Source organism: Nelumbo lutea, chromosome 5 (genome assembly GCF_056320005.1).
Source record: "Nelumbo lutea isolate HS-2025 chromosome 5, American lotus-T2T, whole genome shotgun sequence".
NCBI lineage: Eukaryota > Viridiplantae > Streptophyta > Magnoliopsida > Proteales > Nelumbonaceae > Nelumbo > Nelumbo lutea.
Window position 1 is genome coordinate 73,044,449 of NC_142688.1, and position 214,236 is coordinate 73,258,684.

General features: G+C 39.0%; 3 protein-coding genes, 4 long non-coding RNA genes and 1 pseudogene across 12 annotated transcripts; 5 read left to right on the forward strand and 3 right to left on the reverse strand.

The window, feature by feature from the left end:
* Nucleotides 1–17,040: 17,040 nt before the first annotated feature.
* LOC148852895 (uncharacterized) lies at nt 17,041–17,856 on the reverse strand. The gene is made up of 3 exons (XR_016098814.1): nt 17,750–17,856; nt 17,526–17,590; nt 17,041–17,435 (listed from the first exon to the last, which is right to left on the reverse strand). It is a non-coding gene; the product is annotated as an uncharacterized LOC148852895 (long non-coding RNA).
* Nucleotides 17,857–28,752: 10,896 nt separating this feature from the next.
* On the forward strand, nt 28,753–30,409 carry LOC148852896 (mitogen-activated protein kinase kinase kinase 17 pseudogene; annotated as a pseudogene). Its single transcript, XR_016099325.1, has one exon. The product of XR_016099325.1 is annotated as a mitogen-activated protein kinase kinase kinase 17 pseudogene (transcript).
* A 10,119-nt stretch (nt 30,410–40,528) lies between these two features.
* LOC148852897 (SNARE associated Golgi protein family) lies at nt 40,529–101,938 on the reverse strand. 3 transcript variants are annotated; one of them, XM_088944629.1, is made up of 7 exons: nt 101,403–101,938; nt 82,034–82,086; nt 66,569–66,661; nt 66,268–66,491; nt 65,780–65,846; nt 62,451–62,561; nt 40,529–40,914 (listed from the first exon to the last, which is right to left on the reverse strand). In XM_088944629.1, exons 1-7 carry the CDS (start codon nt 101,827–101,829, stop codon nt 40,891–40,893), a joined length of 999 nt encoding a protein of 332 aa, XP_088800755.1. In that variant the 5' UTR covers nt 101,830–101,938; the 3' UTR covers nt 40,529–40,890. The 3 variants fall into 3 exon arrangements, with proteins under 3 accessions (XP_088800755.1, XP_088800756.1, XP_088800757.1); XM_088944630.1 differs by lacking the exons at nt 40,529–40,914; nt 62,451–62,561 and adding an exon at nt 62,600–62,671 and having other exon boundaries at nt 101,403–101,927; XM_088944631.1 differs by lacking the exons at nt 40,529–40,914; nt 62,451–62,561 and adding an exon at nt 65,187–65,456 and having other exon boundaries at nt 101,403–101,927.
* Nucleotides 101,939–128,457: 26,519 nt separating this feature from the next.
* LOC148852898 (uncharacterized) lies at nt 128,458–147,267 on the reverse strand. Of its 3 annotated transcripts, none has more exons than XM_088944980.1 (5): nt 147,149–147,267; nt 146,201–146,465; nt 146,047–146,125; nt 145,867–145,918; nt 128,458–129,041 (listed from the first exon to the last, which is right to left on the reverse strand). In XM_088944980.1, the coding sequence occupies exons 2-5, from the start codon at nt 146,274–146,276 to the stop codon at nt 128,820–128,822; spliced, it is 429 nt and encodes a 142-aa protein (XP_088801106.1). In that variant the 5' UTR covers nt 146,277–146,465; nt 147,149–147,267; the 3' UTR covers nt 128,458–128,819. The 3 variants fall into 3 exon arrangements, with proteins under 3 accessions (XP_088801106.1, XP_088801108.1, XP_088801107.1); XM_088944982.1 differs by having other exon boundaries at nt 146,047–146,100; nt 146,194–146,465; XM_088944981.1 differs by having other exon boundaries at nt 146,047–146,100; nt 146,194–147,239.
* On the forward strand, nt 146,704–149,196 carry LOC148852899 (uncharacterized). The gene is made up of 5 exons (XR_016099306.1): nt 146,704–146,826; nt 146,957–147,135; nt 147,416–147,920; nt 148,050–148,129; nt 149,015–149,196. It is a non-coding gene; the product is annotated as an uncharacterized LOC148852899 (long non-coding RNA).
* A 22,221-nt stretch (nt 149,197–171,417) lies between these two features.
* On the forward strand, nt 171,418–171,966 carry LOC148852900 (LYR family of Fe/S cluster biogenesis protein). The gene has a single exon (XM_088943070.1). The coding sequence runs from the start codon at nt 171,487–171,489 to the stop codon at nt 171,778–171,780; it is 294 nt and encodes a 97-aa protein (XP_088799196.1). The 5' UTR covers nt 171,418–171,486; the 3' UTR covers nt 171,781–171,966.
* A 2,956-nt stretch (nt 171,967–174,922) lies between these two features.
* On the forward strand, nt 174,923–176,008 carry LOC148852901 (uncharacterized). The gene is made up of 2 exons (XR_016098816.1): nt 174,923–175,331; nt 175,407–176,008. It is a non-coding gene; the product is annotated as an uncharacterized LOC148852901 (long non-coding RNA).
* Nucleotides 176,009–185,165: 9,157 nt separating this feature from the next.
* Nucleotides 185,166–194,369, forward strand: LOC148852902 (uncharacterized). Its single transcript, XR_016098614.1, has 3 exons — nt 185,166–185,863; nt 185,956–186,060; nt 193,456–194,369. It is a non-coding gene; the product is annotated as an uncharacterized LOC148852902 (long non-coding RNA).
* The last annotated feature ends 19,867 nt before the right edge of the window (nt 194,370–214,236 follow it).

The following is a 214,236-nucleotide window of genomic DNA, read 5'->3' on the forward strand; positions in this document are numbered from 1 at the left end:
GGGACTTTGATGCCATGAAGGACTTTGATGCCACAAGGGACTTTAATGCCACGAGGAACTTTGATGCAATGAGGAAGTTTGATGTCGCGAGGGACTTTAATGCCACAAAGGACTTTGATGCCATGAGGAAATTTAATGCCACGAGGGACTTTAATGCCACGAGCAAGGGACTTTAGTGCCACGAGGGACTTTAAAATAGACTTGATGATCAAACATTGATTTATGTGCCAAAGTTTAGGAAATGATACGATTTTCTGGAAGATGGATGATTTTAAAAAGTATGGTAAATGGGTGATGATCCTTTTCTACTTTTCTTGTGCAGGTTGGTCACTTTAAAACATTTGGGCTAAAGAAGAGGATAATGCATATGATGTCTAATAGGAAGATGATGACAAGAGGTTGTGAAAGGTAATAGCTTACTTCTGACAAAACAATGACACTCAAATGAGCCTGCTTACCCTGAATGTGGTGTGAGACTTGATGATAGTAACACTATTAGTTTCAAAGATATGCGTCTTAGAAATATTAGATGCCAATTGGAAATTCACTTTAGGAAAATGTTCAAGCAAAAGGTAGTTGCCCCTTCTCCTTTTTTTTTCCATTTGGGGGCTTGCACTTGATTTCATCATTGTTAGAGAAAAAATGTCTGCCCAAGGTCATCTTGCTAATCTCTCAAAGATCGATAAGGACTTATTAGATGGGATGAAACGTGGTTTAGGACATGATTCAGAATCAAAATATAGGAGGCTCAAATATTCTTTTAACATAGGTTTCATATGCTTAAATTGACAAATAAGGCTTTTAGCACTTTTTTTTTCTGCTTTTCTTCTTTTCCTTTTTCTTTTTCTCTCTTTTTTTTATTCCTTCGGGATGAGAAATGATTTTTATGTCTTTCAATGCTATGAGCCATACATCTTTCTTGATATAGAGGACTTTTCGTTGGGGTGAAGAATGAGGTGGAGTTAGGATGAAGTTGGAAACAAATGTTTAACTTAAATGCCCCAGTTTTTTTTCTCCTTTTTTTCTTTTTAATTTGCACTTTTCTGACTTAGTTTTTCCTTTTGACTTTATTCTCTTTTTTTAAGTTGTTGTAAGGGCATTCGAGCTTTTGACATCTCTCTTGAAACATGGGGTTTAGTCAAAGAAGAGATTCAGAGAATTGGTTAGTGGATCAAAGTCATGATGAAATGATTGATAGATGGCCTCCCTTCATCTCTTGATTGATGTATGACTTATGAAATGAAATACATATTAAACTTATCCCCAATTGATCATTCAATGGAGAAATATTACTATTTGACAATGTTGGGGCCCTTTAGTGAATTTTCCCCTAATTCTTTTTGCCTTTCGTTTCTCATGCACAATTCATGGTTTTTCTTTCCTTTTTTTTTTTTTTTTTGCCTTTCGATTTTCTCTTTTGATTCAAGCATCTTTGGAAATTTGTGGGATTTATCAAAAAAGTTTTAGATGAAAGGCTCAAATGGGTTGACTATCGTTTTAATGAATGATGAGGGACCGAGGGAAATGATCGACCGAAAATGGCCTCTATTCCTTTCTTTGATCAATGAGCAATTGATATTGGTTTTGATGCCTTTATGCTGACTTAGGAGTAACTAATGCGAAGATGATTAAATGTCCTATTTCCTTCAGTGCCCGTACTACCCAGGGTTGTCCCATTCTCTGAAAATTTCCTTTTTTGAATTTTCATTCAACAACCAACTTTTCCCAATAACATAGCAATGAGATTTGTTGCAAGTTTTCAATTATCATGGTAGGTGAGGTCATTTTTCCTACTAAGAGCATTAAACTTTAGATAGAATGAAAACTTGCATGGAATGAATGCAAAGATGATGCAAACAATGCCTAGACTATTTGGGTTGGTACCTAAAGGGTGTCTGGGTGGATAACCTAGGATTTTAGGTGTATTTGAGAGTCCTAGAGTTTTATTATTTTTATTTGGTTGTCTGAGTCGCACCAAGGTGCCAGTGCCCAGGTTGCCTACATACCCTTGGGAGGGATCAGACCAATCGAAGTTCTTGAAAAGGTTACAAATTTGATTACATATTTTAGTTATGTTTTAAGGGATATTGTTCGAGAGCAATTATTTGCCGAGTGCCCCAATCCTTGGTGATAAGTGCAATATTCACCCAACTTGAAGCTTTTTAGTAGGGGATTTAGGAATTGATTTAAGTGATAAAGGTGTTAGACATCCGCTCTTAATTGGCTGAGGAAGCAATTGAAACTGCGGAGGGAGGGGAGCAAAGCATCTCTTGACTCTTCTTTTGAAATGATTAGTTAAAGTTTGATGTTTTTGTGTTGAAGATGAGGGTTGATGTATAGTGTCAACTACAACATGTTATTTGATCTCAACTAGTGGAAACTCCCTATTCGATGCGCACACTAGCCTTTTGAAAGTCTTGGAAAGCTTGTCCTATGTCTTCCTAAGGTGTTCTATATTGTCAAAACTCTTGATAAAATGTTTACCAATTTGCTTCATGTCCTCCAAGTGTCTAGGTTGAGCTCGGTATACCAATCTAAAGTGGCTCCTTTTAGACTCTTAGATCCAATCTAAAACATATTCATACAATAAAGGAGGATGTGAGATTTGGGACAACTAGATCCATCAAAGGGATTTGAACTTTTGTTTGATTTGTGTTGTGTATTTTTGTTTTATATGGAGCTATGCTAGGTAGATGTTTTAAGGTTGGTTGTCTCAAGGGCCTATTTTGTTGGTTCTATAAATGTATCAATCTAGGGTGTAGGCTTCTAACAGGTGGGAATAGACTAATGTAGGCTAAGGACTAGTTCTAGTGATGCAACATGTGATGACATGCGATATGTTCATGCAAATGATGAAGTACAGGAATAAACAACAGAAAACCACGACAAAGCCGACCAACCCCTACTATGCACCTAGAGCTATTAAGGTTGCTATGATTTGGCTAACTAGATCTTGGATCCTAAGCAAGAATGGGTCGAGGTTGAACTTGACTTGCAAGGGTGTAGGGTTCTATAGATGAGGTTGAGGTAATAGCATTGGTGTGAAGTGCTAGGGTTGATATGAGTCCAAAGGTGTCGATTCTACGGTGGGTGCATCTATTGTTTGGAAGAATCCTAAGAAGGCTAAGTGTGTAGGTGATTAGATAGGATAATTTCCTTGGAGTGGGTCAAGGGAACCTAGCAATGATGCCCATGAATATATGGTCAATTAGGCTAGGTCATGCAAGAAGAATGTCTTAAATCAATGGACCTCTATCGAAAATTGGGCAAAATATTTAGAAGGTGAAAACCAAGGTCAAACTTGAAGTTATTCAGAGACTTTGATATTTTCTCAAGTTTATGGACTGTTGATTTTTGCAATTATGTGAGTTAGGATTTGATAAAGATACTTTATTTGACAATAATTGATGGTTTGATAGTTTTATTTCTTTTCATTTTATGAGTTGTTCCTTTATTGTGTTTTTGTTGACTTATTGGATTTTTATGTTAGATGATTCTGGAAATGTATTTTTATTATGAGTTAGGTATTGGAAGTTGATGCTATTTTGTACATTTATTCTTTGGGACTTGGGAAACTAATGTTGTAATTAGGATCAATACTCTTGGGTTTTGGAAAGGGTTAAGACTTGAAGGAAATGCCGAGAGTAATTAGTAATAACCTTTTTGATGTTGCTCCCCAAGAGCAACTCATTGGGTCAAACCTCTCTTCAATCTGGAGAAGAGCAAGAAAGATATTTAGATCCCTACACCAAATGTGTACCTACTAGACATCCTAGAGTTTTGAATGTATGATGGTCTAAGTGGCCTTTTGATGTTATTTCTCAATAGTAACTCATAGAGCTAAACATCTACTTGGCCTAAGTTCAGTTGAGGGAATGAAGCATCCTTTAATATTGATTGGTCAATGGAGGGTTAGACCCTTTACCATATATATCTACTAGATCCTCCCAAAGTTTGAATACTTAGAATGGGTCAATGTGGCGTTTTGATAGAGTTAGGTACCTTCTTAGCCAAGAGATGGCCATAGGATAGAAGAGGCCCCAAAAAAATTGGCCTTTTGATGCTACTTTTTTTCTTAATGGCTCGAAAGAGTTCAAGCTTCATTTTTTTATCATACTTCTAAAGATGGCAACCACATAGTGTAACACTCATAGTGTCCTAGTCCTAATTACACTATAGTTCATCTATCCTACTTTCATCTAAAACTTCTATGTGCAGATATTCTAGGTGCGATGCATGGTGTTGTTAGGTGGGTTCTAGACTCGAAAGTTCCAACAAAGTTGCTAGCATTCAAACCTCCACCCATGGACAAATGAGCTTCTCTGGTTGGTGGCTAGTTTGAAGGTTTTGGTGGAACCTTTGAGGACTAAAGTCCAGAGGCACACACCTATTATCCTTCCTCTAATATGTGAAATGAGATTCTAATTCTATTTACATAAGAGTGTGTGTGACTGTGAGTGTTCAAGCATGCAAGAAAATTGAATAGAAAAGCAATGTAAAAACAATGGGAGAATGCAACCACATGTTTAAGTTTACAAGCAATCCTATAAGTTTCCAAGTGGCCATACTTGGGGACTAACAGAAGCTAAGTTCTCTTGATGCATTTTTAACTAAAACAAAGAGAAGGAAAGAGTAGGACAAGGAACAAATGCAATTTACTATTACCCAAAACTAAGCGAATTGTATTCAATTACAAAGAAAGCAAAAACTACAAATTTTGAGAGAACGGGAACTATAATTATTTTCTGCTATACTGAAGGCTAGTAATGATAGACATTCATTGTGCTATGACAAGGGTTACGATGTGATAACAGGGTGGGGAAAGGGTAGATGGGTGCGATTTAGGTGCGATAAGGCTGAAATACGATGCGATGGGTAGGTTCCAAGGTGCGATGAGCTGGAAAGAGGTGCGACAAGCAAGTTCTATTTGTGATGAGATTAAGCTAAGTTGTGATCAGCTTTCGAGTTCTGATGAACCTCTGGGTTGCAATGGACTTCTGTGTTACGATGAGCTTCTGGGTTGCAATGAACTTTTGGGTTGCGATGAGCTTCTGGGATGCGATAAACTTCTGGGTTGCGATGGACTTTTGGGGATGCGATGAGCTTCTGTGTTGCGAAGAAGTGTTTTGGGTGAGACTCTAGTTGTGATTTCGATAAAGGTATGGTTCGGGGTGAAGTTTCAGGTGCGATTTGGCCCAATGATGGTTTTGGGTGTACAAGGAGGAGGTCATCCATACCAAAGAATGTTAAAACATGGTTTTAAATCGTGCTGGAAAGGTCTATCACCCCCAACCTTCTTGAGGTGCGGTTTTGAATCACAACCCAACAAGTCTTAAACTTACCAACGCAAAACAAAAGAATGAAATTGAGTCTGAACAACACCCAACAAAGGTTCTAGTTGTCCCTAATGGAGTTGCCAGTTTGGAGCTCCAGGAAGCTCATGGTTGGCTCAAAGAGATGGAGTCACCACCCATTTTTTAGAGGAAATGGGCCTCACTTTTCGATTTGAAAAACTCGATTTAAACCTTTAATAGTGACTCTGTCCTCCATGAAAAAGGCACATAACCGAGAGATTTCGGGTCCCAAGGATTGGGAAAGGGAAGGTATTAGGCACCCTTCTCTTTAAGCTGTTGTAGTAGCCTAATGCGGGAGTTGTTCATGCTCAATTTCTTTTGGGGAAAAATAAAAATGGTTGCAAGAATTTCTTAAATTCGGAGGAACATGCTTTCAACTTCTCCTAAGACCGACTTTGGGGCAATGTTATCAGGCCTTAGATACTAATTTCCTTAAGACCCTTGCCTCTTTGCCTCTATTCTCAGTCAAGAAGAAATTGCAAGTAATGGTTCTCCGATATTTCAGAACCTCAAGCAACCTAGAAAAACAAAAAAAAAGGCTTACCTTTTGTATGTACCTTGTCAAAAGATTTCCAACAGCTAAAAGGACTTCAAATAAAACTTGAGTAAGGTACAGAAATGTGTTGAGCTTTTTGGTGTTAAGTTTAAAAGATAGGAGATGAGGCTTCAACTTGGCTTTAGGGACTTCAGGATTTGAAGCAGATTGGGTGTATCACAGAAGTTAGGAAAACTCCCCTTCTCCCAAACTCGAGTTGGGTCTCTATTATAGAGAAAATGGAGGGAGATGAGTTCTGAAACTCATCCAGCTACAATGTCTGGGATTCAACAGAGGTTTCTCATAAAAAAGGTAAAGATTCTTCAAAAATATTAGATGCCTAGTCAAGCTTACCTATTTAGTGAAACATTTTCTTTTATTTGGGGGTGGCTTTCATGGATTTTATTCGTCCAATTGGAGTTTGAGGCATGTCAAACATTCCAGCCCCGTATTTGGGGCTTACAGTGGTAAAAAAACGTAAATTTGATGAACTTTTAAAAGTTATTTTGTTTTTTTCTTCGTCTTAAGTAGGGGTTTGTTTGGTATTATGAGCTTTTTGCACCTATTAGGCTTTGTTTCACTGGTCCAAGTGCTCTAATGGGTCTGACATTAGCCATCACCTTTTTGACTTTCCTAGTTGGGACAGATGTCATGGCAATTTAATCTGGTGCATCGAAATGGTATCTTTCAAATTTAACGATCAAATGGGTGAATTAGGATATAAAATTTGGTGTGCAGGGGTTTATTGGGTATCTGGACATAGTGGTGACAAGTTCAAGTCTACAAGATTTGCTAAAATATAATCTTTATTTAATGAATGGTCAAACGTGGGAATTTTGGAATGAAATTTGGTGGGTTTGCACTTTTGAACGTCCTGAATCTAATGGAAGTGATGGATCTTTGATCATAGGTGTAGATTGGGTGTTTTAGTTCAGATCATGGTCTTAGCTTATGATTTTTTAATCAATGAGAGGGCCTAAAACGGAATCTTACTTTTTGAATGGTAAAATGGAGGGGTTTGGTCATAAAATTTGACTTTGTGGGGTTTTCTGAATAGTGGTGAGGTCTAATTGGTCATATGAAGTTGGGATAATAGGTGATAAGCTCTATTTTCATGAGATTTGTTGAAATATGATCTTGGCTTTATTGTGGGTCAAACAGGGGAATTTTGAGCTACAATTTAGTGGATGAGCATGGATTAAGGGGAGTCAAGTGGATGGTTCTGATCTGAGAAAGATATAGTCGATCTTGGTAATCATTCAGGGCCATCAGAATTGAATCTTGATTTTTTTGTAGTTGATCACTTATAGATTTGTGGTGGGATTCGCTAGTTGATTACTTCCTAGTAATCTTGAGGCGATGGGTATGTTAGATTTGATTCTGGGGAGTTGGAGTTTGAATATTGCATGGATCGGGGCCGTCAGAAAGGAAGTTAGCGTGATGAACGATGGATTTTTGCAGTTTTGTCATAAAAAGTGATGTGTAACTAAATTGTAGTTTTCAAAGTCTGGGGATGATGTCTAATCAAGGTACTCATCTAAGTTTTTGGGGTCTAAGAGGGGGTACAAAGATGTAGGGTGAAGGGACCGAGTAAAAATTGGGTGCTAACAATGAGGCCCAAGGGGACCTACTCTGGACGTCAATTGTGTCAATCCGCTATAGTTAGCCGACCTAGGTTTAGGTCTTTGGGTAGTTTTCCATCCAAGATTGTGAACTAGAAGACAAAGTTCTTCTTTCTGAGCTGCGAGGAAGACCGGCCTATGCCGATGGCCTGGAGGGCCGGAGAAAAAAGTTATGAAGTCAAGTTTGATGAGGAGTTGCTAAACGACCTTAGAATACTTGTTGAATGATGCTCCTTTGTCAACGAGTTCTTGGCCAAACCGATGCTCATCGAGGCTGGCCTTAGCCCCATAGGTAGGTCACACTATATTCATTACCTTCAAATTTTATTTCTTGTGCTTTGTATCTCAATTGATTTTCTTTTCCATTTGATTGTAGGGAGCAATAGCTTTTCTTTGATCGTAAATGCAACATGAAAGTTGTCTAAGAAGAAAAGGAGAGTAGTTGGTGAGTGTAGCTGTGAGGTCAAAGAGAGGTCAATGAAAGGTTGTCATGTTGCAGTTGACCTAAAGGAGGGAAACGGCCCAATTTAGGCTGAACCTGCTCACATCACTCTAGTACTATCGGTGAGCGCATCCCACTTTGATGAGGCGACAACTCTTTATGGCCTAGAGATCCCTCCATATGTACCCCGAGTCAATTGCTTGATCATTAGTTGGAGTCATGACCTATATGTGGTATTTCATCTAGGAAGGGGTATTCTCCTTCTTGAAGATGTCCGCGTTTATCATGAGTTGAATCCCTTTGAACTCGACGCTTGAATAATTCAAAATGCCATGCAGGTAGGCATCTTCACGACACTTGCTCCACTACTTTTTTTTATCCCTTACCGAGTTGTTTTTGTGTCCATAAATAAACTCGCTAGGTTAAGTCATGTTGAATTAGGTCATTACTTCAAAGTGTGAGTCCCGCGGGATGAGGTCCAACATAGAAACCCTCAAATCTCAACTAGAGGCAACCCTTCTCAACATCGAGGACAGCCAGCGGTTCTGTACCCTTAACACGAGTTTGAACTACGAGCTAGAGGAAGCTAGGGGACAATTGATAGTCTGAGCAGCAAGCTTCCGGAACAACAAGCCATGCACTCTTATGATATTCATTGAGCCAAAGTTGTTGTTGTTGAGCGCTTTCGCCGATCTTTGACTTGAGCTCCATCTCACTTAGGTCGGTCCCAAACGATCCAACCCGAGAGGTCAAGGAAGAGGCAACTACTCCATAAGTGGTAGACCGTGATGAGGATGATAGTGAGGGTGGTGGCGAGAATGATGACTAGTGGTGTACTCCTTTTTTTAAGACTAATGTACACCAAGCCTACAAGCTCAGTAAAACTTGAATTTGTTGTGACATGTTCTCTATTTCACTAGTTGTATGAAATCCTCTCTTGAATGGAACTTCTGAAGTCTTCCCTTCCTCTTCGTTTCTTTTTTTTTATTAGGTCGGCGTTGAGATACTGACGTCCTTTGAGATTGATTCAAGTGTTGTAGCAACAAAGTTAAAATGCCGCTAAGCTAGATATATAGATGGGGGTCGGCCTGCATATATCAGTCTATCTGTTGCCAATGCATTTTGAGGTTGGTTTGAGGGGTCTTGAAGATAAAAGCGATTTAGTTTCCCCTTAGAATTTGGTTTGACCAGATCACCAAAGTGGATGGCCATTCTATAGTAGCTTTTCTACCCAACTTCAATTGGACATATGTAGGAATTATACTCACCCAGCGAGCTAAATAGTAGTCCTATGGTTGCAGGTGCACCTGAAGCATCTGGGATCTGAGCACGAAATGTAGTTGCATCTATGTCATCATGAGGGAGTGACTCTCTTGGGTCTGTGTTTGCGGCTCAATGTCGCACATGCACTACACCTGCTCTTGAAATTGTTGGTCATCCACTACTACTAGATCCATGGGGGACTCACCTTTAGGAGGTGGCTCTACTGTCTGTGGGTTGCCTACTCTCACAGGAACCATGAAATGTTCAACCTGTGAGGCCGGCTGCATGGTTAGCTAGTTGCTAACCCTCACCAGAGCCATGGAGGGCTCGATCAATAGTGACACTTTACAGTTAGGGTGGGAGACTATTTGGGCCAGATCGCAGAAGCTTGCCCGGGCTGATCATTCAGATTCTGCCCCCCTTGTGATAGCATCGTCAATATGTACGTTGTTGTTGGCATTGGATAGCTGGTCGGTGCCACAGCTACACTGCATCAGTCGTCGGAGACGCTGGCCATCTACTCCTATGATAGCCATAGGGAGCTCAACCTGTGGGACTGGCCCTACTATCTATATGTCAGCAACTTGCATGGGAGCCTTGAAAGGCTCAACCCGCAAGGGCGACTACACAATCTGTTGGCCACCAATTCCCACAAAAGAAGTCAGTGAGCATGTCTTGTTGGTCGCCATCTGGGCCTCAATCAAGTTGGCAAGTCCTCGAGGGAGATCACTCCTCACATCGAGGTCCCTTGGACCGGTACTGATGAGGTACCAAAGGTCAGCAAGTCCTCGAGGGAGGTCACTCCTCACGCCGAGGTCCCTTGGATTGGTAACAACAAGGTACCACAGGTTTGCCCTGGACGAGGTGCTGCTAGCCGCCCTCCCAAGGTGCTCGAGCTGTGTATGAGGTGCCCTAGATTGATTCCGAGATGCATCTCCTTGACTTGGCGAGATACGCATCACTCAACGTGGCATTGAGGTGTCAAGCGACAAAGACCGATGCCACGTGTTGCTAGGTTAGCAGAGGGCCAAATCGCCCCTCATCAATTGCCCCCACACTCAAACCGAGGCCAGTTCAGCGAAGGGTGTGGCTTGTTTGAAAATGAGGCCCGAGGTGACCTACTCTAGATGTTGGTCAAGTCAATCCGCTCTTGTTGGCCAACCTAAGTTTAGGCTTCTAGGCAGTTTTTCATCCAAGATTGTGAACTGGAAGACAGTTCTTCTTTTTGAGTTGCGAGGAAGGTTGGCCTATGTCAATGACTTGGAGGGCCAATGCGAAATGGTATGAAGTCAAGTTTGACGAGGAGTTGCTGAACAACCTTATGTAGCAACTAACCACTCAAGTAATAGAGTAGTGAGTGGAGTATCATTCCCACGAGGACTTATGTAGCAACTACTAATAATAAATCAGTCTACTGTTATTTAATCAACCGAAATGTAAAACTAATGAAAATCTAAAATTCTAACTACAAAGCTATACATTGGGCTGCTCTTGAGCCTTTTAGAAGTTGCCACCCCTAGCTTCTCTTGGACTGCAATTTGGGATGCTTAGGAGCTGCAAATGGGTTGCACATGGGCCTCCTCCTTGCTGGGCCGAATAGGCTCCTTGGAAGGCTACAGCTAGGCTCTCTCCTTGGGATCTCCCCAAGAGTGCAGCATGAATTTCATGGGCCGAATGGCCCTCTCTTGACTTCTCAGCTGGGTTCTTGTTCTAGTTGGGCTGAATTTCCTTCAAATCAATTCCTTTTTCCTTTGTTTTATGCTCTTTTTCTCCTAAGATAGTTTCCCTTGAAGATTTCCTGAAACTAGGCTGATTTGGGGAAAACTTGACACAAATCAGTACAAAAACTAAGCATAAACATCAGAATTTATATGTAAATTATGCACACATCACTGAACAACCTTAGACTCCTCATTGAACGACGCTCCTTAGTCGACGATTTCCTGGCCGAACTGATGCTCATCAAGGCCGACCTTAGCCCCACAGGTAGGTCGCATTATATTCATTACCTTCAAATTTTATTTCTTTCCATTCATATCTCGATTGATTGATTTTCCATTTGATCATAAATGCAACACGAAAGCCATCTAAGAAGAAAAGGATGGTGGTTGGTGAGTCTAGCTGCGAGGTCGAAGAGAGGTCGGTAGAAGGTTGCCATGCTGCAGTTGACCTGGAGGATGGTGGAAACCTGATTCAAGCCAACCCTGCTCACATCGCTCTAGTATAACTGGCAAGCATGTCTCACTTCGATGAGGCGATGACTCCTTATGGCCCAGAGATCCCTCCATTCATACCTCGAGTCAATTGCTTGATCAATGATTGGATTCATGACCCATATGTGATGCTTCATATGGAAAGGAGTATTCTCCTTCCTGAAGATGTCCATGTTTATCATGAGCTAGATCCCTCTGAACTTGATGCTTGGATTATTCAAAATGCCATGTAGGTAGGCATCTTCAAGACACTTGCTCCACTGCTTTATTTGTCCCTTATTGAGTTGTTTTTTTGTCCACAAATCAACTCACTAGGTTAAGTCATGCTAGATCAGGTCACTGCTTCGAAGCGTGAGTCCCACGAGATGAGTGCCAACATAGAAACGTCCAATCTCAGCTAGAGGAAGTTGGGCAGAAGATTTCTAGTCTAAGCGGTGAGCTTCAAGAACAGCGGCCTAGGAACTCTGACGATATTCACTGAGTCAAAGTTGTTGTTTAGCGCTTTTGCCGATCTTCAAAATTTGAACAGAGAGAATTGATGCGATGGTACCTTCTCTAAAGAGGGGCTTCAAACTGTGCCACCACTTTCTTCAGCGCTAGTACTCAAACCTTGACTTGAGCTCTATCTTGCTTAGGTCGGTCCTAGAGGATCTGACCTGAGAGGTTGAGAAAGAGGAAACTACTCCGAAAATGGTAGATAGTGATGAGAAGGATGATGAGGACAGCGACGAGAATGATGACTAGTGGCAAACTCCTTTTTTTTAGACTTTTGTACATCAGGCCTACGAGCTCAGTAAAACTTGAATTCATTGCAACATGTTCTCTATTTCCCTGGTTGTATGAAATCCTCTCTTGAATGGAACTTTTGAAGTCTTCCCTTCCTCTCCATTTCTTTTTCTTATCAGGTTGGTGGTGAGATACCTACGTCCTTTGAGATCGATTCAAGTGTGGTAGCAGCAAAGTCAAAATGCTGTTGAGCTAGATAAATGGGGGCCGACCTGCATATATCAATCTACCTATTGCTAATGCATTTCGAGGTTGGCTTGAGGGGGCCTTGAATCTAAAAGTGGTTTAGTTTCCTCTTAGATTTTGGTTTAATTAGGTCACCAAAGAGGATGGTCCTTCTGTACTAGCTTTTCTACACAACTTCAATTGGACATATGTAGGAATTCTACTCACCCCACAAGCTAATCAATAGTCGTGTGGCTGCAAGTGCACCTGAAGCATCTGGGATGTAGACACAAAACATGATTACATCTATGCCATCATGAGGGAGTGGCTCTCTCAGGTCTATGCTTACGGCTCAATGTCAAACATGTACTACACCTGCTCCTGGAACTACTGGTCTCCACTTCTACTGGAGCCCAGGGGGTTCACCTTAAGGGGGTGGCTCTATTGTCTGCGGGAGCCATGGAGGGTTTGATCAACAATTAGGGATGGGAGACTATCTAGGCCAAATTGTAGAAGCTTGCCCAGGCTGGTCATTCAGATCCTACCCCCTTGTGATAGCATCGTCAATATGTATGTTCCTGTTGGCGTTGGATAGTAGGTTAGTGCCACAGCTACACTACGTCAGCCCTCGGAGACGCTGGCCATCTAATCCTATGATAGCCATAGAGAGCTCAAACTGAGGGGGTAGCCCTACCATCTGTAGGTTGCCAACTCGCACGGGAGCCTTGAAAGACTCGATCTGCAAAGGCAACTACACAATTTGTTGGCTGTCGACTCCCACGAAAGCCGCAAAGGGTTCGACCTGTAGAGACGACCTTGTGAATAAAGCTGACGAGGCTCGTCCAGGCTAATTACCTTTGAGTGCAAATTTAAAATGAGAGTTAAGAACCTGGCTTTTAAGTAGCGGTTCCCACAGACGGCGCCAATTGATGATGCACGACCTAGTAGCTCCCTACTAGAGGGTAGCTTGGATGCCAAGTTGCAAAGTTCGCCAGGTTAAGCTACAAAAAGACAGTATCAGAGTGCCTGGGTTGCTTTACCCGGGATGGGCACTCCGATGCTTAAGTCAGCGAACTTGAGATTTGGGAGAGAGCTAAAGAGTAAAAGAGCGCGAGAGTTGCGATAGCGAAATTGTGCATACCTCTTTAAGTTAGAAATGAGACCTTTATATAGGTATTATTTGGTGTGAGTTCCATGCACTGCATCCGAGATCTCTAAGAAGATGTGGTTGACTAGTCTAAAGTCCTCAATGGTAGTTTTGCATGCATACTAGGCTTTTATGCCTTCCCCCGAAGCATTTAGTATGGGAACTAACTTTCAATGGACCTGGGAATGGTGGGATGCCCATGGAGGAAGTCAGCAAGCACGTCTCTCAAGCCACCACCTGAACCTTAATCAGGTCAGCAAGTCCTCGAAAGAGGTCACTCCTCACACCAAGGTCCCTTGGACCGGTACTAAGGAGGTACCATAGGTTGGCAAGTCCTCGAGGGAGGTCACTCCTCACACCGAGGCCCCTTGAACCAGTAACAACAAGGTACCACAAGTCGGCCCTGGACGAGGTGCTACTAGTTGCCCTACCGAGGTGCTCGAGTTGTGTATGAGGTGCCATGGACTAATATACTCACTCGTTCCAAACCTAGTAGAATAACAAACTTTTCTGCTTAGAGAAAGTTTCCTTTATCTTTACATGAACTATTTCTATAAATAGAGGAGGCTTGAACCCTTCCTCATGACAGTTCACTACAAGAAAAATGGTCAAAGCCAACGGCCATAGGACCACCAGCTTAGACCAAAGGCGACAGTCAAGTGTCCACCCCCTTATCAGCTGCTGCCCTAGATTAGGACCGCCGTCTTAGATGGCCAGCCGAAATTGCTTTGAAGCGGCAATCATAATGAGCCACTGGCTTAGCAATAATCAGGCGGAGGTTTTGACCGCCAGCTAGAAACCAAAAGACCGCCGCCTTAGATTTTTGCCAAATTCCCTTATATTCTTAGGTGACGGTCCGAACCGCCGGCTTAGGTGTTAAATGACTGCCACCTTAAGTGTTGTTTGTGGCTAAACCGGCGGTTCCATGACCACCGGCTTAGATTTCTTTTTTTGTCATTTTTATTTATACAATTATACCATGCTAATTATAACATTTTGTGATATCTGAATTGTTTATTGATTTAGCATTTTCATACCTATTTAATACAAAAAAACCATTTGATAAAAATCAATTTAAAATAAAATCTATTATTTTATCTATAAGCAGCTAGTTTAGAAGGTTCAAAAGTAAAAGAAAGAAAAACAAAGGGATTTTTGTCATAGCCTGCAGCTGAAAACATCCTTGTTCAGAACTAGGTATAAACCTCCTTTTTTTTCTTAAGCATCTTGTATTGCTTCAGAACTTCAATGTCAAAGACAGATCTAAGTAAATACAGATGCTAAACACATGTCCACAGCCACATTATTTGTTTCAAAGCACAAGGATTTAAAGGCATGATCAATGCAATAACAGATGAATGAAAACTGATCAAAGGTGGGAGCAAGAAGTTGCTCCAAATACCAATATAAAAATAATGAAAGTCTTGAAGTCTGCAGCTTCTAGATTTATGAATTCCAGAATAAGATTGGTCAGCCACCATAACTAACCAAAACATAAAAAACTAATGGCCACCATAAGAAACTATTTGGGATTAGCTACATAGTCGCCTGAGATCCTCTCAATGCAAGAGACATCTTCAATCTGAGATAGATTGAGCTCCATCTCAAGATCTCCTAACATGGTCTAAAAATTGCTCCCAATTGTTAAAAGTTTTGATCTAATTTAGGTGGGTCCTACAATTTCTCATAAATTCAATACTAATGGAATATTTGACAAAAGAATGCTGATCAAAAAAAAAATTTGAAAAATGATTAACATTCACTAGAATCAAAAATACTGCTATTAGCACTAGAATTATAAGATCAATGTTTAAATAACTCATTAGATCAAGATCAAATAAGAGTTAGATTAACTATAATACTATTTTTATCATACAGGGGCAGACATACTACCAGGAGACCACACAGATAATCGAATGTGAATCTTGCTTCCCCATTACAGCTTTTAGGAACCTCCAAAGTTCTGATTTAAAACATAATGCAAGCATTGATCAATTGGAATCAGGAACCTCCAAAGTTCTGATTCCAGGACCACAAATCCCATGGTCTTGCAATTATCTCCCCTACTTTATGGTATTAACAAGCCTTTTTCATGTATTATATAATAATACCCAGGTGGCAAGTTGCTTGGCCCACACCCAAACTCATGCAAGCATGATACTCTCTTTTGGGTTTGCATGATTCAAAAAACTAAAAGCAATAGGCTATAGAATACCACCAAATGGGTTGCATGGTTACAAAAAGTCACTTTTTTTCAACTTTGACAAAAGTGGGGCCCAGTTTTTTCAACCATACCGCAAGTTTTCTTATGGACCAACCAAATGGTTCATAACCAAATGATAGAAAGTACTATGAGCAATAATAGAAAGAGCAAATTTTTCATCTCCTCTCTCCTATTGGATCCAATATGACCAAACTGAATGTGATCTGACCTATTGCTACCTCCCCTAGCTAGTCCTATATGACCCAAGCACTTAATTCGTTTTTGAGTAAATGCAACCCAACTAGAGTTTAATGTAATCTACACTCCTAAGTCAACTCAAGAGTGAACAAATGAGCCAATAATTCTAATAAGGAAGATGGGACAAAAACTAGGGTAAATGGATATATTATATATCATATATGAGCTACAGGAAAATGTCAAAAAAGAAACCTAAACCGGTTCCCAACCCTAATAAAAGAACAAATCCTAAACCCCAAACACCAATCACAAGCACTCTATATCAAACATGATCCCTAAAAGTTGGTTTCGAATTGTAGATTAAGACATGCCAACAAACAAAGTAGTAGGCCACATCTAGGCTGTTCATAGTCAAGAAAGAAATACTCTATGACCAATAATATCATTTGTTTTCTTCCTATTAAATCTGAAAATAAATCAAACTATTAAGGTGCAATTTTGTTTCTTACTTCTGGTTCAAAGCGTTTCATTGACCACCATTTCTTATTATAATCCAGTAATTAGTCATCAATAGAAGGCCAAAACTGTAAATTATGTCTTAATCCTGCTTGATTATGTATAGAACAGGATAAAAATATCTCTATCCATCTATAGTATAGAATGGTCAGACCCAAAATTCTAATATATCTTTGAAACATGAACACATATAAAAGTTCAACAATTAAACTAAACCACCTGAATGAGAAGAAAAAAGAACAATTCTCATATGAACAAATTTTAGAATGGTAGGATTCTCAAATATCTTTAGGATGAAATAAGTTAAATAAGCATGTGAATACATAGAACTAGAAAGAAATACAGAAAAAATGTATCTTGAGATGTTGTAATTAAGAACTCAAGAACAAGAAAGAAGCTCAAGGGAAAGGCCTCGATTACATCCTCAAAGACTCAAAATTAGAAGATTACCTAAAGAAACCTCTTAATACCATCTCATTTGAATTAGGACAAATTGAAATGTAAATTATCCTCATATAAATTCAAAAAAAGAAGAAAAAATCTCAGATGAACCAGGATTACTTAAAAAAGTAAGCTATCCTCTTACAGTAATAGATTAAAAAACAAGTCAACCAAAACTTATCTAGAAAAGCAGAGAATTACAATCATATCTTAAGAAAGGATTTGAGTTGGAAAATCTTTTCTTCCCACTTAATTTTCTCCTAATTCTATAAAGTAGAAGAATTTACAACTCTTTCCCTTTACAGGAAGGGTTTAACATAACTGCAGAGTTTCTTCCAAACAAGTCAGGTCTATGACACTACTAAAGAAAAAGCTTAAGAGGAAACAATAACAACATATCGCTTACATCTTGATATTGTTGTTGATGATTTCACAAGGGTAAACATGGGAACGAAGATCCCACCATCACCAACACCCCCACACTCCCAAAAGCTACTCCAAAGAAGTCAATAATCGTATCCAAGACACTCTGCTAGCCAAATTTCATGTCCTGTAAATACATATCAAAATCAGATCGTTAATATGCAGTTGGAGCAAAATGAAAAAAAAAAAATGTTTACATACGTCTTGGTAAACATACCTCTTGTGCTTGCTCTTAAGAATCGTTGACGATGACGGCAAAAAACCCTCAAATGGCAGAAATCCCTAAAGACAATACATGTGAGCGAGGTCGAAGCACAAATGAATCAACCACAAAGAAGAATGCAGTGATGATATTTTGAGAGAGAGAGAGAGAGAATGAGAGTGAGTGAAAGAGAGAGAGAGAATGAGAGTGAGTGAAAGAGAGAGAGAGAGAGATCTTACTTTCACCACTGCAACTGGTTTTCTGCTATGGAGAGAACCTTTTTTCGTTAGAATTATGTCGAAAGTGGAATTAGCAGAACGCGGGAGTTTTGGCTTTTGGATCTCTCAGCGTTAAGTTATTGAGACGGTTCAATTTAAAAAGCGTTGTTTCAGTTCTAAAGACCGCGTGGGAATTATCAGAACGTGGGAGTTTTGGCTTTTGGATCTCTCAGCGTCGGGTTATTTAGACCGGTTCAGTTTAAAAAGTGTCATTCAGTTCTAAAGACCTTCACCCAATTTTTATTCTTCTGTATTTTAATTTCCTAGGCGGCGGTCGTTGAAAGAACGCCACCTCAGATCTTTCTATAGCAGCGGCCTTGAAGACCGCCAGCTTGAAACCGCCGGCTCAGGTCGTTTTTCTTATAGTGGTCTTACATATATCTTGTGTAAACTCTGCCGCATTGAGACCACAAATTCCCTGATCGGTCTCCCTTTACAACCTACTCTCTCTCTTCTCATCCCACTAGTAGTTTGTGTTCTTTGGTGGTTCTCTCATCTCCTAAAAATATAAGAAACAACAAAAAATGTCTTAAGTTTTCTATAGAAAATGAATATTGAGCCATATTATCAGTTTATAATGAAATTGTATGACTTGAGCAAGGATCATTCCTCTCCAATTCCTTTATTTGGTGACAACACGAATGCAATAAAAAATGATAAAAATTATCTTCCATGAGCATACTTAATACATTTAGGCCAATTAACACTTTATTAGAGATCAATTCTTTTCAGCTCATAGCACTCTTCTTAGCCTATAAGGGGCCCTTCCCACTTGCTCTGAATTAGCCAAGAGATCAATTCACATTGATCATACTTTCCAGTTATGTTTGGAGGGTTGTGAGACTATGGACCACCTAATTTTTCAATGCCCCCAAATTATCCCAATTTGGCTTATAACTTTAGGTGTCCACATTAACTATAATGATCATAAAGGTTTGTGCTATTGGTTGGAGGAATGGATCAAAACAGATAAACAAGGGAAGTATAGCATATTTGAAGTTAATGTTTCACCAAAGGAATTCTAATGATGTGGTATATATGGAAATACAGATGCAAATCCTATTTGGAAAATAAGCCCTTCAACCCTAGGTCTATGGTTTCAAGCTTTAGGTTGTGTTTGGATTGAAGGAAAACGTAGGGAAAGGAAGAGAAAGGTAGGGAAACCTTTACAAAAACTTGTATTGGTTTCCCTACTTTTCTCTACCTGTTCCTTCAAACTAAACATAGCCTTATAGCTCATGTAAAGAATTCCCCAATGTAAAAATGGTCCAAGCTTCCACCCCCCCTCCTAAAACTCTATCATTGAAATGGTTTCTTGTAGAGAGTGATTTAGTGCTGGCTATCCAAACCATTAATTCAGATTTGGCTCCTCAATGGAAGTGGCATTCTTTTGTGCTAAAGTGTAGAGACTATTAGACACTGTATGCCCTTAGCTCCAATAAGCATAATGTACATTATGAAATTTATTGTAAATAAATAAAGTACATATTTGATTCATGTTATTATGGTGTGTTTCTGTATAATACCCTTAAACTTGACACATATGAGACTTGTGTTAGTTTAGAATCTTCACAATTGTTGGATAGATCTGGGGAGATTTATCCTGATAAGGCTGACACTGATGTACCACCAAGTTGGTTGGGGTGGCTTGTCTCAGCTGCCAGGGTGAGACCTGAAGTACATGTAGTGTGGTTTTTCTTGAAACCTTCAACCGGACCAAAAATTCGATATTGCTTGGACCTTAAATATAGATGGGCAAAATTGGAATATTACACCTGACCCCTAGACTCGATTATAATACTACACTAGGTATCAGATTGGACTATCTTTGATGTGCCAATCGGTGAGATGCTTAGAGGGGGTCAAAACTTGGATATGTTGGGACAGTTCGAGAATTCATCTTACTGAGTGATCATAGTGATAGGATCAGCCCCTTTGTCGAATAAAGTAATTGATCGGGAAATGCACTCTCTCTTACAGAAATTTGGTTTTGCAAAATATATTTGTATAGAGATATATTTATATATATTATGGTTTCAAAATATTTGCAAAAGGCTTTAATTCACGGGATCCATGTGAGTAGAGAGTGCAGCATTGCATCTTGCAGCCGAGGGAGAGGTCATTTCTTGTCGGGCAGTGTTTTATCATTATGCACTGAGAGGTTAAGTGTAAGACCATTGAGGATTATACCTAATGGGCTAATCTTATATCTACCCATAGTCCTTGGGCCTTCATAAGATGGTTAGACCTAGAGACAATTTAGTGTAAATGTTGGACCCATTAAGAGCCCATAGTGATGGATTCAGGGGTTCACTGTATTCAGCAGTGAATTCGGCCGGGCCTTGTAACAGAGGCTAGGCTGAATCCATGTGGTTGATGTGTAGATCAATGATAGGGTCCCACGCCATACAAAGAGAGCCAAGCTAGCCAGCATTAGATAAGAAGTGAGCATGAAAGCTTAATGGGCCTAAAAAGCCCATTTCGAACTATGTTAATTAGATTAATTAAATAGGGGTGAATCTGGGATTTGGATCAATAGATAAGATAAGGGATTATCCTTATCCACTTAAAGAGTCTAGATCCAAATAAAGATTTGAATCAAAGAACTCCTAATTTGATTAAGAAGATTGATCTTTATCTGCAGATAAGATAAGGGATTATCCTTATCACTTAAAGAGTCCAGATCCAAATAAAGATTTGGATCAGGAAACTCCTAATGATATTAGGAAGTTGTCTCTTTAAGATATTGTTTCTTGCCAGAAGAAATAATTTAGAAGTTGTTCTCACTATCCCATTTGATTCTTGTTGAAGAATCACTAGTTCTTGGTGAAGAACTACCTGTTGATCCTAACTCATCCCAAGCTGTGTCATCTTCAGTAGAGAGAGGATTTGGTAAACTCTTTGGGCATGAACACCTACGTTGGGAGGAGCATTCTTGCGTGGATTCCGTATCAGGTATATCCCTCCCTAATTTTGGTTTCATATTTAGTCCAGTTTGGTTACAAGAACGAACCTTGAAAATATAGTTTTCTAAATTAGGAATAGGATTATTGGATGGGAGTAAAGAAATTTTTGAAATTTCACCCAACCTTCTTGCAGGGTTCGGCCATCCATGTGATGGATCTCCCATCCCTTGAGAGACCTCTTGTAGCCTGATGATGAGCTCATTTATACATCTCGATTCTGCAATAGGGTGGCCCATGGACTTACTCATAATTCCATCCAACATCCTCACCCAAATCACTTGGCCAATCATACCTGAATTTATTAAATCTCTTATTTTAGAAGGGACAGTCATTGCTGAAATGAAAGTGTGTGATGGCTTAAAAAAAAAAAAAGAGAAATCTATCATGTGAATTAAAGTTGACTGAACTTTTCATTAAAACTATAATAAGATATAGACTTGCTTTTCTAAGGCCCCGTTTGGTATGTCTTTTCATGCGGGTTGTCGGCTTTTTAGAAGCCTAGCAGCCTAGATTTTGGTCTTTTCTCGTTTGATTGGGAAAAGATCTAGCCACTGAAATCCGCAGCCCTGAAAAGACACGAGAAGCCCATTTCGGGCTATTTTTAGGAAGCTCCAAATGGAGCTTTTCGCCCCTTTTTCAATTCATCTTCGCATGGAAAGATGCACAAACAGACGTGCCTTAACCAAATGGTCTTCAAGCTATTAAGATCTTGATGCAAAAGCTCACGTCGTCTTTTGAATGTTAGAGCTTCTAAAAAATCTTTAAAAAAAGACTTGTCAAACGACCCCTAAGTTATGAGCGTTAATATTTTGGGGAAGATAGATAGAATAAGGGTCATAAGGGTTAATCCTATATTTTACTTGGGGAGTATTGTTGTACCATACTTCAAATTGTACCGCACATATTTTTGTTACACTCTTCTTCCGTAAGCCACCCGATCTACTACCCATGAGCTGTTCTCACATCTATACCTAGAGAGCACCATCACCGTGTGTATTGAAAACATCTCCCCATGATGCTTCCAATGCAAAGTTGTAATATCCCGTGGGTATAGATGTGGAAACAACTTATTAGCAACAAATCCAAACCCAATTCAAGTTCACATCTGTGCCCCACCAAGAGCCGCCCCACAATGCCCCATAGCACATCCATTGTGAACATCTCCCAATGATAGTACCAGTCCTGATGATATCATTACCGGGAGATGTTTCCAATACACGGCGGAGATATGTTGTGAGGCGTTGTGGGGTGGCTCCTTGTGGGGCGAAGATGTGATCTCGTTAAATTCACAGGCTGGATATGGTTTATAGGGGAGCACTACAATGTTCTTCTTCAAAAAAAGAACCTTATAATATATTAATAATTTTGAATGAACAATTATATAGTTACAAAAGGGGTTTGGACCCTATAAACCGTATCCAACCCATGAATTTAACAAGATCACATCTTTGCCCCACAAGGAACTGATGAGGAGTGATTTGGTCCAACCTAGTAAGTGAAGGACACACAGACACAACCTGCCAACAAGACAAGAACTCAGCAAGGAGAGCCTTATCAATAGTTCGGGAGCTCAGGAACCTCGGTACTAAAGCCACTTCGGCACCCCAATACCGAAGTGACATGTAATTGACTCTATAAGCTTCTCAACAGACTCCGAGCCTCCTGGGATCACACCGAGTAATGGCAGGCCTTATCCTCTCTCCGCCTGGATCGGAAGGTAATGATAAACTTCATTGATTAATATGTTACTCTCCTTCTAAAGCAGAACGGATCCCAACTACGCAGGTCGAAGATCCCGGAGCCATTTCATGAGACCCATGGCAGCTCAACTACATAAGGGCATTGACCCCCAAGGCCCAAGTATGTACGATTAAGTGCATTCTAGCTCTCTCATCTCTTAAGCTCTCAGCTCACATATTATAGTAACTGACTTAAGCATCGAAGCGACCTCACCGAGTTAGCCACCCCGGGTTCTCTGATCCCCCTTTTCTTTGCACTTCGAGCGAGCTATTTGACAACAGATGTCCGAGCTGCCTTACAGCTAGGAGCATCCAGATCATGCACCATCAATTGGTGTCGTCTATGGGAACTGCTACAAAAAACTAAGTTCTCACCTTCTAATTTTCGTTTTTATTAACTCAATGACATTTTCAAGAAGCACCAACATCAAGAACGAAGAATCAACTACTGGGGGGCAAGAACATCTGTGATGAACCTTAAGAACCCCCCCTTGTGACAATCAGACAAGTTCAATGCCCATAGCATTTCCTGGAGTAGAAACTATGTCGAACCCAGCACTCCCATTACCCCAAACAAACACATTGCTACCTCATGTGAATGCCCCTCAACCCGAGGTATAACCATCAGCAGTTCCCGCTGGGATTGAAGTGTGATAGTACTATGAGCTAAAGCATGAATATCCAGATGTAGGCATGAGAAAAGTACGGTGCACTCATGCCGCCGTAGAACAATCAGTAGCAAAACGATCTCAATAACTAGCAGTCCGACGATAGGCATCTCGGAGTTAGGCTGCCCTCGTAGGTCGAGCCATTCATGGTTCCCACGGGAGTTGATGGCCAACAGACTAAGCAGCTCTGTTGACCTCATTTCAGCCCGGATGAGCCTTGTCAGCCTTCTTTGCGACGTCTCCCCTACAGGTTGAACCCTTCACAATTCCCGTGGGAGATAACGGCCTACAGACTATGCGAACACCCTTACAGGTCAATCCTTTCAAGGCTCCCGTGCGAGTTGGTGACTTACAGTTAGTAGAGATGCCCTCGCAGGTCAAGCTCCCTGTGGCTTCTCGTAGGAGTAGACGACCAGCGTCTCCAAGGGTTGATACAGTGCATTTGTGACAACACCCTATCATCCGATGTCAAGAGTAATGTACGTATCAACGAAGCTCACAAGTAGAACAGAAATGAACAACCAGCCCAAGCAAGCCTCAGCGATCTGGCCCAAACTGCCTCCAACCCGAACTGTGAAGCGTCACTACATATCAAGCTCTTCATAGCTCCCATGAGAGTTGGAAGCGAACTGAATGTGGAACTGGCCTCATAGGTCGAGCCCTTCATGGTTCCCATTAGAGTAGGCGACCCACTGACAATAGACCCAACCCCTCAAGGTGAGCCTCCCATGATTCCAGTAGGAATGGGTAGCTAGCGATTCCAAGATTAGGTGGTACATGTATGCCATGATCTCACAAGCACCTACCTAGGGAAGCCAATCTCAAGTGACGACCTAGAAGCAACCACATTTAAAGCTACTACAGAATGACTATCCACTCTGGTGACCTAATCAAATCAAGTTTTAAGGGAAAGCTATACCACTTTTTAGCGAAGGCCCCCTCAAGCCGACCTCGAAGCACATTGGCAACTTGAAGACCGACCTCAATAGGTTGGCCCCCTACATATCTAGCTCGATAGTGTCATGGTTGCAGTTGCCACACTTAATTGACCTCAAAGGACGTAGACATCTCACCACCGACCTAAAAAAAAAAGGAGAAGAAAATAAAAAGGGAGAAAAAGAATTGAAGGAATGACTAGTTCACTTTCAGCACTGTGGCAGATACAAACTTGGCCAATCTCTTCACAGCCGACCTCCACCTCAGTTTCAAGCTCCACATAGACCTTGTTAGCTACTCTTTCGAGAACCAGCTCGACAGACATTGTGTTGTAGCCTACCCAGGTGGAGCGACCAGACGAGGCAATCATGCAGTTAGAACCCCCTCTTGAGGGCAGCATGATGAGCTTCGCTCTTGAAGTACTTGGCCAGATTGCATAACTCCTTGACGGTTGCATCCAAATAAGGTAGATGTCCTCGAGGTACTTGCTCCACCTCTCCTCAAATGGATGAATTCGCTCTTGTGTTTCGATGATCAAGATGGAAAGGTCCTACGTAAGGCTGCATTCAACACTTCAACTCTTCCAACCAAGGGAGCAAACTGGACCAATGGCTATGAGCTCATCAAATTAATCACTCTAGACCAAAGAAACAAACTTCTCCCTTCGCCAAGCTAATCTCGGCTTGAGTGTGGGGAGCAATTGATGAGGGGTAATTTGGCCCGACCTAGTAAGTGAAGGAAATGTGGACACGACCTGCCAATAGGATGACGACTTAGCAAGGAGAGCCTTGTCAACAATTCGGGAGCTCGAGTGCTCAGGCAACTCGGTACCAAAGCCACTTCGGCACCCGAATACCGGAGTGACACATAATTGACTCTAGAAGCTTCTCAGCGAACTTCGAACCACCCGAGATCACGCCACGTAATGGCATGCCTTATCCTCTCCCCGCCCAGATCAAAAAGTAATGATAAACTTCATTGACTGATGCATTACTCTCCTTCTAAAGTGGAACGGATCCCAACTGCACGGGCCAAGGATCCCGAAGCCATTTCGTAAGACCCACGCCAGCTCAACTATATAAGGGCATCAACCCCAAGACCCAGGTATGCACGATTAAGTGCATTCTAGCTTTCTCATCTCTTAAGCTATTAACTCACGTATTACAATAATTGACTTAAACATCAGAACGACCTCGCCGAATTAACCACCCCGAATTCTCTGATCCCCTTTTCTTTACAATTCGAACAAGCTACTTGACAACAAATGTCCCAATTGCATTAGAGGTAGGAGCATCTAAATCGCACACCATCAACCACTCCACAGCACATCCCCTCCGTATATTAATAACATCTCGTGATAATGACATCATTTTACACATATAGGGCGGAGATGTGAAGGCGAATTTAACATCAATCCACGGGTGATGTCATCATTTTGCACATATATGCCTAATATGCACATCATCACATGCTAGTGTTTATTGTCACATCAATCATAAATTCAACATGATTTGTATTTTTTAAATTAAATAAAAAATCTAAGGGATAAGTGGCTAAATTAAATTCACCATATGCATGAATGTAAGACAAATTAAATAATAGGCATAATTTTAATTGTCCAGCAGTCCACGATGAGTTTTAACTGTATGTAAAATATAACGGTCCACCACCTAATTATATTGATTCCACTCCAATATTCATTTTATATTATTATATTTATCCTTTTAAGGTAATGAGATAAAAAATAATAATAATCATTGATCTATCACCTAGCTCAATACAGTCAGTCCAAATGCTAGAGGGAAGTAATCAGCGGGAGGAACAGTCCAGGAGTTGGATTGGTCCAAAATCCAAATAAAACATGCTTCTTTGCTTGTTTTTAGGCTGAAACATTTCCTGATGACCTATGAACAAGCTTAATAGCGATTTTCTGTGACTGAGGCAAAATCCATTGTGGTCCCGAAGGACCATTACATTGTTTACCTTAATAAATGTTTTTAACGCATAAATTGTTAGCAACAGCAAGCATTATAAAGACCATGTGAATCATTAGCTAATCTTGTTTTGTTCAAAACGTCCAAAGTATCCAACTGATGACGTAGGTGTGACCCATTCAATATTCATTTTATATATGATATAAATACATAAAAATTGCAATTAATAAATTTAATATTTCATCATATGTATATATCAATTTACCTTTCTTAATTTATTCCATCTTTGAACTAGATTTAGATTAAATACAAATCTACTCCACAAACCCAAGAAAATTTGACCAATAAAATTCAAATCTGATCATAAGAATTGATTTTTTTTTTTTTTTTTTTTGGAAATGGCCCATAGGCCTTATTGATTCATCAACTCTATCGAGATTGCAATTTCTATTTGAGGATGACCTCCCTTAATACATGGGGAATAATATTCCTCTTCCTATAACCTTATTGCAAACTTTGCGAGTTTATGTGAAGAACGGTTATCGGATTTAGGGACGAAAGAGATGGTTAGATGAAAGAAGTTTTAAAGCAAGAATTTACAATTAGAATTTAGAAAGAATTGAGGTTGCTTTGCAAGAACAGGCTGAAGAGGGATTTTGGAGCGGAAGATTACAATAAGCTGAGAATTTGATTCAATCAAGAGTCATGACCTGTTGTGTATTTAGGGGTCTTTTGATAAGTCTTTTTTAAAAGATCTTCGCTCCGGCAGTTAAAATGCATATTGAGCTTTTTAATTAAAATCTTGACAGTTTGAAGACAATTTGGTTAAGACATGTTTTTTTCGAACGTCTTTCTCGAAAATCACCCAAAACGAGTTTTATGCATCTTTTTGGCATGACATCTTTTGATGGTTAGATCTTTTCCCAACCAAACAGAAAAAGACGAAAACACCGGCTGCCGGGCTTCTAAAAGCCTGACAATCCATGCAAAAAAAAACGCACCAAACAAGGCTAAGCTTCTAACAATCAACAAGGCTTCCTTCAAAGCAAGTGCTTCCACCTCCACTGTCAAACAATGAGCAACAGAGGTCACCTTGCTGAGAATAGGATTGCCATCCAAGTTTCTAACAGTGACTCCACAGCCCCATGAGTGTCCCATCCAAGTCTGCATCTTTAACAATCAAAGCTTTGATATCTCCCATATGTGTCTGAGCTCGTAGGATAGTCAAAGTTCGACTGTGAACTCTTTTCGAAAACAATTTTGTTCCTCTGGCTCAGTTTGGAAGGAGTACAAATGCAAATATGTAGAGTACAAAACTTTATATTTTGTATATATTTGCACTGTTCATATTTGCATTTGTATTCCTTCCAAACTGAGCCTCTGTTTCTCTATGTTCCAAGCCAACAGCATGCCATCCAGGATCCAGAATGATTCAATAGGCAAATCTTTATTAGGAAGATCTTTTCATCTCTAGAGACAATCTTTGAGGGAGGAGAGATTCTCCAACTCCGGCCTGAGGCCAAGGTGTGATTTGTAAGGGATGGTAAAATTGATTGTCCCAAGTATCACTTATTCGAGTAAGTGATTTCCTTCTCGAACTTGGATAAGTTGAGTTTCTCAAGTAGAGAGTAAATGAAAAAAAAAACAATAAAATGATTAAAAATGCCCCCACAAGATACATTTATATGAATAAATTAAACAGAAAAAAAAAAAACATTGATAAATACACTTACTAACACAGGAAACACTTACCCAAGAAAGTAGGTTCTTGAAAAATGATGAGAGCCTAAAAGTGTTTGCACTTTCTTTCTTTCGAGCTAGGCATAACATTGTAATAATCTAGCTCATGTGTTATGCACTATTACCTTATCTTTGTCAACCCTCCAACTATGAATTGGGTCCACTCGTGATGTTATTTTTTTTATTGAATAAATAAGCTTTATTCCTTCATAGCCAAAAATTGAAAGAATGAGACCTACAAAAAGTTGACCCAACCTGCCAATCCAACCCAACCCAAGCCAAAAAGAAAACTAGGGTTAGGGTCACATACTTGGCTATCTGAATTTGAGAATGACCCAATCTGACCCAACCTAGGAGAAGTTTCCACTCTTTAATCTTTACTATTTATTCTCAACTCTTTTTTGTCTACTCTTTTAATTGTTAAATGTTTAAATTTTTTATTTTATATTTGAAATTTTAAAATTAATTTCTTTAATTTTGACATTTTCATCTATTTATTCTTTATTATTTTAAATTTCAGTTATTTTTTGAAATGACCCAAATTGACCAATGGGTCAACATTTAGGATTAAAATCTAACATTTAACAAGCCAACCCGAAATCAATCCAAAATGTCTTCACCCGACCCACCTGACCCACCCAACCCAATTGCCATGTCTACAAAGAACACCACCCTCTCCTAAACTTTTGGACTCAAGTTGAGTCACTCAACCATACAAATATAACCGTTTAAAGAAAATGCAACCGATAAAACTACTTATGGTCCCTTCTCATTCTAAGCTGGGATGAAACAAATTGTAAAAGTCAAAAACACCCTCAGAAACTAATAAAACCACAGAATGAACACCGTGTTCTTCTCAAAACCACAAACACAAAGGAACAAAAGCACCGCGTGGCAATTTCCCATGCACCCTCCGAAATCCAGGGATCGATCCCCAATGGTCTGTCTCTTCACCACCCGTTTCGTCTATTTAAATGAATCCAATTTTGCCTGTTATTCATTCTGATTCCACAATAATTAACAGAGGAACATCAAACTGACAACCGGAGGCGGTTCTCGCCATCCTCCAGGGCGGTTTTCCGGCCAAGGAAAACCGCTCTTGCCAGAATTCATACTTGACTCAGGGTACATTGGTTCCGGCAAATTTGGCTGTGGCGACGGACCTCACCTTCTAGGTAAAGAAAGAAAAACAAGCGAAGATACTTTGAATCCCCAGTTCTTTCTGTATTGTGTTTGTTGTGAGTCCTCTGTTAGACCCCTTTCTCGAAGATTTCGTTTTTGGGTATCGTGGAAAAGGCGAATTAAACCATTTTTCTCGTTATCAGCAGTTAGCGGATTACGTGTTCTACAAATTCTCTAGTCTCTTCCTCCTTTCTGTTCATATTCAAACAAAATGGCAGGAAAATGTTCGCAACCAAGGGAATGGATTAAGGGAAATGTAATTGGTTCTGGCTCTTTTGGAGTTGTCAACTTGGCCATAAACAAAGCCACCGGGGGGATCTTTGTTGTGAAGTCTGCTTCATCAGGAGCAGGAGTTCAGTCTTTGGAGAATGAGGCAAACATCCTTGAACTCCTCGACTCCCCATACATTGTCCGATGCTTGGGGCGGGATTTCTCAACTGGAGCAAATGGTGAGAGGAAGCTAAACCTCTTCCTGGAATACATGGCTGGGGGAAGTTTGGCAGATTTGGCCCAAAAGTTTGGTGGTGCTCTGGATGAAACAGTAATCCAAGTATACACCAGAGAGATCCTTCAAGGTCTTAGCTATCTGCACAGGAGAGGGATTGTGCACAATGATCTCAAGTGCAAGAATGTGCTCTTGGGCCCAACTGGTAACATTAAGCTGGCAGATTTTGGATGTGCCAAGAGGCTAAACTCTTCTCAGGCTGGTTCAAAGGTTTCCCAGCAATCTATATGTGGGACACCATTGTGGATGGCACCAGAAGTTCTCAGAAATGAAGGGTTGGACACTGCTTCAGACATTTGGTCCTTGGGATGTTCCATCATTGAAATGGCCACTGGGAGGCCTCCATGGGCGGATGAGGTCTCAAATCCAATGGCCTTACTTCTCAAGATTGCTTGCAGCAGTGGCGTTCCTCAATTCCCAACCAACTTTTCCAAGGAAGGTTTAGATTTCTTGGCCAAATGCTTACAGAGGGATCCCAAGTTGAGGTGGACAAGCGAAGAGCTACTGAACCATCCATTCATTACTAGGAAGAACGTGATGGCTCCATACGAGGAGGATGCTTGTTCTCCGACAAGTATTTTGGATGTTCAGCTTAATGAAGAGGATAGCGATTCAGACTGTGATTCGGAGCCTCTACACAATGAAGAGCTTTCGAGCAAGGTTCCATTCTCAACTAGGTATAATAGATTTAGGGGCAGGTTGACAAGAAAACAACAAAGAGAATACGACTTGCATTCTAATGAAAAATGGATTACAGTGAGATGAGGAGGAATACTTACAACTGCATAAAAGGTTTTAGCCTTTTAGGAGAATGTAAATTCACTGGAGAGGATTTGTATGTACACAGTAGGGTTAAATTAGAGAAGTAGATTAATTTATTCTCGCTGGTTGTCCTGTAGTTATCAGACCCAGAGTGCAGAATATGCTAATAAATAGCCAAAGGTTCTTTCATTCTCTTCTATTTTTTTAGTCTTTCTTTTTCCTGTTTTGGTGCTTCAAATGAAGTTATAAAAGAATAAACAATGTTCAAAATATCAATAACGCAAAGCCAATTAGTAATTAAGCTTGTAGATATGCATTGATATGCATAAAGATTTAGATATACCTTGATACATTAAGAAAAACTCTTAACAAATCCTACGAATACATTAATAACAGTGAATCTGAAGAAGAGGCTTACTGGCACATTCGATGTAGATGTGATTGGCTCTTTGCTGGGGATAAGAATAAAAGGTTTCTTCACCTGAAAGCCTTCACAGGCAGATGTAAAACCATATCTATCGACTGAAACCCCCATCGGGTACGTGGGTGGGTTGAAGATCATGATGTCATGTCTACAATGCTTTGATCTCACTTTGAAGCCATCTTCACATCCTCACAGCCATCTCTCTCTTCTGTAGTTTGGAGTTTGATTTCACCCTTATCACTAAACTTGATAATGACTCCCTTCTCTATTTGTCTCAGACGGCCTACATGCTATATTTTATCAACAAAGTAGGATGTCAGTGGCCATGAACTTGGTTGACTTCATTCAATAGTTATTTTTGGATCCTCCTCGGATTCAAGATCTTACAGTACTCATTTGGTTTTGATCCCCAAAAAAGACAACGTTGAGACAATGGTTGATATTCTCCGTCCAATTAATATCCGACTAAGCAATATTAGACATAAGGACCATTTATACAAAGATAACAAGGTTGAATGGGCCTATAACAAGGTTGAATGGGTCTTCTTACATGATGGTTTATCTCACCTTGGATTCTCAACTCAGTTTTGTGATTTAATCAAACATTGTGTTGCTTTTGCCTCTTCCATATCATTTTCAATGGCAATGATGTGGCTTCATGTTTGCTAATGATTTGCTTCTCTCTAGAGGAGAAGACTTTCATGGAGGAGAAGACTTTCAATGGCAATGATTTGCTTTGTATTGTGCTTGGGCTATTTTTTAAAAATATATTATTAAGGAAAAGATGAAGTAACATTAATTCAGCAAGGTTTTTATATATTTCTAGTTCTTTTTCTTTTTAGTTATTGAGCTTCAAATTTATTCCCTTTTAGTTAAAAAAATGTGTTTAACATGAGATCGATAACCAATTTAAAAACAATTTCAAAATAACCAAAGTCTCATATTAAATGATTTTTATTGTTGAACTAGAAGAATCCATGAAACAAATATATATTAAATTAATAAAATAATAGAGAAAAACCTAAGAAACCATGGAAAGGAGAAATTGTTTCCTTAGACTTTTATATAGGAAGAAAATTGGTTCACCCCATGTATTAGTGGCCAAATTTGGGTTTTGAAATTAATATGGATCAAAGCTAGGGTTCATTTTTAGGTGGCCTTTAACCTCAATCCATCTAATTGACATCCCTACTTTTTTAGAGATTTAAGAGGAAAATATGGATTTAATGGAACAGGAGATGTTAAAAACATTGACTATTAAGGTGAGAGAGAGAATAGTGGTGTTATTAGAGACTAAATACGGAATTTATGAGAGACAATGAAGACCCATTAGGGTTTTAATTTTGCCTTGATATATTTTTAATGATTTCATTTAAAAATAAATATACACATATATGAAGAAGGAGAATATGATGAGGCACATGTGAGCTCTATGGTGAGAGGACTCCTCATATATATATATATATATATATATATATATATATATATATATATATATATATATGTAGAGAGAGAGAGACATCAACCAAGACCCCAAACACCTACTAAATGTTTTTTTGAAAAATTACATGTATGAAGTCATGAATATGTTTGGTTATCCACTTTCCCTCATGCTTAGGCATTGCAAAATCAATCACTGATCTCTTGTTGAGGCTGAACCTATCCCTCCTTGGAGCATTTATACCCTCTTTATGGATTGCAAGAATTTATTAGCTCACTTTCCTTCCTTCTCATTTACTTTCTCTCCAAGATCAATGAAGTCATGAATATGTTTGGTTATCCACTTTCCCTCATGCTTAGGCATTGCAAAATCAATCATTGATCTCTTGTTGAGGCTGAACCTATCCCTCCTTGGAGCATTTATACCCTGGATTGCAAGAATTTATTAGCTCACTTTCCTTCCTTCTCATTTACTTTCTCTCCAAGATCATTGAATCATTGCTGCACATTGAGTAGAAAAATATTCTCTATCATGTAGTTCAGTTTCCACCAGGTCCTCAGTTCCTAACTTTCTTGGTCCATGCTGATGTAACTGAGGTTTTATGGTGAATGGATTATTCTTTGGATGCTTTTCAAAAAAAAAAGACATGACACCAAAATATTTATAACCAACCAGTTGGTTTCATAAAAGTATTAATTCTAAACGATGGGGGTAGAAGTGACCTCCAATAGAATTTCGACACGTGACAACTCTGAGAGCCTCTGTGCCTCTTTCTATGAGTTCCCACCTCAGTCAAGTGAGTCAACTGATGCCACCTCAGACCCACAGAACTTACCTCAAACGCCCATTGTCCACCTCGCTCTAACATAGCTCTTCGATAGCGAGTTGGGCTCATCACAGGGGACCTAATTACTGTTCTGACCAAATCGTTGACCTGCCAAGTGGTAGCTCGGTGTATGACCCAAACTGAATCCATGATAAAGCACATTTTACCAAGGCGAGTTGTCCTAGAAGAAGCACACCCGAGCTCCACCACGTGTATATGGAGTGGCCATCTAGCAGCCTTGCATGACAACATCATCATTAGCGCATGAGTCACCTGCACGTGTTCCACTTCAGTTCCAAGTGTCCTGCCCGAGCTCCAGGTGTCTCCCCAAGCCTCCAAGTGTCCAACACCTCTCCGACATACACCCTTTTGGTATGAGCACTAAGAGCCTCTTTAAAGGATAATTCTGCATTCATTGTATACTTTTGGCCTCATTAATTACTAGCATTGCCACCTTCAATAGCTCGGTCCTTACCGACTTGCTTATGGAAGTCTAAAGCTCAGGATTTCACCCCAGGCCCCCTAACCTCGTCTTCTCTTGTAGGAACCCCCAACCTCCGAGCTAATCCAGAGACCATTATCGACTTTTGATTTTCATCACTAATCAAGTGGTTTTGTCAAATTTTAGGGGAGAGGAGGTGTAAGTGGGTTTGATTGATCAATGCTCATCTAGTATCATACCTTTTGTAGCATCAAAGGTTTCCCCTTAAAAGTTATATAATTAATCTAAAGTATACATTAGATTCATGAGAATGTAGAAGATCAATAAATCAAAGAGTCCAAGGCACAAATAAAACACAACTACTATATTTTAAATAATGGATCAATTGTTCTATACTTTAATATTTTTATATTATCAAAAAGGGAAAATCTATATTGCCAAAAGACAATAATGGGAGAACTTTGACCAGTCAACCCCCTTCCCGTGAACTTTGATAAACACCACCTGATTGGTTATTACTTGATACTAATTGATTGGTTACAAGCTTTTTCTAGTATCATATTCTAACCCTGCCAAAACACTAACTCAACTTAACTGTAAGTTTAATTTTGTTAATAAAATTTTAATTTCTTTAAATAAAAAATATGTTGTTATTTACAAAAAATTAAACATTAGTCAATAATTTATAGAAATGTATGCAGTTTCTAAGATACACATCACATGCAATTTATAAATTTTAATTATTATAACAATTATTCTAGTTATAGTAATTTTGTTTTTGTAAATGGATTTGATGTATCATTAATTTCATTAATAGTGCAAAATACTTATTGTTGAGGTTTTTGGGCAGATTTAGTAGTTGCTTTTCTTTATTATTTGTTTAGATAGAAAGTGGGGACCACAACACTCTTGTTGGGTCCCTTTCCAGTGGTTCTTCTAAGTCATTTATGCAATTTTATGTGTTAGCAGCCCTATAAGGGCATATTAGTCATTGTACCCTTTTTATTTAAAAGTATAAATACTAGTGAGGAGGGCAGCTAGAACTGATTGCTCTCTTTTTCTTTCTCAATCTCTTCTCTTCTCTTTCTCCTCTTCTTCAAGAAATATCTCTTTTCTTTGCATATTCTTTGGTTCAACAGTTTTCTACTTGGTATCAAAGCATGACTAGGGTTTCTTGGAGTTCTTCCATGTAGTCATAGATCAATTGATTACATGAGGAGATAAAGGGTTGGTTGATCTACTTCAAACTACCCAGTTCTTGGATGTTTTGGTGGGTTTCAGTCATCAAGAGGGTGATTTGTGTTTTGGAATCAAAGTCAAGAAGAACTGGAGTGTGGGGAAGAGTCATAGTCAAGTTGGACTCTTCATTTTTTATTTGATATAGGGCATTTGGACCTTGTTGAACTTCTCTAGGTTTTATATAGGGGTGGTTTGGTTTCTAGGAGTTTTTTAGCCTTCTAGAGTGATCAATTCACTTTTCTCTCTAGTGGGAGACAATGGGAGAAGAAGGATTTCTCTCTTAATAGGTTTTTCTTCTTCCGGAAAGGTTTGTTACCCTTGTGTGTGAGATCGGTTTGATCTCGAAGGCTTTCTACCTAGTTATTTCTTGTTTTTCAATTGTTTGAAGTTGAAATGGAGAGTTGGAGTACTGAGCAAAAGTCCACCGATAACATGGGTCTAGGTATAGGAGGTACTAGTGATATTTTTTGGCATGGAATTATTACCACAATGAAATTGGATGGAACAAATTATTTAGAATTGGCACAATCAGACAAGATGGTCATTGGTGCTCATGGGAAGCTAGGGTACATCACTACGGAAGAGAAGAAACTTGATATAGTTTCCTCTTAGTGGATACAGAAAAATTACATGGCGATGTCCTAGCTGTGTAATTCTATGTTACCACACATTGGTAAATTTTTTTTGTGGGCTAATACTACAAAGTATATTTGGGATAGAGTAGCTGAAACCTATTCCCATAAACAAAATGTAACTAGAGCCTATTAGTTAAGGAATTAGGTGACTAATACAAAATAGGGAGATGAATCAGTTATGTACTTTTGTTATACCTAGAACTATGTCTCATAAGTGTCTAGTTTAAGGGTAATTACACAGAAACATACCATATATAACATGAATCAGTTATGTACTTTTATTCATTTATAATAAATGTCAAATGTACATCAATCTGATTGGAGGTAAGAGCATACACTGTCTAACAAAACAATGTTAAGGAATGCTTTGAGAAGGATTTGTCCACATATTTTTCGAAGCATGGGGTGATTCATTAAAGTAGTTGTGCATATACACCGTAGCAAAATGGAGCAGTAGAGGAAAAATAGACACATTGTGGAGGTGACAAGAAGTCTTATGGTGTGTGCTTCAATTCCTATATGTTTTTGGGGGGATGTAGTTATCATGGTTGTATATCTGATTAATCATGTACCTTCATGGATTTTTGGGTTTAAAATGCCATTCAGTCTTCATTTTCTAGATGGGGAGATATTTCATATACCTTTGAGAGTTTTTTGGTGTGTTTGATTTATTCACATTTTTCGTCATCATCACAGGAAGTTGGATCTTAAGGTCAAGAAATGTTTTTTCCTTGGGTATGCTCAAAACCAAAAGGAGTATAGTTGTTATGATCCAATGTCGGGGAACAGGTTTGTCACTATGGATGTTACTTTCTTTGAGTCTACATTCTTTTTCTCTGGTGGTTCTCCTAAGGGATAATGTTTTGGGGAGAACTTACAATCTGATCCTCTTCCTTCATCTGACCGATCAGTTCCACCTGTTGTTCCACCATCGACAACCCTAGTCCCTCTACCTTATCCAATACGGCCAACCTCATAATATTTTTAGTGCCAATGCATGAAGAGGGTTGACTCCACACATGCTCCAATAGAAGAACATGTACCACTCTTCGTTAGTCTATCTAAGATTCTAGGTTCGACTAATATAGTTCTAGGTATTTCCCTTGAGCCTGAGCCTATTATTTCCCCTAATGATGATGTTTCTATACCTAACATTGATATTGTAACATATCCCATTGATTTTAGTTTTCCCATTACACTCCACAAGAGAAAGAAAAAGTATACAACCCATTGCATTTTATGTCATCTTTCCTACAATGCACTATCACCTTCCAACCGTGCATTCCTTTCTTTCCTAGATTGTTTCTATACCTAGGGAAGTTAGTGAAATTGTCTTCAAACCTAAGTGGAGAATAGTTATGCAAGAAGAAATAGAGGCTTTGGTTAAGAACCAGACATGGGAGGTAGTTGATCTTCTTACAAACAAAGAGATAGTCGGATATAGATGGGTGTTTACTGTGAAGTACAAGGATGATGGTAGTATAGAGTGGTATAAGGCAAGGTTGGTTGCAAAAGGGTATACACAGACCTATGGTATTGATTACCTAGAGACCTTTGCACCATTAGCTAAGATGAGTTCAGTTCAAATTCTCTTCTCTAGCAACTATCTATTCATGACCCATTTTCCAATTTAATGTTAAAAAATGCATTCCTTAATAGTCATCTGCAAGATGAGGTATATATGGACATTCTAGTTGATTTTTATGAAAATGTTGGTGAGGGAAAAGTTTGTAGGCTAAATGAAATCATTATATGGTTTGAAACAATCACCTATGACATGGTTTGATAGGTTCGAAAGGGTACTTGTCTTGTTTGAATACACACAGACTCGATCTGATCATACTCTCTTTGTGAAAAGGAGAGAAGCACTTGTGTCAATATTGATTGTGTATGTGGATGATATAGTTGTTACAGAGAATGATCTGAGGGAAATTGATACACTCAAGAAGTAACTAAAAAAGAATTTGAGATCAATGGTTTAAGTGAACTAAAATATTTTCTAGGGATTGAGGTCACAAGATCCAAGCATGGGATATTCATCTCTTAGAGAAAGTATGTGTTAAACTTATTGTACTTACTATAGGAAACTAGGAAGCTAGGAACTAAACCAGATGATACTCCTATTTACCCAAACTATAGAATTGATGCTTTGGATGGTGAGTTGGTTAAGGATGTGAGGAGATATCAGAGGATGGTAGGTTGGCTATTAAATTTATGTATGACACATCCAAACATTTCCTATATTGGTAGTGTTGTGTCGGTATATGCATGCTCCTCAAGTTCAGCACTGGGAAACCATTGAGAGGATATTGCATACCTAAAAAAAGCATCATAGCAAAGGGATTTTATTCTCAAACCATGGGAACTTAAAACTGGAGTCCTATATAGATGCAGGTTGTTTAAATGGCAGGAGATCCACATCAAGGGTATGCACATTTTTGGGAGGAAATTTGGTTTCATGGAAGAGAAAAACAATCAATTGTGACTAGGTCAAGTGCAAAGGCCTAATTTAAATCTATGGCCCATGGTGTTTCAGAAGTACTTTGGGTTAGATACTTGTTGAATGAGATTGGGATAAGAGCTGAGAAGCCCATGATGTTATATTATGACAATCAAACTACAATAAATATTGCCCACAATCTAGTTTAGTATGACAAGACAAAACACATTGAGGTTGATAGACACTTTATAAGAGAGAGGGTGACAATTGAAAAAGTTTGTCTGCCTTATGTCACCTTTGAATTACAGTTAGTTAATGTCCTCACCAAAGGGATTGCAAAGAACAAACTTGAACATGACCTACACAAGTTGGGAATGTTTGACATTTACTCCCAACTTGAGGAGTTTTGAGATTTTTGGGCAAATTTGTGCAGATTTAGTAATTGTTTTTATTTATTATTTGTTTAGACAAGAAGTGAGGACCACAACACTCTTGTTGGGTCCCTTTTCAGTGATTCTTTAAAGTTATTTATACAGTTTTATGTGGAAGTCACCCTATAAAGGCATATTAGTCATTGTACCCTTTTTATTTAAAAGTAAAAATACTAGTGTGGAGGGTGGCTAGAACTGTTTGCTCTCTTTTCCTTTCTCAATCTCTTTTGTTCTCTTCTCTTTCTCTTCTTCTTGTTCAAGAAATATCTCTTTTCTCTACAGATTCTTTGATTGAACAGTTTTCTACTCTTATTTTAATCATCAACTTTTATTTTTAATTTTCTTGTTAAACATTTATTCATATCGTTATTTATTTGGATTAGCACATTCCCACAAGCCACTAGAACAAATGAAAGCTAAAGGCCATGGAAACTTAAAAAGATTAAGATAAACAAAACCATCCACAGTCATCTACACTTCATGAGCTATCCAGTCATAGATTGATTTGCCTCATTGAAAACATGTTGCACACCAATCCATTCTCGAATAGCTCCTTCATCTATAGGCAGTCTTGAATGATGTTTTTAAGGTTTTAAGGGGAGAGGGGGAGGGGGCTATCACTTGCTGCAGGCAGGAAATCACAAGCTTTGACTCTTCCTCTACAATAATAAGATTACCTTTGAAATTTAACACCAGGTTGTGGGCTTCCCAGGCAGCCCGAGCTTCAACTATGTTAATGGTTGCCACACCAAGATTATATGCTACGGCATCAACTTCACCTAGGTGGTTTCTTGTAGTATTAGCAATCGAACACATGCCACCATCGATACAGGAAGCATTAAAATTGATTTTAATCATGTCAATCTTAGGTGATTGCAACTTCATGTGTTTCCATGTCTTAGGGGTCTTGTTCATGTTGGGATTTTTTATAGAGTCATGGTATTCCACTAAGGAGTTTAGGGCTCTTTCTAAAACCATATGATGGGGGATGATGAGTTTTTGAAAGATCTTTGTTTCTATTTTTCCAAAGATGCCATAGAATGAAAACACATTTCTCCATTATCCTATCTCCATCCTCCATAAAACATTTACTAACGTTGGGCTACCAATCTCTCAATGAAGAGTCTTGGACATTTGGTCCCATTATATTTGTATTAATAGGCATCCAAGTTTGCTTTGCAAATATACAATTCTTAAATATATAGTTTAAGTCCTCTTCCCCCGGCAGAGAATGCAGCTACCATCAATATTAACTCCTTTCCTCCTTAGAAGATTCTTCCATAGAAGTTTTTTATTAAGGAGAAGGAAAAGGAAAACTTTCTTATTAGGGGGGCATTTCAATTTCCACACTTTGGGAATCCAATTAAAATCATCCCCACATTCCAACAGAATTTTACTTTTAATATTAACTTAGTAGTGAATATACCATTAGAGTTTAATCTTCAAATCATTCTATCATTCATTGGGCCCGGGGGAATGAATATCAATTTGATCCTATCCAGATGTGACTTGGCACTAGATTACACACTATATCTTCACTCCAGACCTTTTCTCTCATGATCCAAAACCTCACTAGCTAGGAGATCGTTATTTTCAATTGAATCATGGGTAACATAATCAGCAATCGGTGTATCTCTAGCCCATCTATCATTCCAAACGTTAATTGCTTTACCATTCCCCATCTCCCATCCACTACCCTTGCTAAGGTCTCTTGCCGTTAAGATCCCTCTCCAAGCCCAGTATATTAGACATTTAGAATATCATTGGATGATGGCTTTATGGTGAGTAATCATATACTACTGTGGAAGACTCGTTTTCAAATCTGACTAATAAAGTGAGCTGAATATTTTTAATTAATTAATTAAATCTTTATTTAACAAAAAGAGATTAAATGATAGGATTTGGATTAATTATGGCATTTAATATTTGAAATTTTGAAAAAAAAAATACCCCAATTAATGGAGTACAAAAAGTGTGGAATAAAGGCACAGTATATGAGTGAGATTTACTAGGTCATGGACCATCAACCCAGAAACTGGTGGCAAGAACAGTTCCGTTTCCGCGTAGATTTTTAAAACCATGGTACCAGGCCATTACACCTGCGTGTGTGTCAACCCCTTTGGAAACCAATGCATGCCTATATTTCATTTTAGTATATCAAAATTTGGACAATAACTAAGATGGAAAATTTGTACTGTGAATACAAAAATGAACCAATAAAAATGTTAGACATCACTGTGAGATCTTTAATGTTTTCTATACCTGGTCATACTTTAAAACCTGAGAACAACCGTGAAAATTTGAATGCCTTTACCCATAACTCTTGGGAATAAGGCATTCAGCATCAAATCAAACCCACTACACAGCTAGATTTCGACTAAAAATTCCACAACATTTTCAGATCCAGTCGGTTCAAAGGAGCAAAGGCAATGCCAAATCAGAAGTAAACTTTTTTCATTGTCATTATTAGCAGAGGATAATGGTACAGATGGTATCGTGTTATTCTTTTCTTTCTTGACCTCCAAATGTTGTTACAAGCTTTTGCAGCAGCCTCTTCTTTAATGTACATCTGTAAATGCCGAGGCCCGATGAACGGCGAGAAAATTCATGATTTATTTCATGAGTTCTGTGCGCAAATTCATGACACTGAAAGCACACTTCAAAAATTGAGTCCGTTCTATTAGACAAATAATTACATCACTGTGATTTGCCAGTCTAATTTACATTTTCTTATAACCATTTAAACATCCTCATAATCAGACTTTCAGGTAAAATTTCTCATGGAGGCATATCTACTCGATATCTTTTACAGCATCCTGCACCATAAACAACAATAAAATAAGAATCGTCAATTTAATGCCACCTCTGCTGGGGAATAACACTGAAAGAAAAGAAAATTGTAACAAAGTTTGATGCCAATATTGTTGAAATCAAATGGTACGTTGGGAATTTGACCGTCCAGATACATGAGTTCCAAGGTAGGAAAATAGGTTTATAAACAAATATAATATATATAGTTTTCAAGGTGGCAAGGCGAGACTAGGGGACAGGGGGTGCCTTGTCACCTAGTTGCCTAGGCAATGGATTTTTTTGAAGTAAAAACATGTATCCTAGAGTAGTTCCCTAGGTTCCATAATCATATTTCCTTATAAATATCAATAATTTTCATAAGAAAAGTATAAACTTCATGTTAAAGATCAAGATACTCCAATATATTCATGAGAAGAAAAAGAAGAAATAAAAGAAAATTAAAAAAATATAGGGGCTGAATCCCTATTTCTGTTATAGGAAAAGAAGAAAAGAAAAGGTGGAAGAAGAAGAAGAAATCAGAATATATACACAAAATTAGAAAAGAAAAAGAAGAAAATGTGTTGATTGGACGACATTTTATGCTCTTCCTTACTTATTGATTCAGGTTTTGAAGTCTTTAAGGGTTCAATACAGCATTTAGCAATGTTTGTGTTGATTAAACCCTAACAAATAAGAAAATAATAAAAAGAAATTAGTATATAAACACACAAAATGAATATTTTAGTTTAAAAATGTCTATTTTATAATTATAACCTCAAAAAAATAAGAATATAAAGGTTTTTATAACACACTATAAAAAACTTCTTGGCGATTCGGCGATGCAAGCCTCCAAGGTCGCCTTGCCGCCTAGGCATCGCCTTGACAACTATACATATACTAGTAATTAAGCACATGCGTTGCACGTGAGAAATGTTTCTTCATATTAATTACTTGAGTTTTAGATATATTATAGTTAAGATAGAAATTGAAAATTAACAAAGGTAACAATATGAATAAAAATAAACTTAAATATTTATTATTCAATTATGACATTATGACATCATGGGTTTCTTTGAAAAGTTGGATCATTGACCCACCATCTAGATAAGAAAATAGCATTACTTTTGGATAAGTTTTAAATTAGGGAAATTACAGTCGGAGCCGGTTGTACATTTAAAATTAGGCTACAAGTTGGCGAAAAACCAACAAAACTCTTAACAACCGGCTCTACATTTCAAATTATAAAAACTCTCACCATGTCATCGAAGGGTTATGTAAATATTGCCAACATGGGACTTTTAATCCATATTGGACACAACGAAAAGCTTATATTGAAATTGCCCTTTAATGTTGGTGACTGGAAAAAAAAAAAAAAGGTTTTTAGTTTCTGTATTTACGTTCTCTATATCAATTTCTCTCATTCTCTCTCTCTACCTATCTTTCTCCCTCAATCTCTCTCATTCTCTTTCTCGGTCGATTTCTCATTCTCCCTTAATTTCTATTGTTCTCCCTCAGTTTCTCTCCCGCTTCCTCTTTTTTTTTTTAATTTTCTTACACACATATGGTATTAATCAGCTCGTATAAAAGAACATGAGACCAACTTGGTATAGTTCAAAAATTATTACACCAATTTGATAAAAATTCACAAGAAACGCTTGGCTATGAAATTTACACCAACTGGAGAACGATATAGATTGAAGGAGAAGTAAATATTGATTGAGAGGAAGAGTGTGGGAGAAGAATGAGAAAGATTAAGGGAGAACAATAGAGAGAGAGGGGTTTTGATTTGGCAATAGACCGAAGCTGAGAGAGTGGGAGAGACAGAGGGAGCGGGAGATCGAGAGACAGAGAAAGTGGGAGAGAAACTAAAAACCTATTTTCGGTATAGGTTTTTTGTTGTGTTCAACATGGAATATGAGTTCCATGTTAGCAACAACCACATAAGCCTCCGATGACATGGTGTGGGTTTTTATAATTTGAAATGTAGAGACGGTTGTCAGAGTTTTGTTGGTTTCTAGACCAACCTGCAACCTACTTTTAAATGTATAACCGACTTTGACTATAATTTTCCCTTTAAATTATATATTTCATTTAAATTATATATAAATTGTTTGATTTCTAGGTTGACATTAATTTTTGTATTACATTTCCATCATTGATAAAATTATTTCTTATGTACAAATTTTTTGTTCAATATAATGAATGTACAATATTAGAGATGTACCCAATATTTTATTTTTTATAAGTATATAACATTAAATATGTCCCCAAAATTTTCTCTATTTTTTTTTTATTTTTGTAATTCTTTGTATTTTCTATTATTAAAAATTTTATTATTTGACTATGACATCATTTAATTTCTAGGTAGATTTTGAATTTGGCATTACATTTTCATCATTAATAAAAATACTTCTTACATTTCATAGTTATTTATTTTAATTTTTTATTATTTAATTATGGCATTATTTATTAATCCATTTGACCCAAAATGGTCGAATTGTTTTCCCACCACCGAGAGGGAAGAAAATGGTCTTGTTTTCAAATTACTTTTCAAAACATTTATTTTTATACTATTAAAATTAATATTATGGATATATCTTAAACATAGGATTTAATGAGAGAGAATAGAAAAATATTTTTATTTCCAATCGATTTTAAATTTTACATTCCATTTTCATCATTAATAAAAACATATCTTATTTATCATACTCATTATTGTTTACTATGTATGTTAAAAATGTTTCCAATTTTTCTAATTTCTATTTTTTTCATTTTATCTATTATTATAATTTTATTATTTAATCATGGCAACATGGATTAACCCATTTGACCCAAAATGATTTAATTTCTTACCACTACTTAGATGAAAACACTATTTTTTCTAGGTAGATTTTAAAAGCAAAAGCTTTTATGGTATTAGAATTATTAATTTATTAAGTATGGATTTAATTAATAGAACTTAATGATGAGAAGAAATAAAAATGACTTAAATATATGATTCAATGAACATGAATGCAAGTTAATAACTCAAATATTGGATTTAAGGAGAGAGAATTGAATGCATTGAATATCTTTAAATTACCTCTTTTCAATTCATTTAATATCAAGAACCGATTACCCTATTTGCCCTTAGAAAATTCCAAAAATATTCTTGAGGCTATTCGTACTTTTTAAAGTAGTATATATACCCTCTAACCAATTAACATGACAAACTTTGAAGTCTTACTTAATTCCATTAGGCTCAGTTGCAGTGTGAATTTGTATAAATGCATGGGGGGCAAACAGGCTAAGTGTAATTTCTGGTTTACTTCTGCTTTAGATTTAACTGTCTTCTATTTGTTTGTGAGAACTAAAATGGTCTCCACTTTATATGAAAGAGAATTGAGGTAAGAAGGTTATTTATTTGGGAGGTAGCAAAATGATGTGGTCCCCATCTTGAGAGAGAGAGAGAGAGAGGAGATAGGAACTAAGAAGGTGGTGTAAATTTTGCATCAGCTTTTTGCAAAGCAAAATTTGCATTGCTAGTAAATGCAAATCGGACAGAAAATACATTTTTATTCAGATATGAGTGCAAATCATAATGACAAACAAACATGCAAAATTGAACCAAATACAAAACTTGTATCAGGTTCAGATGTGCACCGCTAACAGAGGGCTCTGTTTGTTTGCTATGCAAATTTCATTTGCACAGATGTAAATGAATGGAAGTGCAAATGGTTTAAAGTCTAAATTCTGGTTTACTCTTGTTTTGGATTTGAGGTTGTGTTGTTTTTGTTTGTAAGAAGTAAAATGATGTGATCCCACTTCATATGAAAAAAAGGTGGAGTATGACTAGGAAGCAAAATGTAGTCCCCATTTCATATGAGAAGATGGTGCAAAATTTGCATCAGCTTTATAGATGAAAACTCTGCACTGCAAATAAGTACCAATAAAACAAACAGTACAAATTTTGCATTAGTTAGACCTGCAAATCATAGTCACAACCAAATGGATGCAAAACTGAACTAGAAGCAAAATCTATATCTGGTTCAGATTTGCATTGCAAACAAACAAAGCCTAATGGATGATATGAAATGAACTGCAAAACAAAACTGAAACAGAACCACAGTTGAACTCCTCGTTCTACTAGCCAAAAATCACATGTTTTGTTTAAAGAATCTGAAATCATGACCATATTATACCGGAGAAAAAAAAGAGAGACAGAGAGAACAAAATCATAATAATATGGGATAATAGTTAGAATTGGCATGAAACCGGTTGAGGGAGATGGGGGACTGGGCAGAGCAAAGCTCATTAGAGAAGATTCCTGAAGGTCGAAGACAAACTGTTTATATTCAGTGCTAAGTTGAGGTACAGCATGAGGTACAGCCATAGAGAAAGGGAACGGTACAGCATGAAGTCATTAGAAGGAAGAGAGTTCAGTGCTAAGTTGAGGTGGAATACGAAGGGAGCTTTAATTACTCTGGTCGAGAACTTCAGCCATGGCAAGAAGCAGATGATCTTTTTTTCTTATAAAAAAAAACGAGAAGGTTCGAATGCAGTGCTGAAGGTGTTATAGGAGACCGGGGCCCTAGGTAAAGACAAAATGATGACAGTGGAAAGAACTGAAGAATCAGAGAAGAAGACCATTGAGGAGATAGAAAGTCAACAGGGATCGGAATGCATAGTAGGTAGAGGAAATATTGCCTTGACCCGGGACAAGAAGGAATGGGAGCAAAAATGGGTGATTCAAAATATGGATAAGATAGAAGATTGGAACAAGGTTGCACAAGTGATAATAAGAAACTTACACTTGAAAGGTACAGTAATAGTAACCCCTATCGAGAAGCACAAAGGCGCAAAGCCTTCCTTGAATTAGTGGAGGATATGTTGGATTTAAGAACTGTTTGCATTCCAATAGAGGCTGGCCAAGTTACAGTCGCAAAGTGGTTTCCAATAGCAAACTTGAAATCAGTGAACATGGAGAAAGGGACTACAGTTCATCTGCTGCTTAGGATTGCTGTTCCATCTGTGGAAGACTCAGATCTTTATGGCAATTGGCTGCTTTGTGTGGAGGTGTTTTAGAAGGAATCTTTACTAGAGACCTTTTCTCAGCTGCCATGTTGTTAGCGGATGCGAAGTTTGAAACAGAGTTTTACTCGGTGTAGCTCGTTACCTCCATTGAAGCAGAGCTTTGGAGGGAAGAACACAGAGAGGGAGATGAGAAGTTTGATGACTTACATGACACGAAAAGATTGGGACAATCAGATGCAGTTGGAAGTTAAAAAAAATGGCAACACAAATTTCTGGAAAACCAGTCTTACCATAAGAAAGCTACAAAGAGGGAAATGACAAAAGTTCTGGTCAGACGCATGGTTAGACCTTTGCACTGGTGGTGGCTAGGGATTTCAATGGTCAGCCAAGTATTTTAAAATATGGAGAGATGGACCAACAACTTGGGGCAGGTCTTCATTTGAACCAGCAGACTGGGCAGACCGCTGGTTCAGATGGAGGCCCGTGAGGTCTTATGTTGCAGAAGGTGGGCCTTTTTAATGAGTTAAGGGAGAAATGTTGATGGGCCATCGAACAGGCCCAACACGGGGGCGAAATCAGCAGGGGCCAATGTAAGTGGGTGGCATAGTACGGAAGAAAACCACGTTCAGAGAAGCTTCAAAGAAAAGAGCAAAATCCGAAATAAACAGGAAGAACAACTCTTCACTGAATACTACAGAGAAAATCGACATAAAACTCCCCTACAATTGCCCTAACTACTCTTTATATAGACTTACACACTTATGCCTCCTACAAAGAATTTTCCTAATCTAATAAAACACTCATTATAATCCTAAAAATCTCTTCAAAAAAGAAAGTCCTAATTGAATACAAATTCGGAAATCTTGTTAACACTAACTTGGTAAATGCGAATTAAGATGGATATCCTACGATGGCGCTAACTTGGTAAAAACAATCTAAAATAGAAATTCCGCAATGATGCTAGCTTGGTAATTATTTACTAAGTTAGGTCGGTGTCGTCATCTCTACTTATTACATGTCTTGTAGTGGTCCCAATTTGCAATAGAACTTACTAGCTTCCTACTGTACCGCATCATCCCCCCCCAATATGTACTAAGATGGGTCTTCAAAAACCAACTTTGTAAATGTTTACTCTGTTGGTAAGAATCCCGTACTGCATAAGGGTATAAAGGTGTAAGTCTATATAAAGAGTAGCTAGGGCAAAGCTAGGGGAGTTTTGGATTGATTTTCTATTTATTATTCAGTTAAGAATTCTTTTTCCCGTTTATTTCAACTTTTGCTCTTTTCTTTTGTAGAGGAGATGGGCCGAATGGCCCATAGACTGTCATTTCATGTTATGTTTATGTTTCCCTCTGTAATGGGCCTTATTCTGGGCCCATACTCTGTAGTGCGCTGTTTTTGTAATTTCTTGCCCACTCAAGGGCCTCTCTATAATATTTCAAAGATTAACTTAATAAAATGTTTAGAGTGTTAAAGGGAGGTTTAGTTCGAACTTCTCGCTCTCTAACTCTCATTGTCGCCAGCTCTCTCTCTCTCTCTCAACTTAATCTTCTCTTGTTCATTTTTCTGGTTTTGCATCTAATCTCAAGCAGTCCTATACTTCAAGATGACTGTTTTCAACTTGGTATCAGAGCGGGCCAGAACTTGGCATGACCCTCATGTGGTTCTAGTCCAGCCAACTGCATGAGGATGTTCTAGGGCTGGAAGTTTAAAGTCATTCAACTGGTTCTTGGAGGTCATTGGAGGGTGCCCAAGTCTCTACACACTTGGAGAATAGTTCGGTGACCAGGAAGAATCAAAGAGCAAGGTGTTCGGCTTGATTTGAAATCAGATAGAAAGGTGTTCGGCCTGGTTTGAAGTTCAAATCAGAGATTCACTTACTATACGTTATCTCAGTTATTGCTGGGTTATTTTCATTTCTTGGGAGGGCTGTTAAAGTATTCAAAACCCTCCTCCATTCTGCCCTATTGTTCGGCTGTTGCTGGACTGATTCAACTTAGAGATTTCTGGGTTGTTTTGGAGTGCAGTTCGGCTGTTGTTGGACTGTCAAGTTGCTGAAACTGATTTGGACTCGGTGGTACTAGTCCAAAAATTCTGTCCAGCCTTTGTTTTGGACCTATACAAAACATTATTGAAGTGGCTCCTACTAGTTAACAGTAGGGTGTTAACTACTGCACACAAAGTGTTTGTCGAAAGTCCTCTTAAGGACTGTGGACTGTTATTTCATCTCTTTGGGACAATGGTTGTTGGGGACCTAAAATACTTTGTGTTTGGAGGTCTGCTGGTTGTCCCTTGAAAGCTAAAATAGTATTTCTTAATCTAGAAAGTACTGCCACCGAGCTGGACTGTCACGGTTATCAAGACAATTGTTTTTTGTGAGCTGGTTGTTGCCGATTCAGCTCAAACTAAGTTCATCAAGATTCCCTGTACCTTGGAAAACTTATTAAAACCCTAATTGGAGCCTTTGCATGATGGATTCCTCGGACCTTGAAAGCAAGAGTGTTGCTGAATATGGACAGACTTTGGGAACCCCAACCGATTATATATTGGTTGTAACTACAGTTAAACTTGATGGGACCAACTACTTGGCATGGTCACAATTAGTGAAAATCCATATTTGTAGCAGAGGAAAATGGGGGTTTATTTCTGGGAGCAAGAAAGCTCCCCCAAAGTGATCCATTTTATGAGAGATGGATGCAAGAGAACTACACAGTGATTGGGTGGCTTGTGAATTCAATGCAGCCACAGATTAGTCAACACTATCTTTGGATGAACTCGACTAAGGAAATCTGGGATAGTGTTGTAGAAACCTACTCCCAAAAATTGAATGTTGCAAAAGCCTATAAACTGATGAGTGATGTGAAGAATCTAATGCAGGGGGAGAAATCACTTGCAGCATACTTCTCAACCCTGAAATCCCTATGGCAAGAGATTGATCTGATAGAGGTTGTGACATGGGATACTCCCAATGATGCTGAAACATACAGGAAATTAGTAGAAAAGGAACAGGGTCTTTGAGTTCCTAACAGGGCTGAATCCTGAATATGACATCACAAAGCAGAACATTTTGTCCAAGGAAAGTGTTTCATTGTCACAAGCATATGCTTTGGTCAGCAGTGAAGAGAGAAGAAGGCAAGTATAGGTTCAAGGAGTCAGCACCAATGATCATTTTGCAAATATGGGGGTTAAACCCAACGAGATTATAGGAGCTCCCAGTGGCACAAGAAAGAAGGAGGTGGTCTGTGAATATTGCAAGAAACCGAAATACACCAAGGAAAAGTGTTGGAAATTGCATCCCAGTCTTGTCCCTATCTGATTCCAGAAGAAAATTGATAGTACAAAGACAAAGTGCACATGCAGCCACAGGTACAGATACAGAGGTTGAATCTGTCTATGCACAGTTGACAGCCATGAAAGCTGAGTATGAGAAATTTGGAAAGATGATCAGCCAGCTTGAAGGTGTAACTTCATCATCCAACCCTTCTGGAAGTTCAGCCACCACCGCATTTGCTCACTCAGGTATAAGAGCTTCTGCTAACCATGCATCCACCTCAGGTAATCCCAAGACCGCTTGGATCATAGATTCAGGTGTTTCTGATCACATGACCAACATTTCCACTTTGTTTGTTTCGTATGATTTGCTTCCTAGTCATGACAAAATCACCTTAGCTGATGGTGCTAGCAAGGAAACTGTCAAGCCTACAGACTCCTTACTCTTATCTTCCACTCTTCATGTACCTAAATTGAATACCAATTTATTATCTGTTAGTAGCTTGACCAAGTCATTGAATTGTTGTGTAACCCTTTTTTCCTTCTCACTCTGTATTTCAAGATCTGGAATCTCAGAAGGTGATTGGGAGTGGCCATGAAGCGAATGGAATATAGTTGCTCGACACTCCTGGCCAATGCCTTGATCATCCCAAGAATACTGCCTTTGGTTCTACTTCTTCAGAGTTTGTCAGTCAAATTATGTTGAGTATTTGTCATTTTGGTCATTTACCTTTTTCTGCTTTGAGTCATTTACTTCCCGAACTGTTTAAGGGAGTCTGTGTGTCCAGTCTCAATTGTGAGTCATGTCAGTTGTCAAGTATTGTAGAAACAATTACCTTGTAAGAAATAAAAGATCTTCTTTTCCTTTTCATATTGTGCACTCTGATGTGTGGGGCCTTGCCACTTATCTTCTATGGGGGGCTACAGATATTTCATCCTATTTATTGATGACTTTTTTAGATTCACTTGGATATACCTAATGAAATCCCATGATGAAGTCCCAAGACTTGTGAGGCAATTTCATGAGCTTGTTTTAACCCAATTTGATACCAGAATTAAGGTTTTCAGATCTGACAATGCAAAAGAGTACTTTGAGAAGAGCTTATCCTTGTATCTCTCTGACATATGGGTTATTCATCAAAGCTCTTGTGTTAGAACCCCTGAACAAAATGGAGTTGCTGAAAGGAAAAATAGACATATTGTTGAAGTTGCAAGAAGCCTTTTGTTTGCCTCACAAGTTCCTACAAGATTTTGGGATGTGTTGTTCTTACTGCTACCTATCCTATAAACCGTATGTCATCCAAGGTTTTAGGGTTTAAATCCCTCTTCAGTCTTCTTCATCCAGACAGGGATCTTTTTCTTATTCCTCTTCGTGTGTTGGTTGTACTTGTTATGTTCACATTCCAAGTGCCCAGAGGCATAAGTTTGAACCAAAAGCCCACAAGTGCATCTTCCTTGGTTATTCCCCCACACAAAATGGTTATTGTTGTTTTGATCCAAAGACTGGCACTCGACATGTCTCTATGGATGTTACCTTTGATGAGATTTCTCCTTTTTATGGTTCCTCTCGGGAAGGATATTGCCAACAGGGGAGAGTGTCACAAGTATTTGCTCTTCCTCTTCCTGTCACAGTTGAGACACTTGACAAGCTTGTATCCTGACAAAATGAATCAAAGGAAGATCAGCCACTTCATTCATCTTACCCTAATGCTCCTATTTCTTTACCTCCTCGTCCTACCCATAATCCCAAGGTGTATCAAAGGAAAAGATCCAGGAATGAGCATGTTGTTTCCCTTATAACAGATGGGGCTCATACACTCCCAATCACATATGAGATAACAGGTACTGCTTCAGCCCCTTTGAAACCATCATTCCCAGATCTTGATCTCCCCATTGCGGTTAGGAAAGGAAAGCGGAATTGCACTGCACACTGCATTTCCAAACATCTTTCCTATGATCTACTTTCTCCTTCATACTTTGCTTACCTCTCTTTAGTTGCTTCTAACCCCATTCCTAGGTCTGTGTTAGAAGCTCTTGGGATTCCAGAATGGAGAGATGCCATGAAATCTGAAATGAATGCTCTACACAAGAATGATACTTGAGAGGTGATGGATTTGCCTGAAGGGAAGGATCCAATTGGGTGCAAGTGGGTCTTTACCATTAAATACAGGGCTGATGGGACTATTGAGAGGTACAAGGCCAGACTTGTTGAAAAAGGCTCACAGACATATGGGATTGACTACTTGGAGACCTTTGCCCATGTTGCCAAGATGACATCTGTGAGGGTTCTTTTATCTCTGGCAGCTCACTTTGATTGGCCTCTTTATCAGTTAGATGTAAAGAATGCATTTCTGAATGGTGACTTACATGAGGAGGTCTACATGTGTCTCCCTCTAGGAATGTATGGGAAAGGTATGCAAATTGAATAAATCACTTTATGGCCTCAAACAATCTCCTAGAGCCTGGTTTGAGAGATTTAGAGCTGCACTTGTTAAATTCGGCTATGTTCAGACACAGTCAGATAATACTCTCTTTGTGAAGAAAAGTGGATCTCTAGCAGTGTATCTCATTGTGTATGTTGATGACATTATAGTGACTGGTGATGATGCCTCAGGCATCCGGGCCCTTAAGTCTTTCCTTCGTACAGAATTTGAGATTAAGGATCTGGGGGAGTTGAGATACTTCATTGGCATAGAAGTTGCTAGATCCAAGGATGAGATTCTTATTTCCCATATGAAATATGTCCTTGATTTGTTGTTTGAAACTGGAAAAATGGGTGCTAGACCAGCTGCAACTCCCATTGATATGAATCACAAACTTTTAGCTTCGGATGGAACATTGTTGGAAGACAAAGGGGTCTTTCAGAAACTTCTTGGGAAGCTTCTGTACCTATGCATGACTAGGCCAGATATTGTGTATGTTGTCAGTTGTATTAGCCAGTTCATGCATGCTCCTAGAGATACTCATATGGCAGTAGCAGAACGGATTTTGTGTTATCTGAAAGGCTCTCCGGGAAAAGAAATTCTATTTACCAAGCATGGTCATCTGAAACTTGAAGCCTATACTGATGCTGATTGGGCTGGAAATATTGATGATAGAAGATCTACTTCAGGGTATTGCAGTCTGGTGGTTGGTAATGTTGTCTCTTGGAGGAGTAAGAAACAGTCAGTTGTGGCCTGATCCTCCGCAGAAGCAGAGTATAGAGCCATGGCACATGGAGTCTCGGAATTGTTGTGGCTAAGGTCCTTAATGGACGAACTTGGGATTGATCATGACAAACCCATGATGTTCTACTGTGATAATCAGGCTGCCATCAACATTGCTCACAACCCAGTACAACATGATAGAACCAAACATATTGAGGTTGATAGACACTTTATTCGAGAAAGAGTCTCTTCCGGTGAAGTGTCTTCCATTCATTACTTCGGAAGGACAATTGGCAGATTTCCTCACCAAGGGTATTTCCAAGGCAAGGCTTCAACGTGACACTGGCAAACTGGGCATGATTAACATCTATGCTCAGCTTGAGGGGGAGTGTAGAGGAGATGGGCCGAATGGCCCATAGACTGTCATTTCATGTTATGTTTATGCTTCCCTCTATAATGGGCCTTATTCTAGGTCCATACTCTGTAATGTTTTGTTTTTGTAATTTCTTGCCCACTCAAGGGCCTCTCTGTAATATTTCAAAGATTAACTTAATAAAATGTTTAGAGTGTTAGAGGGAGGTTTAGTTCGAACCTCTCACTCTCTAACTCTCATTGCCGCCAGCTCTCTCTCTCTCTCTCAACTTCTTAATCTTCTCTTGTTCATTTTTCTGGTTTTGCATCTAATCTCAAGCAGTCCTATACTTCAAGAGGACTGTTTTCAACTTCTTTGAAGCTTCTCTAAACGTGGTTTGTTTCCGTACTATGCCATTTGGTATCAGAGCTCATGTTTGATCCTTCTTTGGATTATGGATCCTAAAATGAAACAAGTGGCTCACATCATGGAGCAAGAACTCAACAACAAAACACAAGAAGTGTTAGAGTTGAGAAGACAAGTCGATGCACTCGCTCAAGAGTTGAAATTGCTATGAGGGGACGGAAACACCAATGCAAGTGTCTCTGCTTGTTACTTTTTCATCATCAAAGAAAGCATTCAAGTCGGCTGTAGTTGTGGATGGTGAACAGAAACAATGGGAAACGGGTTTCAATATTGAGATCCCAAAGTTTCATAGAGGTTTCTCTACTTAGCATGCAGCCAAACTGGCTATAATTGCAACTTTGCAAGTGGTGAACAGAAGCGATGGAAACAGATCTTAAGTTTGAATTCCCGAAGTTTAATGGAGGTATAACCTCAAATGAATTCAGGGACTGGAATTCCATGGAGGAGTTAGCAATTTCAAAGTTTGAAGGTAAAATCATATCTTATGACTTTGTTGAATGCATTAATATTGTTGAGGATTGTAACGAAAATCTTGTGTGGCCATTTTCGTCAACAACATATGTTGAAGAACAACATGTTGATTGGGCCAAACCTCCAATATAGGATGAAGAACCCATTGCTCAGGAGGAGTAAGTTATCCTTCATCATGATTTTCAAGATGATGGAGATAATACCACCATCATGGGGGTTATAATTACATAGTCTTCATACAAACAAACGAAGATCCTTATTGGCAAGCACTTTTGCAATATTCAAAACGATAATTAAAGGAAGAACCATCTTACATGAAGTGTAGGAGATTCAAAATATAAGATATAAGGTGAAGATATTCCAATTCGTATTGGAGGATTACACCACTAATATATATCAGAGGATCAGAAACAAAGAACCATGGTGAAAGTGCAACATGTTAGCGGCCTCTAAAATGGTAACCTGAATCCGAGGTCGAATTCTCTCCAACCCGGGGAGGATGATGCAGTAAGGGATTCAAACGAACTGAGTAAATCATTACTAAGTTGGCTTCAACAACCCATCTTAGTTCGTTTTTACCAAGGCACCATCGCAGAGTTTCAATCTTAGTTCGTATTTACCAAGTTAGCGTTACAGCATGATTTCCAAATCTGTGATCAATTAGGACTTTCTTTTTTAGGAGTTTTAGTAGGATTCTAAGAAGTGTTCAAGATAGATTAGGAAATTCCTTGTAAGAGGCATAAGGGTGTGAAGAAGTCTATATAAAGAGTATCTAGGACAATAGTAAGGGAATTCTATGTTGATTTTCTCTTAACTATTCAGTGAAGAATTCTTCTTCCTGTTTATTTCAGCTTTTGCTTTTATCCTTGAAGCTTCTCTGGACGTGGTTTGTTTCCGTACTGCAAACTTTTTCACACCCTTGTGCCTCCTACAAAGAAGTTTTTGAATCTAATAAAACACTTTTATTATAATCCTACTAAATCTCTTCAAAAGAGAAAGTCCTAATTGAATACAAATTTAGAAATCTCACTATAACACTTAACTTGGTAAATATGAACTAAGATAGAAATTCCGAATGATGCTAACAAGGTATATTTACTAAGTTAGACCGGTGCCATCATCTCTACTTCTTACATGTCTTGTAGTGGTCCTAACTTGCATAAAACTTATTAGCTTCCTTCTGTACTACATCATCCTCCCCCTATATGTACTAAGATGGGTCTTCGAAAACCAACTTTGTAAATGTTTACTCAGTTGGTGCGAATCCCGTACTACATCATCCTCTCCAGGTTGGAGAGAATACGTCATCAGATTCATACTATCATGTGAGTGTCCTCCAACATTTCGTATCGTGCTTCTGTTGTGCTTCCTTTTTTCCAACTTTCTGATAAATAGATGGTGGTGTAACCCTCCAATACGAATTGGAATGTCTTCATTACATCTCTTAACTTTTGAAACACATTTCCTTCAAATGATTTAGTTCTCCCCTCACTGACCATTCTGAATTTTGCAAAAATGTTGGCCAATATGGATCCTCGTAGACTTGTATGAAGACAATGCTATCAAAACCTCTAGTATGATAAATAGTCTCCATCCTCCTGAAAATCATGATGAAGGATAACATATTCTTCTTGAGCAATGGATTCTTCATCATAGATTGGAGATTTGTTCAAATTAAGGTTCAAAATATCGATACGCCTGAAAAGGCATAGTGGGCAGTATCGACAGTTTTTCTTTTAGTTTTTTTCACATCTGATTCAGAGGAGCCGGTTTAAGGTCTGTCCACCCCCTGAACCGGTCAAAACCCTGATACACCCTCTATAGGGGCTTATCAGGAAGCTCTTGATACGATACATATCGGCCGATACGGGCCGATACGTATCAATACTTTGAACCTTGGCTCCAATCAACAAGTTTCTCTTCAACAAATGTTGTTGAGGAGAATGGCCACACAAGATTTTCATTACAATCCTTAACAATATTAAGAGACTATTTGGTTCGTAGTTGGATTCGGAACCGGAATGGTCTATTCCCATAGTCTATTTGGTTCAGACAGGAAATTAGAAAGAGAATTAGAATCAGCAAGAATAAATTTCATTCCCAAGGGAAGGGTAGGGAATGGCTATTCCCTCAAATGGGGGAATGCCATTCCAGTAGGAATGGGAATGGGATTCCGATTCCTCCCAACCAAATAGTTGGAATCAGAATAGCCCATTCTGATTCTGATTCCAAACCCCTATTCCTACGAACCAAACGGGGCCTAAAGCAATCAACAAAGTCATAAGATTTGATTTTACCTTCAGATTTTGGAATTGTTAATTCCTCCATAGAACTCCAGTCCATCAATTTATTTGGAGCTATACCTCCATGAAATCCGAAAACTCAAACTTGAGATTTGTTCCCCATAGCTTTTGTTCACCACTTACTATAGCCAGTTTGGTTTCTTGCCAAGTAGAGAAACATCCCTGAAACTTTGGAAACTCAATACTGAAACTGTTTTCCACTGTTTCTAACCACCACTCACAACTACAGCCAACCTAGATGTTTGCCTTGAGGATGAAAAGAAACGAGTTGAGAAACTTGCATTAGAGCCACTATTCCATGTTTTGGAATGAGAACGTAGCGATCTCGAGCAAGTGCCTTGACTTGTCTTCTCAACTCTACCACCTCTTTTCATATTTTGTTGTTGAGTTTCTAATCTATTATGTGAGCCACTTATGTCTTCTTAGGAACCATAATTCAAAGAAGGATCAAACATGAGTTCTGAGACCAAATGACACAATACGGAAACAAACAACGTTTAAAGAAACTTCAAAGCAAAGAGCAAAAGCCGAAATAAACAGGAAGAACAACTCTTCACTGAATACTTAAGAGAAAATCAACATAAAACTCTCCTACAATTTCCCTAGCTATTCTTTATTTAGACTTACACCCTTATGCCTCCTACAAAGAAGTTTCCTAATCTAATAAAACACTCATTATAATCCTACATAATCTCTTCAAAAAAGAAAATTCTAATTGAATACAAATTTGGAAATCTCGTTGTCACGCTTAACTTGATAATTATGAACTAAAATAGAGATTTTGCGATGATGATAACTTGGTAAATATTTACTAAGTTGGGTTGATCTGTCATCTCTACTTCTTACATGTCTTGTAGTGGTTCCAACTTGCATAGAACTTATTAGCTTCCTTCTGTACTGCATCATCCTCCCCCTATATGTACTAAGATGGGTCTTCAAAAACCAACTTTGTAAATGCTTACTCTGTTGGTATGAATCCCATACTGCATCAGTGGGCCTCCTACTATTGAGAGGTCATGTGATTCTCTTAAGGAGCATGTGAGTGGGACAAAAAGATTGACAATGGACAAAGTACCATCCATCAAGTTCCTCTTCGACAAGTCCTAGCCAAGCTAAGGGCATTGCAATGCAAGGAGCCGGCCTCACCGGAAAAATGTAACCCAAGAAGCAAGAAAACTATGGTGAAAGAACTTTTTGAACTGAACGGTGGGTGATCTGGAAGCAAGAAGTGATTCGGTTTTCTCTGATTCTTCAAGTATGGGCAGCATAAACTTGAATTGGAAGCTAGACATAGGCATAGGAAAGCTTTCATACAGCAACTTTTCCTTGAAGAGGATGTAGAGTGTGCCAAACGTATCACTGTTGAAGAACATGAACAGTCAGAAATAGGGGTTATAGTGAGGTTAGATAAGGAAGTAGGAAACAAAGTAGATCCAAAAACTGAAGTTGACCAGATTGTACCCGCATTGAAGAGGAACAATTCCCAAATTCTAAATGTCCACAAGATGTACGGTCATTGTGTTCCAAAAACTCACCAACAGAAATGCATTGGCTCACCAAAAAGGGGTAAGCCAGGAATGAAAACAACAAATGTTGAAGATGTTACCACTCCTGTTAGTAGAAAGGTTTGGACAACCTGTTTTGATATAAAAACTATAAAAAAAAAAAAAAGAAAGAAGAAAAGAAAGAGGAGAAAAGGTTTCAGCTAAGAAAGAGAGATGAGTGATAGAAGAGAATGGGGAGAAGCTCAGAATTAGGTCTGGCTGCCCCTTTCATAAGATTATATACTCATAAATAAAAGAGAGTACAAAGACAAGTATGCCCTAAGTAAGTCGGCTACATGTGAGAACTTAAAAACACTCTTAACTTATGCAATGGAATAGGGAACACTTTGGAATATTAGAAGAGAGTAAACTAAATTTAATGAATAGAGTCGAGGAATTAGATGAGGAGACTCAGATGAATTTGAATGATGAGGAGAGAGGCCTATGTTGGAAGTTGAAGGAGTTGGAAGAAGTGGAGAAGAAATCAATTGCAGGCAGAAATCAAGACAAAAATGGATCAAGGAAGGGGATGGCAATATAAAGTTTTTCCACTATTTGGCCAATGAAAGAGAAGGTGCAAAAATTATGTTGACAAACCAAAGGCTAATGGGGGAGGCATTTTCTGACCAAGGGGATATAGCTAGAATCTTCGTGGAACATTTGAACTTGTGAAGGCCATTTTTAGAAGACACTTAAATGATAGGGAAAGTGTGGTCGGACTCGATTGGGTGGCCATTTTTAGAAGGCCCATATTGGATGCTGAAGCAGCTAGTTGTTTAGAAAGAAATTTTAAGAGGAAATAAAGAGAGTCATCTTCTCAATGGTAGAAACAAGGCTCCTAGACCAGATGGTTCTACCATGGCTTTCTATTAGGATTGTTGGGAAGTTGTAAAGGGTTTTGGAGAGAGATGGTACAATTGGATAAATGCTTGTTTACAATTTTGTCATTACTCTGATTTGGTAAAAGGGGTGCTTAAAGATTTTTCTCCCAGCTTCAAGAGGTCTAAGACAAGGTGACCCCCTATCCCCTTTTTATGCTTGTAGCAAATGTGCTTAGCAGATTAATTCTCAAAGCTGATTGGGATGAGGATTTTAGGTTTGGAGAGTAGGGAGGGAGAGTGTCACAGTGACCCACCTGCAATTTGCAGATGACATAATTTTCTTCTGTGAAGGAAACGACATAAGAAAGGTAACTAATCTGAAAGGTTTGACCAAGATGTTTGCACAGTTTTCAAATTTAAAAATCAATTTGGAGAAGTGTTGTAGGAATTAATTTGGAGGAAGTATACTTTTTTATTGATAGCAGCCTGTTTGGAGTGCTCTACCACTAATTTCCCTATGACTTAGGTTTTGGTGCCCAATTTTAGAGAAGTGTGCAAGAAGACTAGTGGGCTGGAAGAGAAACTGCATTTGGTTGATAATAGAAGGGGATTCTAAGGTGGCAAGGGTGGTTAAAGGAACCAGAAGCTGTAATTTGGGGTTACAAGAACGAGATGAAGAAATTTAAATGGCTGACAAGGAACAAGACCTTGAGAATCTAGTGGGTGAGGACAGTCGATGCTTTTGCTGAGGGGTTTCTAGGGCACAACTGTATTGGGTGTGGTTGTAATTGTTTTTTTTTTTTTTTTGCTGTTTAAGAGAGGACGCACCTCACATCTCTCTTTGGGAAGCATGTATTGACTATATCTATATTGTTATCATTGTATCTATTCTCATTAACAAAATACTAGTCATTTATCAAAAAAATTATAACATGGAATAATGTTACATGACCCATTTATAAATTATAAGGGATCTGGATTATTCAGTCAATGAGGTCCTTGTTGGACAATCCTATGCAATCAAACAAATGCATTACATGGGATGCAATGATAAATGATTCTCAAAGTTAAATAGTTTATAGAATGGGAAAATCATCTGACCTGCAAAAGTTTAGGTTGAGAAACTACACATGTACCTGAGATCTATAAATCAAATGGCCTCAACATATTGATGTGCTCCCAACAGTGTTGCATGGAGACCACATATTTGGTATGATTTGTGAGTAAACACATGTCCACAAGTCAACTCATTAAGGACTTCCCAGATCCTATGTCTGACTTGTTTTCAAATAAGTCAGGCAAATTTACATCTTTAATCGCAGAGTTGACTTATTCAAATGACAAATCCTATACTATCTATAAAAAAATGACATCATATATTGGTCGGATTGTTTACATGAGAGAGAGGAGTCAGACCTGTTTCTTCCCAAGTGTTGGCTATGTTTCTTCCCAGGTGGAGTGCTCTGTTGTTAATAATAGGACTTTTGAGGAAGTGGTGGTTGGAAAATTAGGTGTGGATTTAGGAAGGAGGACAGAAGAGGGTGATACAGATACTTCGTTTGAAGTGGCTCCCAAGAAGTCTCGTGGAACTAGGAATACGCACATTGTTCACATAACCAAGGTATTTTCTCAGATGAAATTTGGTTTGGCTAGGGCAAGACCTACAAAACAGTTTATAAAAGGAGCGGGGGGAACCAATAGTACCAACAATCGAAGAGGCTGGGGCGTGGACTCTCGGGCTCGTGACAATTCGGATTCACGGGTGGGGATTCATCAGCTTGAAAAAGACAATGGAACTGGCATCAACTCTGAAGTGAGAGCTCCATATAGATGTTATGGATATCAGGAGGAGAGGCCTGGAAGAGTAACTACTACAAAATTGATTGACAAAGAAGTCGAGATTGGTAAAAGTCTTGGCTTGTTTTGTTTGGGGAGACGAGGAGTTTGCTAAGAAAGCACTTGAAGAGTTTGAGAGGAAGAGGAAGGAAGAGAGGTTGAAGAGAGTGGCATCTGGGGAAGGACGAGAAAAGTGGGATAAAGATGATGATGGGCAAGAGGAAATGCTTGATGAGGATTAGGGAGTTTGATGTCTGGATTCTAAGTAGTGTCAGAGTTCGTGGAGATGGGTCAAGGTGGCCAGATATGGAGCTTTTGTCTCTTTGTTTTGAATGTTTTTGTATTCCAGTTTCTCTGGGTGTAAGTTGTTTGGTGTCTGTCTCTTCTCTCAGGTGATTTCTTGTCACCTTTCCTTATGTCTTCTCTTTTTCTTTTAATGAATTTTATCTTTACCTTTCAAAAAAATAAATAAATAAAGAGAGAGGAAAAAACATAGGAGAATTAGATACACTACTTTTTCACATTGAAATAGAAACATGTTTGCATATTCTCAACCATGAATCTTGAGAGAATGATCTGTTTTGGGAACATGTGTGGTTGGGTAATTCTCCATTGAAAGGAACAATTTCCATCTCTTTATAATTTGTCTAACTTTAAGGATGAGTGTGTTTTCCTTCTTTGCAGCCTTCTAGCTTGAGTCCAAGTTTCGCATGGAATCTGGGGTTTAGAAGGGGGCTCAGAGATGCTGAATGTAGCAATGTTTCTGTCTTATTAAAGTGCTTGGATAGGGTGTTCTTGAACCCTTCTGAGTTGGACAGTAGGTTTGGTGCCTAGCTTCTTCTGGTCTTTTTCTTGTGCTTCATTCTTTTCAGCCCTAATCCAAACCTCAGACAGTTCTTTAATGCCATTTCTGGTTAAGGAGGTTTGGGACATACCTATTGCCCCTAGGGTTAGTATTTTTGTTTTGAGGTTTTCTTGGAAAGAATCAACACTCCTTCAAAGAAAGAGACAAAATTGGTGCCTTTCCCCCCAACTGGTGTATCCTTTGTGAGGCAAATGGTGAAGCTTGTTCGAGTCTTCCTTTGTTAACAGGAGGAAGATAAGGGGGTGAATTCAATGGAGGTGTACAAGGGCGGCTGTGTGCTGGACGGTCTGGGAAGAAAGGAACCAAAGAGTCGTCCCAAATAAGGAAAGGAGTAGTGAAGCAATAATTGAGACCATTAGCATAAGAGTGATCCAATGGGTAAAGAATTTGAGCAGTTTTGGAGGTGTTTCTACTGATGACTTGCTTAGAAAGTGGAAAGAGGTAGCCGATTCCTCTCTTTCAAAAGTTTTCATCAGAATGACTTGGCTCCCACCTCTTTATGGGTTTCTCAAGTTGAACTTTGAGTGAGGGGAATCCGGGCCCTTTAGGCATTGGAGAGGTGTTCCGGAATGAGGAGGGAAGAATTATTGCTTTCTACTTGGGCCCAATAAGCATGGGTGATTCATTGAGGGATGAAATCATGGCAGTAGTGGGAGGAATTCAAAAGGCTAAGGAGTTGAACATCAGTAGGTTGATCATAGAAGGGGACTCAAAGTTAGTAGCAATCTGACTACAAAGAAAAGGAGATTGGTTGGTGGAATTTTTTTAATGATAAAAAAAAAAGTTTAAGCATATTACATAAAAAATGGAAGTTAAGCTGCAGTTGGTAAAAAGAAGTGCAAATGCTTTTGCTGATGCTTTTTTTTTTTTCATCAATAATGCTTTTTCTGATGTTTTGTCTGAGCAAGGGGTGGGAAGGGATCAACTTTTTAAGGTTGAGTTAATATGAAAGCTTATCTCTCTCCGTGGTGCATCTTTGTACTTGTTTCCATAATTAATGAAATTCTTCTGTTATTGATCAAAAAAGGGTAAAGTAAAATTGATCAAAAACAAAATTGACGTAAAGTAAAACCCCCACTAGTTCTTCCTTGGTTGCGTTTTCAAAAGTGGGTGGCTGGTGGACCCCATGTGATATTTACTAAGAACTGGTGATATTAAAAATTAAAAATAAGGTAGACCCAAGTGAGTTGTGGCACAAATTTACAAAAAAAAAAAAGGTATTCAAATCTTATCCAAAAAAGGCATTCAAAGGGTAAAGTTAGGATTATGTCTGGAACAATTGCACAGCCCATGAGCAGATTCTACTTGATAAGTTAGAAATTCCAGTCTGGGCTTTGGTAATATATACATTTCCACAAATCATATTGTTTGACTCACCAAGTAGGACTCTGGATACATATTTAGTTCAAAGAAATGATCTATGCCATGGTAGAGATCCATTTTGCTACCATATAAATAAGGGAAATAATGGTTATAAACAACCATGAAGAACATGCCCATAAAAATGAAGGTTACCTTCGCAAGCTGTGTCACATATGCTGCAGCCAGTGCTGTTGCCAAAAGTCCAAGACCAAGTGTCAGTAACTGACTGTTGCCTCCAAATAAATTGATGTCGGATTCATCTTGCTGAAAAATCAAGGAATTAAATCTCAGAGAAGGCACGAGGAAAACCAACTTACCTATATAAACTGGATGACCGTACTAAGGATAATGCCCAACAAATTACCAACCCTAAACTGCAGTTGGGAAAAGGTTGGTAAGATTACGCATGTTCAGAATTTTTTTTTTTTTATCAGTATTACGCATGTTCAGAATTTAAGAAGCTGAAAATTGGTCCTTGGAGAAAGTGAAAATAAAAGTTTAGTTTACTGAGTTCTGGTTGTATCCACGCTCCTTTTTTTTTTCTAATACTTGTTTCTTTTTCTAAGTGAAATCTAACAGCATGAGTCTTTTTCTTTCTAATCTCCTCATTCTTTGGAAGACAGCAATCAGTCTACTTGCTTCCATCTCTATTTTTCATCATCACCCAATTGTCTTCATTTCATGCTACAAACCTCTCTACCAAATCTGAAAGCTGCATGAACCCTACCTGTCCAACATCATTTCTTCATTGAACATTAAATATTAAATCATTCATCCAAAGCACAGACAAGTTAAGGCCAAATTAAAAATATGCTACCGATGCAAACATGGCAGCAAGGAAAGAAACTATAGAAAAAGAAAGGTTTTCCATACTTTAAGTCCTTAAACTAGCAGAAATTTTCTAATTTTTGGGTGATTTGCATTTTAATATTTCTTATTTCTTTAATTCATTTTCTAGTTTGTTAGATTTTTAGAAATAGAGTTGAATTACTATCTTCTCAAAGTGTGCTATTCTTATTAAAGAACGGAATTACCATTTATAATAACTTTTGGAATTAGTATTTATAGTAATTCCTATAATTACTATTTATAACAATTTTCATTAAATTACTATTTATGGTAAAATCAGAAATTACTACTTTTGCGGTTAGATTGTGAGTATACCTAGTAATATTAGTAGTAAGTTTCTATGTTATTGAAGTCAGAATAAGTAAGCCTCAGAATCTCAAGTAGGAATTAGCTGTTTTTTATTTCTTATTGATCTATAAAGATGTGTCAACATGGCCTTCTTTATCAGTAACTATTAATAACTTTAATGTTTTCTCTCTTTTCTTTTATAAACAACCAAAAGGTCATTAATTCATTAATTATAAACAGAATGTACAATGAATTATACAAACAGTGGAGAGCACAGAAATATCTCTCCCCCTTTTGTTCAAATTAGAAAACAGCCCAGAAAAACTGATTCCCAAGTTCCTTTTGGTTTGCTAAAGCATCAGCAATATTATTGGTTGATCTCTGCACCCATTGAACCTGCACTTTCATATCCCCGGTTCACCACTTGAACCTTTCTTTTTTTTTTAAGTAAAAATTTTGAAGCAATTCACGCACTAATATAACAGGGCCCGTGAAAAAAAGGCCAACACCCCAACAGGGCCCCCACCCCAACTACAAACAGCAAAATACAACTACCAAAGACTCTTGGAGTTCAGCAAGACAGCCAGTGTGTTACCCTAACTGAACACACTCAAATATTTCCCCATTGTTCTGTAACCATCTTACCATCCAACCATCACTTTTGAACTGCCCTCTATGATCATCTTGTTGATGTTTAACTCTCTTGCCTTCTGTATTTCATACAATGCAGCCATGGTTTCTGCTCTTAGAGAATCCCCTTCTCCAACTGGTCCAGAATACAATGTTATCACAAGTTCACAACACCTTCATCCCTAAATACTCCCCCAACACCTGAAAGGCTTGCATTTCCCTGATACTCCCATCAAAATTTAATTTCATATAACCTTCTCCAGGTGGTGACCAATATTTTGGAGTTGCTTCTTTCTCACCTTTAGATTCTGCCACTTCTTTCCATTTCCTAAAAATGCAATCAAAGGAAAATGATGAAAAGTGGTCCATCGCTTTGATCCAATGTGCTAACCTAACTGTAATACACTCAAATATCGCTTCTCTTTCCTAAAAATTCTTGCATTTCTTTCTTCCCAAGTTGTCCAAACTATTGCTGCCCTTGTCATTCTCTACATCACCTTTCCTCTTTTATTCCGCCATCTAAAAGTTGAAAAAGCAAAAAGTCCAACCGTGGTGCTTGAAAAATCCCACCTACACCCAAACAAAGAAAAGAACCACTCCCAAACAGCAAAAATAAATGAACCGGAGATTAGAAAATCGGAAGGAGTAGGTACAAGCCTTGCAAAGAACACACCAGTTCAAAGGAAAACAGCAAAAAGGCCTTCTTTTTTGGAGAGTATCAAAGGTATTAATCTTTCCATAGAATACCTCCCAACAAAAAGCTCTAATCTTGGGAGGAATTGGATGACACCAAATTTCTCTAATAGGAATGGGTGCAAGGAAGACGAAGGAAAGTACAACACTCTAAAGAAGGAAGCACAAGAGAAAGACCCCAAAGGGATGAAAGACCTAAATCCTACAATCCGGTCTGGAAGGGCCCAAAAACATAATGCCCAACAAATGCAACAAATTAGTGACAGTTTGAAGTTCTGAGTCACAAATACCCCCACCTGAAACACAAGTCCCAACTAAACCCATTCCAAACTGGAAAGGAACTACAAATTTAGAGATTACCTCACACAGTTACCAGGATAAACATCATAACTTATATCATTAAGGAGTTGCAAGGATTTTAGAAATTACCTTCAAAGGAGAGGCCCTCGTGACCCTAGAGAATAACCCAGCATCCCAATAGTTTCCCATGAGTCAATGAATGCTAGTCACCACTTTATGCCATAAATTTTCTTTCTCAATTAGAAACCCCAGCAGCCATTTCCCCAATAAAGCTACATTCTTCTCATCTATCTTCTCAATTCATGCTCCACTATATGGTCATTGTTTTCCTCTCCCCCAGCTCCCACAGAAAATCCCCACATAAATTTCTCCAACTTATTTGTCATTGCTGACAGAATTCTGAAAACCAAGAGAAAACAAATGAGAAGATTGGGCAAAGTCAAGTTTATGAGATTAAGTCTACCCCCTAGAAATAGGTAGTTTTTTTTCCACACAGACAACTTTTTTAAATATCTCCCTAAGATTGGACTCCAAAAAGTATGTTCCCTTGGGTTTCCACCTATTAATAACTTTATTGATAAGTTAAAAGAATGCCGACAGGTCTTGTAAGCAGCCATTGATGTTATTATTGTCAATCAAATGTCAAGGTACATTACTAATAGGATTAAAAAAACAGGGTCATTTCATTATCAGAAATTATGAGAAATTTGTAACTGACTTACAATGATTGCACGTCCAAATGCACCAGCACAAACATAAGCCCAAGTCCCTGGAAGCATCCCTAGCCAACTGCACCAATAAATGTAGGTGTATGTATTAGAATACTTGCAATGTCATTTCCTTTACCACTAGATGTTAACATTTTGATTAAGTATGTGTAGGGTCAACATTGACAAACTGTCCTAACTTAGATGTGGCCTGTGGACTACAATTTGTCAGATCACTACATGGGTTATAAAAAAGCAATAAAGTGGAAGAGTATACAACATGAACTACTTTGCTCTCACCCTCATTCAATTTAAGAGGATACCAAAAGATGTAGGTATCATCTATTCTATGTATTTAAATATAATTTTTCATCTTTTAACTAGGAATGTTTAGCTTTTGCCTAACCCATCTTGCCTACCAAACAGAATAAAGCATAAAAATCATGAACATCCAACTAACAGAGATTATAGGAAAGAAACAAATAGCAATAAAATAAACAGACCTTCCTAACACATATGGGATGAACTTCACTGAAGTCAGCCCATACAAATAGTTTCCAAGAGAAAATGGAAGCAAAGGGCTCAGACGAAGAAGTGTGACAACTCTGAAACCATTCTCCCCAATAGCTTTGTCAATGGCTAGAAATTTCTTATTTCCCTTGACCATTTTAAGAATACGCTCACGAGCAAAATATCTGGCAATAAGAAATGCAACAGTTGCTGCTACCTGATATGGTGAAAACACAAATATGAGCACCTCTTGTTCAATTTGCTATATTAAGTTTGAAAGAAAAACCATCTTACCGTTCCACTGATGGAGACAATGATAGTTCCAATAACAGTGCCGAAAAGAAGACCAGCAGACATAGTTAATGGGATGGCTGGAATCGCAAGGATCTAGGACAACAAGAAGTCAAGAAATATTCTGGGTTAAGATAGGCAAAGCATGAAGAACAATACTGATTTACAGCATCTGAAGTCAAATTATTGGAGATATTATGGCAAAACCTAGATTAGTTGTTGGGTTTGTGTCAGGGTAATCATGTAATTGCACCATCTATTATAAATACTAATGAGAAGGGCTAGTAGACCATATTTTATGCTCTCTCTAAGACTCTTTTCTTTGTTCCTCTTTATTCTTCATCTTCTTTAATCAAGCTTTTTAATTAATACAACCCTCAAACTGGTAATTAGAGCGGAGATCCAAGTCTTCATAGACAACTACACACTCAACAATGTGCTGATGTTATCATTGCCATCAGATGACATCAGTAGACCATATAGATGGCTGATACCCCCAACAGGAAAAACCCCCAGGCCCAGGTTTGATCAAGGATGATTTCAAAAGAACCTTGATGCAGATAGCATGGCTGTTTGCTGCTGCTTCAGTATCTTTTTAAGATTCCTTCTGAAAAATCAAGAAAGATAGAGTTTGGACTCAAGGAGACACAACAATTCATATAAGGCAATTTGGTGAGTTCTGTTGCATTGATACAAATCATGGCTGTTTGCTGCTGCTTCAGTATTTCTATAAGATTTCTTCTGAAAAATCAAGAAAGATAGAGTTTGTATAGGGCTTTTTGTTGAGGTCTGTTGCATTGATTTTTTTTCAAGAATAAAGAGAAAATTCATTAAAGAAAAGGAAATACAATAGAAAGATGATAAGGAATCACCCAAAAGAGACTCGCAGCACCCAAAATTACACAGATGAAAGGCCTAAAGACTCAACAAACCTAACTCAGCCGGAGAAATCCCTTGAAACTGAGGTAGCCACCAGATAAACACCTAATCCAAAATCCTCAGCTCATGAAACAGACAAAGTCTCAATCTTCATCCATGATTGCATCTTCCTGCCCTGAATCATCCTCATCCCAATCTCTGCCTCCTTCCAACCAAACTTTTCTATTCAACTTCTCATCCCTTTTCCTCCTCTCAAACTCCTCAAAGGCCCTTCTAGCAAACTCCACACCACCCCAAAAAAATAAACCCAAACTCTTACCAATTGTGACCTCTCTTTCCACTAATTTCCGGAGAGGCACGCAGCCGGAATCATCATCATTATCGTTGCCGATTTGTGACAACAAATTCTCTTCAATATCAGGACTGAACACTCACCTTGTCTTCTTGTTGTTCCTTTCCCAATTGGGAATCCAAAAATTGACCCTGCATCATTGACCCTTATGATCAATTCCAATTGACACAATACCTTACGCACCTTTTCTCCTATAGACCCATTTATAATTCTTTGTAGGGCCTGTTCCTACCAGACCAAGCTTCAACCTGGAAAAGATTTTCGTCACATGCGCGAAATTATGATTTCTTGAACTACCTAATTTTTGACAGTCGCCTCTAAAGGTGTCTCCTTCTCCTTCTCCTCTGTGTTGCTTCTTCGACCCAAGTCTACACCCAGCCCCCCTGACCATCACCTCCTTAAAGCAAAAATTGTCATCAATACGACTCTCTTCCTTACCGCCAACATTCCCGCCACCATCTGTAGTCTCCTCTTCTCAGGTCACATTTTCAGCTTCATATTCAACAATGGAAATGGTATGTCCTTTCCCATATTCTTTCAAATACTCCTCCAACCTCCTAGACCCCTTTGGGATAAACTCCTCAGTACCCAAAGAAGTTGGGATTCCAATTTCATAACCAGATTCTTGAGAAACTGCATCCACAATCCTAGACTTACAAGGGAAGAAAATCACTGTAGGCTCACTATTGGCATGTGAGCAATAGCTATCGCCACTCTCCACGAAAGTAGACTGATCATCAAAGATACTATCCCCCGCTCCCCCAACAAAACTCTTCTTGCCACATTTATCATACCTGGTGATCTCCCAAACACATCTCTCCTCCCTTCTCTTTCCAGCCTCTAACGATATATACCTTCCAAACATCCTGCACTTTCTAAAATTTGATCTACTAGGCCCTAAGATCAACCTCTTGTCCACTTTACCTCTCCTATACCGACTATTTCTTGCTATCAAAGAAGCCAGTATTCAAAATCTTAGCTTCACTCAAGTCTCCTTCTGGGCACAACAATTTCAGACGAATTGACTAGATGAGACAGGATGACGATAGACATGGGTTAGAGTCCATAAAAAGATCTTCATGCCCAAATGTTGAGTCATGTTAACCTAATTTCTCAAAACCACCATCCTTCCTACCTGGACCCACATCTTGGAGTGGTGCAGCATCCACTGAGATCAAAATAATTGGGCCCCCCTCTCTTCCAAGCCTCGGCTTACAACGAGTTGGACCCCCTACAAGGTCAGCACTAGGTATTCGGACCCCACCTATAGTTGCTTCGGCATTGTACTTGCCACTTCAACATTCTCAAGACCCACCTCGGGGTGGGCACCCAACTCTCCCAGTCCTTTAATTGCAACCGACTTGAATTCCTTCCCCAGCTCCACACAATTAAACTTCTGTCTCTCCACGTGTCTCACCCTTCCATCTTCCAAACCGACCACAAAAAGATCTAAGGGTTGAGGACCTATCTTGGGGTCGGCCCTCGTATTAATCCCCTCTTAATTCTTCGAATTCCAACTGCCACCGCAAGGGTTGAGGCCACCTTACCACTAGACCCGTTCATGGGTCGGGCCGGGCTTTTACTCATCATTAATGGAAATACGCTAGGCCCGGGCCCGAGCCCGAGCCCGAGCCCGGCCCGACCAACGGGCCTATAATTTGGGCCCGGGCCCGAGCCCGAGCCCGGCCTTGATAAAAAGCCCGAAGCCCGACCAAATAAAAAAATTACAATTTTCCCTATTCAAATTAGAATTAAAAATTCATATGGTTTTTTTTCCTATTTAAATGAATAATGGGCCTACAAGATGGTTTTTTCCCTTTCTTTTACATTTTAAAACACTGTTTTACATTCTTAAATCAAAAAATTTATTCAAATGGACATAATCACATAACCCTTTTTAAGTCTAATTTTAGGTCAGGCTGGGCTATTTTGACAAAACCCGAGCCCGGTTTGAATTTATTGCGGGCCGGGCTTTTTGGCTCAAGTTTAAGCCCGCGGGCCTATAAACATGTTCAAGCCCGTCCGAGGGCCGGGTCGGCCCATCGGGCCACCCGGCCCATGAACAAGTCTACTTACCACTCCCATTAGTGAAGAATTCTTCCAAAAATCCCAACGTACCCTCATCTTCAACCTCTAGGCTGACCCAATTAAGCTAACCATTCGACTATTGCTTCTTTTCTGCCAAAACCAAATAAATTTTCTCTCTCGACTTTCTCCAAACTCCCATATTCTCCACCTACCTTAACGGATATGATCCCTCAACAATGAGTCTCATATCGAAAAGTTCTCTAGCGAACCAAACAAACAAAGATCAAGGTACAAGATTCACTTCTTCCACTTCTACCAAAATATGTGTGCTAACCAGATTCTTCCAAGAGCTCATTCTAGGATCGACAACCCTAAATCTCCCACAAGTTTCTCCCAATGCTTCAAACGTCTGGAAACACCACGCGTGTAGAGGAATGCAGTAAATGTTTATCCACACCTGACTCGTCAGTCCCAATCCTCAGTTCAGGGGAACGGACCTAAGATTCTTCACGAGTCATGGTTTTGTACACCTCCTCGTTATAGAAAATGAACAGGAGAAAACCAATATCCATTTTCCTTACTTAAAAGGAGTTAGATGGTCTCCATACTACGATCACCCACTCCTTCACAACAACTTCTTCGTCTAGGTTCGAATTAACAAATCGGCCCACTAAACTCCTTTTCAACAAACTTAGCCGTCCAAAAACACTCTCGTTCAAAGTAACACTAGCCTCCATCCTCTTTCATTGGTGATTTGATTCTATCAATTCAATCAAGGAAGTACCAGTTGGAAAAGCTAGAAACTTGATTTAATGTGGCCAAACTTGTTATAGTTGCTGGCCAAATTAAAAAATAAAATAAAATAATCTAACCCAACCCATTAACCGGTTTCTCAGTATTTTGAAATCTAAATTTCTAGATCGATATTGCATTGAACAGGACCAGATTTGGAACCCATATTTAGAACTAAACATTACCTGATACGGCGTCCAAAGAATGCAGCTCCTAGAGTGGTAGTTCAAGCCCAATATTAGACCCAAATCGGCATCCAACTGAAGATGGTGAAGTTGTGTGTGTGAAGCCGATTCAGCAACACCATTTCAGCAAAACCGAATCCCAACTTACTTGGACCAGTGCCACTATGTGAAACTGGTATCCTCCAATGTTTTTCTTCCAAAAACACAGCAGAGAACTGATGAAAATCAGCCCCTACCAAAGCCAGTTCAAACTAGGGTTTTTGGGTGCATAGGGAGAAGAAAAAGAGAGCAAGAGAGTGGACGGATGGTTCACTCTCTCCCTCTTACCCCCTTATATAGATCACTCTCATAATCCTATTAGAAGCTAATTCAAATCAGATTTGGAACAGGATTTAATCCATACTGGATAAGCACATCATCTTCTTAAGAGAATGGGTGCTCCATACCCATATTCGATCCATGTCACATGACAACTTAAGTTTTTCATTCATTCATCCTATTTGCTAATGATTTCCATTAGCTAATGAATGAACAACATCCTTCATTCATCCTAAAAAAAAAATATCTTCTTAAATGGCAATTCAAATTATAAAATCATCACTTTTTGTGTGAGAATTAAGAATTTAAGACCCTAATATGAATTTGTTTGGGCTTGCCTCGACGGGTGTGGCCGGAGGTCCGGGGGAAGAGCCTCCGGCCCAACCACTAGGTTCAAAGAAAGCAAAAAAGCATAAAAATTTCAAAAGGTGCACGCCTGGTCTGAGGTGCAAGGCACATCAGGTGCAGCCTAGTGCACCTATTAAAAGTGTTACGCCAAGGTGTACACCTAAAATGCGCCTAGGCACACACCTTTTAAATCACTAACCCTAAGTGTTTTATTGTAAGATTGTCACCATTGTCAGGGAAAACACAAAAACTGGAAAGTCCATATGGAGATGGATCATCATCATCATCTAAGCCTTATCCCAACTATATAGACACCATTGTCAGGCAACATGAATCCTGTTTCACCATTCCATTCTGTTTGGTGGCATATGGGGATAGGGAATAAAAATTCCAGCAGGTATACTGCTATAGAAAGGCCAAGAAAAGCTTTTACAAAATTCCAAGGTCTGCATATAGACATCAGCTTTTATAAACATGAGTGACTGCTTGCAAAAACTAAGGAAGATCAGCAACCATGTGTATGGGGACTATTTAGAAACAATCCAAAGAATTGTACAAGAAAGGAAAAAACACAGAAAAATAGATATGGCAGATTGTCAAAAAATACTTGAAAATAATATTTATGAAACTCTAACAACTCTTTAGTAAAAATAGGACATTATAAACCAATTTATGGAGCAGGAGGAACTATATTTAATGGAGCTGAGTGCTGGGAAGTTAAGAAATAGCATGTCCAAAAAATGTGGGGCAGAAATGTGTATGCTTAGATCGATGAGTGGTAAAACTGCAAAGGATAGGGTCAGAAATGAAGTCATACGAAGAAACCTAGGAGTAGCTCCAATAAATGATAAATGAGAGAAAGTAGACTGAAGTGTTTTAGACACATGCATGGAAGATCATCTACAGCACCTGTTAAATGAAGTTATCTATTACAAATTGAAGGGACTACAAGAGGTAGGGGTAGACTGAAAATGACATGGGTAGAAGTAGTAAGAAATGGTTTAAGCGCACATAATTTGACAATGAATATGGTACTGAATAGAATGGAATAGTGAAACACGATTCATGTAGGACATTAATACTTGAAAATAACTTTTCTAAAACTCTAACCTACAACTCTTTAGTAAAAATAGGACATTATAAACCAATTTTACTAACAAATTATATTAAACTTTAAGTAAATGGAAACATAAACAGTCAAATTAAACCAATTATGTTTTTTTATCAGCCAAATCAAACCAATTATTAACAAATTGAATTCAAATCACCCTTATCCAGCTCGAATTCAAATTCAAATTTGGACAACGAGCATCATTTTCTGCTGATCAAAAAAAATGAGTTTTTTTACTTTTTTGGTGAATAGAAGAAACTTTTTTTATTATAAACAAGATGTACAAATTTTACATGCAACTTGAAGAGAGCATAGAACATACTCTCTCTCCACATGAATCTCCTTTCACAACTGAGCCCAAAAAACCTATTCCCTATATACCCCATTTCTGGCTAGTGAATGAGCCATGCTATTAGCTGACCTTGGTACCAATTGAATTTTCACTTGTATGCTTCTAATCAGCCACCTGAACTTCTTAAATTTGTTCCAATAGCAATGGAACCCCAATCACCACCTTGGAATCACCTTCTATGATTAATTTTCTCAAGTTCCACTCACTTGCCCTCTGCACTCCCTGAATGATCTCCATAAACTCTGCCCTTAGAGAGTTCACATCTCCAATTGGGCCTGTGAACAAGCTATTCCATGACCCTCTTCATCTCTAAAGGCTCTTCATCATCACATAAGCCTTGTCCCAACTATATGGGGTTGGCTACATGAATCGTGTTTCATCATTCCGTTCTATTCAGTACCATATCCATTGTCAAATTATGGGCTTTTAAACCATTTCTTACTACTTCCACCAATGTCATTTTCAGTCTACCCCTACCTCTTGTAGTCCCTTCAATTTGTAATAGATAACTTCTTTTAACAGGTGTGCTAGATGATCTTCCATGCATGTGCCTAAAACACTTCAGTCTACTTTCTCTCATTTACCACCTATTGGAACTACTCCTAGGTTCCTTCATATGTCTTCATTTCTGACCCTATCCTTTGCAGTTTTACCACTCATCATCCTAAGCATACACATTTCTACCACTCATTTTTTGGACATGCAATTTCTTAACTGCCCAACACTCTGCTCCATAAAATATGGTTGGCCACACAACTATTTTATAGAATGTTCCTTTTAGCTGAAGTGGTAGTCACCTATCACATAAGACTCTGGATGCACCCCTATTGAGAAAGGTTTTAAAAAATCATGCATTGATTCAACCCAATGTGCCACCCTAATTATACATTTTTTACCAATAACACCAAAATTTTATTAAATAAACATAAGATGATTGTACAGAGCATACAAGTAAAAAGTGTAAATGGTAAAAAGACAGTGAGAGACAAAATTCTCCTGTCAACCACCTCAATTTCTTCTTTTAATTGCTATAATTTCACATCTTCGTCTCTTCACTTTGTATCCAACTCATTACCAATTTTGAATCTCCCTCAATAATCAACTTTCTAATGTTTAGTTCTTTCACCCTTTGTACACCCTCCATCAAGACTAAAGCTTCTGCTCTTAGGGAGTCTCCTTCCCCAGCTGGACCAGAATAAAGAGCAATTATCTTGCCTTCCCCATCTCTGAATACTCCACCTATACTTGATCTTCCAAGGTATCCCATACTGCTACCATCAAAGGTAAGTTTGATACAGCCTCTTTCTGGTGGATACCACTGGTAACTAGAAGCAGTCTTAGGAAATGAAGATTCAGCCACTTCCTTCCATTTCCTAAGCAAATCGTCCGTTGATACATTTGAAAAGGTATCTATGGACTTCAGCCAACGTATTGCTCTAATCAATATTGTGTCCCTTACATCTTCTTTCCTTCTCTCTTTTTCTAGAAAAATTCTAGAATTTCGTTCTTCCCAAACTGTCCATACTGTTACAGCCCTCAAGCTTCTCCATATAGATCGTTCCCTTTTATTTGGTCATGCAAGGGAAGATGGTGCATATAGGCTTTGAACATCCAATGGAGGATTCCACCTACATCCAAACAAGGAAAAAGACCCTTCCCATATAGAAGTAGTAAAGGAGCAAGACACAAGTGATAGCAACTCTCACCATTAGACTTACATAGAGTACACAAATGAGGAGATAAGCACTACTTTGGTCATTTTCTTTGAATCAAGTAACAAGTATTAATCTTTCCATAAACAGCTTCCCAACAAAAGGCTCCAACTCTAGGTGGGATAGGCTTGCACCATATCTCCTTAGTAGGAAAGGGAGGCAAAGAGCTATAAAAAGGTTGAGACAGCGCTTGGAGAAAGGAAGCACAAGAAAAGGAACCAAAAGGAGTACAAGTCCAAATCCAGTTATCATTCTTGGAAGGGTCAAGGAAAACTTCTTAGAACAATTCAAGTAGGGTTACCACATTCTAAAGTTTAGTGTCTCTTATGCCCCTTCAAAATCCCAAGTCCCAACCCAATTAAAGCCATTACTCGAAGTTAAAGGAACCAAGAATTTGGAAATAGGTTCATTTTTAAAGCAAGTGAGTGCAAAAAGTGAGGGGAACTGTTCATTCAAAGGGGAAGACCACAACCACAGATGTTCCCAAAATTTGGAACGATTACCACTACAAGGATTGTATTTGATAAAAGGCAAGAACAAAGGTAATACCTCTGTTAGAGTCAGTTAGAGAAGGGTATTTTAGTCTTTCCCCTTTATGTATTATGTTGGCTGTATGTCTCCTCACATGCAGGGGCATTTCAGTCTTTTGTATCTTATGTTTTCAAATGCAAAGTATATAGTCAACTGGGTTAGACGAATAGACTACCCAGTTTGACACTTTCTCCCCTTCTTCTTCTTCTTCTTCTTCTTCTTCTTCTTCTTCTCTTCTCTGTTCGGCTGAACACTTTCATGGTATCAGAGCGCCAGTATTAGAAGCCGGCTGCAACCTTCTATCTTCTCTTTCTTTATTTTCTTGTTTTTTTTCTGGGCATAAGAAATCTGGGTTAGAGAAGAAGAAACCCAGATCTCTACGGCAACATCTAGAGGTTCATGACAGTAGGGTTTCTATTTCTGCGGCAATACCTAAGGTTTCACAACAGTAAGGGTTCTGCAGCAACTCTTTTTTATGGTGTGAGAAATCTGGGTTAGAGGACTGTGAAGAAACCCAGAGTTCTTGGTGACAGTAGACAACTACAGCAGTTCGAGTGAACAAGAAATCCAAGGTTTTGTCTGTGTGGACTGCTGCCACTATATGTGACAGCTGTGGTGGTCGAGTGGGTGTAGTGGTTGTGGTCTGACCCTCTAATGAGCAGTTTCAAGGGGGATTCTGGGTGTTTTTAAATCTGCCAGTGTGCAGATCAATGGTGTTCGAAGTGGCCAAATGCATCCTAGGGCAAGCTAGTGGTGACTTTAAGTGTGTTGGTGTGGAAGTAGAAGGATAGTAGTGAAGTAGCTGAAATCTTTTTTTTGTGACCAGCTTCATAGAGTGATGGCGTCGGTGGGTGATTCAAGTGGTGACCAGAAATCGAGTGTGATGATATCCCCTGATTTTTTAAGTGTACAAATGACATCCATCAAACTCAACGGTGAAAATTATGTTCCGTGGGCCAAGTCGGTGGAAGTGTTTCTAAAGGCCAAGAAGAAAGTGAAACATGTACGGGAGGAGAAACCGAGTGCTGAATCCCCAGGTCGTGGGTTACTGTATAAGCCAAGGGGTAATCTTGAAATAGTTGGATACACTGACGTAGAATAGGCTGGATCTGTATCAGACAGAAGATCCACCGCAGGTTATTGCACCTTTCTTGGAGGAAATCTTGTGACTTGGAAGAGCAAGAAGCAGTGCAGAAGCAGAATACAAGGCCATGGCACACACTGCATGTAAACTAGCGTGGTTGAAGAATCTATTGCAGGAAAACGGGTTCTCAGTAAGCAAACCCATTAAGCTATATTGTGACAATCAGGCTGCTATTCACATCCAACCTAGTTTTCCATGAGAGAACTAAACACATAGAGGTAGATTGTTACTATGTAAGGGAAAAGATCATCAATGGTGTGATAAAGACAAAGCATGTGAGAACAGGTGATCAATGGGTAGATCTATTCACAAAAGGGTTGAGTTCAAGGAGAGTGAGCTAGATATGTAACAAGTTGGGATTGTATGATGTATATTCTCCAGCTTGAGGGGGAGTTTTAGAGTCGATTCTCTCTTCTCTTCTCTTTTCTTCTTCTTCTTTCTTCTCTCTCTTCTCTTCTCTATTCGATTGAACACTTTCACCGCATTGATGGCCTTCCAAGGAGAAGTTCAAGTTGCCCTTGCCAATGCTCTAGCATCCCAGTCATTACCCAAGAGCCCATGAATCCTTACTACCACCTTTGCCCATAACTTGTCCTAGTCTTGTGACATTCTCCATGGCCATTTCCCCATGAGAGCCAAGTTTTTTCTCCGTATATTACCTAAACCCAACCCCCCTACATTCTTACCTCTACTAACCACTTCCCGACTGATCCTAGATCCCTCTATCTTCTTTGCTCACTGATAACCCTGCATTTTGATGCCTTAAGGGCATCAATTCAGGGGTATTTTCGACCTTAGAGTAGTCAAAGTGTACCATTTTCCCAGTTAAAATAAATTATGTGACCTCTGAGGGTCTCTATGCAAATCATGTAGAAAACTGAGAAGTTTTCTACGCCGAAGTGCAGTTTTTGGGAAGCTAGTGTGAAGACCAACTGAGAGAGGGGGTGTTTTTGTAAAGAAATGAAAACGGGAGGGCGCCTCCTATCTACTAAACCCAGTTGGTGCCCCATCCTACTGTATTACCATGCTCTCCTCTCCTTAGCAAACCCTAGGGAGCCTTTTTAACCTAATCTTTTCACTCTTAGCAAACCCTAGCTGCCCCTAGGTATTTAATCTCCACCCTCCACCTCTTTTAATCTCAACCACTCATTATAGGGCTCTCCTTTATAACTTTTAAACCCTAGGGCGCCACCTAATCCTCACCATTCAGCCCCTCACCTTCAAATCTTAGCCACTCCCTCCATCTTATATCCCAACCATTCAATCTAGGGCACCACCTATTCTTTTAATCTTAACCCTTCAACCCTAGATGTTCTAATCTACACCCTCCATTTCTGGGAGCTCAAATCTCAGCCATACATAATATTGGGTGCCATCTCCTTCCATTTTCAGCCATAGAGTCACTCCAAAGCCATCTTAGCCATCCATTAGAAACCCTAGGGCATCCCTAACTTCGCTAAATTCTAGTTGTCACCCCCCATCTTTCTCCCTATTTGCAGTTGTTTCCACCATTCTCTATAAAAAGGGCCCCAGGGGCCCTATAGAAGGGGTTGCCCAATTCACCCAGTTAACAAGGCTAAGGTTTCTTGAGGAGTTCAAGGGTTGTAGAAGGGGAGGATGCCCAGATCTTGTTAGGAGGGGTTCCTGCAAGCTGTTCAACCATTCTAAAACTACCGCCACTGGATCGGATCAACCATTCTTTTCTTTTCTTTATTTTCTTTTTTCTTATTTTTATTTATGCAATCTTTTAGATTTAATTCTTGTTCGTTTCTCTATTTTGCAGATCTGAATTCGTTCGGTTAAAGGCTAAGGTGTCTCGAGGGGTTCGAGGGTTGTAGAAAGAGCAGATGCTCGGTTCTTGTCAGGAGGGGTTTCTGCAAGCTATCTGGCCGATCTACAGCTACCGCCACCGGATCCGGATTCTGGATCATTTTTTTTATTTATTTTTTTTCTTTCCTTTGATGATTCCCATACTTTATTAAATTCTAATTTTTATTTATCGGCATGTTTAAATTCGAAACATTTAATTTCAGTAATAATAGATTTTATTTTCGTACTTTCTACCATTCCCGATTGCATTCTCTTGTCCGGATCTAAGTGTATATTAATTTTTCACTTGCTTCCCTGTGGATACGACCCGTTCTCACCCATTTACTACGTTATTAGTTGTTTGAGAAACGGTAAAAATTATAAATGTTTAAACTGGCATTCCGGAGTGTTTAATGACACGCTTCCAGACACACCACTCACACCCACCGGAACATTAAAAACTGACATATAATAGACAGGTAGGTTGGAGAGGGTCGATCTAATCAAGGTAATTCTGCCCCCAGGATAAATACCCCTTTTTCCAAAAGAAGCAAGGTTCTGGGATCCGGTGGTTAGAGGTTTTGTAAGAGGCTTTCTAATTGGAAAAAAGGGTATTTATCCTAGGGGGCAGAATTACCTTGATTAGATCGACCCTCTCCAACCTACCTGTCTATTATATGTCAGTTTTTAAGGTTCCGGTGGGTGTGAGCAAAGAAGATAGCGGGATCATAGGATTAGTCGGGAAGTGGTTAATAGAGGTAAGAATGTAGGGAGGTTGGGTTTAGGTAATATACAGAGAAGAAGCTTAGCTCTCATGGGGAAATGGCCATGGAAAATGTCACAAGACTAGGACAAGTTATGGGCAAAGGTGGTAGTAAGCATTCATGGGCTCTTCGATAACGACCGGGATGTTAGAGCATTGGCAAGGGCAACTCGAGCTTCTCGTTGGAAGGCCATCAATGAGGTTGAAAGTGTTCAGCCAAACAGAGAAGAGAAGAGAGAGAAGGAAGAAAGAAGAAGAAGAAGTGAAAAGAAGAGAAGAGAGAAGAAGAAGAAGAAGAAGAAGAAGAAGAAGACTAAAATACCCTTCTCTAACACTCCCCCTCAAGCTGGAGGGTATATTTGGATTGGCACCAAGAGGCAGCCCTAAATAACTGAGAGGCCACTGAGCAACATTACACCCAAATATATTTGCATACTCTTTAACTCCCCCTTCTTCCATATTCACCCTAACTATGCTACTCTTTTTGAAACAACCTAATTATACATTTAATTAGTGTCTCCTTACCACTCTCATGTCCCTTGAATATCCTTGCATCTCTCTTTCAAAACCATCCAAAGAAGTGTTGCTCTAGTATATCTCAACATGATTCTTCCCCTTCGAGAATAAGCTAGCCATGCAAAACGAGGAATTCCGCCTACACCCAAATAAAGTGAGAACCCATTATTCCCAAATGCAATTAACAAATGGACAGAAGAATAGAAAATGATAGAAAGCCTCACTAGAAGATTTACAAAGACTGCACCATTGAGGAGATAAACACCAATTAGGCCATTTTTAGAGAACATCAAAAGTATGAATTTTCTTTTTTTTTTTTTTTGATAATTGATCAAAAGTATGAATTTTCTCATAAAAGACCTCCAACAAAAAGCCCTAATTTTAGGAGGAATGGGTTCGTCGCAAATCCATTAATTTGTGTAATGGTAAAATCTCAGGTTGACAGTTGTGACAATGGATTTGAGTTTGACAGTAGCTACTTTATTCAAAAAAATAAATAAATAAGCCGAAGGTTAGGACCATATCCGGTCTACCCCTCCCAAGACACTAGATAGCAGGGACGAACATTGAGTAATGACCTTTTTTAGGTTTGTTGCATATCTCTTTCACAAGAAAAAGCCACAAAGGTAGAAAAGAAGGGGGGAAATCTGGTAAAACAATATGGGAGGGTTTCAAAGAGGCTGAAAAGGGGAGAAATCTGCTATCAAGGGTTTACAGGCAGAAACAAAAATATAGAACTAAACCATAGAAAAAAGTTGAGGAATTTGGAGTTGTTGTTGATGCAGCTTTAGATTCAGAAAAGGGAGATGTAATTATTGATGAGACATGAAATTGAGAGTTCAATTGATTTAGAGACAGTAGTGAGTAAAGAAGTAGAGGTAAGTAAAACTTCGGATTTATTTTTAAGGTTACTCTGCCCCCTAAAGAAATGTAGTTCCTCCTCCAAGCCGCCAATCCTTTTTCAAATTTTTCCACCACAAGGTTCCAAAACCGACTTTCCTTTGGGTTGGCACCTAGGGGAAGTTCTAAATAGGTCAAAGGCCACTTGGAATAGGTGCAATCTAAGCAGGGCAGTGATAGTCTCCACTACCCCTTCATCCAACTTTAGTCCAACCACACAACTCTTTTCAAAATTGATTTTCAAATTAGAGGCATTCTCAAAGAGGATAATCAGATTCTTCAAGTTTCTCACTTCCACCAAATCACAACCCTCACAAAAGATGATAATGTCATCTGCAAACTGAAAGTGGTTTACCAGAATTCTAGAGATGTAATTATTCCTTTTGTGAAGTTAGAAAATTAATTTTTTCATTGATAATTAAAAAATTAATGTTTACGCAAAGTGTCTAAATCTAGATTATATGATTTAATTGTCAATCCAACTATGCATAACATTAGTCTGGACATGGGGGTTATTTTTTACTTTCTGTAAGAGCAATCCTGTAACATTAGTTTGGACATGGTATCTTTTTTATGTTTAATAAAATTTTTTCTTTATCTTCAAAAAACATTGTACCATTTTTTTTTATGAATGAAAGTACTTTATTAATCCAGAAATTAAGGCAATACAGGAAACCCATGAAGAGGCACGAGCTGTTGCCTCTTCTAACAAAGTATTACATCAAATTAAAACAGGAAAAAACAGAAATAAAATTACAAATAGCAGCCCAAAATAAATGATCCCTTGAAGCCCCTTGCTTAGCTAGCCCATCTGCTAAAGAATTTGCTGATCTTCCCACCCAAAGAGAGGTGACTGTCATCTTCCCACCCATTTGGTAGTTCAAGGAGACTCCAAAATTGTTGTGGGATGGCTGAAAGAGCCAGCTTCAGCTATGTGGCGATACAGAGACTAATTGAGGAAAGTCCTAATTGTTCTGCAATCTAAATACCTTGTACAGCTGCTAAGATCTCAGCTCTATTAGAGTCTCCTATTCCCACAGGGCCTGAAAACAATGCTAAAATTGTACCATTTATTATAAATAATCATAATAAGATGCACTAGCAACCTACATTTTTGGCTCTCAAACTCTTTTCACTCTTTTTCTCCTCTCTTCCCTCTTTTCTTATTTTCTTCTTTTCTTCTTTTCTTCTTTTCTTCTTCATTCTTCTTCTCTAACCAAGCTTTTTCATCAATAAAACCTTCAAATCTAGTGAAACTATTTCTATAACCAAGCACTTGGCTTCACAAATAGGTGAACATGAAAGTAGATGTTCATAATCAGAAGTACCCTCAAAGAATTGGACCAAGTCAAATTTGAGCCATTTCTCAGTCCAACATGACCTCAGTAAATTTAACAATAAAGTTATTTTCCAACTTCTCCTAGTCTGTTAAGTAAATAATATTGCAGAATTTTTTTATCAGCAACACAGAAATGATTCATTAAATTAAAAAATCATGTAGAACAAGAAGTTGTAAGCAGAAAAGAAGTCAAAGAAAATCCCACTAATTACAACACAGCCCCAAGCATAGCCCAAAGGAAAATTCCACTAATTACAACATAGCCCCAAATGCAATATTAAACATCTTAAATGCAAAGAAACCCTACAAAATTTCCACATCTAGATGCTGGAAAGATAGTAAGAGGATAAGAAAATAGAAAATAGAAAAAAAGATAGAAACACAAGTACCTCCAACCCAGCATAGACAGCTACAAATAAAGCATACCCAGCTGGACCATAGCCTGTTTATGGAAAGCATTATATGAGCACATAAAGCAACCAGTTTATCATTTTTTTCTTTTTGGTTTGATCAGTAACACAAAATGATTTCATTGATGATAGGAAGCCTTCCTACTCTAAAACAGCAAAAAGGAAGAAAATAAGGCAAGCCTTGACAATTACAACCAGTGTATCATAATAAATGATTACAAAACAACAGGCCATGTGAAATTTGATATTCATTTTCCATCAAAAGATGATAGCATTATACTCACATTAAGGAAAGCCCTATTAAAAGTGCTAAGATTAATATTAGTAATAGGCAGCAGGACAGTTTCGCTAATTTTACCAATGTTTTATTTAAGGTGGATCAGATTGGCCATATATACATACATATATATATATATATATATATATATATATATATATATAACCAATGTTTTATTTAAGGTGGATCAGATTGGCCATATATACATACATATATATATATATAACCAATGTTTTATTTAAGGTGGATCAGATTGGCCATATATACATACATACATACATATATATATATATATGTATGTATGTATGTATGTATGTATGTATATTCTCTTTCTCTCTTTTCCTCTGCTTTCTCTTTCACTTTATTGGTATCAGGTTATATTACAATGATGCTATTATCAGAACATAATCAGTAATGGTTTAGTTGTTCTACCTATCAAAAAACGATAAGTAATTCCTGGAAAAGAGATCATATGTGGCGCCAAAGCCTAAGAAGTGGCAAGAAAAACCATATTTTTCTCCAAAGTCTGTATGGGCCTTTGAGTGGCTCTCATAGTAAGCCAGCAATTGGACTTTTCACAAATCCATATAAATATGGCCCCTAGGGCTAACCGATTTGCATGCAAGCCTAAACACAACAAATTTTCAAGTTGAAACTCAAGGACCACAATATTGGGTCCATTCCAGCAAACCCAATAACTTAGCTACCAACTTAAGTAGACCTCATTTAACATAGTTGTCAAGGCATACACCTAGGTGACAAGGTGCCCATGGAGGGTAACCTTTAGACTTGGCAAAAGTCAACCCAACCTGAAAAACATGGGTTAGGGTCCCCTAATGTAGTGACCCAAAGTAGAAGGAGACTTGACCCAACCCAAATCAACCTGTTGAGCTGTAAAGTGGGTTGTGCCGCTGGGCCACGATGCTGTCTGGCCCATACCCCCAGGCCATGCCAGGCTTGGGCTTTAAGGCTTGCAGGCCGAAATAGCACAGCACAACAAAGTGGTCCATGCTAGCACGACCCGTGGTCCAACACGGCACGACCCGTTTTTATGAACATCTCATTTGGGGGGAGGGTATTTATGTATTTTGGCTTTGGGGGAGTTAAAATGACAATGTTGCCTTTAACAGCTATATAACAACTAGTTTGGGGGGCATTTTGGCAAAGTGATAATTAACCTTATGAAAGACTAAAATACCCCTCTAAACAACTATAAAAGAGCTAGTTTTTAAGGGTATTTTGGTTAATTGAATTAATTCCAAAACCTATAAATATCCTTACCCTCCCTCATTCTCATCACACCAATTCCCATACTCTCTCATATACTCTCATACTCTCTTAATCTCTTGCTCCCTAGTCCCTAATTACAACTTCATTTAAGTTTCAACAAGAAGAAGGTTCAAGTATCTCAAGTTAGCAATTTGGGAGGCTTAGAAGCTTCATCAGTTGAAATCAAGTTAGGATTCTGGACTGGCGGACCAGGTAAATTGTAATTAATTTTCATTTTTTTTGGGTTTTAATACTATATATTTTTAAAAATGTTCAACTCCTCTCAAAATCCCTTTCCCATGTTCAGCGTTGAGGATGTACAATCACAGTACAACAACATTCTAAGTGGATAAAGATAATGGAGTTCAAACAGCAATCCACATGGAGAAGATTCTTGAAGGCTGAAGCAAAAAATATGATCTTCGAGAAAACCAGAATGCAAGGTAAAATATCATTGAAGATGAGGGAGATGAAGAAAGCCATGGTAATACTAGTAGGGGCTGGTGTAGTTGAATGGTTTCGAGGTTGTTTGGATGGTGCACTTACTGCCAACAGAAATACAGAGTGGAGAAGCTCAAAGGAAGGGGATAAGAGGAGGTACACAGCAGAGAGAAGAAGTAATACTAAAGGCCTACGTATCGTGTGAGTTAGAAGCGTTCGGCGAAAGCAAGAAACAGTTAGTTTGCTTGCCTAAAGGAAAAAAAAAAAAAGGTGTAATATGGAGGGAGGTTAGAAGCATCTTGCAGGATTTTCTGAAAGTGCAGAAGGAAGAGAAGTCTCCAGAGACTTCTACAGAAGAAGTAGAAAGCTTTACTTCTGAGAAAGAAATGGGGGTCAACTTGGTAGTGAAAGGCCTACGTATCGAGAAGCTAACCTGTGGAATAGTGAAAGATGAATGGGAAAAGAAATTAATGGTTGTGAAGAAGAAAGCAGAGGATTGGAGGAGAATAGCAGAAGACCTAATCAAAGTATTGAGACTGAAGGGTCCTGTCTTAATTACTCCTTTTGAAGATTGCAAAGCATTGATAAACTTGCTGGATGATGAAGTGGAAGTAAGTGCATTGAACTTCCAGTTAGCAGAGGAAACAGTCACAGTTATGAAATGGTCCCCTAGCTCAAACTCAAAGGCTTAGAGTTAATGGATGGAATTACGGTCAGAATCGTTGGACTGCCTTTCCACCTATGGAAGAAAGAGGTGTGAGTCCATTGCTTCATTATGTAAGGCCCAACTTGATGGTGTTTTCATCCTAGATCTTTGATCAGCAGCCATTAGATTGAGTGGAGTTAAACCTCATGAAATCCCAAGGAGAATCGAAGTCTTTGCCAACAACTGCTACTACTCAGCTTGGCTTCTATCCTCCATTGAAGCTAGCTTGTGGAGAGAGTCCAGAAGGGAGGAGGTGGAGAAGGTAGAGGAAGATTATCTAGGTAGCGATCATCGACTGGCCAATTTCAAATTGGCAGAGACTTACTCGTTTTTGGAAGGTCTGAAAAAAAATAATATAAAAGGTTTGTTAACAGGGGAAAATGTTGAACGTGCAAGTCAAGAAAAAGGAGGGAACAGGACCTATGCCCAAGCCCTGACAGATGGAGTAAATGCACAGCTAGCTATTCAAACTTATTCGACTAACGATGGGCCATCGGTTGAAACTTCCAAGCTTTTGAGGTTTGACTTGGGATCAACACATGGAAAGGCCCCTGTTAACCAGCATTTAGATGGGCCCACTTTAGAAAATGAGCCTAAGAGGGGGTATGTTTTAAACCAACTTGGGGAGGACTCTAATGAATCAAATAACTTAAAGGGCCCTGCGAGTGGGCCTAAATCTAAGAAAAATTCAAAAGTGGGGAGATCAGGTTTACAAGATGGGCTGTTTATAAAAGAGGGGTCATGTGCGCTTTTAAATGGTCATGTGACAGGGGCAGGGGTTAAGATGACAGACCACAATCTAGGTCTTTTTTTTTTTTTTTGATCAATAACACTTTCATTAAATCATCAGTAAATCATCAATAAAGAATTTACAAGAGGAAGACAAACACACTTATCTTCCAAGAGCCACAAAGAGCCTCATGGAAGGAAAAAAGAAAAGAGGACACTAAAGTTACAGCTTAGCCCAAAACAGTGAATCCCTTTCTGCCCCTTGTTTAGTTAAACCGTCAGCTAGGGAATTAGCCGATCTTTTAACCCAACATGTCTTAACTTCCATCTCCCGCACCAGCCACTTGAATTTCCTCCTCTCATTATTGTACTTCCATAAACCATTCTGATCTTTAGTCAGCCACCCTATCACCACCACTGAATCCCCTTCAATTATGAGTTTTTTGATGTTCAACTCCTTAGCTTTCCGGACTCCTTCCATAACGGCAAAGATCTCAGCTCTAAGGGAGTCACCCACTCCAATTGGGCCTGAGAACATGGCAGAGATGACCCCATTTTCGTCCCTAAAAACACCCCAAATCCCCGGTTGTCCCGGATTTCCCCTACTACACCCATCAAAGTTTAATTTCAAGAATCCACCAGGTGGGGGAGTCCAAACCACATTCATTTCTGACTTGGTCTATGTGCAATTTGCAATTTCACCCCACTTCCTCAACATGTCATCCACAGTGTAATCTGTGAATAGTTCCAAAGATTTCAGCCACTGTACCGCCCTAATATGTATGATAGCCCTCAGATCTGCTGCTCCTCTCTGGGTTTCTGAGAATATCCTGGAATTTCTTTCTTCCCACAGTGTCCAACATACTGCAGCCCTTAGTCCTCTCCACATTATCCTTCCCCTTTTTATCTGCCACCTGAAGAAGGAAGGGGAGAAAAGGCACTGTAAATCTGATGGGGGATTCTAGCTACATCCAAATAAGAAGTAAGCCCAATCCCAAATTGACCTCGCAAAGTGGCAAGACACCAGTAGGTGAAAACCAGTCTCCCCATCCGCTTTGCACAGAACACACCATTGAGGTGACAAGCAAGTATTGGGTCTTTTCTTTTGGAGTAGATCACCAGTGTTGATTCTTTCCAAATAGGCTTCCCAACAAAAACTACCAACCCTAGGAGGTATTGCTCTGCACCAAACCTCACCAACAGAGAAAGGGGGGAAGGTAAGACTGGTGGACTGACTTAAGACTTTGAAGAACAAAGCACAAGAGAAGATGCCACTGGGGGTAGGTGTCCAAATTCTAGAATCCGCCCTAGTGGGGTCTAAGACAATGTTATAAAGAAGAGCAATAAGGCTCGAAATACTGTCAATGTCTAAGTCCCTCAAATCCCTTCTTAGACCCAAGTTCCACCCAATCCCAGAAGTGGAAGAGGACAGGGTGGTGAAAGACGAGATCGACTCATTTTTCAAATCAGAAAGAGCAAACAAAGAAGGAAACTGATCCTTTAAAGGGGCACTCCCCACCCAGGTTTGTTCCCAAAATTTTATGGAGTTACCGGAATTCAAGTCATACCTGATATTAGGGGAGAAAAGTGGTAGCAGGTCATGAATGGCTTTTCAAGGAAAATTGCTTGTGGTCCTAGCTCTGATTCCAACGTCCCATCCATTGTGCTCCAGCCCATGTATACTTGCCACTATTCTAGCCCATAGCTTCTCTTTCTCCATAGGGAACCTCCACAACCACTTCCCCAACAGAGTCATATTCCTTCTCCTAATACTCCCAAGCCCCAAGCCACCACAAGACTTACTCCTACTGTTATGGATGCATTCCTCGGGAAGACGTACCGTCGCCACTGGCAGCAACAGGCACCTGACCCACCGCCAACAGCAGTAGTGATTCAACGATTCTCATCCTACCCAGTTCGGCAACAGCAGCCTTATCTAGATTAGATTAGATCATCTTGCTTGTTCTTATCTTATTATTCTTATCTTATTCTATTGCTCTTATCTTATCTTGTTAGTAGCTTATTAGATTAAGATTAGCTTATCTTATCCTTAGCAAGATAGAACTGGAAGTCTCCCTATTCAGCAAGAAGACTCCCTTTGATTAGGACTCTTGTAATCTCCTATTTAAGGAGACCCCATTATTGAATGAGGATATCAAAATTCCAGTCAAGAAAGAGAGTAAAAGGAGAGTTCGGTGATCTCTTGGACAAACCACCCTCTAGGACGCCAAGATAGGTTCAGCTAGGAAGGGGAGGAACAAGGGAAAACAGGAGCTTTTCCCCGTGGACCGACCCATGACGCGATCCTATTCCCGGGCCCATAACAACTTGGTATCAGAGCCAACCGTCATGGGAGATCTGGAGCAACTATCATCCAGGGTCCACGAACTGGAGCATAGGCTCGTGGCAACCAACGTGGAGGTTCGTGAGGTCAAAGACGATGTCCGGGAGCTGGGACGCTTGCTGGAATCGTATTTCTCTAACAAGGAGAGGAATCCAGAAGGGGTTGTAACCACAAACAGCCACCGACCAGACTTGACGGAATCGTCCGGCGAACAGCAGGTCGTCGCCCCGGTAGCCATAGTCATCCCCAAGTACAGCAAGATGGAATCCCCGTCGTACAACGGCAACGGAGACCCCTTAGGCTGGCTGTATCGCTACGAGCAATTTTTTCAGAATCAACGGACAGATGACCGGGATAAGGTAAATCGTTCTATATTGCTAGAAGAGGATCGTGTTAAAGCAGAAACAGAACGTGCTAAGGCACCAGTAGATTTCACTACATTGCAACTCCACAATTTGATGTATGAGAAAATTCATTTTGTGAAAGCCATAAAGGTGCGCAAAGATTTCAAGTCAAAGTATCTGGATATTGAACTTGTGCCTGAGGAAGAGTTTTTCAGTTCAGCCCCTCAAGATATTAAAGGATCTATACTATCAAAAGACAGTGCACATGACCTGATGCTAAAGCGGCTTAATTTTGAGCTTTTCCGGTGAAAAGAACTCTACAAACTTCATGAGAAACTGGAGCAACACAAGAAAAGCCTTATGGAGACCATTGCACACCGAAAGAAGTTCCTTTCAAGTCTCCCGAAATCTCTGAAGAAAGCATCCTTTCCTGTCCAACACCAACTAGGGGTTCTGCATAAAAAGAAATTAAAGCAGCATAATTTAGTAGAATTACTGCCACCTCCACTCTATGTGATTTACTCACAATTGTTGGCTCAAAAGGAGGCATTTGGGGAGAGTATTGAATTGGAAATTATAGGAAGCATGAAGGATGCTCAAGCCTTTGCCCACCAACAAGCAATTAAGGACAATGGTGTTTCTACAAATACAGTAATGAATAAGTTGGAGGATGATATGCCTGATGAGGAAGAGGAGGGCCAAAGAAGGAGAAAGCGGCCAAAAAAGGTTACTGGAAAAGAGAACCTTGACCAATCAGGAATCTATCGATCTCATCCTCTTAAAATCATCCTTCATATACATGATGATGAGGTTTCAAATCCCAAGCCTACAAAACTGGTTACTCTAAGGTTTGAATACTTGTTGAAGTTGAATGTTGTATGTGCTGGGATTGATGCCTCTCAAGAAGGACCTCAAAACAACATCTTATGCAACTTGTTTCCGGATGATACTGGTACTGAGCTTCCCCATCAGTCAGCTAAGCTCTTTGTTCGTGTTGCTGTTGAAGTCTTGGTAAAATGGTGTAATTTACCATCGGCCGAAGCCACATGGCTCCCATTGGCAGAGTTCCACGCCACATATCCAGAGTTCAAGCTTGAGAACAAGCTCGTAGTCCAGGAGGGGAGTAATGTTATGGACGCATTCCTTGGGAAGGCGTACCGTCGCCACCAGCAGCAACAGGCACCTGACCCACCGCCAGCAGCAACAGTGATTCAACGATTCTCATCCTACCCAGTTCGGCAACAGCAGCCTTATCTAGATTAGATTAGATCATCTTGCTTGTTCTTATCTTAATATTCTTATCTTATTCTATTGCTCTTATCTTATCTTGTTAGTAGCTTATCAGATTAGGATTAGCTTATCTTATCCTTAGCAAGATAGAACTGGAAGTCTCCCTATTCAGCAAGAAGACTCCCTTTGATTAGGACTCTTGTAATCTCCTATTTAAGGAGACCCCATTATTGAATGAGGATATCAAATTTCCAGTCAAGAAAGAGAGTAAAAGGAGAGTTCGGTGATCTCTTGGACAAATCACCCTCTAGGACGCCAAGATAGGTTCAGCTAGGAAGGGGAGGAACAAGGGAAAACAGGAGCTTTTCCCCGTGGACCAACCCATGACGCGATCCTATTCCCAGGCCCATAACACCTACATACTATCTCCCAGCTAACTCTATGATCCCTCTTCTCCTCTCCCGGCTCCCACAAGAAATCTCTCATTAGTTTCTCTAATCTATTAGTAACCTTCACTGGGATTTTAAACACTGATAGGAAAAAGATGGGTAGGTTAGCAATAATTAGTGTAATTCTCCCACTAAGAGAGAGGTAGTTCTTTTTCCAGGATACCAGTCTTTTTTCAAACCTTTCCACCACCGGGTTCCAAAAGCTCTCTCTCATGGGATTATCACCTAATGGCAACCCTAACTAATTCAAAGGCCACCCCGAAACTTCACACCCCAGCACTTCAGCACTCTCCCTAATCTCTCCCTCCTCCAAATTCACCCCCACTACACAGCTTTTCCCAAGGTTAATCTTCAAGTTAGACATTTGCTCAAACAATTGTATCACCAACTTCAAGTTTCTGATAAAGCTCACATTACCGCGTTCACAAAACAGATTTGTGTCATCAGCAAACTGTAGGTGAGTGAGGGGGGTTTCCACCCTCCCAACTCTCCAGCCTCTAATGAGCCCCCTAGAATCTGCTCTGTGAATCAGTTTCCCCAAAACCTCCGCAATTAGAATGAACAAGAAAGGAGACAGGGGGTCTCCTTGTCTTATACCCCTACTGGCTGGAAAAAAGTCTACCACTGTCCCATTCACTAGCACTGAATAATGACAACTCCGGACACAGCCCATGATCCACTTACACCATCTAACCCCAAACCCAAATTTAGTCAAAACTTTCCTCAAGAAGCCTTTTCCAAGTCCAAGTTACAAACCACTCCCTTCTTCTTATCCCTCTTAAGGTTCTCCACACTCTCATTAGCAATTAAGATCTGATCAGTAATTTGTCTTCCACTCACAAAGGCTCCTTGGTAGTGTGCAATGATATCTGGCAATACCTTCTTCAGCCTCAAAGACAACACTTTTGCAATGATCTTGTACAAGCTATTAACCAAGTTAATTGGCCTAAAATCCTTCGGGTAGGATGCATCTTTCTTTTTTGGAATTAAGGCTATAAATGTAGAGTTCACACCCGGATTGACAATTCCTCTCCTGAAAAACTCCTCAAACACCCGCAAGAGATCATCTTTCAAGATATCCCAACAGTCCTGATAAAAAGCCATTGTGAACCCGTCCGGCCCTGGAGCTTGTGTTCTATCCATAGAAAACACAGCCTCCTTGATCTCTTCTAGATTAAAGCTTCTTTCCAACCTTCTCCTATTCTCCACCCCAACATCTAGCTAATCCAAACCTTCTACCCACACTCTTCTACTCACAGGCCTTCTTAGAATAGATTTGAAGTGCTCCACATAGGCCCTGGCAATCTCCTCTTGTTGTACTAACGCAACTCCATCTACTACCAATTTGGAGATAAAGTTCTTCCTTCTCCTGCCATCTGCTAGAGAATGGAAATACCTAGTGTTCCTGTCTCCCTCTTGCAACCACTTACACCGAGATTTTTGCCTCCAACTAGTTTCCTCCTTGTGTAGGCATTCCTCTAGTTGTCTTCTCAAATCTCTTCTAAGATCATTGTCTTCCTCTCCAAATTCTCCCCTTTCTTCTTTATAGTCAAGGCTTTCAATCTTATCCATCAAATTTCCCTTTCTTTCTTCTATCCTCCCAAACTCTATCAAATTCCACTCCTCGATTCTTGCTTTCAAGAATAGTAGTTTCTTATGGAATCTCATCCCCTCCCATTCCACCAGTGGGTTACAGTCATGCCACCACTCCCTCACTTTGTTAGTAAACCCTGGGTGAAGTAACCACATATTTTCAAATCTAATGAGGGTAGGACCTCCACACCTTCTTTTCTCCTTACATAACACTATGGGCCAGTGATTTGAGGTCACCCTTGGGAAAGCTCTAGAAGCCAAGGTTCCCCAATGTTCTTCCCAATCCAAAGAGAACAGGAATCTATCCAGCTTAGAGCAAATGGGTCTAGATTGGAGATTTGACCACGTAAATGTCTTATGGGCTAGGAAAATCTCTTTAAGCTCGAAGGAATCCACAAAACTGTTAAACTTCCTCGTGCTTTTGGTCACCCTCTGATTAACCTTATTGGACTCCTCCAAGAATCTAATCACATTGAAATCCCCACCCATGCACCAAGGCCCGTCCCACAACCCTCTAACATCAGCCAATTCCTCCCACAACTCCTCTCTCTCTCTGTAGTCATTCGGTCCGTAAACATTTGTGAGCACCCACAAATAGTCATCCTCTTGCTGCTTAAACTTCATAGACACCGAGTACTTTCCGATCAGCTCCTCCAAACCTTCCACCACGTCCCTCTTCCACATTGTTACAATCCCCCCGGAAGCACCCCACGAGGGAGCAGCCACCTAGCTAATTCCCCTAGCTTTCCATACACTCCTTGCCCATTTATCATTAAACTCCATTCTCTTGGATTCTTGCAGCAGCACAATGTCTGGGTCACACCGTCTTATTACCTCTTTTATTGTTGCTCTCTTCCTTGCACTCCCAATTCCCCTCACATTACAACTAAGAATCTTCATTCCGCTTCTTTTTACACCCCTTGCCACCTACCACTACTATCCCCTTTCCTTCTATCTCCTGTTACCTCGAGCCTCTTGTCTCCTTCTACATCTCTCTTCAATCTCTCTACTTCACTCAATCTCCTCTTCTTTATTCTAATCTTCTCCTTCCTCTTCTGTAAGTTTTCTTTCAACACATTCAAATCTTCCAACCTGCAGCCCAACTTCCCTACAAATTCTGCTATCATGTCTTCTCTCACTGAGTCCATCAATCCTACCCTTCCTACAGAATCTCCTCCAACTCTGTCCACCTGCCCTTTCTTCCTCTCCTCTGGTCCCACCTCTACTCTTTCCTCTCCATCCTCCCTCCCTTTCCTATTACCTCCCTTCTTCCTTGCTCTCCCCCCGTAGTCCTCTCCATCTTTACCCTCATTCCTTTCCCTCCTCTCCACTATCCCCTCCCCTCTTCCTTCCTCCCCTTCCCTCCTCCAAATCAGCTTTCCTTCCACTTCCTTAAACACTCTTTCAATGATTTCCCCCACTTTTTCACTCCTATACCTTCCGTCCAGCACCTTCCCACAATCCTTCCTTCCCCTCTCCCCCTCCTCGGAGAGCCCGTTTGCTGGCTCGGCTACATATTCATGGGCTACAGAACATGGAACAGGAACGGAATCTGGAACCAAAGACACAGGAGACACATTAGTAGCACAAACCGAAATCACTTGGTTACCTGGGACTGATGGACAAGCTAGAAGAGGATTGCTCCCTACCTCCCTCTCTTGTTCCAGAGGTTGGTAAACGTCTATCTCCTTGAGTTGGTTGGGAGGTACTTCCGTCCTTTGGTCACCCTGGTGATCTTTCCATTCTACCCCTGGTTCACCCCTAGATGGTGTGTTCCTGCTCTGCTTCCGGTTCTCCCGGTCTGCCCCTTCTGATAATCCTTGCACACTCTGTGGTCTTGGGACTGAGTTGAGCCGCTTACAATCTTCACCCTGGAATAAACTTGCAATATTCCACCCATCCATGTCACCTCCAGCACAACTGCCTTCGTCATTTACACTGGCCACGCTAGTACCATCAACAGAAAAGTCCTCCGATTCTTCATCATCTTCATTGCACCGCACCCAGCCTTCATTCTTCTCTTCGTTCTCTTCAGTTCTTCCCCTAGCGTATCTTGGCTTCAGCCTCTCTAAGGGGCGTCGCAGGGGGCTAAGCTCCTTCAGCCTTCGTCACGAAACCCACTGCAGATCGGGCTTCTTCTCCACTTTCTGGCACTGCACGCATTCCCACCCCTGTCTCACGACTGGGGACGATGATAGACTGTTAACCTCGCCTATCAAAGTCGTGTCCCCAATCACGTGGTTCACTAAAGGCTCACGCGCCTTTTTAAAAAATTGGGTCGGGCCTGTTGACCCATTTGGGCCTGTTACAAAACAGTCAATGGTGGAAAACTTTGATTGGAGACCGAGATTGGTCTCATACTCCACAACTCCTAAGTACATCAACCCAAAGTTTGACCACCAAAGGGAAGATGAAGAACTTTTCAATTCGGATTGGGTACACTGCGAAGAAGGAAAGACTGAAGATGAGGTTTCGACTAAAGAATCCAGCCTAGGCAATGTAAAGAGCATTTCGAAGTTATCGTTGGCAGAGGCAGATTTTGGTACATAGCTTCTCTTTGGAGATGTATCACCGACAAAAGCAAGACTTTCTTTGGAACATGGTAGGAACAAGTTGTCAGAGGATCGCCCTATGGGTGAGATAAATCCTTCGATTCAAGGTGAAGGAGAACATGTTCTGGGTCCAGAGCTAGGCAGGGAATTTGTAGTCCAAGCTTATTTTCTCCCAACTTGAAAGGCAAAGAAATAGTCTCTCCCTGTCCCCCTTTAGGTGCGTCACAAGACAACCTGGAGGAGAGCACCCCTAGTGAAAGCCCTTTCCTTCACAAGTTCATTGGGTCTGGAAAGATCTCAGGTGTTGGAACCTATGGTATGTTGAGTCAACCCCCCATTTTTCATAAAGTTCATTGTAATAATCCCTCCCCTTCCCTTGTTGTAGATTTTGTCCAACGTACAGGTGATGCCTTGTCCATTCCAGATGTTGCCTGCCCCAATGAGGTGGAAATAGCAGAGGTTTTAGGGGAGGTGGGAGGTGTAGAACTTTCAAAGGAGGAAGGATAAAGGATTTGGGCCTTAGTAATGCATACGTTTCACATTCTGATAGAGGAGGAATTAGGCAAAGACCTAGAAAAGGAATAGGAGGTTACACTCCAAATCCTACAGCTAGAGGAAAAGGCAAGGAATGCTCTGAGATACCAAAGAGGAGAAAGAAGCTGAGTGAGGTGGAGAAGCTGAGGTGTGGAGTGGACTATGATAAAGGTTGCACTGGAAGGAAGGGAAGGAAGTTGGATTAGTTGGGAATTCTAGGTAAGGGGTGTTTGAAGCTTTGATTTCATGATAAAGATAATTAGTTGGAATGTAAGAGTTTGGGGAGTTCATGGAAAAGAAGAGTGATCGGGGAAGTACTTAGAAAAGAGAGACCAGATATTGTGCTAACCCAAGAATCAAAGTTGTCTGAAGTAGATAGGAGATGGGTGAGGAGTGTCTGGGCTTCTAGAGGACTAAGATAGGCCTTTGCACAATCTTGGGGGGCTTCGGGGGGAATTCTGACAATCTGGAAAAATGAAGAGATGGACTGCTCCGAAGAATTAATTGGTAGATTCAAGGTTACAACAAAATTTAGGAGGATAGAGGATGGGATGGAATGGGCATTAACAAATGTTTATGGTCCAAATTCGTATAAGGAAAGGGAGGAGCTTTGGCAGTCCCCCTTAGGGTTTTTCTAGATATTAGAATTTGGTCAATGTCCCCCTTAGGGTTTTTCTCTTGCTCTTCTTTTTTCAATGCCTTAGTTATGTTGTTGTGTCTACCCCTTTCCCTGCAAAACAAGTGTGGGGTACTCCTATTCCACCAAAGGTTAGGGCTTTCTGCTGGGAAGTGGTTCTCCAGAAGGTCAATACTTTGGATGCACTTCAAAGTACATCTATTTATCTCATGTCCATTGCCTTTGCCTACAGAATGGAGAGATAGTGGCTCATCTATTTATTTCCTGTCCTTTTACTTCTTGTATTTGGGATTTGGTTCTCCTCTCTCTTTGGTTGCAGGTGGACTCCTCCATCTGTGTGGAGCCTCTTCGACTCTAGGTTCTTCCAAGTGCCAAAGAAGAGAGGCAGGGTGATGTGAAAAACAACAAGAGCAGTTATATTATGGTCAATGTGGGAGGAGAGAAATAATAGGATTTTCCAAGGACAGGAAAGAACCAAGGAAACACTTATAGAGGGCATCACTACCAGGATCATACATTGGCCGATAGCTTTAGAGCTATTTAAAGACTTTTCTTTTACTAACTTCACTAGAGGATGGAGTGTCATAGCTGGTTCCTCATCTTTCTCCCCATTAGTTCAGGAAAGTTGGACCCTGCCACCTTGTTCTAGAGTGAAACTAAATTTTGACAGAAGCCCTATAGGCAACCCAGGCCCCTTGGGAATAGGGGTGTTTTCATAGATGAGGGGGGTAGAGTGTTGGCCCTATAGGGTTGGGAGACTCCCTAGGAGTAGAAGTTTTTGCTTTACTCAAAGGTCTCAGATTGGCAAAGCATTGCAGATTGCAATAGTTAGAAGTAGAGAGATATTCCAAACTGGTAATAGTCTGGCTGCAATCTAAAAGCTTGGGCACGTGGCTTTTCAAACATCAGCTAAGGGAAATATCAAGCTTAGCAAGGGAGATTGGGGTGAGGTTTATTTGGGCAAGAAAATCAGCAAATGGCATGGTTGATGCTTTAGCAAAGCAAGGAGTCAATAGGCAAGAGTTGTTTTGGGCTTGTTTATGAGACAATTTGTATCAAAGGGTTCTCCATCCAACCCTTGGATGGTGGCAGCTGTAATTTTTATCCATTACCATTAGAGAAAGTCACTGTTTCCCATCAAAAAAATAGTACGACAACACCGATATGGGTCCTAGTGGTTCTATGGTTGATGCTGTCGGAGCCACCCCTATTACTACTACTAGGGGAAAGAAAAAGTCTAGCCCAGTCTAGAAAATGTTTACTGTAAAAACTCTTGAGGGGAAGAGAAAACGAGTTGTTTGCATGATATGTAAGAGTGATTTTAGTTATAACAGCAAGGTTGGGACTGCCATTTGGCTAAACATATAGCCACTTATTTAAAAAATAGTGATAGTCAAAACCAATCACAAATTTAGTGTTTTTTCGATAATTTTCAATATTCCCAAGAAAAAATGAGGCAAGAATTAACTAAATATATTGTACATGCTGAACAACCGTTTTTATTAGTTGAAGACCCTAGGCCAGAAAGATTTTGACAACAATTAGTAAATCCAGATGCTTTAAAAAATTCTTATTCATATAAACAAAATTTAATTTCTACTATGTCAACTCTTAATTTTAAAATTGCACTTACATCTAATATTTGGACTTCCAAATATAATATAAGTTATATTTATGTTATGGGGCATTTTACTGATGAACATTGGCTTTTACAAAATAAAATTTTAAGTTTTACAAAACTTGAATGGCCAAATACTGGCCTAGCAATTACTACAAGTATATTAAACACTTTACATGCTTATGGAATTGAAAACAAAGTTTTTTCTATTAGTTTTGATAATGTCAGTAATAACTAATAATGATTCAGCAATAAATATTTTAAAATATCAATTAAAACCATGTTTAAATTGTAAGTTATTTCATATTAGATGTGCATACCACATCTTAAACATGTGTCCAACATGCTTTAGATATTATTTCTCATCATATTTCTAAAATTAGAAATTGTATTATGTATATTAGAAATTAGAAGTTCTGGTACACAAAAACAAGAATTTAAATATTTATGTCAAAAATATGGTCTAAAATATAGAAATTTTGTATTAGATATTCATCATAGGTGGAATTCCACCTATTCTATGTTAGAGGGTTGTATTTCATACAAAGATATTCTCACTAATTTTCATAATGAGAAAATACCCCATGATTTTATAATCAATAATGATTGGGAAATTGTAGTTTGTATAAAAGATTTTTTTTACTAATTTTTTATGATACAACTAAAACATTTTTTAGTGTGTATTACCCAACTTCTTGTATTTTAATTAATCAATTATTTATAATTAGTGAATGCTTTTCAAAATATACAGATAATTTAAAATTTCAAAATATTATGATGTAATGAAACTTAAATTTAAAATATAATGGGAATACATTTCTCCTCTATATTGCTTAGCTACAATATTAGATCCTAGGATTAGAAAAGATGGTTTAGATGTCGTACTTGAATCTTATTACAAAATTATGAAAACTGGAATTTGAACAAAAAAGATGAAATTAATAATTTATTATTGATATGTACAATCCATATGAATCTCAATTATTAGGATATAGGAGAACTTGTACAACCTCCACTACTAAAACATCTAGTTCTAGTAGTGGAAAAAGTTGGGTCTTTGATAAATAAAAGGTAAAAATCAGTTACCACTTCATCATCAAGGTCATTTGCTGAACTTAATTTTTATTTACAAGCTAATTTTACTAATTTAATAGATTCCCTCAACTCAGAGGAATTAAATTATTTTGATATTTTAGCCTGATAGACTGAACATGGAAAAAAACTATCCAGCTCTTGCCACTATGGCAAGTGATCTACTAACCCATCCAAGGTCTACAATTCCATTAGTCTTGTTTTAGTGTAGGGACTAGGATACTGGGCAACAAAAGAAGCTACATGAACGACAAAATCCTGGAGATGTGTATATGCTTAAAGGGTTGGTTGGATTTTGAGGATAGACTATAAGATCAAGGAGGGAATGACACTTCACCCAATGTTTCACTAGAAGCATATAATGTAAATCAAAATCCAAGGTCAAGGAGATGGAGGTGGAACTTGAAGAAAATAATGAAGTCAATATTTTTTTGTATACTCAATAATTTTACAGCATTTTAAAAATTATTGTAAATGTGTTTCAATTTTATTTAAAAGTTATTACTTATTTGTGATTTTTTCAATACCATTGTAATTTTTTATTTTCAATTTTATTACATTATTTTTATATTTTATGACAATTTCACTGTATTTTTTCAATTTTTTTACTTTGTATTTATTAATAAAATTTATGAAATTCTTTTCAGTTTGTTGTTTACTTTGTATTTTGTTAAGTATTTTTTGTAAAACTTTTATTTTTTCCCAAAATGTGTATCATCTTTACTTAGCAAAAAATGAAAAAGAAATAGCAAAAAAAATAAGACTTGGCCCAACACAACCTAGGCCCACGGATTGGCCCAACCCATGCCCGCAGCATAGCCTAGCCCAGCCCAACACGAGCCTACCTGGACTCGTGTCATTGGTTCTGCCTCTTCTAGGGTTCTAGGCCAGGCAGGTATTGCCCACTTTACACCTCTATCAACCTGAAGAGATTTCAGGTTGGTTATGTCAGGTCACAACTCACAAGTCACTACCAAGTCACCTATTTTCAAATCGATGTTGGTTGTGACGATTGAGCAATTTGAACTAGATGGTTAAACCCATATTTTTGGTAAAAAAGTCATTGGCTTGGTCAAAGACCAACTGACCTATACGATTAAACCATTGACCCACCTGACCCGTAGGTCACTCCTAACTTTGAATATTTAGGGTTAGGATCTAGCCTTTGTCGACCCCAACCTAACAGCTGACCTAACCCGAAATGACCCAAAAAAATGCCTTGACCCAACTCAACCCCAACCTGATTGCTTGGTCTAGTCCCCTTGCTTAAATGCCAAGCCATTTCATACATGGCATTGTGAAATGTTTTGTATACTCTATCTTTTTGAGCTTATAATAAAAGAGACATTATTAAACTAAATTATTCATTTTGTGGGTTTATTACTAGTTTCTTTTATTATTTTATAACAAAAAGACATTATTGATTTTATGTCTTAATATAAAGTTTATACTTTTTATGTGAAGATTATAGATTATTACAAGTGAAGGATGGTGCTGGTTAGCATGGAATTGGAACCTAGGAAATTACCCTAGGATTTGTGATTTTTATTTAAAAAAAAAAATCATCACCTAGGCGATGCCTAAGCACCCGCCCAGGCAACTAGGCAACAAAGCCCCCCCTATCACCTATCCTTGCCTTGGCTCCTTGAAAACATTGTCATGTAATATGGAGAAGATTCTGTTAATATCAAATCTTCACAAGATTCTCCTAAAAATCTTCAAGCTTTATTGGATCCTCAACATATGCTAGATATGTGGAAATCTTCAAGAGATACAGGATTTGTTTGCAAGAAAGTATTTTTTTCCTTTGAGTTTTACTCTTTAGGAAAACCATATTCCATGAGGATATTAGATAAAAAAATGAAGAAATTTCATTATTTATTGTATTTCGTGTTGACTCCAAGTCAATGTTTAAAATGTTGATGTTGGTAAAAAATTGATCATCCAAATATAGGAAACATGTCAAAAATGTCAAAGACATCTTATGGAAATATTGTAAAAATTATAGACATGGTAGAAATATTGTGAAATATGCAAAAATACAAAGTGTTATTTTATGCAATGATAAAAGATGCATGGATAGACCCTCTTAAATTAATATCTTGTTCCAAATCACCAAAACTGCATGATAGAGGGAGTTCAAGCAAAATTTGAACTTATAGAAAGGGCAAATGATTCTAATAGATTAACTGAATAATTTCTTATACAATATAAACTAAGATTTAACTTCATGTTTTAAAAGAATTTCGAGCTGGTTAAATGGTAAGCATTAGAGGTGTCCATGAAAAACTGAAAAACCGAGCAGAACCGAGAAAACCGAACCGCAAAATGTGGTTAACCAAACCGATCGGTTTGGTTTCAATTTGGTATATTTGAAAAACCGAAGGACCGGTTCGGTTTTCGGTTAACCTACAAAAAAACGACAGTTAACCGAACCAATCGGTATTTGTGTGTATATTTTATATATATTTTTTATATGTCACATATTTTCTATATATTATATATAAATATATATATATATCATTATATATTTATAAATATATACATATATTATATTTATAATAATCTATTTATAAATATATTATATATTTATGTATTTTTAAAATATTTATAATATATTATATATCATTTATTACTTATAATATAATATTAAACACATATTTATATAAAATATATATTATAAATATAAAAAACCGAAGACCGAACCGGTCAAAAACCAAAACAAGCAGACCGGTTAACTGGTGGTACCGGTTCAGTTTCGGTTTGGAGAAATGGAAAAACCGATGGTACCAGTTTGCAAAAATTGCCCATGGTTCGATTAACCGAACCATGGACACCCCTAATAATCATGTCCATTACGTGGGAAATAACACTGCTACTCTACATATCTAAAACATTATCTCCGTTTTATGTTATATTACCATCTCTTGTACTCCACATAGCACCGGTAGCTTTAATCGGGGAATATGTCAACTCCAGTAATATTTTGTGTCAACACCCACCCATGTAAATGGAAATATGACGTGGAAAAGGAAATATTTCAGTAAGGTACTTACTTATTGTCTCATTCATCAATGGATGTTGACACCTATGGTCCCTTTGGTTACCGAGAAATGGATGAGAAAAGGAAATATCCCCATTCAATGCCATTTTCTAGTGTTTGTTTTCTGGTGTGGATCTAATATCACAGTAAGCAATCTTGCTTATTGGACCGATTCATTCAGTTTTCAGAGATCAATTTTACTATGAATAAGGCATGTCTAAGGAGACAATGGTTGCTGCTTGGTTGATAATGGTCAATTAGAGTTTTAATGGTCCAAAGCGAATCAAGCAACGCAAACTAAAGCTAAAATCTAAAGCAAAACGATGCAATGCAAAACTAAAAAGTCAGACCCATTTCCAAAATTAGAACTAAGAACTTCAAAACCAAGCCCTAAAAGCTAAAATCTAAAATTAACGGTGAAACTTGAACAAGAAATGAACAAAATTAAACCAAAATTTTCAAACAACCCAATAGAATCTAACAAGATCACCTTCAATGAATCCCGAAAACTGCGTCAAGAATGTGTTGATTTGATCCTTGTAGAAATACCCAACCGATGCAAAACCACCGACAACACCAACAAGCAAAAGACCAGCTAAAAGAGTACCCTTAGCTGCAGTCTCCCCTTCCAAACCACCCCCGCCATCTCCTGCGAGCTTGTCACGGCCTTCATCAGAATCATCGCGGTCGTTCTTCGGATTCCCAAACCTCCTTAGGCTTTGCGGGATGCTGGAGGGCTTTAGGAGAGTCTGTTTCTTGGTTTCTTTCAGTGAAGAACATGGCTTGAGAACATAGAACCGCTTAGGTCTGAAGTTAAAGAGAAAGGAAGGTGAAGGAGTGCAAGGGAAGCTGGGCCTACGCGGAGTGAGGTGAGGCTGGAAGGAGGAGCAGGAGATGCATGGCCTCAGGGTGCGCATTTTAAGCAGCGGTGGCGTAGGATAGAAGGTCTTGACTCTTGAAGGAATGCCATGTAGTTTAAACCCTGCATTCGGGATTTTGGGTGGGTGGTACGTTGGGTGATAAGAGAACCAGGTGTTTGGAAACCTTTTGGATCAGCCTTTTACGTCCACGTGGCGGATTACCGACCAATTGATTTGCAACAGGTGGCAAATCCAAGACCCTCGGACAACGTGACAAATGCTGGTGACTTTTCTCACTATTGTTAATTTGTTATTAACAAAATTCATGACGGCTTTTCATCAAAATCCAAAACATAGATTTTGTTAATAAAAATAGAAAAAGCGATCTGTAAACAATTAAATTTTTATTTATACAAGTTGAAAAGTATTAATAGTCTTAAGAAAATTTCTAGAATTTTTTAGGATAAAAATTACGTTTTATATTTAAATTTATTGATAAAAATGAGGGCAACTAGGATAACAGATTATTAATATTAAATGAGTTGGAAAAATGTAATTTTAAAATATTTAGTGCATTGAATTCCCTCTCATTAAATCTAATATTTAAGGTATTAACTTACATTCAACTTTATTGAGTCATATATTTAAATCATTTTTGTTTCTTTTCATCATTAAATTCTATTAACTAAATCTATACATAATAAATTAATAATTCTAATAACATAAAAACTTATATTTTTAAAATCTACCTAGAAAAAAATAATTTTTCCTCTAGGTGGTGGTAAGAAATTAAATCATTAGGGTCAAATAGGTCAATCCATGTTGCCACAATTAAATAATAAAATTAAAAAATAGATAAAATACAAAAAATATAGAAATTAAAAAAAATGGTAACATTTTTAACATCATATATTCAACATATTAAACAATAATAAGTATTATAAATAAAAAATGTTTTTAGTAATGATGGAAATGGAATGTAAAATTTAAAACCAATTGGAAATAAAACTATATTCTTACTCTCATTAAATCTCATATCTAAAGTATATACTCCCATTAAATCATATATTTAAAATATATTTTTCTCATCATTAAATTCTACTAATTATATCCACAACATTAATTTTAATAATATAAAAATAAATATTTTGAAAAGTAATTTGAAAACAAAACCATTTTATTACACCCCCCTTGTGGTGGGTAAATAAATCAACCATTTGGGATCAAATGGGTTAATAAATATGCATAGTTAAATAATAAATATTTAAAATAACCATTTGGGCATATGTCCAATATTGCATATTCATTATACTAAACAAAAATTAGTACGAAATGAAAGAAAAAAATAGAGAAATATATGAAATGTAAGAAAAATATAGAGAAATATCTAATGTTATATATGTGGGTGTGTGTGTGTGTTGCTTCCGAATATGACTCAGCTACTTTGGGTTGTTCTTGACCCGGAGCTAGCAAGCAAACTGGCTCATTCCTTTGGTATCGTTTCATCTTTCCAAGGTCAATGCCACATGTAACCCATCAGTTCGGGCTGTCAAATCAGCTAGTCTACAGTTGTTGGATTAAAGGGATTTGAGTCGTACGTTTTCCTTTAAATAGGGATGTTAGTTGAGCAAGTCCTCACCATTTGCTCGAACATTGAGTCTTCACTTGTGATCGCAAAGACCTCGACTACGAACAACCGATTCCCTAAGTCTTCTTTCTTTGAACAAACACTAGATAAAGTCCTCACCATTTTCAGTAGCCATGTTTACATTAGTGTTAATACATCTTGAGGTTCTTGGAGTTCCAGGTACGAGGTACTAGTCTTCCACTCATGTACTCCCGCCGAAAGGTGTTGTGACCGACAACCTACTTGATCCTGTAAGGCCCTTCCCACTTAGGGCCAAGCTTTCCGACACCGGGCTCGGGAATCATAACCTTCTTGAGGACGAGGTCACCTTCCTCGAAGTGACGCTCTCCAACTTGGAAGTTGTAATATTTGGCAACTCTTTGCTGATAGGCCGCGACCTTGATTTAAGCTTGCTCTTGAATGCCTTCTAACAGACCAAAGTTGTTCCTTAACTCTTTATTGCTCTCAACTTCTTGGTATGCCTCGGTTCGAAGCGTCAGCTGGTCAATTTCTGATGGGATGACAACCTCTATTCCATATGTCAAGTTGAAGGGAGTTTCACCCGTGACAGTTTGATGTGTCATTTGGTAGGCCCACAAGATGTTGTATAACTCATCTGCCCAAAGTCCCTTGGCTCTGTCTAGTCTCGCCTTTAGTCTGTCCATTATGATTCTGTTAGTGACCTCAATTAGCCCGTTTGTTTGGGGATAGATGATCGAGGTGTAATGTTGTCTTATCCCCAGACTTCCACACCATTCTCTAAAACTAGAATCGTTGAACTGTCAGTCGTTGTATGTGATAAGCATATGGCGGATGTCGAAACGACAAACGATATTCTTCCAGAAAAAATTCTGGATCATCTTAGCCGTGATGGTTGCTAAGGGCTCGACTTTAACCCACTTAGTGAAGCAATCTACTACAACGAAAAGGTGCTTCCTATTCCTGATGGCTGGGGGAATAGTCTGAGGAGGTCCATTCCCCATTTTGCAAAGGGCCAAGGGCTGCTGAGAGCTGAGAAGGTCATCGTGCCAATGGAGGATGCTAGAGTGCCTCTGGCATCAGTCACACTTTTGCACCAGCTCAATAGCATCTTTCTGAATGGTCAACCAAAAGTATCATTGCCTAAGTGCCTTTCGTGATAGAACTCTGCCCCCTAGGTGGTTGTTGTGGGTTCCTTTGTGGATTTCTCGGAGTACGTACTCGCCCTCCTCTCGGTGAAGGCATCTAAGGTAAGGCAAAGTGAAGGATATTCTATCTAGCTTGTCTTCAAGTAGTGTGTAGCGGGTTGACTGTCGTCGGACCTTCCTTGCTTCATTCTTGTCAGATGGCAGCTACTCGTGTTGTAGGTAGGCGAGGATGGGGTCCATCCGACAAGGCTCAACTCGGATGGGATAGACTTACTTCTCTTCAATGTCGGGCCGTGCTAAGTTCTCAATGTGTACTATACGGCTAAGGGCCAATCCCCAATAGCTTTCTAGTTTGGACAAGGTACCGACTCTTGTGTTCTTGGCTCGTGGGACCTAGTGCAGGGTGGAGCACTAAAAGTGGTTGATCAGTTCTCAGGCTTTAGCCAAGTATTTGCCCATATTTGGTTCCCTGGCTTTATATTGCCCGTTCACTTGGTTCACGACCAATTGTGAGTCAATGAAAACCTCAATGTGCTTAGCTCCGACGAGCAAGGCCTCGTACTCAACTTCATTGTTGGAGGTAGGGAAGCTGAACTGTAGTGCATACTCCAACTTGTTGTCATTTGAGGTAAGACGTATGAGGTTAGATCCACTTCCTTTAGCATTGGAGGATCCATTCATGAACAAAATCTAGGTGGGCCAAGTCCTCTCATCCTCTTTGGGGACTAGCTAAGGGCATGGCTGAAAGTGCATTCAACCAAGAAGTCAGCCAATGTTTGTGCTTTGATTGTGAGCCTAGGCTAGTAGTGTAAGTCAAAATCTAACAACTTGATGACCCACTTGGTTAGCTGACCTTGGGTCTCTAGTTTGGAGAGTACCAACTTGAGGGGCTGGTTAGTCAGTACCGAGATGCTGTGAGCTTGGAAGTAGGGCCTTAGTTTCTTGGTTGAGACTATCAGCCCAAAGGCTATCTACTCCACTTTTGGTTACCTAGTCTCGACGTCACAGAGGACCTTGTTGACATAATAGACCATATTCTGAATTCCTTCGTCTTCCCATACCAAAACTGAGTTGACAGCCTTGTCCCTAGCCGAGAGGTACAAGAACAAGGTCTCTCCCAAGAGGGACCGCATGAGCAGAGGAGGCGACATGAGGTATGACTTCAATTCTTTAAAGGCTTTCTTGCATTTTTCAGTTCATTGGATGTCCTTTAGCTTCTTAATAGCTTAGAAGAAAGGTATGCAACGTTCGATTGACTTTGACATGAACCGGCTAAGGGTTGCAACTCGGCTAGTGAGCCTTTGAATTTCCTTGATGGACCGAGGAGGCTCCATGTCAAGTATGACTTGTATTTTTTTGAGGTTGGCCTCTATGCCTCGCTGAGTGATAACGAAGCCCAAAAACTTGCCCGAGGTACTGCCAAATGCATATTTGCTGGGGTCTTCCTTAGCACCCCAAAGGTATTGTTAAGGTCCGAGGTGTATTGGCTAGCCTTCAAGCTCTTCACTACCATGTCATCAGTGTAGGCCTCAACATTCCTCCCCTTCTAGTCCTTGAATATCTTGTTCACCAGCCATTAATAGGTGGCCCTGGTGTTCTTCAATCCGAAAGGCATTACTTCGTACTAGTAGGTGTCATGGTTGGTGATGAATGGGGTATTTTCTTTGTTGTCGGAGTGCATCTTGATTTGGTTGTACCTAGAGAAAGCGTCCATGAAGCTTAACAACTCGTACCCTGTGGTGGAGTCGATGAGGTGATCAATCCTCAGCAAAGGAAATTTGTATTTGGGTAGGCCTTGTTAAGATATGTGAAGTCAATGCATATGCACCATGTTATACAATCATTTTTGGTAGTGTACCTCTCGAATGAAGTCAATGTCGAGTAGCTTATGTACCTCCTCTCTGATGGCATTCCAATGCTCCGGTGCAAAGTTCCTTTTCTTTTGCTGAACTGGTCTACAGCTCGGGTCTACGCTTAGCCTATAAGTAATGACCGAGGGATCAATCCCTGGCATACTAGCGGTAGACCAAGCAAAGACGTCCATTAGTTTTGAGGAATCTTACTAGTTCGAAAAGTGTGTCCTGAGAGAGGCATGATCTGACTACTACCATATTCTTGGGCTCGACCTCATCTAAGGGAACTGAGATGAGGTCCTCGGCCTGTTGGTTTGTCATTGAGGTCGAGCCCTTCCAGTGGTAATGTTTCTTTGTTCTTGCCTTTTAGTGTTGTAACATAGCACCGTCTGGTAGCTTGTTGGTTCCCCTTAACTACTCCCACGCCATGCTCGATGGGTAACTTCATGGCAAGGTGATAAGACGAGATGGCCGCCTTGAGTTCATGAAGGGTCAGCCTTCCTATGATGGCATTATATGGGGAGCCTATCTTCACGACCAAGAACTTGGTCATCCGGGTGACTTGCCGAGGTTCGGTCCCTATTGTGAATGGTAGGGTGATCTTACCTTTGAGCTTGATGACTACTATGGAGAACCCGACTAGTGGCACGCCCATAGGTTGGATCCGATCCAACGTTAGTTGCATATTCTCGAATGTGCCATAGAACAAGATGTCGGCCGAGAAGTCACTGTCGACGAGGATTCTCTTCACCATGTAGTTGGCGATAGTCATAGATACGACTAGAGCATCATCAAGGGGCAACGAGACCCCTTGTAGGTCGTCATCGGAGAAGGAGATGGTGTCTTTCGGCCTCGACCTTTTAAGTGCCAAGCCTTGGACATTGTATTTCTTGGTGTATGCCTTCTAGGCCAAGGCAGATGCTCCACCCGAAGCAGAGCTCCCAGCGATGAATTCAGTGACTCCAATTAGAGGGTGATGGGCCTGAGGTCCAGCTTGTTGATGTTGCTACGAGGACGAGGCACCGGTGTCACTTGTTGACTTCAGCCTCCTCGACAGCGATGTACTTTTGGATTTTCTTCAAGAACTCGACTTTGTTCCTGGGTGAAGTCTTGGAAATGGACCAGTTGAGGGGTCTGAGCCGGAGGCCACTGATGGCCACGTGCATAGAGACCAAGGGGTTAAGATCCCTTACTTTTTAGCTTTTCCTAGTTGAATCAGTCCATGTACACCTGATGGCTTTCCCCGCGCTTCTGCTTGATGGACATTAGGGAAACACCAATCTTTTAGCATCGTCGGTTGCTGATGAAGTGGGAGAGGAAGAGATTAGTAGACTGGTCCCAAGAGTTGACGGACCGAGGGGGGTGTGGAGAACCATCTGCGTGTTGCTCCCTTGAAGGTGGCTTGAAAGGCTCTGTACATTAGGACATCAAAGTACCCGTAGAGGGTCATGAGGGCTTTGAAGCTTTCCTAGTAGTCGTCCAGATCTGTGCTCCCATCTTAAGTCTCTAGGATGGGAGCGGCTTCGAGGTGATGGAGTCGATGAAGGCCTCCATTCGGGTTGATGAGAAGTTTTGACTGGTGGAGGCAACACCTCAACCCTCCTTCACCTGTCGAATCTGATCTTTGATGGCGCCTATGTACACTTGAAGGTTACGGAGACATCAGTCAATCGGGGCCTCGACTTCGTCTAGGTTCTCTTTCATGTGGGATGGGTTGGCCCTATTCCCAAAGTGCTCAGATGCTGGTACATCTTGAGCCTTGCAAGCTTGGTGATCATTGAGGAGATCATGAAGGTCAGACATAAGTGCATCCCATCTCCTTTCGATCACGGTGGTAATCAAACTTGGAGCAACATTTCAAAAGTCAAAGTTTCAGGCAACAAGCAACTTTCTAGCTACAAGAAGGTAAAATTTAGGTCAGTTTTTGTCATTTTTCATAGATTTTTTACCGTTTGTGTGATACAACCATTGTTTTTTCGCTTTTAGTTCATCATATCATGAAAAGCATAGCTTTAACATCACTATTAAGGTTTGTTAAGCTTAGTTTTGAGGTAGGCCATCGTCAAAACCTAGATCTATACTCGTATACATTGGATCTGTTGTTATGATATGCTCTTACACATTAGTTCGTAGTTGTTTTTTCTTCACTGTAAACCAAAGTCAGAGTTTTTGTTGTTTTTTCTTCACTAGATCTTAGGGATGTAAACCAAACTTGGATGCTTAAGAAGCATTAAAGGGATAACACCATTTTCCTCTTTATATTGACGGTCATGGTTCCTGGTTGTAAAGGACAATTTTCCCTATTGAGCCTTCTAATCTAATAGTAAGCACAACTTGGCATGCTAACCAAAAGGTAGAAAGCTCAACGAACAGATATATGGCATTGTTTAGGAGAAATGGCAGCCACATATATTTACTTAAGAACGAGTGACCTCCTTTTGCTTTTTTTTTTTTTTTCTCTTCTTTGTTATCACTCATCGATTGTGAAGATAGGGCTACTTGGGTTCAAGTGTTCAACCAGTATTTGAAGAACATTGTGGAAACATAATTTCAGGCTTTCGGGACATCATTCATGAATTTGGTCCATTAGAGTGGGAAGGGGATCATTGAACAATACAATAGATGGCATCAAAAAGAGAGGACCACAAATTCACTAAAAGACATTTTGCCATCTAGTCATCAATGATGATGGTTTGGCTTCATTGACTTTGGTCACTTTCTTTCTAGGTCATGTAAATTAGTTTGAATTTGTGGTTTTAGAAATGCAAATGGATTGAATTGGATTTGAATCAGGTATACAGAAAGGACCACCATTTAAAAGAATACTTGATGCAAAGTAGTGAAGTTGTTCTTTGAGTTGAATTTTATCAAGGAAAGAATTTTGTGAAATACTTGATTTAGAGATTTATAAATAGCATTAGTAGAGTATTGTAGGCATTTTTAGTCCTGAATTTTGATGTTCATGTCTGAAAATACATTGATAACATGGTCATTGAATTCTCCCATCACTTTTACCAAAATAAATAAGTAAATAAGAATCTTCCATGAATTGGTGTATGTAATTGAGGTGACTAAAAGAATGTCCTCGATAATCTGGGTCAAATAATGTCCAAGATAATGAAAAGAAACTTTTTAAACGATCAAATATTTCTTTAGATTTCTTAATTTTACCTCCTCCAATCCTATGCGAGTGCCTTCATCCATGGGGAAAAATTGTAGCTTGATCTTTGCAGAATATTGTGGTGTTTGCCCAAGCTCAGTGTTTTCCCATTTATTAGTAACACTAGTAAGCATGTACGTGTTTTGCACATGGCAATTCTAGATAATGATGATGGTAATAATAAAACATCCAAATTTTTTTATAAAATTTATGTATTTTTATATTTATATTTTTATTATTAATTATATGCAAATTTCAAAATATAAATCTAATTACATAAATACCTCATCTAAATACGTGATAATTGGATCGAGTTGTAAAGTTTCAAGTATCATTGACAAACCTACTTGCTTGGCTAGACTCTTCTTTTTGTAGTGTTTTCTCTTTTTGGTGTATCTTTTTTTGTTCATTTATAAAAAGAAAATTGTAAGAATTAAATAGAGGGAATTGAATGAGGTGAAAAGTAGTAGTTCAATTTATAATTTAAACCTTACAATTAAATAGGGATTAAATTGAAAATGAGTATTTTAGTCGAAAGAAAGTTCCACATTCTTATCCATGTTTTTAATAGTAATGTAAATATAGAATTATAGATGTACTCAATTTTTTCTACAATTTGAAATGGATTAAATACACAAATATAGGCATTTTATTAGTAATTAAAGTTGGCATTAAAATGACTTTTATACCCTTTATCAGACAATGAAGTGGATGGTAATTTTAGTTTAAAAAAAGTTTTACATTACACCCACACTTTTATATATAGTATAGATTTGTGTATCAAAGCTTTGATGTCTAATAAGGCCAACTATCTCTTCTCACTTTGATTCGTCAATGACCAATTCTACCACATTGTGCAATGGAACCATGTAACCATTTGCCACTAATTCCACTTCTACCACATTGCATCCACACTTTTATTAACTTTTATTATTTATTTATGACATTAAAGGTTAACATGTTTGACCGAAAATTTGAATTATTGATCTTTTCCAAACAGTAAAATAATTTCATTTTGGTCAGTTCTAAATTATGTATTTCATTTTCATTTTTAATAAAAATAATTTTTGTTTACTACACTTATTTTTTTTAATTTGATTAATAAAAATATCATAAATGTGTGTAATTTTTTTCAACCTTTTAAAGTTTCTATATTTATTTCTATTTTAAAAAAATATATTACCTAAATATGAGGTTGATCAATTTGATTTGGATCGTTGAATTGCTTACCCACCACTTGGATTAAAAATGGTTTTGTTTTTGAGCCAGTTTTAAAATATGTAGGTTTATATTGTTAAAATTATTGACATAGATCTAATTTAATAAAAAAAACAAAAGTTAATAATTTAAGTATAAAACTTAGGTGGCATTCGGTAATGTGTTCGTCTTGTGGAGATGGACCATTTTGGTCCACCCCACGGGATGTACTCCCTGTTCAATTGGTTGTGGACGGGACCAATCCACACTATATCGTGGACTGTCCCCATCCATAGCCTAAAATTTTGGCCACACATATATCTCATGGATGTGCCCGATCCACAACATTTCCACACACTATTTTGATACAATGCATTTCTTCTACATACTTTTATTTCTTTTAATTTGTATATTTAAAAAAAATATTTTTTAATTTTTAATTTTTAAATATTTTATCCATAAAATAATATTTTTTAATTTTAATTCTAGCACAAGCCCAGCGGTGCTCTTTCTCCACTCTTTTTTTTATTTATTTAAATATTAATTTTTTATTAATAAAAATATTTTTAATATTTTAAAAATATTTTTTATTTTTTAATTATTTTGTTATCGTTTTTATTAAAATTAATATTTATTGGTTAATATTAATTTATTGATGCCTTTATTCAATATAGTTATCATATAAAATGCAAAATTTAGATGTTTTATTATCGACTATATAGATCATTCATAAAAGTGTGGTGTGGACTGGTTCACACAACGCCTACAGAACGAAATTGTGGGTGTGGACTGGTACATTCCACACAGTTTGTCCACAGTTTAGAACAGTTGTGGATTGGTCCCTGCCACAGGGTGTGGTGTGGATTAGTCCACACCCACCAATTTCTCATCCACACTATAGAATACCCAATGGGAAGATATTAAATGAGGTGGAAAGTAATAATTGAAGTTACATTTTTAACCCTTACTGTTAGAGATATACTAAATACACAGTTATGGGCATTTTAATAGTCATTAAAGCTGAAATAAAATGACTTTTATACCTTTCTCAAATAAAGAAATAAAGGGTAATTTTAGTCCAAAAGCAAATTCACATTGCATTCACACTTTTATATATTGTAAAGATTATAGATCTTTATTCTTTTGTTCATTTACTAGGAAAATGTAAGATTTAAATAGTGGGAATTGAATGAAGTGAAAAGTAGTAGTTTAATTTACAATTTAAACCTTATAGTTAAATAGGGACTAAATTCAAAAAATAATATTTTAATCAATGTTTTAAAAACCGGGCTAGACCAAACGATTGAATCATTTTGGCCCAGGAACTGGTAAGGTCACTGGTTCCGTTTTGGCCCTGAATTATTATTTTACAAAAAACCGTTGAAATGGTCAGAGAATTGTTGATTCAGACAATTTGACCATTAAAATGTTCAACCCGGTTAACGGTTCACAAGTTGCTTTCAAACTCATTCCAATTTTTTTATTTATTTTAAAATATAAATTAGAAAATATAAAATAGTAAAATCTTGTTCGATTATTCCCAATCGCCAAAATTAGTTAGGTTTTTTTATTTATTCCATTTTAATTTTAAGTTTTCTCATTTCTATGATTCTTATTAAGTTGTAACAACAAAAAATTGCAACTCCAATGAAGAAATTGAAAATTTGATGCAAGAGATGAGAGATCAAACACCGATCTTATATTAAAATTTGAAATACACCAATAATTCAAATGATTTAGGATTTGAGAGACATTTAGAGAGATGTGAGAGATGTAAGAAGAGGGCAAGCGATGTTGTAGCGACGATTGAACCAATGACTCAGAAACCGGAAGCCAAAGAAGTTCCATTTTTTTGTTGGTTTTTTAAACATTGATTTTAGTCAAAAGAAAGTTTAATTTACATTGCATTCACACTTTTATTTATTGTAAAGATTATAGATCTTTATTTTTTTGTTCATTTACTAGAAAAATGTAAAATTTAAATAGAGGGAATTGAATGAAGTAAAAAGTAGTAGTTTAATTTACAATTTAAACCTTATAGTTAAATAGGGACTAAACTCAAACAAGAGTATTTTAGTCAATTTTTAAAAATCGGGCTAGACCAAATGATCGAATCATTTTGGCCCAAGAACTGGTTAGGTCACTGGTTCCGTTTTGGCCCTGAATTGCTATTTTACAAAAAACCGTTGAAATGGTAAGAGAATTGTTGATCTGGACAATTTAACCATTAAAATGTTCAACCCGGTTAACGGTTCTCAAGTTGCTTTCAAACTCATTCCAAATATTTTATTTATTTAGGTTTTTTATTTTTTTCATTTTAGTTTTTAGTTTTCTCATTTCTATGATTCTTATTAAGTTGTAACAACAAAAAATTGCAACTCCAATGAAGAAATTAAAAATTTGATGCAAGAGATGAGAGATCAAACACCGATCCTATATTTAAATTTGAAATACACCAATGATTCAAATAATTTAGGATTTAAGAGACATTTAGAGAGATGTGAGAGATGTAAGAAGAGGGCAAGCGATGTTGTAGCGATGATTGAATCGATGACTCAGAAACCGGAAGCCAAAGCGGTTTCATTTTTTTGTTGGTTTTTAAAACATTGATTTTAGTCAAAAGAAAGTTCTACAATCTTATTTATATTTTTAATTGTAGTGTAAATATAGAATTATAGACGTCTTTAATTTTTTCTATATTTGTTTTATATTTTCGTGTAAAAATAATTCTAATATGTTACACTTACTTTTTGTTTAATATGATAATTAATTAATATTATACACGTGCCTGAATGTTTTTTTGTAACATTTTTGTATTTTTTATAACATTTATTAAAATTTATTATTTATTTATGACATTAAATGTTAATACATTTGACCCAAAAGTTGAACTATTGATCTTTGCCAAATAGTAATATAATTTCATTTTGGTTAGTTCTAAAGTATGTATTTCATTTTCATTATCAATAAAAATAATTCTTTTTATTACACTTATTTTTTTTAATTTGATTAATAAAAGTATCATAAACGTGTCTAATATTTTTTACATTTTTGTAATTTTCTATATTTATTTTTATTTTAATTCTTTTTACCTAACTATGACTTCATAGGTTTACCAATTTGATTTGAATGGTTGAATTGCTTAGCCATCATTTGGATAAAGAATGTTTTTATTTTTTAGTGAGTTTTAAAATATATGAGTTTATATTGTTAAAAGTATTAAGATAAATCTAATTAGTACCATTTATTAGTGAAAAATAACTTAAATATAGGATTTATTAAGAAAAAATGGGATTTATACCTTTAAATATAAGACTTAATGAGAGGGGATTAAATAAGGTGGAAAGTGATAATTGAAGTTATAGTTTTAACCGAGATAGATTAAATATACAAATATGGCCATTATAATAGCCATTAAAATTGACGTTAAAGTTATAATGAAATGACTTTTATACCCTTTCTCTAATAAAGAAATAAAGGGTAATTTTTGTCCAAAAAAAGTTTCACACTATATTCAAACTTTTATAACATAGATTATAGTAGGAAAGTTTTCCATGTTCTTTTCCATCAAATATTCTATGAATTATTTCTTTCAAAATGCACCATGAACAGTACAAATGGAAACTGGTCCATAGATTGGTACAAATGAAGCGCGATCTAGGCACTCCTAGCTGGCGAACGTCTGGCTCCTAGCTGGCGACGGACTGTATCTGAGAAGAGGAAGGTGAAGGATTCATAGGGAGCTCGCCCGGTGGGAATACTCCGATGCTTAAGTTAGAACTCTAAGAGAGTTGTAGGAAATGCAAAGAGAGTTAAGAGTGTAGATAGTGCTAAATCAGTTCAATTACCTCCGCCCCTTGGAAACCAAGGCCTTTAAATACAAATGTTCTTGTCAAATCGAGCATAACCGCCATTGGCCCTCTGTCCCAGCCGTTATTTGCCAGGGTTGAATAGGTAACCATTGCAGAGTACTGCCCAATCAAATGAGAGACATGACCCGGAAAGGATAGGCATGCCGCCACCTATTCAGAGACGTGGGTGCAGTCCGCTGGGCTGGCAGGGACTACGCCGTCAGCCAGGAGATGTGGTGCAGTTTGATTGGTACGATCTTGTCAGATAAGAAGCTTCTTGAAAACGTCGCATCGCTCAACAGCAAGCTGCCTTGTAACAAGCTCCTGGAGGTATTCCGAGGTGATTCCACCTAAGGTTGCCTTTGAGGCGGTTCCCTCTCCTAAGTATTAGAGTGAGCTGATTCTCCGAGCTTGCGAGCTGGGATAGACTTAGCTTGGAGTGTTCCCTTTCAGCATACTGGGGTCCTTGAGCTCGCGCTGTAGCGAGCTAACCTGCGAGGACTTTAACGAGCTCGTTACTCAGTTGTAGCCAGGATGTCACGCTGAGCTGTTACTTATGTCGAGTCATGTCCATGTGTCGCTTTCTTAGGAGGTTGGGTAAAATCACCCTCCATCAATTGCCCCCCACTCCTTGGGCTAAGGGTCTCACTCTTTGCGCGGGGAGTTCATGAGGTGACGGGCGGATTTGACCCAAAATTCAAACTGGATTGACTGATCGCATTAAATACACACGCGGATGTTAGGCAATTTCCGGACTCTTCAAGTGCTAAAACGGCTCTCAGTTTCAGAAGATGTGCAACCGGCATTACCTTAATCATGGAAGACATGCAACCAGTCATATTTCAGTTTCAGAAGACATGCAGGCAGTTTGATTACGAACCGTCGGATTCACCTTGATTTTATCCGTCGGTTTGTGGGCATAGTGGCTACAAATAGGAGGGCCCCAGGCCTCATTTTTCTCATGCCAACTTGCCTTGCTTTCGGATTTGAGATCGTGCCTTTGCCTAGTTACTCGAGCTCTTCTCCTGTTCGCACCGTTCTTTCGGTTCAACTTTTTCCTGGTGAGTCCACTTGTTCTGTCAGCAATGTCTGGGTACCTGTACCATATCTTTCCCTGGGGCATTAACCCAGATGACGCCCCTTCGAGTTCAGGGGGAGCTTGGGGGCAGGATCCAGAGGCCTCCGACAAAATGGCTTCCACTTCTCGGGGTAGGGAGCTAGACAGCTTCGATCATTCCTCCATATCGATGGAGAGACTCAGGACCTTGGTCCTTCAATTTCACCTTCCCAGAAAATCTCATCTACAGTCTCCCATCCGGCGACAATCCTTGGGAACACGGTTACGACGAAATTGTGATCTTCCATGAACAGCTAATTGCTAGCCTTCGTCTTCCTCTGCATCCTTTGATAGGGGAGGTTTTAAACCATTTTAATGTTACTATAGACCAACTTCACCCCAACTCAATCCGAAATGTAGTTGGGACAATTTCTTCGTTTTATGAGTATTGTCTTCCTCTCGACCTCGACATCATCTCCTCTATTCTTTCCATCAAGAATGTCTCTCCCGGAGCGCCTTCTGAAAGGCGTTCTTATTACTTTTCTCCCCGTCCCAGCTTCAAGCTCCTTCACGAACTACCGAACAGGATCCCGGCTTGGAAGCAAGACTATTTTGTAGTTCACAACCTTGAAGGGTGGCCCTTCCTGACCCACTGGAGGGCCGCCATCCAGGATTCAGGTGTTGACTTGGATCCAAAAGTTTGAGAGACACTGCAATCCTGGGCAGCGATTGGCTTCCATTGCTAGACTATTTGCCCGAGGAAAAGCTCGCGCAAGCTGGCCTGAGCCCTGGTAGGTTGCCTTTAGGTTGCGCCCCTTTTTTTTTTTGCTGGACTAATGCCTTGCGATTTTTGGTAGCCAACATGTCTGGTGTAGATGCATGTCGCCTTCTGTTGAGCAACCAGAAGTGCAAGGCGAAGAGGTCGCGCCCTGATCGAGCGTCCACTTCTGGGAGCGCTGAGTTCAAGGCTCCTATGGATCCAACCTTTGTTTTGCCGCCGCTAGAGGTTCTTCCAGTTCCGCTTGAGGGAGTAGCCACAGAAGGTGGCGCAGAAGAAAGGGGGGTCCTGCCCCAAGGGCAATACCCTCCATCTGTGCAGTCCCGCCCCATCGCCTTCCCGTAGTTCCCTACCGAGGGGAAGGAGGAAAGCATCACCTACTTCCTTATGGCCTCGCTAAGGAGCTGGCAGGCAGTCACCCACGGGGAGGTCACCGACTGGGGAGGGATGGACACTAGGCAGCTCGCCAGGCTGGCCTTAGCTCACTGCATGGTGGTAAGTGGTTACTTTTTTCCTTCCCTTCTTCTTCCTTTTTTTTTTTTAACCTTGACCTTTTGCTGTCAGGTGAACTCCGCCATCCACGCCATGGCCCTCTAGACTAACATTCACTCCAAGGATGCCCTCACTTAGAGGTCGGACGTGCAAAAGCTTCGGGGCGAGCTTCACCAGGCCCGAGGTGAAATCCTCCAGGCTCGTAAGGGGAGCGAGGCTCAAGAGCTGCTCGTTCGGGATGAGGAAGCATAGATCGCCTAGTTGTCTGAGGAGAGCGCTCGCTACAGGGAGGAGTCATCGAGGGTGATAGCGGAGAGGGAGCTCCTTCGCTAGTAAGTCCAAAACTTGGAGTCCATGCTCTAGGATCGGTCTCGAAACTTTGACGCCATGGTGGAGGCAAAGCGAGCTAAGGCGGTGTGGGACTTCAAAGACTCCCAGGAGTAGCACAACATCCAGGTGGAGTATGGTTCGAGCTCCTACCGTTCAGGATTCAAACTCTACCGATGGCTGGTCCGAAAGAAGTTCCTCGGGCTCAACCTTGAAGGCATAATGATGAAGGGTCTGGACCGAGAAACGACGGACATGGCAGAGGAGGAGGAGCCCGACTCTCCTGAGGACAACGAGGACGTGGAGGCAGTGTAACCTTGAGGCCGATAGTTCTTGTTTTTTCTTCTTGACTGAATTCTGAAGTGGTTGTTCCTGGGTGTCTGAACTTGACTTTAAGTATTTCTTTCTTTTTTTTTTCTTGATGATCTGTCTCGGGCTGTTAGGCCCTGCTTTTTCTTTGTTTTTTTTTTGTTTATAAGAACTAGTAATGAGATGTTTCTTTCTTCTGCTAAGTGTTGTTTGCTCTTCACTTTTTTCCGGAGTGACTTTATGACTCGAACTATTAGAGCTAAAAGCCCGAAGTGGGGTTTCTTAGTCATTGCTTCTCCGAATTGTTTCTCAGTACTCGGGGAGAGTTTATGGTATACCCCAAGGTGGTTATCATAGTAAGCATATGCCCGACCTGTATGCACTTGGGTTAAGTTGATGTAGGTTGTCCCTTATCGGGTTCAACTAGTATACCGAGGTGAGCTACACATCATGGGGTTCACACCCGAGCTGCCTATGCATTCAGTACTAATACTTAGCCTATGCTGATGAGGCGAGTAGGTTTTATTTGGTGCTGAGGTTCTCGTTAGCTCGGCGTTTTAGCCTGTAGGCTGGGGGAGTGACTTATAGTCCACTCTTTGAGTTTGCCTATGCCATAGAGGTGATTGGGTCTTATGGTGCCGAGGTCTTTGTTAGCTCGACGTTTTGGCCTTTAGGCTTTGGGGGGGGGGGGGGACGACTACGGTCTAACCCCTTTTGGAGTTCGCCCATGCCATGGAGGCAACTGGGTCTTATCGTGCCGAGGTTTTCGTTAGCTTGGCTATTTGGCCCTTAGGCTCTGGGAGTGACTCGTGGTCTACTCAGTAATTTATAGGTAATATTGCCTTAAGTTGACAATATTTCATACCCGAGGTACTTGTTTCCCTTCTAGGGTTTCGAGCTCGTATGTTCCTTCCCCGAGCACCCGCTTTACTCGGTAGGGTCCTTCCCAATTTGGCCCGATCTTACCAACACCGGGCTCGAGCACCATAACTTTACGAAGGACCAAGTCCCCTACGTGGAGGTTCCTCTTCTTGACCCTAGCGTTATAGTACCGAGCTATGCGAGGTCCCGTACTTCATCAAGTAGGTCGAGGTTGGTGCATAGCTCGTCTTCATTTGCCTTGTCACCATACGCTTCTTGACGTAGTGAGGGAACCTCGATCTCAATGGGGATGACTGCTTTAGTGCTGTAGGTGAGGTTGAAGGGGGTCTCGCTTGTAGCGGTCTTCAGTGTGGTCCGATGAGCCCATAGAACACTAGGTAGCTCATCTGCCCATAGTCCTTTAGCTCGGTACAGGCGTGCCTTCAGTCCGTGGAGTATAACTCCGTTCGTGACTTCCGCTTGGCCGTTTGCTTGAGGGTGTGCGACTGAGGTAAAGTTATGTTGAATTCCCATGTCTTGGCACCCGTTCTAGAATTTAATGTCCTCGAACTGCTTACCATTGTTGGATATCAGTACTCGAGGTAACCCGAATTGGCACACTATATTTTTCTAGAAGAAGTTCTGCACGTTCCGAGCTATGATCATTACGAGGGGTTCATCTTGTACCCACTTTGTGAAAGGCCACGGGCTAGTGAGGTACTTTAGGTCGGCGGCAGTTTGGTGGTGGATATTGGCGTGCTTCTGGCACTTGTCACACTTTCTAACGAGCTCGATCGCATCTACTTTCATTGTTGGCCAGTAGTATCCCTGTCGTATCGCTTTCTTGGCGAGAACCCTGCCCCCCAAGTGTCTATCGCATGAGCCCTCATGAGTATCGCGGAGAATGAGCTTGGCCTCGGAAGGTCGCAAGCAACGCAAGTAGGGGAGAGTGTAGGACCTCCGGTGCAGCCATCCGTCTATTATGACGTATTTGGTCGACTGACGCTTCACCCTTCTGGCGGAATTACGGTCTGTAGGGAGGGTCCCTTGCAGCAGGAAGCTTGTGAGCGGATCGATCCAGCTTGGCTCTGCTTGCACGACAGGAGTGGCCTCCTCTGCCCCCCCCGAGAATGCTAGGCCGAGGAAGGTTCTCTATGTACACTGTTCTCATGGGTGCTGGCTAACTGGGACAGGGCATCGACCTCAGCGTTCTCCGATCTCGAGATTTGCTTGATGAAGTATGACTGGAAGTTAAGCAGATCGTCTCTTACTTTGGCTAAGTAAGTGGTCATGGTTGGTTCGTGAGCTTCGTATTCGCCTGTGACTTGATTGACCACGAGCTGGGAATCACTGCAGATGACGATATGCTTGGCTTTCACTTCCTTGGCTAGAGCCAGCCCGACTATTAACGCCTCATACTATGCTTCATTGTTGGATGCTGCGAACTCGAAGCGTAGTGCGTACTCCAGTTTTGTGCTGCTTGGGCCGTACAGAATGATTCCGGCTCCACTGCCCTGGTGGTTTGATGAGCCATCTATGTAAAGGATCCAGGGCTCCTCATCCCAGTTCGTGCTCGGCCTAAGTAGGTGAGATGCTACATTGGTTGCTGCTTCACGGTGCTCGAGCTCAACCGGCCTAGGAACTTCGGGTTCGCCCTAGCTGGGGGCCTCGTGTTCGACCGGCCTGAGGACTTCGGAGCTGAAAGTGCATTCTGCGATGAAGTCTGCTAAGGCTTGGGCCTTGATAGCAGTTCGCGGCTTGTATTGCAGGTCGTACTCGCTGAGCTCAACGACCTACTTTGTCAACCTACTGGAGACATCGGGCTTGAGCAGAACTTGCCTCAGAGGTTTGTTGGTAAGGACGATGACAGTGTGAGCTTGGAAGTGCAGATGATGCTTCCGGGCTGCAATAACTAGTGCATAGGCCAACTTTTCTATCTCTAGATATCTCATCTCTGCTCCCTGCAACACTTTAATCACATAGTAGATAGGTCGTTGGACCCGGTCTACCTCTTTTATCAGTACTGAGCTGATCACCTTGTCACTTGCTGAGAGGTACAACTCTAAAACATCAACCTCCTCGGGCCGGGTTAAGACTGGTATACTAGCGATGTATTTTTTGAGCTCGTCGAACACGAGCTGGCACTCTTCGGTCCATTTAAAACCTTTGCTTTTAATTGCCTTGAAGAAAGGCTGGTAGCGGCCTGCCGACTTGGACATGAAGCAGCTCAGGGCAGCTATTCGGCCATTTAGCCTTTGATCCTCCTTCAGTTTTCGGGGTGGTCTCAGGTCTAGGATGGCCTTAATTTTATCAGGGTTAGCCTCAACGTCGCGCCGGTTAATGATGTACCCTAGGAATTTACCCAAGGTGACCCCGAAGACACACTTATTCGGATTTAACTTCATATTAATCTTACGCAAAATTTCAAAGACTGAATGCAAGTCTTGTATTAAATCATGCGAAAATTGGGTTTTGACGACTATGTCGTCTACATAACATTCTATTTTTCTGCCAATCAATGGCTCAAACAATTTATTTACATGTCTCTGAAAGGTTGCTCCGACATTTTTTAATCCAATGGGCATGACCTTGTAACAGTATTTTCTTTGTCAGTTGGGTCCATCCTGATCTAGTTGTAGCTCAAATAGGCATCTAGGAAACTCAACAACTCATGCCCTGAGGTTGCGTCTACCAAACAGTCGATCCTGGGGAGTGGGAACCAGTCCTCTGGGCAAGCTCGGTTCAGGTCGGTATAATCGGCGCACATGCACCATTTACCGTTGGCCTTTTTTACCAGAATGGGGTTGACCACCCAGCTCGGGTAATGAACTTCTCTTATACAATCGGTTGCGAGGAGCTTCCCAACCTCCTCGTTGACTGCCCTCCATTGCTCTGGGGCTAAGTTGCATTTCTTCTATCTAATGGACCTAACTACAGGATCAGTTTTAAGATTGTGAGTTATGAGGCTAGGGTCTATGCTGGACATCTTTGCCGCGGATCATGCAAAAACATCTAAAATTTCAAGTAAGAAACTTACCAGTTGAGATTGCAGAGGATCCTTAACGGAAGCATCGATCTGAAGTGTCCAAGTTGGGTCCTCCGTCGATGTCGGGATGGAGGCAATCTCTTCTGTGGGTATAGCTCGCTCCTCGCATTGCTCTGTAGGTCGCTCTAGCTCGAGGTTGTCGGCCACCTTGGCTTTCCCTTTGAGGGCGGAGACGTAGCACTTGCGAGACTCAAGCTGGTCACCTTGCGCTATCCCAATTCCGAAGTCCATGGGGAACTTTATTGCCAAATAGTACGTGGAGACCACAACACGTAGGGCATGGGTGATCGGTTGTCCTACTATGGCATTGTACGGGGAGGGGGCTACGACCACTAAGAAGTCGTGGTTGAGCCTCACTATGCTAGGCCAGGTGCCGACTTCCACAGGTACTGTAATCCTTCCCAGGAGCCTGACTTCCTCTCCGCCGAAGCCTATTGGGGGAGTATTTGCGGGCTTTAGGTCGCTTTCTTGGAGCTGGAGATTGTCAAATGTTGCTTTGAAAAGGATATTTACCCGAGCTGCCAGAGTCGATGAGGACATGCCTGACTTTAAAGTCGTACCTTTATAACGAGCGCATCATCATAGGGGAAGTGGACCCCACGCGCACTTACGTTTTTCTGGTTGATCTCCTCCTTCGTCTCTATAAACTGATCCGCGAGCTTGAGGAACTCGGTCACAGTCTTGGGCTGATTAACAACCACGTGCCACTTGAATTCTTTGTGGGTAATGCCTCGCTTGGCCGTGGTGAGCTGAACTACGGGGTCTAGGTCGGGTATTTGCAAACAAGCGTCATTGAACTGCTTGATATGACTCTGAATGGACTCCCCTTTCTTTTGGACTATGCCAAGGAGGCTCTCCTGAGTTCTCGGGCACCTCTTGCTGGTGACGAAATGAGAAGTGAAGATTTGCATGAACTACGCCCATCTTTTTATTGATCCGGGCACAAGATTCCGGTACCATGTGTGGTCCACTCCTTTGAAGGTGGTGGAGAAAGCCATGCACATGTAGGATTTACTGGCCCTTGCTAGGTGTATCTGGGACTGGAAGGCATCAACATGGTCATTCCGATCGAAGGATCTGTCATACTTATCCAGGGGAGGAAGCTTGAAGTCCTTTGGCATAGGAACAACAAGAAGTTCTAGAGACAGGGGGAGGGAACTGAAAGGAGAGGAATAGCTTTTACTTCACCTGAGCTTACCTCCTCCTTACCCTTGAGCTCAGACAGGTCGCGAGTGGCTGTTCGGCGAGCTCGTCGACGCCTCTGTTGCTACTTCTTCGGCTCAGCGTTGGTGCTACTTGCTTCAGTATCGTTGAGCTCGACGGGCCTAGGAAGGGGCTCGGACTATTGATGATAGCTGTGAACCGAAGGGCCTTGCCTGTAATCCGTGGCTAGGACCTCAAACCGGTTTTCGGCAAGCAGGAGCTTGAACTGAGAGTGTTGAGGTGACGTGGGCCTAACCCGCTGGAAGGCCTCCGACCTACTTGCAGGCTGCGAAGCGGGGGTGACTGGTCTCTCCTTCCTGTCGTGGGATAAGGCTTGGCTCTTGGAAGGATTTTGGGTTTGAGAGACCTCTCCCCGGCAGGGGCGTCCGCTCTGACGGGGGGGCTTGGCTTGCTGCATGGCCGGATGCCGTGGGGGAAGCGGCTATTTGGCCTGAGGCAGTGAAGGGAACTACTGTTGATACTGGTATTGGGAAACTTGATGCAACACTTGCTGTTGATAAAGTTGAAACTGCTGGAACTGTTGCATTTGAACTTGCATAGCTCGCATGCACTGCACCAGGTCTTCAAGCTGGTTTTGGTTGATCGCTGGGGGAACAACAGAAGGTTCAACGAAGGTTGTTCCAACCGTGGAAGGGAGCGGAGCGCTCACAGGTGCCACTGTCTGAGGCATATTCAGGCTGGGAACTCCATCCACAGAGAGGGGGATGGTGAACTGTCCAATGCAGACAGTGGGGAACTGAGGTCGCTCCCCATGAATGCTGAGTTCTTAGAGAAACTTGCAGAGATTAGAGGAAGGCTTTTTGAAGCGTTCCCACAGACGACGCCAAATGATGCACGTGATCCAGGCACTCCTAGTTGGCGGACGTCTGGCTCTTAGCTGGCGACGGACGGTACTTGAGAAGAGGAAGGTGAAGGATTCCCGGGGAGTTTGCCAGGTGGGAATACTCCGATGCTTAAGTTAGAACTCTGAGAGAGCTATAGGAAATGCAAAGAGAGCTAGAGTGTAGATAACGCTAGATCAATTCAATTACCTCCGCCCCTTGGAAACTGGGACCTTTAAATATTGATGTTCTTGTCAAATCGGGCTAACCACCACTGGCCCTCTATCGCAGCCGTTATTTTTCAGGGTTGCGCAGGTAACCGTTGCAGAGTACTGCCCAATCAAATGAGAGCCATGATCCAGAAAGGACAGGAACGCCGCCACCTGTCGAGAGACGTGGGTGCAGTCCGCTGGGCTGGCAGGGACTGCATCGTCAGTTAGGAGACATGGTGAAGTCAGACGGGTATGGTATTGTCAGATAAGAAGCTTCCTGAAAACGTCGCGTCGCTCAATAGCGAGTTGCCTTGTAGCGAGCTCCTGGGTGATTTCGCCTAAGGTTGCCTTTGAGGCGGTTCCCTTGCCTAAGTATTAGAATGAGCTGATTCTCCGAGCTCGCAAGTTGGGATAGACTTAGCTTGGAGTGTTCCCTTTCAGCATACTGGGGTCCTTGCGCTCGCGCTGTAGCGAGCTCGTTCCGTGGCAAGCTGTAATGTAATGAACTAACCTGCGAGGACTTTAACGAGCTTGTTACTCAGTTGTAGCCAGACTATCACGTTGAGTTGTTAATTATGTCAAGTCATGTCCATGTGTCGCCTTCTTAGAAGTCGGCACCCTCCATCAGGTACCATGAAAGTACAAATGTAGATGCTAACCTACAATTGCTATAAAAATTACAAACAACTAATGTATTGATGCTATAAAAAAAATGATGGAAAAACCCAGCATGGTCAAGTGTCATATCCCAATACAGCATTTATGTAAATTTGATTATTTCCATCCCTATGGCTTGTAAATCATTATTTCAAGAAATTTGTGTTTAATGTTGTTTGCAATTTCAATATGAAGAAGCTTTTATTAATCATACCAACCATTGCAGAGATCATAGGCTGCGGTAATTTTGCCTATTGGGAATTTGGGATATGTTCTTTATAAAGCTTTTACCTGTATTGTTTTGCTGCCTAGTGGAGCATACAACCACTGATTAATATTTTCTTCCCCTTCAAGAATTTCTGACAGCTAGGCTCCTTAGGTGGCTGTTTTGATCCTGACCAAGTAAGAAAGAAATGTACAACTGTTCTATAATGATTTAAGGTATACCATACTTTCTTGTTAAAACATTTGATTCCATCCATGTCTTAAATAAAAAGGGAGAATGACGGTTCAGCCCAGGGTTAGACTTTCTAGGCCCAAAGTACACTTGAGATAGATGCAAGGTTGGAATTGATGCTAATTTACAGTTAGGCATTGATGTATAGAATGGGGGTTTTTGGCATTTTGATTGTTTATAGCTCTGCAATGGAATTCAGAAATCTACATTAGGCCTGTCCATAGTTTTTCATAATAAAACCAACATTAGTATTAAGTACCACTACTACAACCCCTATGAGACCTCCAATTAGAAGCCACAAACCTGTAGAAATTAAAAAGATCATTTTTTTAAACTAAACCTAGTTACATTGATTGGTTACCACCAACAGCCTAAAAACCAGTCAATATAACTAGGTCTAGTTCAAAAAAAAAAAAAAAAAAATCAAAGACAAACATAGTTTCTTCTATTGAACCATTACCGTTGGAAGGCACCTATATTTAAATATGTCCAACCCAATATTTATCAAGGAACTAATTATACAATTGTTTAGAATGGAGATATCTGAAGGAAAAAAAGTTCCAATGATCTTTGTTCCATTCATCTCTCCAAATGTATGACAAGAAACAGGAAAAAGTTGGGTGAATATAATCAATTTACACCTTTAGACTCTTAATTAACTTCCCCAACTGATTATTCCCACTCAATTTTCAGTAGGAAGTAACTAACGTAAAACAGAACAATTCAAAGCCATTGGATGAAAAATCCTCAAAAATACCTACCTCTAGTGATGCTCTGCCCTTTTGGGTATTTGTAGACTGTCTTTATCCACTTTTTATCATCAATCCTCGAGACAAGCCAGATCCCATTCAAGTCAACCCAACAGCCTACAATCTTCACCTACTCATTGCCCAACTTATTAACAACATCTACGCTAGAAAAGAACAGAGGACCCACCTCCACCACTAGTGAGCCTCTGAACGCCACAATCCAAACCATCTACCCTGGAACTCTTTGTCAAGTATGGTTAGAGGCTTAGAGCTATATCGCACATATAGAAGGAACCAAGGAAAGTTAAAAAACTGGAATTGTGATTGCAGTATTCTAAATCTGGAAGTATATTTTCCCATACCAGTATTCTCAGTAAATCTATCCATATGGTTTAGGTTTCATTCTATTGATTTGTCAACCTTTTTCTGTAAAATCTTTTTAGTTTATTAATATGTAACTTCAATACTTATTCAGATGTCCTACATTCAACTATATCAAAAACAGACATTGCCTAAACCTAGCTTGATTAAAGCAATATTATGGGGAGAACAACGGCTAAAAGGTTAAGAACCATATATGCAAATTCTATTAGAAACCTAGAACCATTTGGGATAGGAAATGAACTTGGGGATTGTGAAAAGCATTCTTGTGTTTTCAGGTCTGATTTGTGAGGATGATTCAATTCATGGTGAAACTAATATTGCTATAAAGCCTCTATTCATTCTTGTTTATATTTAATGAGTTTTTGCTCCATCCATTTTTTATCTAATCATTTGCATTAATCCTTTCTTATATTCATTGAATTGCTTAAATCCTTTTATCATGAGACAATTTTAATGTTATGTTTATATTTATGTTGGTCCAATCAATAGCAGTTATGTTTATATTTGAGAAAGCTCCATGGACCTGTATATGATATTCATGAAGAATTCGAGTTAGGTTTGCTCCACGTCCTTTGCTTTGTTGACATTTAATATGAGAGAATTGCTGAGAGAAGATCATACCTGCTCAATTGATAGATACCATAAAATCTTGAAACTATAATTGGATGGTTGAAATGGTTGATTTTTTTGAAATTATTGTCTTTCTATTACTAATTTTCTTTTATTGGTTATGGTATATGAGAGAATTGCTGAGAGAAGATCAGACCTGCTCAATTGATAGATACTATAAAATCTTGAAACTATAATTGGATGGTTGAAATGGTTGATTTTTTTGAAATTATTGTCTTTCTATTACTAATTTTCTTTTATTGGTTATGGTAGGAGGTTTCTGATTAGGTCCACCCAAGTTTCTTGCCAACATTTGATGCTTTTTCCTCTAAAGTTAATAGGTATGGAGGGGATCATCTTTGGCCCTCCAATTCAAGAATTTTGTATTTCAATCAACAATTGTAAAAAATGAAGATTCAGATATGCCCATCAAAATAACTGATTTTCCACACTAAAACCATGTTGCCTATAAGTTCTTTGGGTTTATAGGTGGAGCACACATTTAAATGTTATCATGACCCCATGCTTTGATGCCTATGTAGGTCCTAGACATGGTACATATGTATATGTGAGCCTATCTTAGTAGGGATAAAGTTTAGATGGTAAGACTGATTTTTATAAACTAAATAAAATTGTTTTATAAGTGGGGTGGGGCCACATGTAAAATGTATTAATGGTTTTACGTTCTAATGCGTATTTTGGTCCCACATGTGGCACATATGTACATGTCCACTTAAATAATAATAATCATCATCATCCAAGCTTTGCATTTTATTTGTTGCACTTGTTTTTTACCACTCAAACAAACAAATGCAAAATTGTTTTATCAATTGCACCACATTCAACCATACAAGACAAGTGTAAATGTCAATGCAAAACTTAATTAGATTTGCACTTCCATGCGTTTGCATTAGTGCAAATATGATTTGCATTGCAAGCAAAGGCAGCTTCGACAAGTTGGCATTCATGATATCCGTACTCCAATTTGAGGGGGAGTTAATATAGAGGTCCACTCCAAATCATTATTATAATAAGATTGGTATAAGATGGGCTTCTTGGTAAGCCACTGTAAATATTTGTATTTGCATCCATCCCAAACTAAGCCTTAAAGATCTTCAAAGCACTCAACTAAATGCACATATAGTTGAAGTCTTAAATCTTAAATCTTAATACAATGTTGGTTGCATGTCTGATTACCTTTCCACTATTTATTTTAACTATAATGCAAAAAAGGAATCAAGAAAAAGATATTCCTCTCTTTTATCGTGGATGTGCACTATACACGAACCCAGTAAACCTATGACATTGAATCAACGATAATCTGGCAAAAAAGTTGATCCAACCCGCAAATCTGACTCAATCGAACCTTAAAAAATAGGGTTAAGATCCCATATTTAGCTACCTGAATGTGAAAATGACCCAACCCAAAAAAAAACTGGGTTGGATTGGATTGAGTCATGGGTCAACCCGCTGACTCAATTGTCAAGTCTAATTGAGACTATTTATGCACTGTTAGAAGTTTCCACTCTTTAATTTTTTCTATTTAGTTTTTACTCTTTAAATTGTTAAATATTCAAGCTTTTTTATTTTATATTTGAAATTTTAAGATTAGTTCTTTAATTTTGGTGTTTTTTCATGTAATTTTTCTTTATTTTTTTATTGTGATTCAGGTTAGTTGGCTAACGGCCAACGGCTAACCAATATATATGGCAATTCTACATTGGGTCCACAAAAGGTTTAAAATATTGATACAATATTAACAGTTTCCATGCTGAGCGACATGTGACACATACAGAATGACCTGATATTGATACCGTTCCTCGCATGTTCATCCGTATCGCCTATATCAGGTTTGTATCAGCTAATAAAGTAGTCAGGCTCATCTGGTTCAACCAATAGGAAATATACAAATCTATGAATAATGCTATGAATACAGGTTGATCGAGAAGAAAACGGACTATTCAACAGGGTTCAGCTTCTATAAGATGCACCAGATCGGATCCATGGTGTTTAATGCACATTTGTAAGGAGTTGGTCAACCCTTATGCTTAGAGTTCCTCACAAACTATTAACATTTTGTCTAGTGATGGTAATTCCTCTAACTGAATAAATGCTACTTTGAACAGTCATGGAAAGCATGCTATTTTCTAGTCTCTCACTCCTGCAAAACGCTTGGTCACTTTCTGACATTCATTGATTTAATAGCCGATGCCAACCAACTGGTTAGAATGATTTCACAACTAAGACATTTAGCCACTGGGTGGACCACTGCTTTCCAGGGGCAAGTGCTGCAAGCCGCTTGTAGAGAGAACTGGCGAATTTACACCAGCAGTGAAGAAGCTGAAATTAGGTCCTTTCATGGAAGACATGAACTTATGAAATTGATCATTTAGGCTTGCTTGCAAAAGTTGAGGAGAAAATTGATCAGACCTTTCAATAACTTTAAGTGCAGAACTCACTGCAAGATTAATCTGCAAAAAACAGATAAAGAGGAAAACAAGAAGAGTAAGAGGAAAAAATAAGTGATTATCGAAAAAGAAGAGGAAAAATTAAGTGATACTAATATGTTTCATGGTATCTGCACCACATGATTCAAAGTAAATATTTAGTTTCTTATATAAAGTACCAGTAGGGATAGACCAGAAAGGACATGGGTAGAAGTAGCAAGAAACAGGATATGTAGCCAACCTCATATGGTTGGGATAAGGCATGGATGATGATGATGTAAAGTACCAGTATCAGAACAATATGATCATAAACTCACTTAAGAAACAAGTTTTAGCTCCAAATATAATCTAAGTTGAAGATACATCCGTGCATGACTCACTGAATAAAGTTTCAAAGTTGCTATCATTTAATAGCAAACTTTTTTTTTTTCATTTTTCTTCTAGTGGTTGCAATGAACGATCTTAGAAAAACAAACCCCATAGGGTTAAACAAGATGGGCAACAATCTCATTTTGATGATTGAAAATTGAACTTTCATTGGGATATAAAGCAAGAGTAAACTCCTCACAGAACAAACACAAAGGTTTCACTGACAAATCATAATAAATAAATAAATAATGAAAGATATGACCACAACCTATGACACCTGGAAACCTGTAAATAGGTACCACATCATGCTGGATACTTCGTTTGTTTTGTTTTGTTTGTTTGTTTTTTTTTTTTGATGAATAGTCTGTTCATAGTTTTTAGTCAAGTGAAAAATCAATTGTCTACTGATTACCCCTCACCCCCCTGAAAAGAGAGGAAAAAAAAGGAGAAGACATTGTCCTTCATCTGATGAATCAAAATTAAAAGCTGATGATGTTCTTATTGTGTCAACTGGAAATTATCATCACAATATAAGCTGATCAAGATCAATAACCTTTCTGTTTCACTAACCAGATCCACCTTCAAGAATTCCCCAAGGCCAAAACCCCTGGAGTTAGTTCTACAAACAAGCACAATTGGTTGCAGAGGTGATCCTCTAAATTATAGCCTGCACATGTGAGTCATAATTTATTATCTCCTTTCCTAAGATTAGGACTTCCCAAAAAGACATCTCAACAAAATCAGGAAAAACTAGAGAAAGGGGAAGAGTCCCGTTTCTGTTGGACTCTTCAATTTTGACCTAGGAAGTGGCGCCCTAATTTTTTAGGGTTCCTTGGAGTTTTCTGTAAAGGGCGGTTCAAGTCCTGCCTGATTTGGAAGCTTCTAGAGAGAGTGGCTACCTTTTCTCTCTCTTCTCCGGTCTCACAGAAAATGAATCTTTTGTGGGAAGACAGTCTAGGACACCAAAAAGGTGTTGTTGGTTCCAGAAGTGTTTCGTTTGATCTTCTTGCATATTTCAGTTATTTTCTTTACACTTTTTGAGAAGCATGGAGGGTCACGGAGTTGAAAATAAGCCCGAGAATGAAATGAAACCAGTGGAAGGAGGTGCTGGAGACCTTTTCGGGACTGAGACCATTACTACAGTTAGGTTGGATGGTGCAAATTACTTAGAATGGTCACAATCTGCAAAGATGGCCATTGGTGCTCGTGGGAAATTAGGGTATATCATTGATGAAGAAGTGAAACCCGAAACTAGCAACTCCCGATGGGTACAAGAGAATTATATGGTGATGACTTGGTTGTATAATTCCATGTTGCCCCATATAAGTAAAAATTTTTTTATGGGCAAATATAGCTAAGGAAATATGGGATGGGGTTGCAGAAACCTATTCACAGAGGGAGAATGTTGCTAGGACTTATCAGTTGAGAAATCAGATTATTTCTACAAGGCAGGGAGATAGACCTATTGCAGCCTATTTTTCAGCCCTTAAAACCCTGTGGCAGGAGATTGACCATTTAGAGACATTTGCTTGGGAAACCACTAAGGATGCAACTACCTATCAGAAACATCTATAAAAGTATAGGGTGTTTGAATTTCTTGTTGGCCTTAATCCTGAGTATGATATTGCAAGACAACATCTTCTTTCCAGGGACAGTGTTACCCTCTCCCAGGCATATGCCTTTGTGTTAGGGGAGGGGAGCAGGAGAGGTGTGATGATGAAAAATTATGTTTCTGATCAATCTACCATGGTGAGTACTGTGAAATCTAAACAAAGTGGAGATCAGGGTGGCAGTGAAATCAAGAAGGAAGATAAAAGAGATTTGATCTGTAACTACTATAAGAAGCCTACACACACAAGAGATACTTGTTGGAAGCTTCAACCACATCTTGTGCCAACTAGACTGAAAAATAAGAAGGGAAATGCACACATGGCAGTTACTGGTGACATTCCGGCCCCTCCTACTACAACTGCTACAGTAAGGGCCGGACTTGAGAGGTATGGGCGACTTCTGAACCAGCAGGATACAGCCAGTTCCAATTCAGCAGCAAGCGGACAGCAAGGTACAGGTGGTACTACTGGAGTCCACTCTACTTCCTTTGTTAACACAAGTAGTTCACATGTCACTGCAAATTACATTTCTACTTCAGGTAAGGAGGGACCTCCTTGGATTATTGATTCTGAAGCCTTAGAGCACATGACCCATAGCTCTACTATTTTTTCTTCTTACCAGCTCTGTTCTGGCAGAGATAGGGTCTCCACAGATGATGGATCCCATGTTCCCATTGTTGGGAAGGGATCTATCAAGATTAGTGATTCTATTTCTCTACCCTCTATCCTTCATGTTCCTAGATTGAGCACTAATTTGTTATTTGTTAGTAGTTTGATTAAGAACCTGAACTGCTCAGTAATTTTTTCTCCTGGTCATTGTATTTTGCAGGATCTGGATTCAAAGAGGACGATTGGGAGTGGTCGTGAAGTGAATGGGATCTACCTCCTAGATGTGCTTCCTCCTAATCACAATCATCATGTCAGCAAGGATAGTGAGTCAGGGTCTGTGGGTCAAATTATGCTTTGGCATAATCGTTTGGGCCATTTATGTTTTTCTTCTTTGAGTCTTTTGTTTCCAAAACTTTTTGAGTCTGTTAGTTTGTCAAGTCTGGAGTGTGAAGGTTGTCAACTTGGAAAAATTGTACACATTCATTTAAACTTAGTAATAAAAGGTGTTCTTCTTCTTTTGATGTTATTCATTCTGATGTGTGGGGACCTTACCATGTTCCTTCTATGGGAGGCTATCGATATTTTCTCTTATTTGTGGATGATTTCTCACGATACTCTTGGATTTACCTGATGAGATCCCACAATGAAGAACCATCCTTGGTGAGGCAATTTCATCAGATGGTGCTAACACAGTTTGTAACAAGAATAAAGGTGTTCAAATCAAACAATGCCAGGGAATATTTTGAAAATCACCTTGCCTCATATTTGTTAGAATATGGTGTTGTCCATCAGAGCAGTTGTCCCTATAGTCCACAGCAAAATGGTGTTGCAGAAAGGAAGAACAGACACATTGTTGAGATTGCAAGAAGCATGATGATCACATCTACAGTTCCAGTTCGGTTTTTGGGTGATGTAGTTCTCACAGCAGTATATTTGATTAACAGGGTGCCCTCTCGTATACTTGGATTCAACACCCCATTCAGTCTCCTTTTTCCTAAGGGGGAGATGTTTCATATTCCTCTCAGGGTGTTTGGGTGTGTCTGCTTTGCACATATTCTTAGTCCTCACTGCTCGAAGCTTGATCCCAAGGCAAAGAAGTGTGTCTTCCTTGGATATGCAGAAAATCAGAAAGGGTACTACTGCTATGATCCAGTCTCTGGGGGCCGATATGTTACCATGGATGACACATTTTTTGAATCCACATACTTCTTCTCAAAGAATCCTTCCCAGGGGGAGTTTTTTGGGGAAGTGAGTCAGCAATCTATTCCTCTCCCAGTTCCAGTCCCTGTGTCTACTCCTGTGCTTGACCTTCTTGTGTCACCTACCTCACCACCTCCTTTGCGTCTTGCTTCTCAGCATTACTTACGACAGAGACTTCACAAGGAGGTTGATTCCACTACAGCAGAACTCACATCACTTCCTGTCGGTTCCTTGGAGACTCCAGATTCAGCTGACATGGATTCAGGTATTCCTCTTGGTCCCGCTACTGTTTCAGTTCCCATTAATTCTACTAACCCTGTTACAGATAACCTTGATCTTCTTATTGCTCTCAGAAAGGGAAAAGAAAGTGTACTGCTCATTGTATTTCACAGTACTTATCCTACGATGGACTTTCTCCTTCCTATCGTGTTATTCTTTCCTCTCTTGACTCAATGTCTATACCTAAGGGTGTTAGTGAGGCTCTCTCCAAACCTGAGTGGAAGACGACTATGCAAGAAGAGATGGCAGCTTTGATTAAGAATCAGACATGGGACATTGTGAATCTACCATAAGGCAAGGAGACAGTTGGATGCAAATAGGTTTACACACTAAAATATAAGGCAAATGGAAGTATAGAAAGGTACAAGGCAAGACGTTGCAAAAGGGTACACACGGACCTATGGCATTGATTACTTAGAGACCTTTGCACCAGTTGCAAAGATGACCTTTGTTCGGATACTTCTTTCTCTTGTTGCCTCATACTCTTGGCCTTTGTTTCAACTTGATGTGAAAAATGCTTTCCTAAATGGGGATCTACAAGAGCAAGTGTATATGGATCTTCCTACTGGCTTTTATAGTAATGCTGAAAAGGGAAAGGTATACAGGCTTAAGAAGTCACTTTATGGCTTGAAACAATCTCCCAGAGCATGGTTTGATAGATTCAGAAATGCCTTGATTGCTTTTGGCTACACTCAGACTCAATCCGATCATACCTTGTTTGTGAAGCGAAGGGAATCTTTGGTGTCAGTCCTAATTGTTTATGTGGATGATATTGTTGTCACGGGGAATGACCTAAGTGAGATTGATTGTCTGAAAAGGAATCTACATAAAGAATTTGAAATTAAGGATCTTGGAGAACTGAGATACTTCTTAGGCATTGAAGTTGCAAGATCAAAACATGGAATTTTTATCTCTCAAAGGAAGTATGTCTTGGATCTTCTTCAAGAGACAGGGAAGCTTGGAACGAAGGCAATCGGTACCCCTATTGATCGGAACCATAGAATCAATGCATCAGAAGGTGAACCAGTAAAGGACATTGGGAGATATCAGAGACTTGTGGGTCGGCTGCTATACTTGTGTATGACAAGACCAGACATTTCCTATGCAGTTAGTGTGGTAAGTCTCCACAAGTCCAGCATTGGGAGGCAGTTGACAGGATTCTTGCTTATCTGAAGGGACACCCTGGCAGAGGCATATTGTTTACTGATCATGAACAGTTGAAACTAGAGGCTTATACAGATGTGGATTGGGAAGGATGCCTTGATGACAGGAGATCAACTTCAGGAGTGTGCACCATTGTTGGGGGTAACCTTGTCTCGTGGAAGAGTAAGAAACAAATAGTGGCGGCAAGATCAAGTGCTGAAGCTGAATACAGGGCCATGGCATATGGAGTTTCAGAACTTCTCTGGATCCATTCCCTATTAGAAGTAATTGGTGTACAAGCAGAAGAACCTAGATGTTGTACTGTAATAGCCATGTAGCAATTAACATTGCCCATAACCCAGTCCAGCATGACCGAACTAAGCACATTGAAGTGGATAGACATTTGATCAGAGAAAGAGTGACTTCTAGAGAAGTTTGTCTTCCATACATTGCTTCTGATCTACAACTCGCTGATGTTCTCATAAAAGGTGTTGCAAAGAACAAGTTGGAGCATGATCTACGCAAGTTGGGAATGCGTGACATTTACTCCCAACTTGAGGGGGAGTGTCGAGTTGGGCCTAGTTGTTTTATTCTTATTTTAAGTTATTTAGTTAGGAAGTTGTTGGGATTTAAGCCCATTAGTTTATGTTTTTTAAGTTGTGATTGTTCAGCTACATTAGTAGCCACTCTACTAAGGGCATCCTTGTAATATCTCATCCTTTAAGTTAAGTATAAATATAATGAGGGGTTGGCGGCTAGGGTTCATCTAAGAATCTTGATTGACTTCCTACTCTTTTCTCCTCTTTGCTTCTCTACTGCAAAAATCTTCATCTTCCTACTCTTTCCCTTCACAAGAAATTCGACTAAATCTGCAATCGGTGATTTCTACACAAGGTATATCTCCTTTTGTCAAAATATTTGGAGAGCTCACCGCATGAGTCAAGTGATTACTTAAGTAATCAACAGACCAGTTTACACTAGTTCGAAAAGTCGGGAACCCGACACTGCCTCTATGGTTTTTTGAGACTTAGTGCAATTATATTTTTCTTCTAATGATCTCTTGAAGGTTTATTAACTAATTCCATGTTTCTAGAAAATTTTGCTGCTTTTTAGTTTTTCCAAATATCTTAGCGAAGTTAGCTAAATATCTCCGAAATTTCTCCATCTCTACATGGAAAAATCTCCACCAATATCAAAATTACAAATCATGCGCCTACCTAATAGGTACAAATATAAATAAATACATAGGATTGGCTGACCCAACTCTTCAAGGTATTCCTCTTCTTACAATTAAGTATTTCTAGTCAGTATCAAAGTTCAAGGAAAAGAATATTCATATTTTGTTGATACCATCTTGCCTTTGAACCTTGTTGATGTCAGTAGACGGCAATTGTGGACCTGCTTTGCTTCAAGAAAGCCCTAGAATTTGTAAGAATGAGACTCCAGGATGTTTTTATGACTGAATTGAACCAGATGAATTAAATATTACCATTTTCTGGATACTATGGTAATAAATCAATAAAATTAAAGAATTGTTTTTTTCTTGTTTATGTGATCTCTAGAAATTCTTTCAACAAATTGTATCACATGCTTTCGATCCATGGTACTTTTGGATGGAGCAAAACTTGTTGTAAATGCTTTGGACCAATTTATGTGAACAGGCCATTGCTCAGAAGGACTCAAAGGATGCAAAATTGTACCACGATATTAATGGAGATGAACAACTTAGCATTGGTACAGTGTATGCTTTGGTTCGGGGTATAGAATGGAGAAAAATGTCTAGAAAGCTTCTAATAATTTCTTGTCTGATTTCTCCCATTGGAAACAATAGTAAAACTAGCAACAAGAAGCTTGATCACATGGTTAACAGTAAAGGCATCTCTGTTTTTCTATTGCAAGAAATCATGACATACCAAGGAGACCTGTTTAAATCACAAGGTTGAAGAAGAGTGATAGGAATCAATCAGCATCCTTGAAGACTTATTATGGAAAGAGGGCCTCACAACAAGTCCTGATATGGCATAATGATGGTACTTGGGATTTGGACTGAATTGAACAGCAAGGGTAGTTTTGTTATTTTATAGTTTTTTGTGGGGTCCAATGATATGATCTGACTTGTTTTTTTTTTCTGATCAGCAACACAGAAATGATTTCATTAATAATAGAAAATAGAATTACAACAAGAGGTTGTGGAAAAAAGAAAAGCACGAGTTCAGTAAAGCTGACCCAAGCCAAGAATTAAAATTGAGCCCAATACAAGGAAAGTCTTTGTACCCCTTGCTTAGCTAAACCATCTGTGAGACCATTGGCAGTTCTCCTAACCCATTTAACTTGGATTGGCATGCCTTTTGACAGCCATTTAAATTGCCTGAATTCATTTTTTAAGTACCATGTCACCCCCTTCCCCTTTTGACAGCCTATCAAAGTTCAATTTCTTCCAACCACAGTTTGGGGGTGACCACTCAACTATTTTCTTTCTTCTGGACAACAAAGCAGAAAAGTTGACTTTTAGCCCAATGTGCCTCTCTTAGAGTTATGACAGTTGAAAATTACACCTACAGTAATTCAGATAATGCAAGAAAAGAAGAAAAGAGAGAAAGAGAATAAAGAAGTTTCAGCAATGGGTTGTGGAAGAAGAAAAGAAGGGAAGAGAAAAGAGGAATTTCTAGTTAGTATCAAAGTTCAAGGAAAAGTATATTCATATTTTGTTGATCCCATCTTGCCTTTGAACCTTGTTGATGTCAGTAGATGGCAATTGTGAACCTGCTTTGCTTCAAGAAAGCCCTAGAATTTGTAAGAATGAGGCTCCAGGACTTTTTTATGACTGAATTGAACCAGATGGATCGAATATTACCATTTTCTGGATATTATGTTAATAAATCAATAAAATTAAAGAATTGCTTTTTTCTTGTTTATGTGATCTCTAGAAATTCTTTCAACAAATTGTATCACATGCTTTTGATCCATGGGACTTTTGGATGGAGCAAAACTTGTTGTAAATGCTTTGGACCAATTTATGTGAACAGGCCATTGCTCAGGACTCAAAGGATGCAAAATTGTACCACGATATTAATGGAGATGAACAACTTAGCATTGGTACAGTGTATGCTTTGGTTTGGGGCATAGAATGGAGAAAAATGTCTAGAAAGCTTCTAATAATTTCTTATCTGATTTCTCCCATTGGAAACAATAGTAAAACTAGCAACAAGAAGCTTGATCACATGGTGACAGTAAAGGCATCTCTGTTTTTCTATTGCAAGAAATCATGACATACCAAGGAGACCTGTTATAAATCACAAGGTTGAAGAAGAGTGATAGGAATCAATCAGCACCCTTGAAGACTTATTATAGAAAGAGGGCCTCGCAACAAGTCCTGATATGGCATAATGATGGTACTTGGGATTTGGACTGAATTGAACAGAAGGGGTAGTTTTGTTATTTTATAGTTTTTTTGTGGGGTCCAATGATATGATCTGACTTGTTTTTTTTTCTGATCAGCAACACAGAAATGATTTCATTAATAATAGAAAATAGAATTACAACAAGAGGTTGTGGAAAAAAGAAAAGCACGAGTTCAGTAAAGCTGACCCAAGCCAAGAATTAAAATTGAGCCCAATACAAGGAAAGTCTTTGTACCCCTTACTTAGCTAAACCATCTGCGAGACCATTGGCAGTTCTCCTAACCCATTTAACTTGGACTGGCATGCCTTTTGACAGCCATTTAAATCGCCTGAATTCATTTCTTAAGTACCATGTCACCCCTTCCCCTTTTGACAGCCTATCAAAGTTCAATTTCTTCCAACCACAGTTTGGGGGTGACCACTCAACTATTTTCTGTCTTCTGGACAATAAAGCAGAAAGGTTTCTGACTTTTAGCCCAATGTGCCTCTCTTAGAGCTATGACAGTTGAAAATTACACCTACAGTAATTCAGATAATGCAAGAAAAGAAGAAAATAGAGAAAGAGAAGAAAGAAGTTTCAACAATGGGCTGTGGAAGAAGAAAAGGAGGGAAGAGAAAAGAAGAATTCGAACCTCTCTCTCTATCCCCCTTTCATCACTTTTATTAATAATTCTACGTCTGAGTGCAATTACTTGGATGCCCTTAATGGGGCAGCCAGCACTAAAGAAATAATTAAAGAAATAAAAGAAGGCCCATAACTAAGAAACGTAACTTTTAAATACTACTTAAAAGAAATAAAGAACACTAAGGCCTATTCAGCCCATTCTCACTACAATGACCTCTACTAGAGCTTCCTTACTTCTTTATCTTCAAAAATTCTTGAATTCCTTTCCTACCAAACTGTCCAAAGCACCACTGCAACCTTAACAGTTGCAGGCTTATCATAGGAAGCATCCAGTTCCTTCCACGCCTATGTTCCCTCCATCTTCATCTCTAGAGCCTGTGCATCCTCCTCCCACTACCTCCACTGTAAGTTCTCCTTCTGTTGATTCATCCCCTCCTATTTCCTTATGTTGCTCCATCCATACTTTGTCCTCTTGACCGCTATGGTTTTTGGCCCAACCATAGCTCCTTGTCTGTTGCTTTGTCCTCTATAAACATTCCAAAGTCTTATCACCAAGCCGTGGTTGTTAAGCATTGGTAAGATGCTATGAATGCAGAAATTCAAGCCTTAATGGAAAATGACACTTGGGACCTTGTTTTTTTTTTTTTTTTTTGAAAAAAGTTAACCAAGATTCATTAATAAAAAAGAGGTACATGAGAAGATGTAAAAAGCAGGGGAAGAACCCCTACAAACTACAATGGAGGAAGCTTGTCGCTATATAGCTGCTCTAAGAATACACCACATTTAGCTAAGCCATCTGCTGTATGATTGTGTTCCCTAGGAATCCAAACTAATTTTACATTTAGGCAGTCCAAGGAGTCCCTGGCTTCTTCTAAATAGTGACTTAATCTCCAAGCCCCTCCCCTCTTTGTCTCTTAACCATTTTATAATATTTTCTGAATCACCTGCAATTGTTATATTTTGAATTCCCAAGCTTTTTATTATTCTGATTCCCGTGAGGGCAGCCATTACTTCAGCCTTTGTGGAATCTGCCATGCCTATTGGACTGCTTAAAGTCCAACAGATGTTGCCCCTTTCATCCCTTAATGTTCCTCCAATACCAGCTAATCCGGGATTACCTAAAGCACTTCCATCAAAATTTAATATCATCTCACCTTCACTGATGGGTTCAGGAAACCTGAAGGGTGATTGATGGGGGTGAGGGAGAAATAAGAAAGGGTAAGCATCTCTATTGAGATCGTTGACTGAGACACCTCTGAAAAGATCTGAATTCACCATCCAGATCACCTCTAGATGTATCTATCATTGGTAGTAGATGGGTTTATTTAGCAAAACTCAAATATGATGACACTCTGGATAGATACAAAGCTCGTCTGGTTGTACAAGGGAACAAACAAGAGTAGGACATTAAATATGATGAAATTTTTGCTCCTATGGCCAAGATGACTATAATTTGTCTTCTTTTGGCCATCCTTGCTATTAGACAGTGGATCAGATGGATTTTAGAAATGTTTTTCTTCATGGACTCTTATAGGAGGCTGTATATATGAAGCCTCCCCTTGGGTACTGTGATGATTCCCGCTTGGTATGCAAACTAAAGAAATCTCTTTATGGGCTCAAACAAGCTCCCCAAGCTTGGTTTGAGGTTTCTGTTCAATTGTTCTAGAAGTTGGTTTTCAACAGAGTACTTCCAATTATTCTCTTTTCACCCTCAAGAGAGCCCAAGGATTGTCTCATCTTTTGGTATATGTGGATGATATCCTAATCTCTGGGATTGATGTGGATGAGATTGATAAATTGAAGGTCCTTCTTAGTAACACCTTCAAAATGAAAGATCTTGAGCCAGTCACTTATTTTTTGGGTTTAGAAATTAAAAGCTCATCTCAAGGGTATTTTGTCAACCAACAAAAGTATGCTTCCTATCTTGTGCAGATGACCCATCTTACAGACTCTAAGCAAGTTAACACTACTTTAGAACTTAACTTGAAGTTAAGCAAGGATGCTGGTGAGTTTCTCCCTAATGCCACTCTGTATCGGCAATTTGTGGGCAGCCTCATCTACCTAACTATGACTAGATCGGATGTCTCTTATGTTGTTCAACTAGTCAGACAGTTTGTTTTTACTCCTCGACAACCCCATTTTTCAGTCATTCTTCGGATCATTTGTTATGTACGGGGAACAATAACTCATAGTCTACTTTTCCCATCCTCGTCTACTTCTCTACTTAGAGCATGTGCTGATGTTGATTGGCATGGCTCCCTTACACATGCTGCTCTTCTACTGGGTGGTGCGTTTTCCTCGATTCTCTAATCTCCTAGAAATGTAAGAAACAACAAATTGTGTCCAAGCTGTCCACAAAAGCAGAGTATTGTGCAATGTCCTTTGTATGCAATGAAATTGCGTGGCTCAAAAATCTCCTCCATGATGAGGCCATTGATCATTCATCCTCAATTCCTCTTTTTGCTGACAACATGAATGCCATCAAGATAGCTTCCAATCCTGTTTTTCATGAATGTACCAAACATATTGAAGTGAATTGCTATTTTTTTATGAACAAAAGATCATTTATTTTATTAGAATTTATTCAAGCAATAACTAATACAATTTGATGACAGGAATGTCATCCCCAAAAATTTCAAGCCACTGTTACAACAAAAGTTCGAAAGAAGCTAATAGGTTCCCAACAGTCCAAAGTACACTAAGTTACAACTCTGCCCAAAACGAACTAGGTTTGTCATCTCCTTGCTTTGTCAGAACATCTGCCAACCCATTTGCAGTCCTTATCCAACCAAAAGTAGAATTGAATCTCTTTACTAGGATGTCAATTTCCTTGAAAGCATGTCTATATTTCCAAGGAGTCGAGCTGAAATTCTTGGACCAAGAAATGACTAACTGCATATCTCCTTCAACTTCTAATTCCCTTATTCCGAGTTGTACTGCAAGCCTCAATCCATGTAAGAGAGCCATAATTTCAGCCTGGATTGAATCTCCAAAACCTTGTCTAGCTAGAGAATCTGCCAGACCATTTGCCAACCTTCTTTCCTATTGAACTGTAACTGAGATATTTGATATTAACCATTTAAATCTTCTCAAGGCCCCCCTATAGGGCCAGGCTGCCATCTCTGACTCTTTTAACCATCCAATAACCAATTTGGAGCCACCTTCAATCAAATCATAGTATTCAAGGCGCCAAGGCAAGGCTAGGCAACAGGGGGCGCCTAGGTGTCGCCTAGGCAATGGATTTTTTTCAAGTATCCTAGGGTAGTTCCCTAGGATCCATGATCATATTTCCCTAATAAATATCCATAATTTTCATAAGAAAAGTATAAACTTCATGTTAAAGTATAGAAAATCAACATATTCCAACATATTCATGAGAAGAAAAAGAAGAAAGAAAAGAAAATTCGAAAAATATAGGGGCTTAACCCCTATTTCTGTTATAGGAAAAGAAGAAAAGAAAAGAAAAGAAGAAAAAGAAGAAAATAGTATATAAAAACACAAAATTAGTAAAGAAAAAGAAGAAAATGTGTTGATTGGGCAACATTTTATGTTCTTTCTTACTTATTGGTTCAGGTTTTGAAGTCTTTGAGGGTTCAATACAGCATTTAGCAATGTTTGTGTTGATTAAACCCTAACAAATAAGAAAATAACAAAAATAAATTAGTATATAAATACACAAAATGAATATTTTAGTTTAAAAATGTCTATTTTATAATTATAACCACAAAAGATTAAGAATATAAAAGTTTGTTATAACACGCTATAGAAAACTGCTTGGCGATTAGGCAAGGCAAGACCGCAAGGGTGCCTTGTCGCCTAGGCGTCGCTTTGACAACCATGAATCAAATGCTCCACTACCGTCTCTTTTGCACTTTCTGCTCCTTGTAGTACAGCTTAGGCTTCTTCTCTACTGTTTCACTAACGTTCTTGAGTTCGTCCTCCAACTCAGGCCCTATTTGAATGTTTTCCCCCTTTCCCCCTCCTCCAAGTATCTCCTTCCCCAAACTGTTCTGCCTTCCTTCCCCTTCTATTTCTCCTGTTGTCTTTTCCATCTTTTTAAGATCATCTTCTCTTGCCTTGTCATCTTCTTTTGGAAATTCGTATGCTAACTCTGAACTATTTCTACTCTCATATTTCCTCCTGAACGTGATCTACTACACTCCCTTCCTTGTTGATGTTTCCGCTTGCACAACTAATACGAGTGTCTATTCCTACATCCCCTTTTCTTTTGATCTCTCCTCTTTCACATTAATGAATCTTGCAATACACCACAAGAACCTGTCTTTATCAGGTTGAGAAAACTCAATGACCTCGGATAAAGCCCTCCCTTCTCTTAGTTCTCCTGCTGAAGCTCCTCCTTCTCCAAGCTCGACCATGTCTGAGGAAGACAAAGGATGAGTGGCTAATGAGTTGGATAAGGCCCAAAAACTAAAGTCATGAGGTTGGGGGCCAATAGATTCATGATGAAAACAAGACTCACTGGGATTATCTGGCAAATTGCTAAAGACCCTCTAAATCCCATTTCGTCTAGAGCATCCTATGAAGGTGAGTGGTGCCTCCAGCGAATTGATAAAGTGGAAATAAGTATTTGACTCTGCTCCTATGAAGGTGACTCTCATACTGTCACAAGTACACTCGTTCCTGTCCTAAGACTGGTTCTTCCCTAGTATGGCCAAGGCAAGCTATCCTAACAACCTCAACTACACTACCTAGCCAACCATCTTCACCCAATGTTTTCCCCGTAGGGCATCACGTTCCTCAATGGCCAACTAGGAGCACGAAAGCGATGAAAGCATGCCCACTCTCGCCAGCTAACACAATGGATCAATGCAAGGGAGACTAGCTGAGACGCCTAAGCTAGCTATCAGCTGTCGTACCCCAACAGAGTCTACTCTTCATATAAAGCTAAATTTTGAAGGTAGTAGTAAAAGAAATCCAGGTCCATCAAGAATTGGAGGAGTCTTCAGAAATGATGAAGGTAGTATTGTTGCATTTTACTCGGGTCCAATTGAGGAAGGTGATTCCTTGAGGGCTGAAGTTTTAGCTATCATGGAAGTAATTCAGAAAGCTAAGGATTTACAAATTCGCAATTGGTAATTGAAGTGGACTCAAAGCTGGCTATAAATTGGCTGCAAAAGGAAGAGGATGTTGGGTGGTGGAGCTACATTTTTGAGAAGAGGAGAATTAGATGGTTATTACAATAAATGGAGGTATCTTTTCAATGGGTAAAAAGAGAGGCTAATTCCTTTTCTGATACATTAGCCAAACAAGGGGTGGGAAGGAATTGATTGTTTTGGGCTTTGTTGTAATTGTGGTTCTTTTATGGGAGAGTTAAGAGAGTTTATCCCTCCCTCCTTTGTACCTCTTTCACCTTATCTTTAATTTAATAAAGTTGTTTCAGTTATTGATAAAAAAAAAATTTTCATGAAAAGGTTACTTATGGGAATCTTGTGGTCCTTTAAAAATGAAATGAGAAAGTTTAAGTGGCTGACTAGGGATATTCAAATAAAATTTCAATGAGTGCAAAGGTTGGCAGATGGCATGTATGATGTACTAGGAAAACAGGGACTAATACGGAAGTACATTACTGAGCTGAGTTGTAAATGGTTTATAATCCACTATTGAATTAGTTGTAAAATGGGGACCAGTTCGTGGGAGTAGTAGATCTCCTACCATTCTCAGGGTCTCTTGTAAACCATTCTCTTCTTGTAATAAAATCTGAACTACTTATCAAAAAAGACAAAAAGATCTGTTTCTCATTTGTGAAGATATCTATTAACTAGCTTGGGGGCATGGTTTGCAACACCAGTGATATTGGCCAAATATCCCCATTTTGCAAGGTGGGGATACAAAATTTTGCAGGAATTTTTTTTTCCAAATATTTTTTTGACAAGTAAAAATAAAATAAAAAAAAATTATTGAAGAGACAAAGAAGTTACATCAGGAAGCTACATCAGGAGGTGACAAGACATCACTCGCTTCCAGACCAAAATTCAAATTAGAGAACATTTTCCACAGTACATATCTGAAAATCCAAGATTGTTTTTCTAAATATCCCCAATATTTTGCCAACATGTAAGCGATATTTCAGATTTCATTGATAGACTATATATTTAAAGTTTAAAACTTTAGAATATTAAAACTTTTCGATATTTCGTTAAAATTATTCTATTTTTTTTTAAATATTTTCCTAAAAGGATCATGAGGAATTGGTGATTGGATAATTGGCTTGCTACTTTGATATTATTCACTTACTAAGTCATTATAATTCAAAAAGAAACAGTCAAATGCATATAACTACAAAAGAGTATTCTCAAACTAATCACAACATATATATATATATATAAAAGAAAAAAGTCAAAGTGCCAAGTAATTAACATATTTAATGAAGAGAATATAGCTAAAAGACCAAAAGGGAGACAAAGAAAAAGATACCTACTACAGTCTTCAATTTTTTCTTACTTGATTTATACAATTATTTGCTATGGTTTTGAACCTTAAATATGCAATTATATTCATTCTAATGATTCTTTGAAAGTTTATTAACTAATTCCACGTTTCTAGAAATCTTTTCTGATTTTTTAGATTTTCCAAATATCTGTGAGATTGACGAAATATCTCCAAAATTTCTCCATTTCTATATGGAAAAATGTCCATTGATATCAAAATTGTGAACCATGCTTGGGGGTGTTGTCTAATGTAATGAATCCACATTACACAGTGTGCATCAGCTATAGTGTATTAAGGGCATTATTGTCCTTTTACTGCTTAAAAGTTGATAAAACAGGCAAATAGAATATAATTGGGTCCTATTCCTAATATTGCCTTAATTCTTTCTTTTATCGATTTTTCTTCTTCCTTCTCAATTGGTGTCAAGTACTACTTGGTTTCCCACTAGCAACAAGGAGTACCACGTTCTGTAAGTTGTTTATCTTTCATTTTTATTTTATTATTTTAACAGGATTCCATGTTAATTCAGAATTAAATCCTTCCTCTTCTCTTTCATTTCCTACTCCTTCCATAACACTAAGAGTCAAAGATTCATTCATGCTTGTCTCCTCAACCAAAAATAACATGAAACTCTTTCATCTACTGATACAGACAACAAATGGTCCACCAGTGAATCATGGTAATCTCCTATGTATATGGTTTAAAAATTTTAACCTTCAAATGTTCTCTAAACTTTCAACAGAATTCGTTAGCACACCACATGTATGGCACTGTTGGGTCCAGTTGGAACTAACCTACACAGGACCTATACATTTGGTCGTTCCTCAATTGGATTGAAGGCATGCAACTTGTTAGACAAAGGTGCTGATTAAAAACGGAGCTTAGAGAGCAAACCTCATCTTCATGGTCTAAGAGTTCGAATATCTAGGCCTACAGGCCCCAAAAGGCATAATTTTATTAGGTTTTCATTTGTTTTTACTATATAATCATCATAGGAACACCTTCCCATGCATAACACAGGTCTCTTCCATAAATACAGAAACTAAAACATATGGAATCACATAAATCCCAATAGAAAAGCATAAATTTTGAAAGAAAAACGAGTCCATTAAAAAACAGAGAAAGGTTGGAAAATAATTAAACTAATGAATAAATAACTCTACCGATTGCGAGCCCAGCTTTATCAATCCCTTTGCAAGAGGCAAAATGCAGAACCTAAAGTAAGAAAACATTTTGATCAAATAAAAAGATACAAAAACTTAATAAATACTACAAATACAAGCAAAAGATAAAAGGAAATTCAAAAAATCAAATATTTCAAAAGAAATAGGGAAGAAACTGACATTCCTCTACCGCCGGCCAAAGCTTCTTCAGATGGATCTTTCCAGTCATCCACCCTACACAGAAAAGATAAACACATAACTGAATACAGCAATTATATGGTTCGGAGAACTCCCTACGAAGCAGAGAGAGAGAGAGAGAGAGAGTACACCCAACCGTAACGCCTATCAAATAGCAGGCGTTTTGAAGGTCGCTTAGTGGCAGGGCCGGAAGACTTGGAAGTGGACTCCATAATCCTCTCCTTCCTCTGCTGGAAGGTATAAACCACAGCCTCGGTAACCGTTCCGATGGAAAGATTCTAAAATGCCCTCTCCCGCTTGCACAGTTGCACTGGGTTAATACACCAAATGGTTTGGGTCTGCGTCTGTCTTTTAAGAACCGATCCGGGACCGCTTTTTCGTCTGGGTATCCGTCTTTTAAACTTTAAGAAAAAGAAAGGAATAGATAAGAAAAATAATACAAGGGTTGTAAAGATTTTTCTACCTTTCTCTACATCTTCCTTCAAATCAAACATAGCCTAAAGTTCACTTGATAAAACAGGTGAATCGGTAATTTCATAAATCAAATAAAGTGTAAATTTCTTAAACTATCTTATAATTTAACTAATTGATTAATTCACTTTTATTGTTTCTAACAAGTCTAAAACCTTTCTTATCATTCAAATTCTGACATCATTTTCGCTGGACCCGTTACATTGTGGAAGGGGATTTACACTTCACCCTCCATCGTTGCTGGAGGAAAAACCGTTGGATATTCATTTTTTTTTTCTCTCTGAGATTCCGGTACTGTAATTCATTGATTCTTTTATGCTATAATTTTACTTCAATTCGTTTTGGATTCTTTAGTTTCGAAACTGAATCTAGTCACTGAATAGTTTCTTTGTTCTATTGGTTTATATTGAACAAAATCAAGGCTAGGGTTATTATTCATATTCCAATTTCGTTTGAAGAAGCTATGTTGCCCGGCCTTCTCATCTGCAGAGGAAAGCGAAGAATCATGCACCCAAGGGATTGAATGTGTCGTAGCTTGTGCATTAAATTCAAGACAAGCTCACCAAGGGGCCAGCCGAATGCATGATCTGTTACGATATGGTCAGTTGCCAACCTGTACAACGATTGCCGTTTACTTTAAGAAATTTCTCAGAGTAGAAGCACCCTGATTGCCAATCTGCACAGCTCCCTCTGTTCCCAACCCCAAAAGCCTCGTTGGTTTTGTTGTTATATAAACCTCTCACAGAGAGATTCTTCTCTCTTATCTCTCTATACGTGTCTGATTCCGTTTTTTTAGCTGGTCACTTTATTGTTTTTACGTTAAATCGTTGTTAAAATAGTTTGAGAGAGATGAGATTAACTTAATTTAAGTTATTTTCAGGCATGGAAAAATGGAGGGACTGAAAGTGTAATGGTGGGAAACAGAAAATCATTGGGATCTGACCACGGAGTAGAAGAACCAAAATGGCAATGATGAGAATAACCGAAGGAGAAAATGGTGGTGGTCCAATGGTTATCTTGTGATTGATATACCACCTACTATCATATTTGATTTTACTTCTAAAAAGTACTTCTTTAACAATTACTTTAAGTGTTGGGACCACACATTAAGTGGTAAAAAAATACTTGTGTTTGGTAAAAAAAGTCACTAAGAAGTACTTTTTTAGAAAAGAAGTACTTATAGAAAAAAGTGACATGGAGTGGCTTTTTTTCACCATTTCTTGGAGAAGTGCTTTTTCAAAACGAATGGGACGATTCAATCCCTAAATAATTTATTTAATACCAGTTTTGCCCCCGTATGAGGGTTTTCTTCCCTCTCCTCCTATTCGAACATAGTAAGCAGAGGGCAGCGAATCCAGTTGCAGGTCCACTGGCGACGATCGATGGTACAAATATACAACTTGCAAACTTGTCGTTTTCCCTTTGTGACTATTTTTTTGCTTATTTCATTCGATTTGAAGCATTTTTCTTGAGTTTTTTAATGCTTGAAAAGGCACTCTTCTCCATGTTTGCAGATCTGTGATTGGGCAAGCTTACCAGCAACACCCGATAGCTTACCAGCAACACCCGATTGTCTAGTCACTGGCGAACGAAGGTGAGTTCGCCAAACTCCTCTCCTCCATGTTTGATGTTAGTTTCTTGTTTTTTTTTTTGTGAATATTTGTCTGGATTCGTTTTTTTAGATTTTTCAAGTGAGAAATCCGAAATATTTATTTTTTCTTTTTTTTTTTTGCATTGTTTATGCGATGGTTCCTATGCATGGGTATAATTTTTGTGTTTTTTTTTGTTAAAAATGATGCAAAACATATGCTGAAATTTGTGAGTTATAGATTTTTTTTCTTGATTTTTTGTATGAATAATTAGTTAAATGCTTACATGTATTCTTGATTTATTATTATTATTATTGCTATTATTATTATTATTATTATTATTATTTGGATCCACATGGCGTTCCACGTATGGGCCCACGTGGGCTCTCAGGTGTCATGATGTGGCAATTTTTCATTAAAATGTATAGTATAATATGTGAAAAGCATTGTTTATACGTAAGAGTAAAGTAAAGGCTAAAATTATCATTTATGTCAATATAAACACTTGTGGGGAAAGTAAATCACCAAACATCCCACCCCAATAAATGCTTAAAAAACATAATAACTGATTTGGCAACTGGGTTACCAAACAACCTTAAGTGGTTGTTAAAATAAGCACTTCTAAAATTAATTGTTTTTTGGTTTATTTCCATTAATTCATTATTAAGTGTTGATTTTGGCTTGTGGGTTTTGTTTTCGTTAATTCCTTTGTTAGTTATAGTCCCCTTAGGATATGTTTGATTTGAAGAGTAGGGAAAGGAAGGGAAGCCTTTACAAATCTTGTATAGGTTTCCCTACATTTCCCTTCCATTCCCTACTCTTTCCTTCAAACCAAACATAGCGTTAGAGTCTCTCGTGTTAATCGGTTATCATCTATTTTACAAATGCAGCTTAAGAAGGTGCTAAGGTTTGAATGGGAGCGGCAATGGTGGGCTTGAAGTGGAGGGCGGTCTCTTGCTCCTTGATGGGCTTTCTCTAAGAAATACCATGTAGATGACGAAAGGGGAAAGAGATTATAGTTCTTTAAAATTTGCATCAGTTGAGTTTATTTTTAAATTTTGATGAATAGTGAAGGGCGAATTCGATATTTCATTTTTTTACATTAGCACTTAACGACAATGTCAATTGTCAAAAATAATAGGGGTATTTTAAGACAATATATAAACAGTAAGGATAGATTTAGTCAATTAGCTAAACAATAAGGATTGCTTAAGAAATTTACCCTTGGATAAATAGAAATAAAAATTGATATTTTTTGTACACAAATTGGATAGGTCGTTAATATTATATTTTCTTCATATTAAATTAAATTAGTTGATAAATGAGAATCATTAGTATTAGGGGAAATCCCTTACTACTACTAAATTTTAGGAAATAGAATAAATTTGCTTGTAAAATCCCTTAAAAGTACCCGTAAGTTTTATGATAATTGACATTGTCATTAAACATTGATGAAAATAACAAAATATCGAAATTCCCTCCATTACCTTTTAGAATTTCAAAAGAAAAAAAATATTTTGATGCACCCTCTCTTTCTTCAAAGAGAATTGAAAAGGGAGAAAAATGAAACTTTCTATTCAGGTTGGTTCCAAACCTTGAAAAAACTTATGCTTACAATGAAAAATGGGATGTTCTTAGCTCAAAAAGGTCAAACCTTGCTAAGTGGAAAGGTGCAATTTTTAAATATTGAATCAACCCAAGAATGTGGAAGTGGAATTTCTATTATAGAAAATATTTCTCTCCTAAGATCATTATGGAACAATAACCATATTTTAATGTAGAGAATGGGTAGTGATGTTGTTCGATCTGAGGTGTCCCAAACCGAAGTTGCAGTCAAATAATCTTGCCAACTGGACAAGGCCGAGGAGGAAAGACGAAGCCGTGCTTTAATATCTGAAACCAAAAGAGTGGTCAGAGGCTCAAGGAGTTATTCCCCAGGTAGGAACTTTAATGCTCAAGTTAGTTGAGAACAGTGGGTGGTTGGGCTAAGCAGTTGAGAGCAATGTTGGTCCGAGCAGTTGAGAGTAATGCTGGTCCGAGCAAAGTAACAATATGGGTGCTAGAGAATCAAAAGTCCTTTACCTTGAGCAGAGATTACCTACTTATAGCCGAAGATTTGTGTCCAGTTTTGGGTGAGGCTTTCGGGGTTTTGGGGATGAAGTTGTTCACCAAGATGTTCGGAATAAAACCAAATCCCCGGCGGAGCTGTCCTCCTTATCCATACGATGCTCTCCTATCTTAGTCATGCTTATCCGATGACATGGTGCCGACATGGCTGAAGTGACAAGGCAGCCACATATGTGACATGTGGCACCCGGGGCTAGCTCAACCATGACCCATACACCACTCCCCCAATTCCGAAGTCGAGGAGTGTAGTGCTCGGCCGCGGTGTGGCATAGAAGAGCTCTTCAGTTTTCGGTTGAGGAACTTGAACTTGAAATTTGGTTGAGTGTGCTATTTGGGCTGAGGGACTCGAAGTTGAACTGATTTTCTAGGTGAACCAGCTGGTTTGACGCTCGTACCATTTCCGAGATGGATCAGTAGGAACATCATTTCATTTCCCCGAGGCTACACACGTGCGAAGGACGGTGGCATTGTTTTGTCTTCCTGAGCTGTCAGAGGGCGGCGTTCCATGGTCTAAGCTTCATAAAGTTCGGTAAGATGTCTTCCTCGTCCACTGACTTCTCCCGCTCTTCTTCCTCTTCTTCTCTCTATTCCTCTTCTTCCCGTAGTGAGTCCGAGTTGGGGTCTCTCATCAAGGCTGTCGTGCTCAATACTTGAGAGGCCAACGGCTAGGGGGGCGAGGTTAAGGAGTTTAAGGCCTTCGATCCTGAGTGGGTTGCTGAGTGGGAGGGCGAGGTTGAGATCACCCTGTGGATGATCACCCTACTGAGTGGGAGGCCGAACTCCTTTAGGTTTGTAGTTGGCCTTCTTTCCTATTGCTTTGTCCACGGCCTTGAGATCACCATGTAGATGATCACCTACTTTCTCCAACTGAAGCATCACCAGCATGGGTATTACTACTTTGTGGCTTGGTAGCGCATTAAGGTGTTGGTCGAGGCCCCATCTTCAGTGAAATGTTGGAAGGCGGAATTCTTCTTTGTGCGCTATCCTAGAGGCTTGCCTCTACCAGTTGAACTTCAGAAGCCGAGGATTAAGCTGAATGCGCCCAGTGAGACCCAAATCACCGAGGAGGAGAGGGCATCAATAAGAATGATCGAGGAGGTTGACGTGATGGAATACGCATCCTTCTCGATGGTGATCCGTACCGGGCTGATGAGTGAGGCGGCCAGTCTGTTTATCATGCTAACATATTGATTTTCTTTTTCCGAGCTCTTCTGCTTGGTACTGATATGTCATTTGCCTTGTGCAAGTGTTGAGATGGCCAATCGCGAAGAGATGGCACATCAAATGAGGGCCGTGATAGAGAGGGCACGGTCTGGAAGGGCCCAGGGGACTGAGCCTTGGGCTGATGAAGTGCAACCATGGTTTTTTGAACGCACTCCCCAACGGTAGAAGAGGCCAAGAGTGGTCGAGGAGGTGGTGGTGGTCAACCCAGAGGAGGGTGCTCAGTCCATCCACTCTCCTCCCCTACGAGAGAATGGGCCGAAGGGTGGAAACCCCACTATGTACATGCCGCAGTGGGATGTTTGGCCCGAGGATGGGACTAAGACAGAAGGCGTCCCCAAGCAGCTGGTCCAGAGTTTGCTGACGCTAACCATTAGGCATGATCTTGTCAGGTCTTTGATCGGTTTTCTAGAGAACACGCACCTGCGCTAGGCTGCGGCGGTAAGTCTTCTTGCTTCTTTGGTTACTTTTGCCTTGGTTGATTACTTTTGTTGTGTTGATAGTTGATCTTTTTTGCAGAATGCTTGCTCAACGGTTGCCGTGGTTGATCACCTTCGGATGGTGCGATGCCTTTATGAGGTGAGGTAGACTGAGGTAGAGCACTCAAAAGCTCAGTTGGCTGAGTTGAAGCACGGTATTGACGAACAGAGCGATACCGCTCGTAAGTTGAAGAGCCATGTCTTTGAGCTGAAGGGAGAGCAGGAGGCACTGAAGAAGGAGGCCGATGAGAGGGTGGCCCGAGAAGAGGAGGAGGTGATCTCCAAGTTTAAGGCCTTGGCAGCCTATTAGGAAGTGTTGGATGACTTCGTCGCACACTCTTGGGTAGAAGGATTCCATTTCTACCGCGAAAGGATTTTGCGTCGGCTTCTCGAGGTTGCTACGGTTGTACAGGGTTCAGGCCCATATGATCCTCCTACACCTACTGAGGACGACATTGCTATCATTGAGGTGCCCAACGAGGTCGAGGAGCGTCGGGCCAAGAATGACGTGCCTGCTTGCTACCGTAGTTGTCAATGCTTTTTCCTTCGTTTTTTTTTTTGTTGTTGTTGTTGAGATGTACATGGCTCGGTATGTCGAACCTTTTTAGTTGTAACTATTTTTGTTTTTAATGAAAAGCACATGTTGTTTTGAGTCGTGTTTCCTTCTCTTCCCCTTTTTTCTTTTTTTTTTTGAACTTAAATGAGCGGATTAGTAGTAGACCTCAATCTTATTCTAGTCAAGGTCTAGGGTAGCAGAGATCTTGACATCCCAGTCTTCGAGTTTTGTTGGCCGGAATGGTCAGTGGCACCTGGTCTCGGGGAGCCTTACGCTCTTATTGGGTTGGTCATTTCTTAGCTAGCTTTGACCTGACGGTTCATCAGCTGGTGTGTGGAGTTCGATTGCCACCCTTTAGCCTTAGGAGGAGGGGGCGTCATTCCCACTTCAGGCTCTGGCCTTGGTCGACTGAGTCAGCTGGTTGACTTGGCCGGTTGTGTGCTGCCAAATATGTTATTTTTTTCTATATAATACATTTATACATATATGTATGTTTTATATTTATAATTAAATTAGTGACATGCCACACTCTCACTTGTTTGACCCAAATGGTCGAATCAGCGACCCATGACCTAGAGATAAAAATGATTCAACCACAAGATTGGACTTTAAAACAATAGCTAATATATATTTAGAATATATAATTATGTTTTGCATATTAAATATTTTTTTATCAATTTAATTTTATATACTAAACATTAAGATTTGAGGCCAAAAAAGGCATTTTTTAACAAAAATAGTGGGTCAAAGTATCAAGGAATGCATAGATCTCGAAAAGCTATCCAAAATAAAAAAAGACTATCCCAATCCAACAACCAAGTGCAAAGTTATATTTTTTGAAAGTTTCCACATAAATTATAATTTACAACCCATGATCTGCTTGGGCCAATCAGATCAATAGTTTAATTGCATGAACCAATGCTTTTTTACCAAGTCAATGGTTTTTGAATAGTTTTTAACTGTTAGGTTAATCCAAAGCAGAATAATAATTGGATCATGAATCAAATGATTCATCTAGGTCAATGAAAGATTGAAAACACTAATAGTCATTTCATTTTTGGTTTAATACATATGTTTTAAAAATCAACATAGAATGGGAACTGCTTTGGCCACTAGTTTCTGGGTCAGCAGTTTCACTGTCCAATCTGAACAAATCAGTTTGGGACAATTTTAAAAATAAAAATGGCAAGAAAAGTCTCATGCATATTTCTTCTTCCCATGACAATTTGAACAATTGACATAAAAAATGCATTGGTACCAATTTCTTATTCTTGCCCTGCATTCTCCCTTGAGAATGTCTCACGATATTCATTCATGGGCCATTTCACTAATCACATTTCTAGCTTCTCAAGTAAAGTATGCAATCAAAGAAATAAGGTAAGTACTTGTTCTCTTCCAAGTTCTAACGCAAATCTCTTTCTTCTTCTTAATTGTTGAGAAAGATGATTAAGTAAAGGAACTTAATCACATTTTAGATAGAAGAGAGGTAAATCCAACCTCTTTGTGTTGTTTCATTTGGGTTTCATTAAGATTTCTTCAATTTAGTTATTGTGCTAATTAACTAAACGAGGGCACCACTTGTTTTCCTTCTCGCCTAAGGTTTTGCCTCTAGTTGTTTTTCCATTTATGGATTTCTTTGAGTTCTATTGATGGAGGCCCATCACAAGGCCCATCTCACCACTAGGAGCAGCAGCTCCTAGGATAAGATCAATTCAAGATAAGGATAAGTCTAAGATAAGCAAGATCCAAAATTAGCAAGATAAAGCAAGACTCTTCCAAAGAATAGCAAGATAAAGCAAGACTCTTCCAAGATTATCAAGAAAGACTCCAAGAAGCATCAAGATTATCAAGACAATCCAAGATTCATGCACCTAGGGAGATCAGACTGTAGAGATCAAACAAAGGAGAGTTCGATCCTATCAGATTAGATATTTGGATCTATCCTAGTTGTTGTTTCCTAATTATTTTACAATTTCCCAATGTATTATAAATACTGCTATTTCCCAAAATTATCAATCAATTCATACTTCAGATTTTCAGAGTTTCCTCTAGTTCTCTTCTTTGAGTTTTCGCCACCTTTTCTCTCTCCTAGAGAAATCGGTGTTATTCGCTAGGTGCTAGCGAACGCCCGGTGCTTGCATAGCCAGTTTCGGTTTCCATTGCTTCCACGCTGCGTTAGGTGGTTCAGAACAGGGAGTTCGCCCAATCAAAAGGCCAACCAAGACGGTAGTAGTCGCAACCCGCCCTGTGATGGAGATCAGGGGTTACAAGCTGTTTGGAGAGCAATTGAAGAACAACGCACAGCCACACGTAACATCGAACAACAGTTGGCAGAGATGGCTGAACAACTGCGGACCTTGTTACGAGAGGTTATTCCACGGAGCTGGGAAAATCCACAGCAGATCGAAGGAGACAACCATGATAGACCACTCGTCATTACTGCATCACGACGCCCAATTCTTGACGATGACAGTGATGATGATTTCGAATTTGGTGGTGCTCTAGTTCTTCCCTGCAATGACAGAAACGGTAGACTTGGCACAATCAAGGTAATTTCAATCCCCGTAGGAGTAATGATGAATTTAAACTCAAGGTAGATATTCCTACTTTTAGTGGAGATCTTGGTATAGAGGGACACCTGGATTGGATCACAGAAGTCGATAGGTTCTTTGATTATATGGAGATACCAGAGGAATGAAGGGTAAAACTGGTAGCTTTCCGATTAAACGGAGGCACATCTGTTTGGTGGGAACGGATGAGAGAGACCCGGATGAGAGAAGGAAGGGGTCCTGTTCGAACCTAGAGGCGCATGAAACAACTTATAAGAGGTAGATTTTTACCCCCAGATTATGAATAGTACATGTTTGAATCTTACCAATGGTGTGCGCAGGGTTCTCGTAGTGTTAATCAATATACATCTGAATTTTTGAGATTAGCTGAGAGAAATCAATTATCTGAAAGTGATAACCAGTAGGCAGCCCGTTATCTAAGCGGTTTGAGACTATCCATCAGAAACAAAATTGGTGTTCAAATGGTTCTTAGTGTGCAGGAAGCAAGGAACCTAGCTTTGAAAGCAGAATTAATGTTCCAAGACAAGGCATACAGTGATAATTACCGCCGGTACAGCGGGAGCGACAATAGACCAGCGGCTATCGATAGGATCAAATCAGTCCCGGCAGTACAACCCTCTCACCCGACAAGCACAAGTAACGCCGGTAAGGCTACTACAGGAGGACATATTCGAGGTAATCCTTCCAACCTTCCTAAACCCAATAACCCTTATGCAAGGCCTGCTCCTATTAAATGTTTTAAATGTAATGAGGTGGGACATAGATCCAGTGACTGTCCCAGGAGGAAGGCAGTTAATATGATAGAAATGGAGGAAGAAGAAGATATTGAGGAAGAGGTATACTATGGACCCTGATGGGGAAGATGAAGAAGGTCCATATGAACATGAGGAATATACCTGTGTTGTCAGAAAATTAATGCTGTCCCAGAAAAATATAGATGCTTCTCAGAGGCACAGGTTGTTTCGTACCAGGTGTATTATCAAAGGAAAATTATTTAATTTAATCATTGATAGTGACAGTCAAGAAAATATTATTTGTAGGGATATGGTACAAAAGTTACAACTACCCCTTGAAAGACATCCAAACCCATACACAATTGGCTGGATCAAGGAAGGAGGCGGCGTATGGGTAGAGGAGCGCTGCAAGGTACCATTCTCTATTGGTAAGTACCATGATGAAGTTTATTGTGATATTGTTGATATGGATGATTGCCATATTTTGTTAGGGAGACCTTGGCAATTTGATACAGATGCAAAGCACATGGGTAGGAAGAATACCTACCAACTGGAAAAAGAAGGTACACGTTATACTTTGCTACCCATAGCTGAGAAAATTATTACAAATGCTCCAAAAGCACATGAGAAGAATTTCTTACCATCACCTATCATCATGCTGAATTTGTTAAAGAATGTAAGGATACTCATGAGATACATCTCTTAGTAGTAAAGGGAGAAAATGTTAATAATGAAAGTAAAATTCCAATGGAAGTGTAGGGACTACTTGATGAATTTAATGATGTAGTTCCAGAGGAGTTACCAAATGAACTCCCTCCCATGAGAGATATACAGCACCATATTGATTTCATTCCAGGTGCTAGTCTACCTAACCTCCCACATTACAGGATGAGTCCTAAGGAGAATGAAATCTTACGGGAAAAGGTAGAAGAATTATTGAAGAAAGGATACATTCAAATCAGCATGAGTCCTTGTGCGGTTCCTGCCTTACTTACACCTAAGAAGGATGGCAGTTGGAGAATGTGTGTCGACAACAAGGCCATTAATAAGATTACCATTGGGTACAAATTTCCCATCCCTAGGCTGGACGACATGCTGGACCAATTAAGCAGAGCTGTAGTTTTCTCAAAAATAGATCTCAGGAGTAGATATCATCAAATCAGGATCCGTTCCGGAGATGAATGGAAGACAACCTTCAAGACTAGAGATGGTTTGTTCGAATGGTTTGTCATGCCCTTTGGACTAACCAAAACACCCAGTACCTTCATGAGGCTGATGAACCAGGTATTGCGCCCCTTCATTGGTAAATTTGTGGTAGTATATTTTGATAATATTTTGATATACAACAAATCTATCACTAAGCATGTGGGACATATTAGGGAGGTCCTACAAACATTGAGGGAAAATAAATTATATGCTAATTTGAATAAATGCATCTTCATGAATGATAATTTATTATTCCTAGGATTTATTATAAGCAAGGATGGTGTGAAAGTAGATGAGGAAAAAGTGAAAGCCATTAGGGAGTGGCCGACCCCATCCACTGTCACAGATGTCCGGCGATTTCATGGGTTGGCAACCTTCTATAGGCACTTTATTAAGAATTTCAGTAGTATCATGGCTCCCATTACTGAATGCTTGAAAAAGGGTAAATTTCAATGGGGAGAAGAACAAGTGCAAAGTTTTGCTCTCATAGAAGAAAAATTATGCTATGCTCCTGTTCTTGCCTTGCTAGATTATAATATATTATTTGAGATTGAATGTGATGCTAGTGGATTTGGCATAGGGGCTGTATTGTCCCAAGAGAAAAGACCCATTGCTTTCTTCAGTGAGAAACTATGTGAAGCCAGGAGAAAGTGGTCTACTTATGACAAAGAGTTCTATGTTGTGGTTAGAGCCTTGAAGACATGGGAACACTATTTAATTGCAAAAGAATTTGTTCTCTATACTGACTACCAGGCCCTAAAATATCTTGGTGGGCAAAAGCAATTAAGAAGTTATTTACATGCCAGATGGTCTGCTTTCCTAGATAAGTTCCCATACAAAATTGCGTATAAGACAGGATAGCAAAATAAAATGGTTGATGCACTTAGTAAGCATGTAGCTCTCATCAAGACCCTCAGTGTTGAGATTGTAGGTTTTGAGTGCCTAAAAGACTTATATGCCCAGGATGAAGACTTCCAGCAGGTATGGGAGAGATGTGTGAACAAGAAGCCAACATAAGATTTCTTTATCTATGATGGGTTCCTTATGAAAGGGAAACAACTATGTATCCCTTGCACTTCCCTTCGCGAAAAGATCATTAGGGATTTGCATGGGGGTGGATTAGCAGGACACTTGGGAAGGGACAAAACAGTAGAAGTAGTTAATGGGCGATATTACTGGCCGAGATTAAGGAGAGACGTGTCTACCATTGTAAGCAGGTGTTATGTTTGTCAGACAACTAAGGGACAAACCCAGAACACAGGTCTCTACATGCCCCTACTCGTTCCTTCTGCTATATGGGAAGACTTGTCCATAGATTTTGTGCTAGGCTTGCCAAAGACTCAGAGGAACATGGACTCTGTCTTCGTGGTGGTTGACAGATTCTCAAAAATGGCTCACTTCCTCCCATGCAAGAAAACAACAGATGCATCTGCAACAGCCAAATTGTTTTTCAGGGAGATTGTCCGCTTGCATGGAGTACCCAAGACCATCACTTCAGATCGTGACACACGGTTCCTCAATCACTTTTGGATGACCTTGTGGAGGTTGTTTGATTCATCACTCAATTTCAGCAGTACAGCCCATCCACAGACAGATGGACAGACAGAAGTGGTAAACCAGACCTTAGGGAACTTAATTCGTAGCATATGCCAGGAAAGGCCAAAACAGTGGGACTTCGCCATAGCCCAGGATGAGTTCGCCTATAACAATGCAGTGCACAGTTCCATAGGCAGATCACCATTTTTCGTCGTGTACATGAAGGCCCCCAACCATGCACTGGATTTAGTGAAGCTACCCAAAGTACCCAACACCAGTATCTCAGCAGAGCAGATGGCAGAACAAATCTAGTCCGTCCAAGAGGCCGTGAAGCAGAAGCTAGAGCAATCCAACGCCAAATACAAGATGGCCGCAGACAAGCATCGTCGGTCTCAAGTGTTTGATGTAGGTGATGAGGTTATGGTTTTCTTAAGAAAGGAAAGAATTCTCATGGGTACTTACAACAAGTTGAAGCCTCGAAAGTATGGCCCATACAAGATCATGAAGAAAATCAATAATAATGCCTATGTAGTGGACCTACCAGATCAGATGGGTATATCCAAGACCTTCAACGTTGCTGACCTTCACCGGTACTTGCCAAAAATCACACTTGCCTATCCTAGTCACGACTCGGGGTCGAGTTCTCTCCAAGCGGGGGAGAATGATGGAGGCCCATCACAAGGCCCATCTCACCACTAGGGGTGGTAGCTCCTAGGATAAGATCAATTCAAGATAAGGATAAGTCCAAGATAAGCAAGATCCAAAATTAGCAAGATAAAGCAAGACTCTTCCAAAGAATAGCAAGATAAAGCAAGACTCTTCCAAGATTATCAAGAAAGACTCCAAGAAGCATCAAGATTATCAAGACAATCGAAGATTCATGCATCTAGGGAGATCGGACGGTGGAGATCAAACAAAGGAGAGTTCGATCCTATCAGATTAGATGTTTGGATCTATCCTAGTTGTTGTTTCCTAATTATTTTACAATTTCCCAATGTATTATAAATACTGCTATTTCCCAGAATTATCAATCAATTCATACTTCAGATTTTCAGAGTTTCTTCTAGTTCTCTTCTTTGAGTTTTCGCCACCTTTTCTCTCTCCTAGAGAAATCGGTGTTATTCGCTAGGTGCTAGCAAATGCCCGATGCTTGCATAGCCAGCTCCGGTTTCCATTGCTTCCATGCTGCGTCATCTACTAGTTAGAAAATAAACCCTTTATTTGTTAACTTCTTTTGGTTCATTTGGGCTCTCTGTTTACTCAAGGATTAGGGTTTCAAACTGGGCATGGCCAAAGCACGTTAAAAATTTTTCCTTTTAGCAACTCTATAGGAAGGTTTTGCAAAGAGAAATGAAAACATAAAATAAATTTAAAAAAATACACACATACAGGTATCATTTCTTTCAATTCAAAAACACTATAAGAAAAAAAAGGCCTCATATATCCCTTCTGTTCTCCTTGGATGGTGGGCAGGTTATGCCTAGTTTAAATAGCTTAACCCCTTAACATGTGTAGTAGGTTAACAAGTGTAGAAATAATTCTGACTCTTTCAATTCCTAATCATTGACACGTAAGAAGTCTTTCAATAGATAAGCTCTGGCTCGTGTACATTTAGGTTAATTATGGAATATATTTCACACAGGTGCACATCATCTTTCTCTATCTTCTCTTGCACAACCTAAAAAATAAGGCATCTTTATTTATTGGCTGATAAATTTGCATTACAATGATCTAGTGTTGCCAAAGCTAGATTGGAATAGATAGTCAAAATAGTGACATAGTGAGCTTTATAGGCCCTAGTATTTTGATAAACTTTACCAATAGAATGATTAAAACACCAATTCAACTAGTAATCTAATTGCCACAGAGCTTTATGATTCATGTTCAATATGGGTCTAACACAATATGCAATTTCAAGTACTTTCCTACCAAGATGTTTATCCTTTTCAGTGCAAGAAACTAAGGTGAATTTATATTTTCAGGTTTCACATTGCAGTTTCTTCATTTTTCTTTGTTTATGATTGTTGCATTTTAATTCTATATTTTATTATTTAACATAATGCCTATGCATATTCATTTGAATTATAGGGCCTTGTATTTCCTTAACATAATCATGAAAAGTAGGGAATATTTTAACAAGGTTTTTTGTTGTGATGTCCCTTTTTTCTCTTTTTTTTTTTTTGTGTTTGTCTTTGTTTTTTTCTCTCTTCCTTTTCTGTATTATGGTTGGGGTGGGAACAAGCTACATGTTCCCACTACCGGAAGGGTTCTTGGTTGTTCCTAGCTAATGAACTAGGCCCATACCAACCTACTAGATAAACATAACCATATGATCTTTTACATTCTCTTCAACTTTCCAACTGTCTATCTATCTAGAAGATTCATGTAAGGTTTTCAACAACTTATTTGCTGCTTTATGAAGTGTAGGCATGCTTAAGCTCAAAGGGAGAGACTTATTTTGTGGGGCATGCCTTGTCTAAACCTAGGTGCCACCTTGGTTGGCCTTTTTCTATCTTTGATGAATTCATTGTCAATTTGATACCGAATACACAATTTACTATATTATAGGTTGTCCTTATGATGCTTAGGGTATAACAAGTTTGCTGATGTAGGACTTGAACATACAAAGCTACAACCTTACAACCTTTGTGTTGATAACATGATACTATGACCAATTGAGCTAATGGGCTTTTTGAAATAACTTGCATATCAGGTTTGTATTTGGATGTGTATGGATATATAAATAACTTTCATATGCTAAAAGTATGTGTGCTTGCTTCATTTTCGTTCTAGTTGTATCCATTAGCACATCACTAGGTTTCTTATTATATGGAGGAAGGTATGTTTTTTTGCCTTTTTAGTCTACATTTAGTATCTATGTCTATGCACAAATCTCTTCCCTTTTTTAACGGACTTGGTCGTTAATGTAAAGGACATAGAAAGAAGCTACATGAGGTATCTACTTCTTATCAAGTGGATCATTGAATTGTAAAAATAATGTAACTTCTGGTCCCAGATTGCATCAGATAATGTTTTCATAATATTTTATTGTACTTCTTTTAGCTTCTATTCTATTTACTTGGTAGCCTAGAAGCTTTCTTACTATCATTTGTGAAACCTCTGAAGGAATGCTAAGGGTATTAGATGCTGGCACCTTGAACGATATGTTCCATTTTTGTTTTTTGTGTTTATGTTTTTCTTTCTTTCTTTCTTTCTTTGGTAGGAAAATGGGCTTTAACAGTGGGTAGTCCTCTGCTAATGCTTAAACCCCTCAATCCCTAGTGAAGGCAAAATTTTATCCTGAATCTCTACTACAACCAGTTAGAGACCTTACCAACAAACTAGCTACCACTTTCATTTAAGTTATATTGAATCTTTTGGTATGAAAAGTCTAATATTTATTAGATGATGGAGCTCTAGCCCTTTGAAAAGAAAGTGAAATGAGGAAGACACATTGATAAAAAAATAAAGTCATTTTCTTAATGACATAAATATAATTTGTTGTTTCATTGTTCCTTGATGCTTGTGTTGAAGCCATGCTTGTTTTGGATCTACTTTTCATTGATAAATATGAGTTTTCTCCAATATTTTATATCAACCTACATGATGTTAAAGAAATAATCTTTGGCTTAAAATGTCAATAATCTACATGGTCATGCATGCAGTCATCTCACAGAAGATACAATAACACTATGCGTGTATAGAAAAAAAAACAATCAATTGATCACTCAAATTTTTAAACATTTTGAGAAATGCAAGTATTGGTGAAGAGAATATCCATGTCCGAGTTGTCAGTTTGTGCCCTTTGCCCAAGAGAAAATTTCTCTCTCTCTCTCTCTCTGTATATATATATATCAAATATGTGTCTCCATTCATAAGAGATATACACTACCTTTTTCTAAAAAGTCCAACAAGAAGTGGACAAGATAGGGAAATTGATTCTTATAAGTCAAAAAGTATATGAAAAGTTTCTTGAATGATTTTACTAGTTGGATTGTTTGACATATTGAATAATATATTGAGTTTTTTTTTTACCTAAATTTACTAAAATGGTAATGTCTAAACCATAAATTTTCCTTTGTGTAGGATTTGAGGTTTAGTTTCTTAAGCTTTTCTCATAGGTTGTGCTAAGCATTCAAGTATTTAGGTGTTGATCTGGTTTTCATTATATATTTGGCTTCTCCATTCAATTCTTTTATATGAGTGGTAAAATAAATTGAATTTGTAAAAGATCTCCAAGTAGTTAAAGAACTACTTTTCATGCTTTAAATATTGCTTCATTGATTTTTTACCTTTTATTTTCCCATTATTGTAGATAAACATCAACCTTTGTAATAGTTTTAATTCTCATCCTCCATGTCAGTTATATATTATTACCTTGTAAAGTATTTTCCAATCCGCTATGGTGAGTAGCAAATATAGGCTTCTCCTATAAAAGAATGTGAAGACTCTAAACCTCTTTGCTTCAATAGAAGAAAAAGAAGAGAAATTTGACCTTGAGTAAAAGAAGCTACTTTGTGTTGTGCTTTTGCCCTTTCGTTAGATTAGAGAACCTCTGAAAAGCCAAAAGAAGCTACTTTTTAGTTGTTTTGATTGTCACTAATCCCTTAAACGAGTTAACTGCATGTTATTTAGTGTAATGCCGACCCTAAGTTGCTTAGACATTAGTATTGTGGTATTGCTCTTATTATAAATTAACATATGGGCATCATTAAAACACAAGATGATTAATCAGTGATTGCATCAATGGGTTTCCTTAGATATGTGAAAATTGTGGTATTGCTCTTATTATAAATTTACATATGAGCACACTTAAAACAAAAGATGATTAATTAGTGATTGCACCCAAGCATGGTCAAGAGATAATATAGATATGTATGAAAATTGAATTAATGATTACTTCGTTGTTTTTAAAGGAGAAATCAAGTCATTTTATAAATTTAGGCTTTTCTAGTTACCAAAATGAGAAAAAAGACATAGGGCTTAACGACCATCCTTACTACAAGAACTTAGTGCAGCACTAAATTAATGCAAATTACCAGTTGTAAGGCCAATCTTTGTTACACCATTCATTTCCCGTACAAATTGTTAACTTTGTTTAGTTTCTCTAATATGACTAATTGTCTAATTGCTTATCTTTGCATGTCAATGAGTAAATAAATTGTTTACACAAGAAACTTGGAGGTTAAATAATATAAGATATTAAACATTCTTTCATATTACTTGAGATACAACCACAATGGTTATTGCTTTTATTTCAGTGTCATAAGTTATCTCTTGACCATGCTTGGCTCAATACAAGTTTTCTAGTTTTAGTTGAATAGAAAAATTCATTCTTCATTAATTATGTGTTTTTAGGTAATTTTAATTGTTCAAGAAAATTATTGAATGGCATTTTTCTATGAATTTTAGTATGTGATAAATTTTATAATGTATCACTCTAAATGGTATGTTCTATAGTTTATCTTCCCTAAATGAACAAACAATCTTACATGTGGCAAAAAAACTGGGAGCTAAATGGTTGTCTCCAAGTTTTTTATCCACTCTATTTGTGAAAACATTTTTTACCCAAACAATTTTTTTTTTTTGAGTTGAAACCTATCACTCAAAACATGGAATTCTAGAGGTTTAAGTTAAAGATGGTTAGATATTGCATGTGAAACTCTTTTCATTTTGTAGGGTTTGTTGTTATATGTCATTAGCTAAATCTCCTAAATCTAATTCTGTTAAGTGGCTTCCATGATTTAGTGTCAATGTTGATAAGAGGGAGATGGATGTGGATTTGGACATTAAACTCACCTACATGGACTTGTTGAGTAGCAAACAAGTTTATTGCTGTAAGAAGGGATAGAAAATGTTGACATTGAACAGGGTAAGGTAGCAAGAGCAGAAGAAGAGAATTGAATGCAGAAAGCAGTAGAACTGTGTAACCTTTTTCTAGTTTGCCCTCCTCCTTTTTATATAACCCTTAAAGAGTCAACCTCCTAATTTGATTAGGAGTTTCTTGATCCAAATCTTTATTTGGATTTGAATTGTTTAAGTGATAAGGTTTATTATTTATCTTATCTGCAGATCAACATCAGCTACTCCTAATCAAATTAGAAGTTTCCTAATACAAATCTCTATTTGGATCTAGAATCTATAAGTGGATAAGAGTTATCTTCCTATCTTTTCATGTTGATCCATACCCAGATTTGCCCCCTTATTTAATTAATCATATTAAGCCCAGTTTGAATTGGGCTTTAGGCCCATCAAGCTTTCAGGCTCAATTCCCTATAAGTGCTGGCTAGTTTGGTTCTCTTTGTATGGCGTGGAACCCTATCATTGATCTCCACATTAGCCACATGGGTTCAGTCCAACCTCTGTTACAAGGCTTGACCAAATTCACTATTGAATACAGTGAACCCCTGAGTCCATTAATATGAACTCTTAATGGGCCCAACATTTACACTACATGGTCTTTGGGTCCAGCACCTTATGAAGGCCCAAGGACTGTGGGCAGTTGTGAGATTAGCCCATTAGATTATTATTCCTAAATGGTCTTACACTTAACCTCTCAGCTCATAATGATCAAACACTGCCCAACAAGAAAGGACCTCTCCCTCGGCTGTAAAGTACAGTGTCGCACTCTCTGCTCACATGGATCCTGGGAATTAAAACCTTTTGCAAAACATTTTGTGAAACCATACTATATACGTATATCTCTATATAAATATATTTTGCAAAACAAATCTTAACAAGTTTGAAATCAATTACCGGCAATTTAGGTTTCCATCAGAGAGAGTGCATTCCCCAATTATTCACTTTATCTGACAAAGGGGCTGATTCTGTCACTATGGTCACCCACTTAGGTTTTGACCCCTGCTAAGGATCTTACTGATTGGCATATCAAAGATAGCTCAATCCAACACCTAGTGAAGTACCATAATCGAGTTTAGGGTTTAGGTGTAACATTTTAGTTTTGCCCATTTGTCTCCAAGGTCCAGGGCAATACTAGAATTTGGTCTGATTTAGGGTTTCAAGAAAACCCACACTACATGTGCCTCAGGTCTCACACTAACAGCTGAGACAAGCCACCCCAACCCACTTGGTAGCACATCAGTGTCAGCCTTGGTAGGATAAACCTCCTCAGGTCTATCCAACGGTTGTGAAGATTCTAAACTAACACGAGTCTCATAAGTGTCCAGTTTAAGGGTATTACACAGAAACACACCATAATAACATAAATCAATTATGCACTTTATTCATTTATAATAAATGTTAATAGGCATGTCGATCTGATTAGAGCTAAGGGCATACACTGTCTAACAACTTTCACTTGCACTTAGGTCCAATCAGGTACAAGCCGGAGTCCCATACTTTCCACATGTTTCTCAAACACTTTCGGTATTAGTGACTTAGTCAATGGGTCTGCCACATTCTGCGCTGACGCTACCTTCTAAATCTGGACATTCCCTTTACCAACTTTCTCCCACAGTATGTGGTACTTCCTCTCGATGTGCTTCGACTTCAAATGGGCTTCAGGCTCCTTAGCCTGAGAAATGGCTCCAGTGTTATCACAAAATAGTGGCATGGGTGATGTACTGGATGGGACAACTCCTAATTCTTGAATGAACTTCTTCATCCAAATGGCTTCTTTGGTAGCTTCACTTGTGGCAATGTACTCGGCCTTGGTTGTGGAATCTGTGATGGACCCCTGTTTGCTGCTTTTCCAACTAACTACGTAAGATCCCATCATGAAAATGTATCCAGATGTAGACTTTCTATCATCTGGATCTGATTGGAAATTAGCATCGGTATATCCTAGGATCTGTAGTGAATTACCATTGAATACCAAACAAAATTCCTTTGTCCTTCGAAAGTATTTGGGTATGTTCTTTGTAGCAGTTTAGTGCTCTTGTCCTGAGTTAGATCAGTATCTATTTACCACACTCACGACCTGAGTAATGTTTGGTCGAGTGCACAGCATGGCATACATGATGCTCCCTACGGCAGAGGCATAGGGAACTTCCTTCGTACCCTTAATCTCCTCAAGTGTCTTGGGAGACATTCCCTTGGACAGAATGAGTCCATGCCTGAAAGGATCATTTCCTTTCTTGGAGTTCTCCATACTCTATCTTCTGACAATTTTTTCTATGTAAGTAGATTGGGATAATCCTATTATCCTCTTTGATCTATATTTATAGACTCAAAGTCCCAAGATATAAGAGGCTTCTTCAAGATCTTTCATGGAGAATTGTTGTGAAAGCCATACTTTCATCGTAGTCAACATTCCTATATCATTCATAATGAGTAGAATGACATCTATATGCAGAATAAGAACGTAACCTTATCTCCCACTGTCTTCCTGTAAACACATGGCTCATTCGGATTCTACTCAAAGTCAAACTGTTTGATGATAGAGTCAAACCGGATGTTCTAACTCCACGAAACTTGCTTAAGTCCATTTATGGATTGATTAAGTTTACACACCATGTGTTCCTAACCTGCAACAATGAATCCTTGTAGTTGCTGCATGTAGATATCTTCAATAAGATCTCCATTCAGGAACATGGTTTTGACATCCATTTGCAAAATCTCGTAATCATGGTGTGCTGCTACAATTAGTAGGATCCTAGTGGATTTAAGCATGACCACTGGCGAAAACGTTTGCTCATAATCGATTCCCCCTTTCTGAGTGTACCCTTTCACCACAAGACGAGCTTTATACATCTCAATGTTACCATCTGGGCCATTCTTCCTCTTGTAGATCCATTTGCAACCAATTGCTTTCACCCCAGGGGGTGGGTCTACAAGAGTCCAGACCTTGTTGGTCTCTATCGTGTCCATCTCAGTTTTCATGGCATCTACCCACTTCAAGGAATTTATGTGCAACATAGCTTCCATATAAATCATAGGATTTTTCTCACTATTCATGGCTTCCATCAAGTAACTTTCTTGATCATAGCCGTAGCGAACTAGAGGCCTAGATACCCGGATAAACCTCCTAAGTTGGCCATTATCTGGAGCTTGTGGGACATCTCCCACTACCCCTGAGATCTTCTCATCAAGAACAACTTCCTGATGATGATTGTCTAGGATATAATCTTCTTACAAATTGCAACATGATTTAATTTATTATTATTGCCCATGTAAATAAAATAAAACACTAACAATTATTTGCATAAAAACTTACTTGGGAATCAATAAGTATCAACTTACATACTTTTTGAATATTATTGCCCTCTCCAAATGAATGAACATCAAACTTTTTGATAAGGCGACCTTTTAGGTCCCAATATTTCTTTGAAAATTTCATCTTATAAATTAAAGTTGGGTGAAATACCATTTTGTTAATATAACTAAATAAATAAAAAACTTCAAATTGTAAGAATAATCAAATTGAATTTGTACGAGGGAGAGAACTAATGTTATAAACCATTATCCATTAAGACAAAAATCCTTTGAGAAAACTAATGAGCTAATTCAATTGTAATAATAGAAAAAGAAAATTTAATTACAATTTAAATACTGTATTTGTTAAAAATACTTTTATATATATAATTACTATATTTATTATATATAAAATATGGTTATTAATACTGTTAATTAATTATTTTTTTAGCAAAAACTAGTCTATTGCAATTTTTGGTAATTAAATTTAATTTTTAGAAATTTATAGCTTAAATTATAATTAATTTTAATTACTTATAGTATTTTTGGAAAATACGGCTAATTAATACTCTTAATTAATACTACTAATTAATTAAATACCGTTTTGTTAATTAAAAACTATAACTAATAAATATTGTAATTAAGTAAATACCATTAATTGATAAATACTATAATTATTGAAATATCATATTTATTGAAAATATAGTTAATTAATACTACTAATTAATAAATACTATAATTCGTGTGAGACATGTGGTGAGAGGTCCTCTTACCTCTCATTCCTCTTTATATTATATTAGTAAGTGTGCATGTTCTTTGCACGTGGCAATTGTAGATGATGATAATTATAGTAATAATGTATCCAAGATTTTCTATAAGCTCTATGTATTTTTATTTTTATTTTTTGTTTTTTATTATTAATCAGATGTAGATTGCAAAATTCAAATCTGATTACATAAACACCTCATCCAAAAATGTTATAATCAGATCAAATTGTGAAGTTTCAAGTATCATTGACATGCCTACCTTCTTGGCTAAACTCATTTTTTGTAGTGTTTTTTCATATTGTTGCATCCTTTTTCTTTTGTTCATTTATCAAAAAATGTAAGATTTAAATAGAAGGAATGTGACAAAAAGTAGTAGTTCAATTTACAATTTAAACCTTACAATTAATAAGGACTAAATTAAAAAATGAGTATTTTAGTCATTACTTTAAAAATCGGACTAGACCGAACGATCAAACCATTTTGGCTTAGGATTTGATCAAGTCGTCAGTTCCATTTTGGCCCTAAACAGCTATTTTACAAAAAAAATTGTTGAAATGGTTAGAGAACCGTTGACCTGGATAGTTTAATTAAAATGTTTGGCCTGGTTAACGATTCTCATGTTTTTTTCAAACTAATTCTTATCTAAAAATAAAATCTAGAAAATAGAAAATGAAAAAAAAAAACTTTGATATCTCATAATCTTGTTCAATTATTTCCGATGGCCAAAATTAGTTAGGGTTTTTAGTTTTTCTATTTTGATTTTGAGTTTTTTCATTTCTATGATTATTTTTAAGTTGTAAAAAAAATGCATCTCGAATGAAGAAATCAAAAAATCGATTCAAGAGGTGAGAGATTAAATAATGATCTTATATTAAAATTTGATATACACCAAGTCACCAATGAAGCAAATGATCTTCGATTTGAGAGATATTTAGAGAGATGAGAGAGATATAAGAAGAGGGCAAACAATGTTGTAGCCACAATGATGATGAACGTGTCGATAGCCGTCGACTTCTTCTTCTTCTTCTTCTTCTTCTTTTCTTCTTTTCTTTTTTTTTTTAACTTCTCAGCTTTAACTATATGTTGTAGCCACAATCATAATAATGTATATATATGGTGGACTTTAACTCAATACTAATCTAAGGTCAAAATAAAATGTTACACTATATTTTACATCTTACCGATTTGACTCGCTCAATCTTGATGGTTGAACCCCTGACCAAGAAATCAAAAGCCAAAGCAGTTCCATATTTGGATCAGTTTTTAAAACATTGATTTAGTCAAAAGAAAGTTGCACAATCTTATTCATATTTTTAGTAGTGTAAATATAAAATTATGGATGTGTTCAATTTTTTTTTATAATTTTTTTTATATTTTTGTGTGTAAAAAGAATTCTAATATGTCACATTTATCTTTTGGTTAATATGATAAATATATGATATTATACATGTGCCTAAATGCTTTTTTTTTGCAAAATTTATGTATTTTTAACTTTAATTTTATATTTTAATAATTTTTATTATTTATTTATGACATTAAAGGTTAATAAATTTGACCCAAAAGTTGAAATTTTTATTATTAATTTTTATATTTTATTTTTGGTTAGTTCTAAATTATGTATTTCATTTTCATTATGAATAAAAATAATTCTTGTTTATTACACTTATTTTTTCTAATTTGATTAATAAAAATATCATAAATGTGTCTAATTTTTTCTACAATTTTTTTTGTTAATTTCTATATTTATTTCTATTTTAAAAATTTTATTGCCTAATTATGACTTCATAGGTTGATCAATTTGATTTGGATGGTTGAATTGTTTAGCCAACACTTGAACAAATAATGGTTTTGTTTTTGAGTCAGATTTAAAATATACGAGTTTATATTGTTAAAAATATTGACATAAATCTAATTAGTGCAGTTATTTGTGAAAAATAACTTAAAAATAAGATTTAATAAGAAAAAATATATTTTAATACCTTAAGTATAAGAATTAATGAGAGAAGATTAAATGAGATGAAAAGTTATAATTGAAGTTACATTTTCAACCCTTACATTTAGAGATGTATTAAATACACAAATATGACTATTATAGTAGTCATTATAGGTGGCATTAAAACTATAATAAATGAGTTTTATTCCATTTTTCAAACAAAAAAGTAAAAAGTAATTTTAATCTAAAAAAAGGTTTCACATAACATTCACACTTTTTACTTTTATATATAATTTAGATATATAAATAGGATTCACACATGGATTTGGTAGATTCATTTTATCTTGAGATGTAGACATGAATAAAATAAAAAATTATTGATGACAACACTTGTGACCTCATTGTTGGATGGAGCCAAGGACACTAATAAAATAAAAATTAAAAAAGGTATATTACAGACTTCCTCTACTTTGAGTGTAGTGACCTCATTGTTGAAACGCCTATAACCTAACTATTGCAACTTTCATTTGCCATAAATATCCACCCTGAACTTTAACATTCCAGCAACAGTATGCTTCATTGTCCATGATTCTCATTTGACTGATATGTGCTAGTTTTAACCTTTTTAAACTCTAAATTGGATTTTTGTCATGTTAAAATTGATAAAGTACAAGAAAAAAAATAAAAAAGAGTAAAAAATTACAGATAATACAGAAATTATAACAAAAATAGAAAAAGAAGAAAATATAAAAATACAGAAAATAGTCCAGAAAATATAACAAATAATAAGTGAAAAATACAAAAAATACTAAAAATTAAAAATAAAAACTACAAATACAGCAAGAATACCAGGCTTTAACGTGCCTATTTTTGATATTTTCATTTTTTCCTGTGGGCCCATCAAACTTGGAATGCGCGTGGCCCGCTTTGAAGCCATACAGACAGTTGTTTCTCTTTTTCGCTTCCCTTTAACCGAATCTCACAGTATAAATCAAAAGTTCAAAACCTCTCCTTCTCTTTACTCTTTCTTAATCCCGTTGCACCTTTTTATTAGAGAGAGAGAGAGAGAGAGAATGCGATATGGTATCGTCAGGCGGGGCGAAGAAGCTATCTGGGATGCAGAAGCAGGTGCTGAGTCTCTACAGAGGGTTTCTCAGAGCCGCTCGTTCTAAGGCCCCCGAGGAGCGCCACCGTATCGAATCAATCGTGTCGGCCGAATTCCGCCGCAACTCGGAAGCTGTCGATCGCAAGAACTTCGTCTACATCGAGTATCTCCTTCGCCGCGGCAAGAAACAGCTCGATCAGCTCAACAGCCCTGATACTGTAGGCTTATCCTCCCTCAAGGTTGCCTCGGCCTCCGACACTAAATCCTAACCCCGATACCAATTGCTTTTTCATGTTCTGTTATTTTCTTTCTTTTTTTTTTTTTTCGGCTTCTTCGAATTCGACTGGTTTTCATCTCGCACCCTTTGAATCGATCCATCGGTGCAAGAAAAGTTAAATTACAAACACTTTGTATTCGAGAAGGAACTAAATTTCGTTCATTAGTCTCTTCGCAAATCTCAATTGTTCTTTTGTGCTTCTTCTCCTCGTCCTTGTATCTCTTTCTTTATTTATATGTGTAGATGCACAAAATTAATAACAGTTTTATTAATTTGTTTTTGGAAAAATTCCTGATTAGTGTATTTTGGGCTTAGTGCCACTTTGGACTCCGAACTTAGAAGGCAACAATCCTGAACTTTCAAAACGTGTCCATCATCCAGCACTTAGTACTTATTGCTAATCAACATTTAACCGGTCGTTAAATGCCTTTAAAAATGACATAAATGTCTTTTGAGTGTTATCTAATTTTTTTTATCAACCATTCAAACATTAATAAAAAAATTAACAATTCTTCTTCTATTTAAGAAAGTTGGGGTCACGTCTGAATGGGCATTTTAGACCCCAACTTTCTTGAATAAAAGAGACAAGGATTTAGAATTGTTATCTTTTTGTCAATATTTGGATGATTAATAAAGAAAATTAGATGACACTAGAAGGACATTTGTATCTTTTTGAAAGGCACTTAATGGCTGGTTATCAATTGATTAACGACAGGTACTAGATTGACATGTTTTGAAAGTCCAAGTGCTTAATTCTCACATTTTAAAGTTTGAGAACCAAAGTGGCACTAGGCCCAAAGTATAAGGTACTAATCGGGAATTTTCCCTTTTTTTTGTGTTGCATCCATTTGATAGATCCAACCCAAAAAAAGAGGAATTTACATGCCAAGCCATGATAGAAATATTTATCGGTGGAAGCAATATACTTAAATTGAAATATCCCTAATTCATGATGGGAATAACAAATTTCAATTCACTCTAGTGGTCCACCTCTTGGAATGCCACGTCACACAAGTGACACAAAATACCTAAAATGCCCCTCAAGTAATGTCACCTCACCCTATATTATGAAATCCCTAAAATGCCCTTTTTCTCTCGTGAGCTATAATTTCCCTTCCCTCTTTCTTTTATCCACTCTCACTTTCGTTCTCACCTTCATCAAACAACCTATACTTGTCAGAAAATATACAAAGCACCTCGTCCATAACTCTGCACCGACGCAAACCAACGGAGCAGAAATATCTCTTTCCCACACGATTGACTTTCATTTTTTATGCTGTCAGATCTGAGGTGTTCTGAATCGATGACACAATCAGATAATTTTGCCAACTGGACAAAGCCGAGGTGGGAGGACGAAGCCATGCACTAGGATATGCAACTGGGAGAAGGGTTAGAGGCCCGAAGAGTTATTCCTTGGGTAAGTACTCCGACGCTCAAGTCAGTTGAATAGGGAAGGAAGTGGTGAGGCCAAGCAAGTTGGAATAATGTTGGTCTGAGTTGAAGAGATAATGCAGGGATACTTAGAGAAAGTTCTTCCAAAAGAGTCCTTTACCTTGAGCGATGAGTACCTATTTATGGTTGAGTGTCCATGTCCTAGATGGATAGGTCTTCTGGGGTTGTTGGGAGGAGATCCTTTGCCGAGGTCTTTGGAAGGTTTCCTTTTCCCTAGCAGAGTTCACTTCCTTGTCTATATAGGACACTCCTTAGTCGTACTCTTCCATTACACGTGGTGTCAACATGGCTGGAGAGAGGGTAGTTGCGGAGGCTACCACGTGGCATCTTGGCCAGCTCAGCCATCATCCAAACACCACTCCCCCAATTTCGAAGTTGAGGAGTGGAGTGCTTGGCCGTAACTAGGCGTGGAAGAGTTTTGCGGTCCTCGGCTAAGGAACTCTAATTTCTTCGGGTTGATTGGCCTTGAGTCAGGCCGATTCGATGCTCAAACCATTTCTGAGGTGGGTCGGCGGAGGGTGGCACTGAATTGTAGCCGTTGATTTGGATTGATCTGGGCCATTGGCCTCTTTTATAAAAGGGGAGGTGGTGAGCCACTTCACTTTGTCACTTTGAGTGAGCGCTCTTGGGAATTTGGTGTGAAATAGTCCTCGACTTGTGCTTCAGGTGTTTTGTAGTGTAGTCTCTTCATCTCTTCGATAAGATGTCTTCATCTTCATCGTCTTCTTCTTCCTCTTCTTCCTCTAGTTCTTGCTCATCGAGTAGTGAGTTCAACCCAGGGTCTCATCTTGAGGTTGCTGCTCTCGTGGTCTGTGAGACTGATGGCCCCGGGGTTGAGGTCGAAGGGCCTGAAGGTGAGGGTGATGTGGTGGAGGAGGCCGCGGTCTTTCGAGAGGTCGAGGTCGATGATGTTGAAGTTGAGGTTGTGTCGGATGAAGGGCCCAACACCCCTGTGCGTCTCGATAGCCGCTTCACATCTTCCCTTATAGATTGACTCTTGGGGGGCTCGAATTAGGGCCCTTTATTGTATTCCTAGGGAGTATGAGCTAAGGTGCCAAAGTATTGGTGAGAGAGATACTTTGGCTCAGTCGAGTGGGCTCTATATATACGAACATAACCTGATAGCCGGCTTGAGGTTTCCTATAAGTGAGGGTATTGCCATGGTGCTAAGGTGGTACTGTGTCCAACTGGTTCAATTGATGCCTAACTCCTTTAAGTGGTTAGTTAGTCTTCTATGCTATTGCTCGATTCATGATGTGGACATCACCCTGTTGATGTTTACGTGCTTTCTACACCCGAAGAAGCACCAGTAGGGTTACTACTATTTCTTGACTCGACAACATAACAAGGTGCTCGTCGGTGTCCCCCTCAATGAAACATTGGAAGGAGGGGTTCTTCTTTGTATGTTGCCCGAGGGTCTAGTTGTTCCTCGCCGAGCTATCAATCCCAAGGACTAAGGTGAAAGTGTTGATCGAGGCTGAGTTGCCTAGGGAGGAGTTAGCAGCCATCAGGTGAAAAGATAGGATCGACGTGTAGGAGTACACGTCGTTCTCAATGTTGGTCTGTGCCTGGCTGATGGAGCCCTCGATTGGTCTATTCTTTTATTTTGTAAGTGTTTCTTATTGCTTCACTTCTTCGGCTTCGACTGACTTGTCTCTCTCTTTTCCTTTTTTTTTGGGCAGATATGGCAATTGTAGATGAGGAGGAGAGGATCATGTGTATGCACACCACTGCATAGAGGGCAGTGGCCCAGATGGGGCAGCTCAGCAAAAATGCCACCTTGATATGACAAACCATTGATCGAGCAAGAGACCGGGGCCGATTGAGGGGGATGTGGTGGATGTAGGCTTCAACGGGTCTTTGTCGAGGTCAACGCCATGGAGAGGTTATGAGGTCCCTTCCCCGGTTCTGGCAGAATTGGCCACGGAGATATACAAGCCGAGCTGGAGCATTCGGCCAGAGGACACGCTGGAGATAGAGGGCATGCCTAAGCAGTTAGCTAGGGGCATTCTGCTGCTTGGTATTTGTAGAGAAACTAATGACTGCAAGAGCAATGTGTTGGAGAGTGCGGCCATCAGGGAGTCTGTCGCGGTAAGTCTTCTGCACAGTTTCCTTTGTTCTTCAGTTTTATTTTGCTGTGCTTAATGGCTTTGTGTGCTTTTTCAGGTTGTCTGCGTGGTCATGACGTTGGTCGACTAAATGCCTACCCTTCATCAGATGACTAAAGCTCAAGAAGGCGAGTTCTCCCGTTTGTTGGTGGAGGTGGCTGAGTTGAAGTATGTGGCAGCGGCCAGGGACAAGGATAATTGGCGCTTGAAGAGTCGTGCTCGTGAGTTGAAGGGAGACCGTGACAAGGCAAGGAAGGCGGTCGAGGAAGTAGAGGCGAAGTTGCTACGAGCCGAGGAGGAGGCGGTCGCTAAGTATAAGGAGTTTGAGGAGTTTTAGATGGCTTTCGATGATTATGTGATAGATTCCTAGCAGACCGGCTTTGCTCGCTGTCAGAGGAGGGTCATTTGTGAGCATTCCAAGATCGTTGTGATAGTGGAGTAGTATGGCCCTTTCGACGCCATGGCGCTGCTGGCTGAGTAATTTGTCCCAAATCCCAGCACGACCACTCCCGAGGAGGTGAACCTTCTAGATGGCATGGTCGGCCTAGATTAATGTTTGTTTCATTTTCTGTTCTATTTTTTGTAAATAGCTTGGTATGTCAAGCTTATACTCTGTATGAACGCTTTTAATTAATGGAAATTTGATGTTTTTGTTGAGCATGTTTCGTATTGTTTTTCCCTTCTCTTTCCTTCTTTTTTTTGGAGGTGTTTTGCTTAGAGTTGGATGGTCAGTGGAGTCCATAGGCTATACCGAGGTCTCGGGTCTGAAGTTAGGCAGTCGGGTCTTTGACTTCATGGCCTCGGTCTTGTGCTGGCCAAATTGCTTCCGAGTTCTTAGCGACGTTGGGGGGCTTGGTGGCACTTAGTCCTAGAGAGGCTTACGCTATTTGGGTGGGCTAGCCATGGTCCTCGGCTGGCTCTGCTTCGACAGTTGGTTGACTGTGTGCAGAGTTCGATATCCGCCCTCTTGCCATTGGCTAGTGGGATGTTGTTCCCATGGAGACAAACAAGGCTTGTTTGGCTTCTGACTGTTGGTTGGATGGGTCTGCTAGTGGTCTAGTTTGAGGTCTGCAGCCATTAGAGTTCGATTAGGCGTGTGTTTGTGGTGCGTGCTTGTCTATTGAACGCAAAGAGGGAACTTTATTTCTTGAACTCTATTGATAGTACATTCGTAGATTCCTGGTGTTCCAACTCCTCGACACTGGCTTCCCATCGAGGTCTTCCAATTTGTAGGTGCTTAGACCGAGGACTCCGTAGGGTCCTTCCCAATTGGGCCCGAGCTTCCTTTCCCCTGGCTCGGGCATTATGACCTTGCATAGGACGAGGTCTCTTGTCTTGAACTATCTTCATTGAACTTTGGAGTCGTAGTACCTAGCCATCCTCTGCTTTTGTGCTACCATCCTGATGTGTGCTCAGTCGCGAGCTTCTTTTACTAGGTCGAACTCTGCATGTATATCTTCGTTGTTGTAGAGCTCGGTTCGTAAAGTAGGAGACCCGGTCTCTATTGGGATCACCGCCCCAGCCCCAAAAGCTCGGCTAAATGGGATTTCTCAAGTAGCGGTGCGCAATGTGGTTTGTTGGCCCAAAGGATGCTTGATAGCTCTTTGACCCACCTGCCCTTGGCTTTTTAAGCCTAGTCTTTAGGCCGTGGAGCAGGGTTCAGTTGGTCACCTCAGTTTGTTCATTGCTTTGTGGTTGATGGATGGCTGTGGTTCGGTGATAAATCTTGAGCTCCACGTAGAAGGTCTCAAATTTCTGATCGATGAACTGGGAGCAATTGTCAGTGATGAGGAACTGATGGATGCCAAAATGGCAGATGATGTTTCTCCATAGGAACTCCTGGGCATTTTACATAGTGATGCGTGCCAGGGGCTCGACTTCGACCCATTTCGTGAAGTAGTGTACTACGACGAGGAGGAATTTTTCTACCTGACCACAGTGGGGAATTCTCCGAGGATTTCCATCCCCCATTGGGTGAACAACCATGGACTAGGGTTGGTTGTGAGAGGAGCCATTGGTTGGTGGTGGAGATTTGAGTGCCTCTTGCAGTAGTCACATTTTCGGATGAGCTAAGTTGCGTCTTGCTTGATGGTGGGCCAAAAGTATCCCTACCGGAGTGCTTTGTATGCTAGGGTCCAAGCGCCGGGGTGGTCTCCGCAAATACCCTCGTGTATCTCCCTAAGGATGTAGTTGGCCTCTATTGGAGGGAGACACCTCAGGTAGAGGAGAGTGTGTGATCGGCGGTAGAGCTGGCCTCGGATGAGGCAATATCGAGCCGACCTATGGGTGAGTATCTTTGCTTCGGTTTGGTTGGTCGGAAGGGTGCCGTCCTATAGGTACTATATTATGGGGTCCATCTGAAAGAATGGTAGGATCCATCTAATGAATGCCATAAAGGTTGCGGAATGGGTGGGCGAATTTCAAAAATTTTCCTACCTTCTTCCAACTAGGAATCATATTCCCTAAATTTAGAATACAATATTCAAGTGTCATATGTTTGAATTGTTAGAGCTTTCATTAACATGGATTTGTATGCCGGTAAAAATAACAACAATTTTATAAATTGACGTTGGGTGCAATTATAAATGGCATTGGTGGGTGGCCTTATGAGCCTGATGTTCTTCCCCATCTCCGCAACTTGTTTGCAGTAAAGTGTCTATTGAATCCATCGCTAAATATGGGTGTTAATGGTCTGTTTGTAGTGGTGATGTCTGTGTTGTGTTTGTCCTAAAGTATATGGACTATTTGTCTAGGTCCTCAAGATTCAATTTTTCGTCGGTACATATTCTTTTGATAAGGCTATGAATTATATGTTATTGTGCCTAATCATGCAGTGATTTTATGTCATATGTTAATTACTATAGGACATAATTGGAGTTAATCAATGGTAAATTGAAGCGCAAATATTATGGAATAAGGTTAATTAGATTGTTCATAATACACTCAGGTGTGCCACCTATCATTGTTTTACGTTTCGATAGGTTTGCAATGAAGATTCTGGTGCTTATGAACACTAGGTGAAATAACACGACAGACCATACAATGACTGTATTGGAATTTTGTAACTATATTTACGAAGTTTCAAGTATGGATATGTAGTCTTTTTTATTTATTTGTTTATGTATTTATTGTTTTGTGAAGTATAGTCATATAACCCTACTTGTTTGGTCTCATTAAGAAACCAAATGTAAAAATACATGTGACTACACCAAAATATGTTGTATGCATGAGTTTTTATTTTATTTTTTGCAATTGGGGAATCTTGATTTAGGGAGACCCTTACATTGTTGTGGAGTGGACTCCGATGTTCTGGTGTTCCATGTTAACTTTTGCACTTTGGGAGATTTCTAAGACTTTATATGCAATGGCTTGGATTTGTTTCGATAGGCTCTCTTAATGGGTATATAGAACCTCAATTGGGTCAAACTATTCATATACCACATGACTGAGCTTGGGTACATTGTTGAGGTCTCACCTTGTCAAGTGGTGGTTGGATATACCAAAGGTAAGAGAAAAGGGTTCTCCTTTTTTTAAGATGGTTATCATTAAGTAATTACACTAGGGACTGTCTATAATCGAGCCAGAAGGATAAAATGCAATGCAATATATGTGAAGTGTGTGCAACCCAAGTGAACCCCAAAAGTTAGAAAATAATCATTGAAACTCGACGTTTCAAGTTCAGTCCTCTTAAAACGTTCTTAGTAGACTTTCCATCTATGGCTACTTGACTTGGAGGGAGACAAAACATGGAATATGGAGTCGCCACCTAAATTTTTGGGAGTTGGGAATTTAGCAAAACCCATGATTTTTTTAGAAAACCAATTTGTTTTCTTGGTAACTTGTAGTCCAATGAATAGGGATTCTTAAAGTCTAGGAACCAAGTTAGGGTGTAAAAAGGTGTTAGGCACCCCATATATGCCTAGTTAAACCAACCTCTACTTTATGAAAGTTTTAAGGAACATTTTCATAATTTTTTGACTTAAACAAAATGAAAGCAATTATTTTATTTATCAAGAGAAAAGACTAAAAATAAGCAAAGAGAATACTTGAACAATTAACTAACATATTCTAAGCATAACTCTAAGAGAATCTATGTGAGAATTGATTCTAGAAAGATAGTAAGCCTAGAAAAAAACTAACTATTGCAGATGAATGAGAGATTAAAAAAAAAGGTGCAAAAAATTTATGTTGAAATAGTAAATATGTTACTAAAAAATGTGTGCTAAAAAGGGGCTTAATGAGGAGACTTTTAGGTGCAAAATAGATTAGAATGTTTAATCTACTCAACTAATGCAAATACAAATAAAAGAAGACTAATGCAACTAAATACATTAATGAGGAGAATTTACAAGGTGGTGTAATTGACTGAACTTAAGGGAAAATGATGGAAAGTCAATATAGGTCGTTGAATTACAAAATTGGAATATGATCCACTTGGGTGTAACTAAATTTACTATATGCAACATGTAATGTTTATAGTGATACAGTTTTCTAAATAGACCAACCACTCCTACTGCTATCAACCTAGTGACCTCAATTATCCTAGCATATGAAAACACTAACTTAACTACTTAGGCAAGTATGAGTACTTGTTCTAAGCTAATTATTATTAGAGATCCAAAATGTGCAAAGAGAAAAGACATTGCCTTATGGAAACAAAAATATCTAGTATTAAGTAATGACTAAATTGAACAAATTAAAGACATTATGCACACATAATTAGCCGCTTAGATGTACTACAGATTTGTCTTGGGATAATTGTGATGCTAATCCTACTTAACTATGAAAGTGACAAAGAAGAAAACAAAATGAATAAGAACTAGTCGGCATAAAACACTTGTAATGTTCTAAGTGACATTAATCCATACTCCATAAATTGATTATATGCTGACCTTATTTTATTATTAAAAAAATCTAATCCCCTAGATGTAATGAAAATGATAGAATTGCAACTAACATACAATTTTTAAAAGAGATGCCATGTGATTAGTATAACCCATTTTATAGGTGAATGCAAAAGATGATGATGCTGTTTAATTAAATAAAAAGTAAACAAAAAGAGGATCTAGAGAATATACGGTGAACATAAAATCTAACATCGATCCTATGAATGGTGATTGAACTAAAAATCAAGAATAACAATTCTAAACTTCACTACTAATTTTTTTTATCATATTATCATGAAAGAAAACATATAAAAGAGATTAAATGAGATTGGAGCACACATGCATATCTAAAGCATGATTACAAAATCAAATTGAGAAATGTGATAAACCTCCTTACATGTTCCCTGGCTTCTCTTGAACTCCTTAAATATTACTCTAAGCTTAGTAGAGAACCTCAATTATTACAAGAGGATGTTGAAGATGGTCATATGGCTCGAGTGGTGTAAGATATATAATTGCTAAATTTCTATAATCTTTTGCTACTCTCTAATAGTCTTCCAGCTTCATTCCGTGGATGTAGGGATAGATTAAGATTTCTTTGGTTTTAGGATAACGTGAAGGGATTGTGAGGTTGCATGAGGATGGTTCTTTGACATCTAAAACACATGGGTAATGGGTTTGAAGTGAGAAAACATAAGATTCAAATATTTTAGTTTTGTCGAGCATGCTATCACAACATTATGCTCGCCACATCACTATGTTGAGACACATGAGAATCCATGTGGGACCACACGTGCTATTAATAGAAAAATTAATAATAAAAATAATGACAATAACAATAATAATTAATAATAATAATAATAATGTGTCCCATCAATAACCCCTATGTAATTTTACAAAAAAAAAAACTCAATTGAACTCGATATTCATCTATCATGTGGTTTTAAAAGGGGTTCATAGTATGCGAATGCTACTTTAAAATATGACCAGTATTTTGGAATCTGCCTGATGTGAAAATGGACAATATTGAAGTTAGGGGCATATTATTGAGTACAAAAGTTTAACCACCGCCATCAATATGTTATTGAAAAAAAAAAGACTAATCATTTTGCTAGAATGTTGAAATTGTTCTTGCATTATGTGATTCCTCTTGTTATATCCAACAACGTGAAGGAAAATGCTTAATTATTCCTCCATTGAAACATCCTAACTATTTTCAATGAGGCCACACTCTTTCAATGTATTGCATATACATAAAAACACAAGCTTGTCCAATGGCAAAGTTCGTACAGTCGGTCATCGTGCCCTTTGAGGAAAAATTTTGTATACACCACACCAATGCAGTCCATGGTGTGTTTAGGTTCTTTGTGAACCCAAGTATCATAGTAATACTCTTCCACGACAGGTGTAACATCCATAATGCATTCCATCTCATCGTTGGTGTACATCACTCCATTGTAAGACAATCTAATATCGGATCCTGACTCCGTATTCGATACTACCTCAGTTTCTATTTTGGTTTCCTTGTCGGTATCAATTGCTTACACTATCATGCAATTTAAAAAACACAAAGAAAAAAAAACATAAAAAAGAAATCATAATGCAAAAAAGGTAAGTCCAATGTACGATTAAAATGTAAAGTAAATCAAGTCCAACGATAATACTTCTAAAACATAGTTAACAAAATGAAGAGTAATCAACCTCACAAAGCATAATGATAAAAAATAAACCACAAAGAGATAAACATGTATCACTTTCTCTCATAATGCTCGTATACCTCTTTAATCATCTTCAGACGTAAACCAAGTAAATTAAGTCCAACGATAATACTTCTAAAATACAAAGAGATAAACATGTAATACTTTCTCATAGAATGCTCGTATAACTCTTTAATCATTTTTAGATGTAAGGTCAGGGACCCAATTGTAATAAACAAGTCATGGAATTTGACCTTCATGAATTGAAGACTAGCAAACATTTACAAAGGACCCCCTCCTTAATCTTAGGGATCTCACTAAGGAGTTTCATGTACTATTCTATAGAGACTAGCCTCATATCTTTGGTATCCCTACGAGCAATTGTTAGTTCAAATTCCGAGGCAATTCTTTCCAGGTTTTTACTAATCTGTACATCCTCATTGTCTTTTTTTCTCCTAGAAGAGGTGTTACTCTCGCCCATGACTCTAGGGATAATTGTATGTGGAAGAGTGCTAATTGGTTCTATTCCGGGTTCCTATATTTTTTCAGATGCCTCAATTGGTGTCTGTGACTCATGGTGTAATTCATTATGCATATGGTCATCATTCAGAGCTAGTTGTGTTAAAGGCATCACCTCCGATTGTACACCCTCGTTTGGTGCCCAACTATCGTAACTGTGGCCAATCATGCCACCGAATGTGATATCTAAGTTCACTGCATGGGAAAGACCCTTGTGTCTAAACTATGGTGCATCAGGATATGTCTACCACAGAAGGATATATGTAAATTTTTGCCTAACAAAATGATTAATCTATATTTTTATTTTACGAAAATGCCAAATACAATTTATACATTGAGGTAATCTTTCCAAAAGTCATCCCTAATAGTGAATGTTTCATTACTAGATCCCAACCCGAATTAGTATAAGTAAACAATTTATGGAATATCTTCCATTAATTTTTTACTGTGTCCCAGCTATTCTTCATTTGTTTTTGGGTATAGCTTTTTCTCGTAATCCAGTTGAACTCTAAAGTCATAGTTGCCCATCCTTGCCTATCCATGGTAGTATTGATTTGGTGGTCGGCCAAAACTTGTTGCAAACATAAATCCACCCAAATTTTCTGTAGTTCGGGAGTCGGCCCAGAAGCTCCCCACCACCATTTTCCTCTTAATTAATAGCCATAACCTACAATAATAATAACAACAACAACAACAACAACAACAACAACAATAATGATATAAATAATAGTAATAATAATGATCATTATTATTCCAAATCATATACATGGATTATGCAACGGGCATACAAATTTTGAATTATAAAATGGAATAACATCACAAATATGCAAAAATAATTATAAAAAATATGATAGCACCAATTATTTGTATTAATAATAAAAAAGATGAACCAAAATTTGGATTAAGCAAAAAATTGGAAAAAACATAAAAAATACGCAATAAAATTGAAGAACATCACAAATATGCAATGAGAAATATAAAAAATAGAATAACAACAATTGTTCATATTAATAATAAAGAAATAAATCAAAATTTAGATTAAGCAAAAAAATGTAAGAACATCACACAAGTATGCAATAAAATGTAAGAACATCACAAATGTGCAATAAAAATTAAAAAAAAATGTGATATCACCAATTATTCATAATAATAATAATAATAATAATAATAAAATAATAATAATAATAATAATAAATCAATCAAAATTTGGATTAAGCAAAAAAATAAAAAATGCAAGAATATAACACAAATATGCAATAAAATGGAAGAACATCACAAATGTGCAATAAAAATTTAAAAGAAATATAATATCACCAATTATTCATATTAATAATCAAGAAAAAAGAAAATAAGGATTATGGAAAATAAATAACATAAAGAATTCAGAAAGTGCATATTATTTGAATAATGTTCAACAAAAACAACAAAAAATTAGTAGTTGTTCAAACACATCATTACACAACTAATACACATATAATAATCACAACATTTTCAGTTTTTATCTCTGAAAACCGAGAAAAAAATCGATTTTTAGCAATATATTGCACAAAAATTCTAAAATAAACCAGAAATGGTGGAGGATATACGATTACGATGGCTTACCATTGGTCGTCGGTGACTGTACGATGGGTTCTTAGCATTAAATCCCTTCAAATACTAGATCTAAGAAAAAATTGCCGAGAACTTTCTAGGTGTTAACTATCTTTTAACAACTCAGCCAATAAGTTGAATGACTTGTCAGGCCAACCACTCATACACTTTATGTGAAATAACTTGATGATGAATGATAGCTTTGACTGCATTTTACATCCAGGATATAGTTCTTGTTCTGCATCTTCCAACAATTTGCAAAATGTTTCAGCATTAATGCTATCAACCCCTTGAATGGTCCAATTTACAACTCCAATTGTAATGCTTTTGGTTTCGATTAACCTAAAAAGATCAATTGTTAATTGAAATGATTGGTACATATATATTTTTGATATATATCATATATTCCTGATGGAGACCTATAACATAAATAAATAAATATATATATATATATATATATATATATATATTAGATTTATATATGTTATAAATATAATAAACTAAAGAAGTTAAGCCATCAAAAACTAAACCAATCAATTAGTTAAACTATGAACACCCCAACCAAGTTATAAAGCACTAGTTTTCGTTCTTTCTTTTTAATTTTAAATTCATAAGCATCAGATGTTAGGGCCTACGGATGAGGGTAACTTAAGTTAATTTCTGATTTCCCCATACCCATAAGACCACAACCCCAACTTTGTCCTATGTGAGAGTCGAATTTTTTAAAATATTTCACCTAGAATGGGAATTTTCCCCACCTAGAAATATTGTTTAGATTGGACTTAAACTTATCCAAATAAATTGATTCTTAATTCGAATTTAGACAAATAAATACCAATTATATTTTGCAATCTTAAATCCTCATTGTATTAATTTAATATCCAATTAAATTTAATAATAATTATGTCATTGAAATTTTAAAATTAACTAATAAAAAATTAAATTTCATAAATAAGCAAGTTTGCAAGTGTGGAATTCACCTAAAAGTATTGCTTTGATTGAACTTGAACCTAAAAAAATGTCCAAAACTTACTAATCTTATAAATATTTATATTTTAATGATTCGTGACATCCTCTCGTTTTGGAAAATAGTATCTACACGTGCAATGATATTCCTCTCTCTTCGTTCTTCATTTTGCAGTTCCATATTCGTGTCTCCATCTTACTCTTTCTCCGCTTTCCTCTCTTACTCTCTCTCTCTCTCTCTCTCTTCGTTCTTCCACTACTTTCTTCCTATTTCTCCTTTCTTCTACTAATAGTTAACAGGTTGTAGTGTCCCACAGCTTGACGGTTGCACTTCGTTCTTCCACTGCTAGAATGGTACCCTGAAAGAGGTCAAATGCATTCAGTGGAGTCGGGATCGGCGTTGAATGGGACGTATTTGGCAGAGAAGCCATGTTTGTGGGTGGAGGAGTTGTGGCGAAGAGCTTTGTCATGGATGTTCTCATCGGCGGGGCGGCGGTTCTTCAGGACCGTTGAAGGAGATGAGGGTTTGTTGGTATTTGAGTGATCAGGCAAAGAAGCACATTTTATGATGATGGGGTGGTCGTGGATTCTAGTATTTCGACGGATGGATTTTGGTTTTTGCCAGAGAGAGCAAGGAGAAGCCTGAAACAATGAACACAACGCACACTTCTCTTTCTCTTTCTCTCCCTCTCTCTTCGCTTTTTCTCAGTCTATGCTTTTCTATTTTTCTTTCTCTATGTTTTTTTGTTTTTCTTTTTCGATGTTTCTCCCTTCTTCCTCTCTTTGCCGCTCTTCCCATCTCTCTATCTCTCTGTTTTATTCTTCCTGGCGTTCGAATGTCCTACTTCTTTACCAAGGTTTGTTTTGTCCATTAAATTGAGACCAAATTCTGGAAGGGTTTCTAATTTTGGTTTGGCTATGTTGATGGGAAAGCATTATTGGATCACAGGCTTTAGTTAATGTTGGAGGTGACTTGTCGAAAGTAGTTCCTGGGAGGGTGTCGATTGAAGTGGATGCTCGCCTGGCTTATGATACTCGTTGCATTATTAGGAAGGTACTTCTGAAATAACCTGTTGTTGTAGATACCGATTTCTTGACTTCTAACAAAGATCAACACTTCTAGTTTCTAGTATGATATTGTAAACAAATTAAATTTCCGTAGTAGATATTTAGAGTCCTGTTAATGTTGTCTATCTTGGTTTATACAATTGTTAATGTATAGTCTTTCTTTCTTTTGTTTTACTTTTCTTAGCACTGTTTTTGTGAATCTTGAAGTTGCTTTTTCTTCGCATCAGTTTGAACTGGTTTATCTTTCATATTTAATTATTGATGGCTTTTGTTTGTTATATTTCTTGTCATTTGATTCCTTGATCTTTGATAGTTATAGTTACAGGTTATTGAACTCCTCATTCCCTTGCAAATTGTGATAATGTATCATTTTCTGGGGCATTTTGAAGAGTGTTTGAAACTTGATATTGCAAAGAAATGCTGATTATAGGTGAAAGCCTGATTCATTTAAGTTTGTGGAACTGAAACAAGCATGGATTATTTAATTCTGAAATTGTATTCTTTTAATCAATATGCAAATAAGAACATAGTTGAAAGAATGAAAGAAGAAAAATGTGTTACATTTATCCCAAAATAGGATATTAACCACCCAAAAATACATTGGCGCAAAGGGAATTTTACAAGATACGCAATAACACAAAGATCAAATAAGTATATCGTGATGCCAAACCAACTTAGACACAACAACAAAATAATGGTTTTGAGACAGGTATTGGTTATTTCCATATGGAGAATTGGGATGAAAAAATATAGTTGGTGAACGTCAAAGGTCAATCATGGAAATAACGAAAAGGGAATCTAGCAGTATAAATTAGAAGAAAATCCAAGATAAGGGAAAAAAGGAAGAATAATTGCTGTGCTAGAAAATTACATACTACTATGAAAAGATTAGACTAGGAGGTAGAGAATTATCAGAGAAAGCATAGAAAAGATATTTTCAGAAATCTCCTGTATAACAATTCACTAAAACATAGCACAACTCCAAAGCGTCAAACACAATGACTACCTACAAAGAGTGGTGATCTAGTCATAGGGAAGAGCCCTTAATTTTGAAAACCTGACCAGATTGAACTAGAAAGCTATCCGATTCCCAGTGCAATCTACTAGCTTGTTTGGTTCTTGCTTTTCTGGTTCAACTTGGTGGTCTAGTCCAGTTTTTGAAAACATTTATCAAGATAGCAGAGCAAGCAAGATGAAGAGAATGTTTTCCTGCATAAATAGGAAAATAAGACAATGTACACCCATACAAATGAAGATGGGCTTGGCATATGCGAACAAAGACATTTTGGTTTTCTTTCTCTGCCTCTTCCTTCTATGATCTGTCTCTGTCCTCCATATTTGGATTAAAACAAAGACTTGCTCATTTGATCTAGTTTAGGGACCTTAGTGGGACAAAAGGGTTTTGAATGAATTGGTTTTTTTTTTTTTGAAGTTATTGCTCCACGTTTCCCTTGATGTTTCCTCATTGGTTGGGAGTTAGGCTGATGCCTAAGAGTATACCCCTGGTCATGTTCTTCTCTACAACTATAATAATAAACACAAATTAAAACAAAGAAAAAAAGAAAATATATCAATTCCCATGACTACTTACAAAATCATATATCAAAAGATTCCTACTTATATTCTAAATAAATCAGAAAAATATAGAGCATTTCTTAACAAAGAAATGCTAAACCCAAGCTTGTCCAAGTTGCACTCCTAGAACATATTGCTAGAGGTGTTGTATCTCACCTTGCTAATGAGGTTGCTCATTCTCTACCAACTCAAACAAGAAAATATATAGCAACCATGTGACCAAACTAGTCCCACATCTAGCCTGATTATCTTAAGTTCACGCGGCTGACATGAGCCCTTGCGCTCCCCACTAGAGTCCACGACCACCCCATCATCATAAAATGTGCTTCTTTGCCTGACCACTCAAATACTAGGTTTGTTCTCTACCTACTCAAACAAGAAGAGATATAGCAACCATGTGCACCCAACTGATCCCACATATGGCCCGACTATCTTTAATTCACATGGTTGCCATTAGCCCCTGCGAAGCATGGGCCCCCCCGCTATTAACCATTATAAGAATGTTATAGGTTGATAGGCCATAGTCCATAGTTCAGGACTAGGTGGAACCAGTTCCAAACCAATAATAATTGGGACAATATATCCAGAACTAAAGTCAACTCATTGGTTCCGATTCCTAGAACCATAACCAACCTAATCGATTCATTAACTTTGGGTCCGTCGGGTTGAACCTGACCCATTGAATGCCCTATTTCTATGTAATATAAAATAACATATATATTATCTATAATATGCATATCTATCTATCTCTCTATCTATCTATTTCTATGTTACTGTTCCACGCTTCCATGTCACCATACCTCTCCTTGCTTCAAACCCCTTCCTAATTTTCAGTTCTTTTTGAATTTTTTATTTTTCTAATTCCACATATTACCCATTAAACCAATAAGGAAATCACATATGCTTAACTATTTCTAATAACCATAAAGAAAGAGGGATTTGCTTTCCTAATGTTTAGCCAAGTGGCACCACTTTCACCCACTTCCTCCTAAATTGTCTCTAATTCCTATTTATCTCCTAAATTATCTCTAACTTCTATTTATCTCTTAAATTATCTCTAATTTAGTAGAGAGATAGCCTCCTAAGCTATCACTAATTCCTATTTATCCTCTCCGCCACTTTTTATCTATATCTATCTAAAGAAAGTTTCAATTAAAAAAAATTCAAAACTATTTAAATGTTATAACAAAATTATATACTAAACTTAAAATATTTATTCAAAACACAAAAAATTAATAGATTTAATAATATTCATATTATTAATAATTAAATATTTTTACAAAATTCATCATGAAATTATGTAGTAACAATATAAATTATAATTTTACGAATTATTGAATTTAAATGTTATTCAAATAATAAAAATTTAACATTAAAAAAATAAAACATTATTTAAATATTTCAAGAACTAAAAGTCTTAAGTAAAACATTAAAAATAGCTAAATAAAATAACAAATTATTTAATATTATATACTCTTATGTAAAACAATTATATACTCTTATGTATTTCTATTGTTTAACTTTCTCTTAACAAAGCCCCTACATCGCATGGGTCCCCGTCACCATGCCTCTCCTTGCTCTTTTATCCCCACCCTGCCTTCTCTTTGACTTTCTCTCCTCTCCCCTTCCCACCACTCCCATTAAACATTGTCACCCAACTACCTAAAAATATTCCTATAGTCTCTCTCCTAAGGTATCTCATTTAAACCAATAGGAAAGTATCATGTTGCCCCACGCCCTAATCGATTCCTAAAATGCTTCCCCTCCAATCTATGTCCACTTTCCCTCATTTAAAATATTCATATTAAGTAATAAATAGTTAAATAAGGTTGATATTTAATCACACTCATATTCAATGATTATTAAATAGTGTTATTACCAAAAGTTAATAAATACGATTAGTAAATTACCAAAAATTAAATATTCTTATTAGTACAGTTAGTAAATTACCAAAAAATTAATAAATATTGTTATTAATTAACTCATTAAGAACTTTTTATAGAAATTGAAGACTCTTTAAATAATTCTTATAAAATTGAGAATTATATTTAACAATTATCAAAAAGTATAAAATTTTAGTTATTATTATTATTATAATTAACAAAATGGAGGAACAAAATATTATAATGTTAGAAAATGAAATTATTAATTAATTTATATTGAAAAACAAAAGATAAATTAGTGTAATTTTGTTAGTAAACCACCAGATAAAAACATATATTTAATAACAATTTAAGAAAATTCAATAAATCCCCATAGTTACACAAATGTAATAAAATTTTCAAAAATTTTCATAAAACTACATTTTTGTAAAATAACATTTTTGAAATTAAAAGATATAAAGTAGTTGAAAGTTTATTTAAAATGCATTAGATAATTATTGAAAATTAGTAGAATATTTTAGGAAAATTTATTACATTTGATAGATTTTGGCTTGGAAAGATTACATGATGCTTATTTTGATGCTTAGTTTGGAAAGAGTACAAATACACATCCGCAATGCTTATTTTGATTCAATAATGCTGATCTAGTACAAAAACCATCATATGTATATATATGTCTTTTATATCTATACTATTATGAAAGGTACGAATGAGGGTGTGGAACTTTTCTTGACTAAAATGCCCTCACTTATTATTTAGTTCATCTCTAAATTATGAATGTTGAAAATTTTATTTCAATTAATGATTTTCACCTCATTTAATCCCCTCTCATTAACTATTGTATTTATGGTATTAACTTTCATTCTCTTATACTAAATCCCATATTTAAGTTAATTTCTCATTAATAAATGCTACTAATTAGATCTATGTTTGATACTTTTAAAAATATAAATCCATATATTTTAAAACTTACTCACAAACAAAATCATTTTTTATCCAAGTGATGACTAAGCATTTTAACTATCCAAATCAAATTGGCCAACCGACGAAGTCAAAGTTAGATAATAACATTTTAAAATAGAAATAATTATAGAAAATTACAAAAATGTAGAAAAAATAGACACATTTATGATATTTTTATTAATCAAATTAAAAAAAACAAGCATAATAAACAATAATTATTTTTATTGATGATGAAAATGAAATACATAATCTAAAACCAACAAAAAAAAGAAAATATTTTCTTATTTGGTAGAGATCAATAGTTCAACTTTTCAGTCAAATTTGTCAATCTTGAATGTCATAATTAAATAATAAAAATTAATAAAATATAAAAACAAACCAAAAAAAAAAAAAACATAAATTTTACAAAAAAAAGCATTTGGGTACAAGTATAATATCATATATTTAACTTATTAAACAAAAAATAAGTGTAAATAACATATTTTTACACCAATGGAAATAAAAAAAAATTTATAAAAAAATTGAACACATCTATAACTCCATTTTACATTACTATTAAAAATACGAATAAAATAGTGGAACTTTCTTTTGACTAAAATACCCATTTATTAAATTTAATCCCAATTTAATTGTGAGGTTTAAAATATAGTTTAAACTATAATTTTCACCTCATTCAATTCCCCCTCTTTAAACCTTACATTGTTTGATAAATAAACAAAAAATTATACACTAAGAAGATAAAACATTACAAAAAGGAAGAGTTTAGCCAAATAGGTAGGCATGCCAATGATATCCAAAACTTTGTAGCCCAAGATGAGGTGCTTATGTAATCAGATTGAGATTTTTCAGTCTACATTCAATAAATATTGAAAAACAAAAAATACATGAATTTTATAAAAAAATTTGGGCACATTATTCCTATCATTATCATCATCTAGAATTGCCATGTGCAAAGCACGTGCAAACTTACTAGTCCCATAATTGATCTTCCTTGCAGTTAGACTCATTATGCTATATTATAACTGAATGAAACAGTGATCTTTTACAGAAACATGTTTTGGACACCACTGGATATGGATAGGAAGAAAAAATTGGATGCAACTTTGCTTTATTCTTACTATGAAGTATTGGTGCAATATACTTTTTTGGTTGTATTGGTTATTAATACCATTGAAAATAGGAAGAGAATGTTGAGGGTCTCTAGGAGATTAAGTAGTGATGGTGAAGAGACATCAATATGGAGACAACTGAGCAAAGGATTATAAATAAGATTTCAAACATCAAAACTAGGGTCATGGTATGAGATGCAGTGTGTATGTACCATACACAAATGGATAGTAGCTATCTTAGACTATGTGACTTGCTTAGAATAGAGAGCAACAATGGCATTTTAGAATGTTAGGGTCTACCATAAGTAAGTGCTTCAATTTGGTGTTGAATGCAGTATTAAGCTTGCATGAAGTTCTACTTAAAAACCCCAGCTTGTGACTACAAACTCAACTGAGGAGAAATGGAAGTGGTTCAAGGTTTGTCCACTTTTTATATATATGTTTTTCCATTACAATATATATTTAGGATTATTATCCTTAAATTCATCTTTCTTTTTTTTTTTTTTTTTTTTGTGCGTGTGTGTGTGTAGAATTGCATAGGGGCTCTAGATGGAACCTATATTAGGGTTAGAGTGCCTGGAAAGGATAAGCCTAAGTATCGAATAAGGAAGAATGAAATTGCAACAAATGTCTTGGGTGTTTGCTCCCTAGACAAGCAATTCATTTGTGTTTTACCTGGTTGGGAGGGATCTGTCCGTGACACCAAAGTCCAACGTGATGCCATCTCAAGGAGAAATGGTCTAAAATTACCACAAGGTATATAATAAACCTTAACCACTAAGAAAATAGTTAAGAGAATTAATGCAACTGTTTAATAAATTTATATATGTTTTGTTATTTGTCTAGATTATTATTATTTGCGTGATGCCAAGTACCCTAATTGTGATGGATTCTTAACTCCTTATAGAGGACTAATATATCATCTAAATGATGAAGGCAAGGGCACCAACCCAACACCCTAACTGAGATCTTCAACATGAGACACTTTTGCAGCCGGGAATGTAATTGAGAGGACATTTGGCCTCCTTAAAATAAGATGGGCAATACTTGGGGCCTTAACTTGGTATCTAATAAAAACCCAAGTTAAGATCATTATTTCATGTTGCCTCCTACACAACTACATATGGAGAAGCATGCCAAATGACCCAATGGAAGTAGGACTTGAAGAATTTTTAGTTGATGGACAAGGCCAAAGTGCAATTGAGGTAGATGATGAACAAATGACAAGCCTAGATGGTAGTAGTGAGTGGAATGCTTTTAAGACAACTTGAAAAATCAAATGTGGCAACACTTTAGACACTAATAGCAATTTGTATTTGTTACTTTTGTGTTGTAATAAAGTACTACTTGTTCATTATGTTTACTATAAAACTATTTTATGCATCACTTTTGTGATGTTTAGTACATAGTAGTTTGTTTCAGTAGCATTTGTTGATTTATTTTCTTATATTTGCCTTATGTTTATATATTACTTGTTTTTTAGACATGACTGGAAAAGACATAGAAAAAAGGCAACCAACTAGACAAAATAGAATTTGGTTAAAAGAAGAATAAGGCAAGTTAATTGAAGGATTAATGATGCTAGTTCATATTGGGATGTGGAGATCAGACAATGGGACCTTCAAGTCAAGGTACTTGAATCAATTAGAGTGGTTCATGGAAACAAACCTCCTTGGAATATGCAGCAATTTGTGAGATGCGCGGCCCTAGTTGCTCAGGGTTTGGATGGGATGATGTAAAAAAGTGTATCACTGTTATCAATTATACTCTATACTGAAACAAATGTTTTTTTTTTCTTCTATTTCATATAACTTCTAATTTGTTAACGTATTTTTATTTTGATAAGCGCAGAGCCATCCACATGCTAAGGGGTTAAGAAACAAGCTTTTCCCATTTTTTGATGACCTCTCTATTAATTTGGGAGAGAGAGAGAAACTGGGGAGAGTGCAGAGGCTCCTACTGATGCTGCAGAAAATGTTGAAAGGGAAGAAGAATATAATAATCCACCTATGGAGGGTGAACCAGTCAATGGTGAAGAAGATGGAATATAACACTATTAGAGTGCAGAAGCATTAATAGTGTCATTTTCATTAATTTATATGGGGCAAATTATAATAATCTTCTTGGTTGTGATGCCCAGGAATTTTCATTGTTTCTGGAATAGTAGATTCATTCATATACCAAGGCTATAGGGCAAATTCAGATGATGTTTTGGCCATTGCATTTCATGTTTTAGTCTTATTGGCCCTGTTAATGTTGCATATGGCCATGGCTTTCTATGGAAAATTGATCAATGGAAAGAGAACTGATAGAATGGGTTTCCCCTACAACTAGGAACATCATGGAATGAGTGTCATCCTTCAAACGATAATTTTTTTTGGTTATTCTAACAACTGTTCTCAAGTTTTTGTTTATTGTCATTAAACTGGTTTTTTATTATACAGAATTAAGCAGATATGGATCTATAATTTTTTGGATGTTTGGACTACTTCGTCAGGTTTTAAAGCTATGACAAATGGAAGCTTTGGTGCTTTGGGTGGCAGTGGTTTTGGTTTCTGGTTGTCAAGTGTTTCAGGCTCTGTTTTGGTTGTTGTTTTGTGGACCCTGTAGAGCTATTTCAGCAAAATTTGCTAAAGCTTGGGCTGTTTTAGAATGTTTTAAGACTGCAAAAAAAAGGGTATTTTGAGTATTACCATTTTCTGTGACTCCGCGAACTTGATAAGTGTTGTTTATCAAAAGCTCTCTTGGTGTGTGGCCACTTCTACATGATTTATATGCTTTGGATGGCTTTGAGGCAAAGTTCAAAGTATCGGAAAGATATAATTATGCTAGGAAATTCAAATAAATCATAAAAATATATATTATTAGCAATAATTACAAGTTTTATATGATTGTAAATAAGTCATATAAATGTAAAAAATTATAACTTAATGTTTATATAAAATGTGACATCAAGATATAATTAATAATTGTTGAAAAATGATGGAATAACTAAAATGTGAAAAAAACAAAAAAAATGTGAATGTATATACATCAATTTTCAAATAACCAATATAATTTATCTTAATATTTATTAGTATATAAATTTTTATAATTAGTTTCACCATTTACTAATAAGCACCACCAAGAAAAGATAAATTTTACTTACAACTTAACATGCATATAATTACAACAAACAAATTAGAGTAGCTTAGTGGAAAAATTGTGGGTGTTAAAATCTAGTGACTAGCATTGAAGTCTTGCTATTGTTAATTTGTAGTACTAACAAAACGAAATTAATGAGAAAGAGGATTATTAATTAATGGAATTAATGAGAGAATTGGAATTAGGTGCTAAAATTCAAATTTGAATTTAAATTTGCATCAAGTATAGGAATAATTAATGAAGGAGAAGTTAGAGTTAAATATAAGAGTGGCAAATGACAATAATGAGAGAGATTCGGTATTAAATATAATTTACTAAAATTAATGGAAGAAGGGGATCCAAAACAACTTGATACGGGCATGTATAGGCCGATACATATAAAAAAAATGGAACAAATGATTTTTGTTTTGGTTGTTTGCTTTCTCTATTTTCTTTCTTGTTGTCTTCTTCTCTTTAGTACCTGTTTTACAAAAAAAAAAAAAACAAGAGTCTTTTTTTTTTTTGAAAGTAGAGGGCATCATGTGTCCCTTGTAAGTACATGTAGCTCACCGTCACTGGAATTTTAATGGAAGCCTAAACAAAGCCAAAGTTGGTAATATATGTCCATATGTAGGGGTGGTCACGAATCGAACTCTCCACGAGCTACTTGAACTCAGCTTGTGAAAAGCTCGGCTCGGCTCAATTTCAACTGAGCTCGAGCCCAATTTATATGTTCGATTAATAAATGAGCTAAGCTTGAGCCTAATAGAGCTCAACTCATGAGGCTTGTGGGTCGAGCTCGAATGAATATATATATATATATATATAATAAAAATATTATAATTCTTAATTTTTTCTCAAGTCGAGTTCGAGCACGAGCTCGACCCTTGTAGTACTTTGGCGAGTTGAGCTCGAGACTGGTACTATTCGACTCGGCTTAGCTCGAATCCACCTTTATGTTTGCTTGATAGTTGATGTGAGGATAAAAGATCCCCTTTCTTAATAAGGAAATGTCTCTTTTTGGAATCTTCTCCTAATAGCCTCAAGATCTCATCTATAATAGGGGAACAACTCTCCTCCACGTGGAGACTACCACATAACCCTAACCTAGGATTTCTTAAAATCTCTCTCTCTCTCTCTCTCTCTCTCTCTTCTTTCTATGACCTACCATTCTCCCCAGACTTTTGGAGATTGAACCAACTACTCAAGAGTCCATGGGTATTACACCTTTATCAAGAAGCTTAATACATCTCCTAAGATAGTTGTAGTTGATCAGTTTTGGAAATTAAATAGTTGCTCATGAAATCAGTTTTTTTACTTGTTATTTATTAATTTATATCTTGAAAGAACCATTCTTTACTTCTAATACTTCTATGGGTTGTTTGGTATTTGATGGCTAAGATCATTAGCCAAATCTTTTGCAGTTGTAATATAAGATCCCCCTTCCTAATGACTGATGTAGTGAAAGGGTAAAATTGGAAAGAAATGAAAAAATAACAACTTACTTAGGAAAGTGGGTGTTGCAAGAGAACATGGGAAAGTAAGGGATTTCATTTACCTGGATAAATCAAACAAAAAAGAACATGGGTAAATAGGTGTTGCAAAAGAACATGGGAAAGTAAGGGACTTCGTTTACTTGGATAGATCAAACAAAAAAGAACATGGGTAAATGCACTTACCTAGATAAGTGTTTCCCAGGAAAATGTGTTTCCAAAAAAAGAACATGGCCTAGAAGGCTACGTTTGGAAGGAAAAGGTAAGGAAACTCATACTAGGTTTGTAAAAATTTCCCTACCTTTCCTTTCCTTTTCCTACTTTTTCTTTAAATCGAATGTAATATTTTCCTAGGGTACATTGGACATTGTACATTCTTTGTTTTAGTAAGTATGCACGCTTATGGTGAGTATTATGTATAAGTTATGACGTGGAAGGATACAATAACATTAGTGTTACCTCACAAAAAAATAACATTAGTGCTTTACAATTGTTTAAGTTGGATCTAAACTTTGCATACCTCGTCTGATTTTACTTTCTTAGGTGAGCAGTGTGCTTTGAAATGGCTCTTCTACGGTTGACCATTAAGATCAGTTATCATGACGTAAGAGTATCGGGTTGAAGGAGAAAATGTAAAATTGTAAATGTGTTGGATTGAATTCAACACTCGAATTCTATTATTACATAGAAATCGAACCAGTCTGGGCCCAGTTCCTTTCTATGTTCCTTTCTATCTGTTAAAGGCAAGGTTTTTAAAACCAACCTGGAGATGGAATCAGTCTGGGCCTAGTTCCCTGGTCGAATGGTCTGACCATTTGAATTGAATGGTTGGTTTATTTTAACAAAAAAATAAAAAATGGTCAAAATTGTCGAATGATTCGGACCATTTAACCACCTGAATCTGCAGTTTACTGATCAAGTTAATATTTTTTTACAAATATCCGGTTTTAGGGAAAAATAAAACCGATCACCTGATTTATTCCCAGTTTTTTCGGTCTGACTGTCTGGTCCAGTTCGATTTTCTTGATGTTGCAATGTATCTTAAATTTAGCATTTGAGCTGTACGCGTAAACCCACCAATAAGGAGCTACCACGTAGCATTTGCAATTTTGATTTTTGTTAACGGGCTTTCTACCGTTAGTAACTGGGATCCGGTTGAACCGGATACAAAACGACAAAAAATAAATTAAATCCATTCAAGCTCCCTCTTCTTCCTCTCCTCCGCCGAGCCCTAACCCAGAAACATCCCACCGACGATCTCCCTCTTCCTCCCCTTCTCCTCCCTCTATTTGTTCTCCACCGCCGCTTCGCAAGTTCGCTCGTTCTCCCAAGTACAAACCCATCCTTTCTCTCTGTAGAGAAAAGGACTCGGTTATTTTATACACCGATTTGATGTTCTGTACTGAGGCCGCAGGGTTGAGCTGCCTAAGCAGCACTCCTTTTGGTTGGCTCGTGGTGCCGGAGGTGTGGATAAACAAGGCTACGTCGGACGGTTCGTTGTGAACAGAAGAAAACAGAGCTTGTCGATTGAAAAGTATAGGAATCCTCCTCGCGAGTGAGTCACAAACGATCCAAAACTCTTTCCCACCACGCAGTGCCAAGCTGGGCCGTACAACGCATCGGCTTCCTGCAAAATCGATCAGCCACCACTGTTAACGCTAAGCTAATTAAAGGAATGCTCCACTTGAGATTTAACATACACGGTGAGATCTTAAATGCTGAAAGTTGGCATCTAAGCAAGGTTCTTCGGCGATCCCGTGAAACCGTATTAGTTCGATCATAACATAAATGGTGATGGTCAAACAACATGTGGAATTGTGGACAGTCAACTAAAGAGGAATAAAGGCTTCGTCCAAGAATTTAAAATCGTTAAAATCGTTAATTTGAGGCGGCATCCATCATAAGCCTGCCGGTCAGAACACTCGCTCTTACATGGTCGCTAGCATATTGGCCAATATGAACAATCACAATTTCAAACATTATGACTGTTAACTTTGAATTGTGCTTTTTGATTATATCCAATCAAATCATGATCGTTGATCTCATCAACAGTGATCAATGGTCAGCATCGCACTAAAACCAAAGCCGCCATTTACGAGCCATGCAGGTATGAGAAAAGTGCGCCTCATTGTGCCATACACGCACATTGCGAAGTATCAAACCTCCATACTCTACTATTTCTAAGGAGTGTAAATCAACTCTTATTAAAATACTGAAAACAAAGCTTATAATTTTTCAATGTGGGACAAGTTTAAAACTAGGTTTTGTAAGAGAAAAGTTAATTTTCCAAACAAGTGTGTAGGTGCAACTTCTCATGTAATTGACCAATCAAACCTGATGAAGGGCTTTTTGGCCCGACCTAGTAACAAGGGGATACGTGGACACGACCTAACTAGTAAGGTGACAACTCAACCCGACATGCCAAGTTCGCAACAGATCAAGCTCGGATAATCAAACCACCTCGGGACGAGTTCACCCCGGTGTAAGGTCGCATCAAGACCACTTCGGTCCCAAGGCACTTCGGCGTTCGCCCTACGTCAGATCTAAAGAGCAGTAACTCGGGCAATATTGACTGACCGCTACATGCCAACCCCAAAGATCTCGCCATCAGAATTCGGGCCTCGCAGGATCATGCCGCATAACAACTAGCGTTATCTCCCCCGACCGATTCGTGCAGACTCGATAAGCCCCATCAGTTATCCCCATTATTGCGGAAATGGATCTCACTGTGACGAGGATCCCGGAACCACTCCGCGAAACCCGCGAGGACTCCATTATATAAAGGCTTCACCCTCCGAGGGTGCAAGGTATGCATGATTTTCTTTCTCTCTAGCTCTCTACTTTCAAAAGCAATTTCAGCTCGCTACTAGCCTACTGACTTAAGCATCGAAGCAACCTCGTCGGGTTAGCATCCCCGGGTTCTTTGATATCCTTGTAGGTTTAGTCCGTCGTCTGTCTGGAAGCCAGATCACCTCCAGCTGGGAGCAGCTAGATCGCGCTTCATCAATTGGCGTCGTCAATGGGAATCGCTACGAGAAGCCTCTTTCCACCAAGAATCACAAATCTAGAATCCATGGCATCCTCCAGCAACGCCGGATAGAATAGTGAAATGAATGTCTCAGGGGGGCAACCTCAGATCCCAATCGTATGCATCGGTCAGTTCACCATACCGCTCTCCGTGGGTGGGGTCTTGACGCTGACCGTGCCTCAAGCAACTGTGCCAGTAAATGCCCCACTTCCTCATGTAGTGGGTGCAACTTTTGCTGAACCATTTGTGGTTCCCCTGGAGTCGGACAACATCAACTCAACGACCTGGTACACTGCGTACGGGCTATTCAAGCCCAAATGCAACAGGTCCAACAATTTCAGCACTACCAGCAATAGGTTTTACACCACATTTACTAGCAGTAGTTCCCACCACTGTAGTAGAATCAACAGCCGGTTCCACCTCGGCATCCGGCAGCACAGCAGAATAAGTCCCGTTGTCAAAGCACTCGCCCTCCTCGCCGGGGAGAGACTTCCCAAATTCAGCATCCCCTTGGGAGCCAGGTCACGTCCCGCGGTAGGAGGGAAAGGCAAGTTACTCCTCCTGCCTCGCAGAACGTGAACAGGTCGGGAGACACTCAACCCTCCAGAGCTACTTCACCTCGTCCCTCGCAACATGAAGGATCGCTTGCAGGGAACCAGTTCGGGGTTCTGGCCGCGGACTCCAGGCGAGGCCCATCCGTTCACAGTAGCCAGCGCCAGCAGTTCGAACCACTCCGTGCCAGGACATTACCCGACCACACTAAGGTCAGCATCACCAATGCAAAGCCAGTTAAGAAGCAGCAAAGGCGGCGTCCTAAGGCACATCGAACTGTAGTTCCAAGCCAGCTCGCTAGACCTAGTTAGCCTGAGCAGCCTAAAGGTAAAGAGGAGGCGAGCTCGGAAGCCACAAAGACCGCTCCCCTCCTCTCTAGGTCATCTCCTTTGTCCTCCGAGCTCCTGGCGACCCCGATGCCGAAGAACTTCAAAGTGCCTCCGTTGGATAAGTATGATTGGTCATTCGACCCAAATGATCATGTAGACTCGTTCCAGTCCCAGATGCACCTAGCTGGGGCTGACGAATCCTGCATGTGCGTTGCCTTCTCTATGACATTCAAAGGAGTAACTCGCACATGGTACAGGAACCTCGCGCCTGGGATGATCAAAAGTTGGGCACATTTCATGCAGATGTTCACCTCGCACTTCCTCCCTAGCAAGAAGTGCCCGAGGTCACAAGAAAGCCTCCTTAGCATAGTCCAGAGGGAAGGGGAGTCGATCCGAAGCTACATCAAACGCTTCAACGACACCTGTTTACAGATTCCTGACATGGATCCCGCTGTAAGACTCACGACAGCAAAGAAGGGTATTACCCATAGGGAATTCAAATGGCACATAGTGGCAAACAAGCCCAAAGACATCACTGAATTCCTCAAGTTCAACAATCAATTCATCAGGACCGAAGAGGAGATGAACCAGAAGAATGAAGCCCAGCGGAGAAGAGAAAAAGAGAAGATGACAACCCGAACAACGGTGGCAACAAACAAAGAAAAAGCAAGTCCCCAACCAGGGGAGGAAACAAGTCAGATCGACGTTTCCGAACTCCTTCGGTTGAAAGGATGAGTTACACGCCCCTCAATGCGAAGCGGGGAGAAATTCTTATGGCGATCAAGGATGTCTCCTATGTGAAGTGGCCACCTCGGTTGAGGGGAGATCCCACCACTAGAAATAAAAATGTATATTGTCATTTCCATAAAGATCACGGTCATAGTACCGAAAACTGTAGAAATCTTCGTGACGAGATTAAGGAGCTCATCCGTCGTAGATATTTAAAAAATTTTGTACAAAAAGAAAATAAAAACTAGACAAATCAGTAGGGGGAGTAAAGGAGAAATGCTCCCGAGTCTAGCAGCAAACAGAGTGAGCAGTCACAGAGACAGTTGCCGAAAGAGAGACCAATCCGCGGAGTAATCAATATGATTACTGGCGGGTCCATCGTCGCGGGCTGCACCTCAGCAGCAGGGAAAGCCTCGGTTCGTGAATTAGAACATGAGGAGCAGAATCCACCGAAGTGACCTAGGTTCGAAGACCCTATATTGTTTACAAAGGATGAAGCGCGTGGGGTTCAGTATCCCCATGACGATGCCCTGGTAATAAAAATGAGGATGAATGACTTCGAGGTAAAGTGCGTCCTAGTAGATTCGGGCAGTTCAATGGACATCCTATTCAAGGATGCCTTCGATAAGCTCCAACTCTAGGAAGGTGATCTCAAGCTGACAGATACACCCTTAGTGGGCTTTAGTGGCGAAGAGGTCAGACCGCTAGGGCGAGTCTCAGTACCCGTAGAGGTCGGCACGTGGCCCAACATTGCGAGGTTCGAGCATACATTCCTGGTGGTCGTGACTCTCTCCCTGCACAACGCTATAGTAGGTCGGTAATAAAAATGAGGATGAATGACTTCGAGGTAAAGTGCGTCCTAGTAGATTCGGGCAATTCAACGGACATCCTATTCAAGGATGCCTTCGATAAGCTCCAACTCTAGGAAGGTGATCTCAAACTAACAGATACACCCTTAGTGGGCTTTAGTGGCGAAGAGGTCAGACCGCTAGGGCGAGTCTCAGTACCCGTAGAGGTCGGCACGTGGCACAACATTGCGAGGTTCAAGCATACATTCCTGGTGGTCGTGACTCTCTCCCTGCACAACGCTATAGTAGGTCAGCTTGTTACCCACACACTTCGCGTAGTGGTTTCCACCTACTACCTGGCCATGAAGTTTCCTATGGACTATGGAGTAGGGGTAGTGCGAGGCGACCAGCTCGAGTCTCGCAAGTGCTATGTCGGCGCTCTCAAGGGGAAGGCCAAGCTAGCGGCTGATATCGAGCTCGAGCGACCTGTAGAGTATCCCGAGGAGCGAGCTACGCCAACTGAAGAGACGGTCCACATCCCGGTTTCAAGAGAAGATCCAGCCAGAACTCTCCAGATCGACGCATTGATCGAGGAACCACTCTGTTCTCAGTTGGTAAGATTTTTAATTGAAAATTTAGATGTATTTGCATGGTCCGCGGCAGAGATGCCCGAAATAGATCCAAGAATTATTACTCACAAGTTGAATACTGATCCTTTAGTCAGGGTAGTTAGACAGAAAAAAATGCAACCTCGCCCCAGAGGCTGGAGGATAGTTAAGGAGAAGGTGGGGAAGCTCCTTGCAACCGATTTCATCAGGGAGGTCCATTATTCGAGCTGGGTGGCTAACCCAGTTCTGGTAAAAAAGGCCAACGGTAAATGGCGCATGTGCATCGATTATACCGACCTGAATCGAGATTGCCCGAAGGATTGTTTCCCACTCCCTATGATTGACCGTCTAGTGGACGTGACCTTAGGGCACGAGTTGCTGAGTTTCCTGGACGCATACTCAAGATACAACCAGGTCAGGATGGACCTTGTCGGCGAAAAAAAAACAACATTCATAACCGAGTTGGGACTGTATTGTTATAAGGTCATGCCCTTTGGGATAAAAAATGCCGGGGAGACCTTCCAAAGACTTGTAAATAGAATCTTTGAGCCATTGATCGACAATAAAGTTGAATGCTATGTAGATGATATGGTCATTAAGACCCAGTTTTCAAAATGATTAATAAATGATTTATAATGTGTTTTTGAGATTTTGCACAAGTATAATATGAAACTAAATCCTAACAAGTGTGTCCTCGGTGTCACCTCGGGAAAATTCCTGGGCTACATAGTCAACTGATGTGGCATCGAAGCCAACCCAGAGAAAATAATGGTGATCCCAGATATGAGGCCACCTTGTAAATTGAAGGAGGTTCAGAGGCTGAACAGTCGTATAGCCGCTTTGAGCCGCTTCATGCCCAAGTCGATAGATCGTTGTTTGCCTTTCTTTAAGGCAATTAAGAAAAGTAAAGACATTGAGTGGACCGAAAAATGTCAGCTTGCCTTCGACGAGCTAAAAAAATACCTAGCTAACATCCCAGTTCTGACCTGACCCGATGAGGGAGATGTTTTAAAGTTGTTCCTCTCCGCAAGCAATGAGGTAGTCAGCTTGGTACTGATAAAGGAAGTAGATCGGGTCCAATGACCTATCTACTATGTCAGCAAAGTTTTGCAGGATGCCGAAACAAGGTACCCGGAGATTGAGAAATTGGCGTATGCACTGGTCATAGTAGCTCGGAAGCTTCGTTCGTACTTCCAAGCCCACACCGTCGTTGTCCTCACCAACAAACTTCTGAGGCAAATCCTACTCATGCCCAAGGTATTTGGATGACTAACGAAGTGAGCCACCGAACTCAACGAGTACGATATTTTATACGAGCCTCGAACGGAAATTAAGGCCCAAGCCTTGGCCGATTTTGTTGCAGAATGTACCTTTAGCACCATAATCCTTGAATTGATCGAGCTCGAGCACAGAGAGGAAGCTTCAACCAATGCGGCAGCAATCCCGGTTAGAGCAAGGTCGACCTAGGACGAGGAGCCCTAGATCCTCCACATAGACGGCTCATCTAATCAACAAGGAAGCGAGGCAGGCATTATTCTATACGGTCCAAGCGGGGTGAAGCTGGAGTATGCACTTCGGTTCGAGTTCGCAGCATCTAATAATGAAGCGGAGTACGAAGCACTGATAGCCGGGCTCACTCTAGCGAACGAAGTACAAGCTAAACACATCGTCATCTGCAGTGATTCCTAGCTCGTGGTCAACCAGGTCACCGGCGATTATGAAGCTCGTGACCCCACCATGGCTGTTTATCTAACTAAGGTCAGGGAAGTTCTACGCAGCTTCTAGTCCTATTTCATTAGGCAAATTCCAAGGTTCGAGAACGCTGAGGCCGATGCCTTGTCCCGGTTAGCCAGCCTAAGCAGCAACACCATGAGGGTCATGTATATAGAGACTACCTCGGCGTAGCATTCTCGGGGGGCAGAAGAGGTCACTCCTGTTGCACAAGCAGAGCCGAGCTGGATTGACCCACTCGCAAGCTACCTGCTTCACGGGACCCTCCTTGCAGATCGCAATGCAGCTAGAAGGGTAGACTTCTAGAAAGCCAAGTACGTCATGATAGATGGGCAGCTGTACCGGAGATCCTTCACGCTCCCCTACTTGCGCTGCTTGCGACCCTCAAAGGCCGAGCTCGTTCTTCGCGAAAGTCATGAAGGCATGTGTGGCATACACTTGGGGGGCAGGGCTCTCGCTTAGAAAGCGCTGTGGCAGGGGTACTATTGGCATACAATGAAGGCAGACACACTCGAGCTTGTCAAGAAGTGCGATAAATGTCAAAGGCATGCCAACATCAACCACCGACATGCTGTCGACCTGAAGTATCTCACCAGCCCATGGCCCTTCGCACAATGGGGAATCGACATTCTTGGCCCATTCCCGCCAGCAACAGGATAGAGGAGATTTCTGGTAGTAGCAATGGATTACTTCACGAAGTAGGTGGAGGCGGAACCCCTAGCAACAATCATATCCCGCAATATACACAATTTCTTTTAGAGGAATATAGTATGCCGCTTCAGGCTACCTCGGGTGCTTATCTCAGACAACGGTAAGCAGTTCAAAGATATCAAGTTCCAGAGTTGGTGCGCCGATATGGGGATACAATAGAACTTCACTTCGGTGGCACACGCTCAGGCAAACGAGCAAGCGGAAGTCACGAACAGAGCTATACTCCGTGGACTAAAGGCCCTTTTAGCCCGAGCTAAGGGACTATGGGTAGACGAGTTGCCCAATGTACTATGGTCTTACCGCACCACCTTTAAGACCACCACGGGTGAAACCCCCTTCAACCTCACCTATGGCACGTAAGCGATAATCCCATCCGAGATCGAGGTGCCTACATTACGCTTGGAGGCATGCAACAAAGAAGCAAACGATGACGAGCTCCATACCAACCTCGACCTGGTGGAATAAGTACGGGACCTAGCTTACATTCAGACTGCAGCCTACCAGCAAAGGGTGGCTCAGTACTATAACGCTCGAGTCAAGAAACGACACTTTCGTGTTGACGACATGGTTCTCAGGAAAGTCATGGCACCTGAGCCCGGTGTCGGTAAACTCGGACCGAATCGGGAAGGTCTGTACCGAGTAAGGCAGGTACTTGGTAAAGTTACGTACGAGCTCAAAACCCTAGAAGGAAAACAGATACCTCGAGCATGGAACATCAGCAACTTGAGGCGATACTACCTGTGATTGCCGAATTGGAGAGCAGACTGCGAGTCACTCCCAGAAGTCCAAGGACTAAAGTGTCGAGCTGATAAAAGACCTCGGCTCCACACAAGTCCTAGTCTCCTCTTCGGCATGGGCGAACTAGCCCCAGTCGCCTCTTCGACATGGGTGAACAAATCCCAGTTGCCTCCTCGGCATGGGCAGATAAGTCCTAGTCGCCTCTTCGGCATAGACAAAGTAACTCTAATGCCCCTAAGGCGTAGATAGCTCGGGTATGAGCCCTACAATGTCTAGCCCACTTCGGCATATAACAATAGGTTGGGCCTATTAGAAACAACTGACATCTAAATGAGTAGCCCGTGTACGGATAGGTTGGGTATATACCCTACAATGTTGCTCACCTCGGCATACATTACGTGAAGTTACCCCTACTAGTAGTCCAAGTAGACAGTTCGGGGTGACAACCACTTAGAAAAATTTTACTTTGGTTATCCTTACTTGTTTTCCAGCTCGGTAGCTCGACAATTCAGAGTAACCTATACATCTACTCCTACCTCTGTCTGGTTCAGATCGCCAAATCGGGGGTCATTTACACTTTGAATATTTTTGCACAAGGATTAATAAAAAAAGTTTGTATTTCATTGATGAAAAGATTTTAAGTACAAAGATTTCATTATAACCCAAGCTCAATGGCCTTGGGGTATACATCCAAACAATAAAAAGAAGAAAAAGCTGAGATCATGCCTGCGAACTACAAGGCAGGTCGGTCTCCATATGCTCCTTTGCGTCCTCTTGGCCCGATGGGCCTGCCTCTAGGACTCCATCATCACTTTCTTCTTCAGATGAGCCGGGCTCTTTGTTCGCTGCCTCCACCACCTCGGGAGTAAGGTCAGACATAGAGATGACTCTGAGGTCAAGATCGGGGAATTTCTGCCGCATTAGGTACTTGCACAACTTGAAGCCAAAACGATAGGAGCTCATCCGTATTCGACCTGGAGATCATGGAACTCCGAGGATTCCTTGAAGCGGTAAATGGTGTGGCTTCTTTCATTAGCTCGTGCCTCTTGGATGGCGGTCTCGAAGACCTCAGTTCGCTCTTGGATCATTGCTTCAAGATTCTCGACCTCTCATTGAAGCTTCACCTTCTCCTCGGTCATTGTTGAGATTAGCTCATGTTGCTTCACCTTCTCCTCGGTCATGGCCATGATCAGCTCCTGTTGCTTCGCCTTCTCCTTGGTCATGGCCATGATCAACTTCTGTTGGCTCCAAACTCCCTTCTTGGCCCGAAGAACCTCACCCCGAGCTATGTCCATCTCATAGTAAAGTTTCCATGCCGTCTCCTCGGCTTCCCGAGCTTTCTTCAGGCGGACCTCGGACTAGTAGACCAATGAATGAATGGTGGAGTTCACCTAGTAAAGAAAACTGAGGTAAGTACGTTTGAAAGTTTGATAAGGAATTAAAATGTAAAGTAAGATACTTACCACCATGCAGTAGCTGGCAGCCTGTCCTCCGAGCTGGCTTGTAGGCATGTCACCCATTCTGCAACCTTGGTAGGAAAGACGACACCCTTTTTCTTGAGCAGTCCGAGTCGAGGGGTCATTATGCTTTCTTTGGGAGACTTGGGCTCGGGCGTGGAAGTGTTCTCCGGCTCATGAGGCTGAAGGTCTTCCTCCTGGTCCTCGTCCAAATCCACTGTAATGGGTTCAGGGCGGACCTCCTCCTTAGAGAGTTTGTGAGGGTAAACCTCCCCCTCAAGAAGCTCGGCAGAGATCGACTCCAGGGCAAGGACTTTGGATGGGGTGAGGGCAGAAGGATCGGCCTCCCGATGAGATTTCTTCGAAGCCTTCCTCTTCTTCCCTCTTTGAAAGCTCTTGAGAAGGTCCTTAGCTGCAAACTAAAGAAAACCTTAAAATAAAAACCGAGGTGGAGACCTACCAGGAGGGATCAGCCCAGCTCGCACAAGCTTCTCCTCGGCTAAGAAATCTTTCATCTCCAAGCCGAGGTCCCTCCAAGAGTTGATAACTGCCCTAGTCTCTGCATCTAAACTCACCCCGGGATCCTTGATAGCCACCCTCCAATGAGTTGGAAAAGACCATCCCTTAGGATTTCGGACAAGGAAGTACCTCCTCTTCCTGGCCGGAGGGCTGCCGAATAGGATTTTAAACCCGAGCCAAGAAGAGATGTAGTAACTTTGTCTGACGTCCCCGCGCGCAGACAAGCAATATTCTTTTTGATTGAAAGATCGAACTGAAGACGTCTAGGGACAGAGGTCGATTGTACTCATGGAATAGGGAGATGGTGCCTACTATGTTCTGGATAGAGTTTAGGTGTGGTTGGTCAATGGTGATGTCAAAAAATTTGACTATCTCTATAACGAAGGGGTGGAGCGGGAAGTGCAGCCCAGCAGCGAGCTACTCCTCAAAAACTGCAAGCTCATAAGAGTCGTGAGCCCAAGGATATTGACCTAGAGAAACACTAAAGACTAAGCTATCGGGAAGACGATAGCGAGCTACTAAGTACATTAACCTTTCCGAGGTCAAGATAGAAGGACCGAAGTCATCCGAATCCTGATCCTGGGAAGAAGATGGGACCTCCGTCCTAGAGTTTGGTCCCTCTTCCCGAGCCTCGGGCTTGCCAGGTCGAGATGGCCCAACTTCAGGTACAGAAGTTCCCTCTAAAAACCGAAGAGGGGAGTCACCCAGCGACAAGCTGACCTCCCCAGTAGGGGCCGCAGACTGCACCTCGGCGCCCTCGACCTCGCTAGAGTCACCTAAGAGCCTATCTATACTAGAGCTAGACATGATTAAAAAACAAAGGAGAACAAACTATGGAAAACACGAACTCACTAAGAGAAGGACGAACTCAAAATACAAAGAAAGAGCGAGCTGAAAGACTCTGACGTGACCTCGGGAGAGCTCAATCACAGAATTTTGGGTGAAGAAGAGGGGTCCCTCGGCCCCCTATTTATAGTCCACCGTGAGGCGATTAATGGTTGAGATCTACTTGATCCAACGACTCAAGAAAACCGGTTGCACGGCGCCCGAGGATGAAATCAGTTGAGCGCATTTTTGACGTCTGCGGAGTTCATAAACAACGTGACATCCACGCATACACCCAACGCAACCTGGGCTGCGACTAGTTAAATCGGAGGTTCGAATAGGTCCAACCAACTGATCCGTTCGATAGACCACCTAAAACTCGAGCCAAATTCACTTGGATTCATCATGAACTCCCTGCACCGTGTTGGGACCCCCGGCTCGGGGAGTGGGGGGCAATTGATGAAGGGAGATTTGGCACAACCTAGTAACAGGGGGACACGTGGACACGACCTGACTAGTAAGGTGACAGCTCAGCCCGACATGCCAAGTCTGCAATAGATCGAGCTCGGATAATCAAACCACCTCGGGACGAGTTCACCCCGGTGTAAGTTCACATCAAGACCACTTCGGTCCCAAGGCACTTCGGCGTTCGCCCTAGGTCGGATCTAAAGAGCAGTAGCTCGGGTAATATTGACTGACACTACATGGCAACCCCAAAGATCTCGCCATTAGATTCTGGGCCTCACGGGATCATGCTGCGTAACAGATAGCGTTATCTCCCCCGGTCGATTCGGGCGGACTCGATAAGCCCCATAAGTTATCCCCATTATTGCGGAAATGGATCTCACCGTGACGAGGATCCCGGAACCACTCCGCGAAACCCACGAGGACTCCATTATATAAAGGCTCCACCCCCCGGGGGTGCAAGGTATGCATGATTTTCTTGCTCTCTAGCTCTCTACTTTCAAAAGCAATTTCAGCTCGCTACTAGCTTACTGACTTAAGCATCGGAGCGACCTTGCTGGGTTATTATCCCTGGGTTCTCTGATATCCGTGTAAGTTTAGTCTGCCATCCGTTTGGAAGCTAGATTACCTCCAGCTGGGAGTAGTTAGATTGCGCTACATCAAAACCCATTGAATTTAATCTCTTATGAGATTAAAATCCAACACTATCTTATGTTGTGATGGATGGACCACACCCTCCTTTCTCCTCTGTTTCACAGTTCCAATTCCATTCCTCACTACTAGTATGGTACATCCCCTATGAATGGGAGAGAGAGAATTGGTAGCAGAAATATTTGAAGTTTGGACATTTGACTGTCACAACAAAGGATTAAGGAGTCGGCTCTTTGCATATAAACCACTTATAACAAAACTATGCACTGGAAAACAAAGCAATATGGCCGGTTCAACCAACTGAAAGTTTTCGCTAATTCACGGTTAATATGGGTGAGATGACATGTTCTTCTCTCATTCGTGGGTGTAATGAACGAGTGAACCCATTGGTGCACAGAACGCGGGGTGAGCTTACCCACTCGTGAAAATTGGGTGGACATGTTGCTTTCTCTCTGTTTAAGACCCACTTCTTAAATTCTTTTAATAGATATATAGTTGATAGTTGATGACAAGGCCACGCCTCGCTCATTGTTTTTGTTTGAATAATTCATTGGTCAAAAGTCTACAAGACACAAAGTTATTTCTATGGATGGAATCTTTCTCGTGCTTGAATGGCTTAACTGTTTAGGTAACGTCACGTCGTCACCCTGATACGTGCATGTGCATGCATGCACTAGGCGCACAGCAACCGAAGACCCGGTCTTGTTAGTTCTTAGTTGGGATAAGCCTTAGCCATTCAGTTTTAATTCTGTTAGAATAGATAAGTCTTCAATTCTGTTCCTAGATAAGTGCATTCTGTTTTTCTGTTGATAAGCTCCTAAGATGAAGGGGCAGTAGTTCCTATTTCTACTCCCAGTTTGTAGCACAATAAGGATATAAATATAGCCTGAATGAATGGAGTTGGCATTGGCTTTTCAACAAACAAACTCTCTCTCTCTCTCTCTCTCTCTCTCTCTCTCTCTTCTCCTTATTCTAGATCCTTCTCCCTCTTGTTAGATGACTTGAGCGTATCATTGGTATCAGAGCCGGTTCGACCATGGACACCCGTGGAAAGACTAACGCGGAGTTCCGCAATGAGGCCAATGAAACCTTAGCGTGACATGAGTCGAGCATCGACCAAGTGAACACTGTCTTACAAGTAGTGTTAACCAAACTCCAAGCCCTTTGAACCTCACGAACCACTCCCAATACCACTCCCGAGACCAACCCTTTCGCCCATGAAGAATCCTCACATCCCCATACTTCCCGTTCAAGCTCCACCCATGACCACCCTCATCAACACGTCAAGCTGTCATTCCCAAAATTTAACGGGGATGATCTGAGCGGTTGGATTTATAAGGCGGAACAGTATTTTGAATTTCAAAATATTATTCCGGACCAACAGGTGCAGCTAGCTTCCTTCCATTTGGAAGGCATCGCCTTACAGTGGCACAGGTGGTTGACTAAGCATTGTGGACCGCTCACATGGGAAGAACTCTCCAAAGCGGTGTTACAACGGTTCGGCCCCACCGACTACGAGGACTGATGTGTTGCTCATTGTGACACTAGCAAGTGCACTAGCCGTTCAAGTAATAAAGTAGTGAGTGAAGTATCGTTCCCACGAGGATTTAGGAAACAATTACCAATACTAAATTGAGCACTTCTTATCTGATCAACAAATAAATCAAAACTCTAATGAAAGCTAAGAAATCCTAAATTAAAATCTATCTAAATCATTGGTCCAATTGCCTTCAAATCAGGTTAGAAGAGTAAGCAGTAAATGTCAATCTCAGAATTCAGCAATCTATCAATTTGGATCATTCGAATGAATCATGATTGAGCCTTGGTTTGGTGAAACCCCAAGGTCATGAACAGCCTCTCTCAAGCGCATGTTCATCATATGCATGAGTGACGGTTCTTCTATCTCTAGCAAGAATCTAATCCCCATGCATGCATTTCTTCAAACACTTCTAAGGCATCAATTCAAATCTGAACTGATCACCAACTGAATTGTGCAAGTTATCTCTAACCTTGCACTCAATTCAGTTCTTGAATAGTAGATCTGAATTCCTAGAGTCTCTCTCAAGCACTCTAGGAATTCCAAGCTGTAGATTAATTCGCCCAATCTGAAATTTGCAGATCTGAATTCTCTTTCAAGCAATTCAGATCTTGCAATCTCAGATCTGAGAATTCAGATCTGAGAATTCAGATCTGAGTTTTGAAGGTTAGTTGGCCGAATTGATCTACAATCACACCCTTATTCAAGAAACTTCAAGTACAATACATGACCATTTGAATGAATAAAAAAGAATTAGATTGCTGAACTGAAATTTTACAAGCTGAAATACATCAAGGAAGAATGGAAACAAGGAGAAAGAAGAAAGAAAATATACAAAGAAACTGAATTCAAATCAAAAGAGAATGAAACTACAAATGATTTATTACAAAAGATCTTTGAATCACAAATCCTCAATTTGAACTCACCTTCTCTTCTAGCTTGCTTGTCTTGAACTTCCTTCAACCCTTCTTCTTCTTCTTCCTTGCGCCTAGCCTTCTTCTCTTCTCTTCTCTCAAGGTGGCCGAACCTCTAAGAGTGGGAGAGCCTTCCTCTCAAGCAATTGAACACCTCTCCCCCCTCCTAGAGGCCTCCTTATATAGTTTTTCAAGGGGGCTCTTGCCCCTTTTGAAGCCTCTAGAATGGGGTGTATTACACCCCTTTCTTGAACTTTCTAGAGCTCTCTTGAAAACCTCCTAAGGGCTGCTATTTGGGCTGCACTTAGGCTCTCTCTTAGCACATGATAGCTATACATTGAGCTGCTCTTTTGGGCTGAGAATGGGCCTTCCTTGCTGGGCCGAATTCTACTCATAGCTAGGCTTTTTTTTCTTGGGTTTTCTCAAGAAATTCACTTGCTCTTCTTGGGCCGAAGTGCTCTCTCTTGCTTCCACGACCGGGCTGGACTGAAATTGGTCTTTTTGAACCTTCTTTTCTTGCCTTTTTCCTTCCTTTTCTTGGATTAATTATCCCTGAACTTATTCTTAGCATTAAGGTAAATTAAGGCAAAAATTAATAAAACCGGCATAAAAATCCATGCAAAAACCTCATAAAATATAGATAAATTGTAGGTTCATCAAGGACCCATCAGAGGCGTTAACTCGCCTGAAGCAAACCACCACTGTGACGGCTTATCGAGAAGCCTTCGAGAAGCTCTCTCATCGAGTTGACGATCTGCCCGAGAGTTTTCTCATTGACTGTTTCATTGTAGGACTTCGTGGTGACGTTCGTTTAGATGTGAAGATCAAGCAGCCTCAAACCTTGATAGAGGCGATTGGAGTGGCCCGGTTAACTGATCAACGCTTCAAAACAGATTGCATGAAGCTAACGGGATTGCTTCAGCCATTACCAATTCCTACTCAAATGTAGACAGACGTCTCCATGGACTTTATCGAAGGATTGCCTCCCTCCAATGGGTACACGGTTCTCATGGTAATTGTGGATCGGTTGGCAAAATATGCCCACTTCATTCCCTTAAAACACTCATTCACCGCCACCACAGTCGCGAAGGCATTTGTTGCCAACATTGTCCACCTACACGGAGTACCAACATCCATTGTTAGCGACCATGACAAGGTATTCATCAGCTCATTCTGGCAGACACTTTTTCAGATGCATGGGACGAAATTGTGTATGAGCTCAAGTTACCACCCCCGAACCGACGGGCAAACCGAAGTTGTTAACGGACGTTGGAGCAATATCTACGGTGCTTTGCAGGTGACCAGCCGCGAAAATGATTAGAGTGGGTTCCTTGGACAGAATACAGCTACAACACCTCCACTCACTCTTCCACCAAAATGACACCCTTCGAAGCAGTCTACGGGATCCCACCCCCTAGTCTCCTGACCTATGTACTGAGTACTGCTCGAGTCGGGGCAGTTGACGAATACTTGCATGATTGGGACATCATCCTACGCAGCTACAACATAACCTCCATGTAGCTCGGAACCGGATGAAATGTCAAGCGGACTAGCACCGACGGGAAGTCTCATTCGTAGAAGGTGACTTCGTATATGTGAAGCTACAGCTTACCCGCAGACATCGGTGGCGTTTCGACGTTCCATGAAGCTCACCCCACGTTATTTTGGGCCATACCCAATCATTGAGAAGATTGGTCCAGTAGCCTACCACTTAGCCTTACCCCCCGGCTCTCAAATCCACAATGTGTTTCATGTCAGTTTGCTGCGGAAGCACTTGGGACCCATCACCCCTACTTCCACTCAGCTTCCTCCAATCTCGGATACTTCGACCATCCTATCCCAACCGGAAGCAATCCTGGATCGTCGTATTATTCACAAGGGCAAATACCGCCCAAAATCCGAAGTCTTGGTCAAATGGATTGGGGCGCCAACTGAGGATGCAACCTGGGAGAATGAATGGCGCTTCAGAAAATCTTATCCCGACTTCCTTGCGGACAAGGTTCCTTCAGGGGGGTAGAAAATGATACGTGCATATGCATGCATGCACTAGGCGCACAACAGCCGAAGACCCAGTCAAAGTGGATAGCAGCAGAAAACCCGAATATGTTAGCTCTTAGTTGGGATAAGCCTTAGTCATTCAGTTTTAATTTAGATAAGTCTTCAATTCTGTTCCTAGATAAGTGCATTTTGTTTTTATGTTGATAAGCTCCTAAGATTAAGGGGCAGTAGTTCCCATTTCTACTCCCAGTTTGTAGCACAATAAAGCTATAAATATAGCTTGAATGAATGGAATTGGCATTGACTTTTCTACAAACAAACTCTCTCTCTTCTCCTTATTCTAGATCCTTCTCCCTTTTGTTAGATAACTTGAGCGTATCACACCCTTAATTTGGTGGTCATGGGCTGTTATGGAGTTTCTATCTATCCATACCTT

What these genes read in the sequence shown, in the direction of transcription:
- LOC148852897 (XM_088944629.1), bottom strand. Translation starts at nt 101,829, where the DNA reads ATGCGCACCCTGAGGCCATGCATCTCCTGCTCCTCCTTCCAGCCTCAC. An exon ending in TTGTCTCCATCAGTGGAACG is followed by an intron (nt 66,492 to 66,568) that starts GTAAGATGGTTT and finishes TCACCATATCAG; the next exon opens with GTAGCAGCAACTGTTGCATT. An exon ending in CATTTGGACGTGCAATCATT is followed by an intron (nt 62,562 to 65,779) that starts GTAAGTCAGTTA and finishes TTGATTTTTCAG; the next exon opens with CAAGATGAATCCGACATCAA.
- LOC148852898 (XM_088944980.1), bottom strand. Translation starts at nt 146,276, where the DNA reads ATGGAGTCCACTTCCAAGTCTTCCGGCCCTGCCACTAAGCGACCTTCA. An exon ending in GCTATTTGATAGGCGTTACG is followed by an intron (nt 146,126 to 146,200) that starts GTTGGGTGTACT and finishes TGCTGTATTCAG; the next exon opens with TTATGTGTTTATCTTTTCTG. An exon ending in TAAAGCTGGGCTCGCAATCG is followed by an intron (nt 129,042 to 145,866) that starts GTAGAGTTATTT and finishes TGTTTTTTGCAG; the next exon opens with ATTAATCTTGCAGTGAGTTC.
- LOC148852900 (XM_088943070.1), top strand. Translation starts at nt 171,487, where the DNA reads ATGGTATCGTCAGGCGGGGCGAAGAAGCTATCTGGGATGCAGAAGCAG.